Below are 242,142 nucleotides of genomic sequence, written 5' to 3'. Positions count from 1 at the left end.
AAAAAAATAACTTGCAAACACATTTGGGACACTCTCTGGTGTCCCTTCTTCATGAATCCTCCAAAAAACCCCACATGATCCTCAGGTTGAGATGAAGGAGAATGGTGGCGTCACTAACAAGATCACAAGGAGCTTTTTGCCACTGTTGCCCACTAGTCTTCTAGTCATTCCAACAACCCATGAAAAAAATCGCCCTGCCTGGTTTGGACATCACACTAAGCATACCTGAGAACAAACGACCCTATTACAAGCCATAGGTTCTCAGGGTGGCTTGTTTCCACAAAACTACTCATGATGGGAAAACCACTTGGATTTAGATAGTCATGCTAAGCCACTCTGCGAGTAAGCCACTTCAGACGTCATGCTAAGATACCATGGCATAGCGTGATGTGCGAACCCAGTCACTGTCTGGCTGTTGCAAGGTTTCAGACTCAAGCCAGCCAGCTGTAATGGAAACATGAAAGTGATAATAATGGTTGGCTTCTCAAATGGAGACAGAGGAATACTGACGCCACTACAGATTTCAGTCTCCCTGGTTACTTTGAATTACTCTTTGGAACCACTGAAGTATATGGAGCATTATGCTGCAGTGACAACCAGGGACAACTTTCACCAACGCCAAGAGGTAAGAAGGCTGCAACATTTTATATTTTCTGCTTGAGTATAGTGCTCATAATGCTTGGCCAGGCACCTGTGTGTTGGGTTGGCCTGAATAACTGCCATCGGTGTGCACAATCCAGGGGTGGGGTATCAAGGCACATATCACTTGTGCTCCACACAGATTTTTGACACAGTTCAAAGTTTTGATTTGTCTAGCTTTAAGTGGCTTGGCCCTATGTAGTTTAAAGACACTGCCCATCCCTTCCGATTGTACCATCTAAGCACAGCGTAACATCCAAAAGAGGTGCTCATGCATCTTCTAAAATATACTCTTTCTACAATCTGGGACTAAGATACTGGAAATCTTTGTTTGAAGGCCTTGAATCCCTGCCATCTTCAGTTAATGGTGCTGGGAATTACATGCTTAAAACCCCTGAGAGCTTGGTTTAAGGGGAGCTGCCTGTCAGGATTGAATTTCGCTGCACCATTGGTCTGACTCAATACAAATCAATTTCCCATCAGAATCAATTTGAGAGGGTTTGCTCCAACTTTGATATATAATGATATATAAACTTTAATATACAGACTGTTCTACTAATCACAGCTTCTGTGTATACCCTTGTCACATTCACTATATCCATAGCTCAGTTTTATTTTGGTAGATTAATGTTTAGTTTCTATTAACACACAAGAAAACTAAGAACATAACTTGTTTGTTAACTGTCAGAACATTTGCCTTCAACACCAAAGATCTGAAATATGTGTTCACTTTGATATGCCTTAAGGGATTCTAGGAATTGGCCAAGGTCCATGTGACAGTCATTCCTCAGTCCATAATCACCATGGGCTTGAAATTGTAAATCTTCAAAAGTATCAAAGAGACGTAGGTTATCCCCATTTCCCTCAGTCTCAACACTCTCAATATGTTTGCAGGAAATGTTTCCAGTTGGGATATCTAACGACATGCCAAAACTCTTCACAGTTTTCTTTGACACCTTCCACACAAATGACCCCAGGTTGCCCAGTTAGGCAGAAACCAGTAAGATTTAATTTCTTTGCACAATCAAATATCTTTTTCCTTAGTTACTGTCTATATATGTGGTGGCTGTAAATCCACATCCGGTTAAATAATGTTTAACTACTTTTTCATTTGGCACTCTTTCACAGCGGACTTTGCTGCTTTGCAAATACAGCATGCTGTTGTCTCGTAACCACTGCATAGCTGCAAATATGCAAAGTTCTCCAGATTCCAAAGATGTGATATAAGAGGTGATATCCTTGTTGAGCTGCAACTGTTGCTGCCTGTCTAGAGCATGTGATCTTGCAAAAAGCTGTGGTGTCACACAGAGGGTAGTCATGAGGCAAAGCCACCTGCAAATTTACTTGTACCTAAAAATAAAGACAAATACAGCAATTTAATATTTAGTAGTTAGGTGATTTTCGGAAACACTGATTATACACCAAATGAATGGAACCCAATTCTAAATACATCACCTGAAAGTATTAATTTCAGTGAAAGCTAGGACCAGTTCATAAAGCTGACTATGGCTTCCACTCACTTTGCACAAGTGAATCTGATAAAGGAATGGTATAACATGGTGTGATTTGCTGGCACCTACATTTTGAAAGTCCACGAAAGCTTATGCCATAATAAATTTCTCTGTTGTAGCAAAAACTAAGTATTGTGGCATCTAAGACTAACACAGCTACCCTTCTGGAAATTCTGAACCAATTTAAGTTTCCAGATTGTCTTCAAGGACAGCCCCACATATTATGCATTATAGTAATCTAACTGGGAAGTTACAAAAGTATGAGTGACTGAGGCCATGTCTATCTCCAACGTGTGAGTGCACAATATAGTATATTGGCTCAAGTTAATGTTTCAATGAGGCAGACATGATTTCACAAACATTTAATGTCAAGTTAAAATATTAGAGTTCTTCAACCGAAAATAAAGTAAAACATCTGAACAAATGGTCTCACCTTTGGTTCATCAATAGTAACAGCAACTGAGTATTCAGTTTTATGTGGAATATTTTCACTTGCATTATTCAAGTACTTCTGAATATTAAGGAAAGTATTTTCATCTTGAAGAGTTATTTCTCCTTTACTAGGAAACATAGAAAAAAGCATTTCTAATTCTGCCATTTGAAGCTGAATATTTTCTTTTATGATGCTGGACACTGTTACAGATAGCCACCTGGAGACAGGAGAAATAAAATCAGTATTGTTCTGATACCTACTAATATTCTCCTCTCACTCAAAATCAGACTGTAAAGTTATTGATAAAATCTGACTAGACAAAATGAAATCTTTTTGATCAAATGAAACACTTTAAATTTTTTTCTTTTTCTGTAATAAAAATGAAGCTTATAATCCTCAAACAGATTTAGGTCTTGGGTTCTAAAGAGTTCAAAGAGACTTACATGAGTAAAATCAAGGCCATACATGATCTGTCCAGTTCTAACATTAAGAAACACATGAAGTGAATCACAATGGATATGAAAATCCAAGCAAGATAAACGTGTGGAAGCAACTAAGGGCCTCATGCTACTATTATTGATTCATGCATTCAGCTTTGCATTGGTTATAAAATTACAAACATGAGTGATGATTTAAGGGCCGGTTCCCACAGTGAAAGGCATACTGTATGCATGCAAAGTATCAGGGAATCTGTCTGCACAGACACCACAACGAAATTGTATGTAACATCGTACTCAAGGGAGTTTAGTTTACTGCTTTCCTCACCTCCTCGCTGGATTGCTCCTGGCAGCTAATGGCACTTGCTGTCTAGAACCCAGCAACTGCCAGCATGGGAAGCCTTGCCTTCACAAGAGCTGAATGAGTTCCAGCCACTGAGCTCTACTACCTTGCCTGAAACATCCTCAGAAAGAGCTCCTGCCTGAAAGACAGTGATCAAAGTGTGATGCCAGGGGGTGTTTACTCTTGGGTCTCAGGGAAGGCAGGAGGGCAGATAAAAACAGTGCAGGCTGGGAAGCTCATGCTCAAGCTCCTAAAGAAACCACCAGTGGCCCAAGACAATTCAGCTGTTTTGTCTTCTGTAACTTTTCATTGGTATTTCAAATCGTAAGCCAACATGAATGCCTGGGTATAGAAATGCAGGCAGGTGTAATTTTAGTTGTAATTTTGATATATAAAAATTGCCATTCTTGATCTGACTAAAGGCCTATCTAACCTAGCACTCTCTCTCTACTTGTAGCCAACCAGAAGCCCTACAAAAGCTCACAACGTCCAAAGCAATGTTTGCATCTGTCTTAGACTTCATATACAATCCCATAGTCCTGTTACATCTTGTATTTTGTACCGTTATGTCTTACTACTTGCAGGTACATATCAGGTCAGCTGATATGCTACTGATGTCTTTGCTGGATGACTATCATTGTACAATGTCTACTACAATAATTTCTGGGGGATTTTATGTTCATAAAATTTCATCTGCTCTCATGGAGATGTTGTATTCTTTGAAACTAAAAGATACATGGCCAGTCTCTTTCATTCTACCTTTTTTAACCACAGTAAAAGACATTACTTAGGTATTTATATACTGCCTTATAAGCCCAAGAGACTCTCAAACTAGGTTACCAAAACTCCACACAAATGAATCCTTAGGATGCAGTCTTATGCATATTTAGACAGAAAAAAATCCTACAACTCCCAGTATGCCCCAACCAACATGACTGGCTGGGGGATGCTTAGAGTTGTAGGGCTTTTTTTCTGTCTAAACATGCATAGGTGTGAGCCCTTAATTTCTTACCTTACATGTAATTCCTTGGAGTGATTGGTGAACCTGGGGTTATGTTTATTTATATTATTTATATCCTGCACCTTCAACATAAATGTATAATCCCAGGGTGGCTAACCAAGTAATAAGAATCAATTAAAGACAAAAAAAAAAAAAAAAAACCATACAAGCACAAACAAAATAAAACGGCACCAGTCCTTTCAGTCAGACAGTAAGATCCAAGTGAAAAATTTCTAACATTAACAGTTCTTGAACATATAGAAAAGCAAAAGTTTCTGCATGGCACCTAATGATGATAATTAGGGATTAAGTTATGCCTCAACTGGGCATAGGGATGTACAGACTGTGTAAAATCTACTCCCTCTGTGTTTCACGGATAGTCAGGCACCTTTTATCCCATCGTCTGCTCAAAGATGGATGCAATTTTTTTTGTCATGCAGAAAAATACGCAAATAATTCTGTAAGAGGAATCGCAACAGTGTACATAATTTCCCTTAGTATGTTACATTTAGTATATTGTACCCCATTTCATTCAACTTTACTCAGTAGAAAAGTAAAAAAAAAAAAAAAAAGATCTGAAAGTCCTCAAACTCCACGTGGCCTGAGGGGGTTGCTCTGCAGCGGATTCTGCAGGTTGGGTTCTTAGAAATCTGAGCTCATTTTAGTTCATCTTGAATTCCTCCACCATCCTAGCTGGATGTCAGTTACTCTTCCTTGAATCTCATGTAGTTACTCTCCCAGAGTAGCAGTCTGGATAGTCAACAGGGAACGGTAGAAATGTGGCACTGTGAACTGTTTTGGTTTCCTTCATAGCCATCCTTGACCTTGCAGATTTTTCTCCAGAATCCATTGTTCATTGGTTCCAACTGGCCAAAATGTTTAGTCTTTATGTACAGCAAACTGACCGATTTAACATTTCAGCTTTAAGTTATTACGTAATAATTGTCCAAATTGGATTCCATTTAACATCCTCGCCAGCAGCTACTCTGGTGCTAGAGTTATCAGCAGAATGGTGAGTTCTTAACTACAGGTCAACACACTGCTCTGGCTGCCACAACTTAGGACACCCATTTAGTTTTATGAGCATGAGTGATGAAACATGATAAATTGTTCATCCAGATAGCGCTTTTCAATCAAGTTCATCCGATTGATTCCTCTTTCACATTCTACTGTGCTGCTTGGGATGAGCTTTGAACATCACATCAAAGAATCATGTAGTATCTGCCACCCATTAGAATCCAAGTAGTCTCTGTAGGCTGAGTTTGTAGGATGCACTGGAAGGCTGAAACGTTTGCACAATGATTCCACTTCATCTTCTCCAAATCTTGGCTGCATTTCTGTTGGCCACTCATTATATTCCAAGGCCTGAAGCTCCTTTATTATGACAAGGATGGATTCTGTAACTTTGGACTTTGGATGCAAGTAGCTGCTGCTTCATCTTGTTCACTATGCAAGTTATGACAGACCTTCACATATAGATACTGACCTGGTTCGCATATCATGCTAAGCCACAGTGGGTTATTGTAGGTGGTTGCAGGATGGCTTAGCATAATGTCTGAATCCAGAGTGATTTTTCTGTTGTAGGTTGCTTTTCATAAACAAGCCACCTTGAGAACCTACGGCTTGTAGTAGGGTTGTTCAGGTTGGCTAGAGAGCCACCTGGCCAAAGCAGCAAACCCCTCGGCCGCTCCTTGCAATCCTGCTAGTGCTGCCGCCATTCTCCCTCATCCCTCCTCAGCACCCTCCGCCTCAGGATGGATGTTCTTTTTTCATGGACATCTTGAAGAAAGGACACCAGAGTGTTCTGAAAGCATTCTCATTTTTTTCCACTGCTAGGAATTTTGCATAATTTCCCCATTTTACTGCTCTGCCTTGAAATTTGTTCAATTTCCCCCTCCGTTTTACTGCTCTGCCATGAAATTTGCATATTTTTGGGAATCTGTCTCATGTCTGCCTTGAAATTTGTGTATGCGCAGCGATCCCACTCGCTGCTCTGTAACCCTCATGTACATCTGACAGCGCGCAACGGAGACCAGTGGAGGGAAGCAACAAGCATGAAGGGGATGGGGGGAGCCAAAAGCAGCTGGTGGCTGCAGGAGCAGAGTTTTAGGGGCAGAAGTTATTGCTTCAGTAGAATGTGAAGTAGCCTTTAAAAGAAAGCGTTCACTAGCAAGGGAAGCGCTGAACTGGACAGTTGGTCTTGCAGTCACCCCCTTTTTTAAAAAAATTGTGAACATGTCCCAGTGTTTATAAGGCCTTAGAAAAGTATCTCCTTTCTGCAATCTGAAGTGGTGTGTGTGCGCGTGGGGGGGGGGGGCAGTTTTGCTTGGGAAGCACTGGAGGATGAAATCGACAAGAGGGGGATATGGCTATGCTGGGCTCAGTACCTGACAGGCAGTCTTGCACTTGCACAAGACCCCTATTTTTTTTAACGGTTGCAAAGACATTCCCATGTTATAAGGGCTCAGAAACCTAAATTCATTTGGCAATCTGATGCAGGAGGGTGTAAGAGTTTCCCTCGTAAGTCAGCAATCTAGCTGACCAATTGCAGAAAGTGTGCTGACATAGGGAACAAGGAAATGAGGATTTCAGCTGGGATACTTGCTGGCAGCAGCCTGGAGAAATGAGGGAGAAAAAAGCCACAGCAAGCCACCAAGCAGGCAATCATATATCAGGAGTAACGGACAAGCCACTCACCCACTGTGGCTTATTTTCAGGGTTGCTTAATGTGATGTGCGAACTCACCTGCTATCTTCTGGTTCTCTGTCAGAACTTGTGGAGAACCTGGGACTTGGGGTGAGGGCCAATACACTACAGCAAAGCTATCCCTATTCCCAAATTGGAGGATCACTGTGCACCACTGGGTAACCCTTCCCTTCCTTTCCACTGCCACCATTAAAGTGCACCCCTTTTATTTGACATACTCCTTTTCCCTGAAGGTAACTGGCCACTAGGCGTGAGACAAAACAGACCAGAGTTGCCAGAAAACAAAAGTATATAGTATTTTATTAAAAAGAAAACACAAAAGCTTCTTATTTTAAGAACGTTGTTACTACTTTCAAAACCCAGTTAACTTGCAGGCCTAGCATGAGGGCTTGAATGGCAGTCTTCTTTCTGCTCGGGTTTGACTTCTACCTTGCTCCAGGAGTCTTCCTCTCCCCACTTGCAGACCTCCTTTAGCTTCTGCCTCACATGCTCTCAGCTCAGCCTCCCAGTCTAGTAGCTGCTCCTCTTGGCTGATGTCTTCTTCAGGCTCTCCAGCCTCTCACCGAGACACCTGCGCAGGCAACTCTCCAGTCAGACTCCTCCTGACAGACTCCAACTCTCTCCACAGCTCCTTATATTTGTTCTAGTCAGAACCCTCCAGCCAATCAGCTTTGAGGTGGCTAATGTCACCCCATCTCTGTGTAAACTTTCGACCAATGGGAATCTTTAGAATGTTCAGTTATTCCCCAATCAGATGGTACCAATGTCAACCCTACCTTTGCATATGAATAGAGAGAACTTGGTTCCATTTCTACCTCTGAGTGGTAACAGCAACTGCCAATTTTTCTTTTACTGTTAAGTCCTTCAGACCTTCAGTGGTTAAAATAAAACAGTAAAACTTTTATCTTGGTTTCTTCTTGGGCTAAAGAACCAAATTTACTTTTTGAGACCCCAGCTTCTGCTTTTAAAATGCCCTTTCTATTCCCCACCCCCCGGCCCCAGCTCTTATAGATCTTTGAATGTGTCTATCTGCTTTAACAACTGCAGTGGGTTTTTCCTTCAGATATTCTGAAAGTATTGCAAGCTCATTCAAGAAATCATACATAAGAGCGAGGTCAAACCGCTTGGAAGGCAAACACTTATACAGCCCAGTATGAGGTTGCTCTGCTTTTGATCAATTTTCATTTTCACTGACAGCTTTGAAATATAAATCAAAATACTCTGGTTTTATATTGTAGTTTTAAACATGTTATATTTATGTTTTATTTTATGGTTTTAAGTTTTGTGAACCACCCAGACAGCTTCAGCTATTGGGTGGTATAGAAACCTAATAAATAGAGAGAATAGCCTTTCCAAACTGTAGAAACAGTCCTATAGGAACTTGCAACCCATGTAATGTCCATGACCTGGCCAATCTTTTTTATCTGCCCATTTATCCTTGAATGTATCATCAGTTTACTTTGATTTTGTGGTGACCTGCTATATATTAAATATAGCTTTGTCCATTAATGCCTGCAAATTGTGGATTTTTGAAACTGTATTCACCAACAGCAGCTCCAGATGTCGTTCATATTATGATTTTAGTACATATTTGAACGAGGCGTTGTGTGACCCCTGGTTCCCTTCCTAACACCGCACTAGTTCCATTGCTAGCAAAAGCTGTAAGATTTTTCTGGAGCTACACAAGATCAAACCCATCTGATGAAAGACAATCAAGGAGCACTTGTTTCTGCTGTTTTTCCTGGAAGTTCTATTAAATCAAGAAAAAAGAAACATGGATCTTTTTCTTTTTCAAATCAACATTTTTGATACACAATTAATGTGTTTTTGTCAGTGAGGCTGGTGAACTCATCAATAAGAACTGGTATCTTGAGTGTTGTAGTCTAAAACCTCAGGAGGGCACTACGTTGCCTACCACTACTATACAGACTTATCTAGGAGCAGTGGTGAACTGGAGCCAGGACATCAGAACTGTATTTGCCAATCTTCAGTGGTCAGGCAGTATGGGAATTGTAGCCCAAAATATCTGGAGGGCACCAGGTTGCCTACTCTGGCATATAGGATCACAGCCTAAGTGTTTGAACAGATCATAGCCAGGGTCAGATCTGTAGCACTTAAGATGTAATCGAAATTAACACCCAAGGCAGCTTCTCTTGCAACAAATGATACTGTAGGATACCAACTACAAAAGCCATTGTGAAGCACTCATTGCTTAGAGCAGCCTTTCCCTACCTGGTGTTCATCCAGATGTTTATGTGCTTATTACATTTCTATACTGTCCAATAGCCAAAGCTCTCTGGATAGTTCACAAAACAAAGCTTAAAACCATGTTGGGTGGGGACAGCTATGTGGGCTGGGAATTTTAGTCCAAACATATCTGGATGGCACCAGTGCCCAGATACATGTTTAAGGGATGTATATGCCACCTTTCAGGGCAAAGCCCTCTCAAGTTGGCTTACAAAAAACGAGTTAAAATGCAATGTTCATCAGTGGATGGCTGCAACATGTAAGCCCTCTTGAGTGCGGTCACAGCTGGTTCCACTACCTCCTTGTCACCCAGTCCCACTGTCCTCCATGTGTTGGAGGGGAAAGGTCTGAAGCGGGGAGCCCAGTCTATGTGTGCAGGCTCTCCAAGTATTTTAAACCCCAGCATGATCAGGGGCCTAAATCACACAGGGTCCCAAACCATGTGGCTCCCCGCTTCAGACCTTCCCCGCCAACTCGTAGAAGGCAGTGGGGCAGAGCCAGCAGGTGTGGTCCTGTTCTCCTCCCTCATGCAACTGTAATCATGTCAGGGTGAACACTCAAATAGGGCTCTAGTGATGGCTTCCACATGTGAAGGGACTGCCACAGCCGCAGATAAGAGCATTCACAGGGCCTTTTTAGTGCGGCCAGTTCATACCTTGAGGTGACAGCCAAAGGGTTTGGTCAATCACCCAACGATTGGAAGAATGCATAGGGGGCCAGGAGGACCCACAAGTTTGTCTGTATGTGGGGTGGGTGGACGGGGGTCGTGGCTGCTGAGTACATTGGCAGACTAGCCCACGCAGCCCTGTGACCTCTGTCTCGAGTTCTTCCAAAGTGTCCGAGGGGTTTTTAGGTGTCCTCTGAAGCCCCCTCAAAGGAGACAACCATGCCGTGTGCAGAAATGAATTCATGCACGTGTGAACCGACACTGTGTATACTAGGGGGAAGACTGTCAGGCCTGGCTCCAAATTTTGGGGAGGGGGCAGCAGACTTGAGGGGCTCCCCTCGTTCATGACGTGCGAACCAATGTCCCCCCCCGCTTCCGGTCCGGCCTGGGCGCAGGCAAATAGTCTGTTCTCCGGCAATGACTGGAGGGGTAGCGGCTCCGGCAGCTGATCGGACATCACTCCCACGCGGCCGAACCCCCGGCGCCCCCAGCCTAATTCTCCTCCTCGTCTCGGTAAGAGCGCCCCCCCCCCCGCCGGCCCAACGCAAGCTGCGGGCGAGGGCGCAGTAAGAGCCGTCAGGCCGTTATTTGCTCTCCCTCGCGCACCCCCCCCATCAGCTCCTTGCAGAATGCCACGCGCGACCGGAGACGAGGGTTGCGGAGCGCCAGCGGCGATGATTGGCCCGCCCCTTCTGGGGGTGGGGCGGGAGAAGCGGAATGACATCTCATTGGGACCGTATATCGGGGCTCCCCGTATGTTCCCGTCCAACGTACCTCGCGGGAGACTTGCGCGCGCGCTCTCCCTCGTCCATGTAACCACCAACGTATGCCGCGCCCACCTCGGAGCATGCGGGCACGTGATCCAAAGAGGGTTGAGCTGATGACGCGGCCGGGCCTCTCTAGGCATGCGCAGTACTTAAATAAAGGAGGGGGAAGTGTTTTTTTTTTATCATGACCCACTGTAACTAGATTATTATGGCCAGTAGGTGGCGCTAACAGCCCCCCCCCCCCCCGGTCTTTACTTCGCCATTAAACCCAAGAAGTGGTCGCCTTTTTTCCCCGGCTGTCGCGCAAGAAATGCCTCAGCAGGGGGCGCTCCTCTTTGCAACAGTCTGACCTACGAGGCGAGGAAAAAGACGGCAATTTCAGCGCAGCGCTTCCCAGAGAAGTCCACGTCCCTGCGGCCAAATTGCATCGTAATCTGGGTTTCATTTTAACGGTGCAATCCTATGCAAGTTTAACGTTTTTTAAAGAGCGTAATTTTAATATGGTGTTTTAATCTTTTTATTCTTTTACTGTTTTATTTTTTGTGTTTACTGCTCTGAAATCTGTTTCAGATATGGAGCGCTATAGAATATTCTAAATAAATAATAAATACAGCCCTACAAGTCCCATGGTGGCTGGGGGATGCTGGGAGTTGTGGGAGTTTTTTTCAGCGTAAATAGGCATAGCATTGCGCCTTAATAGTCCTAAATTTGTTTGGAAGTAAGATGCGTTGGTTTAAAAGGAATTTGCTTTCAGACTGCAATAATCCTAAACGCAGGAGGAAGCCCCAGTGGACTCGGAGAGCCTTACATGTTTAAGGACTGCACTGTGCGCTTATTAGTTCAATGCTCTTTCCCGAGCCCCTACATGCTGCGATTGACAAGATGATAGTAGCCAGCCCCCGTTACACGCTACCTGTCTTCGGTAATCGAAGACATCTTTCCTGCAGTGGTGCGGCTGAGGTTCCATTTCGTGTGATCTAGCAGAATAATAACCGGGGGGAGAGAGAGGCTTTCCTCTGCAAACTGGGAAGCCATGTGTGATCACGATACCATTCTGAGCTCTGCGCAGAGGCTAGCAGTCAAAACCAGCCCACGTTTCCAGCCCAGAGCTGCAACCCTATGCACGTCTCCTTGTGAGTCCCATTACACTTAGTGGGGCTTACTTCTGAGCAAACCTGCCTAAGGATTGCAGCCTGAGCCCCACTGGTTAATCAACAATAAGTCCCGCTGTCCCCAAGGAAACGAATGAACGTGTGACTTGCGCATGAACGTGTTTACGGCGGGGCGGCGCAGCTGCACGTGCGGGCCTGCAGACCGCCCGAGCGAGCCTGGCGGGACATCAGCGGCGCCGGGGAGGCAGAGGGACGGCCCACGCGCGGAACGGGCTGCCTTCGTGGAACGCCCGGCGCTCCACCCCCTGGGCTCTCGGCTCTGCGATTGGTGCGGCCGGGGGAGAAAGAGGCGGAGCAGGCGCGGGGGCAAGGGGCGGGCCTCGCGGAGCGCGGAAGGGCGCCTTGGAGGCTTGCGAGAGTGGGCCGCGTCCGCCGGCGGAGCTCCAGGGCGGGGCGCAGCAGGTACGGGGGAGGTGAGCGGGTCTGCGGTGTCTTGTTTGTCCGGGCTCGTCTCCGCAGAGCGGAGTATGCGCTGTTTTCGCCCCACCGAGTAGCGTGAGCATCAGATGCCCTTTGCTGCGGGGCTCTTTTTCTCCCCAAGAAATCGGACTTAAACGTAGCGTTGCGACGGGAGGTGGGGAGTTACCGAGAGTGTCTCCCCCTGTGAGTGCCTGGAGGGCGTGTCTCTGGGCAAGCGCCTGACTGGAGACGCAAAGGCCGATGATGCTTCTGGACTGCAGCTTCTTTTGCCCGATTCGTAGTTAACCCGGCTCCGGGAAGGTTGGGGTATGTATGAGAGGAGGCTCGGAGTACTGCGGCGTTCCTGCCCATTTACCCGTGTGAGTGCCTTCTCTGGAAGGCCTTTCCCACAGCAGGCAGCGCCCCCCGCCCCGCTACTAGTAGCCTGCCACCAGGACCTTTACCTCATGCCCAGCGCCTTGACTCCTGGAGATGTGAGGGCACAGTGGCTTCTTATTCCTACATATATTATTCTCTTTATCACCTTTACGCTTTGGTAGCCGTGAGCCATAGGCATGGAGTTTTGAAAAGAAGGGAAGTACTTACTTATGGAATTAAGGTGTTAAACATTAAAGAACCACTTTATTTTCTCCTGCACATAAATAATTGAGTTACAGAAATAAGTCACGTAAAAACCTTCCGTATATCCCCCCACCCACGCACACGCAATCGCTAATCCTATAAACACAGATCCTAGGCACTGTCTGTCTCTCCCCTGTCAGTTCCCTATCTAAACTCCGCAGGCAGTGCGTTAATATACCCCACACCATTTCACCCTCCCCCTCACTCAGCCAGTCATCTCACATATGCAAATACAGCATCCCTTCTGTCACTCATACTGCTCACTCTCTAGATCTCCTTACCAGAAAATTCAGAGTCATAACATTAATGCATACATATACACAGATTCATAATATATATATATATACATGTGGCATCACAGAAACAGAGTCCGGTAACAACTGCAACACCTTGTCCGGTGCCTGATACTGGATTCTTCCATTTAAATGTCTTGCATTGGGGCTTCTGGTGTTGTACTACCCTGACCAACTCACATGAAGTAGTACTTAAAGAGCTGGAATCTGACTGGGTAGATCAGAGTTCAAATCCTCACTCAGTGGTGAAGCTCAGTGGTGAATCTTGGGCCTATCTCACTCTCTTGCCCTAATCTGTCTCACAGGGTTGTTGTGAGGATAAAAAAAAGAGAGGGGAAGAGCCATATTTGTTACCCTGAGCTCTTTGAAGGATAAAAGGTTGGGATAAAATTGTAACAGACAAAAAGACAAAACCAACCAAACAGAAATATCTGGGTTGATTTACTTTTAAACTGCGGTACTCATTGTATCTTGGCATAAAAATGTACCTTCAAGGCAAGTTGTGTGAAAATGGGTAAGCACTTCAGTTTCGATAGAACTGTCACAGATATGCAGATTTTTATTTATTTGAGACGTTTGTTTACAGCCCTTAATACAAATTATCCTGGGGGATCTCAACTTCCATGCCGAGGCCGCTGTATCTGGGGCGGCTCAGGACTTCATGGCCGCCATGACAACCATGGGGCTTTCCCAACACGTCATCGGCCCAACGCATCGGCCCAAACACACGCTTGATCTGGCTTTCTTGACTGGGCAGGAGGATGGTGATCTGAAAGTGGAGGAATTAACATCTGTCCCTTTGTCACGGTCAGATCACTTCCTGCTGAGGTTTAGACTCCTGGCGGCCTTTCCCCTCTGCAAGGGTGGGGGGACCTATTAAAATGGTCCGCCCCTGGAGATTAATGGATTCCGATGGATTCCAGAGGGCTCTGGGGGATTTTCCTGCTGGTATGGCTGGTGCTCCTGTCGAAGCCCAGGTTGCTCTGTGGAATGCAGAGATGACTCGGGCGGTTGACACGATCGCGCCCAAGCACCCTCTCCCTCTGAGCAGAGCCCGGCCAGCTCCTTGGTATACACCTGAGCTGAGGGCAATGAAGCAAGAGGGGAGACGGCTAGAACGCAGGTGGAGGAAAACTCGTGCTGAGTCTGACTGAACACAGGTAAGAGCCCGCTATCGAGCCTACTCTGTGGCGGTGGGGGTGGAAAAGAGACAGTTCTTTTCCACCAGGATTGCATCTTCTCAGTGTCGTCCAGCGGAGCTTCTCTGAGTGGTTCGCGGCCTGTTACATTCTGGGCCAGGGCGAGAGACGGTGGAACCCTCGGTAGCATGCTGTGACAAGTTTGCATGGCACTTTGAGGATAAAGTCGCTCAGATTCGTCATGAATTGGACACCACCATTAATGCAGTTCCATTGGTAGAGGCGTTCAGAGCACCGTCTGGTCCAGTTTTATTGGATGAGTTTCAGTTACTGAGGCCTGAGGATGCGGACAAGGTGCTTGGCCAAGTCCGATCGACGACTTGTGTGCTTGACCCTTGCCCTTCATGGCTTATTAAATCAAACAAGGAGGGGTTGTCCGGCTGGGTACAGGAGGTTGTAAATTCCTCCTTGAGAGAAGGAGTGGTGCCTGCCGCTTTAAAAGAGGCAGTAATTAGACCACTCCTGAAAAAGCCTAACCTGGACCCAGAGAATGTTAACAATTATAGGCCAGTGGCCAACATCCCCTTCCTGGGCAAGGTGCTTGCATGGGTGGTTGTAGGACAGCTCCAGGCACTGTTGAATGAAACGGATTATCTAGATCCATTTCAATCGGGCTTCAGGCCTGGTTTTGGAACGGAAACTGCCTTGGTCGCCCTGTGGGATGACCTCTGCCGGGAGAGGGACGGGGGAGTGCGACCCTGTTGGTTCTCCTGGACCTCTCAGCGGCTTTCGATACCATCGACCATGGTATCCTTCTGGATAGGTTGTCTGGGTTAGGAGTTGGAGGCACTGCACTACAGTGGTTCCGCTCCTACTTGGATGGCCGATTCCAGAAGGTGGTGCTGGGGGATTATTGCTCTGTGCCATGGCAATTGTGCCATGGGGTTCCACAGGGCTCTATTTTATCCCCCATGCTGTTTAACATCTACATGAAACCGCTGTGGGAGGTTATCCGGAGGTGTGGGCTGAGGTGCCATCAATATGCAGATGACACCCAGCTCTACCTCTCTTTCTCATCAAAACCAGGTGAGGCAGTGGCTGTTCTGAATCAGTGCCTGGGCACGGTAATGGACTGGATGAGGGCCAATAAACAAACTCAATCCAGACAAGACGGAGGTACTGTTAGTGGGTGGTTCGTCTGCCCGGCTAGGTGATATTCAACCTATTCTGGAGGGGGTTGCACTCCCCCTAAAGGATCAGGTTCATAGTTTGGGGGTGCTCTTGGATCCAGAACTGTCACTTGAGGCACAGGTGAACTCAGTGGCATGGAGCACTTTTTATCAGCTTAGGCTGGTATACCAACTATGCCCTTATCTGGACAGAGATAGCCTAGCTACAGTTATCCATGCTCTGATAACTTCTTGTCTGGATTACTGTAATGCGTTATACGTGGGGCTGCCTTTGAAAACGGTCTGGAAACTTCAGCTGGTCCAAAATAGGGAAGCAAGATTGCTAACAGGGACTGGCCTGCGAGCTCATATTACGCCAGTACTTTTCCAGCTGCACTGGCTGCCAGTCCATTTCCGGGCCCGATTCAAAGTGTTGGTGTTAACATTCAAAGCCCTTAACGGCTTGGGGCCAGGTTACCTGAAGGATCGCCTCCTCCCATATGTGCCTGCCTGGACCTTGAGATCATCGTCAGAGGCCCTTCTCCGTGAGCCCCTGCCAAAGGAAGTGAGGTGGGGGGCTACTAGGAGGAGGGCTTTTTCTGCTGTGGCACCCCAGCTCTGGAATGAGCTCCCTAGTGAGGTTCGCCTGGCGCCTACATTGTATTCCTTTCGGCGCCAGGTGAAGACCTTTTTATTTTCCCAGGTATTTTAGCATTTTAGCTTTCTAAATGTTTAGCTTTGCTGTTTTAAATCTGTATTTTAAACTCCTGCACTGCTGCTAGGTTTTATTGTGGTTGTATTGTTATATTGTGGTTTTAATGTTCTATATATTTTAAATTGTTTTATTGTGTGTTGTTTGGTTTTAATTTTTGTGAACCACCCAGAGAACTTCGGCTATTGGGTGGTATAGAAATGAAATGAAATGAATGAATGAATGAATGAATGAATAAATAAATAAATAAAATCATCAAAAAACCTGGCAATTTAAAAGACCAGACAATAAAGTTATCTCACGTTGGTCCAAACTCCACAAAGCCAGGAAACTGGAAGCAAAGGCTGATGCCTTATCTGATGTGCCCCATGATCAGTCATGATGTTGTGCAGTGTCACAAATTGTGCTTGCTTAGAACTTACCCTCCATGCACCCACACTTTTCCTGGGTCTTTCAGTCTCAAATCCAGGTTGGGAGGATGGAGTGCCTGGGACCAGCAAAGATGCTCCATGTTGTCCTGGACCTGTATTGTCTTATGAAGCATCTGAACTTTACTGTATTGCTAGAGGAATCCTACTGGTAGGTGACCTATGCATGTTCATTGCTTACACCAGTAGCTTGCAGGATGGGTTGAACAGTGAGAGGGAGCTCTCTTCTTGCACCCCTCACCATCCTTATATTATTTTTGTGTGTTGCTACAAGGTAAGCCTGTATTACATTGTAATTCAAGTTTTTTATTCTGGTTTTTCTATTGTACCAACAGGAATGAGACAAAAAAAATCATTCAACACCACACTGAGATTTCCAGCACCAGGCATACTGCAGGATTTTTGGGCTTGCTTTCTAATAGAGATGTTTGGTTGCGACAGAATAGGTTTGGAGTCTGAAAGGAAAATATTCGTTCTCTACCATATTGAGGTTTCCACTAGCATGCATACTGCAAGACCTACCCATGGTTGCTTTGGCTCCTGAGTTGCTAGGTGAAGATAAAACAATGTGGTAGTATGGTGTTGTAGATTAAAACAAGTGATTAGTGGAAAGCTTAAAGACCCCCTTCCAGCACACGACTTACTTTTTCAGACAGCGTCTTCTCAATATCACTTCACCCCAGAAAAGATGTATAGGTTCAGGTTTGTGAGTTCAGTTGTCTAACTTCATATTCTATGTAAGTCTCTGATACCTTTTATTAGGGAGAAGGCACTGCTCTACAAACATACTTCAATTTAATAAATGGAGCAACCAATTTCTGCTCAAAATCATTATGTTCCCCACCCCCACACTACCAAGTTCAACTCTTTCTTGGTGCCTCCTAATCTCTGAAACAATTCCCCACTCCCACCCCAACCTCCTTTGACATTTCTCACCATTACTGGCACCATCACCAGTTATAATGTTGCTAGGAAATATACCTACATGTACCACACACCATTATTAGCAGTAATACTACTCTCAACCCAGCTACGTTAAAGGAGACACCCATCTCTCACTGTAAACTCACCCAGTAAAGACAATGGTCGACACACAGAATAATCGCCTCACAATAGGATTCCTCTAGCAATACAGTAAGGCTCAGATGCTTCATAAGGCAATACAGGACCAGGACAACATGGAGCATCTTCGCTGGTCCCAGGCACTCCATCCTCCCAACCTGGATTTGGGACTGAAAGACCCAGGAAAAGTGTGGGTGCATGGAGGGTAAGTTGTAAAAGCAAGCACAGTTTGTGACACTGCACAACATCATGACTGATCATGGGGCACGTTAGATAAGGCATCAGCCTTAGCTTCCAATTTCCTGGCTTTGTGGAGTTTGGACCAACGTGAGATAGCCTTATCATCTGGTCTTTTAAACCGGCAGGTTTTTTGATGATTTAATTTCCTTGGTTTATGAAAAGCAAATGTCTCCCCAAAGTGTGTGTGTGTGTGTGTGTGTTACACACACACACACACACACACACCCTGCTCTGTCTGGCTCTGTCTTTCTCTTTGTCTTTGCATTCAGAGCTACAGTGCTTCTGAACACTGAGGTCCTATCTCTTATATGAACATACAAAAAGCCATGCTAGATAAGAACAAGGGTCTAGCATTCTGTTCACATGGTGGCCAACCAGCTGCCCACAGCGAACTCACAAGCAGGACATGAGTGCATCAGCACCCTCCTGCCCATGTTCCCCAGCAACTGGTGTAAATAGGCATACTGACTCCGATACTGGAGATAGTTATAGCCATCATTAGTAGCCCTTGATACCCATATCCTCCATGAATGTGTCCAATTACCCTTTAAAGCCATCCAAATTAGTGGCCATCACTTCATCTTGTGGCAGCGAATTATAGTTTAACTACGCGCTGTGTGAAGAAGACCTTCCTTTTACCTGTCCTGAATCTCCCACCAATCTGCTTCAGGAGATGACCCTGGGTTCTACTATTATGAGAAAGGGAGAAAAATGTCTCCCTATCCACTTTCTCTAACCCTGCATAGTTTTTAAACACCGCTATTATACAGTGGAAGCCGGTGGCCAGTCTGCATGGTGGGATGGAGAGCAAGTCAGCAGAGGCGGAGCCAAGGGGGATCAATGGATAAGGAGCAGTCTTTGAATCCCCAACCCATACCACAGGAGGAGAAAACTGAGGTGCAAAACATGCAAAGGGGTGGGGGGGATCACATAACCATAAAAAAGTTCTCTTTTGCATCCACATTCTCCTGTTCTAGCAATAATTCCCATTTCACAAAGTCAAATGACTTTAAGATGATGAATGGGAGCAGAGAGTCCACACAGCCATAATAATGATAATTAAAATAAAATGTGATGCTCTCAGAGCCACACAGAAAAGCAGCCTTTGGAACATAGGAACAAGTTCTGAAAGCCTCCTAACATCTATGTTTTTGTTCTGAAAGCATCCAAAAGCATCCACTCAGCCTACTCAGAAACAGCACAGCACTATTTATTTATTTATTTACTTACTTATTTCTGTACCACCCAATAGCTGAAGCTCTCCAGATTATGCATATCTTATTTGTAAGAAGTATGGACTGGACTGTTCAAGAGAAAGTACAGGCATCCCTTTATATGTAATTATGATAATGATTATGTCCCTTGAAAGCCAGTGGGAACCCTTTGCAGCCCCTTTTTCACACATACCCCAACACCCCAAACCATAACATCAGTAGTAATGAGCATAATTAGAATAACGCATGATATGCTCAGAATCACAGAGAAAATCAGCTTTTGGAATACAGGAACAAGTTCACACCCCTGACTCGCTAATACATGGTGTACAGTTGTTTGCCAGCCCTGATTAAATAATAATAGTACTCTGAGCATGTGCAGTTTTATACTTTAAACTCACTTATCACAACTATGACTGCAGAAATAAAATGGAGCTTGCTTCTGCTGTCCCGAGGAACACATTTACTTCCGAATCAGCACCATTTTCTTGTAGAAAAAGATAATCTATTTCAAAAAAAATTTTAAATGTCCATTTGTATAGTTTTGTATCTTTTTTTTATCCTGTAAGTTCTACCCTTATAAGTTCTACGCTTAAAGGCGGCCTAAAAATTCAATTCCAGCAGGCTGTGCTGAGGGAGATGAGAGTGAGAAGCAGCACCATTCCTTCTGAAAGGCTGGCTGCGGAATGCTGGGAGTTGTAGAACTTATTTCTACCTGAATGTGCCTAGGATTGCATCCTATTTTCCCCCCCTCGTCCCTCCCTATTCTTCTTTCCTTATGTGTCATGTCTTGTAAGCCTTGTAAGCCTGCAGGCAGGAATTGCCTTCACTTACTGTTTATTTGAGTTCAACATGAATGTAGTTTGTTGGGTTGTAAATTTGACTTCTCCAAAGCCTTTATAGCATGTTTGATTTGATGATCCTCCTTTTGCATTGTGTTCTTGTACGCACCATGCAATGCGTAATGAGAAACCGCTACGCTACATTGCGTCTCCATCTTGGCATTGTGTTTCCTTTTCCCTCCCAATCCCTTTTCCTTTTGTGTTATGTCTTTCAGAATGTAAGCCTGTGGACAGGGGCTGTCTTATTTCCTAGCTTTGTAAGTCACCTTGGGAGACTTTTGAATTAAAAGGCAGAATAAAATGCAATAAATAATAAATAAACAGGCTTGCATACAATTTCAATCTCTCTTGCACTCAAAAGTGGTTTTGAAAAAGTGACTGGCAGTATGGAAGCTTCTGTGATAAAAATGAATTAACATTTCTGACTGCATGATACGGAATAATTCTGATTCTGTTGGACAAAGAATCCTGTGTAACTGGGAAGTTTGCACTTTTCTTTTTGTTTGAGTCTGCAGAAATTGCTCTGAGAAGATGTGAAATTACTGTCTTTATACAGTATTTGCCTGACTTGAACCAGAAAGTCATGGGTTGGATGGGGGGTGGGGGTACTTTAAGAGTGTGTTGAAACATCAGTGCCTTGCAGCATTTCCCCATCCCCTCAGCCAAGTCAACTCCTTTCCTAATTATGCCTTGGAATACAAGGAATGTGCCTTTTTTTCATAGCAGGTGCACACTGGGTTGACATTGTCATCAAACTGTCAACCATAAGCCCAAGATCTCTGTCTACAGCATAGACAGAGCATACAAGTGAAGATGGGATTTCCCCCCCTCAATGTGCATCACTTTACATTTGCTTACATAGAACTGCATTTGCCATTTTGATATCCATTTTTCCCACTATGGCGTGATCCTTTGGAGCTCTTTGCAATTCCTCTTTGTTTTAACTGCCCTAAATAATTTGGCGCCATCAGCAAACTTGGCCACCTTTCTGCTTAGTCCTAGTTCCAGATCATTTATTATTATTACTATTATTACATTTATATGCTGCCCTTTATCCTCTTGCAAGTAATCCAAGGCAGCTTCCATGGGCACCCTCCTCCATTTCATCCTCACCACAACCGTGTGAGGTAGGTTAGGCTCAGAGTCAGTGAGTGACCCAAAGCCACCCAGTGAGTTTCATGGCCGAGTGGGGACTGGAACCCAGATCTCCCCAGTTCCAGTCCAACACTCTACCCAGTACACCACACTGTCTTTATGAACAAGTTGAAAAGCATTGGTCCCAATACAGTTCCCTGCTATCTAAAAAGCTATCTAAAAGTTAAATATGTTTGAAAATATATTTTAAAACTTAAGCAGGAAAACAGTGAATACCCTTTTATGTTGTTAAACAAATGAAATCATGCCACACAAGGACTTAAGACATGAATGGTTTATAAAGAAAATTAAATGCAGAAGAACATCATATACAGAAGTAAAATGTGAAACATGCAAAGATTACAAAGAAAATACAGGTGTACACTATGCAAAATACACTAGTTTAACTTGTGCTAAGACACATATAAAAAAGCAATGTTAGTAGGCCCAAGTAAGCCCAGCAGCAGTTTCAGCTGTACTTAGCTGTACTTGTACTTCCACAAATCCAAACTAATTAAATTCAGTGTTTGAAGCTTTCAGCTATATAGCAGTATGGTCCAAACTTTTAGAGAAAAGGAAGAGAGTGAGGGGTAGCGGCAGTGGGGTGGATGTGTGTGCGGGTGGGGGGGTTGAATTAAAAGAAATACATAGCTACCTCTGCAGATCCCAAGCAGAGATCTGAAGACCAGGCTTTCGTGGACCCAGAGGAAGGTTGAAAGAGGCCTCTCCTAGAATCCAGAGTGTAGACCTCAGCAAAGTCCAGGTAGGGAAAATTAATCCAGCTAGAGAGTGAAGACAATATTTTAAATTGAAAAGTGTTGTGAAGCCCATGCTTCAGCAGTGAGCGAAATGAAATAGCCTAGAAAAACTACACCAAGCTGGTCAGATGCCTGGCTCAGAGAAACTGGCTTGGGGGAAAAGAGCCCCAAATAGTCTCAAAGTCAAGAGAAAACATGTTCAAAAAGAGAAAGAGGACTCTTCTCCCAAAAGGGAGGCAAGACCCAACAAAGCTCTCAAAACAAATCAAAATCTGCTAATAAAGTTCAGAGTTAAACAAAAGGTAAAAAGCAAGCCAGGTTGGAACAAACGTGGTTCTTGTCTTTTTCACAAGGTGCTGTTGCTGTCTTTAATCCCCTGACAGCCCTCAGTTTTCTGCTTTTTTATTGGCTCTTTTCTGTAGTTGCTAACTGGAAAATTTGGTTCTGAATGACATATAGGGTGTGTGTGTGAAACCTGAGGGGACAGTTTCTCATTGTTTTAGGCAACTGAAGTTACTCTAGGCCTTATCAGGGTACATGGGAACACTCCAGACTCGTGGAGCTGCTAGCTGCAGGGAGTAACAAATGCAACCTTTTCTGCTACTGCTTCATTGTTCCACGGCTTGACGACAGCTTTGTCAGCATGATTGCCTGCTTCTCAAACTCCGGGCAGCAAAATTTTCTGCCCTTAAGGAAAGACAGGCCTGCTTATAAAACAAAGTTTCACTCCCATTCCATGCCATAGCTTCCTTCTAAGCCCTGTATTCCCAGCACTTGAATCCAGAAAGGGACCTTAGTAACACAAACAATTAAGGGGAAAGGGGGGAGCAGAGGAAGAAGGGGAACGGCTGGGAGTGCAGACCAGTAAACAGAAGCAGTGGGGTCCGGTCACGCTGAGGGGATTGCTTGTCTGCGTACACACACACACACACACACACACACACACAGAGGGCCCAGAAACGCAGCTGCTGCTGCTGCTGCTTTTTCTCTAAAAAAGGTAAAAAGGTGTCCCCAACCAGTCGTGTCCGACTCTAGGGTGCGGTGCTCATCCCCGTTTCTAAGCCGAAGAGCCAGCGCTGTCCGAAGACGCTTCCGTGGTCATGTGGCCGGCATGACTGAACACCGAGGTGCACGGAGCGCTGTTACCTTTCCCGCCGAGGCGGTACCTATTTATTTACTTGCAATTTCTTGCTTTCGAACTGCTAGGTTGGCAGAAGCTGGGACTGAAGACGGGAGCTCACTCCGTCACGCAGCACTCGGGTCTCGAACTGCTGACGTGCCGACCTTCCAGTCTGCAGTTCAGCGTCTTAACCACTAAGCCACCGCGGCCTTTTTCTCTACAGGGCAGTTATTCCCCTCCCCTCCCCCTCAACATTCCGAGTGCCACGTTATGCAATCTCATAGGGATTCATATACCAGTGAAAATATTTTAAAAATAAGTAAATTGAATTAAAAAAAAGAAATTCCATTCCACCAACTACAATATCAAGGGGGTAGGAAAACATATATGGTTTTCATATATAGCTTCCAGCTTTTGGGCAAATGATGGACACAAACAGTTGCCAACACGTGTTTTCAGGGCCAAAACTGCATGACCGAGTATTTTATTTTTTTCGGTTAACTTCCCTTTCTCCCTCAGTCTTTAACCAATCTTCCTGAAATTTTCAGGTTATGTAAAATAGACATTTCTGTCTGGCACTTGCGATTTTCAGGAAGATTGGTGAAACCCTTTTGCTTTTATTAAGGTTAGAATAACCTTCCCCTGTGATTTTCATATAACATGGCAGAATCCTTTTTTGACTGATCGCCTTATCTGTTGGTGGCGCTACTGTGCCTCCAATAATACAGGGTGTTTCAAAAAGATGGACCCGATTTGAAATCGCTATATCTCTGCAACCACGAACTGCCCATGAATGAAACTCTTACCACTTGAAAGGGTGGGCATAGAGTTGCAAGTGATTACCGCTAGATGCCTCTCTCAGCACACAAACAACCACCAGCCTCAGTCATTCGCAAGATGGCAACCCCGCAACACAAGGCGTTTTGCGTTCTGCCATTTAGCAAGACTGAATCTGCGATCGCGGTGCAGCGTGCGTTTCAATGGTGTTTTGGCATTGATCCACCAACGCCAAAGAGCATTCGTCGTTGGTACCAACAATTTGAGGACACAGGCTATTTATGTAAGGGGAAGAGCACAGGGCGACCACACACTCCAGAGGAAAACGTGAGAAGAATTCAAGAGAGTTTTCAGCATAGCCCGCACAAGACCACTCGTGCCAGCTGAGAACTTGCGATCTCTCATACGACTGTCTGGGTGTGTTAAGGCGATGTTTACTCATGAAGCTTGATAACTTGATAACTCATTAAACCATTTGTAACTTTTGGTGTAATTGTAACATGTTGCCATCGTGAAATATACTGCTTTGAAATTGGGTCCATCATTTTGAAACACCCTGTATAGCCCAGGGCAATTTACAGTAAGAAAGTACAATAACTTACAATTACATAATTAATACTGCAAAACACCCACACAATGAAAACAAAAGCAGTTTCCAAGTGTGAGGAAATCAATATATTGGCTATTGGAGAACAGATGGGAGTACAGTTAGGAGTGCAAAAATGGAAGTGTGGATGCAGAGTCCTGCTGAGATAGTGTGCTAGTCCTTGTGTAAACAAATTATTGTCCTGCTAAAAATTTTATTTTGAAACTGCCTCGCTTTCTGTATAATTAAAAAAAATGATTCTGGTGTTTTCCTCCCCCCCCCCCCCCTGTTTCTGGACATAATTATTGTTTACAATATGCTCACCTCTGATGCTAACAGCAGTAGCAGTCATATTACTTTCTTTTACCTCTTTCAGAAATGGATTTTGAAGCAGTTACAAAGTACTCAAAACTTCACGCCAAGCCACCAGGACTTTCCCTTCAGTATGGAACAGCTGGATTCCGCACCAAGGCAGAGAACCTTGATCACACAATGTTTCGGATGGGCTTGCTAGCTGTGTTGAGGTCCAAGCAGACAAAATCCACCATTGGTGTTATGGTTACAGCCTCTCACAATCCTGAAGTAAGAGGATGAGTGTTTCAGATAGGAGAGAAAGGGGCTGAGTTACAAATGCAGAGGGACCCTATGGGAGCTCTAAGTCTGATGTTAGCCTTATATTTTTAGAATCACAGAATTGAAAGGAGCCCATCGGGTCTCTGTTCTAAACCAAGGTAGTTTGTGCTTAAAGAAGCCTTTGGCATCAGTGCCTTCAAAGTCGGAAACCCAGGGTTGGATCCAGTGTCATGCAATAGAACTTCCCCTTGCTATCATCCCCCTGCAGTCCCTTGTGTGCTCCCAAATCTGCTCCAGAGGGGTGTACAAAGGGCTGCCAGGGGCAGGGAGAGGGAGGGAATCCATTCCACCCACAACTTCTGTTCTGCGGATGAACGGGCAGCAGCGGATCCAATCCTATGCAGCCTCTCTAGGCAGTTTGTTCTATTGGTGAATTGATCTTATGTTTAGGTGGCCCAGTCCAGATGAGTTTAAGTTTCATTGAAATCAGCCTAATTTTAAGACGGGCGCTTACATCACATTGATTTCGATAGGACTTAAGTGCACCTGATGTTCTCACGTCAGGAAAAAAGTTTTGTAACGTGGACCCTAAATTCTTCTTTCCTGTACTTACAGCACAAACCTACACATGTTTATTCAGAAGGAAGTCCCATTAAGCTCAATGGGGCTTACTCTCCGGGAAGTATGTGTTAATTTGCAGTTTTTGATACCTCCCATGTGAACTATTTGTACATTGTTAGCAGTTTTCTGTGGGCTGCGCCACCTTTCTCCTTTGGCTTTAAGTCTTCAGAGAAACTGAAACTTTATACTTCAACATGCACAAACCTTTTAGGGCAGGCATGCGGAACCTCTTTGAGCCCAAGGGCCAAATTCCATTTTGGAGAAGCACTCAGGGACCAGGCGTGCCAGGGATGGGCAGGGCCAAAGCAAAAGGGGTTGGGGCAAAAATACCAGCAGGTCTTAGCTCAAAGCTCTTCTTGCCTTAGGCGAGGCATTTCAACCTTTTAAAATGGGGAGAAAACTGCACCAAAGCCAGGAACTCCCCAACTGATTGGTGGTTGGGGGAAAGGGGATGGGGCCAGGGAATGGGGGTGCGGGCTTCTTGGGACCCCTGGAGAGCCGGATTGAGACCCCTGGAGGGCCGGATTGGGCCCCCATTCTTGAGATTCTGTACCCCTGATGTATAGGATAATACCTTGTCTTCCCCCAAGGAAGATAATGGCGTGAAGTTGATCGATCCTTTGGGTGAAATGTTGGCACCGGCCTGGGAAGAACATGCCACACACTTGGCCAATGCAGAAGAGCAGGAATTGCAACGTGTGCTGACTGACATCTGCCATAAGGAAGCAGTGGGCCTTCAAGATGATGCCTTCATTGTTATTGGCAGAGACACTAGGTAAGCTACAACCTGCTATACATCTTGGGGAAAACAGGTGATGCACACGTTTGCTAGTGCCTGTCGGTGCCAGAAGAATGTTTGTGGAGGAGCCGCATACAACTTCTTACACACTTTCAGTAGAGAAATAGCTAATATACATTTGGTCATCTAGTCCAACTCCCTGCCAATGCAGGGAATCCACTAATACAGCATCCTTGATAGGTGGCCATCCAGCCTCTTTTTAAAAACATCTAACGAAGGAGAAACCACCACCTTCCAAGTCAAGTCTGTTCTACTGTCAAGCAGCTGTTGCTGTCAGGGAGTTCTTCCTAATGTTTAGCCTACATCCTGTTTCTTGTAATTTGAACCCATTGGTTCAGGGTCAGTCCGCTGGAGCAACAGAGAACAAACTTGCTCTATCATCCATGGGGCATCCCTTCCAATATTTGGCTTTTGTATCACCTCTTAATCATCTCTTCACCTGGCTAGATGTATCGTGCTCCTTCAGCCTTTCTTCATAGGACATGGTCTTGGTTTACTAGTATATGTGTCACAAATCTCACTTTTCAGTGACAAAACTCAGTAGTCGGATGCTTTCAAGTAAATTCTGGATTAAAAGACAATGATTTGATTCCAAGAGCCAACATTACACATAGCTTTGTTACAACAAGAATGGCAAAAATGTCTCCTCTCTGAGCTTCTCCAGATGGAGACATTGGTGCCGGGGTAGGAACAATAAATAACTACCATTTGGTGTTCTTATCTGATAGAAGAACATACTAGAGCAGAGGTTGTAAACCAAAACAACCACAGTGCCATTAAATCATAAAAGAGCCATAAAATTGGGAATGCAATCAGATAAGGGACCAAGGAAGAATGTCTTCAATTGTAAATAGATGGGATCTGCTTTGGGAAACACAAAACAATGTGTAGTAGGATAAATTATTCTTGTGTTACAAGCATGTCTTGTACAAGCACAGCCAAATCATTAAATGGGACATAAATGAAAGGAAAATAATCTAGACATGTTTAAGCTTATTAAAAGGTATAAAAAAGGTAGTCCGGGGGACATGGCAGCAAAATTCTCTTATGGAGAGCTACCCACCTTTTATTTGCCTGTAGGAAGAAGATCTGAATAAGTTTGCACTGTGTAAGCCTTAACTGTTTGAAAGTATCATGTTCTTGAATCTATGCATGTATAAACTTTGTACCAAGTATTTTATGCTAATACTTATATAGTGAAAAAAAGAAATACAAACCTGATCTAAGAGAGAGTTTCCGGAGTATAAAATGGTTGTCTGATATCTGGGGATTTAAATCTCTTTTCTGCCCCGAGATGACATTCTGTTCTTCGAGGAATCTAAATATCCTCAGTTAACTGGTGATCAAGGGTCACCTGCATACAGAAAGCACATTTTGAGAGAATCTCTGAACAGGGACAGGAATGTCACAAATGCCCCTGGGCATAGTCTAAAGGCATATGATGCCACCATCTTACTGAGCTAAGCAGATCTAGGTCCAGTCAGTGTTTGGACGGCAGACCTGGGGACTCCCATGCAAGTCACCTTGAGTTCTATGATGCAGGAAAGGTGGGATATAAACATTCATCATCATCATCATTATATTATAAATCACATATTTGGCAGGGAAGGCTTTCATTTATTTTTTATGTGAGGCCGCTTCACTTGTTCCTGAAGTCGAGCTGCGAAGTACTTTTCTAGCTCCCTGGCTGCTGTGACCCACTCCTTCTGGAGGAGTGGATGTCATTTGGCTTGCTTCCGTGGGGAGATGATTGTGGCCTGCATGATGATATGCTCCATCTGCATACATGTGTCAAGAATTACTTGGAGGAAGCTTGTGCGTTTGCGTAGCATTTCAATAAAAGTGACCCCATTCCTGTGTTTTGCATCCAGACCTAGCAGCAAGAAGCTTTCGCAATCAGTAACTGAAGGTGTGTCTGTCCTTGGAGGTCAATACCATGGTATGTCCTTTGCTCTCCTGATTGGTAGCACAGCCAAACATTTGTTCTTTTCCCTTCTGGTTCTGAGTAGTTGATAACTCAATGGGAAGGGGCCATAGCTCAATGCTGGAGCACCTGCTTTGCATGCAAAGGATCCCAGGTTCAATCCCCGGCATCTCCAGGTGGGGGTGATTAAGACTCTTTTCCAAAACCCTGGAAAAACCCGGCCAGTGTAGACAGTACTGACTAGATGGACCTAGATCCAACTCTGAATAAGGCAGCTTTCAGTGTTCCATATTTCAATGTTCCATATTTCGATGAAAGCATGTGTTTCTTTTTTATTTCCCGCCTCCCCCTTTCTTCTCCTGTAGCTGAGCATATGTAGTGCCCTGAAATATGTCTCTGAAGTTGAATAACATTAATCCTTGATTATTGTGACTTTAAAAAAAACTAGACTATGGCTTAGTAACAACACCGCAGCTGCACTACATGGTCTGCTGTCGAAACACTCATGGTGACTATGGGACTGCGACAGTGGAAGGCTACTATCGAAAACTCTCCAAGGCTTTTGTGGAGCTTACAAAGCAGGTGAAAGAACTGCATTTCTTAGAAAAATCCTAGCTTGCATTCTTACTTAAAAGTCCTTAGAGAAGTGCCTCTACACCAGAGGTTGGCAGCCTGGTGCGCCCCAGATGTTTTGGACCACACGTCTCATAAGCACTTGGCCAGTGTGGCTAGTGGTTGGGGATTATGGGAGTTGTAGTCCAAGACATCACTACATCAGTCAAATTGATGTAGTGATGGCCACCAATTTGGATGGCTTTAAAAGGGGGTTAGATAAATTCCTGGAGGAGAGGGCTATCAGTGGCTACTGGTCCTGATGGCTATGTGCTATCTCCAGTACCAGAGGCAGTGGGCCTGTGTACACCAGTTTCTGGGGAACATGGGCAGGAGGGTGCTGTTGCACTCGTGCCCTGCTTGTGGGTTCCTGGTCGACAGCTGGTTGGCCATTGTGTGAATGGAATGCTGGACTAGATGGACCCTTGGTGTGATCCAGCGTGGCTCTTCTTATGTTCTTATGAGGGCCCCAGGGTGCCTGCCCCTGCTCTACAGATATGAACCTCCAATTAGGAATAGCTGGGGCCTTGGTTTGGGTGCCAACAGTCTGGGAAGGTACTACATTGTGGACAAGGAGCAGGGCCTTTATAACAGTGAATGCCTAATCCTATAGGAGTTACAGATGACCTGGCTTTGGTCTGCTCCACTGTGATGTTTAACTGCTTGCTCATATATTAATCATTGAAAAGCCATCCTGGTTTGATAGAGAAGAGTAGGATGTAAGTTCTGCGGAAATCAGGGGCACTCGACTTGGAAATAAACATGGTTAGGATCAAGCTGTTAGTATTGCACCCGTGCTGACAATGGAACTGGTTCATAACTTCAAGGAATGGGGCTACTTGCTATCAGCAGAAAGAGAAGAAGGCAGCAAAAGAAGTGTTACTCTGAAAAAGAAAAAGGCAGGCCTAAAACTGTCACTCAGAAAATTGAAATTACATCTTGTAGCTGCTGTAGCTATTTCCATTGGAATAAACCAATGTGAGATGTGTTTTGCTCCTGAGAGAGACTAAGCTTTCAAATCTATGTACGCTTACCTGGGGGTAAGCTTCATTTTACTCAATGGAGTTTAATCTGAGATATGCATAGGATTGCATGGTAAACATTGTAATGTATTGGGCCAGGCATATTACAACATGTAACTTTTGGTTTCTTTGAGTACCAGCTTGAGCCCTGCCTCTGTTTTCTTTCCATTTTGTTTTATGGGATTTTTTGGCTCTCTGCTTCAGAACATGTGTCGATGTTGCTTGTGAGTAGGTGGTGGGCATTCAGAAACTGCTTTTTAAGGGCCACCTTTTGCTTTCTTATCCTCAGGCTACTAGCCAAAGGGATGGTCATATGTGTCTGAAGATAGATTGTGCAAATGGCATAGGGGCTCTAAAACTTAAAGAAATGGAATGCTACCTTCCGGCGTGCCTCGTAATGCACATAGACAACGATGGAGCTAAAGGGCAACTCAATCACCTGTGTGGTGCTGATTTTGTAAAGGTCCATCAAAAGCCTCCCGTGGGTATGTAGTTAGAAGTGTACATAATATACCTTTTTAGACTATTCTTTCAAAAATAAAAATATTAAGTCTGCCCCAATGGTAACTTGAAGGAAACAAGATTTAAAGGAGAACACCAAAAGATCTCAAAAGATAATTCTTCTAATATTTTCACTCTTTAAAAGTCAAGGTCAAGTCTAATTGCCTCTGGAACGTAAGAGGAGCTATAGTTATTGATGTTACAAGATTGCTTCCCAGTTTGCCATAGTACGATGCCTCTCCTAGATGAAGCCCAACTTGTCTCATGGCAGATACAGGCTTGTTTCCTTTGGCTGCAGAGATGTTCAAAAATCTTTGCTTGGATACGAGGGATGGAGCTCTTTAATTATAACTGAACACGCTTCGGGTGAGGCATGTGAATATATCCCTTCTTAGCAGGCCAGGTTTTTCCTAATTCTGGCTATCCAGCTAAGAGTCCGTGAGACCATATCGCAGATACTTCACAAATGCTTAAGATAAGTTGTATGTTTTTGTACCTTGAATTTTTAGCTGCTGCTTTCTCAGACTGAACCAGTCTCTATTTCTGGAGCTTCCATTTACTCTACATTTCTGAGGTAGCTTTAGCAATTTTCCCCAACCTGTTTCTCTCCAGATTTGTTAGTTGGACTATAACTCCCATCATCTCTGGGGATGAATTGGGATTTTAGTCCAACACATTTGGAGTGCAGTTGGGGAGGACTAGTTTTACTATAGTCAAGTGCTGATTAGGGTGATAGGTGACGGTTCTATTTGAATTGCACTCTTGTTTATATTTTCTATTTTTTCCAACATATTGTTAATTTAAATGTACCTTCCTTTCATATTAGGCTATTGTGCAGGAGCCTTCTTTGGTTTGCAGAGCTCCTGATTCCTCTTACTTTGGCATGTCAGAGTTAAGTTTACTGTGATGGTTGTTCTTACGCTTTGGCATTGAAACTATCCAAACTTAACACTTACGTTTTAAAGGGGTATCCTTTTTGCCATTATGTGTTAGAATTTTTAATACACCAATGACATCAGCATGCTGTATAGTTGGCATTTCCTATTTACATTCAATCTCTCCAATTCTTTCCACAATAACCCCTTATCTCCTCCATTTTATCTATTATCACTCTCTGTTCCCTCCCATCAATATTGAGAAACATTCTTAATATGAAACTTGTCTCATGATGCTTTCTCCATGCCTGTATCCAAACCCAGCTTAGGGACACTGTTGACAGAGTCGTCATTAGCATGGAAGCTGAACAAGCTGGCAAAAGAGGAACAGAGCAACCCCATATCATTAGCATTCTGGCTCCTTGATAAATACAGATTTTAAAATATAAGTTGGAAACTTAAAATTGGTGCCTTGTATTGGAAGGATGTCTAACGAAATGGACAGCTCATTTCTAGGCGCCTACCATGCTGTGTTTAAACTGTAGGCTCTTCTCAAATGTATTAAGAACCCAGAACCTTTCAGCTTTAAGCACCAATATTCTTGCAGCTAGCTGAACAATTTTTTTTGCCACCCCGTTTGTTAGGCCTAGAAATGAAGCCTGGTGAGAGATGCTGCTCATTTGATGGTGATGCTGACCGAATTGTTTACTACTATACTGACACTGCTGGCCATTTTCATCTTCTTGATGGAGATAAAATAGCAACTCTAATTAGCGCTTTCCTTAAAGAACTTCTGGTCAAGGTAATTGAAATCCTTTGGTTAAGAATATTTTTCTGTTTTGTGGCACTGTTTAAAATCTTGTCTGTTCTACTGTGACCACACACATTCATTCATACTTCTTATACTTTCTGTACAGAAGAAATGATGCAAATGGAATGCTGTAGTGAGAAATACTTAGCTTTTCTCTCTCTCTCTCTCTCTCTCTCTCTCTCTCTCTCTTTTTTTTAAAACCTACTGCTATGGCAGTAGTAGGGCACAAAATATTGAGGGGGTCAAACCAGCCTTGTATTTAACTACTCAGTGTCCTAAACAGTGTCCTAAACCCTCAGTGGCCAATCAGTGCTAGAGGGTGATCTTGCATATATGGCTTATAACCATCCTTCTTGCTGTTAATAAGTGAATAACTATGTCCATATCTTTTGAAAGGAGTGTGGATTTCACAAAGACAACAACAACAACAATAATAATGTAACAACTGGGTCCAGTGGCAGCTCATAGCCTGTCATATCATTGATGGTACTGATGGATTTACTTCCCAAAATCTTTACTCTTAGGGCATGCCCAGTAAGTGTGATCTAAATCTCCTCATGCAGGCCTACTCAGTTGTAAGCCCTACTGTGTTCAGTGGAGCTTACTCACAGGAAAGTGTGCATAGGATCGCAACCTACGCACACTGTGAAACTATGAAAAAAGTCTAAAAATGTAATGAATTGTTACATTAACTTTTAAAAATGACAGGAATTACATTTGATAAGGTTTCTATATTTGAATAATTCACTGAACATTTCTTCTGTTTAGCTTTTATCTTTGAACATGAGGGTCAGTCCACAGTTACAATAAAAAATGAAATTAGAAGAGAAATAATGCCTATTATTACATAACTATACTGCCCAATAGCCGAATTTCTCTTATTTCACAAAATAAGTCTTAAAAGCATAGACTATAATAAAGCATAATATAAAAACATTTAAAAGGTTTAAACAGAATAAAACTAGAGTAAATCAACAACAATTAAAAAAAAGTTTTTAAGGCTTTCAGTAGCCAGCAAGAAAATTCTTCAAACTTTGGAATATTTGACATGTCATCTGTGGGGCGTGCCAGTCCTAAATTGATGACAGACATGCTCTCACCCTTTGCCAATAAAATCATTGTCCTGTTTTCAGGTGTGAGAGAGTTCTGGAAGGAAGGTCAAGTGACTTCCTATTCCAACGTGCATTTGTAATCCTGAATGTATCAACTTCAGAGGCAGAGCTTTTGATGTCCTGCAGTGTTTTTATGAAGGTATATGTCTGACTGTGAAAATTTCGTTCTTGTCTTCCTTCAGACTGGTCAAACCTTGACATTTGCAGTAGTACAAACAGCCTACGCCAATGGCAGCTCTACAAGTTATTTAGAAGAAACCATGAAGGTAACTGTTTTGTGCTGCCATCTTGCTTGCTTCCCTGTTTAAAAATCAGCTATAAACAATCTCAAGTCTAACCATAAATGTTCCTAAAGATTCTGGAAAAAAACCCAACATCAACACACATACAGTGCAAGTGAATAATTCAGTAACCAGGAATTGTGTGCAATGTCCTAACTAGAAGGGGAAAGGCTACTGAATTTCATTGTTGTCCAGTAATAATTTAGTTGTTAAAATCATAATTGATTCAGGTCCTCATTCAGAGCATTGGCTTCCATGGCTATTAGGTTTGTAAAATAACCAGCCCTGTGTATAATGAGTTAGATCCAATCCTGTCTTTCTGCTGGTGGAACGGAAATGGCTGGCAGAATGGTTTTCTCTCCTGCTGTGCCCCCGCCCCCAGTCTGCTCCAGGGGGTTGGGGGACAAGGGGAAGCCCCATTGCGTGAGCAGAAGTCCCAGGCATGACACTTGATTCAACCCTGTGTTTTTAAGATGCATAGTCCTGTGGTCTCATTACAGATGCCTGCACATTTTCTAGTAGGGCATGAGTTGTCTAGCTTTGGCACAAGGGGGGAGGGGGAGTTAGTCCCTTAGCACTGAATTATATTCTGTAAGGCAGTGTCTCAGCATTCAGCAGCCTGAGAGCCAGGAACAGCAGCACAGACTTGTGCTACTGTAGTAATATGGAAAACTGTTTTGCCAAGCAGCAGAGGTAATATCTGGTTCTATTTGCCAAGCACAAAGTATTGTTCTTGTAATTCAATTCCTGCATTTTGGAACCATACATTACATTGTCATCTTAAGCAGTTTTTATGTATGCCTCAGTTGACCCCGCTTGTAGTTCCTCCTTCCTCGATTGTCTGCTGTCCATTGTTTTTCAGGATCATCAGAATCAGATAAAGTCCCATCCTCCTCTCCAGGCTCTTTTGGAAGTTGCAGTAGTTCTAGTCCAAGCTCTTGCAAAAGCTCTGTTGCTTGTGTTCTGGTTGCTGCTGTAAGCACTTTCCCACCTTTTTTCACTTGCTGCTTGAAGGGATTTCTCCACCTATGGGCTATTCCAGCGTTTCTTTGCGCTTCAGTAAAAGGGCGGAATGTGCGCCCCCTTTGCAAAGTGTCCTGACTAAAGTCCTAAATAATCTGAATCTTCTTCCCTCTGTGTTCTATGCGTCATTAATTGTTTAGTGCTCTGAATATCTCCTCTCTCTTTGTGTGCTGTGCAAAATGCACTGTTATCCCCCTGGAAGATGCTTTGGCTGATCTCACGGACGTGATTGCTCTGTGTGCCCTTCCTGTCTCACTCTTTGACAGAGCCACATTGGGACATTTTTCTTTAATCCAGGTTACTACATGGCCAACCGTGTCTGAGCCTTCCTCTTGTTCTTCCATACCTCTAATTCTAATGTTCAGACAGTGGTCTCCCTCCTCGATGTCTGCCAGTTTAATCTGTGGCTCCCTGGTAGTTCTAGACACTTGCTCTAGTTTTCCTTGTTGTTTTAAACTAAGCCTCATTGCAGCATTAGCAGTGTTTTCTATGTCTGACAGTTTCCCGGTCAATTCTGAGAGCGTAGAGTTTATTGGGAATAGTGCAGTCTGCAAAGCGCTTTGCCTTTCTTTTGTGAGATCCACTCTCAGTTGTTTGAATTGTGAAAACATTTCTTTCCCTAAGAGGACCCTACTTTTTGGGTACTTTTAGGGGTCTTTGACTGAGTCACCACCACGTTGGTACAGTCTTCGCTGCCAGAGCACTCTGGAGTACTCATTAGGTCCTGCTGTTTAAAATAGGATCACTTGGCTCAGTGCTGTAGTCCATTTCATCCCTTTTCCTGCGCTATGTTGGTTTTTAAAAAAAGCATTTGTATTTTAGCTCTAATTCTACTGTTAATTTGCCTGCCAGATCAGAGCAGTCTCACTATGCATCCATTTTGTCTGCCTGCAGCCCCCCCCCCCCTCTTATTGCGGCAAAAACAGATACTGTGGTCCCTAGATGTGTTTTGCTTGCTTGCTTATTTCACCTCGAAGAACTGAGAAACTGTTTGTTTGTTTGCTGGATATCTTTCTAGAGTTCTTCGCTGTGTCTTTCTTGGGAGTAATGGCAATGCCTTTCTCGGCATTGGTCAAACACCCAGAGTCTTAAACACTGACCTAGTGAGCCTTCTTCCCATCAAGAAAAAGCCTCTTCACATGGAATAGCACACTTGTCACTAGTCCTGGGCTCCTCACTCACAGTGTTCATCTTAGTCACAGGCCTTGGTTTCTAAGGGCAACGCTATAGGCCCCACCAAAGATGGTTTACTTGCTCTTCCCTTCCTAGGTGCCCGTCCACTGTGCCAAAACGGGAGTGAAGCACTTGCACTACAAGGCCCAGGAATTTGACATTGGCGTTTATTTTGAAGCAAATGGTCATGGTACAGTAAGTACTTATTTGAAAATATTTCTTCATTATCCTTCATCAACAGGATGCCAGGGCAGTGTACAACAGTGTGAATAAATCATTCACACAAACATATAAATGCAGGAATGGAGCCAGACTTGGTCAGGCTTCGAGTTGACCCATTGAAATCAATGGGCTTAAGTTTGTCATGACTGGCTTTGGTCTAACTGATTTCAATGGCTGTACTGTAAGTATGACTAAGTCTGGATCCAACCTGCAATGTTAGGGTTTGTGATTTTTCTCCCTCTGCTCTTTTGTTATCTATTTCATCTCCAATCTCAAAATTCTAAGAGTGAAACAAAGCAAAAGTCACTATGTACCTATCCGAACACGTAGAATATTCCCCCACCCCCGATCGTGTTTAGTGATTGCTCCCCCTTATGTCTCTTGTACTTTTAAGAGGGTGCTTCCGTGTATTCCAGGGGTGGGGAACATGGAGACCTCCAGATGTTGCTGGACTGCAACTCCCATCAGCCCAAGCCAGAATAGCATATAATGTGGGATGATGGGACTTGCAGTCAAACAACATCTGGCCATACGTTGCCCATCCCTGATGTATCAGGTTCATCCCATGCCATTTTACATCTCTTTGACAGTTATTCTGGGATAAGATCCTAGAAAGTGTTCCAGCCTTTAATTTGTTTGCTAATTCAGGAGGCAAATTGGAAGTGGGAGTGAGCTGAAATAGCCCTGGCCAGATCAGAGGCTTCTGCTGTACTTGGGGGTAAATGAGTATGGAACCAATAGTGAGGTTGTTGCCTTCGGTAGGCAGCTTTCAACATTTCATAGCCAACCAGAACCCTGGTTTTTCTGAGCTAGGCGACCTCTGAGTACCAGACTGCAGGGCAAGAGACTAGAAGAAGGTCAAGGACCCTTCATACTCTGTTACGAGCTTCCCAGAGAGAGCTGGTTCCTGACTGGTGGGAGCTGGACAACATGGAACTGTCCTCTGATCCTCGCCAGTTTTATTGTTTAGGGCAGCCTTCCCCAATGTGGTGCCCTTCAAATGTTTTGGCCCAACTTCCATCAACCCTAGCCAACATAGTCAATGCTCAGGGATGATGGGAATTGTTGTCCAAAACATCTGGAGGGCACCAGGGTGGAGAAGGCTGGTTTAGGGATAGGATGCTTTCCTTTCCATGGGGTGTGAATGAAACTTAGCGCCTTGGGTTGGATCCTGACGTTAATCGTATTTAGAGTACGCTCATTGAAATCAGTGGTGTTACGCTAGTCATGACTAGCTTAAATCCCATTGATTTCAATGGATCTGTTCTAAGTATGACTAAGTTGTGATCCAACCTGTTCCCTAGGTTCCATACCCATGTTGATCTGAGGCAGTGGTTGCAGTTAAAACTGGGTATATTTTCTGGAGCAGCAGTCTCACTTTCAAAGCCACAATGATACAGCTGGAGAAAACACATTCTATCCAAGAAGCACCTTCGTATTGGGTAATGGAGGGATGACAGAAGTAATGACCATGTTTCATCCCTTTAGATTACTGTGCATGTTTTTTTCTTCCAGGTATTGTTCAGTAAAGCTGCAGAAAAGAAGATTAGATACCAGGCAGAAGAGGAAAAAGACAACCAAAAAAGAGAAGCTGCAAAGATACTTGAAAACACAATTGACTTGATAAATCAGGTAGGAATGTTGATGTAGCACTAAACTTTGCATTTAAAGGTATTCAAAGATATTACAAAACATCTCTTGTGGTGAAAGGAGTGCTGTACATAGAGACAGAGTCAGTCATGACTATCTGTTTCCATTGATTTCAATGGGTCTACCCTAAGCATGACCAAGTCTGGATCCAACCCAGGCTATACTTTCAACATTAATGGTACTAGATCATAGGAACATAAGAGCCATGCTGGATCAGACTAAATGCCTAACTAGTCCCAGCATTCTGTTCACACAGTGGCCAACCAGCTGCCCACAGGAAACCCACAAGTAGGACATCAATGAAATAGCACCCTCCCGCCCATGTTCCCCAGCAACTGATGTACAGAGGCATACTGCCTCTGATACTGGAGGTAGCATAGAGCCATCACAACTAGTAGGCATTGATAGCTTTCTCCTCCATGAATTTGTCTGATCCCTTTTAAAGCCATCGAAATCGGTGGCCATGTAATATCTTGTGGAAGGGAATTCCATAGTTTGACTATGCACTGTGAGAAGAAGTACTTTTATCTGTCTTGAATCTCCCAGCAGTCAGCTTCATGAGATCACCCCAGGTTCTAGTATTATGGGAGAGGGAGAAAAATGTCTCCTTATCCACTTTATCCACACCATACATAATTTTGTACACCTCTATCATGTCTCTCTTGAGTCGCCTTTTTTCCAAGCTAAATAATCCCAGCTGTTGTAACCTTCCCTCATAGAGAAGTTGCTCCAACCCCTTGATCATTTTAGTTGCCCTTTTCTACACTTTTTCCAGCTGTACAGTATCTTTTTTTAGGTGTGGTGACCAGAACTGTACACAGCATTCCAGGTGTGATCGCACCATAGATTTGTATGAGGACAGTATGATATTGGCAGTTTTATTCTCAGTTCCTTTCCTAATTATGCCTAATATGGAGTTTGCCTTTTTCCATCCATCTGCGTCATGTAATCCAAGCCGTAGTTTCTTGGTGGAAAAGGCTGCTCTGTGTTTGTCACTGGAGGAGCTGTCTGCCTGGACCCTCCAGCCTTTGTTGGGAGTATTTCTTTGTCCTGGGGCAGGGGGTACCAGCCAGCAGAAGATACTGAGTGGAATTGCAGTGGCCTAACTTGATTCTGCTTCCAGGGATGCTCACATGGTCAAGTATACCTACTTTGAAGCATCTGCCCTATCCCTAGAAACACGCTGAATCTAGTGATAAAGTGTTTGGTCTTGACCTTTGGTAAATTGTGCTGATGGAGACTAATCTTTAATCGTTCCCAAATCCCTTTGCTTAGCGCAGGAGGCTTGACTGGAAGATTATGTAGGAACCTTATTTTTAAGTTTGAAATTTTCTGGGACAGAAGATAGAGCAGTGGGGACTATTGGATCGAGTCAGGGTGTTGCAGAACTGTAGGCTCTGTCGTTCGACCTCACTAAAATCACATTGGCAGCAATAGCTTCTTAGCCAACTTTTTGTGCTGCTCTGTTTAAAACCATCTCCGTTATAAAACTCTCTATACTTTTATTCTTCTACAAAGAAGGGGTGAATATATTTTCAGAGTCCATTGTAGGATTCTACAGGTTATGAAATGGGAGTGGCCAAGAGGAAGGAATCAAACGGCTTTATAGGAGTGCGATGTCCAGTGACGAAATTCTTAGTGCCAATAGAGAAAGGCTTTTGGATGGGTTCTAATCTTGGAGGTTCTCACTTCGATCAAAATTAACCAAGTGTAAGTCAACAAAGTCTTTATGAAGACCAACCAAAGATGGCTTTGGTTGTTGGTGATCCTTCTTGTCCTTGGGAATAAAGTAGGGAATGGATTACTGCAGGCAAAAACCTTGCGCAATGGAGGGTTCTGTTCTGGGTCCCCCAAACTGCTCTGTTGCCCAAACTTGATTTCTAAAGAGATGCTGAGGAGTTCTTCTAATTCCAGATGTGCTGTGGTTGATCAGGAGAGGGAGGTACACCTTGCCTGCTCGGAGGTTGCTTTCATGTAGGTGCTCTTGCATTGAAAATAGCATCTGGGGCTCAGCCCTGCATGTGGGGTGGGGGTGCTTTCTTGCTGCTTTGCTCCATGCAGGTAGATCGGCAAACCATGCAGGGTTAGATCTTGAAAAGGTTTGCACCCAGTGGCTGGTCTGTCGGTCTTGCATGTTTCTGCTTGATGCTTTCAGCTCCTTTTGAGTGTAGCACAGAAAGGGTGAATGGAGTAGGTTTGGACTGCAGGCTGAGCTCACTCTTGGAACTGGAATCCGACACAAACCAAGCAACTCTGTCATCGCAATGTTTGGATAGTCAGAACGCCTACTCTTAACTAAGTCAGCTTTCCACAACACAGAACATTTGGGCTCCAGTTAATTGATGGGTATTGTTATTTCTGTAAAGGGAGCACTTAGCACTTGGATGCTGCTGTATCTGCTCTAGTTCTTATACGCGAATTAGCCTGAAACCATCCTATACTTTCATATTCAGCTGGCTTGCCTGCTGTCCTTCCGCCCCATTCTTCCTCTGGTGTGGCTGTGAGGAGGAGTTTGGAAGCTTTGGCTTCTGTTTTTGACAAACTATGGCTACTTGCTTTGTCCAAACTGTAGCTATGGGTTATTTGAAAAAAGCCAACTTCAGAGCATGGGTTGCTCATGGGGTGGTTTCGCCAGGCTACAGAGACAGCAGGCAAGAGCGTTAAAAAAAATCCTAGCTTCCTTACATGCCGGTACTGCAATGTCGCAAAGGCAGTTGGGATACAATGAGGGAGTGAGCAAAGGAGGAGGGAAACAAACAATCCAGGGACTGAGAAAACAAACCATGGTTCGTTTGATTTTCTGTCAGACAAACCCTGGGTAGGGCAACAAACCATGGCTTAAATAAGCCATGGGTTAGCATTATGTGTGAACTAGGCCAAAGGCTCGTTGAGTCCTTTTAATCTCTATGCAAAAGCAGAATCTGTTGCCCACAAGAGATGTTAGGCCTACACATAGAATCAATAACCCTTTAACCGGTAGTTTTTAACCTCACTGAATGTGTGAATCTGGATTATCTAACTGGTACTGAGGCTGCCTCTACAGACTGTTTTTTTTTAATTTTTCTGTTTTTATGTATACACTAGACGGTTGGTGATGCTATCTCAGACATGCTTGTGATCGAAGCAATCTTGGCTCTGAAGAACTTCACAGTACCACAGTGGGATGCCATGTACACAGATCTTCCTAACCGGCAACTCAAAGTGAAGGTGAGCGGGACAAGAATGCCAAGCAGAACAAGCAGAAATGTCGGCAGCAGCAACAGATCACTCCAGGCTAGCGTGCTCCCTCTCTTGTCTGCATGTGGAGGCAACGTCAGTGCAAAATGCCATATTGTGGGACATCCCCGGAGGCTTTTCTTACCTGTGGATTTTTCTTGCTAGTTGGACAGTAACTGTGATGCTGGTGCATGCTAGGAGACGGCTGTCTCTTGCTAGGAGACGGCCAGCATCCATGCTGGACTGAGGCAGCCCAGCTCTTGTGCTTTCTGGTCCACAGCCAGCCTCAGGCATTCAGGTCTTTCTGCCTGGCTCACTAGCATTTGGTGCCAAGTTGTTGGCTGCGATCTGGAGTCGGTGATGACGTTATTAATAACCATACCTTTTTGAAAAGGGCAGTCAACACTGCATAGGGTGTCCCTGCTAGGTTGGAGGTACTCTTTGTGCTGCCATGCCTGGGTAATCAGCTCAGGATAACATTAAAAAGATCTTACTGTGCTCTGTAATCATAACCCATCAGCTTTCTGGCACTTGTTCTCTGCTTTGGAACAACACATTGTATTCAAGGGCATTTCCTACTGCACAAGACAATGCAGTAGTTTTTAAACGTTGCAAAAGGGATCAGTTTTTTGGAAGTCTGAATGTCACTGCTACATTATTATTATTTTTTTTTTGCAGTGCACCAAACTTATGCTGGCAGACTCTATTACCTTGGGGCAGATTGTCATCCTGTGCTTTGGTTGGTTGGGAGGATGAGACAGCAGAACCAGTTCTGCCTCTTAAAATCAAGCAAGTCTCTTGTGGCTGCTGTCTCTACAAAATGTATAGGTCTGATTAGAGCTTTAGCAAGTCAGACTGTATCGCTTTCTTTGACTTGGGGCTCGTAGGTTGCTGACAGAAGAGTCATTGACACTACGGATGCTGAAAGACGAGCAGTTACACCCCCTGGGCTGCAGGGGGAAATTGATGACCTCGTCAAGAAGTTCAGATCGGCTCGGGCTTTCGTTCGCCCATCTGGAACGGAAGATATAGTCAGAGTTTATGCTGAAGCAGACACCCAGGTCAGAACCGAAGTAACTCCTAGCTGTAGTGCAATGCAGTGGGGATGAATTTTGAGTGCGTGCAGTAGAGTCTTTTTCTGCCAGCTTTAAGGCAGTTTTTGTCACCTTGCAATTCTATTATTGAATTTATATAGGTAAGGGTTCAGCAACCGATAGCTCATAGGTGCAATTTGACCTCCTGAAAGGCATCTGCGCCCTCACCCATGGCCAACTTACTTCCCTTCTCCTCGGGCTTCTTGTTTGGAGGAGAGAGGCATGAAGATAATTCTGTCGTTTGTGTGCACTCTGTGGCCCCGTCCTCTCCTTGACTTTCTGAGTGATTTGGGGCTTGGAAAGAGGAATGGAGAGAAAAGGGTGTGTAGAAGAGATCTGTATCCGTTTCTTCCTCTTTCCCCTGCTTGAAAACAGCTGGAAAAAGCAAGGAGAAGGGAGAGAAAGGGCAGGAGAAAGAGATCTCTTGTCCCTTTGCCTTTAACTCAGGAAAATAAAACTGAGAAGGACAGAGGAAGGGTGCTAAGAAGAAATCTGCTCACAATTCTGACAGCCCCCTTCCCTTTTTGATTTCTGAACCTTAAATGCAAACAGCATTAAGATAATTCCCAGGATTACAGCAGGCAGGGAGGGGGGAGTTTAACCCTTTCCTTCCCTGTTGTAGTCCTGACAAAAAGGGGTCTTTGGAAGCTGCTATTTGCTTTGGGAGGAAATCCCCCAAAGTGTCATTAGTTAGGCCTGCTGTTAGAGCCAGAAGGAACCGTATTAATACAAGCAGCGCTCAACTCCATTAACTAACATAGGAAGGTATACTTTAAAAATGAAATATTCACTGCAGGCACGTGTGGCTTCTGGGTACTGTTGACGAAAGAATTCTTTGCACTATGTAGTCTTTTAGGATTATTTGCCTTAATTGGCATGACTGAGTGTTCACTTATTTTGGGCTTTTCCTCTTCTCATCTGCAGGAGAACGCAGATAAGCTTGCACATGAAGTCAGCCTGGCTGTCTACCATTTAGCAGGGGGACTTGGAGAACAACCCCAGGCTCTTGCTTCATGAAACGCCATTCTTCAAACCGAACCTTAGATTCACCCCTCCGTGTTTTTCTTATTTCTTTACCTTTGCCAAATAAATCTTTACTAGCTGAAACTCACAACCAGCTTTTGATCATTGAAAAGAAAGAATCCCCATTAAAAGTGGGTTTTAAAGTGGGTTGCTGCTTACTGTCATTTGTGTTGGATTGGGTCACTGCTATTTTGAACTTTGAATATTTTTCAGGTAAAATTAAACTGTGACACGCATACAAGGCTTGCTTTTGTTTTCTTCAAGAGTGCAGCTGTGATAAACCACCTTGTGTTCATGGCTTGGAAGCTCTCACTGGACCACTGCTACGTCCTCTCTGATAGTGGGAGAAAGGGGGATGTTCCTCCTTGCTATGTTTGGAAGGCGTCATCATTTGTTCTTTCTCTGGCAAAGAAGCCTCTGACCTACCCTCTGGCACAGGGAGTGGGCATGTTTCTTTGGGTTGAGGGCCACTTCTGATGTTGGACAAGCAGTGGCCACATGTCCAATGGGGTGGACCAGAACCTAAACAGCGTAAAATTGCCCTTTTATGCCTGTAATTTCACCTTTTAGGATACATAATCTTATTTTCATTTTGTTGATTCCCTTTTTATTTTCCCTTCATTTATTTCTACCCTATTTTACTGTTCCAGTCTGCAAAAGTGCAGCCCATACTTGGGTATTGTCACAACAGGTTCAGGATGTCCATGTGAGCAAGGTGCTAGCCTTCCTGTATGTCTGTAATCAGGAAAGGAACCTGTGCATGAACTACATAACCTGGCAGAGCTCCTTGTCCCTTTGTGGCAGCAGCCGGTAGTTCTATGGATGCAGAACTGGGTATGGGCAGCTCTGTGGTGGAGGAAGGTGACAGAACATTCTCCTGCACCATGGGGCCCTGTGAGAGCACAGACCAGAGTGTTTCTCACAGGGAGAGGATGCTGTGATGGAGATTCCGGCAGTAAACGTGGTGGTGGTTTCAGTGGTTTTGCCTGGGATGGGTGAGGAGGATATGACAGATGGACAGCTGCATCTCCTATTTGGCCATCACCTGCTATCAAATACACCTTGTTCAGTCTTGAGTTTTATTATATAATCTTCCCTGTGTGTTTTCACAAGGCAGCTTTGCAGGTGTTGCAACCCTCATTGGATCCTTGCACTGTTAGCTACAAAGAGCCACTTGTTAGACTTTTTGACAAACTCCCACATGCTATACACACCAAGGGGGAGGCCCAGTCATCACCATCATCTAGCAATAGGTTAACGCAGTTTGCTTTTATGTGACCAAACCTATCTTCCCCCTCAGGAGGAAACATGACTATGCCCCTTCCACTTGTATTCATGAGACTACCTTCTCTATGAATTTAATGGGCACGATCTACTCAGGCTTCCAATAGTGGTTCATAGGTTCCACTTTCTGTCCTCCCTTCCCCAATAACCATATCAAGCTATGAGAGGGAACAAGAAAGTCGTTGCACCTTCCATGTTGCTTTCCACTCTGCCCAGATGTGCACCAGCAGGGCATAAACTTCACCTCTGCTAATGGCTTACTGTGTAGGAGAAACCACCAGTGCTCTCTTAAAATTGTGGCCAACCAGTGCAATGGCTTATACGTATCCTTCCTGTTCGACTGAGCAAACCAGAGCTACTACTATAGTAAATCTCAACGTTGCTTACAGAATTCCATCAGCGTCCAAGCTACAAAGCACACAGCTTTGAGCCACATTAAGAGCAGTGTTGGATTTACAAGAACAAGTGGAAAGGTGTTTGCTATATGCTATGAATTATGTACAGGCATAACATCCAGATCACACACATGTGATCCCCACTGCACCGATATGCCCACCAAAGGCAGGCTCCTGCTTGAAAATGGGCAAAAGCTAGTTGCTATGGCAGAAATGGCGACAGAGGAGTAATGTCTGGCTCATCGATTTTGAGAGCAGTGCTGATTTAATGTAAGCAGAAGGCTCTAAGCTGCTCTAATAGAGATGAAGAATTCTTCATTCGTTGTGTTACTTAAATTTTTTCCACACTGCTTAGCCATCACATGGTTAGAAAAGCATTCCCCTGTAAAATGTTGCATAGGCATTTAGACAGAAAAACAAAACACAACTAGAAAAAAATGTGCAACTTGTATTGTAGATTTTCTCAGACAGACCTCAAGATGACAAAAAACAAAATGTACCATAAATATTAGGCACCATAATCAATATGAGCCAGTGATATTTAGACTTGATTCAGGCCACATCCAGAACTTATTTACAGGTATTTAAATTAAATACATCCTGAAGTATACATTACATACAAAGTATGAAAAAGGAAACTATACACTCTGGAAGGATGGAGTGGTTTCACTGGAAGTTAATGTTACATAAGATAAACATTTTGCCATTTACACCTCATGTCTTCATAACCCCTTCTAGAAAGTCCTTCTCGACCATCTCCTCAATCTTTTGTCTCACTTTGCTTGCAAATGTCTTTTGGTTCTCCATTTTGATGTCTTTGTTGGGGAAAGAGGTTGGGTAAAGCATGGGGCTTCCTGAATGTCCGATGCTCCTGCTGGTGACTTTGCTGTTAAAGACTTGGCTCAGGATGCTGAAGAAAGGCAGAAGCTGCTCCATGCTGCGGACAGCACAGATGGTCAGGAGTAAGTGACCAGGTTCCCAATTTAAGGTCTTCCCTGAGCTGTCCTCCTCTGGATTTTTCTGCAAATACAAGGGCAAATAGCAAGGCCAAGCAGTGCAATATTTTGTCAGGAGATCTCCCGATTAAGACACTGGGTTTAGCACGCTTTCTCTGGTCACCAAAGTATAACAACCCATCAAACTGCTGGTAGCCGTTAGCACCCAAGAAGCACGATGAGGCATCTTGTAGGTAAATTGTATATTTCAACTGAAACACTGGTGTTTTTGTCTTCAATCTTGAATGTACTCGGTCAGTTCTTAAGCCCCATTTTATCCAACAGACCTCAGTTCAAGCTCTTGACAGAGTCCAAATTATTCCAATGGAGACTGTAGAAGTTGTTTCATGTAAACTCTGTTGCTTGGTTTATCTTGGAGCAGGCATGGGGAACCTCTGGCCCATGGGGACTCCCTGTCCAGCCCACCAACTTCTTTCCCGCATCTTGCCCCCTCCCCCAGGCAAGGAAAAGCTCTCATCTGTGATCAGCTGCTGATCAGAGATAAGAGCTTTTCCCTGCCAGAGAGGGCAGGGCCCGGGGAGGAAGCTACTGACTGATTCGATCAGGACCTTGCTTCCAAGGCTTGTCCTGCTTACTTCGAGGTAGGCATGCTGCTCATGCTTACTTCTAAGTAGACTTGCAAAGGTCTGGCATTTGCAATGCTGCTTGGAAATGCTGCTAAATGATTGTTCTGCTTATTTCCGAGTAGGTTTAAAACCAGTAAGAATCGCATATTGGCGCTGCCTACTCTGCCTTTGGCCCCACCCAGTTTGCTCACCAATGGAATGCAGCCCCTGAAACCTTTACCGGATTGGAACTTGGCTCTTGGATTGAAAAAAAGAGTCCCCACCCATCTTAGAAGCTTTGGTCATGAAGCACCAAGGGTGGGCAAAAACAGACTTCCTCAAGGCAGCAATATAAAAAGGAATAGATGCACTGCTAAAAACACCACACCTGGCTCCCTACAGTCACCCCTCCCAAACTGCACAGCCTTGGCTTTATAGCCTTGGTAGAAACCTTACTTTAAACATCCTGATCCAACAGGGAAACATGCATATAAACCGATGCTGTAAGTGCATTTTTGAGGGCTGAAAAATCTGTTTGAGACATTCGAACTATATGCGTGCAGCTGATCAAGTTATCTTAAGGACTGAATCTAGCCCACCTCTCTATCCCCACTCCCCTAAAAAATTATTGGTGGTAATGGAGTTCAACCTAACGGAACATTTCAGCCTTGGGGAAAAAACACATAGAGCATCCATTTGCACACACATTTCCTCCTGTTGGATTAGGGTCAAAGTATGCATCGTTTAACACAATTTTCTGTAGAAATGTGAGTAGCAGAGATTACACACCTAAGTTATAATATCTGAAAAAAGGCAAAAAAATTAAATACCTTTGCTTTTTTACGAAGCAATTTTGCTAGCCGCACCACATATGGTTTGAATTCCCTTTGGTGTGTGCCTTGTCTTCGCACCTCCAACCCTGAATCATCTGAAGCTTCTGGAATAAAGGCCCACCGATACCTGTTAAAGAAAAGTTGAGCAAAGTCACCACGGAAACTTCTTTTGCGTACCTAGCACGCTAGCTTTGGTAAGAACACCAGTTCCTGCTTTCCTGATAATATCCATATCCATGTAAATATCCAGGTACGTCTTTTAAGTTGCCTAAATATGCATGACATTAACATGGAAAGAAAAAAACATGATCTATATCTCATCTCTAGTAAGGAATAACATTTTAGTATTTTAGAAGAAGCCACTTTTATGAACATTTTTAAAAGCAATCTTTGCTTTATTTTTTCTTCCTTGGTTTCTTTTTGCATATTTTGCCAACTGGTAAAACCTATGAAGACTGATGGCACAATAAGTAAACGTATGGCTCAAGTATATCCCCTGCTGTACCTAAGAACATAAGAGCCGTGCTCGATCAGACTAAATGTCTAACTAGGCCAGCATTCTGTTCACACAGTGGCCAACCAGCCACAAGTAGGACATGAGTGCAACAGCAGCATCCCCACCCATGTTCCCCAGGAACTGGTGTACAGAGGCATACTGCCTCTGATAACGGAGGCAGCATATAGCCATCATGACTAGTAGCCATCAATAGCCTTATCCTCCATGAATTTGTCTAATCCCATTTTTAAAGCCATCCAAGTTAAAACTCATGACAACATCTGAATTCCTGCGTTAAGAACTATTTCATGTTATCTGTTCTATTGGAACCCACCTATAGATATCATTACAAATTGCCAGCATCAGATGAGGGGCATTTCTCCTATGGGGAGCTGTGCCTCCCTATGCCATGTTAGTCTTGCTATAACACAAACAAGAGGAGACAATTAGGAGGCCATAAAGCGCACCCGCCTGGACTCCAAAAAGGAATGCTCCCTAAAGAGCAGCATCAGTCTCAATACAACCAGGTGTATCTACTGCACATTTGGATTTTAGCCAGACCAATTTACTTACATCTGAAACTGTGGAAGATTTTCAGAGGGCAAGGCCAAGGCTAAATCCAGGAATTTACAAGCTGATAAATAAAGGTTTAGCCATCTCTGGCTGTTGTAGGATGTGGAGAATCCATTGCCTCCTGTGTAAGTGGTCTCCAGACCAGCAACCGATGGGCCTGAGGTCCTACAATTCAAATAAACTGAATTTACAGGTTATTCATCAGTTATATCTGCATTTTGCAAATCTGTGTTGATAACTTGGAGAAGTTGTCCATTAGTTTAAAGCTTTTACTACAGGAGAACTATTTTATATTACCTTTTGGAGAACACTACATAAACAACTATATTAAGCAGGTTCTAGTTAGTAACTCCATACTGTATTTACAATTTTAAAAAATAATTTAGCGTGAACTGTAGTGATAACTTTACATCACCATTTTTGGCATACCATACAAAACGGTGTTTCAACACATCCCAGAACTGCCCACAGCTGTCATAAGGATGGACGTAGTTTGGCAAGCAGGGCCAGCATCAGGGGTCAGCATTGTGGGACACCTGCCAAGGCCCATGTCCTAATAGGCGGCCTGCTGCCAGTCCCAGGACCCTCCTAGCCTTGCTACTGTTCACTTGCACTCTGAGCAATTGAGCAGGGAGAGAAGTGAGGAAAAGGAGCAGTAACCTTTGCTCTTCCCCGCCCCCCCCCACACTTACACTCTCTCTCTCTCCAATTTTCCTGTAACTTGTCTTCTCTCCCCTGTTTTTCTTTTTTAAAATCAGTTTGAACCTTTGTGGTTCTACTTCACTTTCACACAAACTATGTGATTAGAATGGGCGGGTGGGTGGAGGGGTTGGCTGCAGTAATTGTCTGCTGAGAGAGAAAGCCAAGGGTGTAGAGAAGCAAGAACAAATCCTGATAGGTGCACAGACTAAGCGAGCTCTGACAAAGAGAATGCTCACTGCTGAGCCTCAAACATTCAACGTGGCAGTGAATCAGCAATAAGAGACCTGCACACAATCCACATAACTGTGTCAAGACAGCCAGAAAAGGAGGTATGAAATATTATGTGCTTTTCCTTTTGTAAGTGCCATCACCTGTCAGCCACAATCTTAATAACTACATCCCAATTTACTTGCTTTTGGTAATTATTTTGGTGCGTTACTTTTACCATGCAGAGTCTTGTCTGAGCAACTAGATGTTTGTAAGAACGGATGGCATGATTATAAGATGTTCCATTAAGTGAAATGAATAATTTGCTTACTGTTGTTTATTATTAGCACAGAGCATGTTCCTCTTTTCATAGTCAGACGGAAAAAGTTTCTTCTAAATGAGTAGTATAAAATAATGCTAATATAAAATAAATCAGAATACCAACCACTGGCATTTCAGCTACTATGCAATTAGATGAAAAAGCAAACAGAAGCTGACTTTACCTTGAGATATCTTCATCAGCTGTGAGTTCCTGTTCCATTAGTAAAAATACCTGGACCTGAAGGTCAAAGTGCCACAGTTTACAAACATTCATCATAAACTGACCTATAGGTCAGCAGCGTGAGAACTGCTTTTGTGGAAGTTATTCCATGCAGCGGCAGCACATAGGTGAATGATGCACAATCATACTGGGGGGGGGGGGGAGAGATCACCTGGGTCTTCCCCATCAAATTATTGCCCACCCTCTCTCCTGGCTGATTAGGTGGGAAAGATTAATGCAAGTAGCCTCGAGCGTGCAGTTATATCCTTATGCATGTGCCACAGCACACGGGCAGCAGCAGCACCCCGCCTCAACACACAATTTATTCATTATATGCATATAATCTATAAACCACTCCACGTCAAGTGATATCAGACCAGTGTAAAACACAAAATATAAAAAGTTACAGTAACAGTAAATAGTAAAGTTACAGTAAAATGCACTATCATTCTATATGGAAGGGTTTCAGGAGTGCCCATCCAGAGAAAGAAGACAGATTCTCCCACAGCAATCATCAGCCAGTCTAGAAACTTCCAAGAACCCAAACTAAGTGCCCACACCTAGACCAAGAGATTTTGCTTGTGAGGCAAGACCTATGAGGCACTTTATGTACTGCTAAGGCCTCAAATTATATTGATATACTCCTTACAGTATGCTGTACTATGCTATTTATAAACACAGTGTTTCTTGTTCAGCATAAGAATCTGCAAGTTGTCTTAACCCATCTTTGGGAAGGCAAGTCAGTAAAAAGGAGAGCACACAATGTAAAGCTTGTGTTTGGGGGTTGTTGTTGTTTTTTGACACAGATGCCCAGATAGGGCCATTCTTCCAAAAATTGATCTGGATAGGAAACCCCTTCCCCCCACCTCTCTCTCCAGACTTCATGTCATCAGTTAAGATCAGAGGCAGACGACACAGATTTCGGAACTTATTACCATGAGAATACTCAAGCTGAGTTGCACAAGAGGACTGAACTACCCCATATATAAAGACTGCTCAAAACCACTCTTGCTGTTCTTGTAAACAGAAATAAATATCCCTCTGCTTAATTTTATTAAATCACCAAGAGGTACACCTGCAACTAACAATGGGCAGAACTGTGTGTTCATTAAATTAATCTGTGCTTAATTCTAATTGTGCTTTTTTCTTCTTCTAAGCTTTTGTTTTTTTAAAAAATGACGATGAAGGTAGGGGCAAGTGAGATATAGGGACTAAGAGTTCTTCCTGCGTGAGGAACACTAGATTCAGCATCCAAGCAATCTCTTGAAACAAAAGCCTGCCCTCAAGCTTTTAGGATCACACAGAAATGGAGTGCAATGTAAACTAGAGCAAAGGACGGAAGGAAGCTCGCACAAGGCTGTGAAATCTTAATTGGGATGAAAGTTAAGCAAGTAGCAACAGCATTTGCAACAGAAAAAAACATTTTCTATGACTTAAATAGATCTAATCCATCACACAGAAGTGTGTGCTGGGAAACATGTGATCCATTCTGTGCAATATAGTCCTCATGCAACTTATTCAGAGCCTGCTACAGTTAACATCTTTGATGGAGCAGCTTATATAGTTATTTGGAAATTATTACCTCTGTTTAAAAAAGTTACCCTGCGCTCCAAATTATGACTGTCAATGGAAACTCACCAGTTCTGTGATCATGGTAGGCCAAAGCGAGGTAAGGTGCTGTGGAGACATTCTCAAAAGCAAAACCCGGAAAAACAGGAACACTTGGGAGTGAAGCGTGGGCACTTGCGGTAGACGGAGACTTTCTACCAGCCTTTCTGAAACATAAAAGTCAACAAGGACCTGTCAGCTCAAAACTCTGCTGATTAGTAGGGATAAAACCTGAGAGAAGAATTCTTTGATTAATCATATGGGTTTTAGTCAATTAATTGACTAATTCAGTTTAGACAATCTAAACTAATCTTGTGTGTGTGTGTGTGTGTATACACATATGCAAACATGCACACAAATCCCGCATGTGGAATGCATATTAGAGTGGCGCCAGTTTTTCAAGAACACAGGGTTCTAGGATCCAGACTTAGTCATACTTAGAACAGACCCACTGAAATCAATGGGGCCTGACTAAATGAAGTCCCACTGATATCAATTGGTCTTCTCCAAGTATGACTGAATTTGGATCCAACCCATAGCGTGTTGTTACAAGAGACATAACAGTAACAAAGTCAGTGGTAAAATCTAGACTCAGTTAACAGGATATTGTCTACTTTGTTCTGCTGGGTACAAAAGTGTGTCTAACTGCAAACTGCATTAGGCCATGGCCTACAAAGCACTGATAGTATGTCATTATAGGACACACATGGTTTCACCCAACGTTGCAAGAAGAGGCATCCCCTTCCTCTCCCTTCCTCCTGCTCGGGAGGGTCCCCCAATCAGATGTGGAGCACGTGCAGGAGAATACAGGGGGGAGAATGTTCATTCCACTGGTGGACAGACACAGCTGGATACAACCCATACTTTTTCTGGAGGAAATTGATGTTTTTATTCACCTTGTATATCTGGAAGGTATTTCTGGTACTGGTCCACTTCACTGCTAAAAATGGCAAAAGCAAGCCTCTTCAGGAGCATGGCACGCTGCTCAAGCTCTACATCCCGATTAGCAAACAGATTGAGTGAACTGCTCTGAGCTACAGCCACACGTGCTGAAGAAGGAATAATGCAACAGCGAAGATGCTTTTAGCGGAGACAAACTTCTTGGCTCAAAGATCATTTAAAGTATGTTATTGAAGTCACTAATCAGAATGCCCCGATTCTCGTCTGCATTTTACACGCATATGCCGGATACAATTTGCACAGCAAGGATCCTACTTAAGAAACACATATTTAAGGGGAAACTGCAATATTTGTGTGCGTTTCTCAGTTATCTTGTAGCACAGACCTGGCACCATATGTCCTTCAGCAATTACTGCAGGTAAAAAGTCTTGCCCCATGATACCCTAGGGTGAGGCACTTTCTCTGAACACATTTTTAGCGTAGCGATGTTTAATTATTTTTAAATGGGTACAATAAAGTATTTCTGTATTAAGACATGCTCTTTTGCAGATTACAGGGCAGCTGAATCTTGCATACCAGCAATAAAATGGCAAAGGGTGGGGAGAGTAAGGAAGAGTCAAAACATCAGTTCCATTTTGCAAAAAATGGAATCAAAATAAAGTTCTGACACAATCCACAGAAGGGTGTTCTCCTGCCTATGCTACCTCTCCCAGTGGAGGCAGCCATGTCATAAGTTGCCATCACAGCCGTTCCTTCCTGTCACAGCTGAGGCGTGGGCTGAACCATGATGCATTATTAGCTAACATTATTAGAAATTTCCAAACATGCAAGTGTCTATGGATCTTACACACAGCGTAAAAGCCGGGACTCACTCATCAAATCTCTGAAGGTGGTTTTGTCATGTGTCATCAAATTATCCATAATTGCTCTCCAACTAAAAAAAAAGAGGGGAAAGATATTGTGATTTTAAAAAAACATGGTATTTTACTTTCATTTAAATAAATAAAATGGGAGCACGAGATACCCCCTTCACCATTCTGCCCTGTATATCAGAATAAAATATTGCTCTATAGCAGCCTTCCCCAACCTGGTGCCCTACAGATGTATTAGGCTACAACTTCCATGCTGGCTGGGAGTGATCGGATTTGTAGTCCAACACATCTGGAAAGCACTAAGTTGGGGCTGCAGTATACAAATGGTACTGACGCCTTAAGAACCAAGCTTCTGCTTCAGCAGCCATGGACTGAGGGGAGGTGGGCAGGGAGACACAAGAACGTAAGCTTGATTCAGGTCTGATAAGGGCTGCTGGAGAAGCTCTGAGTAAGCAAATGAACTTTCTACGAAACACCCTGCTCTTGGACTCGGCATCTGCAACCCCACTATCCATGCTACCAATCACTGCCTGGAGAAAAGGTATATGGAATCAAGTAGGGGAAGGGAAGGGAATGTGGCGGTGGGGGGTGGGGGGAGAGAGACTCACAAGTTGTGGAAACTGGGAGAATCAAGATTTGTAAGAACCAAAACAGACATTACTTTAAATGTGTGTCTAGTAGTTAAACCTTTTTTCATTTTTACTCTAGAGAACATGCAGGGCTTCCAGTCCAGATCAGGATCCTAGTGTGGAGGAGAGGGAGGCTTTTAAGATTCAGATCAGGGGCCCTATGCGTACTGTAGAGTAAAAATGAAAAGAAGACATAGCTGCCAGACATTTAAAATTATGTCTGTTTTGGCTCTACCAAGTGGAGGAGGAGCTTGGTAGATGATGAGCAAAACCAAAGGAGGCTGTGGTAGAGCATCTCAGAAGGTCCCAGGTTCAATCCAGATAGGGCTGGAGAAAGAGCCTTGTCTGAAACCCTGCTGAGCCACTGCTTGCCAGGGAAGAAAATCCAGAGCTAGGTGGACCAAGGGTCTATGAGGAAACCTCTTATGATGTTACAGCCAGAAGAAGATGTATGCTTGAGTGGGAATATTGGGTCATCTGGACAGTGTAGATCACTAGAATTTTGTTTGTTTATGTCTTCAAGAAACGTCTAATTTATTTGCCAGGTACTAATATCAAACACAAACAACAAAATGCCTTACTGATTAACACAGGAAGCATCCATTTGAAAGAAACTGGGGTCCATAAAGAGGTCAAAAGCTTCCTTCTTCCATGCTCTCCTTGTGTACTGATAGCCACTCAGACTGCTCAATAGCTGGACACAGGCTCGGTAACTGGGTGCATTGTGGGCACTGGGCGAAGAAAAATTAACCCAATTTGAAATGATTCAAAATACCGGGTTTTAACATTCCTGTGAAAAATAGTCTGAAAACTCCAAGTTTAAATGCATGCAAAATTGCTTTTGCCACTATTGGTGTGCGGAACACCATTGGCTAGGTCAGCAGAGCCTGTCAGCCACTGATAAAATTCCTGCCGCTGGTAAGTGTTGCAGGACATTTACACCGCAATGCACTGTTGGGGTTTTTTGGATGGTGAAGCTTCTGGAAGCAACTGGCTGAGTTACTATATTATGAAGGAATATCCATGAACTTTATAACTGTGGAAGGTATAGAGCTATTGTTTAAAATAAACATTCATAGGCTGTAATACCAGCCTTAAGCATCTAGTTTGGTGAAATGCAAATTGTCCCACAAATAAGCCCCAAAGGACTGATTTTAAACAGCAGAGTTGTACACAGATACTTATTTTTGTACCGGGTACACTAGTATGGATTCATTTCGACTTGTGTAAGAAGCGGGCAGTAAAAGTAGCAGGGGCAACTCCAGAAAATCTAATTTAGGGGAGCAAAGGGGTGGCAAAAACATTAGGGGAGCAAGGATTTAATCCATGCTATATAGGACCTTAATATATTGTGACTGAAAGTTGGAGTAGTAGATGGGATAGCAGGAAACATTTGCGGAGAGCTCCCGCTAGCCCTTGCTACACCTCAGTCATTCCTGAACAGCAGAATCAACCGTCACTGTCTTCTACGGCAATTACTTATTAGCACTTCTTCTGTGTAACCAGCTGCCCAAGACTGTACAGAGTTCTGTATCCAAACTCTAATAGTAGCCTCACTGAAATTGTGCATTACAGTTATGTTAAGTTGCACATGCAATTGCAGAGGTACCTGTGATTGCGAAGGTAAGGCACAACATAGTGCATTATATTTACAAGAAGTGGAATAACTCTCTCTTTTTCATCACTGTAGAAAACCATGTCCAAAAGATGAGCCAAAACCTACAAGAGAAAAAAAGAATCTGAAAATGTTGACGATTTTTCTTACAAATATACCCAGGAGTTCTATTTAAAGCAGGGGGAACATGTGGCCCTCCAGATGTTCTTGGGTTGCATTTCCCATCAGCCTCAGTCAGCACAGCCAATGGCGAGGGATGATGGGAACTGCAGACCAACTTCTGAAAAGCCACACATTCCCCATCCCTGACTTACAGGATCTGAAAATATTTGCTTAAATACTTTAAATAAAAATCTTTCAAAGAATAACTGCACAGTTCCCAGCTACATTTATTACTTTCAAAATGTCAGAAATAAAACATTATTTAACACGCCCTCTTTCCAAAACTAAATGATTGTTTCACTAAATCCACAAGGTCTAAGTATATGAGAGACAATGAAGAAGATTTTGGCAGATGACAAACTCTATACCTACTGAATACCTTGGTATTGACCCAAATCATCCACTAACATATAAATCTTGGCCTACACTGAGCACAAAAACATGAAAACATAATCACATCTCTAGAGTAGTACCCCCATTGACCTTCATGTGTATGTGCTTTTGATAAAATACTGGATGTGTTGGGACATCATGCTGAACTATGGTTCAGCAAGACTTGAACAAACCTAGCTTCCCCTGCCCTCTCCTTTTTGGCTTTTGGTTAGCAGCTGTTTGCCATGTTGTCTGCACTGACAAACTGTGATTATCGTTAACTATGGTTAGTTGCAAACTATGGTTTCCAAAGCTGGCTTGTTTAAAACTAAGCATAGTTTATGTTAATCACAGTTCTCAATCTGGATGACATGACAAACAGCAATTAACCAAAGTGGTAGAAGAACTTCTGAACTCCTCCTCCTGGCTATGTGGGAGGCAGATGTGCTATATCATTCCTCAGTTTCACTCATGCCCAAACAGGAAAAAATATCCCAAAGCATATGCACGGATATCAGCCACCTCACCTTTCTTGGTCTACTCTTTCTGGTTTGGTCTACTCTTTCTGGTTTTCATCCACAGTTAAGAATAACATTAAAAACCCATCTCTACAGATGCAAGTAAAATCTATTTATTTATTAGTCAGCACTATCTCTGAATGTCAATATAGGTCAAAGTGTCTCTTTTCAGCAGGAGGCACTTCTAATTCTGAAGGTCCCATTTGCTACCAAAATGACCACAGTAAATAAAGTCCACATAAAAAGGAAAAACTTACTTCTGATAGCAGTGTTAAGGCATGAACACTGTAAACTGATGGAGTTATGCTTGAGGTTTCCAAAGCTGGAAATAACGTATCTATATAAATTTTAAAAGGAAAAGGAAAATCTATTTGGAATGTGCATACTCTGGATCAATATCTATTAAGCCATTTTTAAACAAACCAGTCACTTAAAAATTTGCAGTAGATTGAACAAGTTGGTACTGGGATGTACAATGCAAGTTCAAATTCCACCAGATTTATCTGGGACCTGACAAGTTTAGCCAACTGAAATTTGACTAGAAAAAAATGCGCAGCATAGTTATATTCAACTATGTATATATTTATTTCTGCAAAACACTGCAAATTTAAGCTGAACTAAATAACTAAAAAGCTTACAATGTTTTCACATACAATGGATGCTTATGGCTCAATTAAAATAATAATTATAACAACAAACAGGAATACTATTTACATAAAGATACAGCCTGTAGGCTGGGGTGCCCATGGGCCAAATTGTATTTCAGACAAGTTCTTGGGGGCCAAATTGCAGTGGTGAGTGGATCTGATGCAAAATGAGGGGTGGGTGAAAAAGCCAAGAAAAGCAGCACATTTTAGCTTAAAGCTTTTACTGCCAGTAACTAAGCCTTAGAGGAAGCATTTCAGCATTTCAGAATGGGAACAAAACTAAACAAAAGCCAGGAAGCCATCAAACCATCAGCAGCTGGGGGAAAGGGAAGGGGATGTGGCCATCTGGGCACCCCAGGAAGGTCATATTTGGCCCACAGGCCTGAGGTTCAACACTCCTGCTGCACACAATGGCTTTGATCCAGCATAGTGCATGTGAAGCAGCTGGGGCTACATGTATAGATCCCATTTTATAAAGTAATAGTCCTGCCAATTAGCTGTTTGGCAGGTAAGGGGAAGGTTGGAGTACCTTTTTAAAGGCTTTTAAAAGGGCTCAGTGAGCATAACCCTGGCTGCTGAATCAGGAAGGGAACCATGCGGACAGGACTTGTTCGCCTGCATGTGGAAGTGTACAGCCCTTAGCTGGATTTAAAGTGAATTTAAATAATAGGAGTCCTGCTATAGTCTTAGAATCAATAAGATCAATTTCGAAGGCTGATTAGATATTTTGGATGGAGGAGAAAAAAAAATCACCTTCAACATCAGACTCCAAATTGTTTCCATCAATCATTATCTTGGGAGAAGGCTTAACCTCTAAATTTCTCCTTAGCCACGTAGTCTGTTCCAGCGATGAGCCAGCAATTCCCCCAATGGCATCCACTATTTTGTGGGTTACATCCTGATGGAGGGGAAAACACCCACAAACAACAGAAAGCTTACTCTGTATAAGAAGAAAGTATCTATTTCCATATGAGAGCAATGAGACGCATCAATAAGGCAATGCCATGTATGGGACATAATCAGGGTGTGACCAGTGACGTTCAGAGCTCTCACTACTAAATACGACGAAGCTACTACTTAAGAATATTAAAACTTCAAATGGTGTAAAGATTAAAAGTGCCAAAAGTCTCTGAAGAAAACTTGTGCAATGATAAAACGCAAAATGATTCTGACACAGTGAAAAGTTTGTTCCAGAATTAATAAAATAAAAATTTGCTAGGAAATTATGAGTGGCTTTTTCATTGTAGAAGACAACTGTGAGCTGAAAGCTGGAACTATAAATGGCCACACATAACAGTTTCCTGTTCGATGTCTTCCTGTTCGACAACACTACAAAAAGGCATCTCTAAACACATTTTTCTTCATATGATCTTCCTACAAGGTTGGTTTATTTTAGCAGGACATATAATTTTCATATAATGGATTGGGGTGTTGTGTGTGAGACAGTAATGTTGCTGGAGAGTAGCTAAGCTGCTGTTTACTCCTTTCACTTCTCTTCTGTCAAACTTTACCCAGGTTCCTTGTGACTTCCCATTTTAGTCAGTTTCATCCAGGTTGGTTGAAGTTTTCCCTTCTAATAAATTTCAACAGCACTCCACCCACCTCTAAGTTTGTGAAATGCCACTGCAGTGTGGAGGTTGACAGCATGGGTGTGTGACTAATGTGGGAAAACTCGCTGCTTTTCGGGTTGTTGTTGTTGTTTTAAAGAACTAGTCATGACTCATTCAGTAAGCCCTGGCTTTCAGTGAGATAGTAAACCTGCATCTGGACTAGAACAATTAAGACTACGGATGTGGGCTCATGTGACTGAGTGTTCCTCCATGCAAAAAATCTTCCACATAGAAAACTACATTTCTGGGAAAAGGGTTCTAGCCTAGTCTTCTCTCTGACAGTTTTGTACGTGCAATCATACAGAGTAACATTCAGTCATGAGAACCCCCATCTACAGTCAGAGATGGTACAGCCAAGATACAGATTTACCACCTTAGTGAGAACTAGGCTAAAGCGCTTCAGTGTTGTAATGGCACGCAGTGGCGTGTGCATTCTGAAGAACATTTTTTTTAAAGGAGAAAAGATTTCTGGAATAAGAGGACATTACTGGGAGGGGTAGCTTTAGAGGGCTTTGAGAGCGTTCCTTGAGTAGCACAAATAGGGACTACTTGGAGGAAAAGAAGAAAATGTAGTTTTGGTTTGGAGTACTGGAAAAGCAAACATTTCCTCACAACAGATACACTTACCTGGTTATATTGTCTGGATTCCTTGCAAACAGAGCTACTGAATCATTTTTAAAATCAGAGGGAGCAGATTACAACCTGGGATGATTTTTTTAATCAGTGATTTATACTCCTTCAATTGAGTTAATAGTAGTAAATAAAATGCAGGAGTAGTGGAGCATGGCACATCACTGCAGCTAAGCAACAAATGTATCAGGCATAAATAAATCGGGTCACACATTAAAGAAGTCTAAAAATATGGAACTCACAGCTTGAGTTCTGAGAAATTAAGGGCACAATCCTATGGCCACTAGTCAGCGGCTAGACAGCTGTCGGATAGATCGGTTCCTGGGAACCAACCTTGGAGCCCGTGCTCCGAGGTCGGTTCCTGAAGAACCGGCCCCCACCCCCTCCCGCGCTGCCTCACAGGCAGCTTAGATCGGCCCCGCAGTCCGCACTCAGAAGAGCAACACGAAGTGGTGACAACAGGGCATTCCCAGGGGTGGGCCGGGGAGGTCAGAAATGCTGGTACAACACATCCTATGTGTCGTCTGGCCGCCGCTTCCCATGCTCTGAGGTCCCGAAGCTGGAGAGCCGAAACCAGACAGGATTGTTCCCTAAGTGCACATAAGTCTCACTGAAATCACTGAAACTGAAGGATGATGCTGAGACACAGTGATCCCTTCTGAAGAAGTCTGTCCACTGTAATTAACACTGAATCAAGCTACTACTTGATAGGGTTAGAAAAACGAAATTACTGGGTTTTGCTGTCATTGGGAAGCAACCCAGGTGAAATCACAGCTTCTGTGTACATGGACTTACAAAAAAGGTACAGTATTGCCAAACAAAACATTGCAATCAGATTAATGCTGATCATTTTTTCTAGAACAGCACAGATATATCATCAGTTACTTCTGAGTACAAGTTTCTTACCTGAAGATCTCTCTGGTCTTTCTTATTATCCAAATTTGGGTTTTTCATAATAAACTCATTTAAAACGCTTTGAAAACAGAAAACAAACAAGTAGGAAACTTTCGCATAGAATCTTGAATAAAATAGGGAGATCAAATATTTAAGACCAAAGGGACAACAATGGCCGAGAATGAGGAAGCCCACATGCATGCTCAAGACCTTCTATATGTAAATCAGAATGTGCCCAATTTCCTGTTTTGACCACAGCGCTCATGTTACAGTGGAGAGCACTCTCATGCCCGTGTGCCTTTTGATAAAAGCCATCGACTTTTGATAAAAATTAGTCCCCGAAAGAAGAGCTTCAGTTTAAAATGCATCATGTTCTTTAATAAAGATTAGCTTACACCATTTTTGATTGTTTGCCATTTCTGTCACCGTGAGCTCTTTAAGCACAGGTTTAAATTCTCCCCCTGAATCTTGGCTGGATCTAAGTGAATACTGTGATGCAGCCTGTACTTGCCCACTATCAGTTATGTAAAGGCTATGCTGGTGGTTCTTCATAGAGCCAGTTACTATAGGCACCTATAATTATTATAATTATGGGTGCCCTGGCAAGGGAAAGCTTGAGCACAGTGAAACCAAATCCCTGACCGAGACACTGGCTAGAGAAGCTTCAGCCGGTGCTTCAGTCAGGGGCCGGATGGCATCGGGGCCATGGCCCAGTTCCCTGATGTCATCTGGCCTGTAGATGGCTTGGTGGGGGTCACCTGGACCTCCACCAGAGTACAGTTTGACACCCCTGTTGTAGGGACTTTGTACTTGACATGTACTGGATTTCAGCCTCTGTGAACAGAAGAATGAAAACCTTGCCAAACGTGAGGATGCCTGATGGCAAGAGATCGGCGTTTCTTCTAGAATCGTAATGGGTACTTCCCATTAATCATCAAAGGTCTTTTAAGAAACAGATTTTTTTTTCTTTGGAAAAAAAAGTCTTGGCATTTTTCAAAAAGTGAAATCAACCATGCTCATGTAAACAAAATGGCTCACCCAAGTATAAGAAATTGCCCTGGAGCTGGAAGGCCAAGTTGTATGGAATCCTTCAGAAGAAGCAATAGTGAGGCCCAGCTGTCTACTATGTTGGACACCGGGATTCTGCAAGGAAGAAAGAGGGTCAGACGTGTACCCAAAGGCTGGATTTTCATTGTACCATTTTCTCATAGTGCAGTCTAGAGGAACTATAGGATAATGGTGCAATCTTCATAGTGCAGTCTAGTGTTTTATTGTATTTTATCTTGATTTAATCTTACAAACCACTTTCGGATTATTTCTTTAAATGAAAAGTGGTATAGAAATCCTCTGAAATAATAAATATGAGATAATGGTGCAATCTAAAATTGCTATTTTAGCTCAGTTAATGGCCCAACAGTTGTGAAAATAACATACAGAACCCTAGGGGAAATGTGAGCCCAAGAGTCAGACAGAGGTTCTGTCAATTTCCAACTCAAGCGAGTCTAATTTTAAAACCTGAAATGAGATTTCAATTTCTCCTCTGCCGTGAACACTCAGCTCTAATGGAAATGTTGCACGCAAGTGCCATTTTAAAAACATCTTACTGAAGCAGAAAAGAAATTAGTAATAACCTCGCTGTCTTACCTCTGAATGTACGCAAAGAAAAACTGCAACATGCAGACTTCCAATGAAAGATGCTTCTAGAAAGAATTGTTTTAAAAATATAGTGTTATAAGAGAAAGGTTATTTTTTCAAGGTCCAAACTGAATGCCAATTCAGAAGTCACAAGATTAATGCAAACCTTGATGAAAAAACAATGCTTCATTGGCCGCACATTTTTCAGGCAGTGCTATAGTCAGGTGGTAAAAAATTAACGGATGGGAACTCTAAAGGTTTTTCTTAAAGATCTTTCCTTAGTTCTACTTTCCTTAACTGGAGCCTGTAACGTTAGTTATGGTAATCTCTACTGAGGCGAGCTGGGTTTAAGAATCAGTCTATTTTTAAAGAAATTGCCATTATTCCTGGCATTAAGGAGAGATAGGTAACAGGAGATTTATATTCGCCCACAGAAGAGACCTTCTACTAGATACTGCAAAAATACATTAAATGAACACACTCATATCAATGTTTCACAGTATCTTTTAAATTCAGAATTGCCATCCATTTTCATTCAAAAATACTCAAATTCAAATGAAGAAACATCCACAACTGGCTCTTCAGTCTAAACTTGAGGAACAAAACAAATGGATGAATTTAATTTCCCATAAAGCACCAGCAATCCAACACCTTTGACGTAATTTCGTTTCTTAAAAATGAAAACAAAACCCTAATATACAGATTTCAGTTAAACAGATCAAACAAGTCATCCTTGTCTGAACTAGAAGGAAAGTTGCTATCAGCAGTTTCTAACACAGCATAGTCATCCTTACGCCCAAAAAAATGTATTTGAAAAATGTAAGCTTCACTTTAAGTGCACAGCAACGTTGCTGTTTCCATACCTTGTCCTTGGCTATTGCAGGCGGCTGCTTTAGTACTTCTTTCACAGTCTGCATAACTGTCTCAGTTCTCATTACACTAATAGAACGAACCAACTCTACTAGCAGTAGCTGTTCTTCACTGGCGGTAGGAATGACCTGGAAAATGATATCACACACATTATCGGTGAGTCTAGCAGTGTGAAGTCCTACCCATTTCAAAACTATCTGTGTGATTTAGTCTGAAACCCTATATCCACTTACCTAGGAGCAAGCCCCACTGAGCGCAATGGGACTTACTTCTCAGTAGACATGTATAGGATTGCACTAAGGTATTTCAAATACTGGAGAATGTGAAGGATTCAAACTTTATAGCTAGAATCTGGTTAAGCACCCTATCTCAAACAGTTGCCTGAAGTGGCTGATGCCAATGGAATAGTCCAAAAGGGAGAGGCACTTATTCTAGTGATTTCTGCCTGGGAAACAATTCTACTGCTTAGGTAACAAGTCACTCATGTGGATCCATGTACTAATTGAAGCCCTATTCAGATCCTATGTGAAGTGGTGGAACATACCACATAAGCAGGAATGGGGCCGCACTGACTAGCTCCGCCCCCTAATGTCATGAAATAACAGTTCCTCCCATAGGCATCTATGCATACAGTGGGGGCGCCTGCAGTGGGAATGCCTTCAAATGTACTGCTGTATGCACATACGCTTCCATGCTGTTCAGAACCCTGCATGATCGATCTTCCCCACTGCAGGCATTCACGCTTGTGCAAGTGAACACCAATGGGAGGAGCTACATTATGATGCAATGTCAGGGGCCGAGGCTACTCAGCATGCCCCGTTCGTCATGAGTTTCATCACTTCATGGAACACCTGAATAGGGCTTCAGTTTCTAGAACATCTAGTTTCCTGTAGGCAGCTGGTTGGGCACTGTATGAACAGAATGCTGGACTTGATGGACCCTTCATATGACCCAGCATGGCTCTTCTTATGTTCTTATCTGATTAGAGAAACCCACTGGATTGACAGACTCACCACTTGCCTCACCAGAGGTGACAAGCATCTGTTTAAGTTGGCACCAAAATCCTCTGTCTGAAAATTAATAATCTATCTAAGAACATTAAAAAAATAATAATATGGGAGTTTTCTAAATTGAACTATTTTCAAATGGCTGCATCACCTAACATACCTTAGTCCTTGCGGCATGTTTGTGTTGTCTCCTTTCGTTCCACACAAATGCGATAGCTGCCATAAAATGAACACCATGATTCATTGAGATTGGACCCAACAATTCAAGAATCTGCTGCCTCAAATTCTGAAATTCATAAAAGAATATGCGTATTTTCTAAACATGCATCCAGAGCATTATGCTGTTGTCAGCTGCCAGTAATTACTGAGATATGTCACTTGAACAATTCCACTTTTGGAAAATAGGAAATAGCATTTTATGACAAGATGCTGCTATGTGCTAGCTTTCATGGTGTTTTCAGTTCTTTACAGCTACCCCACGTTTCACCAACTCATTGGCTCAATTCAGACATCATACCTAACTGCGGTTAAGGTTAACTATGGTGTGGTCTTCATCAACAAACCATAGTTTGCAACGAGACAGCAAACCAGAAATAGAAATTATGGACTGAAATAGGTTTGAAAACTATGGTTGTCACTATTGATACACTATTGACATAGTGTATCAATAAACAAAGTATAATTATGGTAGTGGCACCACCTTCTGAGGCCTCTCAACAGAAATGGGACTGCTGAGAAGATGGACAAAAAGCAGATAATCAGTTCTAAACCATGGTTTGCCTGTATGTTTCGAAGATCAAACCATGGTTGGATTCTAATCTATGGTTAATGCAAATGTCCTAACTGCGTCCTTGAATTTGTGCACTTTTACCCTTGTGACACTTGAAGTATGAAGTTCTCTATTTAAAAAAAAACACTTTTTGGATAATTATGTAACTGTACTCAAAATGTATGGCTGGAACCCAAGTTTCAAGATAGGCCACTTAGGAGCAGTGACACTGAAAATAAAAGGGCAAATAGCTATATGTCCTTTGATTGTTCTTTCATCACTCCATCACGTGGATGACCATAAGAAACGATCCATGTTACAACTACCTGAAAATGAAGGTGGTATCCAACTAAGTTCTCCCGCTGATGGAACTGCTTCCATCAGCAGAATGGAGGGGGGAATGATACACCCTCTCCCCTAAGCCCCCCATGCAATCTGCTCTGGAGGACAGAGAGTTCCAGAACAAATTTGCAGGGGGTGGATGGGTGGAGGAGAAAGTCCCATTGCTCAAGAGAACCTCTGTTTGCACGACATTGGAAATCACCTTGAAATAAGTACATCTGAGCATCTGGTGGAATTATGCCCTACCTACAGACAGACACAGCACACAGTGCCAGTATAAGACACACAGAGAAAAGACACTTGGTGATTGCTTTCTGAAGGATCAGTTAAGTGGTGTGAGGTTTTCTATGGTAGTTGGTGCTGGTTGTTCAAAGATTACAAGTGCTAACAAGAAGTGAGTTATGGAAGAGATCTGAAACACTTAAAATGCAATTCACAAATATATATAGAACTTGTGTTTTTTTGTAATTGTTTTGCTTCTAGTATAATAGATTTACCTCTACCTAACATTCCTTCTTGAATACATTATTTTATTATCTGGAATTAAGTGCCTGAGATGCATATCAGGCAGTGATGACCTAAAATGAAATGGGACCCACAGGGGATACTTTTCCTTCAGAAATAGAAGATTCAAAAAAACTGTGGATGTTCCAGTAACCATGACAAAGGTTGGACATGGGGATTTTTAAAGAGGAATTGAGAGTTAGAATTTGCCCTTATTTAACCGACAGAGTCTGTGAAAATTGATTTGGGGCTGATTTTGAACTACCAATGCCTGGTAATGCTGCAGAGCTTACACACATCAAGGCATGGGCAACTCTTGTTGCCCCTCATAATACCAAATAGTAATGTGGCCTAACAAATCTTGGTTTAAAAAAAAAAAACATCTCAAGATTCCCTCCCTGCCCCCCGCCCCCCAGTGTAACATTTTGGGTTCCCTCTGAAAATGTAAGATTCAGTTTATCTCTAGCAGTTCTTCAGGTACTGCGTCGATGACTTCCTAAACAATTTGTTCAGTTGCGTTTAAAGAAGTACAACTCAATTTAGTCTGACAAATTCCTACATGCACACATGGACATCCTTTGATGATCTGACCTTTGTTGATCCAAGATTAATAGTGGTAACAGATGCAGCAGCTGCAACAGCTGTTTTCTCTGAAGAGTCTGCCTGGTGCAGAATGCTCCACAGAAGAGTCACAGATGACATGATCATGTGAAGGATAGACAAGATCCCACCACGTGCTTCCAACATGTGTTTCTGATCTACGTTAACCAGAAGCTGGTGCCAATAAGGAAGAAAATACAACCAATCATTCTTGAGATACCGATGAACAGGAATGCCCCTTCCTTATCCTCCTTCCCCTTTGGCCATGCACACTCCCCACTTTTCCCACTTTGATTCTTACCCTTTCTGTTTTTGGTTAGCAATATGCCTGCACTGAGTTGAACATTAATCATAATGATCTTTAAACCAATATTTGAAATTATAGTTAGAAGTGGGTCTCGCACTCTGATTTAAAGCTAACTATAGTTAGTATTTGATGGGGTGCAGACATAATGCTAACCATAGCTTTCATACAGGGTGTGGAAGAGGAGGGAAGATGAGTGTGTAATCCTGAACATTCCTGATCTCTTTAACATAGTTAAGCGATCATGAAGCATTGCATCTGCATTTTCGTTATAGTTGCACTAGGCCAGTGTAGGGGGCTAATTTAAAAATCATCAAGAGGAATTATTATGCGTTTAAATTTTTACATATTTAAATTTTTTCTTTTTATAAATTGCTCTGGAAATATGATTGAAAGGTGGTATAAAAATACTTATATTAAATATGATAAATAAATGTGTTCCAGAGTTAGAAAATTGCTCTTAATATTGGGCATAATCTCTTTGGAACTTCCTGAGTGAGAGCCACATTGAAGGGAAGTGAACAGGAGCTGTGCAAATTAAGTGGATTGCGATAGGAGTTAGACGGGAGATGTTACTGAATAATTACACGCAGAGAGGCCTTTGTTAGGCACTCTCCATTCTTTTCTAGTTGACAGGTCAACAAACAAACATCTCCTTTAACCCCTTTTAAAATTTACAACAAATCATGTCTATTATACAGCTGCTTTTAAATTATCTGTAGGTTTTTAGGGCTGAAGAGCAACGGAGCACGTTCACATGCTTGAATTTTTAAAAAAAAGTTGGATCCAGAATCTGTCTCCTTCCATCCTCAGGAGGCTTCTGATCCAGTAGAAGAGTGCATTTCAAGTTAGCATTGTTGCAAACCAAATGTGGGGAATTAACCCAATGCCTGGGTACTAATAGAAGATACCAAATCATGGCCTCCTAAACTGTGCCACATCGAGGCAGAGATCTTAACATCTAGAGTAACATTCAGCTCAGTAAAGGAAGTCTTTCTTTCCCCCAAAATAAACACACATAAAATTTAAATCAAAACATTAATACTTGGACAAAGACGTAGTCAAATCCTTGAATGTGCTTACCTGATGATACTGTGCAGATGGGTCAAGTAAACAGTAGTGAATAACAGTTGTAATGCCTTCTAAAAGAGTAAGCATCATATCTGGTGGAGTAACTGATGCCATCCAAAGGGGCCTAAAACACAACATTGAATTGGTTGCAATTTTGCAAGGAACATATCAAACATTTTTAAAAATATTGCCAAGTGGAAACAAAGAGAGAGAAAGAGAGACACATGCCTACTGTCAGACAACCCTGTTTCGTATTTGTATTGCTGAATCAGGTTATCCAGGTTCCTGCAAAGCTGGAGGGTCACAGAAACCACCACCCTTTGGAGCACTTTCCCCATGTAAGGCAGAGATGTGGTGATTAGGCCTATCCACTGGGGATGCATTTTACAGGCACAGTGCTGGTGTAACGCTCTGATCACAGCACAGAGAAACATGCCCTGGGAGGTTATTGGCTGGGAGTGCAAGTACTGAAGGGACGTCATTGGCTGCTGGGGGTTGATGTGTTCCAAGTCCATTATGACAAAGTCAAAGCCTGTCTCGTTCTCCTCGGGCACAGTCATGACTCTGTGCTCCAGGACAATGAGCCGCTGAAGGACTTTTAAGAGCTGTGACTGGAGGGTGCTCCCGTTGTCAAATTCATCCTCAGAGAAGTTTATAAGGCTGTCTTCAGAGAAACCTTCCTCAATGGCCACTATATTTCTCCCGGCAACCTTCTCGCTGTGCCACTTCTGGGCACTGAAGATCGAGGACAGCAGACAGTGCAAGACCACTTTCTGGACCTTGCATTTGGACAGCATGTCCGAGATGAAGCTGGGAAAGCCCTTGGCAGAACTTTCCACCACCTTCGCCACCTCTGCAAAGAGAAGGGTCAAGATTTCAATGCTCATCATCTGCATGTTGCGGTTGCCTATCAGGTCTTGCGAGGAGACGTTCACATGGGTGGGATAGTGGCTCCGCATGTAGTACAGGCACAAAGAAATAAGGACCTCTATGTACATGGAGCTTCGGAAATTATGGTTTGAGTCCACTGGGATATGGCTATAGAAGTCTTTGCCCATAACGGATATGCGATGTCTGGCCAAAAGATTCTGCAGTAAGGACAGCTGGGGAGTGTAGGCATTATTGACGCTGGTGGTAGAAATGGCATTCACAAAAGCAGAAGGATTTGTTTTCAAGATGGCTTTAATTGCAGAAAAAGCATACAGAGTCCTTGAGGAGTCATACACCTGAAGGTACAACAAGACATGCTGGTATAAAGGATGTATGTTAAAACTGGGTGACTTTCGCATCCCTGGAGATCCTGCGTCACTCTCGATTTCTGAGATTTCTCCCTCTCCACAGCTATACCAATTTTCCAAGTCAAGGCCATCGCTGAAGAAAACACTGGTCTGTTTAAGCTTCTCTGCTTGGGCTTTCTTCTTTTCGTCATCTTTCCTTCGGGCGATTTTGACTTTGGGCTTTGCTCCTGGCTGTTTACCGGATTCTTTCACAATGGTTTCTTTCTCTGGCATTTTTTCAGGCACTTTCCCTTTGAAGCTGAACTGGATGCTACTGTGACTTCTCTGCCTAGACTTTGCTTCTGTGGATGTGAACGTTTGGTCACTGAGAGTCTGCTGGCTTACAGAGATACAAGGTGAGGAATTGTTTCTGGAGATCTCATTGGAAATGCTTTCAAGTCCCATCTCAGTTGAGACCGATAACAACTGAGAACTGTCATTGCTGAGCAAACTGCTCTGGCTGTCTTGAATACTTGGATCTTCAGTTTTAGTCCCTTCTTCAGAGGGATCCAGGGGATTTAATTTAGCTGAGGTGTCTTTTGGGTACAGATAATGTTTAACTGATTCAGTGTCTTCACCAAGCCCACCAACAACCTTGCATATCAGGTCGATGACCACCTGCTGGACTATTTCATCTGGTGAATCTCCTCCCAAATGCTGAGAACTATCTGGTGCAGTCAGGCTTTCAGCCTCCACCTCATAGCTTAGGTTATCCCCAACAGATGACTGGGAACAGCCAGAGTCAGAACTCTGCATTATTTCTATCTGATGGTCAGGAAGGTCAAAATCAGATGCCGCCAGAGGAATAGTTTCACTGCTGGTGCTCAGAAGGGAGATCCTGTCACTTAATGGGTTGACTGTAAGACTGAAGTTCTCCATTTCATCCACGGCAAGTTGCTTTTCATTACTCTCTTTTGTTGAAATGTCTTGTTCTTGACTTGCTGGCATGTGGCCAAATGCTTAAACAAAAAGCAAAATTAGCAGATGTGAATCTTTTTCTGCCTGGACAGTCGCTGAGATTATCAATGTAAATCACATAACATTCTTTTCCTGCAAATAGTTTTTAGAGACTGTTCATTCTGATAGGTTACAAGTTAATAAGCAATAGAGTCCTAATGCGAGTCTGTTTAAATTACATTTAAATAGCAATCTTCAGCCAAGCGCAAATGCTCTACTGCAAAGTCAAGAGCTGTGATGAGGACAAAAGTATTGTCCAACATTAACATTAAAATAAATAAATCATTAAATGCTGCCACTGGCCCTTTGTCAGAAGATCAACATACCAGAAGGTAATTGATCAAAAACGATGCAGACATTATGCCTGGTGTATGCTTTACTTAAGTTCTCAGTGGCATCAAGGAATCCACACAAAGACAAATAGTAAATTACATTTACTTCACATTAGTATGTAATTACTGAGTAATAAATGGAAAGCAACCCAATCTGAATGAAATAAAGAATGGATTCATTCAGTAAAGTATGCAAATATATGCTGATGATCTAATCAAGAATCCATTATAACTGTAACTAAGTGCCCAGTTCCAAACGTGTTTACTTGGACTAAGTTCCTCCTAGTTCCCAGTGTAAGTTTAGAATGGTCAACAGTGAATGATTCATAGAACCTAAAAAATAAGAAGCGAAGAGCTTCCAACTGTGTCATTCTGAATGACACACAAGAGGAGAATCCAACTAATGTTATGTTTGCACAAGTGTGGTTGTGCAAGCGGTTGCATGTTATGCTCACGCAACCCATTGTGCAACTGGTTGTGCATAACTCTTGTGCAACCAATTGCGCAACCGCTTGCATAAGTGTAATGGGCAACTGCTTGCGCCACAGAAAGATTCGGTGGACCTCTGCTAGTGTTTTTGTTGACTAGTGCACAAAAGAAGAGAAATGACCCTTAGAAAATACACCATCTGCTGGAAGGGGGAGGGCAGGCTTAAATGGAACTGTGTCATTTGTGCTAATGGAATGACACAGTTGGAAGCCCTTAGCTTCTTATTTTTTAGGTTCTATGGGTTGTTGGTTGACCTTCTGCAACACAACTAACATTTTAAATAATGATTTCTCAATCTGAAGTGTATCCACGTTAGGGCAAATATTAATGTTTCCCAGTTGCTGAATTTTAAACCTCTAGGGGAAAGAGAAGAAAGGGCAGGAGTGAGAGAGTACAGATATGCATGTGTAGCATTCTGCAAAAAAAATGGGTCCACCACTTTACAGGGTTGCAGCTACCAAGGTAGTGTGTGCGTGAAGCAATTAGAGTACATGGAGAAAGTACTGCTTTCAGTGGTATTATGATTACTAGGGAGTCTGGTATGAATAGCTCATCTAAACCAGTATGTTTTCTAAATCTAGATTCTTCAAGAAAATAATATCTGCATTAAGTTATAGCTAGAACAGGGGTGGGCAAGAAGGTAGATTAGGGTGCACTGGTAGTTCTCTGGCTGATTTACAATGGATTGTCAACAGTTTACGAATCGTAATTGTCTGTTAATAGCAACAGCTATTAAGCTCCCCACAAAATGGGTTGCTGAAAAAGAATGCTTCAGGGAAAACCAGGAGCAGATTTGTGTGTCAAAGGACATGTGAGCTGGCTTCCGGAACTGATAGCAAATTGCTGGGCTGAGCACATGCTCAGAGTCACCCCGTTCCTTTATTCTTAGCATACGTTTGCCTGCCTGAGTCACTACCTTGCATCTGAATCCAGTTGGTGAATATCAATAGTCTAGTAAAAAAACAAAGTAGATCCTACAAACCTGAAGTCTGCCCACCCTTGTACTGCAGCACTAATTTTCTATCATGTCTTTCTAGACTCCACACAGTCCCCTCCAAGGATAGTAAGGACATGCACGTCATCGGCCCAAGCTTCTGATTAATGAATACGGTCTTTTAGGGCGCAATCCTATGCATGTTTAAACGGGAAAAAAGTTCTACAACTCCCAGCATTCTCCAGCCAGCCATGCTGGCTGGGGAATGCTAGGAGATGTAGGATTTTTTTTTCCATCTAAACATGCATAGGATTGTGCCCTTACAAACTATATTTTATACGACCCAATATGGAATCATATTTAATTAGAAAGGTTTAACATTAAGCACATATCACACACACACACACACACACACAGTACTTACAACCACCACAGTTAAATTTCTGCATAAAATGCTTTTCATTTTCATCTTCAGGATAACAGGGTGATTTATTCCAGTAGCATTCTGCTTGTACCCTTTGAACAGAAATGCGCTGGGTTTTCGGGTGGAGAAGCAGCAGAAGCAACGGTTCAAGAACTCTTGCAATGTCGTGACGCTGGAGTACTTGATTTAACCAGGCCTGACCAACTGACCAAGTAGAGCCATCTAAACTGTTAAGGCTATCTAGCATGATAAACAAGGACCTGAGGAGGAAAAGTCCAAATTAAAATGTATCTTATATCGAAGAGGCCAATAAAAATTACCACTCTTTTAACTGTTGGCACTGGCAAATTTCTTCAGCTGGAGAGGCCAGGCCCTCTCTGACAAAGCTGCTTAGAGCCAAGCCTATTCCAACAATAGAGGGTGGGGGGTGGGCAGAGGGGAGAGATAAGGGGGGGGAGAAGGGGGGAGAAAGAAAATGGGGGGGCACTGCCAGCTCTAGCCCCACCAACCTTTGGCTTTGACCCCACACACTGCCAATTCCAGCCCCACCTATTCCTGGTATGCAGCCCCCAAGAAAATTTCCCCAAGGGGATGCAGCCTTCAACATAAATAAGGTTCCGTATCCCAGTCATTAAGAATCATTTGACCAATCAGCCATACGTCAGTGCAAAAACTTGGCCATTTTATTTATTTATTTACATTTATATCCCACCATTTTTCCTTCTTAAGGAACCCAAGGCAGTGTACACAATCCTCCTCCTCTCCATTTTATCCTCACAACAACAACCCTTTGAGGTAGGTTGGGCTGAGAGTCTGTGACTGGCCCAAAGTCACCCAGTGAGCTTCATGGCTGAGTAGAGACTAGAACCCAGGTCTCCTGACTTCTAGTCCAACACTCTAGCCACTGTACCACACCGGCTCTCATTCTTCTTATCAATTGGTTGAATAACTGTTCTTCTAACATTACAGTTAACTTACATTAAAAACACTCCTGCAATTTCAAGAACTGTTCTCCAAGTAAACTCTGAAGTCTGCCCTTACTTCACAATCTGCATTGTCCTAAGGCACCTTATTTCTCTGTCAAAGTGCATGTAGAAGTAACATTGAAAAAGAAGTTGAAACAGACTTTTCTCTACTGCAGATTGAGCCCACATCTGCTGGGCCACATGCTCCTCACCCCTGCTTAATAACAAGCACTGATTATGTTTAAAATGTGGCAACTGTAAAACATAGGAGGGATCTCCAAGTTACAATGTTTGAGCAGAATTTCTATAGAGAGAATGAAAGTTGGAACATTTAAGTATTTTTGTACTGTATCTATATCCGTGTATTTCACTAACCTGTCAAATGAACGACCATATGAAGAAGACTTGTTAATATGGAGGTCTCTGGTGAGGTGCCAGAGCACTGCAAACTTTGCATGAGCTTCCATCCTGATTTTCTGCAGAATAAAATGAAAGATTAATCCATGCTTGAAATATTCAGTTCCCCTGGGAAAGTGTGTAATATTGATAGATCAGAGCAAAGTCAGCAAGCAAGTATAATCAAATTACTCATATGTTAAAACTACACAGACTGGATTTCAGTTCATAATGATTATTTTTGTACCTTTTAATTAAAGGTACAAAATATCTGATTTGACATTGTGTCAGGGGAACCTAAAATCTTGGCAAAGTATCAGATCAGATTTATTGCTATTCATCTATTAGCCTTTACTATATTGCCCATAAAATATCCACAAAGAAATCTTTAAGTAAAATCACCAGTATAATGACATGCAGTTACTGCATAAAATAATGTGATAGGGTCACTGTACTGCACTACATTTCTAAGGAGTTATCATTTCAACATGGCTCTCCAAGGACAGGGTTAAGAGGATTTGGGCTACCAAATATATGAACCACTATTATGGGATGGATACAACAAAATATGCATATTTTATATAATTAAAGGAATGGAAAAGACGAGGAAAAATGAGCTAGAAAAACTGGGGGAAGATATGTAGAACAGATTTACAAACCCAATCCAAAGAGAAGTTATTTGAACTGGGGTAAGAAGATCCATAAAACAGATTTGCAAACCATTTGAAACCTCAGATCTGCAACATGGTAACATTTGGAAAGAAAATAGCAGTAAATTGAAAACTGAATCCCATGGGAAACTGGAACCAATATCCAGAAAAACAGAGGGCAACAGTTTACTAAGTCCTTGAAGCCAATTAAAAGAAAAAGAAAAGATGGACACTATAAGAAGGAGCAATTTAACAATACAATATTTACTGTGCAGAAACAGATTTGACAGAATCTCTGAAAGGTCTCAAAATCACAGAGGGCTGCCTGTGTGCCAGCGGGACCCACAACGGGAAGCTAGTGCATCCTAAAGTAATTGGAAATGAGCCAAAACACTAGTTTCCAGAAAAGAACAAGTCAGCGGAGCGTGCAGAAGGGAGCTCCACTTACCTGTCCCATTCTGGAAACAGTCTCTTTGGCTTGTTTCCTAGGATGCTCTACGAAGCACTAGCTTCCTGTTGCACTGCTGCTGGGTCCTGCTTGTGCAACATAAACAGTGGAGGCGCACGGGCAGTCTTGGATGCTACCCAGAAAAAGGAGGTGGAGAGCCATTTTCAAAGTCAGGAGACCTAAACTTCAAAAATGGAGAACAAACAGAAGAGCCCTAGATTTTAGGAATGGTAATAAAAGATAAAGTTTAGGAAGGTAACAAAAAGTCAGCGGGAAAAAGTGTATTTGCTACAAAGAAGTTGAGATAGCAACATGGCACTACACATTGTCAGAAATCATGAGTTAGGATTTGCCAGCAAGTGATGAAAAGATTAGCCATAACATTTTCCCTTTAGCTTTACAATGCAATCTTAAGGATGTTTACTCAGACGTAAGCCCCACTGTGTTCAATGGGGCTTACCCTAAGCAGGTGTGTTCAGGACTATAGGCTGAGACATTTTCATGGAAGTGAAACTTTGAATCATTCTACCCAAATTGCAGGCACTTATTATTTTATATGAAGGATAAGGTTCTCACAATAATGCAAAACTAGATCTTATAAAGAAATATAATGGAAGTACAATCAAATGTTATTTTAATGATTTTTATAATGAATATATAAATGTTATAAGTAATTAATAAAAACTATTCTGCTGGGTACAGAATGGGGAGAAGAAAGCAAAACTAAGAGGAAGGAGTGATATGAAGCTTGTTATTTATTTAGCACCATCTAAGAAGATGAACTAAGGAGAGCAACAGAGCAAAATTGGAAGGAGAGCAAGCCTGGTAGCAAAGAACTGCACTGGAAAGAAGGTAAAAGTGGAAAAGGAGCTTAAAGCAGGATTGATTTTTGTTCATGGCACTTAATTAAGAAAGGAACATTGTCTGTGCTAGAATTTTACTGCTTGCCATCCGCCATGTGGCTCCCATAGCTTGCATTTTACCTGCATAATCTGTAATGACAATCTAGGATTCTAAAGATAATAAAATTCCTTATTTATACCGGCTCAGTTGCCAAATTTAGCACGCTTCAAACAGCACAATGAATATGAAGAAAAGTTTACCTTGTCTCTGTGGGTCAACTGTTGACTGATAACATCTTCACAAATGCTAGACGATGGAACAAGATTGTGCAACTGGAAAAAAAGCTCCACACTCTTCTGGTGATGTTGAGGAGTTCCGTCACCCAACTGGTCCCACAGAGTTAATGCTACATGCTTTGGAAAGGAACACAAAAGAATCACACACATACATACACGCACACACAAAGTTATATTTTCTGAAAGACTGTTTTAGCAGAGTGATCTGCTGGGTTGCGTAACTTAGGCCCAGCTGCTGGAAATGCTGCAAAATATTTGGCTTGAATCCAAAGGTGCCGAGAGTGCTCTTGCACAAGGGGAAGGTGGCCCCCTCAGTTTCTGCCAATTCCCTCCTCCAGCCCCACACACAACACCCCATAGCATTCCAGAAGGTCCTCTAACTCTCAGGGGTGCCTTTTCAAGGGACAGGGGTTGGGAAAGCTCCATTGCACAAGCAGAGTTCCACTCAAGTATTTTTGGTCACCAGGCTGTACAAAGCACCCCCCACTGCATACTCCCCCACATCCTGCTTTGGAGACTCCCCCAGAACTCTGGAGTAAATTTTGAGGATGCGTGAGGGGGAATCATCTCCTCCCTGTTCCCCAGACAGAACCTGTTCTGTCAGCTGGAGGGATTAATTGGATACAACCTAATACCTCCATGTTTCTTACAATAATTCAAAAAAAGCACAGCCCCCTGAATTGAATAATTTAGTAGTCATTTACTAACTATATTTTTAGAAAGTGAGTATTTAATGTATCTTCAGAATCCATCCTCTACATTCCTAAACGAATCAACTAACTTCAAATACAGATGCTGGAAACACAGTCTACTAAAACTAATATATGTTTACCATTACAGAAGCTGTGTGACCATTTTACTATACCTTGAAAAAATCTGTCTTTTCAGCTATGTATCTGAGGTTGCCTTGATTAAGAGGAGGTCTGATGACAACAGCCACTCTTCCCTGGTTTGGACTAAGAGGTTGTGCTGTTTCCACACTATTCAGATTTTCTCCAGTGACAACAGCAACTGATTGAGCTAATCCAACTAAGTCCATTATTAAAGAAATAGTGACAGCTTGGATGCTAAAATCATTTGCTTGCCTGCAAGCACTCATAAGAGTCTGGAGCCACGAAGGGGGCTGTTCTTGCTCACAATCTGAAACAGAAAGAAAAACGTTTATTAAAAAGCACTTTTACTGATATATATGAAAGTGACTATTTTTCTCTATTTATCTACTATGCCACTATCATCAACTATGTCAACTCTCCTTCACTTGTAGTTTTGCGATACCTAAAATTTATTTGCGCTATTATTTGTTCATTTTGTATTTAGTAAAAATAAAGCAATTATTTCAAATTAGGTAAAATTGTAACAGAAAAGTAAGATGGGCAGAAAATACCTTTTATAGAAAGCTAACCAGAGAAACTCCACATGGCTAGCTGCAGTTTTGACAGACTATTTTTGAACAGCAGTCCTGCCTGAAAGGAGCTAGTTTTGGAAGTCAGTACTCAAAAGCAGTTTATGATGTAATATGCAGGGCTGCTGTTTAAAAAGGTCAGTGTTCCTGCTGGCTGTGTCCCCAGGCACTTGGGCATACCTAAAATAGCTCTGTAGATTGCAACCATGTTCTAGTTTTATAATGGATCCCTATCTCAAGGGAACATGACAAGCAACAATACCCCTAGTCAGATGTTGTACCTGAATAGAGCACAGAAATATGCATAACAGGGTCAGTGCCGCACACGCCAGCTCTGCTCCCAGTGTCCCCAACCTCCTCACTTGAATGTGAGTAGAAGCTCCCCACAGACCACCCCACTCGACATGGGGACGTTGGCGAATTAGAGGGCAAGGCCAGTCCACATGAGAAAGTTGAGGGGATGAATGGTGCACACAGCCCTGTGCCTCTTTTACATGTGTGTGTACCCTGTTCAAACATAGGGCCTGAACAGGGTTAATATCACACAGATTACATCAAAACAAGGGAACGAGAAAGTTCACAATCTAAACACACACACACACATTATGAGGGGAAAGAGCAATAAAATTATGCGTCCCACCCTAAAGTGGATATATGCGTCCCATCCTAAAGTGGATTTGATGTGCACACTTGTACTGGTCCATTATTTCAACAGAGGCATCAAATCTGAATGTGCATGCTGATCTGTAGACTCCATTGAAAGCACAAGCGGTAGGTTCGTGGGCTGTGTGCACACATTTAAATCCCCAAGCTTGTTTGAAACTGTTGCTTCAAATGATGAATAAAAACCATGGATAAACTTGCCTTCCAAAATCCTACCATTCTACTCCAGCTTCTTCGTCTATATACAACTTTCTGATGCTTTGACCCTTTTCAGGTATGACAACTACAGTTAGTGCTTAAAAAGTAAAGTGGAACAGAACAACAAAAAGGTGGCAGAGTATACCAAAAATACAAAAACCTAATTCAAATGGTTGTAGGGCAAAACCTTTAGGGAAGATGGATTACTGCACAATGTTGCTGTCAATGCAATGGACTGACTTTAATAGTTGGGCCGTTATGTCAATTGTACATAGAAGGAAACCTCAAGCTGGCTGTTGAGGGCACAGGCCAGTAACCCCAAGCAGACTAAATACAGGAGCGATTCAGAGGAGGCCCCTATGGGATGATGTCTTGAGAAAAGAATTTGGATGGCACATATGATGAGGGATTTTGTAAAAGAAGCTATAGCTAGTTATTAAGAGCCTAGGAGGCGGCTTTGGAACAAAAATGTATCAAAAGCTCCAGAAGAAATGAATGCTTGTTATTTAAGAGTAATAGAATCATACTACTACTATCCCCGACCAATGAAAGGCCTGAGATCCCATTTTAGTGTGCATCAACAGAAACGTTAAAGCTATTACAGATATTAAGCACTCAAGACAGGAGTTTAGTAGCTAAACAATAAATGCATTTCAGCAGATGTCACAAGATGTGTCAGAATGACCTAAAATTACACTAAAAACATACTGGGTTACATTTGATGCAACCTACTGTTATGTTGATGGAGTGCATGTTGATGTGCTAAATGCTTAAATCTGTAGCAAAATCCCTTCTAGAAGATTACCCAGTTTAAGCTCCAACATACATCCCATCAAACCTTTTTACTAGGAAACATTCTAGCTTCCAAAAGATTTCTAGGAATAAAAAGAAGTGGTTTTGTGCTTACATAAAATAGGAAATAAAAAGAGAATGTAGTAAAACCCTGGTTTTTACAGAAAGTGGTGTTTTAAAGTCAAATCTGAAAGAAGACTTAGCAAGGTAGGGATAAAATGTATCAAACTACTCACCAACATCCGTCTTCTCAGCATGTATCTCTGAGGTATGGTTTCCCTCTGCAATGTAAACTGGAAAACTTGAACATTCAAGGAAGAGCTGACATGCAGCAATAAAGGCAGAGAGGTATTCTTTTGGCGTTATCTTCTTGGTTGTTTTTTTCCCTTTAGCTGCATCTCCCTGTGACTCTCTCGTGCACTGTGCAGCTTCTCCTTTCCCTCTAACAAGGTCCTCCTGAAACTCTGCTGCCAAAGGCCGAGGCAAGGAATTGCTTGGAATGATGTACAGGTTGATAAATCTGGTTAAAAACTGTTGGACATACTCCAAACAGCACTGCATTGCAGTCTTTTGAACTGTCATTGTCTTCCCACTTCGAGAACCTGCCCCCTGGGTCATCTTGGAAGAAGGCTGCACAGTGGTTTCCTCCGAACCCACTGTGGAGGCCGTTTCAGTCTCTGAGGAGCCACTGCCTATAATGGGGGTGCCAGCTGTTCCAGGACCTCCACTCAATATCCTGTCAATGTCATCAGCTGTATCTGCCTGGTACTGTACAAACTCAGTAAAGCCACTTTCGGACGACCGGCTGCTTGGAGGATTTTCACCATCTTCAAACACATCATTGGAATTTTCAACAGAAACTAATGGCATCTAGTTGAGGAGGAGGAACAAAACAGCAAGAATTGATAACAAATGTTATTCTTCCATTTTCACCAGCCACACATCTTACTGCATTTATCTTTTGCTTATAGTCTAAGGACGGATTCAGAAAACCAGTTTTCTCAACGCGTGATTTTTTTTTTTTTTTTTACCATCATTGTTTAAAGGAATCCTCATGGAATTTAAATATGAACAGATCCCATACAACACTACGGGCTCTTTGGACAGCAGGATTGCATAAAGCATGGTGGAGAAATGCCTTCAAATTATACAATTCCAACCATACTATGGGTTGAATCTAGACATAGAGCAGACCCACTGAAATCAATGGGACATAGGTCCTATTTCAGTGGGTCTACACTAAATATATCTAAGTCTGGATTAACATCACTAACGAGGTATTATAGTTTCATCAAATGCATTTCGGTGGCATATAATGTGTTGTGATTAGAGTGTTGGACCGGGAGTCGGGAGATCTGGGTTCTAGTCCCCACTCAGCCATGGAAGCTCACTGGGTGACTTTGGGCCAGTCGCAGACTCTCAGCCCAACCCACTTCACAGGATTGTCGTTGTGAGGATAAAATAGAGAGGAGGCTTATGTACGCCGCCTTGGGTTCCTTAAAGAGGGGAAAAGGGTAGCATATAAATGTAATAAATAAATAAGTAAAACCATGTGAACTCTAAAAGCCAACGTTAAGTGACTACGGAATAAAAATGAGTATGTCCAGCCATTTCATTCACTACCAATGTATTAGCATGATTATCTCTGCATATTTTTTCACCTCATTTGCATTCTATAGCACTCATTTTTGCAGGGAAGTTTTGTTGGTAAGGCCACTAACGTAATAAAATGGCAATACAAAAGTTCTCGCACCTCAAAATATGTGGCCAAGAATTACAGGTAGCATCCATTTGGATGGTTGGGTTTAGCTTTCTGCTCTGCTTTTATTGTAATCCTAGCCACCTAGCCCTAGCCCAGTCACAGAGCTCAAATTCCCTGCTGAAGCACAATACCCTGCCTTTCTTTTACAAGAAAATTCAAAGTGGATAATAACAAGCAATTAAAAGGGATAATAATAGATATTCAAAATAAAGCAAGTTTTTTTTTTAAAAAAGAGGAGTAAATTTCACAGAACAAGGACAATCACAAAACCACAGCAAAAGCAATGTATAAGCAGCAGTCAGCTTATATACACCACACCAAAAGCTTTCTGAAAAGTGATGATAAAGAGCAAGCAGTGACGGGGCAAATGGCATTACAAACAAAAGTGCCATGTCCAAGAAAGCCCTATCACTTGAACCCATATGTTGAATCAATACTGGTTGGGGAACATGGGGCAGGATCTCTGATGCTGATATGGGTATATAAAAGAGAATATACACTAGGAAGCAATTCTTAAGGTAACCTGGTCCCAGGGCAATTAGGCCTTAAAATGTAAGAACCAGCACTCTGGCCCCAGAAATGAATAGGTTACTAATAGTAGAGACCCACTGCCTGGGTTCACATGACTGCCAGCACGGTTAACAAGTCACAGTGGGTCATTAGCCACAGTGTGCATACTGGTCACATGCCCACCTGATTTGCTTAATCACCCCTGCCAGCGCTGCTTACCGTGCCATCCAAACCTGGAGAGGGTGGGTTGTTGCCATAGTTAACAAACCATCCAGAACCAATGGGCTGTTTTAGAGTTCTGGGGTGGTTTCTTAACCATGGCAGCAACCTAACCTCTCTGGGTTCGGACAACATGGTAAGCCACACCAGCAGGGGTAATTAAACAAATCAGGCTGGCATATGACCAGCACATACAGCATGTTAATAAGCCACCATGGGTTATTAACCATGCTGGTACTCATGCAAACTGGCCCATCTTTGGCTTCAAGGAGATGATGTACTGTCCTATTGTCCGTAAAGCTAGCCAATGACTTCTCCTTTAAACCCTTCCATTTCCAAGGAATAGAAAACATATATGCATAATCCCAGCTGGTTAAGCTGTTCAGCATTCCTGAAGCACATGCACACTAAGAACACAATCCTATTCATGTTTAGACAGAAAGCAGTCCTACAGACGGCACCCTATCTTTTATAGTATCAAGGCCACAGTTGCAAAAGGGCTCACATGGAGCAATCTGTTTATTCTTGCAGTATGTCAGATTCTTAAACAACAGCTCACAGCAACCATTTCAAAAAATTATCCTGTTACCTTTTTAAAGAAAATAAGAAGACTATTTGCTGGATTACCTTTTTATCTTCCCACTCCTGGACAGTGCTGTGCCTACTTGGAAGCTGCAAGGCACCATCAGTACCAGCAGATAACAGCGGGGGTTGAACCTTGCTAAGAATCTTTGAGCAGAGTCTCAAGGAATCTGTTAGCTCAGACAAGTGTAAAGTCTGGAGGTGGCTCGTCAATGCAGAGATCATCCTGAGTAACAGCTGAGGCAGATGTTCAGTTTGGATTTCAATATAGGTCTCCTAGTAAAAAAATATAAATGGGACTGATATCAGTGGTTCCTGTAATTGATGCTTGCAATGGATTGTAGCTACGACTTTTACATAGTTCCATCCATAATGAAATCCCAACACAGAATCAAATTGTGTTTTTCTTAAAAAAAACCAAAAACATTTTAAACACAGTGTTCGATCCAGAGAAACACAGGTGGAATGGAGTGGTTGGAAGGTGTTTCCCACCCCTTTCCTCTGAGGGACGGCCGGCAGGGGGGGACGGGACTGTTGAATAGGGTGGGCTATGACACAGAGGCTGAGGCGGGGATAACAAAAACAGGTGGAGCTACCCTCCGTGAGTAGAAACTCTACTCACGGAAGATGCCTCTGCCTGGTTTTTGATGTTGTTCCCCTGCCCCATTCTCCCTCAGTTCCATGAGCCACAGCCCACCCCATTCAGCAGAATTTTTCATTCTCAGGTCAGGCTTGGCGGGGGGGGGGGCACTTGGGAGACTGCTAGGGAACAGGGGGTGGGAAAGTTACCTTCCACCTTCTTCAAGTGTTCCTTTGAATCCCATCCAGTATAAACATGTTTTCATAATAATAAATCCTGATTCACAGTGCAATCCTATACATGTCTCTTCAGAAGTAAGCGCCACTGAATTTAATGGGGCTTACTCCCAGGCAAGTGGGTACATGATCGCAGCCCCAGTCACAATATGCAGGCAATAGTCATGCTATGGGGAAATATCCTTGTAGGGACAGCTAGAGATAACAGTGCTGCTGCTTGCTAAATACAGACATACAGTGTGTGCATGTGTGTGTATGTTTACAGACAAACCAGTTGCATGTGCATTCCATCACAAGAGAGGAACCAGCACAATGTTTAAAGAATTTCAGGAGTTATGGCTATAGGGAATTTTTCCCAGTGCTAGACCCACCGAGCTACCTTAAGAGCAATGAAAGCATTATCTGGGGAACAGAATTTTCCCAGATACTATCTAAGGAACTGCATTTTCCCAAATCGTAACATTGTGACTTAAGCGCTTGGAAAATATTATATATTCACAAAAGAAGCACAATCTGATGTGTCTGCTGTACACTGCAAATGAGAAACAAATATGCATTTATTGCACAGAAAATGATCGTGCGGAAACAGCCTAGTACTACAAACAGATAATTCCAGAGTAACACATGAGCTAATAAAATATTCTCAGTTTCTCACTTCTAATTTTACCAAAATGTATATTGCCAGAAACATGTAAAAGGATCGCTTTTAATTCAAAGGGGGAAACAGTCTGAATGTCATACCTGACAAAGCACTCTCATACTTCTAGTAGGCTTTGAAATGAGAAAGCAAAGAATTTGAAGATAAAAGACAGATAACGGGGGGAAAAGCATTTCCAAGAGACTTCATTTAAGATAATGTTTATAAAACATACGACTGTGACATGCAAAAAGAACTTCTGTTATCTAACTGTTTTAATAAAATCACATTGCAATACATTCTACTGTCAACCGGTATAATAATAGGAAAGGGGAGGGGTTGCAACATGTTCTAGTGACAAAGAAATGAGACATATCCTGCATCCAAATAAAAAACTGATCTCGGTGTGATAAAATCTGATTCTATAAACACAGATCCCGTCATATCGCTTTTTGAAGCAATGCCTACAAAGTTACATCTAATGGGGTTAAAGACAAAAATTAATCTCCTCCACCCCACCTGGTATAGTATCTATTTTCTAAAACAACAGAGAAGGTAGCAGGAGGAGAACATGCTCTGTATTCTTGTAATCAGTGAGCAACGGGAATCTTACCAAAGATACTATATCCAACAAAAAATCAACTAGCAGGCAGAAACTGGTAAGGGGGCGTTCAGCAGGCTCACTACCACCTCCAGGCACAGTCTGTAGTCGGGCATGCAGAGTTCTCCTAGGGATTCAAAGCAGAGTTTATTTGCTGGTAGCAGTGTTTCTCTGTAACTAGGAAATATAAAAACGCTGTGCAATGTGACAATATTTCCTAAAAATTACCAGTGGAAGTAATGGAACTGCATTTCATTTGCCATTATGGCACTCTACAGATATTATTTTAAATGGTTAAAGATTAGAACCTAAAATATCAAGGAAATTAAAGGATTCAGATTTTCTTTAACTGCTATTACATTACATTTGTCCACATACTAGGCTGAAATTGAGCAACTGGTGAAGGGGAAGCAGTCATAGAATCATAGAATAGTAAGGTTGGAAGGGGCCTATAAGACCATCGAGTCCAACCCCCTGTTCAATGCAGGAATCCCAAGTCAAAGCATCCCTGACAGATGGCTGTCCAGCTTCATCTTGAATGCCTCCAGTGTGGGAGAGCCCACCACCTCCCTAGGGAATTGGTTCCATTGTTGTATTGCTCTAACAGTCAGGAAGTTTTTCCTGATGTTCAGCTGGAATTTGGCTTCTTGTAACTTGAGCCCATTATTCCGTGTCCTGCACTCTGGGATGATCAATCGCTATAGGCTGGATCCAAAGGTGTCCCATCTGTGAACGTAAGGTTTGCTAACATTCATGGATGGGACTGATCCAGTGGAGGCTCCCGCTAGAGCAGGAAGGGGGATGATTTTCATTGATTCGCCCTTCCTCCTGAAGCTCCCCACACCACTTCCCACACTGTTCTGGAGGGTCCCTTAACCTTTCAGAGAAGCTTTTTGTGGGCTGGAAGGGGAAGGAGGAATTGATAAAAATATTCCACTTCCTCCAGTGGGAACATCCCGAGAGCAGAGTTCCTCTCACAAGAACTCTGGATCCAACCCTATAGCATCCCATCACAGACTAACCACAACAAACAGATCTTTTATCACTCCACATGTCCTTAAACCAGTGCTTTTCACCAGAGTCACATTTTCAGTTTGCAAGTCATCAACCACGGAGTAATCACATGATGTACATCCATGTGTGGACTGGCTCCAAAAGTAGAGTAACATTCTCTATATACTTTCTAAAAGACAGATTGCTACCCACTTTGAAAATCTAGAATTATATAACAATGCACCAAAATCAGAAGTGGATCAAGCTTTTTATATTCCTCCAAGGGGATACAGTAAAGCGCAAATCACCTTTAATGAAATATAACTTACCTACAACATTCTTCAAACCAACGGGCAATGTAATCCCACATATAATAAGGCTCAAAGGAATTAAACAGAAGATTAGCAGTTTTAATCAGCTCTGCTGTTTTCTTGTTTTCTCTCAATTTGCTGAAAGCAAAATGTAATAGCAGTATTTAGTTTAGAACTATACATCCCTTTGCAGTCTTATTCCAAACCTATTTCTAGATTTCCTTCATAGCAATTTTCCTGTTTGTTACCACACTCAAATTGATTTTGCAACTTCCCACATTTTCAAAATTATTTTGCCAAGCAGCATGGAAGCCTGTTGTTCAAGAAACACAAGTCTATAGCAGCCTTGGGTTCATGGAACTAATAAATGGTTCTTTGAATCCAACCCACAGGCTGCGATTTCTCTTTTACTTTCCATATAATCACCTGCTTAGCTGTGCATGGTCCTTGCTGAAGGAGGAATCCACCTGAAGATCCAGTTCTGCTTTGCACTGTGTGTATAATGTCCTAAATACTTCGATCAGCACATCCTCTAATATTACAGGTCCTAAAAGGAACAAGAGAAGGAATTGCAGTTATATTAATCCTACTGTACAATTAGATAAAGTCCACATATTTCTTGTCGCATTCTTATTACATTTGGCTGTGTAAAAGATCTACAAATTTTTTGCAGAGATTTGTTCATCCAAAGCTAAATTTCAACATGCATGATTACTGTCCGAGCATATTATGTAAGATAGTTAAAGTATTTGAGAGCCTCTTTCTTAGCACTACATTATACAAGGCCCAATCCAGTACCAACACTACATCCTACCTCCAGTGGGATGGGATAGGAGGAATCACGAAGGGAATTCTCCCAAGTTGCCATGGGGGAAGGCGGTGGGGGAATAACTTAGCCTTACATAAAGACTTCACAAAACACAACACAATATATAACAAGCAGAAGCTCTTTCATGTTATATGCAAACAATTATGGTACTTCACTGTGTGGCTTAAGAATACTATTCTCACCTCTGGTGGGAAGGGATGATGGGATGTTGTCGGACCACAACTCCCATTGTCCCTCACAACTGGCTAGGTTGTCTAGGGCTGATGGGAGTTGCAGTCTACCAACATCTGGATGGCCACATGTTCTCCACCTCTGCTGTAGCGGAAGGGGCAGCCCTGTTTGTGGTTGCCACTTTTTTGGGGTGGGGGGTGCATCTTTGTTTGCTAAGTGGCTTGACTTCCACTTCACTTCCATATTGTGCCACTCCAATGTTCAACTTACGCAGTTTCATTTTAAACAGGAAGTTTAAAAAACAATTACAAAATGTCAGAGGCAGTTGCGGGAGCTGTGTTGTCACCAGTGAATGACAAATAAAGCTTCTAACAGGCTCCTCTTAACAATTTCACAGCCACATTCTACCGTACAATCACAAAAGATGTGCTGGAGGGGGCAAGAGCTGCCTTTCTGCAGTGACACAAAATGGCAGTGAGGGTGCTGGGGGAATACCTTCACATCAAGAGTGATCTCTGGATGAAAATTCTCCTCCCCGATAAAACATGATTAACAACTATGCATTTATTCCATGAAAGGTTTATTGGGCTGGATCCAGACTTAGTCATACTTAGAGCAGACCCACTGAAACCAACGGAAATTAAGTTAATAATGACTAACTTAAGTCCCATTGATTTCAATGATGTACTATATACACGACTAAGCATGGATCCAACCTATTATCTGGAAAGGCCTTTAGACACAACTGCAATGCATGTAATCTAGGTAAACAATTGTGCATTTACATTACCAAAACCTTGGAATTTGTCAACTGAATAAAAGAGTTGGTACACTGTTACGCTGAAATATGTTCAGGAGCTTTGAAAACAGTTGGAAGAGATAACATGACTACCACTAACATCAGGAGGAACAAGATCTCTTGCTTCTGCCCGTGCTACATGCTAACATGATTTATGTGGCTGTGTTGATTTCATTAAACCTTAATGTGTGCAGACAGCCATTAAAGATTTAGGCTGTGATCTTAATCTGGAAAGCATCATGGCAAGCTTGTTTTAAGATTGCACAGCTTGACTTTCAATGACAAGTGAAAGGGTTGAAGATCTTATACGCATAAGAATAGGGTTTCTCTTTTAAAACATGATTCAATTGGTTCCTGGTGGCCGTTTTCCATGTATTACCTACCTTATGTGATTTTTTTTACTTGCACCCTGATCCCAAACATGCCCACTGATGTATTTCCCAGCAATACTGCAGTTGTTATTTTCTAGGAAGTTGTTATTTTCTGCAATGGTGAACTAGTTCAGTTGTTAACACTCCCTGGCATCTCCACTGCCCCTCCAGTGCTAGTGCAACATGACATTACCAAACTCTTTAGTACTGGGGTGGTGGGCAAGTGGGGCATAGCTGCAGGATTCTAACCAGGGGTGCAGAATCTCTTTCAGTCTGAGGGCCAAATTCCATTTCGGAGAACCTCTCGGGATGGGTGAGGCTGAAAGCAAAATGGTGGGGCTGGAAAACCAAATATATCAGCATATTGTATCTTAAAGCATTTGCTGCCAGTGACTAAAGCCTTAGGAGAGGCATTTCAGCCTTTTAGGAGGGAGGGAAACTGCACAAAGGCCAGGAAGCAAGCCAACCATTGGTGGTTGGGGGAAAGGAGGCAGGGCCTTCCAGAGAACCCCAGAGGGCTGCATTTGGCCCCTGGGCCTGAGGTGCTACCCCCTGCTCTAGCCCATTTGCTGGTTACAGAGGTTCCTGTGCATGCTTCATCATAGCATTTGGATGGTGAGAGCAGCCAAACGAAAATAAGAGGGTTCAAGATTTTTATTTATTTACAGTGCATGTCAGAATGCCTGGATTGATGTTGTTTTACACATGCTCACCACTATCCAAATGATTTCTTATGCTACAAAAGTCAATCACATGTACATACAAACACACACGACACATTGGCATCTAAGAACATTCATATAGCTACCTAGCTCAGGTTTGTCCAGTAAACTGATAAGAATCCGAAAAGGCTTTAAGTCCTGCATCAACGTGCTCTCCTCTCCATACACATTGATTTGCAAATTTCCCACCATTGCCTGTAAAAGAGGACACTTTAGAATCAACAAGTATGAGAGTGGTACTACAGGCTAAGCAAACACACAGCAAGTTGAAAAACCACTCACAGTGGTGCAGCCCGTGCCTACAGATAAAGCCTGGAGTGCTACACTTGTTCCGTGCACACACACAGGGCCTTATCTGTGATACCCTGGCCCATCCCTTGAGATTAAGTTGCTGGCAGACAGTAGTAATGTTTCTGGTAGAGAGCCAGCTGTCTGCTTCCATTAATATATTGAGTAAAGGATAGTACAGCAAACTCTCTATCAGTTTAATTGGTCGTGACAAGTAGCAAGTCCACAGACCAGCAGCCCTGCATGCAAAGTACTGACACTTGCTAAGCTTGTAAGGACATGGAATTGGATCCAGAGTTCATGTGAACAGAACTCCACTCATGGGACACTCCTGCTAGAGGAATGGGGGAGGCAATTTGTGTTGATTCCTTTTTCCTCCCACTCCCAATGGCCATTGAAAAGTTGTTCAATTATTGGGGGACCCTGTGAACAGTGTGGGAGATGGTGCGGGGACTGTGGGAAGAAAGGGGAAGCATAAAAAATCACCTCCCCTTGCCCCCCATCCTCCATTAGGAGCCTCTGCTGGATCTCAGTCTGTTCTGTTTGCAGAAGGAGCCCTTCCTTTCATGGAAGGAACACTCTCATGGTCTTCTGTCAAGCGGATTTCTAGAGTACGCCATGGCCAACATTAGGCCGCAATTATGGGCCTAGGAAGATGCTTGCATATAGAAACTGTGTGTGTTGTGGTGTGTGTCTGCACGCATGTGTCTGTCTACCTGACACATCTGCCCCCATGCTGTAATTTGAACATCCTTCATTTTAACATTTTCCTCACCATTCACGAAATCAAGTTAAATTCTAAGCAGAGGTTAAACAACCCCCGCCCCTCCGCAACACTTTAAAAAAAGGATAAGTTAGTTTAATACAAATGCATATAGGTGCTAAAATCCCAACGAAGTAAAGAAATATTGGAAGAAAACAGAAAAGAGACTAAGGGTACATTAAAGGTCTTCTTGCAACAAGAAGTTGCTTTGAATTATTATTTCTTGCATGTAAAACAGAGATGATGAACATGCAGCCCTCCAGATGTTTTTGGACTGCAACTTCCATCATCCCTCACCATTGGCTATAGTGGTGAGGGCTTTTGGGAGCTGCAGTCCAACAACATCAGGAGAGCTAGATGTTCCTCACCCCCTGTTGTAAATATTATAATCCAATAACCCTGTTTTTTGGAAAAGAATTGAAGAACACACAGAAGACCTCTCCAGGTTCTGCACAATCAGCCAAATTGCCTATGTCCTAAAAAGGGTAGTATTTTGTTGACCCCAAACCCTTGCCATCTGCAAGTTTGTACTCTACATGGATTTTGCACAACTTAATAAATCCTTTCAATATGATTGAAATTGTGGCCTACAAAATTGCAGCCAGCGCATCAGATGGTAGGTTTGCCACAAGCAGGAACTCCTACAGTGAGCCTGTATATCTTGAGGCCCACCAAGCTGAACTCAACCCACTAGCCATGGATGACAATCCATCAGGGGATTCTATAACCCTCATGGTTTTTCTGCCTGCTTTCAGATGCAAAAATTGAGTGGGTATAAGGGGTGTGAAGCTCTTTATGAGTCACAATACATAACTGATGGGCTGTGTTCGGCTTAATGGGACCTGCCAGGAATACTTGGTGGGTACTGTAGTCTGTGCCACAGGTTGCAAAAAAAGCAGCAAGTAGGAGCAGCAATATCATTTGCTTCAAGACCCATCTCACTTTACAACACACTGGAAGGGCTACATATTGTCCCTACATAAAAGCATAAGAGCAAGTACTGATACTAAACATATCTCACACACACGCACACACGCTGCCACATCACACATATTAAAAGCATGGCTACCTGAACTAGCATTTCCTTAGAGAACGTATTGAAGTAGTATGTAGCATGTTCTTCAGGATTGCTATGTCTTGTGCTTCTAGGCCCTATAATGGCACCATTGTTATCAAAACCTTCAAGTAAAGAAAATGAAATGGCAAATTAATACAATGCTTCTATAAACTGGTAGAGAACAACAAACTGTGCAAACAGCAGCTTAGTTCTGATAACTTACCATTTTGCCGTCCAAATATTGTTGGCAAGAGGAAAGACCATTTTAAATTTAATTTAATAAAAGGCAACTAATTGCATTAAGAGCAAAACATCAGGCTGGTTTCACTTCTATAGACATACCCAGCATTCTGGATAACGACTGCTGAACTTAATTTTTTCCAGGAAAATTAATAATGTAGACTTCACAAGAGTTGAGACCAAAATAATACTATAACATTAACAACAACAACAACTCGACACATACATACATACATACATATCTCAATATCAGTTGAGTGCTCAAAGTGTTTAACTTCCAATATCCTGTCCTAATCTTACAATAATCCTGTAAGGCAGATCAATATGGAGAGCACAGTCAATGAATGGTAGCTTGCCTAAAGGTACAATACTATGCACGTTTAGACAGAAAAAAAAATCCTACAACTCCCAGCATTCCCCAGCCACATTGGAGAATGCTGGGAGTTGTAGGACTTTTTTTCTGTCTAAACGAGCATTGGATTGCCCCCTTAGTCTACTTAATAAATTCACAGCTGAGGTGAAATATGAATTAGGATGTTCCTTGTTCACAGCCCAGTCTCAGGCAGCAATCCTGAAACATTTAACACTACAGGGTGCTATATGGGTCAAATATAGCTTCAGAACAAGCCAAATTTGGCCGTTTGGCACTCTGTAGCACCAATTTGGCATGTTGCCCACCTCTGCTCTTGATGAACAGTCAGTTAAGTAAACATAATTCAATCTGAGTCAAATATTTCAAAACAAAGGGAACATTAATCAGTTTAAGGCCGGACGATACATGGACCTTATCCTCTGCCCCCCTAATGTACACACTATGTCATAGAGTTGCTTTAGATGATGGATGTTGACTGTCTTTCAGCCCAAGGGCTAAATTAGGTTTTGGAGAAGCTTTCCGGGGCCACAGTGCAGTGATGGGTGGGGGCGAAGGCAAAAGAGGACAGGGCCAAAAATACCAGCATATTTTAGCCTAATGCTCATACTGCCACTAATTCAGCCTTAGGAGAGGCACTGCAACCTTTAAGAATTGGTGGGGGGGGGAGGGGGACTGCACAAAAGCCAGGAAACCACCAAACAATGGCAGAGGAGGAAAACGGGTGAGGTCGGGAGAAGGGGGTGTGAGCTTCTGGAGAACTCTGCAGGGACAGATTGGGGCCCTAGGTAGTCTGAATTTGTCCCAAGGGCGTGAGATCCAACACCCTTGCTTTAGACCAAAGGTTATGCAATTTGAGTAGGATAGTATAAAACTTTATTTAGTATTTATATCCCACCCACGTGGCCTTACAAAGACCCCACAGGGCATCTTACAACCATTAAAGTCAATGCAAAAACGATTTCCAAGTATCAATAAAACTATTCATTCAAACACAACTATTAAAATCACAGAATAACAAAACATCAGATGAGAAAAATAACAAAAGCAAATCTCCACAAAATGGCCATCTGCCTCACCGTTCAAACACCTGCTGAAATAAAACTGTCTTCAGTATTTTTTTTTCCAAATGGTGACGAGAGAAGTAGCTGGCCTTCCCCAAGGAGGGAATTCCACAGGGAGGTTGCCAAGAAGAGCCTGGCTGGATCAGACCAAAGGCCCACCTAGTCCTGTATTCTGTTCCTACAGCAGTCAACCAGACGCCCATGGGAAGCCCACAAGCAGGACGTGAGCTTGTGCTACCTGCTCCTTGTCCAATATGATCTTAGACAGGGGAGGGACTTTGGAACAAGGCCTCTTTTGAAGAGATTCATGCATGAGGAGAGAGGATGTTGTTCCCTTAAGTAATACAAACCAAAGCCTGAAACTTTAAAGGCTGAAACCAGCATCTTGAATTGTGCTCACAAACAAAATGAGAACTAATGCAGCTGTTTCAGTCTGGGTATAATATGCTCCCTTCGTCCCAGTCCTGTAATTAGATGGATGGCTGTGTTTTGAACTACCTGGAGGCTCCAGACACATTTCAAAGGAAGCCCCGGATAGAGTGCATTGCAATTGTCCAGCCTGGAGCCCACCAAAGAATGCGATCACAGTGGGCAGTTGTCCTTTGGGAGGCAAGACTGTGGTTAACGAGCCAGCCCAAGTTGGAAAAAGGTGCTCCTGGCCATAACCCCTGTCCAGGAGCAGTGCCAAGTCCAGAAGCACCCCAAAACTATACCTAACTCTCCTTCAGGGAAAGCATGATGACTCTAGTCTGGACAGGAAAACCAGAACTAAATCAGCCCTCCCACCATTTTATCTGGACTGAGCTTGACAAGGAGATATAGAGTCAAGGAGACTAACACAACCTCATCCCAAATCTTCGGATGACATCCCCGAGCAGTTTCAGGTAAATGTTGAAAATAATGGGGGAGAGTAGAGAACCTTGCAAAACCACAAAGGAAAAATTCCAAGAGGAAGAACAGCAGTCCCCAACACCAAATTTTCTTCTCTAATATGATAGGTGTTTATTTGGCCTGTGTTTTATTTTACTTTACTGGTGGTGAACAGCTACTGATTCAGTTTTTCTTACTTTATTACCGTTGATGTTTTAAACTGTATTTTTAGATTTTCTTTTTAAACCGTTCCCTGTTTTAAGGATTCTTGCAAACTGAAAAGAGGATTATAACATTCAAATAAACCATATATAATAAATCCTGCACCTACCTAGAAGCCAGGCATAAAGCCTTCTATTGAGTGACATATCTCTGCGCAGAACTACATGAAGAGATGCTGACAGAATTCTGATCATATCTGGGCGTGTTGCCTAAAATTGGGAATATTATATTTAAACAACAAACAGCAACAGGTGTCACATTCAAGTATTGCTTGAATAGGGAGAAAAAAAAGATTTTAATTTGCTTCCCAGTACCTCAGAATCCATACAGGCTGAGATCTGGAGCCTAACCAAAACAAAGGACTTCTATTATTATCAGCCACCCCTCTCCCCCACTGAAGTGGCCTCTGTCTCTGCGGCATCAGCAGACAGTGACCACATCTCTACAGGCAGCCCCTCCACCTTCTTAGAGGAAATTTATTTGGTGAAGTACAAACAGGAAGAAATCCCAGAAGAATCACAGGGGCCAAAGACTTATCATTTTCTCCTTTACACACAATTTTAAAGCAAATTTAAATGTTTGAGCATAGACTGATCTCATATAAACACAGAGACAAATGCAAGATATCAGAAGTGTCTGAGCTAGCACAAGTTTCTGCATATTAAATGAAACAATGGTCAAGTAGAATTCTCTCTCATTACAGAGAAAAACAAATTATTTTTAAAGCTGGTAACTCGATCCTGTAGCTCAGCTTCAAATAATACACACACACACACACTTAGAGCTGATCTCTAGGAATGAATTATGAATTTTAAAAATAATTTGCTTTACACTAGTTGACACAGAATACATACCTGTTACTTACTAATTTCTACTCATTGCCGAACAATGCTACACTTGTACAAGTTGCATAGGAGATTAAAAAAATTGTGAACTGTGACAATTCAATACTTGAATCCTTCCAGGTTCTCAGGTATTCCTTCTTTATTTGAGAGACGCTGATAAAATGCATGGCATCATCTGAACTCAACTGGCCTGTCTTAGTAATTTCTTTGAGGAGGAGCTGTGATGCACCTATGGAACTCCTTTACCAACAAGAATTTCCCCATCCATTTCAATCTGTGTGCACACCTTTCACACACACATTGCAATGCGTGCAAACTCTGGATCAAGATCTACCGTGTAAAAAATCAGCTGTTTTTAGATCAACTAAATGCCTTTCAGAATTTCCAGTATCATTAATTACACGTTCAGCAGCAAGAACATTTTAATATTGGTAAATATGATTAAATAGCATGAGGGCCAGGATCAAAAGGATCTCTCTCTCTCTCTCTCTCTCTCTCTCTCTCAATCTCTCTCACATACACACACACACACACACACACACACAGCCTTTTCAGCCCTTCCTTTCCAGCGGAAGCCTCTTATGTATTCCAAAAAGCCACCACCCAAAGTCAGAGGCGCATTCCTTAAGGCAAGGGTGGGCAAAATGTGGCCCTCCAGATTTATGGCCTAGAACTCCCATCATCCCTCACCATTGGCTATGCTGACTAGGGCTATAGGCCAAAACATCTGGGGGTGTCACAAGTTGCCCACCCCTGCCTTAAGGCATGAAGTCCTCTCACTAGAAAGAAAAATTGGCTCTCTTCTTCTTCCCACTCTGTATACATGGAAGTGCTTTGCAATATGTAGCAGACTCTCCAGACCCCATTTAGGAGATCCACTGAGATAAAAGCCTAGCACCTGGAGAGTTAGTCTGTTAACACTAGAATATACTACGCAGATATTGGGGAATTCTAAGAAAGATTGGTTGAAGTTTGTGCCCGTGGGTATATACAACAGGATGTTTCACTAAATATGCTTTCAGTGGCTTTTTACCTGACTCATGTGGAATGGAAAACAGAAAAGTATCAGGTCCAGTGTGCTCCTCTGTACTAATACACTGGAATCCTGCACTGAAGTGCTTACTGCTTCTACCTGAAACAGAATGGCCATTAAGAACATGCAAAATCAGTAACACTGCTTTGCTTACTTTACACAAAATTGTACACATGTATAGAAACATCACTGCCTCCTTTTAACTGGGGCCAGGTTTGGAAGATACTGTCCCATGATCTTCCCTGTGTGTGTGATAGGATAAGGTGATTGTGCCTTTCTTCCTTCCACACAATCTGGGCATGTTTTTTACACATGCACACCCTACAGGGATGTCCAGTAGACTTGGAGGGATGGGCAGGCACATCACGCATGCCAGGAGGGAAGCCATGGTCTTGCTCCTCCAAGACTTGTGGGAGAGAGATCAAGGGAACTGATCTCTAAAGGATCTGATCCGAACTGGACCAATATCAAAATAATGTTTAAAATGGAAAGAACAGAAAGAAATGTGGAGGTTGTGGAAATGAAATGATGAAACTCCTGAAAGATATAAATAATCTCAGATATTCAGACCTATAATGCCATGGTATCTAACACAGTGAAAACTAGAATATGTGATGTAACAGTTTGCCCCACATATACACATACCCTACCCTATACTCCACGTGTATACATATGGCAGTAACTACACTGCAAAATAATTATAGGTTAGATGCTGTTTTCAGCAACAAAATATAGGGTAGTCCATTGATGGTAGCATCTCCTGGGGGAACTCCACACAGAATGCTCTCACTGGCAGAAATGGATCGAGTTAGTTTTCACCAACTCCTCCCCATTGCAGCCCTCAGTGGCACCTCTCCACTGTTCCACCCAAACCTCTGGAGCAGCTTTTGGGGGGCACAGGGAGCAATGGGAGGGGGGAATCAATGAAAATTGACTTGTTCCCATTCCACCAGTAAGATTCCTCTGCTGGATTAGTCGCTTTGTGCAGACTGAAGGAGCCCTTCTGTCTGCAGGGAGTACTTTCAGGATCTAACTCTATGTCTTTCAGAAACAGTATTTATTACATGTTGATATCATAAACATCTGAGTTCCTTACACCATAGGAAGAATTACTTGGATCATCAGGCTAAACTTATTGGCAAAATCCAGACAAAGTTAGGTTCTTAAGTCCCACTGATCTCCATGGGAAATGCTTAATTATCCTACTAAATTCATCGGGACTTTAAAGTGTGCTCTTTAATTCAGCCTGATGAACAAAGAAACATCATATTTTTGAAGTATTTTCAGAATTATAGGTTGTATCCAGTGCCGAGCGTCCACCAGTGAAACAGAAATTTCCCCTGCACCACCACAAATCTGCTCTGGAAGATTGGGGGATCCTTTGAAGCACACTTTGGGAGGTGTGTGGAGTGGAGGGGGATAAAAATGAGCAAGGGAAGTCCAGTGGCATGAGCAGAGGTCCACTCATGTAACGCTGGATGTAACCTTGTACCAGCATTTTAACAATATTGCTGTTACAACATCTAACACATAAGTACTTTGAAATTCAGCTGCTGCTGTGATAGACACAGAATGAACTTCCTTATGTAAATATGATTTCAAAAAGTTATGAAGACAAATAACTGGGCCTGGGCAATTACAAAAATAAAGCTTGACTGACTCTTACCATTAGTTCAATGTCACTGCCTATAATATAGAGCTGATCTTCCATGGAAAGCTTTCTATTCAGATGGGAGAGAACATAAGTAATTCCAGGCAACCGAACCGCAGGACTAGTAAGAAGACTACCCCATAGAGCGCTGTAGAAAGCTGACTGGTCCACTGCAGCAGCTACCTTCTCCAGCAGAGTGTTAGTTCTGCGACACAAGCAACAACAGTAAAATGAAAATTGAAGTCCAGATAACAGGATAGTCTTGGGATACTTCCAGACAAGGCTTTTATTGTGAAACTGATCTGCTTCGTTCACAAATTTTCACAGGGGTCCAGATGTAGTAATTTTCCACTTGTAACCCTCCTGTTTTTTTCTCACCACTTCTTCCATCTTTTCTGTTCCCACAAAAAATCCATTCAGGGAAAGACAGAATAGCTGCAGAATGTCTTTGGACTGGCAGTGCTAGGAGCCCTCCGTCTGGAAGCACCCAAAGACTGAAAAAGGCCCTAGGCTCTTGGAGCTATGCATAGAGACTGCGCTCCATTTCAAAGAGGAAGATAAAGTTATAAAGGATAAGTAAGGAGTACCTTTAGCCTCATTGGGTATGCCAGACTTTCACCGATTCAAACACAAGGCTGGAAAACACACCAACTTGGTCAAAGATACTAGAAGGAAGGTGAGGATTTTGACATAGAACCTGGAACTCTAGAAGAGTTGCTTAAGGTCACACAGAAAGCTTGTGTTACCCAGTTGAAATTTTGATGTTTTCCTCTTGGAACAGCTGGCTCCCATATAACGTACCACAACCAGTTAAGATTAGCAGCTAAGAAAATTCCACAGAAGACAAGATTTTATAACAGTAATATAGCATTAAGCTACAGCCTTACCTCTCATAGTACTCGGACCCCTCCTCCAAGCCAGGAAGTATCCCAGTTAATAACCCTTGCAGGCCCGGTTTCAATGTTTTGCCCAAAGGAAGGTAATAACTTTCATACAGGCTGAGTAATGCCGGTTTAACAGACATGGCAGCATTGGCGAGAAGAGGAAATAGGCCAGAACTATAAAAACAAAACAAAATACAAACCGAGAGCCTGATAGGGCAATTGTGTGAGGCTGGACTAGTTTATCGATATCATTTTCACCACATGGAGATAACCAGTTGGTTCCAGATTTGCTCAACCACAAACAAAAGTTCTCTTTCCATTCATGGAAGAGACTGAGATCCAATGGAGGCTTCTGCTGGAGGAAGGGCATGAAGAAGATTTTCACCAATTCCCCCTTCCCACTGCAGCCCCCATGACATCTCTCATGCTTTTCCAGAGGATCCCACAACTCACCAGGGCAGCTTTTGGAGTGCACACTGGGGGCTACAGGCAAGAAGGAGGACTTGGTAAAAATCTCCTTCCCTCCTTCCAGTGGGAACATCCCATGAGCAGAGTTTTGCTCACAGTAGCTAATTCTTGTAACCAACAGCTAACTGCTAACCAACAGTTTCAAAGACTTCTAGCTAAAATTATCTTTGAATTTTCATTGCATTATTAAGTGTCTGTGCATGCATTTGTTTGGCAAGGAACATTTTTCTGCCACTCTAAACTGGTACTAATTTACATAAGCTGATATTTTATTATTATCACTACAACCATGACAAGTTCTCTAACCACTCTTCCAAATGCTGGCTTTAATTTTTATTATGGTTTATACTACCAAAACAAAAACAGTGTCACTATTCGTCCACTAGAAACAAAAAATTAATTTAATACTTGAAAACGCCACTGCAGATTAACACAAAATGAAGATAAATTGTTTCAATCTGATTTTTTTTTTGCTTGCTTCCAGATGCATATATTAAAATAAGAATATTCAAACAGTTGGTCTTAGAGCACGATGGTAATGCTAATGCTTATTTCTTCTTTATGAGAAAAGAAAATTGGTGTGTGTGTGTGTGTGTGTATATATATATATATATCCATATCCATAGGTATTCACTGATGTGTCATAAACAAACATCTTGCACTGAATGTCTGACTCCTCTTCTAACTCTCAGCATTCAAATAGTTTTATAAGACTAGTGATATAAAACTACTTTTTCTGCAGCTATTTCAGGCAAATAGTTTAAATTTGGTCTCCTAGACAAAATAGGAAAGCTTTTTAAAATATGAAATGTGTCTCTATTTGCTTACTTTGAATCCGTCCTCCCACGGAAGAAAATTAAGTTCATTTGTTCTTAATTTTCTACTGTAATATTAGTGGCAGTTCACACTACTAAATTTGTCCTTGCCATCACATATATACAACTGCATGGAGAAATGCTGAAGAAAACCAGGACAACAATCTGGCCATCATTTTTGCGAACAGTTGTTTTTTTAAAAAAATGTAGTCACGATCACAGAGATGACTGCTGTCTCAAGTAGCACTTCTGCATCCAGGCAAGCTCCTTTAAATACAATGGCATGAAGGAATTTAGCATCTTGAACCAGTCCTTGGATACATTAAATAGAATGAATGAATGAAAGAATGAATGGCTATCATCTGCCCTTTAGGATGGGAAATACAGGTCACTGACAACTTATACTGATGTATCACTCATCACAGCAGGACAAAAAGATGCACAAACTGTCCACTCTGTATCTCCTCACCCACCCCACCTTTCAGACAGTTGCCCATATAATGACTGACCATAAGCTCTACAAAGCCTACTGGATCTCTCAACAATTTCAGTTGTTAAGCTGCCTTCTTTCAGAGCCATACCGACACATGTGTGAAACATTTTATGAGATTTATAAAAACATATAAAATATATTAGTTTATTCTAACAAAAACAGAATGTTGATAAGACCAACTAATTCCCAAAGTACAATGCAAATATCATTATTTTTACCTGTAGAGGAAGAGATCTTTGGCCAGACGCTTGGGCCCAATGATTTTGAAGATAATCTCATACGTCTCAAGTGCCTTCCGGTGCACCCCACCTGGCAAGGCAGGGTGAAGGCATTGTGCAAGGCGCTTTCCTACGGTCAGCTTTTTTGGTACTACTTGGTACTTTCCATTGTTTTGGAGAACCTGAAAAGAAACATTCCAATATACTTTAAAAGGTCTAGCGCCCAATTTCAATCAGAAAGTTTACAGCATTCATCAGTTTGCATCCAAATATTCTAAACATGTTCTGCTAAGATATGCTGCATTAGGAAAGCCCACTCTCATACAGTTGCCGAAACCTCTGATCTAGCAACTTGTTTTATTAACTTTTCACCTTATTAATATTATAAAACTCACTTACAGTAAGCCAAAGAGTTAACGACTTCTTTATTCTTCTGGCCATTATGCTATATTTTATTGATGTAAGCAAATACAGCCTCACAGTTGTTTGTCATACGGCATAAAGTAATAGTCTAATTATTAGAATAGGTATGGGTGCATCCTTTCCATTGGGAGGGGAAATCCTTGTTTGCGTATATTTATATAAATACACATTTAATGCTGTGCATTTATACCAACACTAATTGCTATTGAAGGTGCAGGGAATAAATACCAGAATTAGGGAGCAATCCTATCAGGATAGGCAGCCACCTCCAAACTCGGAGGCTGCTGCCTATCCAATGCAGGGCGGGTGGAGCACGGAGGGGATCTTCTCCGCGCTCCAGCTGCCCTGCATTACCAACTAGATGGCTGATTTTGGCTGTCTAGCCAGAGTGGTCTGGAGCGGGGTGGGGGGGTGGGCAGCCGATGCATAGGAAGAATCATAATGATGCTTCTGCCATCCGCACCCCCCGGGAACGCCCCCTTTTCTCCTGCTGCGTGCTGCTCTTCCGAGCCCAGAGCCCGGGATGATCCATGCCGCCTACGAGGCGACGGGGTAGGCAGTTTTCTGGGACCTGACCTCGGAGTGCAGGCTCCGAGGTCAGTTCCCGAAAACCAAAAAAACCTTTGGCCGTTTAGCTGCTATCTAGTGGCCATAGGATTGCACCCTTATACACATAAAATATTTGCACTGTACTTAGGCGATCTAAATAATCATGGCAACATGGTAGAAAAACTGTTTGAGTCAATTCACATGTAACACCAAATAATGGTTTGGCAATACATGAATGAGCTCTGTGCTTGCATGCTCCTTCCTCCCTATCATATGACCTACTTTAATGAGTTGCTTCTGCTTTCAGAGAAATTTGTTATAATATCCTAACTGGAAACTATGTTTTGAGTGAGACCTCCATACAGGGTATAGCCATGGTTTTGCAAACACATAAGACACAGTTTGCCCACTGGTTCAGATGTAGCAGCAAACTGTATCTGCCACAAAAGTTGAGCATGGAAGTATTTTTCTCAATAAGTCACAGTTGACGATAAAAAAAATATCAAACATAGAGTGAGCAAGTGAAACATCAGAATGGCAGAATGATCATATATAACAAAAATTACAGCTCCTATAGGGGCCAAGGGCAACTTCACATATTATTTTGTGTGACTGCTCCTAAAATGTTTTAAGTGTACACCTGCAACAGTACACTTAGATGGAAAGTGCCCAAAATGTGAAGTGTGAATGCAATGAACAGCCGTCTCAAAACATGAATTTCATACAGCTACACCAACCAAAAAGCCAGAATTACATTTAGCTCTCTTCTACTCCCTCCTGGCTTCAAACTGTATTGACTGCAAAGCTATGCACTGGTTAGATACTGCAGGCTTCAAACACATGGACACATTAACATTTAAATTAATGCGTTTTAAAAACCTAATAACCCTGAGGTGCACACCCCTGGGCGCACAACCTGAGGTGCAGATCCCCTTAGTATTCATGCCAAGTTTCAGGTGTCTAGGTTTCATGGTCTTAGAACAATGGCATTGACAGACAGACACACATCTTCTTCTCATAGATAGAAGATACAGTTTGTCTAGTGTGTAGGCTAGGAAAAAGCATTTACTTAACAGAAGTCTGACATCTCAGAATTTTGACTTCCACGGCATTACACAATAACCTGATATTTAAAATTATCTACCAGACCATTCTTTTTCCAATAATTCAGTAAAAAAAAAGACACCAACACCCTACTTTTTATAACTAAATTAAATAGAGTTTAAATCCTGCCTCAAAACTGAATCCTTCTAATTCTTCTGAGGGCACCTCCATCATACCTTGCTTAGCTTTCCAAGTGATGAAATTAAGTCGGCCCACTCGCTAGAGTATTCAAAGCTCTTCAGAGCCTTGTCAACAGCTGCCACATAGTTCCTGTACTTGGAGTCACCCAGTAGCTCCAGCTCCTCTGCATTCATCCTCCCGCAGAGTCCCACTAGAGACCAGCTTGCAATTCATGTAAAGTCGTTAGCTAAAAGAAACAGAACAAATATTTGTATTTCTCCAAATCATAACTTGTACATACTGTTGGATTCAGAATGTCAAGCAAATGCATAGCCATATTAAACACAAGTACCCTGAAGTCTATAAAACTCTGGCTTGGAACCAGACAAGCACTAGCACAAGGGGAGTAGTGGAGGGTGACTTCCCCACTCCACCTCCTCCTGGCAGCCCCCCCCAAAAAAAACCTCGGCTGATGGCCAGGGAGCTCTCCTAACTGGGATGGGCTGTGGTGCAAGAGGCTGAGTGGAAAGCGGAGAGGGATTGCCCCAAATCAGGCAGAGCTGCCTTCCATGAGCAGAGCTGCCACTTGCAGAAGGTCCCTCTGGCCAATTTTAGGCAACCTTTCTTTCTCTTAGCACCCTGTTCCACAGCCCACCCCAATCAGGAGGGTCCCCTGACCCTCAGGAGAGACGGGTGGGGGTGGGGAGCTGTCACCCTGAAGGAGGTGAGAATGTTTACTAAAAGTAATACAAACAAGTATAAATATCATAAAACAAAAATGTACAATGTAAACTATTTAAAACCATAATTCTCTTCTACCCCGTGGCAAAACTGAAGGGCTTCACACAAACTCAAGCAGCTTGTGCTTGAGTTTCAGAAGACACTTCAGATGGTTAGTCTATACAAAGTAAGCATATCCCTTAATATAGCTCCTATCTAGTTTTCTGATCAATAACAGGGAGAACTTGATGTTGTGAACAGTTCTGTCAAGCACATCTAAATTCCAAAGCTATTCTTTATCAAGCATGAGGGTCTCTGGAAAGGACTGAATGCTATATTATAAGAAACACAACTGGCAAAATGGCTGGCAGTGTTCATAAATTGTAGCATTTGAGCCTGTTTTACATGCCTCCTTAGGATCATAATGTACCATCATGCATGGGCCAATTAATATTTCAAATGAACATCTTTACAGCCCTACCAAGACATGGGGTAGTATGCAATGGTGACTGCCTGTGAGCGGCCAGGCCTGCAGATCCCATTGAGCAGGTGGTGCCCACCGCTTGCACAACAGAGATTTAGTGCTTCCAGGGGCAACCCGAAACTATTGGAAACCTGTGTTTCTGGAACGGGGTAGGTCGGCAGAGCTCAGATAAGGGAGCTCCACTGACCTGTTCCATCCCAGAAACAAGCATTTCCTCTTGTTTCGGGGTTTGCCCTTGGATGCATTAAATCTCTGTTGTGCAACTGGTGGCACCACCAGTTGCACAACAGAATCAACAATGCTAGCTACACACAGAAGTGGCAGTGGGCCCAGCTCGCAGAAGGGGCGTTGGGTTCTGCCCATCGTTTTAAAACATTTTACAGTTACGAACAATATTTTGAAAATATGACCAGTCTGCGTTCTTTCAGCAAGGTTTTTCTAGTGCAAAGATAGGCAACCTGGTGCCCTCTAGATGTTTTGGACATTTGGCTGTTTTAGACTACAACTCCTATATGCCTAAGCCAGCATTGCCAATAGACAGTGACTGAGGAAGGCTGGGCCCTATGAATACCCTGGGCATCTGTCAATAACTGGGCCTGGTCTTGGGTGGTCACAGAGTCTGATGCCCTGGCCACCCTTGGATGCTACTAGAAGGATGTACATTAACTAGGCTGGGTATAGTCTAGGAAAAATTAATGTGTTTTTTAAAAATAGATATTTCCTCTTGCTTCTTTCACATGAATCCAATTGAATTCAATAGCAGAAAAGATTTTACATTCAGCCTTCTTCCTATGTTGAGAACAAGAGATGCCAGTTGAAGCCTCCTTAAAGAAGGCAGTAGGTAGTACAACCACTCCTAAAAAAACTACCTTGGACTCAGAAGATCTGAACAACTGCAGGCCAGTGGCTAATGTCTCTTTCCTGGGCAAGGTGCCTGAGCAAGTGGTTGCCAGCCAACTCCAGTTACTCTTGGATGAAAGTGATTTCTAGATCCATTTCAATCAGGGCTCAGGTCCAGTTTTGGTACTGAAACTGCCTTGGTCACTTTATGGAAGGGACAGGGAGAGTGCAAACCATTGATTCTCCTAGATTCCTCAGCAGCTTTTGATACTACTGACAATGGTATCCTTCTGGAGATGATGTCCAAGCTGGGTGTGGGTAGCAGCTCTTCAGTAGTTCAGCTCATACTTAGACTTCTGTTTCCACAAGATGGTACAGTGGGATTTCTGCTCACCTCAGTGGCATTTATACTTCATGGTCCCACAGGGACCTTATCCAATCCCCTATACTGCTTAACATATACATGAAACGGCTGAGTGGGGACATCCAGGTACTGAGAGAGTGGTGCTACAATCCTATCTGGGCAGCGATAACCTGGCTTCAGTGATCTATGTCGAGGTAGCCTCCCATGTGGATAACTGCAACACACTGTATGTGAGGCTGCCTTTCTTTTCTTTCTTTTTTTTAAATACTTTTTATTCTACTTTTATCTTTAAAAATGAACCAAAGAAAACCAACAACATAATAATCTTCTACAGTTTCCAACATTACAGTATTCTTAAGAGGACCCATCAATAATGAAATAGAGAAAAAAGGAGAGAAAGAAAGGAGATAATATAAAAAGGAGAGAGAAGGGCAAAGTGGAAAGAAACAGAAACAGAAAAAACACAAAAACAGGAAAACAAAGCAAAATATAAACAGAAGTTTACATAACAAACTTAAATTTAAACTACATTACACATAAATTTCAAATATCACTCTACTTAAAAATTATACCAATCTTACAGATCAATACAGCTTAAGTAATCAATTTCAATATTGTATCTTCAGGGTTATAACGAAGAGGCAAGCTTACAATTCATTTCCATTGGCCATATCATGCCTTTTAGCTACTATATAATGATAAAGCTTAAGAACAACCAGCCAGAAATATTTACTAATCCTAGTATCATAATACTGATAATATTAATTAAAAAAGAAAGAGATTATAAAGGATAAAAGAGATCACCAATATATTTTATACGATCTATATTTTAGATAGTATCATTTCTAAATATATAAATGAATGTGCACATTTCTGTACACCCTCACACAGAAGATTTAAATACAGCCTATCATATCCATTTTAAGAGAAGAAAAAAGAAAGGGATGAAAGAAAAAGAATGGATACATATAATCAGCTATCTCTGGCCTAGCCAGGATCTTACAGACTAAACATAGCCAATTGACAAAACATGTTTGTAAATTCCAGTTCATGGGGCTGGAGTAGAAGTCTCACGTGTTTTTCCCATTAGCCACGCCTCCGCCATTTCATGATTTAGAAACTTCATCTGACCTTCAGAAAAATGCAAAATGTAGCAGGATATTTTAAATGACATTGTAAATTCATTTGTTTTGCCAGGTTTCTCGCCTTGGTAAATTGCCTTCTTTTATCAGCAACTTCTTTGGTGTAATCCGGAAATAACATAACTCTATCTTGCTTTGATCCCCAAAAAAGATTTCCCCCCTGTCTTGCCGAACGCAGGATATGATTTTTTGTTGAGATTCTTGCAAATTGAACTATAATTGTATAGCCAGTCCCTTTAGCATTTGGCACATGGGATGTATGCTCAATGTCAAGTAAATAATCAGATGACAAAGGAAGTATCTCATGCAGGAGCTTATCTACAAAAGTAAGCAAATTTACATCAGTAGATAGATCTTTGATAACAATAATATGCACATTTGCTCTGTGTGTGAAAGCCTCCAATTATGAGATTCTTGCAAAAAAATTGTTGTGATAAGCTTGTGAGGCAATCTCCTGCGCTGCCACTCGATCTTGTAGCTCATTAACCTTCACCTCCATTTTTTGCCAGGAGTTGTTAATTATGTCCACAGCCCCTTGCAGGGTGGTGATGGAATTCTGAATTGTATCCAGTCTCTTAGCCTGTTCAGCAAATTGCGAAGACAAAGTTTTTATCAAAGCAAGTAACTCCTCGGTATTTCCATCGCTTCTCAAAGCCTTTGGCTAGTGTGTGTGTGTGTGTGGGGGGGGGGGGGTTGGCGGCACTTCTACTCCTTTTCTCCCCCTTGGTGTTGCCATCCTTCTTTTTAAATAAATCTTGTAGGTCCTCAAATATTGCTGGTATTCCTTAGTCCATAAACACTAAAAACTACATTGGAGCACATCAGCCCTGAATTCTCCTAATTAGATAGGAGTTTCAAAACAACTTTGAGCGGTGATTAAGCTCTGGCAGACTAGCCTCGGAGCCCAGCCCCTCTGCTGCTTCACAAAAAGGGCTACTCTTCCAAGACTTCATCCAGATGCTGCTCTTGCCTCCCCTTTTCATTCCAGGGGAAGATAAAAAGGTTTTTCAACCTCTTAAAAGCTGTTTGAGATAGCGTCCCGCAGAGGCTCAGCAGAACACTGCCAGGGCGACATTGGCTCCGACTGGAAGTGTATGTGAGACTGCCTTTCAAAAAGTTCTGGAAAGGTTATTTGATACAGACATGGCTGCTAGAGTGCAAGCTGGGAATGGGTATTATGATCATATTATGTCAGCGCTTTGCCATCTTGATTGTTTCACAGTCCCTTTCCAGGCAAGTCTTAGTCCTAACCTTTAAAGCTCTTCCTGCTTTAGGACCTCAGTATCCGAAGTATCGCTTCTTCCCCTATCTAACTACCTATGCCTTGAGATAATCATTTGATACCCTTTATTTAAGTATCCCTGCCAAGAGAGGTAGGGTAGGTGGCTATGTGTGAATGGGTCTATTTAGTAGAGACTCCACATTTCCATTTATGAAATGCCCATCACAGAGTCCCGCCTACTTTAATATCTTCCCAGTACCAGCCAAAAACTTTATTTTATTTTCCCAGGTCTTTCCAATCATACGGTGCTTTTTAATATTGTTAATATAGGTTTATGTTGTTTTAATTCCACGGTTTTTGTATCCCTCTGCTCCCTGCTTTTAATTTATCGGTGTTGATACCAATTGGGGCATTTTATTGTATTTTATTCTAATCTGTTTTTAAAACATGCATACATAAATAAAACAAGCTTTCTAGGATGGGGGCACTTCCTTGCCACTGCCAGAGGTGGAAGAGGAAAAGGAGAAGAATAGAGGAAGTGTCCAATCAGGGAAGACAGTAGAGGAGGAGGAAGCATCAACTTAATATTTTTACTACTGGTCCAATGGAAGGGGAAGGGTACGGGTATGAAGGCGATACCTTTGCCAACAGAGTTGTCTAGCAGATATATCTGCAACCAAACACTTTGCTGCATTTGCTTATTTTTTACACCTTGGTAATAATACTTAGATTTAGCATCATGAAAGTGTGAAGCAGATTATTCTGCAGCTACCAGGAACAAGAAGTCACATATAGGCCTGCAGCAATATTATAAAACAGGAGTCCAAAACCTTAATAGTGCTAAAAAAAATGAGTGTAAAAGTCCAGCAAAATTAAGAGATGAAATAAAACACCTTGAATTACACACAGCTGATAAATGCCTTTTTAGTCTTCAAACTACAATATAAAATATTGCCTACAATATAAAATATTGCCTACAATCCAAATTCCTCCAAAGTGGATAGATTGTCTCATAAAGCAGTTGGATAGAAGTTATATCGAATTCAGTTGAAGATGCTCAATCCACTAAGAGCATGAAGCCTTAGGATGGGAGGGACGGAGGGACTGCAGCTCAGGGACAGAGGACATGATTTGCACCCAAAAGGTCTGAGGTTCGATTCCCAGCATCTCCAGGTAGGGCAAGAAAAATTCCTGTCTGAAACTCTGGAAAGTCTCTGCCAGTCAGTGTCGACAATAGTCGGCTAGTCTGACTCAGTATAAGTCAGGTTCCTATGAGAGCAAACACTCTTAAACAGCCCTAATAGGCATGCATCCAATATCCATATGGTAGCTTTCACAACTTCAAGCCCTCTGTCAATATCCTTGAGGGAAACAAATAGCTGATCCAAGCAACTACAAAAAGTACTTATTTTATTTATTTATTCATCCCTTCATTCATTCATTCATTCATTCCATTCCATTTCATTTCTATACCACCCAATAGCAGAAGCTCTCTGGGCAGTTCACAAAAAGTAAAACCACAAAGTACAATATAAACAATATAAACTATGACAGCTTAGAACTACATATAAAAGTACAACCGGAATAAAACTTGCCTCAGATACCCCTGGCATGGATCAGACAGAGTCAAAGTCTGATAAATTTTACCGGAATCAAGCAAAATTGTTTCAGCAGGCTGTAGATGCTTCCCTTTTGTACCTCTTTAGGGCCAAATAGATCTTCTAGAGCAGTTCAGTTGGAAACAATTCATCTAACACAATGGAAACAGCAAAAAAAAAAAAGGATTTCTTCACTGCTAGCATTGCTACTGCATGGTCTCTATTAGATTTGTTCGGTTAGATTTGGCAGAAGTCTTCCTCCACTTGCACTTTAACTCAACTATTTGAGTAAAATATTGAACTAGAGAACCAAAAGTGTTGATCTGTATGGTGAACTGCTACTATTCGATTGAGAAATGCTTCTAAAAGATGAGCAAATTCTTTAGCCAATTAAGAGTTAGATTTCTCAGTGATTCATTTCTAAATCAGCATTCTGTCCTCATCAATTTAAGGAACTATTAGGGAACCCACAGCCAGTTTATCAGCCTCCCCACCTTCTTTCTCTTTATTGGACTTACTTCCTATTCAAGTCCTTCTGTGCTCACAGAACTGTAAAAAAACAGCCCCATAAGGATTCAATGGCATAGAATGTTGATGGACTGAGCACAAATCAATTTGAAAACAGATGGGAGGGAGAATGGAATGGAACAGATAGAAAGAAATGAGGGAGAATATAAAAAGTATAGAATGAAGCATCTCATTGTCTGGATAAGTTATTTCCTGTTTCACACCAAGAGGCTATTTTAAAACATCCTCAGGGACAGAAGTGGGAGCTGCCCATAAACATCAATGGATACATGAAGTATTTTAATGTAGTCGGGACTGGGTACAAATGCGTCCATTCTACCCACTCCACCAAAAAAGGAAATGGAGTGGGAGCGGGGGGAACCGCAAAACAGGTCAATGAGGATTGAGACTGCTCTGTGGGTACAGAATGCTGACTGATTGTTTGAGGGGGGAGGAAAACTGAGGAGATGGGAAAGCAGAATGGAGTGAAGAAATGAAGTGAACGTAACATTTTGTTGCAAGAGCCCACTTGTTTATTCTAAGGTTTAAAGTTTCTAGATAACAGAAAGTAGCAACTTACAACAACAGAGGTGTGGTCTAAATGCCCTCTCATTGCATGCGAGAAGAAAGTGCTTCTGCTCACACACAAAGAAGGGGGAAGGGGAAGTTTGACTACTTATTTCAAGTAATTAACACTATGCAAGGCCCATATGCTAAGCCTATTCAGCCAAAATTCTCCCTCAGCAATCACTGCTCTGTATTACTATTCTTCTCTCACCAACAAATGGGCTTCCTGTTGTGAGTGGTGGGCAGGTTTTGCCCACATTACAAAATTGTCCGAGTGTAGCATGTTACTCTCCCGCTCCCCCCATAAAGGCAGGTATCAACTTATATGAAAGGAAGTAAAGGCATACATTCAGAGACTTTTCCAGGATGGAGGGTTAACCTAATCCTTGCCCTTGATGATCCCAGGCTCTGGAGGGAAAAAGAGGTTTTGCCCCCTCTACAGCTTTACTTCCACAGAAACCAAAGGGAATCACAGGTAACAGATGAAACTGACTGGCAGTTGTAGACTGTCATGGCAGACAAAAGGAAGGAAGTACTTCTTCACACAGTGCATAATTATAAAATTCACTGCCATGAGATGCAGCGACTTAGATGGGTTTAGGTTATAGAAATTCATGCCAAATAAGTCCACCAATGGCCATTAGCCATGAGGCTACATGGTCTTTCTATGCTCAGAGGTAGTACGCCATCAAGTATCTCTTACTTCAGAGCATCATCTTTAAAGAAAGGAATTCTCATTTCCTGAAATGAAACTCTGAACAAAAGTATCTAAAGCAGAAATTTTTCTTCCAGCTCTTTTCAGTAGCTACATTAAAAAACTCACCAAAATAAAGATGTGTATGGAGAAAGCTACTTTATCATACCTACAGGGGTAATAGAGGATTAATAACAACAACTGTTCAGCACATCTCATTTTGCATATGGAAGATAAACTACATGCTATTATCTACTCCATGGGTTACCAGGAAAAAAATGTGTTTTCACTGTCACCTTACCAAAGGCCTTAGAAAATGAATTTTTCTGCCTGTCATTTCAAAGCCTACACTGGAAAATGCCATTTTCTTTCTGTAAAGAACAATCCACTGACCTCAAGGCCTATGACAGATAAATCAGCATGAAAGCAGCTTGGTTCCCTGGATGTAGTATCAAACAACAGATTTTTAAAAATACAAACTTTTTAATTTCAGTGAGTGTCTTAGAAGTTCCATTTGGTAACAGACTAAAAAGGCGATGTTTGACCTTTATAGTCAAACTAAAAACTAAAGATAATGCAGATGCTTCACTAGTTTGGATTAAGAATATTGGATGACTTTCTAGAAAGATAATACAGGGCAGCATCCTAACCTGTTAAGCTATCCAAAAGCAATATTTGAACTTTTGACTATTCAGGCAGTCCAGTAATCCTCACATACATTGACCCATTTTAAGATGTGACTTGACTGATGCTGTGAATGTTAGATCTTGTATAGCGTGTTCAGTCAATGCAAGTCATTAACTTGGCTCTTTCTGTTTTTGTCCTCTGGGGCATCTTCCATATCCATACCCCTTTGGTATACCCCCTTAGAGTACAATCATACAGATCTTTTTACCTCTTGCTCTTTAGCAGGATTCTATTTCCAATTAGCCTCTTCTGCCAGACCTCAGATTCAGTTATGGACCTACACTTAATGGAATTTTCCCTACTCAGTTGTACAGGAAACTACCAATAGCCTAACCTTCAGACAAAATACTTTCAACTATTTCAGTTACATCCAGTTAGCCCTGCTTGCATCCAGAAGGGCTTCCATTAGCAGGATAAATCTGGAACAGATTTAGGGAGGGGGGCTACAGGGGGAAAAGAGAAGGAGAAGTCCCGTTGTGTGAACAGATGTCAACTTACATGACATTGGATTTCACCCTTATGTACAAATCCGCATTTCCTGCCAATATGATTTTCACAATCATGTATTATTTCTATTTTGTTGTTATATATTGCGTGATCATGTTTCTATTCCTTTCTTAAATTGCCTTGAAATTTAGTAGGATAAAGTACAGAAATCTACATAATACTATATAAAAATAAATTAAGTTCATTTCCAAGTGGATAGCTTAGTCTTCTATAAAGCCATAAACTTCCTGAGAAAATGTATTCCCTAGAAAATACATGGCAGAAATATTCTGTTGAGCAGGGACCCCAAAGAACGTTACTCGGTGTCACTCCTTAGGAATTCAGTGCATCAACCATCTTTATAGCTGTTCGGGGTGTGGAATAAAAACATTTGTAGCATTTATATAGTACTGTTGAGTGTCAAAGCATTTTACGTACATTATACCAGCAATCCTTACAGCCTTCACCAACTTGGTGCCCTCCAGATGTGTTGGACTACAGCTCCCATCATTTCTAGCCAGCATGGCCACTGGGGAAAGCTGCCAGATTGGAGAAGGCTGCCTTACAGAAATCATGTAAGGTAGGTTAATACTGTTATTCCCATATAGAAGATGGGAGGTTTAGGTTGAGAGGGGGTAGCTTGCCTAAGGTCACATTAGATCAGAATCAGGTATTTCCTAAATTACACTCTTAGTTACTACACTGTAACAGCCAACTGAGAAATAGCCATCAAAACACCTATTTTGCCAAATATGTTCATATATAAAAACAACCCACAAATTCTTCACCAAAACAGCTTTGGTTACTGTACTATCCACATCAGCTAGAGACAAACAATGCTTCTTCTTCAAATGAACAGAAGAACATGAAGTCAAAAGGGTTTTTCAGAAAAGTAGAAAGCAAGCCTGGACAATGGACCTTCTGTACCCAGTAGGACGATATTTCCAACTACAAATATGAGTCGACAGAATTTTAGTATTAATTTAGTCTTTGAAAGATAAGAGCTAAAAGCCTGCCTACTTTACTATCAACAAAGCTGCAGATGTTACAACACATTCATTTATTCTAATTACTGTTAATTACTGCTCAAATTATTGGCTCTTGCATTATTCGCATTACAAGGCAGTTCCTTTGTGCTGCACAGCATCTTACGTTCTGACAGAATTGCAGTTATTTAAGTTGGGAAATATTTAGGACTTGCTTTCTATCAACTCCTGCTTTGTAAAATATGAGAGAGTTATTTTTTCCTTGTACTTAGAGCTTAAGGACAGTTCCACCCACTGTTATGCCAGATCCTTGAAGTGGGACTACAACTACTACACACAGCCCTGTTTTATATCACATGTTTGAAAGAGATTGCTACTTTCTTAAACACAGCTTTCTCTACCCATCTTAAAACATTTTCAAAGGCAAATTCCATCACAACTTCTAAACTGGTGACAGAGATTCATAAATATGATCACCAGTAGTGACCAGAAATTTAATGTTGGAAAGTCTCAAATATATTACACAACTTTTTTTTTTTTTAATAGCCGCCAGAAATGCAGGCAATATACAGTGACAATCTTATAAAAAGCACTGGGTGCCGCATCAGCGTAACGGGGATTGGGGTTGCTACAAATACAGCCCACTGGTTCTCCTTTGTAAAACCTCCTCACTTAGCAGTGGGCACAGTTTTGTGGTGCAGCTAACCACTCCAGATGCCTTTTCTCCATACTTAGATCCAGGCAAAGGGCTCTTTGACTCCCTAACAGGAGCTCTGTTGGAATTCTACCTCTATGCGTTTCACCTGTGCATTCCCCTTCCTGAGCCAACCAAGACACAGACAAATAGCAGTAGCTGGGAACTGAGGTGCATATACAAGGAAGACTGTGTCAAAGCGTCTGTTGCTTTCCATACTGGGAAAGAAGGGGTTACAGAACCATGTGTGTTTTGATCTTCAGCCCTTACTCAGTTCCTAACATGGCCCCAACACGGGCTCAAAACATGACTTCTCTCATGATATTTGTTCCCCTTCCATATAGCAGAGTTGAAACATTAACTAAACATTAACTAACAATAACCATTTTCTCCTTCCTTCTTCTTGGAAACCAATTCCTTTGTTTACTTTTCACTTTCTCTGTGCACCTTGTCATTTTAAGAAGCTTTCAGTTCTTGACTCAGCTTGCTTGGTTTGTTCAGTACTTCTACTCTGGAATCCCCCTGCATGTCACAGCTTTAACAGAACTGACAAGCAGCATTTGAAAAGTGCTCATATTCACTCATAAGATTTTGTGGAGGTGTGGGGTTGGTTTTTTGTTTGGTGAGAAATAACAACTTTGGTGGGGTAATACTTACAGCGCAACGGATCACATGTCTATCATTCTGCACTTCTTTGATAGCCTAATCATGACTGCTGTTTTATAATTAACAAATATTATCAGAGATCTGCAAGTCCCATTAACTCATTTATATGAGCATTCCCAGCATCTCTGATAAAGGATCTGGTAAGAGGTGGTGGTTCAGGTAATAGGTGTATTCACTGCAGTGAGAACAGATAATAATAGACTAAATGGACTGCCTCAGAATAAGGCAGTGTCATTTGTTCAGTCGTTCAAGTATTTTAAAGCAATTATTTCTTAGGCAACTAACGAGCATTTTCTGCAGAAAGTATTACTTTATCAGTTTATTTTACCAGCAACAACTACATTGTAAATTACCACTGTTAATAATGTAATTATCACTTTCTGTATTTAACTTCCTTCTGACCACACTGTTTACAATTCTTCCCCCTGTATAAAAAACTAAAACTCTCCATAATACTGCATGCATCTGATGACATGGACTATAGTCCATGAAAGCTTATGCCAAAATAAAAGATGCCACAAAGCTCTTTGCTATTATTGCTGCAATAGACTAACACAGTTATCCTCCGGAAATCTATTATTATTAATAATTATTATTATTAGCTATAGTCCAAACTTTATTTACTTGTGCCAGCAACAACCTTTTTACAAGTTTGGAAAAAATGTTTTAAACTGTAGAAGTCAAATAACAACCTAACGTGTTGTTGATAAAACCTGCATACAATGAGCTGATCATCTAGCATCAAACACATTTGAGGTTCAGGGCTTTATTATTTCTATTTTAGGCATACAAGATACACGCCTATGCACACTTACCTAGGAGTAAGTCCCATCAAACACAACGGGTCTTACTTCCCATGCACAGGATTGTACTGTGAGGCACAGCAACTTGCTCAAGGACATCCAGATCCACAACCTGTTGATTTTTCACAAAATTACCTGAGCTCAAGAACTGAGTGGGCCCCCACCCAGGTGACAACTTACACATCACCAAAAAAGAAGAAATGCATCACCAAAACAGAGGGCAAAAGAGGACAGCAATTTGCATAACATTTGCCCATGCTAACTTATATGTATAAGTTACAAATGTACATTCTACAAATGTAGAAATAATTGGTTTAATTTAACTGGAAATACAATACATCTCATCATAGAGAAGACAGACTAGGTGACCTGTGTGTTTGCTTGGGTCTTCTGTCCAGGTGCTAACTGTTGATGGGCAACTCCCAAGCCCCTGCTCACCCTCCTTATGGTTCTTTGACTCCAAACTGGACTTGGACTGGACAGCCCATCAAACAGAGGACACCTTCAAATAGAGGACTGTCCTCTGAAAAGTAGGGTACATGGCCACCCTACCCCCTGCCCCCACCAGTTCTTCAATGCCTCTCATAGGGGTGGAGCACATAAAGTTGTGTGAATATGATTCCCTGCTCAAAACTGCGTTTTACAAGAGAGACAAACAGAACTCCTATGTAAGAAAATACACGGGCACAATTCAGACATATGTAGCAAGATCCTAAGCTGGTTTTCGCGGACTCCTCACAGACTACTCCCTATTTCTATTGTGCTTACTTCCAAGTACGCCAGTCTTGGATTGCAGAGTTAAAACAGAAAATTACAAAAGCCAGAGAGGGAACATTCCCATTTCTCTGGACATACTCTAATCTTCATGTTGCTACACTTTAAACAAACAAAAATTCAGGAGAATTTCAAGAAGCTATAAAACAGAGTTCACCAACAAATTTGATACTCTCTAAAATAAAGATTAGGGATTACCTCAAATGTCCCCATGTGGTGTTATGGCTATTATTTATTATTCATTCTTTGAGGTTCCAGCAAATGGAGAATATATATTACAAGTGTTGCAGTGTGGAGTGGTCCTGTTTGGGTTTCCACCCACTTCAGGATCCACCTGAAGTACATTATTCACTACACAGTGTGATCTGAACTTCAAATGCTGTTGAACTCAACAAATAAAGTGTTTTTTCTATGATATTCCCTTTGGAGAAGTTAAGGTATGCAAAAATAGAAATGAAGCCTGCAATACGAAGCGTATTTACTAGGGAGTAAGAACACAGTGAGCCGATTCGCACATAACGAGATGCCACCGTGCGTGAATTTCCCCAGGGGGCTTCTTGCTGCGGTGCTGAATGACATTTTGAAAAATCAAGCCGTGGCAGGAGCGAACTGCAACTTGTTACATGAGAACCTAGGAAAAGTGGGTTGTTGGGGGTGATTAACAAGTCAGCTGCAACACTAAAACAGGCCATGAGTTCTGAGTGGCTTGTTACCCACCCTAACAACCCACCCTCGCCAGGTTCACACTTAAGGGCAAGGTGTGGCATGCCCCTGCCATGGCTTGAACTTTTAAAATGCAAAATGGCAAGCCCTGCAGGGAAATCCATCCACAGTGGCTTGCCATTATAGGTGAATCAGGACACTGGGTCTTATTTTCAAGAAAACACGGTTACGATAGACCTTAACAGTTTTATTCTTGTCAGCAAGAGAAATATCTACCTTACCGATTCCCCCTTCAGGTAATAATGAAAGGCATAGAAATGCCTTTTCTTTAACTCCCCTCCAATAACTGCATACAAAGAATAAAAACTACCACATGCTTTCACAGCCATGATCACTAATACAGAATAACCAATCTGCACAGTAAAAGAAAACAGAAGAAAAATCAATTAACCTCTCACATTGCAAATGGACTCTCAAAGAAAGTATGTTACCTTAAAAGTGCTCTATAGTGCAAAACAAAATCAATGAGATGAGCTACACTTAATTACAGGAGACTAGGTTTGAAGGAGTGGTCACTAAAAACATGAAGGAAAAGGTGAATGACATAGCAATCCAATGCAAGTTTATTCAATTGGGCTTACTCTCTTCTAAGTGGATTTTTAGGAGAATGCAAAATGCTAATAATTACAGGACCGCATATAAATCAACCTGGAACAACCACCAACTTCTGGTTCTTTGTTCACAGATCCCTTAGGGCGGATTAGTTAGTGCTTAACAGACGTTTAAAGTAGCCTTCAACAACCTGGTGCCCTCCAGATGTTTTTGACTATAACTCTCAGGTTTCCTGACCATAGGCTATGCTAGATGTGTCTTGATGGAAACTGAAGTCCACAACATCTGGAGGGCAGTAGGTCAGGGAAGCTGGTTTAAAGCATCCCCCTTTTCGTTCATGAATCTACATTAAAAATAAACAACCCACAGGTGGCAGTTATTTCAAATCAATCAACACAGAGTACAAAGGTGCATGTGTGTATGGTAGGCAGATTAGCATTCTCACTCTAACATAATGATATATTAGAAGGGGAGAATAAAAGAAATTCCACCTATACTCACACAGTCAGGGTGGTAGACAAGGACATATGGGTTTCGATATCAGGTGCACCTTGCAAATGCTGTTAAGAGTGGGTGGACGAAGAAGAAGTGCAGCCGAAGATACTGGCAGCTGCTGCTACTGTTACTAATATGGAAGCCTCTCTCTGCTGCACTCCCTCCATTTATTTGCAGCCTTTTAATTGGGGGAGGGAGCTCATAAAGGTATGAGAAAGAGAGGGAAGGAAGCACTGATGACAAGCCAGAAGAAAGGTCTCATAAGCACGTATGGCGAGAGAAGGATCAAGGCGCACCTCCATCCCACCTCCCTATCCCTCTGAATCTGCCCCGGGGGGGAGTGGCCAGGAGACCCCAATGGAAGCCCCCGGGGTCTACTGGGAGGACCCCCACCCGCTTCCTTCACTTAACTCTTCCCCCATCACAGCCCGGCACCAGCGCTGGAAGAACGACGGAGGCCTCAGGGCCGGGGGACGGGAGGGGAGTGAACAGCGAGGGAGACCTCGGCAGAAGGGTTACCTTGGCGTCCCGAGCCGGAAGAACCCCGCCGCCTAAACACACCGGAGAAGGCACTGACAGCTCCCAGCATGCAGCGCGGCGTCCTTCCTCTTCCTCCTCCTCCAACTCTCTTCGCCTGGCGCTACAGCGCCTCCTGCCGGACCTCAGCTGCACCGCGCACTCTTGTCTACCCTGGTGCTCTCGCCTTGGAGAGGGCGTGTGCGTGATGATGCATCTCCAAGCGTCGATGGAGTGTTGGATTGCGGCTACCACGTCCCTCGCCTGGGCTGCAATCCTGCACGTACTTACCAGGGAGTGAGCCCCATTTAACTCAGGGGGCCTACTTCGGAGTAGACACGTACACTTGCGCAGCACAAACCTCGCACTGTTCTGGAATTCGAGTGGGGGGATATGAGTGGCCCCGCTCTCTGTGTGTATACGCACAGTGCCGGCTCCGGGCTTGGGACGGCCTTTGGGCAAGACACCCTCACGCCCCCCCCCCCCCCGCTCGGAGAGTCAGCCTTGCCACGCTCACGGGCTGCTATTGCTCCGCATCCTCTTTCTCATTGCTTCCGCTTGCTTGCTCGACAGGCAGAGAGCAAGTAGGCAGGGGCCGGCGCCTACGGCTCACCACTACCGCCGTTGTAGTGTGAGGAAGGTGAACAAGCAGGTTGCGATGGCTAAGAAGAGGAGCAAGGCTAGGGGCTCTTCTCGGTGGGGCCCTACTGTGCTGCAGGCCCACCCGCGGGTGCCCCACCATGCCTACCCTTGACCCCAGCCTCCTGTGTACACATACCTTGCATATGAATCATCTCGCAGAGCCGAGTCTAGCCCAGCGCGCTGTTTCTAGCTTTCTGAAACTAGCCAGATGCCGCTGGGTTCAAAAGCTCACAAGCAAGTCATGAAAGTAAAGGCTGCTCCTAGTTGTTTATCCCTCCCTAACGTCTGGTAATCTAAAGGCATGCAGCCTCTGGACATGGGCGTAGTGCTAAATAGCCACAGACCACGAATGATCGTAATAATAAATAGATCAGTCGTGCATTTAAGGAAGACTGCACAATTGCGTCCGTATGTACAAGGGAGACTTAAGTCTACAACTCACTTAGGGGTAAGCCCCATTAAACTCGATGCGACTTTCTTCTGAGTAGACACGTACGGGATTAAAAACGACGAAGTTTTGTGGCACCTTTGAGCAGCGGTGCGCAACTTGTAACGGCTCACTTATTTTCACTGAAATAGACGAAACACGGCTACCCTCTGGAAAATATATAGGATTGTGCCTTTAAATCTTGCAATCCTGTGCACCCTTACATGGGAGTCGGCACAGTGGAATACAGTGGGCTTACTTCTCGGTAAATCTGCAGAGGATTGCAAACCACTGAAAACGGCGAGACTTAACTTTCCGAGTAAACGTGCGTAGGATAGAGCTGCAAGCCCTTCGAGAGAGCGCAAGGAAGCCTCCTCTGATTGCAAAACGGGTGATGCGAGAGAGGAGCGGAACGAAGAAATCCCCATACCAAAATAACAGTTCAGTCCTAACGTGAAGCCACAGGGGGTGAAAACAAATAAACCCGATTTAAATATACGGAACCCTTTGGTTATAAAAAAAAAATAAAATGCATTCCTGAACCCACTTAATCCGAAATCGGAGGAAGACTGAGGGACTCTTCCTCGGAACAACCAGCGCCTCCGTGACCCCAGCCTCAGGTTTACACAAGGGCGGCGGCGCTTCCACGGCTGCAAGGCCTGGCAGCTAGAGCGACCGGGCTGCTGTCTGACTGGCGGCGCGGAGGGAGGGCGCTGTGTCGGAGGCGCCGAGTTTTCTCGTTGCCGGCGGAGCTCCGATGCGTTTAAGCGCTTCCTGGGCTGGGCTGGGCTGGGCGCGTCCCCTCCCCGCGCGCTCGCGCGTTCCCCGGGCAGCGCTTGAATCTCGCGGCGGGCCTTTGCTTTCCCTTGGCCCAGGGTCGCCCTTCCGGGCACGGCCGCGATGAACGCCGCCGTGTTCCTGGAGGTGAGGCAGCGGACGCAGAGCGGCTTGCTGATCATCGGGTACTTATTTACTGTTTGACTCTTTCCATGCGGAGGGGATGGCTTTGTTACGTTCCTGTGCCGCCTTTCTTCCGTGGAAGGAGGTCAACAACACGGCCTCGTGCAGTCGTCTATCCAGGAACGGGGCGGACCCAGTTTAGCTTCAGCGACGTTGCTGCATCTCCGGTCTTCAGACCGTAATGCCTCGGGAATTGTTGCCAGACCCTGGGCGATGGGTTTCTGTCAGTGGAAGCTGGTGGCTCCTATTACGGTGGGGCTGTGGACCTAGTCTGGGTTTCAGTCAGAACCAGCTAGAACTCCAAAGCAGCTATCCAGGATGACTAACTGTATCCCCAAAATAAGTTCAGCACCTTAGATAGCTCCTTTAGAGTTCTGGCTGGTTCTGACTGGAAACCCCCCCCCCCGCCTTTTCTCCATGACAACAGAAGGAGAAGCGAATGGAGGAGTCCAGATTTTTTTAAAAAAGGAATCTGCTTTGCTGCGCTTTGGTCCATGCAGGGCTCCACGGGCAGGTTTTCTGCACCAGTGAAATTGCTTCACAGAACTAGGGATGTCAGAGAATTCCGCCACGGATCTTGGGGAGGCTGAATGCCAGCGCATTCGGCCCCCCGAAATTGGTGGCGGAACGGTCTGCCCCCCGCCCCCCCCGGGACGAGACTTACCTGGAGCAGATCTTCCTGGCAGCAGCGGCGGCGGCTCCAGCGGCGGGGCGGCGGCAGCGGCCGGTCTTCCGACCGGCTGCCGCCACCACCATTTCCAGTTAAAGAAAACAAAAAAACGTGATAAGCTACGTAAAGACTTACGTAGCCTATCACAGCTAGATTTTAAAAAAACACCTTGATAGGCTACGTAAATCTTTACGTAGCCTATCACGGCTGACTTAAAAAACGCGCGTACGCAAATGGCGGCGGCCATGGCTGCCGCCATTTGCGTTCCTTATTTTGGCACGTCTTAGTCTACGTAAACATTTACGTAGACTAAGACGGCGAAAATAAGGGGAACGCAAATAGTGTAGACGCTACGTAGACTACATTTAGTCTACGTAAATGTTTATGTAGACTAAGACGTGCCAAAATAAGGAACGCAAATGGCGGCAGCCATGGCCGCCGCCATTTGCGTACGCGCGTTTTTTAAGTCAGCCGTGATAGGCTACGTAAACATTTACGTAGCCTATCACGGCTGACTGCAGGGACGCAAACGGCGGCAGCTACAGCCGCCACCATTTGCGTCCCTGCTAGCCAGCGGCCGGATGTCCGGCTGCTGGTGGAGCCGGCCGGCGGCTCCACAGAATCCCTGTGGAGCGGAGCCAGCCGGCCAGGATTCCGGGGGGGGAGGAACGGAGCACCTCCCCCCCCCGGCCAGGATTCTGGGGGGAGGGACGGAACGCCTCCCCCCCAGCATCAGCATAATCCGCGGAAAGGTAAGTCACTTTCGTACATCCCTACACAGAACATATTTCGGGGTGGGGGTGGGGGTTGGAGTGAACGTCACCGGACTGGCAGGGGCTTCCCCCCTCGCCCCCCTTTTTCTTATCCCCTGAAAGTCCAGATGCACCTGCATTTCAGGAGCAAGCCTCATTGAGCACAGTGGGAGTTACATCCGAGTAGACACACGTATGCTTGTGCTGGGAAAGACATGGTGGTGGGGGGAACACAGGGATGGGAGACCAGCCCCCTTTGTAACCACAGGTTCTCTATAACAAAGGTGTGGTTACTCCCTAAGACAATAAACCAAGCTACGGAGAATCACAGGTTCACAGGCTTCAGGGAATCCATGCTTTAAACTCTGTATTCAGTTCAGGGGGATCTCTGTAAATTCTGATGTGGGCATTCAGAGGGCAAGCCTCATTCAGCACAATAGGAGTTACTTCTGAGGAGACGCTGATAGGTTTGTTGTGGGAAAGAGAGCAGTAAACACAAAGATGGGAAACCAGCCCCCACTGTAACACAATGCTGCACAGGATCTCTATAATGAAGGGTCAAAGTAGTTACTTCCTAAGGTAATAAACCAAACAACAGAGAATCGGAGCCTTGAGATCACACTTTACAGCACTTAGAGAATTAGGCTTTAAACTGTGCCATGTCAATTGAGGGGGATCTCTGTAAATTCTGAAGTGCACATTCAGGGGAGAAGCCTCACTGAGCACAATGGGACTTACTTCTGAGTAGACACTAATTGGCTTGTGCAAGGAAGGGAAACACACGGGAAACACACAGGAAACACCCCTTGACTGGGGTCACTGTGAAAGGCACACCCCTGGGCAGGGCTAGCATACCTGAGGTCAGTGCAGGGTTTGGGGCATACAGCAACTATACTGCGGAGAACCCGACTTAAGGAAAAGAATACTTGAAACAGTCTCAGGAAATCCAGGTTTTCCCTGATAAGTTCCGGGGTGGCTGCTGGATGGCCACAACGTCATGTATCCCTAATAACCTCCAAATGCAGCCAGTGCGGAGTAAATCGCTCATGGAGATACCCCGCCTCCAGAGTGGATTCACAGCCTCACAGAAATCGGAGCCATCAGCGTCCACTGGTCTGGGCTACCAAACCCTAACCTGAAATAACAGCATGGGACTCCCAAGGACCTGTTGTGTGAATTGAAAGGGGGGGAGGGAGGGTTCCTGAAATAAAGATGCAAGATTGTTGATAACAACTTCCTTTTGTAGAAAAGAGAAATCTACTAATCTGTGTGGGGGAGTTAGGCTTTCTGAAATAATTTTATCATTGGAACTACTTTTTTTTTTTTTTTAAATCTCATTTCTGAAATGGTAGGGACTTGGATTCAAGCTTACCTGCAAGATGTGCATTCTGATTTGGAACATCTACCTAATTCCAGATGTATGGGGGATTGCATTCTGCACATGCTAAAGCGCACAGTATTTTCTTTCTGTGCCCTAAACGCAACAATTCGTACGTTTGTGTCTTGGTAATAGAAACAAGTCTTGGAGACAAACCCCAGTTAACCCCGGCTCAACTTAAGGCATTTCTATCACTAGGGCATGAGGGCTGCAATCCTAAACACACAAGATGCAATCCTATGCATGTTTAGACAGAAAAAGATCCTACATTTCTCAGCATTCCCCAGCCAGCATGGGGAATGCTGGGAGTTGTAGGACTTTTTTCTGTCTAAACATGCATAGGATTGCACCTTTACCTAGAAGTGAGTGTCATTGAACTCAGTGGGACTTAACTTCTGAGTCAAAATGAATAGGATTGCACTGGCAGGCTACAATCTTAAACAGCAGGGTTGGGGAACTTTTTCTGCTGTCTGATGGCTGCATTCCCTCAGGGCTAATCTCTGTGTGTGGCGGGGCAGGTAGGGGGAGGCACATGCCAGGGTGCTGGGCAAGGACGAAACCAATGATTAGGTGGGTCCAGACCCAAAAGTGGGTAGGGCCACCCCTTTTCTCTTTCTGACAGGCCAGTCTTTCTCCCTCTTCCTGCCCAGCAGGCTGCTGGGGAAGGGACAAATTGCTCTTGGCAATTTCAGACGTAGTCTGAACTGATTGCAGAGAATTTTTGAAATTGGGCCGAGGATTGCAGGTTGCCCACCTGTGCTATACACACTTACCTCATATTGTACTTTTGAGGAGACATGCATAGGACTGTGCTTTGAAGTAACTTTTCTCACCCCACCCCCCATTGGTAATCCCCCCCAAACTGTGTCACCAGTAATGCAGTGGAGAGGAGTTTAAGGCTTCAGTCCTCAATATCATTTACACAAAATATTTATAACAAACAAGGACACACATAATAAAATAATAATAAATAATAAAATAATAATACATAATAATAAAATACAAATGGCATTCGGACAATACTAAACACATCATCCAGTAAATGGCAGTCTCAGAAAACAAAACTACCCAACACCACAGCAGAAATGGTAAAAGTCAGTAGTAAAAGGGGAATAATCACACTCAGAGCAAATAAAAAGTAGCCCAGCTGCTGTTGGTCATTTTCAAATTCCTTAAAAAGTCATGTTTATCAAGGTGGCAAAATATGACACAAATATGGGACCAGGCAGGCCTCCATAGGGAAGGTATTCTATGTAAAGTTGGTACTGCAGTTAAAAAGGCCCTGCCTCTTTTATTTACTCACCACACCTCAGAATTGGATCTTAAGAACATATTATTGGGTGTGAAAGGAAAGGAAAGGTTCCTGCTGTGCAAGCACCAGGTCATTACTGACCCCTAGAGAGACGCCGCTTGTGCTGGCGTTTTCGTGGCAGACTATAGCGGGGTGGTTTGCCAGTGCCTTCCCCAGTCATGAGTTGTGACTACCTTTCCCCCAGCAAGCTGGGTACTCATTTTGCTGACCTCGGAAGGATGGAAGGCTGAGTCGACCTGAGCCGGCTACCCGAGACCCGGCTTCCGCTGGGATCGAACAGGTCGTGGGGAGAGTTTCGGTTGCAATACTGCTGCCTACCACTCTGCACCACACAAGGCTCACTATTTGGTGTGCTTTGGTTTTCTTATGGGTAACTACAGCTCTGAACTGGTTACATTTGTGGTGTGGTTATTGGGTGTGAACCACAGCACAAATGTAACCAGTTCAATGTTGTAGTTACCCACAAGAGAACCAAAGCAATTATAGTTCTCTAAGGAAACCCAAGGTATTTGACAGAAATTCAGAACCTTCAGAAAATACTGAGGTTCTTTGGAACAAGTTTAGTAGTGTAAACTTATCCCAGCTGATGTCACACATGGAGTTTACATAGAACCCCTATTCAAAACTTCTCCTTGTGTACAGCTAATAGGCCTTTGATCACATGGAGCTGAATGCAAGTAGCTGCCCGTTTCCAAACATCTGCTTTCAGTGCATGAATGGTGGGGGTAAGGCCAGCAGGGCATGCACCAGCAGGTGTGGGGGCAGGAGGTTCATTTCTCCCCCTCACATTTGCCCTTTGCATGGAGGAAAATTTCTGAAGAGGCCTATAGTTTGTTTAAATGGGTTTGCAATGGAAATGTAATACTTTCTGTCCACACATACCAATAGCACAAAATTGACAAAAACGGTCTGAGTGCTACCAATTTAAGTAGAAATTCCAGATAAACATGTTCAAGATGGATGTGTGACTTTGATATGTAATCTATAATTAATCTTATTTGGAAATAATATCTCCATTTAGCAGGATTTAATTATCTCTTCTTTCGCTTATGTAGTTGTTTACCTGTGCCTTTTCCAAACTCCCAACCAAGCTCTATTCTAACTGAAACTGATACCCACTGTCAAAGAAAGGGCGCAATCCTATCCAGATAGGCTTCCGCCTCCGAACTTGGAGGCGACCACCTATCCAAAGCAGGGCAGGAGAAGCATGGAGGGGATCATTCCCTCTGCACTTCTCCTGCCCTGCATTTTTGGCTAGACAGCCGATTGCAGCTGTCTAGCTGCGGGAGGGCAGAGTGGGGGAGGAGGCTGCTGTACGACACATTTGATGTGTCGTACAGGCATTTCTGCCCTCCCTGCCCCAGAATGCCTCCAGGCACGCCCCTTTCCGGCCTCTCCGTGCTACTCTCGCGAGTGCGGAGGATGGGGCTGTTCCGTGCTGCCTCCGAGGTAGCGTGGAAGTCGGGGGAGGTCGGTTCTCCGGGAACCAACCTTGGAGCACGGTTCCGGTCGGTTCCCGGATAACACAATATCCTATGGCCATCTAGCCGCTGTCTAGTGGCTATAGGATTGCTCCCTTAGTGTCTGAACCAATTTATACTAATAAACATATATATCAGTTCTGCAATATATAGCTCTCAAATACATTAGGATATAAAATTGCTTATTTTAGATTTTAACAGTTCCTTGCATGGCGCCCACTAATTATCCCACTTTATTATTTAATGAGTTGTATTTGATTACTAGAAAGAAGTTGTATGTTAAGCACTGGACATGTAGTTTTTCACTCTACTGTTACTCATTGTTATTTCATTGTCTTGTTTACTTTATTGCGTGAAATCCAACATTGCATAAGTGGAAGGCAACAGGCTTGTGCAATGGATCTTTTCCCTTGTGCTCCTCCTCCCACTTTCAGCACTCTGTACCTCCTAAAGAATATTGTGAACGGTGCCTTACTGGGCTGCAGTGGGAGAGGAGAATCAACCTAAATTCTGTGAAGGAATCTTGCACCACTCACACAAGATCCCAGTTTTTGCAATTCCCCTCTCCCACTGCACCCTGGTTTCACCCACTTCTTTTAATGTTTTTATTGTATATTTACTGCTTTTGCTTTTTAATTTGCATGGCAAATATTTCCAAAGGGAGTTATGTAAGTAAAAAAAAACCATATAGTTATTTTCAGACTTTCCTGGTCCTTTCAATTCATTATTGCAAAACTCCTACATATAGAATGTAAATGTTTTTTTTTAATATTTTTAGCCAATTAAAGCCAGAACGCTGGGCTGTGGATATTACAGTGATGCCATCATTGCTAGAGCTAAAAAATGGTGAAGACTGCAAGCCAATCAACCTTCCACCAGAGGTCAGGATTGTTCCTTCTTCCTGTCGAGGACTGCAATATGTGCCTGGGGATGGCTTACATATGAGACTGCTAGTTCAAGCAGATTTCAATAAAAGTGAGAGTCCCTTGTTATTTTTTTTTTGTTAGTGATGTGTTATCAACTTTGGAGTTAGCTTCTTGTAAAGCAAGTAGGTCAAACTGTGAAGGATTAAGTATGATTTCTAGGAAAGCTGCAATTTCACTGAACAGTATAGGATTGGTGAAGGTTTAACTTTTAGCTGTGAGATTTGCTTCAACAGACTTCACATTGTGAACTGCTGCTGCTGCTTTTTTCTTTGCCTGTAAAGTTTCTTTAACTCCAACTTGGTTTTTATTGGATTTACTCCCTGTGCTGTGCTGAAAGTTGTTAACAAATCTCATTTCGCAGGCAAAATGCATAACAAAAGAGTATCACAACATTAAAATAGCGATTTTGTATTAGCTTGCTTAGTTTTTGAAGCTTCTGAAATATAATTCTGCGCTCTTGTTCTGTGACTCTCTTATGTTGCTTCGGAAATGGGCTAGTTTGGCTTATCGGTTCACAATGCTGCACATCTTTGCGTCCAGTGATTGCTCTTAGTAATCTTGGCCGAAATCAATGCCCATAGTGAAAACTTGGTTTAGCTATGGAATTTAGGCTATACACACTTACAAGGGAATAAATCCCAATTTGCTCAGTGGCGTTTATTTCTTAGTGGACAAGTATAGGATTGCTGTGTAAGTTGCATGATATGTGGGTTATGCATTGTTGATACAAAGGTATAATTTCATGGGGCAGTATCCAGTACCACCCCTGCGTCTCTGTTGATTGTGTTGTGCCAGCAGAACCAGCTGCCTGTGCAACAGGAAGCTCGCACTTTCTAGAGCAACCCCAGAAACAAGGCAAAACACTCAGCGAGCTCCGCTGACTTGCTCCATTCTGGAAACTAGTGTTTCAGCTCATGGCCGGTTGCTTTAGGAAACGCGAGCTGCCCGTTGTGTTAGGGGTGGGTCTCTCCTGCACATGGGCAACATTGGATACTGCCCATGGTGTTGCTTTTTTAACGTCAATTAAAATGATATTTGATTGCTGCTTGACTGCCATAAGAACTCTGCCTTGAGAGGGTTTTACCCTTAAAAGCAGCCTAAAAATAAAATTTAAAATAAAATAAGGAGAGCCCTGCTGGATCAGACCAAAGGCCTGTCTATTCTAACATCCTGTTTCTCATAGTGGCCAGCGAGATGCCTACAGTAAGACCACAAGCAGGACAATGAGCGCAATAGCCTTCTCCCGCCGTGCCCTGCATTCTGCCTCTGATCCAGGAGGTAGTATATAGCCATCATGACTAGGAACCTTTGATAGCCTCATCCTCCAGAAAGTCTCTGTCTCATTTCAGCTATGAGCTTGCTAGCTGGATGATAATTCTGTCAGTTTCAGAGTACTGTGTGTAATGTGGGGATAATAATATTGTCCTACCTTACAGGACTGTTGTATCATTACTGAGATAAGGAAGTGTTTGAACACTTGAAATATGCTATATACATTTCATTATTATTATTTTTCTTGTGAATCCTGTGCTATGCAGGGTGTCTTCTGGTGTGAATGTGAAGGTAATTTTACTTGCTTTGTAATGTTTAAAGTAGCATGTGTTGTGTTCTTCAATATCATTTCAGAACTGGTACCACCTATTGGTGACAGCCTTAAATCCAAAACGAGTTGCACCTTTTACTGTCAGTCTTGTGGTGAGAGTGTAATAAATGGTCGGTAAGTGCTGGGCTCCATTACAGTTTTCCTCTGGGTGAATGTATGTATTTGCATTGTGCTCATACTAGGTGATGTGAAGACTTCCTAGGCCAGGGGCCCCCAACTTTTTTGGACCCGTGTGTGCATTTGGGAATTTGAAAAACTGCTGTGGGCACCAGCACAAAATGCCTCATCAGTGGATCACCACTTTGGCTTCTACCTCTCGCGTCTATGGATCTTAGGCTGCATTTTATTCAGCAAAAACTTTTGTCTTGTGTCTATTAGATGCCGCAATGTCTCTTTAATAAGGGATTGTCTAATTCAGCTAATTGCTGGCAGTGCAATACAGCTAATGCTTCTTTTGAACGTATGTTTTGGGAACATCTAGTAGTTGCTTCTTTTTGCGGGGAGGTCATTACACAGATTTTGTATTGGAACAGTCTTTAATATTCACTGATGTACACGCTCTTTTAAATTATTTACCTGCTTCATGGAAATTAACAGAGTCAGCATAAATGGATTCTCCACGCCCTTTTGACAGCTAAAAGACTGATATTACAACATTGGAAGGATATAATGCAATGAACTGAGGACATTACAATGTTTTCAGTATTTGAATAGGTGGCATATAGACGTCACCTTCAAATGATTACTTATTTGGGGCGTTTGGTCTGCTTTTGTTGAAGTCTATGGCCGTATTTGGATATCACGATAATCCATGGTGGGTTAATAAACTACTCATAGTAGCTTATTTTTTTAATACTCTGTGATGCCCTGCCACATGACCGGGCCAATAAGCTACTGTAAGTAGCTACTGTAAGTAGCTTATTAAGCTACTGTGTGGAATTTGACTCCCCCCGCCCCCTATCCTGCTGGAGTCCTCCCACCCAAGCAGTGACTCTGTTTTACTATGGCACTGAAAGTTTGCAGGATCCAGACAAAACTTCATACACGGCCTCCCTCAGTCAGGAGGCACCCAACCCACATCCCCCTTTTTCATGTACTTGGGATTTTTGCTCCTTTGTGGTAATTGCGCAGGGTTTTGATGGTAGATCGGGTGCTTCCTGACTAGGGGAGGCTGTGTGTGAAGTTTGGTCGTGATCCTGCCAACTTAAGGTGTTCCCAGTTGGCATTCCCACCCCCACCCCCCCATAGTCACTAGTGAAATAGCCCGTGTAGGTTGTCTCCTTAACACAAAGAATACAAAGAACTTTGTAGGTGACCAAAATAACCCATGGTGTCTGCCAGACGACACGATAGCCCATGGTGGGTTAAATAACCCCTAATGCAGACCGTGGGTTATCAGAGTGGGTTATTTTGGGCAAATAAGCCATCGTGGATGAAAACATTCCTGACAGACGACACGATAACCCATGTTGGGTTAAATAACCTATCATGGGTTATTTAACCTCATGCCGTCCGAACCAGTCTATGTATAAAACTGCTAGAAAGTTGTATGCGTTTTATACAGATCCATGTACATTTATTTAAAAAATGGGAGGCGGGACCCCTATCTAGGGAACCACTATCTAGGCCACGCTGTCTGGGAATGCTGGGAATTGCAGTCCAACACTTCTGGAAGAACCCGGGTTGTGGAAGGCTGGCCTAGGCCAAGCTTGAGCTCCAGAAAGTCTAGCTGTATTGACCTGGCCAGGAAGCAAAGCATGAAGCTGTAGTGGCAATATAAACTATTACCACTGCGGAGTTACAACTTCCCTTCAGAGAATCTGAGATCTAGCAATATGCTACCTATGTACTTCTGCCCCGTGTCCATTATGAATAACACATTTTGCGCTCTCCTCTTCCGCCCCACACCCCAATTTTTACTTTTTTGTTTTCATTTAACACCATTTCTTTTCTTTTTCTTTTAATTCTTCTCTACCTCTGAGATCCTTTGGGTTGAAGAGTGAGATATCCAGATTTCCAAATAAATAACATTAAGCTTAGGGAACAGTCCTGTTAAATTGGTTTACTTTCTGGTGATTTTTTTTTTTTAGTAATAAATATATTTATTTATGACATTAATCTGCTGCCCCATAATGAGAATTCTCTGGGCAACTATTCTGAATTTTTAACAATGGGCCAGCATGGTGGCCTGCATTGTAGTTGTTTTGTTTACTATGTGTTACCATGGGATGTTTGGTTTCTCATTAGCAGGGAGATCCCCCCGCCTTCCCCGTATTTCTTGGTTAGGAGGCCATGGAATGTCTTTTTCCTAATTGGAAGCTACAGAGCATTTGTAGCAGTACGGTGGTTAATCGGAGACTGCCTGTTTTTGATGTTGAAGAGATTGCAAAACAGCGTGGTTGTTGAGCACCTGTGCGGCCATAATACCTGGCTGCTGAACTGTGCAAAGTTTGGTCAAGCAGAGTTTGTGCAGGCTTCTTTTATGCATGACACATAGGAAAAATGCTTTTCATGGTATTGCTCTTGCCATTCAGTAGCTTTCGTAGAACTGAACAGAGTGGCATTTAAATTAATTTTCCTCAGCTAACTTTTCTGGCATTGACCCTTTTCCATTAATCCCCAATATCACTACACATTCGCTTTAGAGGTACACTGAAAAATGAAACGCAGAAGGTGTCATCTGTTTAAGCTTCAGTTTATTGCATTACATTTTGTGCTGAGCATTAATTTCCCAGCATACACAAAAGACTTGGTCTTGTGTGCTAGGAAAACGTATTGATGCTCAAAGTTCTAGCACAGCCACAGGACTGAGCTTTGTTTCTTTCTGTTTATTACAGCAACTGAACTGTATATACTTTTTACAAGAAACTTCAGCGACAACAGTATAGGCTTTCAGAACTAGGTATTGAGGTGGTTATACAAAAGACTGAAATTAATGTTCTGCAAGTGTATCTCTGCTTATGTTAGAAGGCTCATAATGTCCTTTCCTAGGCCTGATATTGGCTGGTCTGATTTGTGTCGTGACCAGTGGACTTACTAGATTCTTACCAACTAATCATCCTCTTGCCAGGCTCAGCATGAAATTCAAGACCCTATATCAAAACATTCCGTGTGTGTGTGTGTGTGTGTGTGTGTGTGTGATTTTTGCCCATCTGAAAGTAACCTTAAACTACCTAAGGTCTCCCTTGAAGAATTTTGCCCTTTTGCTACTTCTTGTTCATTACAAACATTATATTACAGAATTTGCTGTAGTCTCTGTTATGGTCACTCAAAATCTGAAAGTCTCAGTAGTTTTACGTTTAGGGCAGGGGTGTCCTCCAACTCCCAACATTCCTCACTGTTGGCTATGCTGTCTAGGGCTGATAGGAATTGTAGGCCCAAACATCTGGAGGGCCACAAGTTGCTCACCCCTGCTTTAGGGTGTGATGCAAGTCTTTGTGTGGTTACTTAAATGCTTTATAAATTATTATTTTGTCCCTTTACTGCCCAACTTTGCTTTTTTAAACATCCGTCTGTAAGGTAAGGCAGTTAAAATATTTTCTGGAAAGAGTGAAGTCAACTCCTGTTTTTCTACCAAAAGGACTGTCCGCATAGGCAAAGTCTAAATAGCCGCTGTCATAACAACTAACTTTCTCTTTCCTCTTTCTTAGGACATTTCTCAGAGTTCTTTACCTTCCCAGTGAGAACTGGAGTGATTTGGTGGAGGAATGGTGTTGTCATCCCAACCCCTTCAATGAGAGCCTGCTTCACCCACAATATGATGACTGTTTTCTTGCACACAATTACTTCCTGGTTAATTCAGGAAGTGAGTTGACTGGGTCAGGAGCTGAAGTTCTTCATCCAGAGTCTCAGGGTGCTACTTCTCAAAGTAGCGGTTCTGTCTCTGTGAGTACAATGGGCAAGAAGCAATGAGTAAGCCTAAACGTTATATGCCTTTTGCTTTTCAGGATTGGGGGAGTGCGTACTTTGCATGCGGAAAGGCCCAGGTTCGTCCCCTAATATCTCCAGTTAAAGCAGGCTAGGTGGCCTCTACAGCAGGATTTCCAACCTTGTGCCCACCAGATGTGTTGGATTACAACTCCCATCATTCCAAGTCAGCATGATAGTTGTATTCCAACACATCTGGAGGCAGCAGGTTAGGCAGACCTGTTCTAGACATTCTTGGACTCCAACTCTCATCAGCTTCAGTCAGGATGAAGGAAGTTCTAGTTCTACTCCAACAACATCTGGAGGGCTGCAGGTACTCCATCCGTGAGTTAAAGGATCACAGTAGCACTGCTGGGAAACGGCATCTGCCAGAGACTCCAGATACCCACTGCCAGACAGGAGAGATAATGCTGGTCTAGAAGGACCAATTGTCTGATTCAGCAGAAGGTGTTTCATAAATTCATATGTGCTCATATGGCTACATATAGTTCTCCCCCAGAGCGCATTCAGCAACTATTTAAAATGGCTCCCACTTCCTTTTTTTGGTCTTCTGAGTGGTTCTTTTGAACCTAGCTGTGACTGTATGCCTTAGAAACCCCACTTTCATCTGTGTATGGAGATAGACTTGGAATTGGTTTGAAAGCATTGTTTGTTGTTGTTGTTGTTTCTATACCTCCCAATAGCCAAAGCTCTCTGGAAAGTTTACAAAAGATTTAAACACTTCAAATACAATGTAATGTAATGTAGGAGCCAAATTAAAAAGCCTCCCTTTTAGGGGAGGGACAATGGCTCAGTAGCAGAGCACGTACTTTGCATGCAGAAGGTTCCAGGTTCAATCCCTGGCATATCCAGGTAGAGCTGGAAAAATTCCTGCCTGAAACCCTGGAGAGCCGCTGCCAGTCAGTGCTGACAATACCAGGCTAGATGGACCCAGGGTCTGACTCAGTATAAGGCAGCTTCCTATGTCCCTATGAGGATTAGCTGAAATTTAAAAAAAAACATCTGCATGTTACTTTTCAGCCCTAAAAAAAGGGTCCCCAAAGCAGTTCACAATAAAATGATTTATTAAAATACAACAAAATAACATACAATAAAACCATGAGCAGGATTAAACAATCTTATTTCTGACTGAAAGGACATGAGGCCTGTTCCCCCATCTTCTTTCATCCCCTGCCCCAGCCCTGCACACACGCTTTAAATTATTTGTGCTGCCTTTGGAAATCTATCATTTTTTATAACTTTTAGGGAAAGGTGATGTGTACCTTCATCACCTGGTAATGTCAAGCAATAAGTCGATGTGTGAAACAGCCATCACAGAGAGAACGCCACAGACTAATCCTCCATATAACCTGACACAATACTTTCTTAATGGAGTGGTTTATCCATTTTCCTGAGATTCAGCAAGTCATAAGTCATTGAATAATGAGCTGTTGAGCGATGCACTTGTGTGTCTGCTAAATCAGCCCTGAGGGTAACTGATGCCACCTTATTTTTTTTCCCTTTCTCTCTCTGGCCCCAACAAGGCAACTATATGCCAAATCCTCATTTAACACACTTTTTAAACACCCCGAGGTCACACAGCATTCTAGCAGTTATCTCTAGGGGGAAATATTTTCTTCCAGACAATATCAAGGACCTTTTAGAGTAGAAGTGCAAAAGATATTAAGAGAGTGCAGATGGCCAGCAGCTGAAAGTTGTCACACAAGATACATTGATTTAATTTGTATGGCAGGAAGTATTGCCACTTTGATTCAAACCAGTGAAAATACAGAATTCTCAGGTCATGACTCTTCTGCCATTCCATGTACTTTTAGATGGGGTGGGGGAAAATTCATTGGGTGGTCGTTGTCGCAGCAGAGCTTGTGTGTGAACATAACACATGCATACAGGCTCTGAATGTTCATTTTGTCCACCCCCACACACACACTTTCCCATATAAAGCAGCAATTTCCTTTAAAGCTTTTGTTAGGGGAAGCTAATAGAGGCTAGGTCTATTTTGTTTTTTAAGCTATTAGCCACTATAGCTAAATACAGTCTAAATTTTCAGAGGCAGTGTACCTCAATACCAGTCAGTGAGGTAGAAACAAGCCTTACACGGCTTGGGACCACAATACCTGACAGAGTGCCTCTCCTGACATAAACCTACCCATACACTATGCTCTGCATCTAAAGTCCTCCTCCAGCTGCCTACTCTGAGGGAAGTTCGGAAGACAGCAACAAGGGAGAGGGCCTTCTCGGTGGTGGCCCCTCAATTATGGAATGAGCTCCCCAATGAGGCCCACCTGGCGCCAGTATATTTATCTTTTCGATGCTCGGTTAAGACCTTTCTCTTCTCCCAGGCATTTGGCAGCATATGATAAGTTTTAATCGATCCTGGGTTGTCTTATGGTTATGGTTGTTTGCTTGAGATTGCTTCTTTGAAGTTGTTTTAGGTATATGTTCTTTTGTGTATATTGTCTGTTCGTGTGTTTTTTATGCAAACGGGTTTTAATCTTTGTATACTGTTTCTCTGTATATATTGAGACCTTCTCAAACTGGGGAGAGGTATCGAGTGGGGTACCGCAGGGCAAAGTCCTGGGCTCAGTGCTCTTCAACATTTTATTAATGACTTGGAGGAGGAGGTGCAGGGAATGCTGATAAAATTTGCAGATGACACAAAATTGGGCGGGATAGCTAATACTTCGGAAGACAGGAACAAAATTCAAAGTGATCTTGACAGACTGGAGCGCTGGGCAGAAAACAACAGAATGACATTTAATAGGGATAAATGCAAGTTCTGCACCTAGGAAAAAGAAACTAAATGCACAGTTACAAGATGGGGGATACGTGGCTCAACAACACTACAAGCGAGAAGGATCTTGAAATTGTTGTCGATCACAAGCTGAATATGAGCCAACAATGTGATGTGGCTGCAGAAAAGGCAAATGCCATTTTGGGCTGCATTCATAGAAGCATAGCTTCCAAATCCCGGGAAGTACTAGTTCCCCTCTACTTAGCACTGGTTAGGCCTCATCTGGAGTACTGTGTCCAGTTCTGGGCACCACACTTCAAGAAGGATGCAGACAAACTGGAGAGGGTTCAGAGGAGGGCAACAAAGATGATCAGGGGACTGGAAACAAAGCCCTATGAGGAGAGACTGAAAGAACTGGGCATGTTTAGCCTTGAGAAGAGAAGACTGAGGGGAGATATGATAGCGCTCTTCAAGTACTTGAAAGGTTGTCACAGAGAGGAAGGCCAGGATCTCTTCTTGATCATCCCAGAGTGCAGGACACGGAATAATGGGCTCAAGTTACAGGAAGCCAGATTCTGGCTGAACATCAGGAAAAACTTCCTGCCTGTTAGAGCAATACGACAATGGAACCAATTCCCTAGGGAGGTGGTGGGCTCTCCCACACTGGAGGGATTCAAGACGAGGCTGGACAGCCATCTGTCAGGGATGCTCTGACTTGGATTCCTGCACTGAGCAGGGGGTTGGACTCGATAGCCTTGTAGGCCCCTTCCAACCCTACTATTCTATGATTCTATGAACATCTGGAAGGCCGCAGGTTCCCCACTCCATGTCTACTCTGACTGTCACCAGTTTTCCAGAGTCTCAGGCAGAGGCCTTTTACATCCACTACCTACCTGATCCTTTTAATTGGTGATGGCAGAGATTGAACTTGGGGTCTCCGACATGCAAAAAATGTGTATGTCCCTTTCCATAGCTCAGCTCCCATAGTGTTGCAATATAGGAATAATAATGCTGATCCATTTTACAGGCCTACTGTAACCAAAGTGCTATGAATACTTAAATAAGTGCTATATACTGCTAAATAGTAATAACTATTAGTACTTATCCTTTTCTTGTGTATAAAGCTTCTGATCATTTTATGTTGCAATCACCAGTACTTTTTCCACTCTGTAAGTTACGAGAGTTAAATTCATGCAGAAGTCTTCAGTCTTACACAATGAGAGACTACACCCCTTGCCTCCCATTTTGATAAAATGTTATCTGCAAATAAACCTTTATCATCTGATGTTTGCAATGTATTTAACAACTGAGCACTTGTGTTATGTATTCGGAGTGTCTGTAACAGAGCTGGGACCAGGTGCAATAATTTTTAAACATGGACTGGTATGATAATTTTTGTGGAACGGTAATAATCTATTTAATGTGGAAACAGTAACAGTTGGAAATAGGAATGAAGCCATTTGTTCTGGGATGCAGAATAAAACTAGGAAAAAATTGTCCAATGCATCTAATTCTTTGTTTAGACTGTGGCATAACTTACTTAAAGGTAACTTCCCCCCTCAGAATTTTCTAAAGAGATGAGACATTTAAATGTTGTTTCTTTGCCCTACAGAATTCAAAGGCAAATAGCAGAATAATTTGCAAGCGCTGCAAGTCGTTGCTGGGAGAGGTTATGCCCTCAGGTACAGAGTATGCAAACAAAAACTTGGAAGGCTGTCACAGGCAGCTAAAGGGGTGTGTGTGTGTGTGTGTAAGTAAGATGTAAGAGGCTTTTAATAGAGCTTAGAACCCTTTCCCAAAAAAGGTTAAATACATATCTAATCAGGGGTCCACAAATTATGTCCAGGCTTAGTAGCCCAAAATTATTTCTAGTAGCTAGCAAGAATATAATAAAAGTGCTCTGAACACATGCAATTCGCCTTTCCACCAAGCCAGTGAAGCTTGCCTCTACTACAGAATTAAGGTGAAGGGGAATCAGGCGTATGATGTTGTTCCCCATAAACCTGAGTCCCCTGCAGGTCTCTTTCTAAATATTAAATATTTTCACCACTTCCCTGGCAAGCCTCAGCATAGCACAGAAAGGCCAGGAGACAGTCTTTTCCTCTCCCAAAGAAATGCACTCCAGACTTTTTCTTCCTTCTCTGTGATAGCTCCCTTTCACAGCCTTTGGAGGACAAAACAAAGCGAGTTGGTCTTCTTTTCTTTTTGGTTTGGAAGGGGGGAGTGAGGGAGAAAGAAAAGCCAGTTGTGAATGGGGCTGGGGAATGGAGAAAAGCTGAAGGAATTAAAAGGGAGATTTGAAATAGCCTTCTGCTTTTTCCTATCCAGGCAGTTAATCAATTTACAAACAAAACTTTCCTTATTCTTTAAAATATCTACTTCCATTTGGAATGAAATGGCACAGGAGCTTGTTGACTGGGAGGTATTTAAAAGGAATACCCCTCAAGGTGAGGGGTTGCAAAAGTTTTTTTTAGCTTTTGCTGCTGTAGAGTTCCAGAAGAGGATGATACTGCTGGGGGATGGAATGCTGGACTTTAGGCATTTAGTCTGATTTAACATGACTATTATGTTCTTAACTTTCATTTAAGTGGCAAACTGCCACTGAACCTTGGAAGTTCAGTTAGTCATTGTGACGAATTATAGTTCTGAAAACTACAAACCCGTTGATCTTGGCAAGAAATTCTGCTTCTCAGCATGCTTAGAAGTGTCATTTCAGCGCCTGAGGCACACCTGGTGGGCAAAATAGCTGTCTGGACAGGCTGTCTGGGTCTCCCTCCCAATGCCGGTTGCCCTCACTTTGCAAAGATAAAAGTTGGGGGGTTCTGCTTGCAAAGGGAAGGCTGGAGGAACAGGCAGGAATGAGGGGTAGAAAGCAAGCACCATTTCGACATTTGATCCAGATCTACACGGCTCTCAAAATTGTTGTAATGTTTTGAGTAGGAGTGGGATTCACATTTCAAGCCCCCTCCCCATTTAAATACTTCCCCTCTCTCTAGTTTCTTATGGTGCATGTCTGGATTCAGTATTAGTTCTTTGTCCCAATATCATGACTCAGTAAGACTTCAGTTGCATGTTTCATTGTGAATTAATACAGCATTAAGATCCTTCTTTTTATTTTCTTTTTGCTTCTAGGTGTCACAAAATACTATTTCACTGAATTGTTTGTTCAGCCATCTGAAGATGATGTCAACATGATACCAAGGTGCTAAAGCACTATGCAATTCTTTGTGAAAATGGTGCTGTTCATTAACTATTTAAAGCAGGGATGGGAAACATGGGACCTGTCAGATGTTGGACTGCAACTCCCATTATCCCTCACTATTGGCTGTGCTGACTAGGACTGATGGAAGTTGCAGTCCAACAATATTTGGAGGGTTACATGTTCCCCACCCCTAATCTAAAGGCTTGCTATACTTTTCTTCTATACATTTCATTAAATATACAAATATTAACATTGTTTCAAGTAATGGTAATTAAGGCTGCAATCCTATACCCACTTACCTGGGAGTAAGCCTCATTGAAATAAGTGGGACTTACTTCTGAGTAGACGTAAGTGTATTTATTGCTTTTTCTGCGCTCTCTCCTGCTTAGTTGTCTAATTAGAATGTGGGGTTAGTGAACTAAATCACTGAAGTCAAAGCTCAACTAATGAATCATTTAAACGACTTGTGCGACTGATTCGGGGATGCCAATTTCTTTGGTACCCAGGGACCAAAAACCATAAAAATTTAGAGGGACTGTATTTCTTCCTAATAAGAGGAAATGTGCATACTGTCCCTTGACCTGAAAGTCCAGTTCAGGAGTCTGAGCTATATCAGATTGTGTTTGGATAGTCTGTTCAGTGGAAGGATGGAGGCAAGAAGATTGAATCCTCTCCTCTGCACACCTCTGTTCCCCTAAATCAGCATTCCCCAATGTGACGCCTTCCAGATGTGTTGGACTACTGTTCCCATCATCCCCCACCAGCAGGGTCAATGGGCATGCTTGCTGGGAGTGATGGGGAGTTGTAGTCCAATGTATCTGCAAGGTGCCACATTGGGGAAGGCTGTTCTACACAGCTGTGAATGGGTGGTATTGGAAAGGTTCTGACAGATTGTTTGCATGCTGTTGAAATTCTTACATTGGACTTCTGATGATCAAGGCATCCCTTTTGCATATATGTTTCCTCTTGTTGAATCAGAATGATTGGTTCTTGTAAACCTGGACCCTACATCTTCAGGTAGCATGCTTAGCCACTGTAATTCCTTCATTATAATTCTTGTACAGCCCTGGTAAGCAGACTTTGTTTTTGGCTACAACCCTGAGATCGATCAACGGGGGACTGGTACAAACAACACTTAGAATTAAAGAATTCTGAGCCCAGGAATTTGTTCTGAGTATGAGAACTGAACTTGAGCTCTCAGTCCTTCTACATAAAAATGCACTCCTCCTCATCACCCCCTCCCCCCCCTCCAGTTTCCTTCATTTCAGCAGCACAAATTTGAGGTGATCTCGTTTTATTGTTGCCATTATTAGACAATTGAGACAGTCAGAAATCCTTGCCAATCGACTCAAATAATCCAGAGATCTACTGGTAGATGCAGATCTACACGCTGCCCACCCTTTAAGTTGCATTGCACATGCAATATAATAAAGAGAATGCATTGAAAAGCCGAATCCACAGTCTTATTGGAATCATCCATGCTTTATTTTTATGGATTGCCACCCCCAAACATTCACACTAGTTAGTCTGCCTTTGAAAGCCCTCTTAATATCTTTGCAGTGTCCTTGTGACATCACTGTTTGTGATATGCTTACAACAGAATTAATAATCCCCAACCTGAGCATTCATTTGCTCTTGTAGCAAGGCTTAGGGCTAATCAGCGGCAAATTATGCAAACTTAATGTTGCTTTAATTAATTTCTGCCACAAAACATATAATTGCCAATTACAAGCTGATATCTAGCCATCTTTTTCTAGCCTATGCTGCTCTCTGCTTCTGTTAAAGCTTTCTACTTTTTAACTGGAGGATCTCTTTTAAATAAAACATTTCAGGCAAACCAGTTAGAAGCGTAGGCAAATGCACATATGCTGTGGCTACCACAGCATTCTGCGACCACCTTGCATTGTTATTATTGTATGACAGATTAGTCTTTGTCTTATGGAGGTGTAGGAAAAAAAAGATTCTTCAGCATATGTTGTCCATCAGAAAAGTAGCGATGGAAGAGAATATGGGCACACTGGGGGGAGCCATCGTAGGTTTATGTTCATAAGATTCAGTGAAGCTCATTCTGAGGGCGGCATAAACTCTGTGGGAGAGCGGGGGTCTGGCTTCTCTCATGCTGTGGGCCTGGCAGGTGCACACAGCAGGCTCCCATAATAAGATGTTGGCAGTTGTTTTCCGTAATCTAAAGCCCTTGCCTTAGACTTCCTGAGTCCTAGTACAAGATTAGATTAGGTATGGCAGTTTATTATGTGGTCAGGAGAAAATGTTTTCGCTATCGTGGAAGAAGGATGAGAATGGAGAGGTGAGGAGAGCAGATTTCTTACTCCACTAAAAGAAGTCAGCTGCTTTTGTTTCTGGACAGTGGTACAATTAATAATGCTCCATTTTAAATATAATAGATTACTTTTGCAGAGCCAGCTTTATCCCACAGGGTCTGTTGAAAAGCACTCATCACTCACCTTTCCCCTGTCTTTATTTTTTATTTTTTACTTTTTTCGCTTCTGCTGCTATTGCCCAAAGCCCTACTAAAGAGTTTTGCAGGATTGGAGGGGAAGGGCAGTTTCCACTGGTAGAGATGCCACTAGGAAATGCAAACATCTCTTCTTTCAATGTGGATTGGCCTGACATTTTCCTTTTATGTGCTCATTCGTTTTTGCCAACCATGACAGTTGTGAATTCATTATATGAAACAGTCTTTTCTTTTCCAAAACAGGTCTCCTTTTATACAGAGTGTTATAGCCCAGTGCCTTGTAGAACTATCTTCTGCTAGAAGCACATTTAGATTCAGCATACAGGGGACTGATGGGACAGTCTACATCTTGGTAAGTCACAGATCTATAACTTTTTTTGTACAAAGTTATCCAGTGATGTAACTCCAACTATCTGCACTCTGTTTGATAGCCAAGGGTAGACAAATGCATTTGTTTTGCTTTCTTCCACATGTAGTTTTTAAAATCTCAGATTCTTTGTCCCATTTATGGAAAAATTCATGAATTTATTTATTTATTTATTATATTTCTGTACTGCCCAATAGCTCAAGCTCTCTGGGCAGTTCACAACAAATTCAGTAAGTTTTTATAAAAACCAAACCAAATGTAATTCTCACCCACCGGCACTGGCCAAATTCAGTAGATGCAGCTATTCCCAGCTTGGAGAGGACCGTGTTGTATCTGCCTGTCATGTAGCTGCTGTTAAAGATGGGGAGCCTGTCAGCAGAAAGAGGTGGCAACTCTAATTCAGCCCCACAAACCAGTGTGGTGTGCCAGTGTACTGAAGTGGTTATAGTGTTGCACTGGGACTCAGGACATCCGGCTTCTAGTCCCTACTCAGCCATGAAGCTCATGGGGTGACTTTGGGCCAGTCACTGACTCACAGCCTAACCTACCTCACAGGGTTGTTGTGAGGATAAAATAGAGACGAGGAGGACCATGTAAGCCACCTTGGGTTCCTTGCAAGAGGAAAAAAGGCAGCATATAAATGTAATAAATAAACAAACAAACAAAGTTGAATACACAGGGATTCAAACCCACATTTTTAAGAGCAAAGATAGCCTTCCCCAATGTGTTGCTCTCCAGCAGTTTTGGACTACAGTCCCCATCATCCATGACCCTTGGTTATGCTGGCTGGGGCTGATGTGAGTTGTAGTGCTGGAGGGCACCATGTTGGGGAAGGATGAGCTAGGCACTCAGCCAAGACGGAAAAATCAGTCAGTTTCGCTTTCTCCCACAATCAGTATGTTAAAATGTCAGGTTCTTTCCATCTCATTCATGAAGACATTTTGGTATGATGCTTTCCAAAAATAAACCAGATAAAATTCTCACACATCCCTATCAATATCTTTAGCCTGCCACCTTTGCTAAGCAGGCTTATTTTAATCTTTCCAGTATTCATAGAATGTAATCCTATACATGCTTACCTGGGAGTAAGTCTTCCTTCGGAGCAAATATGCATAGGATTGTACTGTGTGAGCTACAGCTCCATACAACTGGGAATTTCCCCTCCCCTCCTCTCCTCTCCTCTTGCATCACCCCCACATTGCATCATGCCCCAGTCTGCTTTGGAGGGTCACCCAGCCTCTTCCACATATTGGGGGAGGAGCGGTAGAGGGTAAAAGGGATCCATTCTGCCAGCAGTGCCCATTCCATTGGCAGATGGACACAGTTGGGTGCAGCCCTTAGTCTTCAAGGGGTTGGTAGATGTGTCTAGGACTGCACTAGAAGTGTGTTCCAATAGAAATGTTAAGATGTGCTTAAAATTCCGGCCACAATCCCACTGCAAGTGAAATCGGGGTTTCCTCCTCATTTGCTATGGAACATCATGTACTTGCAGAAATTTGTCTTTCTTCGTAGAAGAAAGTTGTTTGCATGGGCAGTTCACTCAATTCGGGATGTAAGGCTGCAATTCTAAACACACTACTAGAGAGGAAGTCCCATTGAACTCAGTGGGACTTACTTCTGGGTAAGAGGTAGGTTGTAAATCGTAATTTGGGGGCTCCTAGACGTCAGTGTTTTATTTGTCTTTAACTCCATGTGCATAGACGTGCCTTCCCCCCACTTTTTTTCCTGCATGCAAAAAAGTAGACCAGAACTCAGCATAGAAAAGGAATATGTGGATTGGGCCCTATTTTTTTAAATGCAACTTATAGGATTGTCTCTTATTCACAGATGTGGCTACTGAATTCTGACACACTGTTGATGGAATCTTCAGGAAACTTGGCATCCAGTAATGTTTTTACATTGCTTGAACATGATACGTTGTCCAATTCAAGGTTTTCAGAGATTCGGAAAGCTATTAAAGTTCTTTACCATCCCTGCGTTAAAAACAGAAGGAAGGAGTAAGTACCAGCTGTACATGTATCTTTTATAAAATAGTTGTTTATGTTCTTTATTGCTGGAGTTTCTTTAACATGGAATGTTGTTCCAACAGTTCATCTTCTATTCAAGCCAGTTGTCAAGGGCTACTTGGAGGCCTCTCTCAGTTTAATCCAGTAGCCAAGTCCAGACACAGACAAATGGATTCTTTTCAAAGCTTTATTCCTCTTGTACAACTTAACAACTCTACTGTTAGCAACTAGATATGAGCAGCAGAGTACCTATGCCCTATGTTGGAACAGTTGGTCCCCGTTTGAAAGGGAATTACTGGCAGACCCCTGAACTTAAGGACTAGGGAGAGTCCCTCCCCTTTTCCCTTGGATCCTCTGGGCGCAGCCGTTGTTTGCGCGCCAACCGGGCACTACGCCTTCTTTCTGCGCCCTCCATTTGGCGCCGCTCTCTGCGTCGGTGTCATGCGTCCATCAAGTCTGCTTCCCGCGCTCTGTCACTCCCAGGACTGCTATCTAAGCTAGGAATGCTGGTGGGAGGAATCTCTGTCAGCTGTTGGCCCTGGGAAAGAGGAGCGCGCTCCTCTCCCAGGAGTGACTCCTCTTCCTCAGAATCAGAACTACTCTGGGATTCTATGGGCTCAGTGTCCACCCTGACACCAGTGAGATCTACTTCCAAAACATTTTATTTCATCTAACTTTGAAATTAGATAAAGAAAGTAAAGTATATCACTGCCATCGTAATATTTGGTCAAAATTATAACAATAGTGTGATGCTGTTAATTTATAATAAAAGTATAATAAAATATAATAATATGATGCTTTTAATTGAGGATAGAACAGCTAAGAATTTAATTGCTTCAGTACTTGCACATATTAAGGAATATGGGCTTCTTTACTATTTTCCTTTTCTGCCTATTTGTTTTCCTGACTCCACCTTTGTTTGGCCATATTATAGGCATGTCAGAGAATTTCTCCACGAATCTCCGGGAGGCCGAATGCCAATGCATTCGGCCCCCCGAAATTGTTGGGGACATTCTCCGCCCCCCCGCCCCCCCCGGGATGGGACTTAACTCTGTCGAATGTCCCTCTCGGCGGCGGGTCCCGGCGGCGTTTCGGCGGCGGGGGCGGCGGCCAGTCTTCCGACCGGCTGCCGCCATTTCCCAGTAAAGTGGAAAAAAAACAAACAAAACGTGATAGGCTATGTAACGATTTACGTAGCCTATCACGGCTAGATTTTCAAAGTCAGCCGTGATAGGCTACGTAAATCTTTACGTAGCCTATCACGGCTGACTTTGAAAAAAACAACAACAACACCCGTATGTAAATGGCGGCGCCCATGGGCGCCGCCATTTGCATTCCTTATTTGGGCACGGGTAGTCTACGTAAAGATTTACGTAGACTACGGCGAAAATAAGGGCAACGCTATTTGCGTACGGGTTTTTTTTTCCCCCCAAAGTCAGCCGTGATAGGCTACGTAAAGATTTACGTAGCCTATCACGGCTGACTTTGAAAATCTAGCCGTGAGAGGCTACGTAAATCGTTACGTAGCCTATCACGTTTCCCCCCCCAATTTACTTTTCTATTTCGCGGCCGGGGAGACGGGGTGCTCCCCCCCGGCCTGAATTTCGGCTGGGAGGGGCGGGGCGCCTCCTCCCCAGCCAAGAATTTCGGGGGGAGAAACGGAGCGCCTCCCCCCCATTGAAAATAGCTGCGGGACCAGGTAACGGACTTTCGTCCATGCTTAGCCATATATGATCAGTATGACGTTGTCAGTATCTTTTTTCAGTGTGCATGTTTTGTGGGTGTATGCAAGGTCAGCTGAAGACAATTTGCTGCCTGAAATGGAGGAGCAACTACTGCCCCCTTTCGGTCCCTTCCCAGTCAAAGTGCATCGTTAAGCTGAGAGTGAGCTATTCCACCTGATCCAGCCCCCCCGCCCCCCCGAGACCCTATAAGCAAGGCTGAAGCAGGAGCTTGGGAGGCTCTGGTTCAGGGTTCAATCCTGGGAAACCTTATAAGGAGCTGGGGATTATTCCAGCTTTCCTTTGGCATTTTTACTGATGGGTTTTTGCTTTCGAACAGGAAGAAATTGTGTTCAAGCTTCAAGGTTGTTTTTGTTCTTGTTTTAGTTTTAAATAGTTTTGGGGATATTTCTGCTTTAAACTTGTATTTAGTGTATTGTTTGAATATTGTATTTGTATATTTTTTCTGAGCCGCTTTGGAGGCCTTTTGCCTGGAAGGCAGCATAGAAATTAAGTGTAACATAACATAACACCCAAGACCAACCACATTATTTTGGCACCTGATGCAGAAAATATCACAAGCGCCTCTCCCCTTCTCTGGCAGTAAAAATCCAATAATAATAACATATATAATAGTGTGCTGCCCTCCCTCTGCTTAATGGTAAGGCTAGCCCTGTGTGTACTTATGCATAATTCCCTCAGATAGTAAACTCAGATTGTTGAATGCCTATCAGTTTGGGAATGGGATGCGGTCACTCAAAAATAAGATAGTGGTTTCTTCATATTTGAGGGACTCTCTAAAAATGCAGAAATTCCTAAATTAATAAAGAAAAATAATATTTGATACCCCCCCACACACCCACACTCACATAGCCCAGCAAGAATCCGTGAGCCTCCAGGTTGTGTGGTATGTTGTGCTGAGGAGGGAAAAAGAGAAAAGTGAAGGGTGGGAGAGATTTTTATTTTATTATATAATTACATTCCGTTTTTAAGGAAAACTTACAAGACCGCTTACAAAAATGTAAAACAATAAAAACTCACATAATCAATAAAAAATGCAACATCTTAGCTAAAAAGTCTTAAATATCATGCCAGCAAATCCAGATTAAAACCAATCATAAAAGGCCCTCCTAAATAAATGTGTTTTCAATGTATGCTTAAGCTCATAGAGAGAGGGAGCTTGCCAGATTTCTCTAGGGAGGGAGCTCCAAGGTCTGGGAAAAGGCCCTGGTTCTCCCGAAACAAATCTGATTCAGTGGAAGCCCGGAGACCAGGGCTTGGGAAGAACATCTTAAAATCTGAGTAGGTTCATATGGGTTGAAGCAGTCATTTAAAAAGAGGGAATTTTGATAGAATTGCGGGGGTTCAAACATTTTATAAAAGTATCCTAGAAGGGGTGGGATTAGGATTGGGGGACAGCCCCAAACCTGAATCCACTAATGTTATATAGCATACCAGGGGAAGTCCTTGGAGATGGGAAAGAAAAAGAGTATGCTTTCCCTTCTCTCTTCCTGAAACTATCTCCCACCCTCACTACCTGAGAACTTTGAACAGCACTCAAGGTTCTTATTACAGGTGCACTCCTCTTAGGGGCTGTGGATGTATACTGCATCATTTTGTTGCCAATTCAATTTGTATTAATTAGAATGTGAAGATACACTTCCCATAAACATACAGTAAATAAGATGACGCCTTTATCCCTGGCAAGCTAGCCTTTCAAACTAGTGGTTTGATTTTAACTTAAACAAAAATAAAATTGCTTTTCAGTTTTGTACCAAACCTCTGTGCCTCACGAAGCACCTCTGTGCGTTAGCTTTCCTTTTAAAAATTTAAGCCATGAAAAATACATCCATTCATTTCTTGAACTCCCCTCAGACTGTGGCCACCTTCACACCTTGGTTTTTTAGAATGATCATTCTTCTTCAATCACTGGTTTTCCGGGCAGCTTTAAAAGACAATGCTGCTCTCTTGCTGCTATCTCACAACTTCCCCTCCCTCTTCCCGTGTTATCTGAGAACGGGGAAAACCTGGCATTTTCTGTGCTTGCGATTGAAATTGCCATTTCCTCCCTGTGTATTTCTGCTTCAGCACTTTGTCTTGCTTTGTGTGTGCTTGGGGGTGTTGCTGGGCAGTGTTGAATAGCATTGTCATGACAACAGATCGAAGGAGGGTAGGGGCAGGTCACTGACCATGCTTCCAGTGACCGTTTCTTCCTCTCTCCCATTCCACTATGGGCGCTTGAGTTGTAAAGTGGTTAACCATCCCAAATGCTTCTCCAAGATCCCCCTGAACACAGCAATGCTTACTTCTGAGTAAACTCATTGGCTGTAAGGCTGGACTTGTTTCTAAAAGGGCACAGGGATGTTTTCTCTTTCTCCACAAACCTTCTGTTTTACTGCTACAATCCTCAAACTGTTTAGAGGCCAGTGTCAGTTCTAACTGCAACAGGAAGAAAATCTACATTAAAAGATGGAGTTTCGCTGAACTGACTTGTAGATCGTATTGTGAAGTGGAACTCAGGTTGTGGCTTCATAAACACTCCTGACCCTTTCCTGGGATGTCATTGAAATCTGTGTGGCTTGCTTCTGAGTAGGCATGCATAGGAGTGCATTGTAAGTCTACTTAGAGTAGCAGTCTTAAGGCCCCCATCCCCTTCAATGCATTTACTTGGAACCTCCCCCTCCCATTGACTTCACTGACTGCTTCTTCTCCCTTTTGCTCACCAGTTTAATGGGCTTTTTTCCTCCCAGGGTGGCTAGGGAGTCTCCATTCTCAGCCACGCAGGAGAAAGGTTTGACAGTTAGGATTTCAATGGGTAGTAAAAGTGCATTTTCTCCTCCCCTGAATAAATTCATCATGCAGAGCTTGGAATTGTCATTTTTAATGGTTTCTTTTGTGTGTGTGGAGTTGTTTTAGATAAGGCAGTAATGCTGAGGTGGTTTTCCATAGTACTCCCTCCCACCTACAACAAACCACTGCAATCACTTCCACAAGGTCTTCTGAGTGACAACCATCTAGGATGGCATGGAAGAAGGTGGGGCAGACATTTGCACAGGGTTGGCATGTACGTGCATACAGCCATTGAATGGACTTGCATTCATGCCTTTAAAAACATTTGTACAATTGTTAAGCAAGCCAGCTATCTCTTCTAGCCCACCTTGTAGGGTCATTGGGAAGCCAGAATAAGGGGGAAGAGCAACAACAGCACAGGGTGGTGGGGTAAGCCCCTGAGAAGACTCTCTCTCCCTTGCCACAAAGTTGGAGGAAGGAGGGGGGCAGGGGACCAGTTCCCATAGCGCACTATCCTGGTCACTAGAAGGGCTTCCAACTTCCCTCCTGCTGCGGAGGAGTGGTGTAGTGGCAAGAGTGTTGGACTGGGAGCTGAGAGATCCGGGTTCTAGCCCCCAGTTGGCCATGGAAGCTCACTGGGCGACTTTGGGCCAGTCACAGACTCTCAGCCCAACCCACCTCACAGGGTTGTTGTTGTGAGGATAAAATGGAGAGGAGGAGGATAATGTAAGCCGCCTTGGGTTCCTTGCAAGAGGAAAAAAGGTGGGATATAAATGCAATAATAAATAATAATAAATAAATAAAAACCATCAAGCATGTTACAGGAACCAGTAATCAGTGGAGGGGAGGGGGCAAGGGTCCAGCAGCCACCTTCTGTCCTGGTTTCTGTGCAGCTCCACCCAGCCATGAAAAGGAAGCGCTATGAGAGATGCCTGTATACAGGGCCAGTCTAAATCCCGGAAAGGAACCAGAATCAAAAGGACCGGTTTGTAGTGGGATAAAATGTTAGGTGTGAAGAGACCCTGTGTTTGGCCCCCCTCCTTCAAACAACAACACATCTATTGTTGGAGCTCTGCTTTTCTTTCAGTGGCAAAATGCAACTGATATCTGCTAAGCTGAACAACAATGGTGAAATTGGCTGGCTGGTGAGTTTAAGGTTCCTCTTGAGCCTCAAGGGAAGAAGCTGTGAGCCTTCTTGATAGGTGCTTGGAATGGATCACCATGTCAAGTTGGCCTTTTTTAATCAGCTTCCCTACTCCACTTTGCTGTTTCTATCAGCCCTGATACCTTAGAGGCTTTTCTTCTCTTGAGCTATTGAGTGCACAATCACAGCACACACACACCAATTTCACAGCCATGGGGCAGGGGTTGGATCTTAAATTTTGCTACCTGTACATCACTCAAAAATCCACATCACGGTCAGTCATGTAACTGTATTACTTTTTAGCAGTGGTGCCTAGGTTTTTGCAACGTCTATTTCTGCTTCATTGACTGCACTAAAGCCTTTGATTGTGTGCATCACAACGAACTGTGGCAAATTCTTAAAGAGATGGGAGTACCAGACCACCTTACCTGTCTCCTGTGAAACCTGTATGAGGGACAAGAAGCAACAGTAAGAACCGGACATGGAACAACTGATTGGTTCAAAATTGGGAAAGGAGCACGACACTGATTGGTTCAAAATTGGGAAAGGAGCATGACAAGGCTGTATATTGTTGCCCTGTTTATTTAACTTATATGTAAAGTTAAATTTTATATCATAAGAAATGCCGGGTTGGAGGAATCATAGGTCGGAATTAAGATTGCCAGGAGAATTATCAACTACTTCAGATACGCAGATGATACCACCCTAATGGCAGAGAGCGAAGAGGATCTCAAGATCCTCTTGTTGAGGGTGAAAGTGGAGAGTGCAAAAGCTGGTTTGAAACTCAACACTAAAAAAACGAAGATCATGGCATCTGGCCCCATCACTTCCTGGCATATAGAAGGGGAAGAAATGGAAGCAGTGACAGATTTTATTTTCTTGGGCTACAAGATCAACGCAGACGGTGACTGTAGCCATGAAATTAAAAGACGCTTGCTCCTTGGGAGGAAAGCTATGGCAAACCTAGACAGCATAGTCAGAAGCAGAGACATCACCTTGCTAACAAAGGTTCGTCTAATCAAAGCTATGGTTTTCCCAGTAGTAATGTATGGCTGTGAGAGCTGGACTACAAGGAAGGCTGAGCACTGAAGAATTGATGCATTCGCACTGTGGTGCTGGAGAAGACTCTTACGAGTCCCCTGGACTGCAAGGAGGTCAAATCAGTCAATCCTAAAGGAAATTAACCCTGACTGCTCATTGGAAGGACAGATACTGAAGCTGAAGCTCAAATATTTTGGCCACCTAATGCGAAGAGAAGACTAACTGGAAAAGACCCTGATGCTGGGAAAGACTGAAGGCAAAAGGAGAAGGGGACGGCAGAGGATGAGATGGCTAGATAGCATCACCGATGCAATGAATATGAACTTGAGCACACTCCGGGAGAGAGCGCAGGACAGGAAGGTCTGGCATGCTGTGGTCCATGGGGTCATGAAGAGTCGGACACGACTTAACGACTGAACAACAACAACAACAACAACTAGGTTTTTGCAGTGTATTTTTAGTGCTGTGACATAGGGAAACCCAATAAATCAGACCTGAAACTGCTCAAGATAGAAAGGTCATGTGGATCAAAGGGCTGTATTCTTAGACCTATGTTGTTTCTGATGCTCAACACCCACCCTCAACACAACAAAAAATTACCAATGTTTGGATGACCTCTCAACTTAGTCCAATAAAACCTATTTCTCTTCTGGCTTTGAGTCTGTAGGCCAGGGGTGCACAAGCGCAGGCCCAGGGGTCCCAATCTGACCCTCTGGGGGTCTCCAAGCAACCCCCACCCCCTTTCCTCCAACCACTGATCTTTTGCTGGTTTCCCAGGTTTTGTGTGGTTTCCCCCCCCCCCTTCTAAAAGGCTGAAATGCCTCTCCGAAGGCTTAGTTACTGGCAGGAAGAGCTTTAACCTACAATATGCTGGGATTTTGGGTGTTTTTTGGCCTTGCCCCTTTTGCCCCACCCCTTTTGTCTCCCTCCCCCCCCCCCCGGAATGCGATCCCCAGGAGCTTCTCCGAAACTGAATTCATCCTTGGGCTGAAAAGGCTTCTTCACATGGAGCTTTTATCCTACTATTGGGATTGCTCACACATGGAAGTTTGCAGGCCCTTCAGACAACATCGTGAACCTCCAGGGTTCACGAATAAATGACCATTATTCTGTTTTTAAATAGATCGGAGATAATGAGCTATCAAATTATCCTACGTGTGTTCCGCTTCAGCTCCCTCCGTGAAAAAGGAAAAGCCGCAAGAAGAGGAGTGAGACCAATGAAACAGATGGAAAGGGGAGAAGGAGGGGGAAAGGGAAGGGAGAAAAAGAAGCATGTGTAAAAGGAGTCCATTGTGATCCTGCGTTTAAAACAGAAGCAGAAAGCCCTGTTTTAAATGTGGGATTTTAGGCTGGTGTAGAGATGCTCAAAGAGGTTCTGTCCTGTCCCCCACCCCCATCCCCGCTCTAGAGAAACGTAGTGGCAACCCTTGTAATGATTGGTTTAGGTTTAATCGACAATAAACCCAGCACCATCTTCTGTGGTTTTTTTTTTTAAGGGCTCTTCCAGATGGAGGACTCCTAGCACTACAAACCATTTGACTTGCACTGTAAAGTACAAGCAGCATTTCTGTGCACTACCCACACTGTTGGGGGAAATTGTCACTACATGCTGCAACCTTCTGTTCACACCAGTAAGTGGAGATGTAGCCAAGGCACTTCCTTCCCTTTGCTGCTCCCTCCCACCACGTTCTTTGTGCTGAAGCGAGGGCAGGGTTGTTTGTTCTCCAGAATTTCTCACTTGTTCAGTTCTGAAAATCCGAAGGTTTACTGCTGTGCTTTTACTCCCATATAAGTGCATGTTGCCCTGATTACAATCGGGACCATGGTGTTTTGAGAGTGGAGAGAATTAAACCTCCCCCAGCCCACACCAGTTTTTCCCCTGACATTCTGGGATTAAACAAAGGAAAAGAAGTATCCATTCTAGTAATTTTCTTTTTTAACCCTGGCCCCAAGGGGGGTGGGGGAATGTGTGCTGGGCGGGGAGGGGGAAAGGTTTATCCCTCTCCTCACAGAATGCCTAAGCTGAGGCCATGTGCACTTATACAGGAGTAAAAGTGCAGCTGTGAACTTTCGGACTTCCATAATTGAGAAATTGCGGAAAAGAAGAACCAACAACAGCAACCCCCCCCTTACAAATATTACTAGTTGCCACACACACACACACACACACACACACACATACACACACACACTTCTAAAACAGTAGTGTGTGTTGGGGGGTGGGGATGAAGGAAAGAGCAGCAGCGGTGAGAAGAGGTATGATTAGCTTCTTGGGCGAGGGAGAAATGCAGCTGTCTGGCCAGCGTGAAGCCATGAAAACACACCCCTAGCAACATCAACTTACATGTCACACAGCCACACCTCCACAAAACACCTGAAATCAGGCAACCACACCACTGTATTTTTGCAGATCGTGGTGCACCAGAAAATAATCAACAGATTTTCCCTGATGTGAAAAAATATGGGAGAATTGGAGGGGAAACATGGGATGACTGCAGGAGACTACGATGTTGTGCAGGAAGTCCAAAAAATCTGACTAACAAAGCAAGCCGATAGCACCTTAAAAGTCCCATCTAGAAGAGCTCTTGGTTAAAAAGATATAGTGCAGGAGCCCTAGATGAATAAAAATGTTGATATCTCTGGGGCCTGGTTTTAATTTTCTTGTCTTGTTCTTTGTTGAATTGGACATGTTTGCATTCTCTGGCCTGGAAGAGATATTATTTCTGTTCCTTATGTGTGACACTTAATGGGGTAAAGAACCAATTTACGTGCTAATCCTTTTTGTACCTCTGGAAGCAGCAAATGCAGCGGAGAACGTTTTTAATTTTGCTGATGGCTGGCAGGACTGTTGGTTGATAGCTTTCCTTTTTTTTTTTTTTAAATCGCAACTGTTGTAATCCACGCCTGAGCAAAGTTCCTGTTCTTTTTATTACTTTAAGGGGCATGCATCAGAACAGCCTTACCCAACTTGGTGCCCTCCAGATGTGTTGGCCTACAACTCCCAGCATCCCCCAGCCAGTCCAACACATCTGGGGGGCACCAGGTTGGGGAAGGCTAGGGATGTCAGAGAATTTCGCCACGAATCTCGGGGAGGCCGAATGCCAGTGCATTCGGCCCCCCAAAATTGGTGGCGAAACGGTCTGCCCCCCGCCCCCTCCGGGACGGGACTTACCTTGGGCGAATCTCCCTGGCGGCGGCGGCTCCGGTGGCAGTTTGGCGGCGGCGGCCAGTCTTCTGACTGGCTGCCGCCGCCGCCATTTCCAAGTTTAAAAAAAACAAACAAACAACGTGATAGGCTACGTAAATGTTTACGTAGCCTATCACGGCTGAGTTAAAAAAAAAACGCGCGTACGCAAATGGTGGCACCCATGGGCGCCGCCATTCGCGTACGCGCATTTTTTGTTTTTGTTTTTACTCAGCCGTGATAGGCTACATAAACATTTACGTAGCCTATCACGGCTGACTGCAGGGACGCAAACGGCGGCGGCTACGGCCACCGCCATTTGCAGACCCGGCTGGCAGGATTTGCGGCGGGAGGGACGGGGCACCTCCCCCCCAGCCAGAATTTCGGGGGGAGGGACGGAGCGCCTCCCCCTACCGCAAATCAAATTTCGTCACAGGTAAGTGACTTTCATACATCCCTAGGAGAGGTCTATGTAGAATATGCAGCTCAGAAACTGCTTGCCTTCTCTGTATTTTAAAACAAATGGAAACTTCTCTTCATACACAGAGAATGTAATCAAGAGGGCCCTTTTGGTTCATCTGAAAGATTAGACTGTGACATAGACAGAAATCTATGGTGTGGATGTGGTGTAGTAGTTAAAGTGACAAGCTTTGATATGTCCTGTGAGGAATGCCTGAAAGAGCTGTGTATGTTTAGCATGTAGAAGAGAAGATTAGGGGGAGATATAATGGCTGCTTTCAAATATCTGAAAGCCTGGCTCATAGAAGATGGAGCAGGCTTATTTTCTATGTAGGATGGGACTAGAGCGGGTGGAAACTGCAAGGAAGCAGATTTTGGCTTAATGTTAACAGAGAACTTCTAATGGAGTCCTTTCTTGACAGCCACTTTGAGGGCCAGGTAAAAATCAATTCAGTCAAGGTATAAATCGAAGGATTCAATCAATAATGGTAAGAGCTGTTTCACAGTGGAACAGACTTCTTCAGGAAGTGGTGGGCTCTTCTTCGATGGAGGTATTTAAGCAGAGGGTGGACATCCATCTGTCAGGGATGTTGTAGTTGCAAGATTCCTGCACTGAACAGGAGCCTATATGGACCTCCAAGGTCCCTTCCAACTAGGGGTGTACAAATTGTGTACCTTCCATGCCACTTGACTTCCGCAGTTTTGAGCCAGTGCTCCGTTCCACCATTCACAAGCCCCCGGAATTCTCCTCTTTTTTTCCGCCCTGAAAATTACGAAGATAATTCTATACTGACAACTGTAATTCCGGTACCCAGCTGTTTCTGTGAGTGTGCATAACTTCTGTAAGAATCGCTATTTTTCATAAATATTTACTTAAAAAAAAATTGAAATCCTCTGTCTCCGTTTTTGTTGTTGTTGTTGTCCAGTCGTTCAGTCATGTCCGACTCTTCGTGACCCCATGGACCATAGCATGCCAGGCCTTCCTGTCCTGCGCTCTCTCCTGGAGCGTGCTCAAGTCCATATTCATTGCATCGGTGATGCTATCTAGCCATCTCATCCTCTGCCATCCCCTTCTCCTTTTGCCTTCAGTCTTTCCCAGCATCAGGGTCTTTTCCAGAAAGTTTTCTCTTCGCGTTAGGTGGCCAAAATATTTGAGCTTCAGCTTCAGTATCTGTCCTTCCAATGAGCACGCAGGGTTGATTTCCTTTAGGATGGACTGATTTGACCTCCTTGCAGTCCAGGAGACTTGTAAGAGTCTTCTCCAGCACCACAGTTCGAAAGCATCAATTCTTCAGCGCTCAGCCTTCCTTGTAGTCCAGCTCTCACAGCTATACATTACTATTGGGAAAACCATAGCTTTGATTAGATGGACCTTTGTCGGCAAGGTGATGTCTCTGCTTCTGACTATGCTGTCTAGGTTTGCCATAGCTTTCCTCCCAAGGGGCAAGTGTCGTTTAATTTCATGGCTACAGTCACCGTCTGCGTTGATCTTGGAGTCCAAGAAAGTAAAATCTGTCACTGCTTCCATTTCTTCCCCTTCTATATGCCAGGAAGTGATGGGGCCAGATGCCATGATCTTCGTTTTTTTGATGTTGAGTTTCAAACCAGCTTTTGCACTCTCCACTTTCACCCTCAACAAGAGGCTCTTTAGATCTTCTTCGCTTTCTGCGATTAGGGTGGTATCGTCTTCGTATCTGAGGTGGTTGATAATTCTCCTAGCAATCTTAATTCCGACCTGTGATTCATCCAACCCGGCGTTTCTCATGATGTAGGTTCAGTTTTCCGGATCTAGCTACATACCATCGGGCTTATTTGCTGACATGTACCAAATTTTGGTCTTTTCCACTCAGATTTGATTTTCCACTTTGGTCAGTGTTGGAATCTTCTTGTCTGGAACCTCTCTTTAAATGGATGGCATTAGGTTCTTGGTACATTAAGACAAACAGAGCTCCTCCCACAATTATGGCAGTCAGAGATGTGTGGCGTATAATGTCATGCCAATTACACTTTGATCGATTTTCCCATGCCAAATTGACTTTATGGGGAAATCCAGATTTAAGAATTGGAAAGAAAATGTTTTTATGGCAGACCTGGACAGATAAGATGATCTTTACCCTGGATCAATGAGTAGGGGTTGATGATTTTTTGCTGTTTAAAACTTTGCAAGATAAATTTGGTTTGCCTGCTACAGTGGAAATGGCAGTATTTGCAATTGAAACATTTGTTAGTATCTAGATTCTGTCCTACTGTTTTTACTGCTTCGGAGTCTCCTTCATTACTGGGAATACTTATTGAAGCTGACCAGATATATCAACCTACAATTCATGTTTATAAATACTTATTATCAATGAACAAATCTGATACATGTGGTTTACAGCAGGAATGGAATAGGGAATTGGAATGTCCTATTTTGTTTAATCAATGGACCACCGTTTTGTCGTCTGAATCGGATATCTCTGTAGATCTTCCATTACGTCTTGTTCAGCAAAAACTTTTGCTTTGGGTCTGTTGGATGCCACAACATCTCTTTAATAAAGGCTTGTCAAATTTGGCCAGTTGTTGGAGATGTAATGCAGTCAATGCTTCTCTTACTCATATGTTTTAGAAATGCCCAATAGTTGCCTCCTTTGGGGAGGAAGTTATTATACGGATAAATTTTGTATTGGAAAGCTCTTTTATATTTACTGATGCAAACGTTCTCTTAAATTACTTTCTCGTTTTTGGAATGTGATACCTAGTCAACGTAAATGGATCTTTAGCACCCTTCAGGTTGCTAAAAGACTGATATTATGATACTGGAAAGATAAAAGCTCACTGCCTATAATGCAATGGATTGAAGACTAAACAATGCTAGCAACATTTGAAAGAGTGGTATACAGGAATAACTTGCAAATGGACTTATATTTGGATATAAGACTGAGCAAAGGGCTGGATGCTCCTGATCTCGTCTGATCTCAGAAGCTAAGCAAGGTCAGCCCTAGTTAGTACTTGGATGGGAGACCACCTCCAGAAGTACTGCCCTGGAAGGAGCAATCAGCTGGTCAGGTCATATGGGGGTAAAACTGTCCCTATTGGCCAGTGGGGCGTGGTGTGATCTTACAGGGCCACGTGGTCCCTGCCAAGCCAATCCAGGGAGGGTTTGGAAATGGCCCTTTGGGACATTTCCTCACCCGTACGTGTTAGGGCTCTAAAACCTCATCCAATTGGTCCACAATGGCATGACGAGTTTGTAGAGGGGTCACATGACCTGACCAGCTGATCGCTCTTTCCAGGGAGGACTTCCGGAGGTGGGACTTCCAGCTAGGGTGGGACTTCTGGTCTCTAAAGGGGGCAGGGCACCTGTCACTTTTGAAAAGGGGGCGTGGTTTAGAGTTTCATGTGGGTACTCCCCTTTCACTACTGCTGTTGCGCTCATGCCCTGCTTGTGGGTTCCTGGTTGACAGCTGGTTGGCCACTTTGTGAACAGAATGCTGGACTAGATGGACCCTTGGTCTGATCCAGCATGGCTCTTCTTATGTTCTTAACCAGCGAACATGTCGTGAACACAATGATGTCAAGATATTACTTAGTCAATCACATTTGGCTACAAGCTAACATCATTAAAGTGGATGAAGCTCACCTAGGTGAAAGCAAGGTTTCTTGGATTATCCTAGCCAATCAGGTCAATGTTTCCTAAATATGCAAATGTTTTTGTTTTGTTTTGTTCCTTTTGCAGTGCTCAACAAAAGATTTCCAGAAATGGTCACAAAGTCACCCTACCCTCTTCTGGCTAGTTTTGACAGCATAGCTTGCTTTGATTCAGTTTGCAGGCTAATGAGAACCAATTCACCAGTAGGCACAGACTCCCGAGTCCTTCAATTATCAAAAAGCCTTGGGCCCTCTCTATACTATCATTATGGCCATAATCCTTTACTCAAAAGTGTAAGGAAGCTACACTTGCCCTGCCTACAGTGGGTTCCCTCACATATTTTTGGATACTGAAGCTCCCTCTTGTTCATGGTGGTCTTGTGAGAGATCTCTCTGAAGCTTATAGAATAGCTTCACCAGCTGGCTAGCAGCCAGCCATTTGTGCCCAGCTAAATCCCATCTCAGGCAAGGTCACATATAACCTCAAATGATGACACCCTACAAGTCTGTAGAAGGGAAGTTCCCTGTCATATGGGCATTCTGTATCTGCATAATGAAAGAAATGGGGCTTACCCTCCAAAGTTGTCTTTTTCACTGCACTTTTGCCCATAATGAAGGTGCTTCCAGAAACTCATTTTTGCAATACCGCATACCATAAAACTTAATGACAAATGTTACATTTATTGCTCAGTTTTATTGAGAGAACTTATTAAGAAGGGAGTGTGGGCTTTTTGTTTTCTTGGTGTTTGTAAATCTCCCAGCAATTAGTAAGCATGTTTGTTATTTGAAAAGATATTATGGAGGATTTCAAATATCAAGTTCTTAATCCATTGAAAGCTATTACTGATCTCCAGAAACATTATGTATGCAAAAGACAGAGTTAGATATGCTAATGAGAGTTCTGATGCTCTTTTTATTCTGCTTGCTTCTGCAGAACAGAAAGCAGTACAATTTACTTTGGTCAAATCCCCTTTTTATATTGTCAGAAAAGCTCCTGTGCCATTAGTAGGAATAGCAAGACAGGACATCTCTTGGGTATCAGTGGGATAATAAATCCCATAGAAATCAAAATCATTTAAATTTTCATTGCAAATTCTGTGCCAACAAGAACAGACTTGGGATGTAATGACTATCCTGTAGTGGATGAGAGTGCTGTCAAAATACACAAGGACAATTAAAAGTTAAGGTAGATGTCTGGGTTTTGTAAATTGCAGACCAGCTTCCTCACTACAGTTGAAAGCTAGCCTTTGTCTTTGATACGTGTGTGTGTGTGTGTGTGTGTGTGTGTGTGAGAGAGAGAGAGAGAGAGAGAGAGAAAGGTTAACAGTGAAGTTTGGCCATTGGGTATCTTTACTAAAAATGAAAAAGTTTGGGGAAATTATTCAATACTAGGAAATCTATTAGAATTTTTACAGTAGCAGTGCCATAAAACTGCAAAAACAAGAAAGTAGCAGATAAAAGCAATAATAATAACAAAACCAAGTCAATAGGTAAAAATGTATAAAACATTAATCCAATTAAAGGGGTGGGACCAGATATCATCCAAAAGGCCATCAAATGCCATTAAAAGCTGTAAGAAATAGGACTAACTTTGCCGGGTGCCTTAAAGGTAGTAATGGAGGTGCCAGGTGAATATACCTGGAGAAGAAGTTCCACAGTTTGGGTGTCACCACTGAAAAGGTCCTCTTTCTGAACCTTGGAAGGTGGGAACAGCTGACAAAGACCTCAGTTGATGAGCAGGTGGGAGAAGGCAGTATTTCAGATACCCCATATAGTCCAAGGCTATTTAGGTCTTTAATGCCAAAACCAGTACCTTGAATTGAGCCCTGAAAAATGAACTGGTAGCCAGTGAAGATCGTTTCTACTGGCCTAATCTACTTGTGGCACTCAGTCCCAGTTAACAATCTGACTGATGCATTTTGAACCAGTTGTAGCTTCCAGATGCTCTTCAAGGGCAGCTCCACGTATAACACATTACAGCGTTCTATAGCTATGTTGGTGCCAAAACCTTCTCCTTGATGTGCTAGTTTTCCACATCCAGGGTGTGTGTGTGTGTGTATAAGTGAGTGAGAGAGAGAGAGAGAGCGCGCATTCAAACATGCATCCTCCTTACAACCTCAAGTAGTTCTGTCCCTGAAAGTTACACCACTGGATTATGAACTGCCCCTTTTGCATCTTCTTACCCATAGTCATTGGGCTAAATGTTACTTGATGGAAGAAGTATAGATTTATACTCTTCAGACTGTAAAACTGCAAGGCTTATTTGCCTCAGATTAGAAAAATGTGATTGCAGTTTTCATTAGCAAAATGGCTAAGCTCCCTGATAGTTGGACATTTGCCTTTGTAATTTTGTTTACTTAAAAATGAGATTATTATATCTGAAAATAATCTATCATTAGCCACAGTCTGCAATGATTTATCATAATTGGCTGCTTTACATCCATTTCAAATAGCTAGGCGCATGAATTTCGACAATCTCTTCCCTAAGGCTACATTAGTCAGCCTGAGCTCAAACTGCTAGGTTGACATTTTTTCTTGCCCAAACTCAGATGCAAGTGTAAAAATTTTATGAGGCGACTTTAACAAGGCCCATTGGGATTTGGGATTATTTATCTTAAGCTCTTATTAAAGAAAAAAGTTTTTTTCTATGTTTAGCCAGGTAAAGTAAAGCTCCTTTTTCTGAAGCTGTACTGTTGTTTTAGGAGTAAATAAGATTTGACAGAGAGTATTGGGAATCAAGGAGAAAAGGTTTTTTCTTCTCCTGTGATGTATTTTGCCAAGATAAGTGTTAACTGTGACAACATATCCCAGAATGCTGAGGCTAGATTAGAGAGGTTTAGAAGAACAAACTGCTTTTTCTGCCAGGAAATAGTGAGTTCTGATAAGTAGAAAGTGATGCACATGGAGAAGAATTGCCCCCATTTTGCTCATATAGCACTGGGTATTGAACAAGCTCCTCCTCCTCCTCAAGAGAGTAACGTTGGAAACATGATAAGACTTGAAAAGGCCATCTTGCTGTGTTGCTGAAAAAGGAAAACCTACAAAGGAACATCTGACTCTTTCTCTCCCTCTCCCTTCCCCCCCAAGGAAAGCATGAAAACAATACAGACATTATTCTAATGCCTCTATATCAGCCTTCCCCAACCTGGTCCCCCTCACCCCCAGATGTGTTGGAAAGCACAGGTTGTGGGAGGCTGCCCTATAAAAAGCTAATGTGTACTCACAGCTTGAGCTCTGGATGCAGTCCTGGTCACTGTTTGACTCAGCTTGGACATTGTGTCAAACTCTGATTTAGGATGGTGTGGCATGAGTCTGAATTGGCAAAGCATGTTTTATGATTAGCCAGCAAACCATAATCAGAAACTCTAGCTTGAAGAGGATTTTCACACCATGGCTTGTGCTAATTGCCAAACCACAGTTGCTACCTTTCTGGAGCCAGCTGCACCATAGAAACAGTATTGCTGTGTAGATGGAAAAAGGAAAAAAAAGTGCAGCTCTACAGCAAGGCTTGACGGTATAGAAGGTGAAATCATGGCTTGTGTTCTAAACAAACCATGATTTAGTCTGATGTCTGAATCAAGTCTGTGCCAGAAGGCAGATAGTAGTACTAAGGAAATGGCTATAAAACAGGGGTGGGCAACTTGTGACCCTCCAGATGTTGTTGGACTGCAACTCCACGAGTCTCACCATTGGCTATGCTGACCAGGGCTGATGGAGTTGCAATTCAACATCTGGAGAGCCACAAATTGGCCAATCCTACTGCAGAGATTAGGATTCTTCATTTTGGAAAAGAGATGGCTTGGAAGAGGCAGGCCCTGAACTGCATGAAATCGCAACTGGGTTGGCAACTAGGAACTGGGGACATTTTTACATAAAACAACTAAAGATTTAACACCAGAATTTTCAGAATTCCGTATTCACAATCCAGAATTAACCAACCAAACGTTTAAAATTACTGTATAATTGCCAACCACATAAAATTCCCTCATAAAATCTACTGTGATTTATACTGCTAATACTCCTAGATGCCTACATGGTTTAGTTAAGATTCTTTTGTCTGAGATTTTGTTCTATTCCATTCATAGCATTAAACTGTCATTGTGTTGTGTCTGCACAAACTATCACAACTTTTAAACTTCATTGTGCTGTCATCTCATTCTGGTGATGTTCCCACTTGCATGAAAATAATGTCCCTTCAGAATGTTTCCAAGCTAATATGACTTTTCCCCCTCACTATACTGTATAGGTGTTATGAAAAGCTTAGGAATAATAGTCTCAGAATTTCCTGAAATTAGGTATATCCCCCCCCCCCACTGCTTTTGTTTTGTTTGCTTGTTTGTTTAACAGCCAGCCTGAAGAATAGTTCTGGAGAACTTGAAACCTTGCTGACTTTCTTGTGACAGTTTTGTTGGTCATAATAAAGGTATTGCCTTAATGGTAATTTGGGGGTTTCTCCTAATAGGTCAGCATGGCTATCTGCAATTTTTGTTTGGTGACTTGGACAGATTTCATCTGAGAAAGCATGCAACAATAAATAATTGTTGAGACTTGAAACGGAAAGCTTCTGGTTAGCAGGCGAAGAGGAGAAAATCCATAATACCGCATTGTTGTTTGAATTCCCTTTGGGCTACAAGCTTCTCCAAAAGAGATGAATTTCATAAAGGCAGTGTTAGCTTATTTTCTACCAAAGCTGATGTGTCTGTGGTGGTGGTTTGTTTTGTTTTATTAAACCCACAACACACCTCCACCATAATGGGGCCCTATTCATCAGTGTTTCAACATTGCATGCTCTGAAAGGCTGTATAATGAGTGCCTCTTGAAAGAAATGATATTCTTCATCATACATCACTCTGCAGGGAGTGTATATGTAGGGCAGGTTGCCAAAGTGTGAGGAATACAAGAGCACCAGCATTGTTTTGTCCAATGCTCCAGCATATAACCCATATAACTGTCAAGACTTTGACTGAAGTTCAAGTTGTTTAGAAATACTTGAGGACCATCCTACTTCATACAGTCCAACAGTGCAGGAGAGCTTTTCCATCTGCTACTGGCTCTTAAGGATCCAACTGGCAACATGATCAAGCTTCTGTAGTAGCAGATGCTGTGAGGCTACATGACCCCAGACAATTAGGGGTCATGAGTTGTCTCATAGCAGCAGTGACCTTTTATGACTGCCTTCTCTGCTCATGGCAACAGGCTGGTCGTCAACCACTTGCCGCTGTATTCTCCCCTCCCTCTTAAGGCAAGATCATGGACAGTACATGCGTATTCACTTGGGCTGCAATGACAGCCCAATGGCGTGAGGTCATTGCACATGCAGTAGCTATGGTAGGGTTTGAGAATGATGGGTTGGTCACTGGTTGCCCACCACTGACGTACACAATATTTCGGTAAGCCTGGAGAGTTTCCACCCAGGTATCCATATACTGGAGGCAGCCTTCCCCGATACAGCACCTTCCAGATGTGTTGGACTACACTTCCCATCATTCCCAACCAGCATGGCCCTTGGAGATGGTAAGAGTTGTAGCCCAACCCATCTGGAGGGCACCAGGTTGGGGAAGGCTGTATTGGGGGCAAAATATTTATATAGCACAGCTCTTAAAGTGCTCAAAGCCCCTTACAGTCTCATGCATTTCCTTAGTGAACCTTGGTTCAGGTAGGCCAATTTTTTTTTATTTCCACATTACAAATTGGGGGGAGGGGGCGGTAGTGAAACAGTGGCTTGCCTGAGGCAACACCCTGAATCAGTGGCTTAGCTGAGATTTGAACCAGAGACTGCCTTCTCATAGCTGATGTTCTTAGCCTCTGCATTAGAGCAGCCATAGTTCTCATCCACACAGTTACTGCAATGCCTTAATGAATATTAAGAAATATTGTTAGAATTGCAAGGGGAATACTACCCAGAAGAAAAGTATTACAAATGATTACCATATACTCTTTACTGCGGTTAAGAGCAGTATGCATTATTAAGCTGTGCCATACTTCTAGCCAACCTGCAGTTGTTACTAGTAAAGCAACTGATCAAGATGTCTCCAGTTTGCTTCTCTTTGCAGTAGTTGATCGAAGTGATCACTCTTTGTAGTCTTACCCAGCATCCAGTAACTTTCTGTCTTTCGTTAAGATGTGAATTTTCAGAAGCTGTGGTTGAAATGTAATAGCCCTGGCCTTTGTTCAATGAGCAGAGCAATTAAAAATGAAAGAAAACCCCCTTTAAAGCACTTTTTTTTCCCTGAGAGCTATTTGGGGCTCCTTTAATGAGATGCTCTCTGACTCACTGCTGAGGTTGTTGTAGATTACATTGCGCTCTGGACCTGAATAAGTAACTTTTTGCATTGAGTAGGTATTAATGAGCAACTACAGCCCACTTCTGTCCGTGCTCAGCAGGAGCTGCACCTCTGTACTTCATTCCCTTAGAGGATCTACATTTGAGAAGTGACATAACTTTATAAAACATGATCTTTGCATCTAAGCGGCATATGGATCTCCAAGGAAAGGGCCAAACGTGGACAGACAAATTCCAGAAGGCTCCTTGTGTTACCGCTGACCCCTGACTCAGATCTTAGAAGCCCCCCGCCCCACCCCCCAGTCTTGATCTGAATTGGGGGGCCCTGAAGCTATGCTAGAGTAAAATTTTAAAAAAATTCGTAGCTACTAGAAAGATTTAAAGTCATGTCTGTTTTGGTTCCCAGACTCTTGTAGCAAAAGAGAACAGTGTCATGTAGCACCTTAGATACTAACATGTGTAGACAAGAACTGTACAGTAGTTCATCTTCGCATTGCCCATGTGGGCCCCCATTTTGCAGGCTATATCAGCACTGTCGGTTTTTCTCATCTTGCTTTGCTTTTGCTGCACTTGTCTTTCATCATACACTCTTTCCTCTTCTCCCTCCCCCCTCTCCATATGCCATACTCATTTTCTTTCCCCCCCTATAAACACACACGAGGAGATTGAGTCTCAAGAGGTTATCCTTTAGGGATGTGTGGAAAGAGTTTGATAGGTAGTGGGCTCTCCCACACTGGAGGCATTCAAGATGAAGCTGGACAGCCATCTGTCGGGGATGCTTTGACTTAGATTCCTGCACTGAGCCGAGGGTTGGACTCGATGGCCCTTCCCACCCTACTATTCTATGATTTTGTGATTCTATGATAACGAATTACTTCACAGCCTGTGAGTTGTAATAAGGTTTGGACCTGGGGGATCTGACTTCAGATTTCTCCTCACACTCAGGTTACATCTATGTGGGATATATTCCTATACTTAACAACATGGATGGGATTGTTAGGATAGCATAACCACCCCCGCCGCCCCCCAAGTGAGTCCACTGCTCTGACAACCATTCTCCCTGGCTTTTCCCATCTCTCTACCTTCATTTGAGGCCATTCTTTCATCGGAGTTCTCTCCCAGACCTTTCCACTTTCTTTCACCCCTTTTAGGCTGTTCTCACCAGCCTTTTCACACACACACACACACACACACACACACACACACGGCTGTGGCTGTCCTTTCAGCTGTTGCTCCTCAGTTCCTGTGCTCCATCCTCATGGATCATGCTGCTTGTTTCCCCATTTCCAGGCCACCCCCTTGCCAGCCGTTCCTGTGAATGACATCCGCTCTTGGCACTGGTAGCTGGGTGGGTTCCCCATGAGTACTGATCTGGCAAGGGGCTCTTTGTTCTAGGGTCAGAGACTATAAAACACTATGGGTGCTGCATAAATGAGAAATAATGGTGGCGACTGATCTCTTTGAAACACAATGAGAAGGTATCTATATAGCACAGTCCTTTGCAATAAACAATTTAGGCCACAAATCTTAACAGAGTTTAGTCAGTGATATTGGCCGGGTTTGCACGATCAGCAGGGGGAACTACGCAGTATGGGTTGTTTCCCTCCACGCCTGCGTGGGCCACTCGTGCGCTCAACATTTCCTTAATTGTCTGAACCCAGTGTGCAGCACGGTGGGGGTAGCTTCTAACCCACTTCACAATCCCTAGTGCAAGCCATAGCTGGTGGGGTGGGGTGGAAGCCATCCTAAATAGTCTGCTGCAAGGGACTGTTACTTGTTTATCACATTTGTATGTCCCCCTTCCCTTTAAGAGCTCAGGGTAGTATACCTGAGATTATTCACCAGAACCGTGAGGATTAACGTGGGTCAGAAGTTAAACCTCAGGCTTATTGGCCAAATCCGGACCACCTGAGTTAGGCCCAGTCCAGTCCCCCAGGGTTCCCCTGATGGCCACATTCCCTTCTCCTGGCCCTAATTCTTTCCCCCCTGACTGTCGAAAGTTTGATGGTTTTCCAGCTTTTGTGTAGTTTTTTCCCCATGCTAAAAGGCTGAAATGCCTCTCCGAAGGCTTATTTTCTAGCAGTAAGAGCTTAAAGTGAAAATATGCTGGCATTGGGGATATTTTTAGTATTTGGTTCCTGTCCCTTTGCCTTTGTCCCCACTCATCATTGCAATACGTCCCCCAAGAACTTCTCCAAAATTGAATTTGGCCCTCAGACTGAGAGGTTCAGCATCCTTGGCTTAGGTTCATTGCTTCATGAGGATTTGAACACAAACTCTTCTACACCAAGCTCTACACACTATCCGCTATATCACACTGTTTTGAGTAGCTGTCTTCAGGATTGCAGCCGTAGCCTGAAACCATCCAGATACTGGTGACAGACAGAGAGCGGCTAATATCATCATGTGACCTTTCAGAAGCATCTGGATGGCTACTGCCAGTGTTGGAAACAGAATGCTAGGCTAGATATATTTTTGGTCTGGTCTAGCAAGGCAATTATTATGGTAATCAGTTGCCAGGTAATTGATATGAGGTTTTAACAGGTACAAGTAATATCAATCACATAGTGCTGTATAGATTAGACTGTTTATAAGCAAAAATGTACTGTAGAGTGCTTCATTTACTGGAAATTTGAATTCCCTATGTATAAATAAATAACAAGACTTCTGGTTCCTTTCTAGCCTTGCTGATGCATGGGGAAATGACTTTGGAGTACATCCTCTAACATTTCCGTCAAAAACATGTTTGGAACTGCTGCTGATACTGTCTCAGAGGAATGCTTCACTGCCACCTTCCCTTCGCTGGATGGATTGTTTCCAGGTAAAGAATTCTTTCATATAATGCAGCTAATGTTACAAGAAAAGACTTTAGAATCCAGATTGTTGTCCAAAACCAATAGTTAACAAACCAGGATATTGAACCACAGTTTGATCCTTGTTTGATATCCCAGTTTGTTAATGAGTCATGATTTGCAGGAACCATATCTACAAACAAATTTCCCATATCTGGATGAAATGGAAGATTGTGGTTTGTTACAAACTGTGCCTGGAAGCTTTAACCATCCTCCCCTCATGCACAAAGGAGGGGAGGGGTGGAATGCTGGAGTCTGAGGTTTGCTAAAGCTTAGGCACATAACAAACCATAACTTGTCATTATGTCTGAATCAGGCCTTAGTGTGTTGCTTTTGTCATATTTTTGCAAAGAAGGTAGCTCCTACAGACTTTGGAACAGAGGTCTGGTGTTCCAGTTTTTAAGCTGAAATAAATATGAATGCTCATTTACTGTGGTTAAAATAAGGACTCAAATGATGTGGCCACAACTTCAAATTATATGTCAAGATGTGTCAGGGAGCCAATAATACCATTCAGGTAGATTACTAGGCTTCCGGCAGTGCATACTGCTAACAATGTAATACGAGCCCAAGTGGAAAAAAGAGACAAGAATTCAGGAGTAAGTTGTGTTAGAACTAAGATGTGACTCATGCTGCTTGCATACTCTTACAGCTCAGGAACTGAGAGTGAATTTACATAATCATACTATGCCATTTTTACTCTACAAATAGGTTTATACAGTCATTTTTTCCAGGCAAAACTCTCCTTTCTATAACTTTCCTCTGATGTTCTCCCATGATTGAACTTTATTGTGAAGATGCCCAACTTAGTGAAGTTTGTGTTTTGAAATAATAAAAATAAAGTTCCTCTTTGAAAGCAGTTTGAATTCTAGCCTAGACTGGCTATGTGGGAGACACCTTCAGAAGAAAGCCTGGCTAGATGAGAATGATGAGAAAAGACAACCACATGGTGACTTTTGACAGCAAAAGTGAGAAGTACAAACTCATCAGTTTGAAACAAAAGAGGGAGCAGAATAGCATGATACTATACTATTTACATGCAGTATTTACTATTTACATGCAGTAAAGGGATGGGTGAAGAAAAGTGTTGTGTACAAAACAGGCTGTTGTTGTTGTTCAGTTAAGTCGTGTCCAATTCTTCGTGACCCCATGGATCATAGCACGCCAGGCCTCCCTGTCCTCCGCTCTCTCCCGGGGTGTGCTCAAGTTCATATTCATTGCATCGGTGATGCTATCTAGCCATCTCATCCTCTGCCGTCCCCTTCTCCTTTTGCCTTCCATCTTTCCCAGCATCAGGGTCTTTTCCAGTGAGTCTTCTCTTTGCATTAGGTGGCCAAAATATTTGAGCTTCAGCTTCAGTATCTGTCCTTCCAATGAGCATTCAGGGTTGGTTTCCTTTAGGATGGACTGATTTGACCTCCTTGCAGTCCAGGGGACTCGTAAGAGTCTTCTCCAGCACCACAGTTCGAAAGCATCAATTCTTCGGCGCTCAGCCTTCCTTGTAGTCCAGCTCTCACAGTCATACGTTGCTACTGGGAAAACCATAGCTTTGATTAGACGAACCTTTGTCGGCAAGGTGATGTCTCTGCTTCTTCCAGTGCTGTCTAGGTTTGCCATAGCTTTCCTTCCAAGGAGCAAGCGTCTTTTAATTTCATGGCTACAGTCATCGTCTGCGGTGATCTTGGAGCCCCAGAAAATAAAATCTGTCACTGCTTCCATTTCTTCCCTTTCTATATGCCAGGAAGTGGTGGGGCCAGATGCCATGATCTTCGTTTTTTTAATGTTGAGTTTCAAACCAGCTTTTGCACTCTCCACTTTCACCCTCAACAGGAGGCTCTTGAGATCCTCTTCACTTTCTGCCCTTAGGGTGGTATCTTCTGTGTATCTGAGGTTGTTGATAATTCTTCCGGCAATCTTAATTCCAATCTGTGATTCATCCAACCCGGCGTTTCTCATGATGTACTCTGCATATAAGTTAAATAAGCAGGGCGACAATATACAGCCTTGTCGTACTCCTTTCCCAATTTTGAACCAATCGGTTGTTCCATGTCTGGTTCTTACTGTTGCGTCTTGACCCTCGTACAGGTTTCTCAGGAGACAGGTAAGGTGGTCTGGTACTCCCATCTCTTTAAGAATTTGCTACAGTTTGTTGTGATCCACACAATCAAAGGCTTAGCGTAGTCAATGAAGCAGAAATTGACATTTTTCTGGAATTCTCTTCCTTTCTCCATGATCCAGCGAATGTTGGCGATTTGATCTCTAGTTCCTCTGCCTCTTCGAAACCCAGCTTGTACTTCCGGTAGTTCTCGGTTCACATACTGCTGAAGCCTAGGTTGTAGGATTTTGAGCATAACCTTGCTGGCATGTGAAATGAGCGCAATTGTACGGTAGTTTGAGCACTCTTTGGCATTGCCCTTCTTTGGAATTGGGATGTAAACTGACCTTTCCAGTCTTGTGGCCACTGTTGAGTGTTCCAAATTTGTTGGCATATTGAGTGCAGCACTTTAAAAGCATCATCTTTTCGGACTTTAAATAGCTCAGCTGGAATACTGTCATCTCCGCTAGCTTTGTTGTTACTAATGCTTCCTAAGGCCCACTTGACTTCACTCTCCAGGAAGTCCGGCTCAAGTTCAGTGACCGCACTGTCATAGCTATCAGGGACATTCAGATCTTTCGTGTATAGTTCTTCTGTGTATTCTTTCCACCTCTTCTTCATCTCATCTGCTTCTGTTAGGTCCCTGCCTTCTTTGTCCTTTATCATGCCCGTCTTTGCACAAAACGTTCCCTTGATATCTCCGATTTTCTTGTAAAGATCTCTAGTCTTTCCAATTCTATTGTTTTCCTCAATTTCTTTGCATTGTTCATTTAAGAAGGCCTTCTTGTCTCTCCTTGCTATTCTCTGGAAATCTGCATTCAGTAGGGTATATCTTCCCCTTTCTCCCTTGTTTTTCACTTCCCTTCTTTCCTCAGCTACTTGTAAAGCCTCATCAGACAGCCACTTTGCTTTCTTGCATTTCTTTTTCTTTGGGATGGATTGAGTTGCTGCCTCCTGAACAGTGTTACGGACCTCCATCCATAGGACAGGTCATGGCGGAGAGTTCTGACAAAATGTGGTCCACTGGAGAAGGAAATGGCAACCCACTCCAGTATTCTTGCCAAGAAAACCCCGTGGAACGTATCACAAGGCTAAAAGAGATGACGCCGGAAGATGAGCCCCTCAGGTCGGAAGGTGTTCAATATACTACTGAGGAAGAGCAGAGGGTATTTCCAAGTAGCGCCAGAAAGAGTGAAGCGGCTGGGCCAAAGCCGAAAGGACACTCAGCTGTGGATGTGTCTGGTGGTGAAAAGAAAATCTGATGCTGTAAAGAACAATATTGTTTAGGAACCTGGAATGTAAGATCAATGAATCAAGGCAAGCTGGAGGTGGTCAAACATGAGATAGCAAGATTGAACATTGACATCTTGGGAATCAACGAACTAAAATGGACAAGCATGGGCGAATTTAATTCAGGTGACCATTATATCTACTACTGTGGGCAAGAATCCCTTAGAAGAAATGGAGTAGCACTCAGTCAATAAAAGGGTGGGAAAAGCAGTACTGGGGTACAATCTCAAAAACGACAGAATGATCTCAGTACGAATCCAAGGCAAACCATTCAACATCACAGTAATTCAAGTCTATGCCCCAACCACTGAGGCCGAAGAAGCTGAGGTTGATCAGCTATGAAGACCTACAACACCTTCTAGAACTATGAGGTTCTATGATATGAGGATATGATATATGATCATCATAACTATGATATGAGGAGGGCTGTGGATAGGGGTGAATGCTCCTTCCTTGTTCTCCTTGACCTCTCAGCGGCTTTTGATACCGTTGACCACGGTATCCTCCTGGACCGCCTGGAGGGGCTTGGCATTGGAGACACCGTATTGCGGTGGTTCCGGTCCTTCCTCTCCGGCAGGTACCAGAGGGTAGCTCTGGGAGAGGTTTCAGACCCGTGGCCACTTACTTGTGGGGTGCCACAGGGTTCCATCCTCTCCCCGATGCTATTTAACATCTTTGTGAAGCCGCTTGGGGCTATCATCAGGAGGTTTGGGGTGCAGTGTCATCAATATGCAGATGACACGCAGCTGTACCTCTCATTCAAATCTTCACCAAGGTTGGCTGTAGAATCCCTGTCCAAATGTCTGGAGACGGTGAGTGGCTGGATGGGGAGGAATAAGCTGAAGCTGAACCCTGACAAGACTGAGGTACTTTTGGTGGGAGACAAGAGGAGGTTGGGGGATGTTGACCTGGTGTTGAATGGGGTACAGCTACCCTTGAAAGACCAAGTCCGCAGCCTGGGGGTCATTTTGGACTCCAAGCTGTCCATGGAGGCTCAGGTGTCAGCTGTGAGCCAGACAGCGCTGTATCAACTCCATCTGATACGGCGGCTGCACCCCTTCCTTCCCGACCATCTGCTCCCATCGGTAGTACATGCCCTGGTCTCCTCTCGTTTAGACTACTGTAATGTGCTCTACGTGCGGTTACCCTTGAAGACGGTTCAGAAACTGCAGCTGGTACAGAACGCGGTGGCTCGCCTGATTAAAGGCAGCCGCCGGCGAGATCACATCACTCCAGTGCTGAAGGAGTTGCACTGGTTACTAGTTGTTTTCCGGGCCAAATTCAAGGTGTTGGTTTTGACCTTTAAAACCCTATATGGTTCCGGCCCAGCCTATCTCAAGGAGCGCCTCCAGCAGCACCAGACAGGCCGCTAAACAAGATCAGCCTCGGATGGCCTTCTCTCTGTCCCATCAGCCAGGACAGCTAAACTGGTGGGGACGAGGGAGAGGGCCTTTTCTGTGGTGGCCCCCACTCTGTGGAACTCCCTCCCTAGGGAACTCCGTCATGCCCCCTCTTTAATGAGCTTCCATCGTGCATTAAAAACGTTGTTGTTCAGGCAGGCATTTGGGGTGGGTTAGGGTATTTTAGAAATGTTTTTATTGTAGAATTTTATTGTTTTAAACTGTTTTATTGTATGTTGTACATCGCCCAGAGTGGCTGGGTGACCAGCCAGATGGGTGATCCATAAATTTAATAATAATATTAATAATAACTAACACCAAAAAAAGATGTCCTTTTCATCATAGGGGTTGGAATGCTAAAGTAGGAAGTCAAGAAATCACTGGGATAACAGGCAAGTATGGCCTTGGTGTACAAAATGAAGCAGGACAAAGGCTAATAGAGTTTTGCGAAGAGAACACGCTGATCATAGCAAACACTCTTTTCCAACAGCACAAGAGGCGACTCTACACATGGACATCACCTGATGGTCAATATTGAAATCAGATTGATTATGTCCTTGCAGCCAAAGATGGAGAAGCTCTATACAGTCAGTAAAAACAAGACCTGGAGCTGTCTGTGGCTCAGATCATGAGCATCTTATTAAAACTTTTTGGCTTAAATTGAAGAACGTAGGGAAAACCACTAAAACAGGCTGGGAAAGGCTTATATTAAATAATATGAGCTAGATGTTATTAAAGATAAATAATCCAGATGAAAATATTTGCCCGCATCTTCATTGAAGATGTGTCAGTTTAGAGCAACCGAATCTGGATAAAGTTCGTATCATTTTAGTTAATGGCATCATCTACTTGTTCCACTTGGAATATGAGGAAGGTTTATAAGTCAGTGGCAGAGCACCTGGTTTGCACATATAAGCTACCATATTCAGTCTGTGGCACTTCTGGAAGCAACACTGGGGTCGGGGAGAGGAAATGCTACCTGAGACCTTGGAGAGTAGTATTGGGCTAGATGGAGTTCATTATATATATTCATTGTCATGGAGGGCTTTGCCCCCAAGTGGGTATATATACAAATGGCAGTCTCTACTAGCCAGCCAGAAGCCTTTCCTGAAGCCAGCATCCCAGTGTGGCTTGGCTCCATCAGAGCTCTAGAGACCCCACTAGTCTGGCAATGCACATCCCCACTCTGGGCTGGAACAAGTACCTCAACACTGTCCATGGAGAGAGTTCCAGGAGAGTGCTATGGACCTCTTTTCTTCCTTTATGGGAAATAGTACTGATGGGGTGAGTAGTGGTACAAGAACATGGGCTTTCTTTCATTATTTGAAGGCTGATTTTATCCTTGGTAAATGGACCTCTTTCAACTCTGCATGCATTAGCTTGCACCTATTCCACACGCTTCTCTAGGTACCGGGTGTTTGACATTTTAAAGTAGGTAGCAGTCTATGCTATAAATGTAAGCATAGCTGTTAATTGTGGACATGGATATGAAGACAATGGTTACCTGGCTGTATTCTTAATGAATAACACATTTCAGAGATATATTGCTTGCCATCAGAACAAGATCACTCTATATAATGTAACTGAATGATGTGTTGGTGCCAGCTATGCAGACATAAATAAATGAAATCAATCCATATGCTGGTCTTGAACATATGATAAGCATTCTGATTATCTGATTTGAGATTAATGTGTTTACTGTTCCAAGCATAGATAAGATCTCCCTAGTCTATTGGAAAATATGTAAATATAATAAATTCTGGTGGTGTCTTGATGTGTCTGTGTAATAAGACTTCATAATATCTGGATAGGGAAGAAACTGTAGGACTGAACAGAAAACTCAGATTTGAAGGCTGCTTGGAAAAAAAATATATAGGCTGTATGTCAGCCACTAGTCTTTTAATGTTTGGTTAATAACTGCAGTTTTAGCTGCTTTGTTGTGATTTTATTTTTTATTTTTTTCAGTGCTCTGGGCATTGTTGGAAAGTTGGTATATAGGTTTTATAAATAAATAAATGCAGAAGTGAGATACCTTGACCACAGTTTGGTGGAAAAGTAGAGTACAAATATAACATAAACAACACAGGTGAGTTTAGTTTTGGCCAAAACACTGTTGAAAGTGGCTGGGTGCCAAATTGCTACTTTGGAGCAGCCAAAAGCTTTCATGTGAACTTTTTGTAGCTCTTTCCTCAAACAGTAGATCACTCCTGCCATACTATATTCCAAACTGCACTTGAAACATCCACAGATTTCAAAAGCAGTTGTAAGTTTGAAGATTTGGACTAATTAAACTTCTGCGTCCTTCACCTTCCCTTGTCTCCTGGTTTTCATCTGTTGCCTACTTTGCACCCTTCCTTCAGCCTTGCTTGTGGTCTCAGTGTTCTTTACTTTCCCTACCTTTGGGGATCACTTTCAAGTTGACAGCTTATCTCACAAAACCATTTTTCTCCCATGAGCCTGTGTGAATTTATAATCTCAAACAGGAAAAATTATCACAGAACTGGGCTGAAGCTATCCTGATGACTTTGCTCCCTGAGCGCTTGGAATGTTCACAAACATTCCATGCCATTGGCTCAGCGAGTCAGTGCAAGAAGCTCTGCTGCCACAAGCACAACAGTACAGAAAGTTCCTGTGGGACACAAGGGAGCACCATTCAAGAAATCCAAGTTTAAAGCCATGTAGATATTTTTTTTTAAATTAGGAAAGAATGGAAAGAGGTGGCTGTTCAAGTATAGATGGAAACGCTGGGCTGGATGGGATCCATACACTCCCTTCATAAATACTTCAGTATTGTTTTTACCAGTCCTGATAGAACTTAAAGTCCATTTCCATCTGTTTAGGCTGCTATCTGACAAAAAGTAAAAAGACAAGCTGCAGATGAGACCGTATCCTGACCTAGTTCACACATAATGCTAACTCATTTATTTAACCCATGAGTTGTTGGATTCCAGGTTGTTGTGCTGTGTGAACCCAGGCACACTAAAAAAACTATGGCTTGTTAACCACTAACAACCCCAAAAGAGAAGCCATGGTTTATTGTTGGGTTGTAAACTCTGGGTTGTTTAAATCATGGGTTGTTGTTGCATGTGAACTCAGAAATGTGGGTTGTTCATGGTTTTTTTTACCAGGTTACAAAGATGTTGGGCAAGAGTGGTTAAAAAAAACCCAGCCACTCTACATGGCAGTGGTACGCCACCGCAAAGGTATTTGGGATACAGGGAAGGAGCGGGCAAAGGAGGAGAGAAACAAACAACCCAGGGATTGAGAAATCAAAACACAGTTTGTTCAATTGTCTAGAAGACAAACCCTGGGTAGGGCAACAAACCATGGTTAAACATGGCTTAAATAAGCCATGGGTTAGCGTTATGTGCAATCCAAGTTGTTCTATTCCCCCCAACTCTATTACCTTAAAAGAGTTGTGTGCCTTTAAATGTAAAATCCACTACCATGCCCTTCTGATACAATTGGCAGCAGCACCTCTTGCTATAATCTAATATATAAAGTGAAAGTTGCCCTTTGGCTACATTGGCTTCATATTTCTCACTTGAAGGAGCTAATGTACATGTAAGCTCCCAGTCATGCTAGCTTTAAGAAAGTGAAGAAAATCATAGCCTTTAGAACATTATTCCCCCCCCGAAACACACACACACACACACACACACACAATTTCATACACCTATAAAAGAAAACAACTATGGTCTATTTAACTCCAGCAATCCCTGTTTCACTTTTCAACCTTCAGAGTTGATGTCTGACAGATATTAAAGTAGAACGCTTGTTTTTTCCACTACAGCAGAGCTGAGATAAATGTGCTAAAACGGCCTAATGTACCATCATAAAGATCCAGTATCTAAGGAGTTATGTGGTTGGGGGTTGGTTGGTTTGTATTTCTGTGTTCCTAGAGATAAAAAGAGTCACAATGATTTTAGCACAACACCCGCCGAGATTTCATGTCACTTTAAAGCATTACCTTGTGCTAACCGTTTTGTGCCATAAGCCCTAAAGCTCAGCTCTTTCTTTGGGACCACTTTCTTATGCTGAGAAACAGAGCAGCTTCATACACATACATGGAGCTGCCTAATAGAACTTGTAGGTTTCTTCTACATGTTTTGTCTGCTTTGAACAGGAGAGTACTTCCTAACTCAGTTTTAATACTAATACACCAAGCAACTGGAAGAAACAACTGGCCAAGTTTTAAAGGACAGTTAAAAATGTTTTAACTCTTTTAACCTGCTGTTTTATTCTTTTACCGTGTTGTTCACCACTCCGAAATCTTCTGATGTGGAGCAGTATATAAATATTGTAAATAAATAAATAAACCTGAAAGATTAGGTAACTGCACAGATTTTGGGGGTACATGGATTCAACAGGATTTGGCTCAGAACCCTGTTTTTCAAACTCACTTAATATATTGGCCTGGTTCACGCTATCATTCAAAGCCGGGAACAAGCATTGGGGCCAAGCACTCCTCCTTTCCCCCTCCCTTGTTGGCTTTGGTGCAAAGAACTTAGGTTGTATTAAGCCAGAGTTCCCTGTTAAACTCTGGGTTAATGTCAACAAACCAGTGGAAAAAAATTCCCATTTGCTAATATTGAGTCAGAGTCCCCCATTTTGGACATTACAGGGAACTCTGGCTTAATAAAAAGCTAAGATCTTTGCACCGAAGCCGGTGAGCAATGAGGAGAGAGGCAAGGGAAGGATTAAAAAAAAGGAAAAAAAAGAGACTTTTCTTTCTTTAACTATTCCCAGTTTGTGGGGGCAGATTTCAGCATGAAAACAGGAGGGGGAAGCTTAACCCTCCCCCCAAATCACCATGGTCCCAAGTTGGGGAGGGCGTGCACTTACCTAGAGGTAAGTCAATCACACATACGTGCATAGCTCTGCTGACTCAGGTTGCTGTCCAGTGAACTGCCGGGCTGAAGGAGGAGAGGCGGAGGGCTCTGTGAGGAGCAACCAGGTTTTTCGCTGCTCTTTCCGAGCGCCTCTGTAGCCCTTTCAGACAAGCCACGCAGAACCCACTCTGCCGGCTTTGGACATCACGACAAGCTGCCCTGAACAATTGAGCTGGGAGCTCAGGGCGGCTTGTTTGTGAAAGATAAGCCATCTTGAAGAAACTGTTTTTGCTGCAACAGATTAACACAGCTACCCTGCAGGGAATAGCCTTCCTTTAGGGAAATTTTTTTAAATGAATTTTGCAACACCCACAAAAAGAGTACACTAGGGCTTTAGAGGCTTGTGTGCGTTATATTATTTCACAGGCATCTAAAGCAGGAATGGGGAATGTGTGGTCCTCCAGATGATGTTGGCCTGCAGCTCCATCATCCCTCACTGCTGGCTATGCTGGCTAGAACTGATGGGAGCTGTAGTCCAACAACATCTGGAGGGGCACACATGCCCCAGCTCTGACATAAAGCAAAAAAAAAGCACTCTATTGAAATGAGTCTGTGACATGCAAGCATATTGTCTCACTGAACTCTAGCTGTATTTCAAAACTGAGCAAATGCTGTTGAAGATTGTAGGGAATTTGTAAAGGGGAGGCATGACCACCCCACGCCCCCACTTGGGAAGTTAGTTTTGTTAAGAGATGAAACTGCTTTGTTGTATCATCACACTTGCTTGGCAGCCCATTCAGTGCAAGTTCAAGAGATGATCTGGTTTCGGGAAAGCCAAGCGCCACTGACATCTCTTCAGAGAGGAAATATACAAAATTACCAGGGCTCACAGCACATTGCAAGACGTGGTTGTGAAACAGAAAAGCAATTTGGACGTGATGAAGTATACTAGGGTAGAGAAGAGAAGTTATTAAGCTTGTCTTGTATTTGCCAACTGTAGTGCACGAGGTGTTTTGTCTCTCTGTGTGTGTGTGTTAGTATTACTGCCTTTCCTTCCAGGCCTCAAAGTGATGTCCCCAGTCAAGCTACATATAACTTGGCTCCACTGAATGAAGTCAAAGTCCTCCATTTCATTGCATCTATTATCATGGTGGGATCTTGTTCCAATCAAGCCACCCCATTTTGTTTGTTTGTTTGTTTATTTGTTACATTTCTATACCGCCCAAATGTCTCTGGGTGGTTTACAAAGATTAAAAACATTTAAAAATACAATATACAGATTTTAAATGCCAATTCCATTAAAAAAAAACACGAACAGACAATATACACAAGAACATATATCTAAAACAACTTCAAACAAGCAATCTCAAAGCAAACAACCATAACCATAAGCTATTCCAGGATCAATTAAAACTTACCATATACTGCCAAATGCCTGAGAGAACAGAAAGGTCTTAACCTGGCACCGAAAAGATAACCTGTTGGTGCCAGGTGGGCCTCCTTGGGGAGATCATTCCATAATTTGGGGGCCTCTCCCTTGTCGCCGTCTTCTGAGCTTCCCTCAGAGTAGGCAGCAGGAGGAGGGCCTTAGATGTTGACCATTTTAACTGATGATCCCCTGAGACAGAGTTGTGGCTGGTTAGACCCAGGAAAGTAATAACTGAAAATGGTCCTGCTGCCAAAATGGCAGCACCCAGTGGATTAAGTTTGCTCATTTGGATGAAGGGGAATGCACAGGACCTTGCTAGAGATAATGGGGCAGATTCTGTGGGGTCAAGTTGAGTTAGGTTGAGGGCAGTCCCCATCATGACTGCCTTAGGCTTTTACTTTGGATAAAGAAAGAGGAATGCTGCATTTTTAATCATTTTGCTGAGCAGAGTTCACCTGCGGGAGGTCAGGGGAGGCTGACGGCTGTTTGTTGTCACTTCCTTTGGTTCTCTACTGTTTTGTTAAATGATTATTCTAAAGACTCCCCCAAGGAGGCATACAACATTAAAAACATACAGTACAAAAACTAAACTATTAGAACCGAGCCAGAGAAGAAGAAACAGACAAAAATTTAAAATAAATGGGAGGCCTGGTCGAATTACGGAGTTTTAACTGCCTGCCTAAAATTCATTGGTGATGAGGCCCAAGTTGGCCTCTCTTGGGAGGGAGTTCCAGAGTTGGGGTGCCACAACCATAACGGCCTTGTTCTGTATCTTGCAGACACTGTAACTGTACGTCTTACTTCTGTTATACACTGAAGCACAGTTCTATTTTTTTCTTGCTCCATCATTGCTGGAATGCCAGATAAACAAAATATTTTTGCTACAGAAATCTTTCTCTCTTGATCCCACTTCACGTGTGTATCACATGAAGGTGAATCAAACATACAATGGAGCTATAGAGCCATGCCTCTGGCCCTGGCCTCAAGATCACATGACACCTCTGGGCCACCCCCAGCACCCTCAGGTTGGTCATGGACGACTGCAAGAGACCAGCCCCATTCTACGCATGATTTTCCTTTGCACAGCGCAAGCATGCAAGGACCTTGGGATCATTATGTTTACCTTGTTTTTGTCTTACTCAGATTTTAATCTTTTCAGTAGGGTGTGTAAGTGTTCTGTTTAATTTTAGTGGCGGGGGTTCCTATAATTATTTTTTCAAACCAAAATGTGCCTAGGCAGATTGTGAGTTGTGACAAGGAAGGCCAGAAAGAGACAGAGGATTCTTAAAATCACCCTCCCTGCAGTGCTACTTTTTCAGTCCACAGGTACAAATGTATCTTCCCAGATCTTTTCATCTGCAGGTTAAAAAGAAGCGTGGAGACAATGATTTTGAGCCGAAAAGTGATCAGAGGGGAAAGGGGTAAGCAGCTTCTCTTTGTCCTGATTCACAGTTGGCCCAACCCCACACTAATTTTGGCTTTTAAAAAAAGAAAAGCCTAGGGGAAGAAATTACAAAGTTTGTGTAATATGTAGCTTGAGCCCTAGGATAACACTTTATTGGAATGTATTCTTTTGTTCTTGATTATCATCATCTTCCTACAGTCGGTGTTCCAGAGGTGATCCACTGTTACTTGCAATTCATGGTTGGTTGATAGAAGGAAAGATTCCGGAAGTCTTGAGTTGGTTTGTGGAGTTACGTTATCAAGGTGGTTCCTTTTAATGACACATGCTAATGCACTGAACAGACAATGTAATGCTATTGCTTCTGTTGTAAGTTTCTGAAATCCTAAACTGGATTTTCTTTTTTAAAAAATGTGGGTCATTGGCATAAAGGGAGAAGAAAAACCAGAGAAATAATGTTATAGGCCTTTTTTCTATATACCTTTGTGAAATCAATGATGCACTTTGAAAGTTTGGATAAAGAGTCCTGCTGAACAGACTAAAAAAACACCTTCAAGTCACATTTTTCCCTTCCACAGTTAGCAAATGCACTTTCAGCTCAGTTTTTTCCCCAAAGCAGTAGCTAGTGACTTCTTCAATTAATCACAGGCTTCTGCTCCTTCTGGGTGTCCTGGGGATATATTCCATTAGGAGATTTTGTTCGTATTTAAAAGAATTATAGTTCATATCCTCTCTAGAATTATCTATTTTATAAATATTTTTATTTCTTAACACTAGATCCTGTTGCTCCCACAAAAATGCATTTGTGAAGTTCATGTTTTGTAATTCTAAAAAGCTACTGAGTTGGGCTTGATTCACACTATATGGCAAGCATCCCTGCCTCTTAAGCATTGGCGTTTGCAGAATTTAACGCCATAAAGTGGGACATGCATTTATAAGCATGTTCTTGGGAGTCCCAAGTGACCACAGTTAATTGATAAGCAACAGATGCATGTTTACAAATGCAGTTACCTAATTGTTATGTTGGAAGATGGGAAGGAATTTCTTCCCCCACCCTTCTTGTAGCAAACTGGTGGCTGGGGGTGTGAAATGGTTGATTTTGTGGGTTGGATCCAGCTTCAGTTAGTTGAACTTTATGGGGCTTAAGACAAGTCTTGAGTAACTTGACCCACTAATTTCAATGGGATGAATTGAGCGGATATACCTTTGGCAGAAGGCATCTTCCTTCCTCCTGTTCTTTGTTCATGGCACGCTAATTGTGCTGGTGTCATTTAATTGGGAGATGCCTCTGAGTACAAGCAAATAATTTCAACAGCTATCAGGCTTTCTGGAGGTGGAAAAAGTATAAATGCGCAATCTCTTCTTTTGTATAGTGCAAGTATACCACTACGCATTCAGTATATGAGATAATCTAGGATTTTAAAAACCTACAAACATCCTTTCGTTTACAGTGGTCCCTTACAACTTAGGTTCCTGCACCCACACTTCGGTCAGCTATTTCATCCCAATCAATTTTATTAGGAAATGAAATGCGGTTTTGACAGAGAACGCCTGCTGCCTCGATTGCAGAGCTGCTCTTGCTGCTGTGCAATAAGGATCCTCCATACAAAACATGTGGTAAGGCACAAGATCCGTCTAGCCCCTGAACTGGCTACTCCAACCAACATGGCTGATGGACCCAACTCCAGTCTTCTCCAACCTTGTGCCCTCCAGATGTGCCGCACTACAGCTCCTCCCCAGCCACCATTGGCCATGATTTCTTTGGATGATGCTGTAGGCCAGCCTTCCCACATGTTTTGGACTACAACTTGGATTGATTCTTGACCATTGGCCATGCTGGCTGGGGCTGATGGGAATTGAAGTCCAAAGCATCTGGAGGGCACTAGGTTGAGGTAAGCTGCTCTAGCCCAATGTAACTGGAAGGCACCAGGTTGGAGACAGCTGGCCTATTCTAACTTCAAGCAGTTCTCTCAGATGTCGAGTCTGGCCCAGTCCTATTCAGCATTCCCCAACCCAGTGTCCTCCAGATGTTTTGAACTACAACTTCCACCATCCCTGACCACTATGCTGGCTGGGACTGATGGGAGTTGAAGTCCAAAACAACTGGACAGCATTAGGTTGGAGAAGGCTGTATTATTTGGTTTCCTTTTAAATTGGAAATCATAGGGACTTAACCTGGGACAGTGATGCATGCCAAACATGTGAGCTATAGCTTCTTCCTGTGTAACTCCTTCCTGGAACCCTGAGCCTATTGATGGTAGTGCAACTCTGCCAGCTCAAAGGAGAATGTGCATATAAACTCCTTGATCTTTCTCATTCCTCGCTTGTAGAGACTCTAGTCAGCAGTAGGTGGTGGCGGCATGAAGATCATTGTTAACCAATGTTGGGTAAAGGCATTAAACCAGAGCTTTCAGACTTTTCAAGGCAGGCGTGAGACTGGCCTCTTTAATGTCATTCTTAAAAAAAAAATTGAAAGAAAGAAAGAAAAAATGAATTAGGAACTCTAGTAGCTGGTTAAAGCAGGCTCTTTTTCATCTTTCCTTTTGAAAATACTACAAACAGTGTAAGTGATTTAACATCTTCAGTCTGCTATGAAAAGGAATGAGATGCTTATAGTTCTTGATTACACTGTGCAGTTATTAAGATGGTACAATATTTTATGCTTGGCTAAGTATAGATTTTGAATAAAAGATTTTAATTATACTGAATAAATGTTGGAGAAAGTTCTCCAGTTGCATTTCATTAATGCTTCATGCTTCTAGCAATGAACTAATTTAATTTTACTCCTGCTGCTAAAGGTCTGTGTGGGTGTGTGTCCCCACCCATGTTCTTAATTGAAAATGTAGATCAGTTAGAACATAAACGCAAAGGAAATGATACATTTGTAACTACTTGTACTTACACTTTGCTGGGTGTTTCTTGGTGCCAGTGGATATAGTACAATGTATAGTGAGCTTCTGATCACATCCCAATCAAATACAAATGCCTATTTTTTCTGACTGATTCAGCTACATGACTTACACATCCATACTCTTACTTCTCTTCTCTGTCAGCCGATTTACAAATATTTACACTAACAAACAAACACATGGAATTTAAATCTAGTTGACTGAGGGTAGTACTTTCAGGGCAAAATCCTGTGCGTGTCTAGATAGAAAAGTCCTATCATTCCAAATGGGCATGCTGCCGCAGGCTTTGAAAGTGGGGTCACAAATGTGATGATACAGGGTCATTCCCAGAGATATTGCACAAAAAAGATGTCTTCCCCCATCTTCAGGGGTATTTCCTCCCCACACACAATGACCTCCTGAATGTGGCAAACTTTGGCTAGATTGGACGTTTGGTCCAGCCCTGCTCTTAATTATCCCATAAAATTACCCATGATATACCGCTTAGAGATATATTTTTAGATATGGACAGTGGTATATAAATCTATTAAATAGACAAACAAATGATGGGCTGTAATCACTGATTTCTCTTTCTCCCGTAGTGGTCTGGTTGTATTATTATATTGCTTTTGTTGCCTGTATTTTAAACTTTATTTCAAAATAAAATGCCATGTTTAAAAATATAGCAGTGTATGAAATATATTAAAAGTTACTTTAGGAAAAGCAAGCAGTAAGCTAGACCCTCCTAAAAGTTTGGTGACAGCAAGCTTCTCAAAGTTAATTTAGAAATGCCTGCACACCCTTAAATTTCAGATCCCCTGCCTCATGGTGGTTTCCCTCATCAAACAAGAACAAACCCTGGCTTGGTTCTGGCTTGTTTGGAGAGCAACAAGCCCTGGTCTGGATGCTAAACAAACCATGGATGGAGAGCTCCTGGCTTGTTTAGCTGCCCGCACTGGCAGGAGGAGGAGCCAAGCTGGAGTGACTGAGAAGCATGCAGCAGCACACTTGCTGACTCACAGTAATCCAGAATTCAAAAAATGTGTGGCTTACCGTGACATCTGAGTTGTGTTTCAGGGCTTCTCCACACGGAGCTTTTATCCTGCTATTGGGATTGGTTACTCACAGAAGTTTGCAGGTCCTTTACATGATGTCGTCAACCTCCAAGGTGTCTCCAGCACTAAATGACCTTTATTCCGTTTTTTTAAAGATCAGAGATAATGAGCTATCAAATTACAGCGCTTGAGTTCCCTCCTGAAAAGAGGAAAACCCACAATAAGAGGCGCTAGACCACAGTGCCATCTAGCAGCTGTATAATGAAACATATGGAAGACACAGATAAGGGGGAAAAGGAGAGGGAAAAGGAAGTGCGTATAAAGGGAGTCTGTTGTGATCCTGCATTTAAAATGGAAGCAGAAAGCCCCATTTTAAATGTGGGATTTCAAGCTGGTATAGAGATGCTCTCAATTTCCCAATGATCTATGTAATAAGTGTTGAGGAGGTGAACATAGCACATTGGAAGATGCTGCATATGAAGCTGCCTATGATCTGTGTTTCTGTTTCCCGCCTCTTCTGTGAGAGAGGTTTGGCCTACCATAAGAAATAAAATGTGGCCCTAGAATGCTACCGAGGTAGACAGGACTGTACCTTTTCAGACTGTGGGGGTTGTGAGGGTAAATCCAATAACAATTGGAGAGAGCAACATTGTTTGCAAAATGGTTATGGCAGAAACAAGACCAGAAAAGTATTAAGAGCCAAAATGCAAGCTTTGCGTTTCTATAACAAATGAGAACAATTTGTCCCTAAAATCCATCTGTTTTTCCTTCCAGTTTTTTGGAAATGCTTTGTGTGACCTACTTGAGTGACTATGAAAAATGATTTTGCCATCCCTTAGTGACAGGGCAAGCTCGAGGAAGAGTTCCAAAGTCTCTTGTCATAGGTAGTTCTAATAGGATGAGTATTAATTAATCTCAGGCTGCTAATGTCTCACCTCTTCAGCATCTATATTTGTCTTCCTGGTGTGCATCACTTGCTAATTATAGGTAACTTTTTAAGAGAACAATTTCTTAAGGGTAGACTAATATGGAAATGTGTGCATTCAAGAGAACTTTTCAAGTCAGAGGCACAGAAATGGTTAAGGATAACCTATATGTTGAAAATTAATGAAGAGAACCTGAGCACATGATTTCTAGGACAGATGCTACTGTGAAGTGATAAAATCATTACTGTGGTCCTTTATGGTAGCTCCGTTGTTCCGACACTAGTGCAACAGGAAAAAGTGGCGTTTTGCCATGGTGCTAGTTATGTTGTGCAAGCATTGGTTTACATTAGCACAACTTCATTAGCACTAGCATTGGGACAACACTGGATACTACCCTATACTCCCTGATTATGGCTGTGTTCAAGTGGGATTGTTACTCCGATTCCCTCTCATGCTTCCTCTTCCTCAGCAAACCACGAGTTGTTGTTTGGAGGGAGAACGCTAACTTCATGTACGTGGTAATATAAATTGTGGTGGCAAGAACAGAGTCAGCCAAGATGTATTTCTTGATAGATGCATTTATAGATTGCTTTTCTCTCTTTTGCCTCAGCAACCTAAGTAAGACCCTTAAGGTAATAGGGTGGGCAAAAATTGAAAAGTTGAGGCTAGGTGTGCCATTAGCAATAAGTTTGGTGGTTCTATACAATTGTTAAGTGTATTATTTATAACCTAGATGCATATAGGGATGTACGGACTGTGTAAAATCCGCTCCGTCTGTGTTTTGCGGATTGTCAGACACCTTTCATTCTGTCGTCTGCTCGCAGACGGATGTGAATTTTTTTCCGTCATGCAGAAAAATACACAAATAATTACGTAAATATTTACATAAGTATTTACGTAATTTACCTCAGTACATAATATTGTCCCCCATTCCATCCAACGTTTCCTCAGCAGAAACTTAAGCATTTTTCTACGGATTTATATGCCTAAATTTTGGGAAAGTAAAAAAATCACCGGAAAGTCCACGGATTCCACATGGCATGAGGGGGGTGCTCCGTAGTAGATTCCGCAGGTTGGATTCTTAGAAATCCGAGCTCATTTAAATCTGTCTCAAATTTCTCCAGCATCCCTAGGTGCATAGGAAGCTGCCTTATACTGAGCCAGACCCTTGGTCCATCTAGCCCGGTATTGTCAGCACTGACCGACAGCAGCTCTCCAGGGTTCCAGGCAGGATTCTTTCCTAGCCCTACCTGGAGATTCTGGGGATTGAACAAGCGACCTTCTGCATGCCAAGCAGGTGCTCTGCCACTGAGCTACAGGCCCCTCCCCCTAACGGTTGCATGTAATCTCTGTCCATGTGAAAAAAGGTGTTTTATGTTTTCCTTTTGCAGTCTCACTTTAGACTGATACATTATTTTAGAATAAGACGTGGCAAGGCTGGGACATCCTGGTGTCCTGTCTCTAAGGCATTTGAAATGTAATGCTGGCATCTAGGACTCCGACTATTTTCTTCCTTCTCCATAGGACTTGTCTCCTAAAGTAAAACAAACTGGTGATGGTGCCTACAGATTTGAAATGTTTTCTCCTGTTGTATCTGGTGCCGTAACGTATTTACTTGGAGCAAGTCTTACCGATTTCAATGGATTCTTCATGTTACTGTCTGTTAGGATCACAGCTTACAAGGTTCAAAACAGCAATAACGTTTTAATCGCTGAAGAAGCTATTGGCGTGTGTAATGAAGACAAGCCCCAATTTTATCAATATGTGTGAATTAGAGCTTTGTTAGTACAGTGCTTAAGAGAACATGTGGCAATGAGACTTCTAACACAATTCAAAAAAGTTGTTGCTGCTAGTTGTTGCTACTGGTTGTTGATTCTCAGCATTTCTACGTGAGGCTGTTAATCCTCTGTATCTACTTTTGGTTCGTTGCAGAATTGAGACCCTAGCACTGTGCTATAGCAGAATAGCATGAATGTACAAGCGGAAATGGCGCTTTCTTTTGCTTTCACAATTAAATGCTGCATTTTCCCTGCTCTAAAAAAACTTGCTGAAAGTGCTGGCTAGGCACAGAAACAAAACTGGAGGGTCACGATGTCTTCTAAAGAACATCTGTAAACAACCATGAGTTGTTTAATGAGTTAAACAACCATGAGTTGTTTAATTAATAATGAGCGCACACTAAATGCCTCATGTAGAAAAGCCCTCCATGTCAGGAGCCCCAGGTAACAAATGGATGCCTTTTAGGGCCTGCGGAGGTGCAGATATCTAACCAGTCCCTTGATGGAGAAAATCATCTGGTATATCAAACTTACTTACTTTATTTATTTAATCCATTTCTTACCTGCCCTTCAAGATCATGGTCTTCCTAGTGTGACTTACAACATAAAAACAATGCAACGTATTAATAAAATCGTATACATTATGAACAATTTTAAATAAAACCAGTTTCCATCAAATACAATTTCAACATATCTGTCATCAGCAGATAACATAACAATTTCAGTTAAAAGCCAGGGATAACAGATGACTCTTTAAACCCTTTTAAACGCAGCCACAGATGGGGCCAGCCCCATTTCTCTTGGGAGGGAATGCTGTTGGGGTCACAACTGAGAAGGCCCAATCTAGTGCCTGCCAACCTTACTGAACTTGGTGGCGGGCCAGTGAACAGGGTCTCCAGAGATAACCTGAAAACGTCGTTGTTGTTCAGTCGTTCCGTCGTGTCTGACTCTTCGTGACCCCATGTACCATAGCACGCCAGGCCTTCCTGTCCTGCGCTCTCTCCCGGAGCATGCTCAAGTCCATATTCATTGCATCAGTGATGCTATCTAGCCATCTCATCCTCTGCCGTCCCCTTCTCCTTTTGCCTTCAGTCTTTCCCAGCATCAGGGTCTTTCCCAGAGAGTTTTCTCTTCGCATTAGGTGGCCAAAATATTCGAGCTTCAGCTTCAGTATCTGTCCTTCCAATGAGCACTCAGGGTTGATTTCCTTTAGTATGGACTGGTTTGACCTCCTTGCAGTCTAGGGGACTCGTAAGAGTCTTCTCCAGCACCACAGTTCGAAAGCATCAATTCTTTGGCACGCAGCCTTCCTTATAGTCCAGCTCTCACAGCCGTACGTTACTACTGGGAAAACCATAGCTTTGATTAGACGAACCTTTGTCAGCAAGGTGATGTCTCTGCTTCTGACTATGCTGTCTAGGTTTGCCATAGCTTTCCTCCCAAGGAGCAAGCGTCTTTTAATTTCATGGCTACAGTCACCGTCTGCAGTGATCTTGGAGCCCAAGAAAATAAAATCTGTCACTGCTTCCATTTCTTCCCCTTCCATATGCCAGGAAGCGATGGGGCCAGATGCCATGATCTTCGTTTTTTTAATGTTGAGTTTCAAACCAGCTTTTGCACTCTCCTCTTTCACCCTCAACAAGAGGCTCTTTAGATCCTCTTCGCTTTCTGCCATTAGGGTGGTATCATCTGCGTATCTGAGGTGGTTGATAATTCTCCCAGCAATCTTAATTACGACCTGTGATTCATCCAACCCGGCGTTTCTCATGATGTACTCTGCATATAATTTAAATAAGCAGGGCGACAATATGCAGCCTTGTCGTACTCCTTTCCCAATTTTGAACCACTCGGTTGTTCCATGTCCGGTTCTTACTGTTGCTTCTTGACCCTCGTACAGGTTTCTCAGGAGACAGGTAAGGTGGTCTGGTACCCCCATCTCTTTCAGAATTTGCCACAGTTCGTTGTGATCCACACAATGAAAGGCTTAGCGTAGTCAATGAAGCAGAAATAGACGTTTTTCTGGAATTCTCTTGCTTTCTCCATGATCCAGTGATAGTTGGCGACTTGATCTCTAGTTCCTCTGCTTCTTCGAAACCCAGCTTGTACTTCCAGTAGTTCTCGGTTCGCATACTGCTGAAGTCTAGCTTGTAGGATTTTGAGCATCACCTTGCTGGCATGTGAAATGAGCACAATTGTACGGTAGTTTGAACACTCTTTGGCATTGCCCTTCTTTGGAATTGGGATGTAAACTGACCTTTTCCAGTCTTGTGGCCACTGTTGAGTGTTCCAAATTTGTTGGCATATTGAGTGCAGCACTTTAACAGCATCATCTTTTAGGATTTTAAATAGCTCAGCTGGAAGACTGTCATCTCCGCTAGCTTTGTTGTTACTAATGCTTCCTAAGGCCCACTTGACTTCACTCTCTAGGATGTCCGGCTCAAGTTCAGTGACCGCACTATCATGGCTATCAGGGACATTCAGATCTTTCGTGTATAGTTCTTCTGTGTATTCTTTCCACCTCTTCTTAATCTCATCTGCTTCTGTTAGGTCCCTGCCTTCTTTGTCCTTTATCATGCCTGTCTTTGCACAAAACGCTCCCTTGAGATCTCCGATTTTCTTGAAGAGATCTCTAGTCTTTCCCATTCTCTTGTTTTCCTCCATTTCCTTGCATTGTTCATTTATAAGGCCTTCTTGTCTCTCCTTGCTATTCTCTGGAACTCTGCATTCAGTTGGCTATATCTTCCCCCTTTCTCCCTTGCTCTTCACTTCCCTTCTTTCCTCAGCTACTTGTAAAGCCTCCTCAGACAGCCACTTTGCTTTCTTGCATTTCTTTTTCTTTGGGATGAATTTAGTTGCTGCCTCCTGAACAGTGTTATGGACCTCCGTCCATAGTTCCTCAGGCACTCTGTCTATCAGGTCTAATCCTTTAAATCTATTCCTCACCTCTACTGTATATTCATAAGGGGTATGATTTAGGTCATACCTGAATGGTTTAATGGTTTTCCCTACGTTCTTCAATTTAAGCCAAAATTTTGCAAGAAGCAGCTCATGATCTGTGCCACAGTCAGCTCCAGGTCTTGTTATTACTGACTGTATAGAGCTTCTCCATCTTTGGCTGCAAAGGACATAATCAATCTGATTTCGATATTGACCATCTTGTGATGTCCATGTGTAGAGTCGCCTCTTGTGCTGTTGGAAAAGAGTGTTTGCTATGATCAGCGTGTTCTCTTGGCAAAACTCTATTAGCCTTTGTCCTGCTTCATTTTGTACACCAAGGCCATGCTTGCCTGTTATCCTGGTGATTTCTTGACTTCCTACTTTAGCATTCCAATCCCCTATGATGAAGAGGACATCTTTTTTTGGTGTTAGTTCTAGAAGGTGTTGTAGGTCTTCATAGCTGATCAACCTCAGCTTCTTCGGCCTCAGTGGTTGGGGCATAGACTTGAATTACTGTGATGTTGAATGGTTTGCCTTGGATTCGTACTGAGATCATTCTATCGTTTTTAAGATTGTACCTCAGTACTGCTTTTCCCACCCTTTTGTTGACTATGAGTGCTACTCCATTTCTTCTAAGGGATTCTTACTGCCTTGTTGTGGCGAAGGGGCTTGCGTAACTCAGTGAAGCCATAAGCTATGCCGTGCAGGGCCACCCAAGACGGACGGGTCATGGCAGAGAGTTCTGACAAAATGTGGTCCACTGGAGAAGGAAATGGCAACCCACTCCAGTATTCTTGCCAGGAAAACCCCATGAAAACATAGGCAGGTACATATAGGTTCTTCAAATAGCAGCTTTCTGCTGCTCTTCCAATTTATGTATGTATTTATTTATACCCCATCTTTGCTCTGGAGAATGCAAGGCAGCTAACAACAAACTTACTTGTTTTTAATGCTGGGTTTTAATTAAGATTTAGTTTTTAAACTGGATTTTATTGTTGTTTAAAACGCCTTGAGTGTCATTTTTTGGCGGAAAATTGGATACAAATTAAATAAGGATAAAACCATAACTAACTCTTTAAAACAACCCCTACAATATAACATTAAAGCATTAAAAAAGTAGCAAAAAGTAACAGAAATCAGCAGTAAAAATGTATTCAAAAACCAGAGACGGTTTAAAACCAAATTCCAAGACGGTGTTATGCCTGTTAAAATACTACAACACAGGCCATAATACCCCCTTTCTCTTTTATTGAAAGATAGAAGAAACCATTCTGCTTTGTCATCTGCTCCAAGGGCAACCAAAATAGAAGGCGGCAGAAAAATGAAAAGCAGAAGAGCTGGTAACTTGTGAGGGAGCCAGTGGAGCATTAGTTAATTTTGTCTTTCCAAACTGCTCACACACACACACATGCCTTGAGTTACAATCTTCTTTTTGTCTACTGCAGTTTAGACCACTTCATATAGAAAGCATGTGCTGCTATGTTTGCTTCATTAGCTGTGGCTTGCAGATCTTTGTGGTAATTGCCATACTACAAAAGCAAACAGCAGCTGGTGTTGACTAGGAGAATCTGTAATTTGGGGGGGGCAGGGTTGAAGTGTGTGTGTGTGTGTATATATATATATATATATATATATATTTGAGAGAGAGAGAGAGAGAGAGAGAGAGAGAGTTAATTACTATAGAACACTTTTGAGCCAACAGGTTGGCTACAGGCAGCTTTCTTAGAGTCAACCCCAGTGGCCAAACCTAGGCATGCCTACATCTGAGGTGAAAAATAAAAAATGACACTCCACCGCTGTTCATTTTGTAAAATATTGCTCAGAAACGGAAGGTGAAGGCAGTAAAATGGTGCTCCCTTCTCTGTAATCTGTCACCTCATGTGATTGTCTGCCTTGCTTCATGGTAAGGCCAGCTTTGTATAGGCCTGTATGCACTTTTCTGTAGGTCTTTCTCACTCATGCTCTGAGGATGATTTCTGAGGAAAAAAGGTTATAAGCTGACTGTAAGGAATATTACATGCACACACAGTAAATTGTAGTTTATTAAGCTATTACATGCCCATTTAAAAGAAATCTGTTGTTCATTTTCCCATATAACTTAACAAGATTTCATCTAGGGCTCAGCTTCTGAGTCAAATATTATAGTTCTGTTAGTGCAAGCAATTATCCTAAACATTTATTATATCCAGTGTTATCTGATTTTACTATCCATTGTTGACAACTATTATTGTTGTTGCTGTTTACATTTCTACACCACCCCATAGCCGAAGCTTTCTGGGCATTTTACAAAGTTTAAAACATTAAAAGTACAATACGAAAAATTTAAAATATAAAAACACACAAACAGACAGTATTCAGAAAGACAACATATCTAAAAACAACTTTCAGCAATTAGCTAAACCATAAACAATTCCAGGATCAATTAAAACTCATCGCATGCTGCCAGATGCCTGGGAAAAGAGAAGAGTCTTGACCTGGGCTGAAAAAATAACAGTGTTGGTGCCAGGCAGGCCTCATCGGGGAGATCATTCCACAATTGGGGCACCACCATTGTTGCTGTCTTCCAAGCCTCCTTTGGAGTAGGCACCCGGAGGATGACCTTAGATGTTGAGTGTAGTGTACGGCTATGTTTGAACCAGGAGAGGCACTTCATCGGGTATTGTGGTCCCGAGCTGTGTAAGGCATTATAGGTTAAAACCAGCACCTTGAATTGGGCTTGGAAACAAATAGGAAGCCTATTTATTTATTTATTTATTTATTTATTTGATTTCTTAATCACCCATCTGGCCGGTCACCTGGCCACTTTGGGCAATGTACAATGGTATAATTTAAAACTGTAAAATTATACATTAAAACATTATTTAAAAATACCCTAACCCACCCCAAACGCCTGCCTGAATAACCAAGTTTTCAGCGCATGGTGGAAGCTCATTAAAGAGGGGGCATGATGGAGCTCCCTAGGGAGGGAGTTCCACAGAGTGGGGGCCACCATAGAGAAGGCCCTCTCCCTCATCCTCACCAGCCTAGCCGTCCTGGCTGTTGGGACAGAGAGAAGGCCATCCGAGGCTGATCTTGTTAAGCGGCCTGTCTGGTATTGCTGGAGGCACTCCTTGAGATAGGTTGGGCCGGAACCGCATAGAGTTTTAAAGGTTAAAACCAACACCTTGAATTTGGCCCAGAAAACAACTGGTAACCAGTGCAACTCCTTCAGCACCGGTGTGATGTGATCCCACCAGCAGCTGCCTTTAATCAGGTGAGCTGCCGTGTTCTGCACAAGCTGCAGCTTCCGAACCGTCTTCAAGGGTAATCCCATGTACAGCGCATTACAGTAGTCTAGACGAGAGGAGACCAGGGCATGTACTGCCGATGGGAGCAGATGGTCAGGAAGGTAGGGGCGCAGCCGCCATATCAGATGGAGTTGGTACAATGCTGTCCGGCTCACAGCTGACACCTGAGCCTCCATGGACAGCTGGGAGTCTAAAATGACCCCCAGGCTGCGGACCTGGACTTTCAAGGGTAGCTGTACCCCATTCAACACCAGGTCAGCATCCCCCAACCTCCTCTTGTCTCCCACCAAAAGTACCTCGGTCTTGTCAGGGTTCAGCTTCAGCTTATTCCTCCCCATCCAGCCACTTACCATCGCCAGACATTTAGACAGGGATCCTACGGCCAACCCTGGTGAAGATTTGAATGAGAGATAGAGCTGCGTGGCATCCACATACTGATGACACCACACCCCAAACCTCCTGATGATAGCCCTGCGGCTTCACATAGATTTTAATAGCATCAGGGAAAGGATGGAACCCTGTGGCACCCCACATGTGAGTGGCCGCAGGTCTGACACCTCCTCTCCCAGTGCTACCCTCTGGTACCTGCCAGACAGGAAGGACCAGAACCACCGTAATACAATGTCTCCGGTGCCCATCCTCTCCAGGCGGTCCAGGAGGATACCGTGGTCAGTGGTATCAAAAGTAGGGATGGCGGAGAATTTCTCCACGAATCTCTGGGACGCCGAATGCCAACGCATTCGGCCCCCCGAAATTGGCGGTGAAATTCTCCGCCCCCCCCCCCCGGGATGGGACTTACCTCCCTTGAATGTCCCTCTCGGTGGCAGGTCATGGCGGCGTTTCGGCGGGGGCGGCGGCCAGTCTTCCGACCGGCTGCCGCCACCATTACAAAATAAAGTAAAAAAACCCCAACAACATGTGATAGGCTACGTAGCAATTTACGTAGCCTATCACGGCTAGATTTCCAAAGTCAGCCGTGATAGGCTACGTAAATCGTTACGTAGCCTATCACGGGTGTGTGTGTGTGTGTTTTTTACATTTTCTTTTTTATTTCGCGGCCGGGGAGACGGGGCGCTTCTCCCTGGCCTGAATTTCGGCCGGGCGAGGCGGGGCGCCTCCCCCCCCGGCCTGAATTTCAGCTGGGCGAGGCGGGGCACCTCCTCCACCGGCCTGAACTTCGGGGAGAGAACCGAAGCGCCTCCCCCCCACCGTGAAGCAAGCTGCGGGACCAGGTAAGGGACTTTCGTCCATCCCTAATCAAGGTGACTTAAGCCACTGATCCACTGAGAGGTCGAGGAGAACAAGGAAGGAGCATTCACCCCTATCCAATGCCCTCCTCATATCATCCACCAAAGCGACCAAGGCCGTTTCTGTCCCATGCCCAGGCCTGAAGCCTGATTGGAATGGATCTAGATAATTGGCTTCTTCCAAGTATGCCTTCAGCTACATCGCCACCACCCGCTCATTGATCTTGCCCCAAAATGGCAGATCCGAGACTGGGCAAAAGTTGTTCAAAACTTGGGGATCCAAGGAGGGCTTCTTTAAGAGCGGTCTTATCACTGCCTCCTTGAGGGCTGATGGCATCACTCCCTCCTCAAGGGAGGCATTCACCACCACCCTGATCCCCTCACCCAATCTCTCTCTGCAGCTCATAATGAGCCAAGATGGGCAAGGATCAAGTAAGCAGGTGGTCGGCTTTACAGATGAAAGCACCTTGTCCACTTCATCAGAAGGAAGAAGCTGGAACCGATCCCACAAAACCGGTTTGCCACAGGCTGCCTCCCGCTCGCTAACTGTATCCAAGGCGCACAGGAGATCACATTCCTGATTAGGGATGTACGAAACTCACCTTTTTGCGGATTGATTCGCGGGGGGGGAGGCGCTCTATCCCTCCCCCCGGAATCCTCGACGGGGGGGGGAGGTGATCCGGTCCTCCCCCCCAGAATCCTGGCCGGCTCCGCTCCGCTCCACGGCCAGGCCGCAGAGCAGCCAGCCAGGGCCATCCGCAGCCGGATTTCCAGCCAAGGACGTGCTGGTGTGGACACAAATGGTGGCCGCCATAGCAGCTGCCATTTGCATCCAGCCAGGCTGCCGTGATAGGCTACGTAAGTATTTACGCAGCCTATCACGGCTAACCCCCCAAAAAAAACCAGCATACGCAAATGGCGGCGGCTATGGCAGCCGCCATTGGCGTTCCCTATTTTTCACCATTCTAGCCTACGTAAATATTTACGTAGGCTATTATGGCGAAAAAGGGAACGCAAATAGCGTAGTGGGCGCTATTTGCGTTCCTTTATTTTTCGCTGTTCTAGCCTATGTAAATATTTACGTAAATATTTACGTAAGATAAATCGGCGAAAAATAGGGAACGCAAATGGCGGCCACTGTAGCCGCCGCCATTTGTGTACGCTGGGGGGGGTTGGGGGGGGTTAGCCGTGATAGGCTACGTAAATTCTTACATAGCCTATCATGGCTGCGAGGATGGCAATGGCAGCGGCAGCAGCCCTGCCATGGCCGGCCAGGAAACCAGCTGCCGGAGCCGCCGCCGCCGCCAGAACCACCGCCTCCACCCCAGGTAAGTGCCATCCCGGGGGATTCTGCGGGGGGGCGGGGGGGCAGGAGGCCGTTCTGCCACGGATTCCAGGGGGCCGGATTCTAAAGAATCCAGCCTCACTGGAATCTGTGGCAGAATTCTCTGCCATCCCTACTCCTGATCTGATCAATTCTGCAAAGTGCCTTGCCAAGGGCTCACAGGAGGCTTTAGAATGCTCCAGTGGTTCCGGAGCAACTGGACCAACCAGGCTCCAGACCACTTGGAACAGCACTTTGCGGACGCAATAGAGGCAGCATAGTATTCCTTTTTTGCTGCCTTCATCGCCACGTGATAGGTTGAAGATACAGCTCTAGCCCGTGTCTGATCGTCTTTGGAGCAAGACTTCCGCCACCGGCACCCTAGCCATCTCACCTCCTGTTTCAGGGCTTGTAACCACGGATTGAACCATGGTGCAGTTCGAACCCTGTTCAGGGGGAAAGGGCGTTTCGGAGCCACCCGATCTAATGCCCCAGTGATTGCAGCATTCCAGCCACCCACCAGGGCCTCGACCGAGTGGCCATTTGCGTGCTCCAGAGAATCCCCAAGCACGTTCAGGAATCCATTCGGATCCATATGATGCCTGGGGTGGACCATTTTAATGGGTCCTCCACCGCTGCAGAGGGGTTGTGGAACCGAGAAGTCCAATGTCACCAGGTAGTGATCTGACCATGACAAGGGGGTGGTGGATATACCCCAACTTCCAGATCACTCCCCGCTTCTCCAGAAACAAATACAAGGTCTAGTCTGTGACTGGCTACATGGGTGGGCCCAGTTAGAATAGGGTACAGCTCCCAGGAAGCTATGGTCTCCATGAAGTCCCGAGGTGGCCCCGTGAGAATGGCTTCTGAATGTACATTGATGTCCCCCAACACCAATAAGTTAGGGGACTGCACATGCACATCAGAGACCACCTCAAGCACCTCAGCCAGGGAGTCAGTCATGCAGCGGGGTGGATGGTACATGAGCAGAATCCCCAGACTGCCCTTCGGGCCCAACCTCCAGTACATGCACTCAGCAACCTTGGTCTCCCGGAGACCAATGCAAGCGGGCCAGAGTAGGTCTTATATGTGCAGACTTTCTGGTTCCCATTATCAGTTGTCCACCACATTTTGCAGGAGCTGCGGCTTCTGAACCATCTTCAAAGGGAGCCCCACATAGAGCACATTGCAGTAATCTAACTTGGAGGTTACCAGAGCATAGACAACTGAAGCTAGGTTATCCCTGTCCAGTTAGGGGCATAGCTGGGCCACCAACTGAAGTTGGTAGAAGGCAGTCCTTGCCACTGAGGCCACCTGAGCCTCAAGCAACAAGGATGGTTCTAGGAGAATCCTCAAACTATGAACCTGCTCCTTCAGGGGGAGTGCAGTCCCATCCAGAACAGGTTGAGCACCCTCCATCCAGTCAGCAGAACCACCAACCAACATCATCTCAGTCTTGTCTGGATTGAGTTTCAGTTTATTAGCCCTAGAAGTGTACATTTGTGCACACTCTAATGAGATGGGGCAAAGCAGTGGGTAAATAAAGAAACTTTAGCACAAGCAAAATTGTGCTTAATAATCCAAATACCCATCCCATCAAAAGCAGTGTAGTCGGGTGGCATTTCGATGCACATTGTGATGATCATCCAATTTTTGCCTGCGGTTCCAAAAAGCAAGGATATCCAGTGCATACTGCAGAGTTTCTGTGGATATTTGAGCCCATGGAGTAGAAAAGAAGGGCACGTTTTGCAGACATCTCTACTTCAAAGTAATAATGCCCACCTCAAGAAGCCTTTTAACATATTTTTGAATTGATTTCTTGTCATCCAGCCTGAGAATTAAAGTCAATAGCAATTTGTATTTGTCTCTCCTGGCAAGCCTACCTTTCCTTCTGAAGCTTGGTCAGGCCTTGGCATGCTTATATTAACATTAGCCAAAAAAAAGTGAGTTCAAATAAACACATGTACCCATTGATCTTTGAAGGAATACCATTCTCAGCTTTGCGTTTACCTCTGCTTCATATCAACTGCCTAGGGTAATATTACAAAACTAATACCCTTGGATAGTTTTAACGAAAGAGGCTGTCTTGATTTATTTTGAAACAAGAAAATGATATTGTTAGAGTAAAGCAACATACTTGTGATAAGTTGTCTGAACCAGTGAGGGGTGACAGACAAAAGGGAACTTGTTTTCTTCCTCCATAAGTTTCTTCTTGTAACTAACTACTCTCTGATGTAGATTGCTTCCCTCCCTCCCTCCCTCCTCCTTCATTGGTAGTAAGTGTCCCTTTGCTTGAACAGTACAACTGTAATGGCTGCACTCAACCTTTACTTCAGAGGCTATTTGTTTTCCCCAGGTAAAATCCAACCTAAGTCTTACTTAGAGTAGACCCATTGAAATGAATGGGACTTAAGTTAGTCAGCATTAACTTAAGCTTCTTTCATTTCAGTGGGTTTACTCTAAGTAGGACTTAGGTTGTATTTTACTTATCAACTCCCAATATAATGCTGTTTGCTTTTGAAATAGTAGTGTGTGTGTTTCTTTCTATAGCACCTGCCTTGTACCAGTTACACTTTGCAACTACACAGCTGTCATTTACCAAACAAATATAACTCTAACAGAGTTAGACCATTGGCTCATCAACCCTAGTACTGTTTGCTCCGACTGGCTGGAGGTCTCAGAAGTTTCAAGGCAGAGCTCTTACCCAGCCAGGGCCCTCATCAAAGACAGGCATAATAGTCAGGCACCTGCCGAGGGCAGCATCTCAGTAGTTGCCCATTGACAGTTGCCGCCTGGAGTTGCTCGTGTTCACCATTGCAAACTACTTGTTTACCTGCCTCTCACTCTCAGACAGACAACATTGGTGGTGAAACGGAGGAGAAGTAAATTCCACTGCCTACTTGCTTACTGGCTCCCTGCCTGTCAAGCAAGCAAGCGGGAGCAACAATAAGGAGCAATAGCACCTGGTGACGATGGCAGTGAGAAGGTACTCTGAGTCATGACCTCTCCACGAGTCTGTAAAGCCGTTGTCTGAATCCTCTCTCAAATACTCTCTGATCCTAATCCTACTCCAGAGATCTAATTTAGCATGGTGTTGAAGAATATGAGCTTGGGAACCTCCTGGTTCAGATCTCAATTTAGTCAACTTACTGGGAATTCTTGAGGTCAAGCTAGAAATTACATAGGCGATACATGTAACAGTCTCCTGTCTGTGATTTTTTAAATATTTATATTATATAATGAAAAGCAACTGTGGGATACTGTAGTTGAGAGCAGAGACATGATGGCATCTGTATCCATAACAGTGGGAGGAAAAGCATTGGGGGTGGGGGGATTTGAGCAGGAAAATTGTCAGAGGGGAAAGGTACATCCAATACACCCACCATTTCTCTGCTCAGAACGGGCAGGCTTCTGCTGCTGCGTTTCATTTAAAAGTGAACGGCCAGGAGATTGTTACATACATCTACTTTTTCCCTTAGTCAAGGAAGAAGGGAGTACATGAATCTATGGCAAAATTAAGAGGAAAATATTCAGAGTGCTGCAGAAGACAGATTTTATTTTTAGGAAATAGCCTGACACTTTTCAAGCTTTTCAGCTCTTTTTAAAGGGTATTTTCGTTTTGCAACTCTCTGGAACAAGTTATAAATGGACGATACTCTTAAAGAAGAGGTGTGAAGCTCAAAACATGTACAGTCATTTTCTAAAACAAAATCAATTGTCCATATCCCCTTTGGGAGGTCTTAAACAAGTTGCTATTTCTCAACCTCATTCCCTTCCCCCTTCCTTCTCCCCGGGGGTGTCTCCATGACAACGGAAGGAGAAGCCAATGGTGGCTTACCCAGATCTTTCAAGGAGCCAGCTTTGGTCCACGCAGGGCTACACGAATGAGTGCACCGCACCATTCTAAGTCCCTTCACAGGAACATACTTCTGGGTCGGGTGGGGGGATTGGAGTGATGTCATCAGACTAACAGGGTCTGCTCAACCAATGCGAGAGGCTTCCCTCCCCTGCAATGCAAAAGGCTTCCCCCATCCTTCCTTACAGCTGACAAAGCTGCGAATGATCAAAACTTTTCATTAATTACTGCAAAGCAAACATTAAAGAAATACAGGCACAGCCTTCTTTCTCCCCTGAAGCTCCCGATGCTGTGAACAATCAAAGCTTTGAAGCTTTGCATTAATTACTCTCTTACAGCTAAGAAAGCAGCTTCAACATAGTGCTTCGAAGCTAGGGATGGCGGAGAATTTTTCCCCGAAACTTCGGGGGGCCGAGCGCCAACGTGTTCGGCCCCCCGAACAAGTTTCGGGGAGAAATTCTGTGCACCCCCCCGCCCCCCGCACACCCCCCCGGGACGGGACTTACCTTTGCCGAATGTCCCTCCCGGCGGCGGGTCCGGCCGGTGGTTCGGCGGGTGTTCGTCCGGGGTGGGGGCGGCAGCCGGTCTTTTGACCGGCTGCCGCCGCCGCCATTGCAATAAAAAAAAAAAAAAAAAAACGCCCCCGTGATAGGCTACGTGACGATTAACGTAGCCTATCATGGCTAGATTTGCAAAGTCAGCCGTGATAGGCTACGTAAATCGTCACGTAGCCTATCACGGGTGACTTTAAAAAAAAAAGCGCGTACGGATAATGGCGGCCCCCATAGGGAGCCACCATTCCCGTTCCTTATTTGGTCGCTGTAGTCTACGTAAAGATTTACGTAGACTACGGCGAAAATAAGGGCAACGCTATTTGCGTTACCCTTATTTTCGCCGTAATCTACGTAAAGATTTACGTAGACTACAGCGACCAAATAAGGAATGGGAATGGCGGCTCCCTATGGGGGCCGCCATTTGCGTACGTGCTTTTTTTTTTTTCAAAGTCACCCGTGATAGGCTACGTGACGATTAACGTAGCCTATCACGGCTGACTTTGCAGATCTAGCCGTGATAGGCTACGTTAATCGTCACGTAGCCTATTACGGGGGCGTTTTTTTTAAAAAAAAAACTTCTGAGTTCGCGGCCGGGCGAGGCGGGAAGCCTCCCCCCCGGCCTGAATTTCGGCCGGGCAAGGCGGGAAGCCTCCCCCCTGGCCTGAATTTCGGCCGGGCGAGGCGGGAAGCCTCCCCCCACAGTCTGAACTTTGCGGGGGGAGCAGCAAAGCGCCTCCCCCCCACCGCGAACAAGCTTCGAGGACAGGTAAGTGACTTTCGTCCACCCCTATTCACATCCTTTAGGAGAGTTAACCCTCTGAATACTTGAAGCACCATGGCTCCAACCAACCCCCTTTCTAATCCCCTTTCTCCTTTCCACTGAAGCTCCCAATGCTACAAAGGATCGAAGCTGCAAATCAGTTACTTCTGAAAAGCAAGCAAGCAAACATCAAAGACACTCAGCTTTGACATTAAGGCTCCTAAATGTGTTATTTCGATGCATGGGAAACTCGGTAACTTCTGGAGTACGCATTTTGGAAACAAGGCTCATTGACCACAATGGGAGTTAACTTTGAGTAAACACACATATGTTTCTGCTGGGAAAGACAGGGAGGGGAAACACAGTGACGGGAAACCAGCCCCCTTTTAATCTGACACAGCGCAGGGTCGAAGGTGCGAAGTAGTTACTTCCAAATGGCAATAAACCAAACAACAGAGAATCGCAGCTTCAAGATAGCACTTTACAGCCTTTAGGGAATTAGTGGTTTAAAATGTGCTGTTTTGATTGAGGGGGATCTTTGTAAATTCGGAAGTGCACATTCAGGAGACAAGCCTCGTTGACCACAATGGGAGTTACTTCTGAGTAGACACTAATTGGTTTGTGCTGGCAAACACAGGGATGGAAAATACAGGGACAGGAAACACCCCTTGACCGGAGTCATGGGGAAAGGCACAGCCCTGGGCATGGCTAGCATACTCAAGGTAAATGTGGGGGTTGGGGCACACAACAACTACACCGCGGAGAATCCAACCTAAAGAAAGGAATCAGACTTAAAATAGTCTCAGGAAATCTGTTTTTTTCTGCAAAAAGCTCCAGGTTACTGGGCCATAACGTTATGTGCCCCAAACGACCTAGAAACGGAGCCAGCTTGCAGCAAATCGACCGTGGAGACACTCCCCAAATCCCCAAGCTTGTAATATTGGAATGATACTAGCCCACCTTTATAGCACTGTAAGGATTATCAAGTGCCTTGGGAACTTAAGAAATGCACAAAATAAATATGAAATATCTATATTATATATTGGACCACCACAAGCAGGTTTTGGCATCTTGTAGAAAACTCAGCCCCTTCATCGATCACTGCCTTGTTGTGGCGAAGGGGCTTGCGTAACTCAGTGAAGCCATAAGCTATGCTGTGCAGGGCCACCCAAGACAGACAGGTCATGGCGGAGAGTTCTGACAAAATGTGGTCCACTGGAGAAGGAAATGACAACCCACTCCAGTATTCTTGCCAAGAAAACCCCATGGAACGTATCACAAGGCTAAAAGATATGGCACCGGAAGATGAGCCCCTCAGGTCGGAAGGTGTCCAAAATACTACTGGGGAAGAGCAGAGGGAATTTCCAAGTAGCGCCAGAAAGAGTGAAGTGGCTGGGCCAAAGCCGAAAGGACACTCAGCTGTGGATGTGTCTGGTGGTGAAAAGAAAGTCCAGTGCTGTAAAGAACAATATTGTTTAGGAACCTGGAATGTAAGATCAATGAATCAAGATAAGCTGGAGGTGGTCAAACATGAGATGGCAAGATTGAACATCGACATCTTGGGTATCAGCAAACTAAAATGGACAAGCATGGGCGAATTTAATTCAGGTGACCATCATATCTACTACTGTGGGCAAGAATCCCTTAGAAGAAATGGAGTAGCACTCATAGTCAATAAAAGGGTGGGAAAAGCAGTACTGGGGTACAATCTCAAAAACGATAGAATGATCTCAGTATGAATCCAAGGCAAACCATTCAACATCACAGTAATTCAAGTCTATGCCCCAACCATTGAGGCCGAAGAAGCTGAGGTTGATCGGTTCTATGAAGACCTACACCTTCTAGAACTAACACCAAAAAAAGATGTCCTCTTCATCATAGGGGATTGGAATGCTAAAGTAGGAAGTCAAGAAATCACCGGGATAACAGGCAAACATGGCCTTGGTGTACAAAATGAAGCAGGACAAAGGCTAATAGAGTTTTGCCAAGAGAACACACTGATCATAGCAAACACTCTTTTTCAACAGCACAAGAGGCGACTCTACATATGGATATCACCAGATGGTCAATATCAAAATCAGATGGATTATGTCCTTTGCAGCCAAAGAAGGAGAAGCTCTATACAGTCAGTAAAAACAAGACCTGGAGCTGACTGTGGCTCAGATCATGAGCTGCTTGTTGCAAAATTTCGGCTGAAATTGAAGAACGTAGGGAAAACCACTAAACCATTCAGTTATGACCTAAATCATATCCCTGATGAATATACAGTGGAGGTGAGGAATAGATTTAAGGGATTAGACCTGATAGACAGAGTGCCTAAGGAACTATGGATGGAGGTCCGTAACATTGTTCAGGAGGCAGCAACTCAATCCATCCCAAAGAAAAAAGAAATGCAAGAAAGCCAAGTGGCTGTCTGATGAGGCTTTACAAGTAGCTGAGGAAAGAAGGGAAGCGAAAAGCAAGGGAGAAAGGGGAAGATATACCCTACTGAATGCAGATTTCCAGAGAATAGCAAGGAGAGACAAGAAGGCCTTCTTAAATGAACAATGCAAAGAAATGGAGGAAAACAAGAGAATGGGAAAGACTAGAGATCTCTTCAAGAAAATCGGAGATCTCAAGGGAACGTTTTGTGCAAAGACGGGCATGATAAAGGACAAAGAAGGCAGGGACCTAACAGAAGCAGATGAGATTAAGAAGAGGTGGCAAGAATACACAGAAGAACTATACAGGAAAGATCTGAATGTCCCTGATAGCCATGAGAGTGCGGTCACTGAACTTGAGCCAGGCAGCCTAGAGAGTGAAGTCAAATGGGCCTTAGGAAGCATTAGTAACAACAAAGCTAGCGGAGATGACAGTCTTCCAGCCGAGCTATTTAAAATCCTAAAAGATGATGCTGTTAAAGTGCTGCACTCAATATGCCAACAAATTTGGAACACTCAGCAGTGGCCACAAGACTGGAAAAGGTCAGTTTACATTCCAGTTCCAAAGAAGGGCACTGCCAAAGAGTGTTCAAACTACCGTACAATTGCGCTCATTTCACATGCCAGCAAGGTGATGCTCAAAATCCTACAAGCTAGGCTTCAGCAGTATGTGAACCAAGAACTACCGGAAGTACAAGCTGGGTTTCGAAGAGGCAGAGGAACTAGAGATCAAATCGCCAACATTCGCTGCATCATGGAGAAAGCGAGAGAATTCCACAGAAACGTCTATATCTGCTTCATTGACTACGCACAAGCCTTTGATTGTGTGGATCACAACAAAATGTGGCAAATTCTGAAAGAGATGGGAGTACCAGACCACCTTACCTGTCTCCTGAGAAACCTGTACAAGGGTCAAGAAGCAACAGTAAGAACCAGACATGGAACAACCGATTGGTTCAAAATTGGGAAAGGAGTATGACAAGGCTGTATATTTTCACCCTGCTTATTTAACTTATATGCAGAGTACATCATGAGAAATACCGGGTTGGATGCATCACAGGTTGGAATTAAGATTGCTGGGAGAATTATCAACCACCTCAGATACGCAGATGATATCACCCTAATGGCAGAAAGTGAAGAGGATCTAAAGAGCCTCTTGTTGAGGGTGAAAGTGGAGAGTGCAAAAGCTGGTTTGAAACTCAACATTAAAAAAATGAAGATCATGGCATCTGGCCCCATCACTTCCTGGCATATGGAAGGGGAAGAAATGGAAGCAGTGACAGATTTTACTTTCTTGGGCTCCAAGATCACCGCAGACGGTGACTGTAGCCATGAAATTAAAAGACGCTTGCTCCTTGGGAGGAAAGCTATGGCAAACCTAGACAGCATAGTAAGAAGCAGAAACATCACCTTGCTGACAAAGGTCCATATAATCAAAGCTATGGTTTTCCCAGTAGTAACGTATGGCTGTGAGAGCTGGACTACAAGGAAGGCTGAGCGCCGAAGAATTGATGCTTTCGAACTGTGGTGCTGGAGAAGAATCTTGAGAGTCCCTTGGACTGCAAGGAGGTCAAATCAGTCCATCCTAAAGGAAATCAACCCTGACTGCTCATTGGAAGGACAGATACTGAAGCTGAAGCTCAAATATTTTGGCCACCTAATGCGAAGAGAAAACTCACTAGAAAAGACCCTGCTAGGGATGTACGAAAGTCACTTACCTTTTCGCGGATTCTGTTCATGGGGGGGGGGGAGGCGATCCGGTCCTCCCCCCCGGAATCCTCGACGGCCGGCTGTGCTCCGCGGCGGCTCCACGGAGCAGCTGGCCAGGCCCAGGCCAGGGCCGTCCGCAGCTGGATTTCCAGCTGCAGAGGGCTCTGGGTAAAAAAAAAAAAAAAGCGTGTATGCAAATGGCGGCGGCTACGCCACCATTTGCGTTCCTTATTTTTTGCCGTCTTAGTCTACGTAAATAGTTACGTAGACTAAGACGAAGAAAAGAAAGGGGAACGCAAATAGTGTACTGGGCGTAAGTCTTTACATAGCCTATCACATCTATGGGGGGGAGAAGAAAAAAAAAACACAGACCGCAGATGGCAGCGGCAGCCTGTTGGAAGACCAGCCACCGCCGCCGAAGCTGCCGCTGGAGCCGCCGTCGTCGTCCGAAACATCCGCCCCAGGTAAGTCTCGTCCCGGGGAGGGATCCGCGGGGGACGAGGGGGTGGCAGGCCATTCTGCGATGGATTTCGGGGGGCCGAATACACTGGCATTCGGCCTCACCGAGATCCGTCGCGGAATTCTCTGACATCCCTACTTGATGCTGGGAAAGATCGAAGGCAAAAGGAGAAGGGGACAGCAGAGGGTAAGATGGCTAGGTAGCATCACCGATGCAATGGATATGAATTTGAGCACACTCTGGGAGAGAGCGGAGGACAGGAAGGCCTGGCATGCTATGGTCCATGGGGTCATGAAGGGTCAGACACGACTTAACGACTGAACAACAAGAAAACTCAGACAATCTACTTCAGTATATAACCATCTATTTTGGACTTTGGGGGGAAAAACCAAACCCATATTGAACAAAAGCCTAAGATATGGTGGTATGAGTTTGGCCCTCGGGGGGGGGGGGGAATCTATAATATTTTGTTTTTGCTAAGTACAAGAAGTGAGAATTGATACCTCTTCCTTGACAAGTTGGGGAAGTGAGAAATTAGAATGAACTGGGGCGATTTGATAGAGAAGCTTACTAACTGCTATAACTTTGAGCACTGCCTATTGTCAGGAAAGCAGATCTGTGAAAAGCTATCTTCCTTTGACAAGTGTGTATTTCTGTATTAGCCTGGTTCTGATATACAATAGCTGTGCTAAAGTTTTGTGGGGGTCAACCCCCCCCCCGAAAAAGTTTTCACACGTTTTGCTGCAAAGTCACAATCTGCCCCACTCACTTGGCAAATTGTTTTCCAAGGAGAAGGGAAAGATCCCATTGTAATTATTGCTGCAGATTGTCCCCTTTGGAGTAGTGGTTGCCTCTTCAGACATTTTTTTCTCTGCTTTGCATGTGCTCTCCTCATCCACACCAAGATTTCCCTTTTTGCAGGAGGATAAAATGTTTCATAAAACGGGAACTTCCTGTTTCAGCACAGCCCTAAAATATACAGTGTTCTTTTCAAATGTTCCTTTCAGATTGATTAGGAAAATTATCTGTTACCTACATTGAAAATGTGCTTTTGTGTGGATTTTTTTTCCTGATCATCTTAGCTTTCTAAAATATTGCTGTTCTAAAGGCAAATGTCATTGTTAGATGGGTCCATGGAACTCAAAGCATGCCCCGATAGGATGTAGTAACATATGTTTTTAACAATTTCTCAAAGAACTGCCCTTCCTTGGAGGTGGCACAGGGAAGCCAGTATGACAGTGGGGTATTGGAATACTTGACAAGTGGAAACTGTTGGGCATGTTCTATCATATAGTTCTTTTTATCAAGACGTTGGCTGTGTTTTTATTGCACCTATTTTACAAAAAATGCCAGGCAAATCAAATGAGTTTTATCTTTTTCTTCTTTCCAATCAGGATCCTCAAATTACAGATAAAGTGGCCAGGTTTTGTGTAGCTGCTAGTGCTTGCCGCAAACTTTTAGTATAATAGTGCTATTTCAACTGGCTAACACTCCAGGATCATGTTAGTCTTTTTGAGTTTCTGTATAATTACGTTGCGTGCAAGTGTACATTGTATGTGTTAATCTACGATTGTAATAAATTTATCAATCCATCTTGACAATACTTATCGAAACGTAATCAATTATCGTAGACACTTTGGAGTTAAAGTAACAGCTTCTGATAAACACGGAACTTTAACCTTGACTAGTGGAGTTGGAGGAAATTTGCCAGAACCCATATTCAAAAACCACTCAGGATGTTTGGTAAAACTGGGTAATATAAGATTGTATCCAGTGGTGTCATTCTCTTATCGTAAACCTTCTCCTGCCTGCGGAAGCCCCATTTTCATCCTTGAGCAAGTGTCAAATCCAAAACTTTGGTTCCACTTGCACAGGCTGTGTCCCGCAATGCTTTGCACAACTCCATTGTGACCAGGTTCGGACAATCGGGGGGTGGGTGGGGGAAGATGACATGGTAGCACATGACCACCATTTGCACAGTTACCAGCAATGCTGCACAGGTTGCCGTGTTGTCCGAACCCGGTGCGGTTGCGTGGCAGGGGTGGCTTCTTACCCACCCTACAACCCATGGCTTGTAGTAGGGGTTGCAGGATGGGTAAGAAGCCACCCCCACTGCACACTGCACCAGATTCAGATGACATGGCAACCCACGCGTCAGATAATCATGCAAATGACAGCTGCGTGCACAGCTTGCGTGGGGCCACCTCTGATGATCCGAACACTGTGCGTGACTTCATTAGGTGTTGTTTGTGCTAGTTGTTTCTCTAGCAGTTTTGCAAATGCCAGCAGAACAACACGGAAGCAGTACTCTGCCACTGTATGAAAGGAATACAGATTTTGCCCTAATAAGAATGCTTCTTAGTGATTATCTGGCATAGAACAACAGCACTGCCATGCTAGCCACTTCTGCCCGTTTCAGAGAGATTGGGAAAGTAGAAGCCGTGTTAGCACTTTTGCACCCACAGCTGTCTCTTCTAACAAAGTGGAAGTGATATGCCCATTCACTTACTGCCTCCACTGCAGCCTCCTCTAATCCTTGTCCCCCAAACCCTGGATCATAGCATCATAGACCGGTAGGGTTGGAAGGGGCCTACAAGACCATTGAGTCGAGCTCAGTGCAGGAATCTAAGTCAATCAAAGCATCCCTGACAGATGGCTGTCCAGCTTCATCTTGAATGCCTCCAGCATGGGAGAGCCCACCACCTCCATAGGTAGTTGGTTCCATTGTTGTATTGCTCTGACAGTCAGGACGTTTTTCCGGATGTTCAGCCGGAATCCGGCTTCCTGTCACTTGAGCCCATGATTCCGTGTCCTGCACTCTGGGATGATGGAGAAGAGATCCTGGCCTCCCTCTCTGTGACAACCCTTCAAGTACTTCAAGAGTGCTATCGTATCTCCCCTCAGTCTTCTCAAGGCTAAACATGCCCAGTTCTTTCAGTCTCTCATAGGGCTTTGTCTCCAGTCCCCTGATCATCTTCGTTGCCCTCCTCTGAACCCTCTCCAGCTTGTCTGCATCCTTCTTAAAGTGTGGTGCCCAGAACTGGACACAGTACTCCAGATGAGGCCTAACCAGTGCTGAGTAGAACTGAACTAGTACTTCCTGGGATTTGGAAGCTGTGCTTCTCTAACAGAAGTAGGTGTGTGTGCAACAGGTATGCCTGCCAGGACTCCTGTACTGTGCAGGACAACCGACGCAGAAAGTGAAGAGAGCGGTGCCTGGCTGAGTGCCACTGGAGCAGAGTGGCAAGGTAGAGTATGGGCGTAGTTGATCTTTTGTGGGCAAAAGGGCTAAAGTTAGGTACCCAGGGGAGGGGCTGTGGCTCAGTGGTAGAGCACCTGCTTTGCATGCAGAAGGTCCCAGTTTAATTCCCAGCATCTCCAGGTAGAGCTGGGAAAGAATCCTGCCTGAAACCCTGGAGAGCCATGGCTAGGATCAACGGTACTGGGCTAGATGGACCAAGGGTCTGACTCGGCATAAGGCAGTTTCCTGTGTTCCTAAAATACATGCTGCGTTAAGTGCATAATGTGTCGATCACCCTAACATTTTTGTTTACTATAAGTGTGTGGGTCCCTGATCCAGATTGGGACCACCTTGTGCAGATAGGAGGGTTCAACTTCCTTCCCCCAGTTGCTTTTTTTCTTTAAATTTGCCCACCCCCACCACATTGGCACCAATTGATGTTTTTTTCTTTCGTTAGGCCCTGCAAGGGGCGGGGGGGGGGGAAGAGAATTTAAAGCAAAAAAGAGGCTGGGCGGAAAGGTCTAAAAAAAGCCATGTGCAGTAGGCTCAGTCTGGATAAGGTCGCCATGAGCTCATACAAAAGTAAATAAAAACGTTAGGATCATGTCCATGTTATGTATTTCATATAGCATGTAGTTCAGCTCTCAGTATTCAGAGTTTAAGAACCAGTGCTTTATTTCATCAGTCTGTCAGTTTTTCAACTGGCTACTGCCCACAGTCAGTAGTCTATCCTATTGGTCAGTTAAACTGCATTTGAGTTAAGATTGCTTTATTACTGGCAGATGGTAGGAAAATTAAAGAGGTAGATGTGTGTGTGTTTCATTATGATTCTACATGGAGCTTAAAATCAGCTTTGGAAGCTCTGGTCTGTTGCCCGCTGGTTGGGAAGATCAGACTGGCATATCCAAGAACAGGGCTCTTTTAGTGGTGGCCTGCATTTGTGGAATTTCCCCCCTGGGGAGCTCCATCACTCCCTATCTCTCCCTATTTTTAAAAGGATACTGAGGGCTTCCCTTTTCCAAAGGCCTTTGGTGAAGAAAATGTGTGAATTAATTATTTTAACTCCATTATTGTTGTGAGCTGCCTTGGAAGACTTTGTATCCTGAAAGTCAAGATATAAATGACCCAAATAAATAATGCAAATCCCTCCTCTTCAGTCCCTTCTTTTATTTTACTTTGAAGCAAATATATATTTAGGAGCCGTTCAAAAGCAGGCTAATTGTTCACAGGCCCCGGGGAAGCTTCATTGTTTTCTTGCTGTTTGGAAAAGAAACTTGTGACTGATGTCAGGTCTTCATGTGTCGTGCTGAATTGCTTGTCCTTTTCCTAGTCAAGAGGGCAGTGTTGAAAAATAAATCCATTTCTTTTATCTCATTCAAGCCAGACTTTCTACTTGCCACCACTGTTCAAAACATTGGCTTCTCCTTTGACTTTGAGCTTTTCTCACCTTCTCATTCATTTTGTGAGCATCTCTGTTGCTTATTCCACAGAATAGTTTATAAATGCTGAACTTGGAGGGACTTGTTTTCTTAAAGTACATTGTCTGTCAAGCGTAAGCTTTTGTTTCTTCTCTAAGCAAGATACAACAACTGTTGGTTTGCAAAGTTTTGCCATTGGAGTTAAAGTCGATTTCTTCTTAATGCATTTTATATGCTGTTTGAAATAGCCTCCCTGCCTCACCTCTTGAAATGACTCCAGCTAATCTGCTTTGCTGCTAAAATGCCAGTTTACTTCTACTAGCTAACAGCATCTGAAGATACAGTTCCCTAGCACCCACACACACACACACACCTTATTGATTAAATATCAAATGAATATGAGTAGATCTTGCTAGATGATTACTTTTCTGAGTCTGGAAACCACAAGTGTAGAAGACTGGGACTGTGAATGTTGTACCAAGCGTTACCAGAGATGTTCTTTTGAATACTGAAGTACAGTCATCAAATTTGGTAGCCAATTCCAATCAAACAGTTGAACTCCTTAGAGTTAAGGAACAGAGAACACCAGTAGATGAAAGCTGCCAGGAGCAGACACCTACAGAGCTCTGCAAATTCACATTATAGGAAGGGGTCTGTACCTAGCAGTAGAGGACACACTTCACATACTCAAATTCCCTGGTTCAATCTCTGGCATTTTTTGCTCAAGTATCTCAGATAGGAAGATTGGGAATGACCTCTGCCTATGACCCCAGGGAGCCACTGCCAGATCAAGTAGAGTAGAAAATACTGGGCTAGATCGGGGGTAGGTTATATAGTGCCTGTTGTCACTAACGCACACCCCTGACATCTTTCCTGGTGCCCGCAGAGGCACTCTGTTCCTCCCACTTAAAAAAAAAAAGTTAGAGAGTTTTCTTGGTGCCTGTTGGGATCACGTCAGAGCAAATTGAGTGCCTCCAGCCACTGCCCTGTTTCTTTCCCATCAATGCTGTGGCCATATGTGGGGCTCAGAGACATCCTTAGGAAATAAAGACAGTGCCCAACTGCAGGCTGATGCTTTCCTCTACAGCATGCCCAGCCACCAAGAAAAAAAAAGAGGGGAAATAAAACTATCCTTGTAGCTGCTTCCTGGTAAGCTGGAGTGGGGAGGGGGAGACTAAAGACAGCAGTGGGGGCTAGGGAAGGCAGTGGGGAGGGTGCTAGGGAAGGTAGTGGTAAGCCAACAGGAGGTCAGGGGAGCCCCCAGGAAGCCAGCAGGGGCTGATGGAGCCAGCAGAGAGCAATCTATGGGTTGGGAAGGGTTATATGCTGTATGTCTGAACGGTTGGGAGCTGCATATGTGTGAGAAAGATAGAGGGTGAGAGTAGCTGTTCACCTGCTCACCTATGCAGCTGTTCATCTGCTTGAGTGTAGGGCAAATGGGTGTCATGGGATGTGGGCATGCACATAAGGCCCGCCCCAGCATTCCTGCACATCTGGCTGTCGGTAAGATCTTTTCATATTGAGCGACAGGGTCTGTATAGGGCTCTGTAAGCATGTTCAGTGCGCTTGAAGAGTCTCCGTGATCAGAAACCCCGATGAGGCAGGGTTCGCAATCACAGAACCTCTGTAAGTGCGTTCAGCAGAACACACTTACAGAGCCCTATACACGCCTTCATGCTCAATGTGCAAAGATCTAACTGGAAGCCTTGCACACTGAAACACTGGGTGCAGGAGTTAAGTGCATACTGACATCCCCCTACACACTTTTCCCCAATGTGTGAGCAGGCAAACACTTGCATAGAGCTAAAGGGTTTAAGGGTGATCCAGAGAGAGAAAAAGAGAAGAGGGGAATGAGTTAACTGGTAGAGGGGGTGGGGGAGAGAAAAAGAGTTTGCTTAGTGAGAAATAGGTTTTTGTTTGAGCAGAAAACTGTGGGTTCAGAGGGGTTGTTCTGTTGGTAGGGCTCAGACCCCACCTCTGCCTTGCACTCAGACTTGCGAAGGTTACTTGTCCTTTGTGACTAGCCACATCAGCCATTTTCTCTTTCTTCATAGGACAGTTTCTCAAATTACCAGATGTGCCTACAGGCCCCAAACGATTAGAGACCCCTGATGTAAAGAATGAAAGGGAAAAGGTTCTTGGAAGTCATATCTCAGACTAAACATTTTTTTAGTAATATAGTGAAGTTGTGATTACCTTTCAATTAAGATACTTCGGGTAATATTAGATTTATGCATAGTTGTATAATTGTGGATAAATAATTCCTGGCAATATCTTTACTTGCTACTAAAATGTATTTAACATTTTATATTTGTATGTGTATAAGTAATCAATACCTTTTTAGGGGTATGTGTGGAACATTAATTAATTAAAAGAAATGTACTCTTACGAGCGAGACAGTCATGTGCTTGGAAACTCATCAGAGACCCAGGATTGGGTGCAACTCTTTGAATGTCCGAATGGTGGGCAAATGTGTGAAATAGGTTTGATCAATGTGGCTGTAATATGTCAATAATGTGTTAGTGAGAGGTCTATGGGGGAAATCTTGACTTCCTCAACATCTGTTAGAATTTCATCCTGTACTCTTTGCTTGGAGTGCTGCTCCCCTTAACATAAGAGGGGAGGGGCCATATCTCAGTGGTAGAGCTTTGCATGCTGAAGGCATCAGATTCTCCACCATCCCCAAATGGGGCTGAGAGTCCTCTGTCTGAAGCCCTGGAGAGCCACTGCAAATAAAGCAAGGTGGTCCAATGTGATGTAAGATAGCTTTCTATGTTTCATCAAATGTTTGGGGTTTTCTGGAGTTTATAATCTGAGCCAAGGATTCCTTTTGTTAGTGCCTTCCTTTGCTCTTTTCTATGATTTACAAAGCCACTTAATAATGCCCAGTACATGTGGAGCTTCCCAGCATGCTTGGTGGTAATTAGAATAACATTGGCATAGGGGCTATAAACTTTAAGTGATACAGGGCAGCATTTGGTCTCTAATTGTCTGTGCAGATGACACATCACTGTTCCAAAGATCACGAAGAGGAAGAAAAAAAAAGGTCAGGCTCCATGTAATGAGGCTTTTCCTGCTGTGTTTCTATAATTCACTTTTCTTGTACTTTTGGTGATCTCTTAAAAATACAATCAATTATTTCATCCCCTCCGTGGCATTATTTATTTATATAGCCATGTTCAGAAGACTTGTGTCCAATACCAAAAGCATAACACTCCAATGAAATGGAATAGAAGTCCATCACATTCAAACATACCCTTCTGCTGACTTAAACCCAAGCTCCTAAAGCCAGCCCAAACAGGTTGGTTTTACAATGCTTCTGAAACATGCCCAGGCTTGTTAGGAGGTAAACTGTTCCAAAAACAGCCTTGTCCTGCTACATCAGCCTTCCTGAGCCTGGTGCCCTCCAGATGTTTTGGACTCCAGCTTCCATTAGCCTCACCCAGCATGACCCATGGTCAGGAATGCTGGGAGTTGTAGTTCAAAACATCTCAAGGGCACCTGCTTGGCAAAGGTTGTGCTACCATATGGCCACATTGATTTTTCCTGAGTTGACAGTTAGGATAAAAGATTTGTAGTTCAATTCATAACTGTACCCCATGGATGCCTTTTCCCATAGGAACCTGCCTTTCAGTGTTAGTTGAGATTTTCTGTGGCCCTTCTCCAGGGCCCCCACCCCTTTCAGAGGTTGAACGGGTGGCTACTGATGAGAGAGACTTTTTGATGGTGGCACCTTGGCTGTGAAGCAACTTTCCCAGACTCATTTGCCTGGCACTTTCATTATTAACTCTTAGGCACTTGACTGTGGTATTACACTTGCTTGGGACATGCGTCTCTATACATGTCTGAAACCTACTTTTCCATGTTCAGGAAATAAGTCCTTCTGGAACACACATGATATGGGTGGGAGGGATTCACTCTGTTATTAGGGTAACCTCTTCCCTCTGCAACTCTAGCTCTATTCTGCTGGAAGACAGGCTGCTGTCAGTCTAGTCCAGCTGGCCCAGGAACCAGCACATTTTATGAAATATATACGAACACAGCATGGGCAATATTAAGAACTTGGTCCAAGTAGTGAAGTGCCCTTGTAAGGTACCCAAGAGGGAGTAACAGGGATGTAGCCAGAGCTTTTCCAGAAAAGGAGGCTTTATTAATAAAGTGAAATAAAAGGTAAATTGCAAGACAAATTATTGAAGGCTGTCCCAGAGGGGCAGGGAGGAAGAGATGTGAGGTGGCAGCAAGCCAAAGGCAGCTGCTCAGTGATACTTCAGTGTTCAGAGAAGAAGGAGGGAGTTTTGAAAGCTGCTGGGGTGGTGGTGGTTAGAGTGAGAAAGAGATTGAGATATTGCATTTATCCCTCTTTTATGATCTGTCAGAGGGATGGGGAGAAGATATCTTCAATGTAAGGTTAAAATCCAAAAGACAGAGGTGAAACTGATGTTCCACAGCCATGACAAATCTTTTTGCTGGGCAAAAATCATGGGATACAAGGGTGCCAAAGCCAAGCACCCAGATTAGAACTTCCAAGAGTAGGTTTGGCAGAATAGGTGCCTGCTGGACCACTCTCAAGGAGGGCACAAAAGTCCAGAAAAGGGGAGCACAGTGTACACCTTGGCAAGGAACCTTAGGGCAGAGAAAGAGTCATGGACAATGTGGATGACAACAAGGACTCTTGCAAACGAAAAAGAACAAACAGAATTCAGGGCTCCAAGACCCTTTATAGGCCCAGAAAACAAAAATGAGGGTGGCAGCTGAAGGGTAACTGTCTGTACTTTGGATGGGTGTATTTTGGTGCCAGTTGGAAGGTCACACAAGAACTTGCGGCTCTCACTTGGCAATCAAATAAATCAGTAGCGGGGTGTTATCCTAACTGCATTAAGAAACAGGGGATCTTGGCTTTTATGAGTCCAAGGGCACCTTAGCCCAAGACAAAGAGGGCCAGGGTACTCTCCTGTACATGTCATTTCTGGACGCACACACTGTCCTGGTTAGGCACCTCTTGCCAGTTAACGATCATGAACGAATACTTTGAGACAAGGAGACAGATTTGGGGACAGAATGGCAGCATGCTGGTGCTCTCTGGTAATAGTGAAGTCTTTCCTGTTTGCTCAGGCCTACCATCACTAGTTCATGGATCACTGCCTTGTTGTGGCGAAGGGGCTTGCGTAACTCAGTGAAGCCATAAGCTATGCCGTGCAGGGCCACCCAAGACGGACAGGTCATGGCAGAGAGTTCTGACAAAATGTGGTCCACTGGAGAAGGAAATGGCAACCCACTCCAGTATTCTTGCCAAGAAAACCCCATGGAACGTATCACAAGGCTAAAAGATAGGACGCCGGAAGATGAGCCCCTCAGGTCGGAAGGTGTCCACTATGCTACTGGGGAAGAGCAGAGGGTATTTCCAAGTAGCGCCAGAAAGAGTGAAGCGGCTGGGCCAAACCCGAAAGGACACTCAGCTGTGGATGTGTCTGGTGGTGAAAAAAAAATCCGATGCTGTAAAGAACAATATTGTTTAGGAACCTGGAATGTCAGATCAATGAATCAAGGTAAGCTGGAGGTGGTCAAACATGAGATGGCAAGATTGAACATCGACATCTTGGGAATCAGCGAACTAAAATGGACAGGCATGGGCGAATTTAATTCAGGTGACTATCATATCTACTATTGTGGGCAAGAATCCCTTAGAAGAAATGGAGTAGCACTCATAGTCAACAAAAGGGTGGGAAAAGCAGTACTGGGGTACAATCTTAAAAACGATAGAATGATCTCAGTACAAATCCAAGGCAAATCATTCAACATCACAGTAATTCAAGTTTATGCCCCAACCACTGAGGCCGAAGAAGCTGAGGTTGATCGGTTCTATGAAGACCTCCAACACCTTCTAGAACTAACACCAAAAAAAGATGTCCTCTTCATCATAGGGGATTGGAATGCTAAAGTAGGAAGTCAAGAAATCACCGGGATAACAGGCAGGCATGGCCTTGGTGTACAAAATGAAGCAGGACAAAAGCTAATAGAGTTTTGCCAAGAGAACATGCTGATCATAGCAAACACTCTTTTCCAACAGCACAAGAGGCGACTCTACACATGGACATCACCAGATGGTCAATATCGAAATCAGATTGATTATGTCCTTTGCAGCCAAAGATGGAGAAGCTCCATACAGTCAGTAAAAACAAGACCTGGAGCTGACTGTGGCTCAGATCATGAGCTGCTTCTTGCAAAATTTCGGCTGAAATTGAAGAACGTCGGGAAAACCACTAAACCGTTCAGGTATGACCTAAATCATATCCCTGATGAATATACAGTGGAGGTGAGGAATAGATTTCAGGGATTAGACCTGATAGACAGAGTGCCTGAGAAACTATGGACGGAGGTCCGTAACATTGTTCAGGAGGCAGCAACGAAATCCATCCCAAAGAAAAAGAAATGCAAGAAAGCCAAGTGGCTGTCTGATGAGGCTTTACAAGTAGCTCACGAAAGAAGGGAAGCGAAGAGCAAGGGAGAAAGGGGGAAGATATACCCAACTGAATGCAGAGTTCCAGAGAATAGCAAGGAGAGACAAGAAGGCCTTCTTAAATGAACAATGCAAGGAAATCGAGGAAAACAACAGAATGGGAAAGACTAGAGATCTCTTCAAGAAAATTGGAGATCTCAAGGGAACGTTTTGTGCAAAGACGGGCATGATAAAGGACAAAGAAGGCAGGGACCTAACAGAAGCAGATGAGATTAAGAAGAGGTGGCAAGAATACACAGAAGAACTATACAGGAAAGATCTGAATGTCCCTGATAGCCATGATAGTGCGGTCACTGAACTTGAGCCGGACATCCTCGAGAGTGAAGTCAAGTGGGCCTTAAGAAGCATTAGTAACAACAAAGCTAGCGGAGATGACAGTATTCCAGCCGAGCTATTTAAAATCCTAAAAGATTTTTTAGGATTAAAAAATCCTAAAAAAAAAAAGCACTGTTAAAGTGCTGCATTCAATATGCCAACAAATCTGGAACACTCAACAGTGGCCACAAGACTGGAAAAGGTCAGTTTACATTCCAATTCCAAAGAAGGGCAACGCCAAAGAGTGTTCAAACTACCGCACAATTGCGCTCATTTCACATGCCAGCAAGGTGATGCTCAAAATCCTACAAGCTAGGCTTCAGCAGTATGCGAACCGAGAACTACCGGAAGTACAAGCTGGGTTTCGAAGAGGCAGAGGAACTAGAGATCAAATCGCCAACATTCGCTGCATCATGGAGAAAGCAAGAGAATTCCAGAAAAACGTCTATTTCTGCTTCATTGACTACGCTAAAGCCTTTGATTGTGTGGATCACAACAAACTGTGGCAAATTCTTAAAGTGATGGGAGTACCAGACCACCTTACCTGTCTCCTGAGAAACCTGTACGAGGGTCAAGAAGCAACAGTAAGAACCAGACATGGAACAACCGATTGGTTCAAAATTGGGAAAGGAGTACGACAAGGCTGCATATTGTCACCCTGCTTATTTAACTTATATGCAGAGTACATCATGAGAAATGCCGGGTTGGATGAATCAGAGGTCGGAATTAAGATTGCTGGGAGAATTATCAACAATCTCCGATATGCAGACGATACCACCCTAATGGCAGAAAGCGAAGAGGATCTCAAGAGCCTCTTGTTGAGGGTGAAAGAGGAGAGTGCAAAAGCTGGTTTGAAACTCAACATTAAAAAAAACTAAGATCATGGCATCTGGCTCCATCACTTCCTGGCATATAGAAGGGGAAGAAATGGAAGCAGTGACAGATTTTACTTTCTTGGGCTCCAAGATCACCGCAGACGGTGACTGTAGCCATGAAATTAAAAGACGCTTGCTCCTTGGGAGGAAAGCTATGGCCAACCTAGACAGCATAGTAAGAAGCAGAGACATCACCTTGCCAACAAAGGTCCGTCTAATCAAAGCTATGGTTTTCCCAGTAGTAATGTATGGCTGTGAGAGCTGGACTATAAGGAAGGCTGAGCGCCGAAGAATTGATGCTTTCGAACTGTGGTGCTGGAGAAGACTCTTACGAGTGCCCTGGACTGCAAGGAGGTCAAATCAGTCCATCCTAAAGGAAATCAACCCTGAGTGCTCATTGGAAGGACAGATAATGAAGCTGAAGCTCCAATATTTTGGCCACCTAATGCGAAGAGAAAACTCCCTGGAAAAGACCCTGATGCTGGGAAAGACTGAAGGCAAAAGGAGAAGGGGACGGCAGAGGATGAGATGGCTAGATAGCATCACCGATGCAATGAATATGAACTTGAGCACGCTCCGGGAGAGAGCGCAGGACAGGAAGGCCTGGCGTGCTATGGTCCATGGGGTCACGAAGAGTCGGACACGACTGAACGACTGAACAACAACAACAACCATCACTAGTCATCGGTTTTAACTACTGTTATCTGTATTTTTACTGCAGTTAAAAAAAAAAAGTTTTAATTATTGCAAGTGAGCATTGATGTCAGGGGTGGGCAACTTGTGTCCCTCCAGATGTTTTGGCCTATAGCACCCATCAACCCTAGCCACCATAGACAATGATGAGAGATTATACAAAACATCTGGAAACCCCCCAGATGTTTTATAGCCCAAACCATCTGGAGGGCCACAAGTTGCCCGGCCCTGATGTTTAATTTTGTAAGCCAAGATGTGTTACAGTGGAAAGGTGGTGTAATAAATTTATAAATAAGTGAACTTGGTGCTAAAAGTCAAAATAGTAATAAACCTCATGTTGCTATTCTTTTACGGCTGAACAGTAGATAATTAAGTCTTCCAACCTGTTTGCACATTCTCAGCTAGGCTTCTTCTGCAAGGTCTGCTTTGAACGTGTATTCCAGGGGGGTGTCTCCATGAGTGATTTACTGCGAGTCTGCTGCTTTTGGAGGTTGTTTGGGGCACATGATGTCGTGGCCATCCTGTAGCCACCCTGAAGTTTTGCGCCAAAAAACTTTTTTCTGAGACTACTTTTAGTCTGATTATTTTCCTTAATTCGGCTTGTCTGTGCTTCTGTTGTTGTGTGCACCAGCCCTCCACATTTACTCCAGCATGGTAGCCCTGCCCAGGGATGTGTCTTTCACCTAGCCATGACCTCACTCACCTTGGTCAAGAGGTATTTCCCCTTTGTTTTCCCCGCCTGTGCTTTCCCAATGTTTTCCCCATTTTGCACATTGAACAGGAGTAGCTATACCCCTATAGCACTATAGTACTACACACTAGCTCAAAGTGGGCTAGATAAAACAACGATCCGGTGGATCCACAGTTGGCTACAGAATCGGACTCAAAGAGTGCTTACCAATGGGACCTTCTCAAACTGGCAAGAGGTAACAAGTGGGGTACCGTAGGGCTCAGTCCTGGGCCCAATGCTCTTCAACATTTTTATGAATGACTTGGAGGAGGAGGTGCAGGGAATGCTGATCATATTTGCAGATGACACAAAACTGGGCAGGATAGCTAATACCCTGGAAGACAGAAACAAAATTCAAAGTGATCTGGATAGACTGGAGCGCTGGGCAGAAAACAACAGAATGACATTTAATAGGGATAAATGCCAAGTTTTGCACCTAGGAAAAAGAAACCAAATGCACAGTTACAAGATGGGGGATACGTGGCTCAACCACACTACAAGCGAGAAGGATCTTGGAATTGTTGTCGATCACAAGCTGAATATGAGCCAACAATGTGATGTGGCTGCAAAAAAGACAAATGCTATTTTGGGCTGCATTAATAGAAGCATTGTCTGATGAGGCTTTACAAGTAGCTGAGGAAAGAAGGGAAGCGAAAAGCAAGGGAGAAAGGGGAAGATATATCCAACTGAATGCAGAGTTCCAGAGAATAGCAAGGAGAGACAAGAAGGCCTTCTTAAATGAACAATGCAAAGAAATCGAGGAAAACAACAGAATGGGAATGACTAGAGATCTCTTCAAGAAAATTGGAGATCTTAAGGGAACGTTTTGTGCAAAGACGGGCATGATAAAGGACAAAGAAGGCAGGGACCTAACAGAAGCAGATGAGATTAAGAAGAGGTGGCAAGAATACACAGAAGAACTATACAGGAAAGATCTTAATGTCCCTGATAGCCATGATAGTGCGGTCACTGAACTTGAGCCAGACATCCTCGAGAGTGAAGTCAAGTGGGCCTTAGGAAGCATTAGTAACAACAAAGCTAGCGGAGATGACAGTATTCCAGCTGAGCTATTTAAAATCCTAAAAGATGATGCTGTTAAAGTGCTGCATTCAATATGCCAACAAATGTGGAACACTCAACAGTGGCCGCAAGACTGGAAAAGGTCAGTTTACATCCCAATTCCAAAGAAGGGCACTGCCAAAGAGTGTTCAAACTACCGCACAATTGCACTCATTTCACATGCCAGCAAGGTGATGCTCAAAATCCTACAAGCTAGACTTCAGCAGTATGCGAACCGAGAACTACCGGAAGTACAAGCTGGGTTTCGAAGAGGCAGAGGAACTAGAGATCAAATCGCCAACATTCGCTGCATCATGGAGAAAGCAAGAGAATTCCAGAAAAACGTCTATTTCTGCTTCATTGACTACGCTAAAGCCTTTGAGTGTGTGGATCACAACAAACTGTGGCAAACTCTTAAAGTGATGGGAGTACCAGACCACCTTACCTGTCTCCTGAGAAACCTGTATGAGGGTCAAGAAGCAACAGTCAGAACCAGACATGGAACAACCGAGTGGTTCAAAATTGGGAAAGGAGTACGACAAGGCTGCATATTGTCACCCTGCTTATTTAACTTATATGCAGAGTACATCGTGAGAAATGCTGGGTTGGATGAATTAGAGGTCGGAATTAAGATTGCTGGGAGAATTATCAACAACCTCCGATATGCAGACGATACCACCCTAATGGCAGAAAGCGAAGAGGATCTCAAGAGCCTCTTGTTGAGGGTGAAAGAGGAGAGTGCAAAAGCTGGTTTGAAACTCAACATTAAAAAAACTAAGATCATGGCATCTGGCCCTATCACTTCCTGGCATAGAGAAGGGGACGAAATGGAAGCAGTGACAGATTTTACTTTCTTGGGCTCCAAGATCACCGCAGACGGTGACTATAGCCATGAAATTAAAAGACGCTTGCTCCTTGGGAGGAAAGCTATGGCAAACCTAGACAGCATAGTAAGAAGCAAAGACATCACCTTGCCGACAAAGGTTCGTCTAATCAAAGCTATGGTTTTCCTAGTAGTAATGTATGGCTGTGAGAGCTGGACTATAAGGAAGGCTGAGCGCCGAAGAATTGATGCTTTCGAACTGTGGTGCTGGAGAAGACTCTTACGAGTCCCCTGGACTGCAAGGATGTCAAATCAGTCAATCCTAAAGGAAATCAACCCTGAGTGCTCATTGGAAGGACAGATACTGAAGCTGAAGCTGAAATATTTGGCCACCTAATGCGAAGAGAAAACTCTCTGGAAAAGACCCTGATGCTGGGAAAGATTGAAGGCAAAAGGAGAAGGGGACGGCAGAGGATGAGATGGCTAGATAGCATCACCAATGCAATGAATATGAACTTGAGCATGCTCCGGGAGAGACTGCAGGACAGGAAGGCCTGGCGTGCTATGGTCCATGGGGTCACGAAGAGTCGGACACGACTGAACGACTGAACAACAAGAAGCTTCCAAATCCCGGGAAGTACTAGTTCCCCTCTACTCAGCACTGGTTAGGCCTCATCTGGAGTACTGTGTCCGGTTCTGGGCACCGTACTTTAAGAAGGATACAAACAAGCTGGAGAGGGTTCAGAGGAGGGCGACAAAGATGATCAGGGGACTGGAAACAAAGCCCTGTGAGGAGAGACTGAAAGAACTGGGCATGATTAGCCTTGAGAAGGGAAGACTGAGGGGAGATATGATAGCGCTCTTCAAGTACATGAAAGGTTGTCACAGAGAGGAAGGCCAGGATCTCTTCTCCATCATCCCAGAATGCAGGACACGGAATAATGAGCACTATCGTGAAATAGCCCAATTGAACGGGAGTAGCTATACCCCCTAGAGCACTGGAGCACTATTGCAAAATAGCACATTTGAATGGGAGTAGCTATACCTGCTGTTGCACTACTGTGGTTTTAGTGGGAGAGTAATATTTTTTTTTTCCGCAGGAATCAGGCATAGGTTGCGGAGGCAGGCACAGCACACACTGGCCAGAGAAAGCAAAGAGGGAGGAACAAGCAAAGAGTAGGAGGGAGGGAGTGGGTGGGAGGGAGGGAGGGAACACGCTCTTAGGTGATTACATGGATGAGACTGCACCCAGTAGCCACCAAAACAATTCATGGTAAACTGCCGTGTGACCTGCCGAGAGCTAGCTTTGGGATAATCTGGGTTTTCAAGCCCCGTGTCCCCCCAGGTGGAGCAGATTCAACTCCAGTAAAAATTGCAGCAAAGTGGAGCGTGAACTAAACCCGTCGCCGTGGAGATGCTCCCCAGGTTCTTCAAGGCTTATTAAGTTCCAAAGTGGAGTCTTTTCTAGCTCATAGCAAACTGTTCTTTATGCTTTACAGTGTAGTTTGCAAAGTGCATGGAATATACATTGCTACACAATTCAAGTCATTTGCATACAAAGTGAAAATGTCTATATTTTACTAGAAAATGTTATGTTGAACCCAGTGCATCTAATGGGCTGTATCTCTGAGCAGGATAGTCTAAACCGATTAAAGGAAGAAAAAAACCCTTTATTCAAGAAGATCGGTTTGGACCCATTTTTTCCCCTTGTAAGTGATAAGAAGAGTTGTCTGCACGGTTTGCTTGGCAATAGGTTTTGGAGAATAATTTGGTGGGTGGGTGTTTATTTTTTTAAAGCTTACAGTGCAGAGGCTAACTTTTTCATTACATTTTGTTTCTATTGCAGGTTGCATTTTTGAAGATGTGAAAAAACTGTGATGGGAAAATTCCTCTCAACTTAAATTCCTTTGAATAAAGAATGGTGGAAATTAAGACCTCAAGTCTTTCTAAAAAGTTATGCTGAACCAAAAAAGAAAATTGTATCTTTAACTTGCTGTTCGTTGATTTTGGAGTATTGAGACATTCAAAGAGGCAAGTTGCTCAAGCAGGGAGGCCAACTGTTGGAGAGCAGGAGTTCAGAGAGCAGCTTAATCTGGGACATCGGGAGACTGAGATCATTGTAAATAACACCTTGTTAATTCCCCAAAGAGAAGTCAGTTATCTCCTGCAGCAACTACAGCTTTGAAAAGAAGGAACTGATAGTAGCTACTTTGCCTTTTTGAGAAATAAAAAACGAGCAGCCAGGACTGGTCAGTGTCCAAGTGAAAAAATGACCTTCATATCTTCATGGTAAATTCTGAACCATGATCAGATACAAGAACCTAATACATTTTAGCTGTAGTTCTTACAACAGGTCTTGCAAAGCAACATTGGTTAAGGGCTGGTTCCCACATGCATGCATTGTACATCACTTGATTCCTCACCACTTGGTGATTAAGGGAGCAATCCAGTCAATATGAATGGTCGCCTCCAACCCCAGGGGCAACTGCCTATCCAGTGCAGGGTGGGAGGAGTGGTGAGGAGCGGATCTCCTCCTCGCTCCCCCTGCCCTGCTTTCACGGCTAGACAGCTGAAATCGGCTGTCTAGCCACAGGACCTTGGAGCGTGGGAAGCAGCAGCCAGATGACACATAGGATGTGTCATACTGGATTTCTGACTATCCCCGCCACCGGGAACGCCCCGTTTTCACCACTCCATGCTGCTCTTATGTGTCAGGAGCGCCCCAGCGGCCTCTTTCAGTCTACTCCAAAAGCTAACTCAAGACACAGACAAAAGGATTCTTTTCAAGGCTTTAATCCTTTTACAATTTAATGAGTCTTTCAGATGCTAATCACCAGCAACTAAGCAAGGAACAGCACTGGGGAAAAGATAGCAGAGTAGCCTATGCTCCAGGTTAGGCAGTTGGTCCCCATTTGAAGGAGAATCACGGGAAGATCCTGAACTTATGGGCTAGGAAGAGATCCTCCCTCTTTCCCTTGGGTCCTCGGGACACGACCGTTGCTTGCACGCCAAACAAGCGCTGCGCCTCCTTTCCACGCCCTCCAACTGTCGTCGCTCCCAGCGTCGATGTCGAGCATCCAGCAAGCCCCCCTCCAGCACTCTCTTGCTGCCAGGGTCACTATCTATCTCAGGAATGTAGGCAGGAGGAATCTCTGCCAGCTGCTGTGCCTGTGAGTAATGAGCGCGCTCCTCTCCCACAGATTGCTGTTCCTCCTCAGAATCAGAACTGCTCTGGGGTTCTATTGGCTCAGTTTCCACCCTGACATCATCCCTGCTCCCATGAGGCCCCCCCTCGTGCCCCTCCCCTGGGGCCCCAAGTTTGTGGGGGTACAGCTGGTGGAAGCGCCTCAGCAGCAACGGAGCATGCACATTTTCCGCGGGTTCCCAGGAGCCCTCATCTGGCCCGTACCCCTTCCAGTCCACCAGATATTGCAGGCGGCCGCGAGAAAGGCGGGAGTCCAGAATCTCCATGACCTCAAACTCCTCCCCCTCCTCCAGCACTGGTGGCGGGGGGGGAGTCGACCAAGCGATGAGGGTTGCCAGAAACCAGGGGGGAGAGCAAGGACCGATGAAAAACAGGATGGATCTTCATGGAGGTGGGGAGAGCCAGGCAAAAAAGAACAGGGCTTATTTGGGCCATAATCTGGAAAGGCCCCATGCGGCGAGGCGCGAGCTTCCTTGCGGACGAGTGAGAGGGGAGGTATTCGGTGGACAACCAAACCCAGTCCCCCAGTTGCAGAGATGGACCTGGCTGGCGCCGCCAGTCCGCAGAGGCCTTGTAGGCTGTCTTGGCTTGCTCGAGGGAGTCCCGTAAGAGGTGGTGTACTGCTTGCAACTCCTCTAAAAAGTCATGGGCCGCCGGCACCAAAGAGGGAGCTAGGGTGGACAGGAAAGACTTGGGGTGGTAACCAAAATTGGCAAAAAAATGGAGTTTGGCGGGTGGAAGCATGGCAGGCATTGTTATAAGCAAATTTTGCGAGAGGCAGTAAGAAAAACCAGTCATCTTGCTGGTAATTGACATAACAGCGCAAACATTGCTCCAGAGTCGCATTGGTGCGCTCGGTCTGACCGTCCGTCTGTGGATGGTGGGCGGAGGAAAGACAGAGCATCACATGGAGAAGCCCAAGTAGCTCCTTCCAGTAATGGGCAGTGAATCGGGCCCCCCTATCCGAAATGAGACCCTCGGGCCATCCGTGGAGCCGGAAAACATACGCCAAAAAAATAGGGATGTACGAAAGTCACTTACCTTTTCGCAGGGGTGCTTCGCGGTGGGGGGGAGGCGCTTTGCTTCTCCCCCCGAAGTTCAGGCGAGGGGGGGGAGCAGTCCCGCCTCGCCCGGCTGAAATTCAGGCCGGGGGGGGAGGCTTCCCGCCTCGCCTGGCCAAAATTCAGGCCGGGGAGAAGCGCCCTGTCTCCCCAGCCACGAAACAAACTCTAAAAAAAAAAAACAACCCGAGATAGGCTACGTAAAGATTTACGTAGCCTATCACGGCTAGATTTCCAAAGTCAGCCGTGATAGGCTACGTAATCCTACGTATTATGTAAGCCTATCACGTTGTTTGTTTGTTTTTTTACACTTTGTAGTGGCGGCGGTGGCAGCCGGTCAGAAGACCGGAAGACCGGCTGCCGCCCCCGCCCCCGACGAAAGGCTGACGAACTGCCGCCGGGACCCGCCACTGGGAGGGACATTCGCCAAAGGTAAGTCCCATCCCGGGGGGGCGGAGAATTTCACCACCGATTTCGGGGGGCCGAATGCGTTGGCGCTCGGCCCCCCGAAGATTCGAGGAGAAATTCTCCGCCATCCCTACAAAAAAAGCTCCGCCGTCTCCCTGGATGTGGGCCATCTTAGAAAACAAATCCACCACACCAAAATAGTGGTCTTACCGTGTGAGCGAGGCAAATCAGTGATGAAATCAAGGGAGAGTAGTTTCCAAGGTCCTGAGGGAGTAGGCAGGGGGTGAAGCAAGCCTGTGGGCTTGCCTGAGGGAGCCTTCGCCCGCTGGCAGGTTGGGCAAGAGGCGACATAGATCTTGATGTCCCAACACACACGAGGCCACCAAAAATCCCGCGTCACTCCGTGCAGGGTCTTGGTAAAGCCAAAATGCCCAGCAGTGGGGGAGTCGTGGCACTGATGGAGGACCCTCTCGAGGAGGGGTCTAGAAGGCACATAGACCTGGCCATAATGGTAAAGCAGGCCACCTCGCAAAGAGAAAGGGGTAGAGTGGGGGAGGCCAGAGACTAGCCCCAATTCCTCCACTTTTGTGCAGACAAAAGCATCCTGAGCCTATGCAGAGTGAAGGAGCTCCTCCCAAGAGTGAGGTACCATAGCTGCCGCCAGGCTCTGCGGGGGGAGAATCGGGGGGGGGATTTCCCTCACCCCCTGGTTGGAGGTCCGGCTTCTGAGAAAGAGCATCTGCTTGTAGGGTGTTGGAGGCCTTCACATGGCAAATCTTAAGGTGGAACCGAGGGGAAAAAAGCGACCACCTAATCTGCCGCTGGTTTAAGGCACGGGCTGTCTGAAGATGTTCCAGGTTGTGATGGTCAGTTCCAACTTCGACTGGGCGCTGTGCCCCCTCCAGAAGATGACGCCAGGTCTCCAAAGTGGACTTGATGGCCAACAGTTCCTTCTCCCAGATGGTATAATTCCTCTCAGACATGTTCAGCTTCCTGGAGTGGTAGGCACAGGGTTGCAACCCGCCGCCTGCCCGATCGGGCTGAAAAAGCACCGCCCCCACCGCAAAGTCAGAGGCATCAGTTTGCACTACAAAAGGCTTCCTCGGGTCAGGATGTAACAGGATTGGCTCAGAACTAAAAAGCTTCTTAAGTCCCTCGAAAGCCTGTTGGGCAGATGCCGTCCAATGAAAAGGAGATTTCCTGCCCTTAAGGAGGTCCGTGAGAGGAGATGTCAGCCGAGCAAAGCTGGGCAGGAACTTTCTGTAAAAATTAGCAAACCCCAGGAAACGTTGCAAGTCCTTCTTGGTGGATGGAGCCTGCCAGGAGTGGACAGCCTGGACATTTGCAGGATCCATCCTGATACCGTCAGCTGAGATAATGTAGCCAAGATAGTCCAAAGAGGTTAGGTCAAACGCACATTTCTCCAGCTTGGCATAAAGATGGCGCTTGCGGAGGGGCTGGAGGACGGCTGAGACATGGTGCTGATGGGCATGGGGGTCCTCAGAAAATATGAGTAAATCATCGAGATACACAATGAGGAAAGTGTCCAAATAGTCCTGGAAGATGGCATTCATAAAACATGAAAATGGGGGGGGGGGTGCGCAGGCGAGCCCAAACGGCATCCCCCTCCCGGATGCAAATCAGATTGTAGGTGCCGCGCAGGTCCAACTTTGTGAAAATCTTGGCTCGCCCCAGGCGCTCCAGCATCTCCGGTATGAGGGGGAGGGGGTACTTGTCGGGGATTGAGATCGAATTCAGTGCTCTGAAATCGTGCACTGGGCAGAGTTCGCCCGATTTCTTGGACACAAACATGGTAGGGGCGCAGGCGGGGGAGGAGGAGGGACGAATGAAGCCACGTCTGAGGTTTGTGTCCAAAAACTCCCGCAGAGCTCAAAGTTCCGGCTCCGACATCGAATACAACCAGCCAGTGGGGATGGTCGCCCCAGGAATGAGGTTAATGGCAAAGTCAAAAGGGCGGTGGGGGGGGGGAGCTGGTCGGCCTCATTTTTGTCGAAAACATCCCGAAAAGCCGCATACTTCTCTGGGAGGATCACGGTAGCTGAAACTGCCAGAAGCAGACAAGGAGTGGGAGGAAAGAGTTAAGGCCTGGGCTGGGACTGGCGCCTCAGTCGGGAGGCAATGCTCCCGGCAGTAGGGAGACGAGAACTCCACTTGCTGAAGCCCCCAAGAAATCTGAGGATTATGCTTAGAGAGCCAGGAAACACCCAGCACAATTGGGTATTGGGGAACCTTGGCCAAGTGACTGAATCTGCTCAATGTGGGACTGGGCATGGAGAGTGAGCGGAGCTGTAATCCGGGTCACCGCGCCCGAAGAAAGAGGACGCCCATCGATGGTCTCCACTGCCAAGGGGGAAGGAAGAGGCAGGGTAGGAATCTTGTGGAAGAGAGTGAATGTTTCATCCATGAATCCATGAAACTGGTCGTAGCCCCAGAGTCCACTAAAGCTAGGGCCTCCACCCCACCCCACTGGGAGGAGCTGAGGTGAACATGCAATAGCAGATGGGAGTGTGGGGGGTTGCAGAAGGCACCCACCTGGTGGGGAACCGACCCCCACACTGGAGACCCCCAACAGGCTTGGGGGGCAGCCTAGTCAGGCCTGGGGATGAGGAGGAGGAGGAGGAGGAGGAGGGGGAGGCAATGAGGCTGCGGGTCTAGCGCAGCAGGTTTTTGCAAAATGTCCCAACTTTCCACACGGAAAGCATCGGCGCTCCACGCGCCGCCGCTCCAGTTCCTCCGGCAGCAGCGGGGCTCGGGTAGCTCCCAGCTGCATCGGGGTCTCCTCTGCCTCCACCACAGGGGCGGGGGGTGGGGGAGGGGTCGGAAATCTGGGGGAATGGGAGGAGGGAAATCTTGGCCCCCGGCGCCCCGCCGGGTCTGCCGGCGCCCCTCCAGCCAACTATCTATCTGGAGGCAGGTCAGGATGAGGTCCTCCAAAGTAGGCAAGCTAGGCATGCACGCCAACTCATCCAAGATCTCATCGTTCAAATTGTCCAAAAACTGAGCTACCAGCACAGCATCGTTCCACTGTAAATCCTGCATCAGCAAGCGAAAAGTTGTCACGTAGCTGGAAACTGAGTCCTTGCCCTGCCTGAGGCGGCGAATCTCCCAAGAAGCCATCTGCGTGAGCAGGGGGTCACCGAAAAAACGGGCCATCACTGCCATGAAACCTTGATAGTCCCTGAGCAGGGGGTCATTAGCGAGAAGAAGTCCCAAAGCCCATTTAGCTGCCACGCCTGAAAGTAGGGATGGCAGAGAATTTTTCCACGAATCTCCGGAAGGCCGAATGCCAACGCATTCGGCCCCCCGAAATTGGTCGGGAAATTCTCTGCCAGCCCCCCGCCCCCCCCCCCGGGATGGGACTTACCATGGCCGAATGTCCCTCTCGGCGGCGGGTTCCGGCGGCGGTTCGGCAGTGGTTCGGCGGGGGCGGGGGCGGCGGCCAGTCTCCCGACTGGCTGCCGCCGCCGCTGCCATTGCAAAAAAAAAAAGTAAATTAAAAAACACACACACACACCCGTGATAGGCTATGTAACGATTTACGTACCCTATCATGGCTAGATTTCCAAAGTCAGCCGTGATAGGCTACGTAAATCGTCACGTAGCCTATCACGGGTGTGTGTGTTTTTTAATTTACTTTTTTTTTTTGCAATGGCAGTGGCGGCAGCCGGTCGGGAGACCGGCCGCCGCCCCTGCCCCCAACAAACCGCCGCCGAACCGCCGCCGGGACCCGCCGCCGAGAGGGACATTCAGCCATGGTAAGTCCCATCCCGGGGGGGGCGGGGGGCCAGCAGAGAATTTCCCCACCAATTTCGGGGGGCCAAATGCGTTGGAAAAAAACTTTGGGGGGAAAAAAAAAGTGCGTATGCAAATGGCAGTGGCCCATGGGCGCCGCCATTTGCTTTCCTTATTTTGGCACATCTAGTCTACGTAAACATTTATGTAGACTACGGCGAAAATAACCGAACGCTATTTGCGTTGCCCTTATTTTCGCCGTAGTCTACGTAAATCTTTACGTAGACTAGACGTGTCAAAATAAGGAACGCAAATGGCGGTCCCCATGAGAGCCGCCATTTGCGTAAGCGCTTTTTTTTTTCAAAGTCACCCGTGATAGGCTACGTGACGATTTACATAGCCTATCACGGCTGACTTTGGAAATCTAGCCGTGATAGGCTACGTAAATCGTTACATAGCCTATCACGGGTGTGTGTGTGTGTTTTACTTTTTTTTCGCGGCTGGGTAGATGGGGCACTCCTACCCGGCCTGAATTTTGCTGGCGAGGGATGGGGCGCCTCCCCCCCGGCCTGAATTTCGGCCGGGTGAGGCAGGGCGCCTCCCCCCCCTCGCCTGAACTTCAGGGGGAGAACCGAAGTGCCTCCCCCCCACCGCGAAGCAAGCTTCGAGAACAGGTAAGGGACTTTCATCCATCCCTACCTGAAAGTAGGTTAATGATGAAGCCCACACGAACCTGTTCTGTCAGGAAATCCTCAGGTCAAAGGTGCATGTACAGCTCCAATTGGGCCTGGAAAATCTGAAAAGTCCTTTCTCCCCAGAAAACTTCTCTGGCAGAGCCACCGGACACTTGCAGCGGGGGGGAACCGGAGGTGGGGGTTGAACCGCAGCTTGCAGACTCTATACGGCAGTCGTCAGTTGAGCCACTTGATCCCAAAGAGCCTGGTTCTCTTGCGCTAGAGCTTGCACCGCCGGGTCCATGGCAGCCTTCAGAGGCAGTAGGAGCAGAGAGAGAGAGAGAGAAAAAGAGAGGGAAAAAAGGGGGGAACGCAATGGCGTAGTGGCCGCCATTTGCGTTCGTTTTTTGTTGGTTTTTTTGCTGTAATAGGCTACGTAAATATTTACATAGCCTATCATGGCAAAATACAGGGACGCAAATGGCAGCAGCTACGGCAGCTGCCATTTGCATCCCTGCAGGCTGCCCAGCGGCCGGATGTCTGGCTGCAGGTGGCCCCGGCCGGCAGCTCCGCTAGGGATGTACGAATCCCTTACCTTGCTCCGCTGACGGGCATCCGCGGTGGGGGGGAGGCGCTCCGTCCCTCCCCCCAGAATCCTGCCTGGCTGGCTCCGCTCCACGGCCAAGCCGCGGAGCCACCGGCCAGCTCTGGCCACCCGCAGCCGGACATCCAGCCACTGGGCAGCCCTGCAGGGATGCAAATGGCGGCTGTCGTAGTCGCCGCCATTTGCGTCCCTGTATTGAGCCGTGATAGGCTATGTAAATATTTATGTAGCCTATCACGGCATGGGGGAAAAACCCCAGCGTACGCAAATGGCGGTAGCCGCCGCCATTTGCATACGCTGGGGTTCCCCCCCCCGCTGTGATAAGCTACATAAATACTTACGTAGCCTATCACGGCAGGGGGGAAAAAACCCAGCATACGCAAATGGCGGTAGCTGCCGCCATTTGCGTACGCTGGGTTCCCCCCCCGTCGTGATAGGCTACGTAAGTATTTACGTAGCCTATCATGGCTTGAAGAGGAGGAAGTGAATGGCGGCCGCAGGACGGCCTCCATTCGCAAAGCAGCGCGGATGGGAGCAGGGAAGTGCTCCGTTTTGCGCGCCTTTCGTGGGGTAGGGGTGGTAGGGACTTCGTCCTGAATGGAGGCCTTTCGTGGGGCGGGGGGCTGGGGCTTCGTTCTGTGACAGATTTCGGGGGGCCAAATGCACTGGCATTCGGCCTCACCGAGATCCGTCGCGGAATCCTCTGACATCCCTAGGCTCTGCGCAATCTCTGCGGAGCGGAGCTGGCCAGACAGAATTTCGGGGGGAGGGAGGGAGCGCTTCCCCCCCACCGTGAATGTCACCCTTTGTAAAGGTAAGTGACTTTCGTACATCCCTATTCATAAGTTACTTAACAAAGTGCCCAAGGCTACCCTTGTTTGAATCTGAATGCTCCCCCCTTTGGACAAAGAGCAACTGTGAAACCATGGCTTTCTTCACATGGAGCTTTTATCCTGCGATTGAGATTGCTCCTTCACAGAAGTTTGCGGGCTCTTTACATGACGCTGTGAACCTCCAAGGCATGTCCTGCACTAAATGCCCTTTTTTCCATTTTTAAATAGATTGCAGATAATGAACTATCAAACTATCCCGTTGTGTTCTGCTTGAGTTCCCTCCATGAAAAGAGGAAAAGTGGCAAGAAAAGGAGCGAGATCAATGAAAGATAATGGAAGACTCAGATTCGGGGAGAAGGAGGGGGAAGGGGGAAGTGGAAAAGGAAGTGGGTGAAAAAGGGAGTCGTCATGATCCTGCATTTAAAACGGAAGCAAAAAGCCTTGTTTTAAATGTAGGATTTTAGGCTGGTGTAGAGATGCCCCAAGTCCATAAAAATATATACTTTGAAATATACTTTGAAATATATTTTGAAATATACTTTGTGCTTTGAAAACAACGTATAATGTACTACAGAGCAATCCAGTGCCAGTACATCTGCTGAAGGCATGCAGATCCCTGGAGCACCACCATGTCAGGTGCCTTGCTGCCTGGATTCTTTGGCCTGGCTACGCACAGTGCACTATCAAGCTGAAACGCAGAACACAGAACAGAAAGGTCATGAAAGGGATGCCCAGTTCACTTATGTGAAAATGCCGGTGCGCTTAGAGCAGGGGTGGGTGACACACTGCCTGTGGGCCACATGCAGTCTCGGCTGTGCCCCCAAATAGTACAAAGTCAGCTTGAGTCCTATTTTTTGGTAGAACGGAAGGGTATAAATCAAATAAATAATTTTTTAAAATGGCTTCCAGACAGCCATTTTGACCTTTAGTGCTCCATAGTGTCGGGGAAATCGTGGTCCAAAAGACTGGAGGTCATACATGTTCGGAGGATTTGGTCAAGCACTTCATTCATGCATGAGGTTGCTGTCCTGAGAGAGGAACAACAACTCCAAAATGAGGGCACACATATATATACATATAAGAGGCGGCCTCAGAGCAGGGCGGTTCTGCCTTCAAGGTGGCCTCCGTGCAAGGGTTACACAGCCAATAGCAACATTTGGCGGCAACTTACAACCAATCATATTAAAACTCAGCAAAGGTTCTGCGCATGCTCAGTTATACCTTATGTGAGCATGATGATCTCATCATGACTCTTGGCTCATACGCAATGGCATCTGTTATCAGTGACCTGAGTACTTCAAGGCACTTCCTTGCATGAACACAATAGAATTGCGAATGTGCTTTGTCCATCTCCAGCTACTGGAGATAGTCTCTTCCTGCTTCTCCCACAGGGGCTTGTTCACTTGTGTGAAGTATTTCTATCCTGTCCCTCAGCCAAAAAGGTTTACAGAGCAGCTTACATATAATCAGTAAAACAAGGCAGTCCCTGCCCAGAGGCTGACAGTCTAATCTAATCTTTTGCTAACATGACCTGGAGAAATCTGCCAGGTGAAGCCTTCCAGGGCATGGAGGTAAGCCTTACCTCTTGCTGAAAACTATAGATCATCAAGCGGCTTTTAAGGGCACAGGAGCCAGTTGAGAAATTGGCAACCCCTTACCTTAGAGCAGGGACACACTGACTTTCTAGGCCCTTCTGGTCTTTTACTGCTTCCCCCACAAGACCTACTATGGAGCGTCAAAAGCTACTATGGAGCGCCAAACTAATTATGACCCTTCGGGTGCTCTGTTTCAGTTGCCATTTTGTTCTCTTGGTGCACAGCGGGGGAGTGCGGCCTACAATTTTGCAGTATGGGAGGAAAAATGGCCTTCAGACCTCCCAAAGTTGCCAGCCCCGACTTGGAGAAATAGAAGCAATGTGTATACACACACCTTTACCCAATGTACTTAGTAATTATTCCTGTTAATTCTATGTAAATAGTTAAGTACTGCAACATACATTATTAAATTAAGATGTCATTTTAATGTACAAAATTGCGTGCTGGCGCTTGGCAGATAATTCTGGAAACTTCTGGAAGTTTTACTTTATTTCAGCTCTGCACAAAGGCGAACATAAACAGCAATTCCATTGCACAGTCTGAGCAGGCTGTTTTCTCAGATTACCAGACTTGCCCTTTAATAGACTTTGATTTATGTGGTCCTAATAAGAGCGGAGCAGTCAAAGGCCTTTATTTGAGTGTTGAAAAGAAAACCGATATGGGACAATTTACAGCTTGTGCTTAGCTGCAAAGGGGGGGGGGGTTGTCTTTTGCCAAATGGCTGAGGAAATATACCTCAGGCTGATGAAAAGGCACTAAATTAGGAGAGCTTTAAAATGGCATCCTAAAGGAGAAATTTGAGCTTCTGTTGTAGCTCATTCTTACTAATTATTAAAATCCCATTTTGAAACTATGATTTACAAATGTAGCTTGACTGTTAGGAGTTCTGCTGTTCAATTTGCAAAGGAAAATGTCCATTCCCATCTTACGAATGGATCTGTAGCAGACCTGACATTTTGGCAGTTCTCTATTTACTAGCCAGACAAGTAGTGGGAAATCCCACTAATTTGCCATTATTCATGAAGCAGGCAGAAAGCTCAAAATAAATTCACCAGTTTTCTTGAAGGAAACAAATTATTGACCTTGTCCAAAAATTCTTAAGATGCTCCCAGGGTCTCTGAAAAGCAATTTGAAGTTTATTTGCAAAGATAGTAATTGCAATGGTATTTGTCTTGTTAATTTTTGTGTGTGTGATTATTACACACACACACACACACACACAGAGAGAGAGAGAACTCAATGAGTTTAAACCTTAAAATCCCTGTGTAAGGCTATAGAGGCAGTAGCATTCGCAAGGCTTTTCATAACTCTCTATAGAGGTTAACTCTCACTTTCCCCTAAGTTCTGACTTTTACCTTTGTGAAAAGAAAACCTGAAGGAGGAAAAATAATATTTTCAAGCTCTCCCACAACTTTTGTGGGTGCAAATATATCCAGGCTTGGCCATTCTTTATCCAAAGGTGCCTTTAAGAATGTATAACACTGAGAGACTTTCAGCTCAATTCAGATATTATATAGGCAGCAGAAGTCTTCTATACATTTGTTCCTACTCCATTGGGGAACCCACATACATCTAGGCGGTACACGCACCACTTTGGTTTAGCAGCAAGAGCGGTGCATGCAGGATCCTTTTTAAAAGTGAAAATCCAACTAATTGGCTGTTCAGAATGGGGTGTGGGAGACCAAATGAGCCACCTCCCGCCTTGCTTCCTCTTTCCTGCCAAACTAATGACCGATGGATTTCAGCTTTATAAAAAGGGCTCTACCTGTGTACTTGATCAGACTGCAGCATTTGTAGACACTTTTTTTTACATTGCTTTATTTATTATATTTTTATAAATTAAGAATATTTTTGAATTGCCCCTCCACTCAATGAGTGCTCAAGGTGCTGTACAATACAAATACAAAGATTAAAATACATAAAAATACAGAAACCTTAAATGTATTTTAAAATGGGATTAATGAGAAAAACAGAGTGGCATTAATTATTGAAAGCTCAGCTGGTGAAGACAATATTGTATTGTAGTGACTCAAGAAACCATAGTTGCTTAACTCTGCTTTGGTGTCTCTTAAAGAATCCTAAAGGCCAGTCTTTAGCAATTAAATATGTCTCCCTTACCAACTGTCAGTCATATCTGAACTAGTTGCTGTGTGGATTGCTTCTTCCCTTATGTACCAATCCAACCCTGAGATCATCTGAGGCCCTTCTCCTGGTGCCCCCACCATGTAATGCGCAGCAAGTAGCTGCTGGGAAGAGGGCCTTTTCAGTGGTGGCTCCCTGGTTATGGAATGCCCTCCCCAGAAAGGCTAACTTAGCACATCCATTGTGGTCTCATTGCATCAGTAAAGCTCTTTTTATTTTCTCAGGCTTTAAAAAGAATCCTTTTAGTAAAATAAGGTTTTTTAATGATATTGTCTGGAATTTTAAAGTTCTGTTTAAACGTCTTTTATGCAGTTGAGAATCCTGTTGTATTTCTTTATTCATTGTTGCTGAGTTTTTATGCTGTATTTTATATTTTGGTTTCATTTCTTCTGTTTGTATTTTATCGTTGTAAGTTGTCCAGGGGACCTTGTTCGGGCCACATTTAAATGCTGTAAATAAATAAAAATAAAAATGAAGTACCATGATCTATTTTAGTCATCACATGATAAAGAGTTTGGAACATGTGGCACGAGACAGGGCAGAATGTACCCAGAGCAGAATGTACTCAGCATGTTTAGCTTAGAGAAATTTCTATCAAGGAAAATTATGATACCACAATGCAGTTATTTAAAAGACTGACATAAAGAAGAGGATGATATGGAAGTCTTTACTTTAAAAAAATCAGTAAATAAAGAGCAAACGTTTATCAGGCCCTTCTAGGGCAAGTACGAAAAGCAGATTTTGGCTGCATGCTTGGAAGAATGATGGCGGTGGAGGAATGTGGCCTGGGAAGAGATGGGATTTCATACTTTTGTGCTACATATGTATCAGGCAGAGCAATCCTATGGCCCCTTGACAGTGTCTGAGGGGTCATAGGATGCTGCTGATATCCTCCTCCGAGGTCGGAGACAGAATTCCGATCTTGAAGGAGGAGATCTGATCATGGATCTTCCCCCTGCCAGGTGCCGCGGAAACTTTCACAGTGGCTGCCCTCCTGAGGTCAGTGTTGCGACCTCAGGAAGAGGACAGTGAGGAAGGAAAGGTGGAGGGTGGGGAAGGGAGAGGAGAGGAGAGGCCATGGATTTGCTGGAGCCACAAGTCTCTCAGCTTCAGTCCCCCCCACCCCGACAGCATGTCACAGCTAGACGAGTATGCAAGAATTCCTTCACAGGAGAACAAAGAGCGAAAAGGAGCCTCTGTCCTTTTAGCAACAATCTAGCAGGTGGCAATTGCACTTTAAGTGTGTGTGTGTGTGTAATACTGGAGACAAGACAGATGATAACTGAAAATCATTCCAATACTTCAATTATATTATATGATTTAAAATAAATCAATAAACAAACAAACCAAACTGCAGACAGTGCTGTAGATTCCTATAAAAATGGATATTTTTAGTCAGTCTATCGAACTGAACTATCTTTTTAAAAATATAGATATTCCTTGAATTTTAGCAAGACATTTAGGAGCTATCAAAAATGATTTCTGTACCTGCCTTCCTCTTCTTTAATGCAAACCATTTGCTCTGCTGCTACATCTACACATCTGTGTTACTATTTGCACCTTCTTATTGCAAGGTCCAATCCCTGTCCATACTTTCTATTGCAGTGGTGCTAACCCAAACTGTTCATTCCTGTATCAAAACTTTTTAGTTATCTAGAGAATAAATCTTGGAAAAACTAAGTATGTAAGATCCAAGAGAGAGGAAATGTTATTTGATTGAATGTTGAAGTAATATAACTAAATGGGCCAGAAAGAGAAACCTACACTGATGATAATTTCTTCCCCATTTGCTTCTCTCAGTTTGACAAATGTCACTGATTTTCATCACTTTTCCCAGGAGTCTCACTAAATCTCCATACTTCTGCAGGAGCAGGTGTATCCTTGCCAATACTGTGATTTTAATTATGGCTTTGCCTGTTCTTTCTGCCTGCATCTTGGTAGATGAGGAATATTTAACAGGAATTTTTTTTTTTCTTTTAAGAAATAAGAACAATTTGGCATACCAACCCCAATTCTGGGACCTGGCCTCAGCTCAGCTGATTATGCAGCAGCAGTAACTGACGTGAAGGAGAATGAGTGAGCTATGCATCAGCATCTAGTATCTTAGGGCAGCTACCAGGTTTCCTAACAGGGCCCACCATCACCCTGTCCCCTCCCCAACATCAAGTAGCTGTGAGAACCACCATTTAAACCAAATATGCAACTATAACCCTTTAAAGCCTCAGGCAGCTGATTTAGGGCATTATAAAAGGGCAGTAAATTGTTAGCTATTTAATTTATATAATAATGTATTAATTAATGAATTATTAATAATAAATTATTATTATTATTTTCTAAAGATGGATAGAGATGCTTGTGAGATTTTCTGCCCCATGTGCCAAAATAATTGGCTGACTTTGGGTACAATGCATCTTGTCTTAGATGGGCACCATTTGCTGCTCGACCTCATAGTTTGGCTTCCTCACGGAAAAAGTGTGTGTGTGGGGTGGGGAGAGGATATGCAGGACATACCTTCTCGGCAGAAAGACTTTGGAACCCTCTCCCAGGAAGAGCTTGTTTTGCACAGGTTTGACACCAACCTAAGGCACTTTTATTTCAGAGAGTTTTTAGGCTCCCAGGCCGAGGGGTCTCCTGGCTATTCTTTTGACTTATTCCGCTGCTAAGTTGTTGATTTTGTTTTGTTATTTGTTCAGTAGTTTGTTTCTTTTATGTATTGCACTTTTTGCCAGTTGTCATAGCCATCCTCTGGTGACTCAGGTACAAAAGGCAGGACATATATTAAATCAAGGGTGGGTAACCTCAGGCCTATGGGACAAATCCAGCCCTCTGGGGTTCCCCAGAAGATCACCGCCCTTTCCCTGGCCCTTTTCCCACTGTCAACTGTTGGGTGGTTTCTCTGCTTTCTCAGTTTTCCTCCCCATCTAAAAGGTTGAAAGGTTTCTCCTAGGGCTTAGTTACTGGCAATAAGAACTTTAAGCTAAAATACACTGGTATTTTTGGCTCCATACTTTTTGCCTGTGGCCCCTAAGAGCGTCTCTGATATTGAATGTATGTATGTACGTACTTCTATACCACCCAGTAGCTGAAGTTCTCTGGGCAGTTCACAAAAAAAAAAATGCATCCCTTAGGTTAAAAGAGGTTCTTCACTCCTGTACTGAATGAATGAATAAACAAATAGGGTAATATCTAGTGTTAGTCCTACATAGAGTAGATCCATTGAAATGAATGGGATTTAAGTTAGTTATGACTATCTTCAGTCTCATTCATTTCATTGGGTCTACTCTATGTAGGACTAACATTGGATAGTACCCAATGGTTGCAGTCCTATGCACATGCTTGACTCAGAGTAGCCCCATTTTAAAAAGTGGGGGTTACATATGAGTCAATATGCAGAGGATTGTGCTAATACATCGTGGAGCAGACAGCCATTCCCCCCACCCCTCTCTGTTCTACACCCGTGTTGTCAAATGGGCGACTCTACTTTGCAGTTCATATATAAACCCCCCAAATTTGGAAGACTGGTTTTACAGAAAGTCAACAAGAGTGAGCAAAATGTCTCAGCTGGTGTGCATGTGTAGTAACTTCTTTGCTTTGTTGCAGCCTTTTTGTGCTATTGGTTAGTGTTAAAACACTCATGTTCACAGATGGAGCCAATCTCATCCTGGAAGAGAAAACAGAGCTTCTTAAACATGAAATCTTTGCTGATGCTTACCCAGGTGGTGTCGATATACTAGAAACCTAGTTGATCCACCTAAATTGGTATTGCAACCCATTATTTAATTGTCACTACTATGTATTTTTTGTTTTTATTTCTTGGATAATTCATGAAAAGGAAACCTTTTGACCTGTGTAACACTCCTATAGTTGTAAAAGAGATATTTTGCTAACAAGTAAAGTGTTGTACTCTTAGTATTATCTTGCTAAGGAATAAATGTACACGGCACAATGTTCATTAATAATTTCATTTTACTGTGATGCATAAAGGAAGTATGCATGAAGCAATACGTGGGGATGCTTTATTATTAAAGTTACAACCGTTTGCATTGGCTGCCTACTATTTCCTCATTTTTCTTTTCATTTTTTTTAAGGAAAAAAATTCTGCAGAATAACTTCCCTTCGCTATTCTCCGCATTTGTTCTCTGCAAGCTGTATCAGAAACTCTATCCCCAAATGCATTAAAGAAGTTAAAGCTGTTTGGCAAGGGCTTTCAGACTAGAGGAAAAATGATCCCTGTCAAATGAAAACTGATTTGGCATCATTAAATATGGGTATGATGGTTCACATTGTACAGCCAGTCAGCCAGTCAGATACATTCAGGTGTGCTTGTTTCACTCAGGGAGCTGTTACCTGCCAGAAACATCCCTGGACTCTCATCTGTAAACACTTCTCTATTGTCAAATTATATCCAACACGCTCCATTACAACTTCAGTTTTGTCTTTTGGGGGCCCTCCATCTCCTTGTGCAAAAATCTCTCCTTGAGCCTTAAGTAATGTAGGACGCAATCCTATGCATATTTAGACAGAAAAAGGTCCTACAACTATGCTGGCTGGGGAATGTTAGCAGTTGTATGACTCTTTTTCCATTTGAACATGCATAGGATTGTGCCTTTACTGGGCTTTATACTGGGAAGATCTTTCATCTTCCTGAAACCAGTGTTGATTTAAAAATTAAATAAAATAGATATATAGGCCCAGTTGAGATACATGTACTAGGCAGCATTCTGTTCACCATTCACTTAATGGAAGGGAAGATACAGCTTCTAGTATGCAGAAAACGTGTGAGGAAGGCTGTCCTTGCAGACACCAAAATAATGTGATCTTCCTTCCCACCCACTACTTTTTTGGGGGTGGGGGAAATAAATGGCAAGAATTAGGCATACATGAGAAGCATCACCTCAATTCTATCTCTGGCATAATGCTGGGAGGCACCCCTGTTTCTCCACCTCACAAATGGAATGCTACCTGGTGAATGTGTCTGAAACATTCAATAATCTTCAGACAGTGCAGTAAAACAAAACAAAAGATAACAACAACCTGTACTGGCAATGTGCTTAAACCTCTAATTCATCATCCTTTTCTATTTATGTCAAAACCTGCTCATTATGTTTTAATTACTGATATTACCTATTTTATAATGAATGTAAAATGTTAGAATCTTGACATTGTTGAAATGAATTGTTTATTTGGGTTGTTACCTGATCAGTTTGTATCCTCAAGCTGCCTGGATCCTCTGCAGGGGTGGTGGACCGAGTTTGATTGTCTGCCCCAGGCGGCTGATAAATCCAGATGGTTTTCTGAGGTCTCTTGGGGATTTTCCTACAAGCTTAGCCAGCAGACCTGCTGAGGCCCTGGTCTCTGCTTGGAATGAGGGGATGATCTGGTTCCTCAATACGATCACTCCCAAATGTCCTTGGTCAAGTCATAGAGCTGCCTTGGCGCCCTAGTTTCAGTGGAGCTGAGGTCAATGAAGTGACTGGGTCAGCACAAATAGCAAAAGGCTCAGAGTGAGTACGACCAAACATAGTTAATAATCCATCTTAAATCTTATTCTGTGGCATTGATGGCAGTGAAGAGATCATACTTCACAACCACCATTGCATCTGCTTAGTGTTGTCCAGTGGAGCTTTTTTGGGTGGTGAAGGGCCTTCTTGGAGTGAGCCCAGGAAAACAGCAACTTGAGTCCTCAAAAGCCTGATGTGATCAATTTTCTGGACACTTTGCAGATAAAGTTACTTGTATCCGTGCTGATTTAGATGCCATTGTTTTGACTTGGAGCTGGATGTGACCAGAGTGCTGTATAATCATGTTATCATGGATACTTTTCAACTTATATAACCTGAGGATATGGACAAACTGCTTGGAGGACTGAGGTCCACCACTTGCTTTCTGGACCCTTGCCCATTCTGACTTGTGAAATTGGACAGAACTGGATGAAGTACCTGGACCTTGGAGGTGATTAATGCCTAATTGAGAGAAGAGGTGATCTCCACTAGCTCAAAGGATGCAGTGGTGAGTCCACTATTGAAGAAACTTAGTTTAGATCCATTGGCTTCTGATAATTCTGGGCTGAAATGTCATCAGTATGCGGATGATACTCAGCTCTACTTCTTGTTTCCATCTACACAGCCCAGGGAGGCTGTCAGGATTCCTTTACCGAAGACAAACACAGACAAGAAGAGGCTTCAATCTACAGCTTTTAATTCCATTACTTCACCAGGACATACAGATGCAAATTCTTAGTGACTCTCAGTCTACAAAGGAATGCCTTCAGGGCGATTCGAAAGGTAGTTTAAAAAAGTTGCCCACCATTTGAAGAGGAAAGGCAGTCTCACTAGCCTAACTTAAGGGGGGGAGGAACCTCTCTCCCATGAGGCTTCTTAGCGCCGCTTCTCACGCAAGGCCAATTGGGTAGACCGTCTAAGTTCCGCCCCAGCCTTCTCCCTCTTTGCTCTGTGTCTGTGCCTGGCATCTATTAGATCAGATTCTACAAACTCCCCCTCTTTCTGTTCACTGTCTCTCACAGGGGTGTGTAAAGAGGAACCCTCAGCCAGCTGGGCGTTTGTAACCTGAGAAGCTGGGCCAGTCCTGTCTGGACTAGCCTGGGAAAACATCTCCCCCATGTCTGGTGATTCTCCTTCAGAATCTGAACTGCTTTCCCACTCCTTGTGCTCAGAAACAACCCTGACAAAGGCTGTGGAACTCTTGAACCAGTGTCTGGAGGCTGTTTTGAGATGGATGATGATGAACAAGCTGAAACTTAATTCGGACAAGATGGAGGTACTGTGGGTTGGGAAACCAACTACTTCAGATGGAGGTTTACAACTGGTCTTAGACGTGGTTGCACTGCCCCTGAAAGACTAAGTGCGCAGTCTGGGAGTCCTCCTGAACTCTGAGCTAATTGGGGGAGCCCAGGTGGCTGTGATGTCCAGGAGTGCTTTTTACCAGCTTAGGCTGGTACGCCAGGTATGGCCCTACCTGGAGAGGATGGACTTTGCCTCAGTTATCTTCGCATTAGTGACATTCAGATTGGACTACTTTAATGCGCTATATGTGGGGCTGCCTTTGAAGATGGTTCAGAAACTCCAGCTCGTGCAGCTGCCCAAGTATTGGTGGGGGTGAAGTGATTTGATCACATAATGCCTATACTGTGCCAGCTGCACTGGTTACCAGTGTGTTTCTGAGCCCAATTTAAAGTGCTGGTTTTGACCTTTAAAGCCTTAAACAGTTTGGGACCAAGTAACTTGAAGGACCGCTTTCATCCATATCAGCCTGCCCACACTTTAAGATCAGAAAGAGAGGCTGTTTTCGTTTGCCCAGCCGTGAGAGCAGTCAGGTGGGTGACCACATGTGAGAGGGCCTTCTCTGCAGTAGAAGTTGCCATCGGAGGTCCGCCATGCTCCATCATTGCAGGCCTTTAAGAAGGCCTTAAAAACATATTATTTTACTGTGGCCTTCTCTTGATATGACTGCTGTTGTTGCTGTTACTGCCATTATCGTTGTTGCTGGTTTTATTGTTGGCTTTTATTGTTGTTTTTATTGTTTTTCTGTTTCTATCACTTTTAATATTTTACTTCTTTTTTCCATCTAAATATCCTAGGGGAATGCCTGAACTGGAGTCTGGAGGTGGTTTTGGGCTGGGTGAGGGCAAATAAACCGAGACTTAATCCAGACAAGATGGAGGTATGGTGGGTAGGAAAACCGACCAATCTGGACAGAGGAATACATCCAGTCTTAGATGGAGTTGTCCTCCCGAAGGACCAAGTGTGCCATTTGGATGTGCTCCTGGAGTCAGCACTAACTCCAGAAACTCAGGTGGTGGTGCGGCCCAGAGTAATTTTTACCAGCTTAGGCTGGTACGCCACTGTGACCCTATCTGGAGAGGGAGGATCTTGCCTCAGTCAGTCATGCTCTGGTGATATCCAGGTTGGACTACTCCAATGCACTCTGTGTGGGGCTGCCTTTAAAGGCAGTTTGGAAACTTCCGTTGGTGCAGAATGCAGCAACCTGGATACTAACGGGGGCAAGTGGTCTGCTCATATGACACCAATACTGCACCAGCTGCATTGGTTACCCATGTGTTTCCAAGGCCAATTTAATGTGGTGGCTTTAATCTTTAAAACCTTAAATGGTTTGGGCCCAAGTTATTTGAAGGACCACCTTCTCCCATACTAGCCTGCGTGCACCTTAAGGTCATCAACAGAGGCTCTTTCCACTTGCCCATTGCTAAGGGTGGTTAGGCTGGTATGAAGATGGCCTTTTCAATGGTGGCCCCACACCACTGGAATCAGCTTCCATCAGGGGTTTACCAGGGCCCTTCTTTACAGGTCTTCAGGAAGGCTCTGAAAACCTGCCTGTTTTCACTGGCTTTTCCATTATCTGAGGGCTGCAGGTTTTATTGGTGTAATTTGTTCTTATATTGTCCTATAGTATTTATTGCCTATTTGTATATTTTATATGGTTTTTATCCTGTATGCCACCTTGAGTGGATTTTACCCTTAATGGCGACCTGAAAATAATTTTAAATAAATAAAAATGAATAAAATTGTTGAATTACACGTTGAAATGACTTGGTACTAGACTGTTAATTGTAATTATGTATTGATATGTCTTTGTGTTGTGAACCGCTTTGGGCACATTTATATGGAAAAGAGGCATACCAATTAAAAGGGTGGTGGTAATTTATTATAACTGGTACCCTCTTGCCCTGTGTGGCTTGCTCAGGGGTACAGAACCTCAAGCTCAGTAGCCTAATCCAGCCCTCCTGGGGTCCCAGCCTGGCCCTCTGGGGTTCCCTGGACAGCCACACACTCTTACCCTGGTCCCACCCCTTTCCCCCCAACCACCAGTTGTTCTCAGCTTTGGTGCCCATTTTCCCCCATTCTAAAATGTTTACATTTTATTTATTTGTTTATTTATTACATTACTATACCACTCAATAGCCAAAGCTCTCTCCTAAGGCTTAGTTACAAAAGTAAGAGCTTCGACTTACAATGTGCTAGTATTTTGGCCATGCCTCTTTTGCCTTTGGCTTTATCTGCCACTGAAAAGCATCTCCTGAGAGCTCCTCTGAAATGGAATCTGGCCCTTGGGCTGAAAGAGGTTCTGCACCTCGGCCCAGCTCAAACTTGCGCAGCATCCATATGTCACTGGCCACCCATGGTAAGCAGTGCTGATCCTACATGAATTTGAGCCAGCCTGTGGGATAAGACACTTCTAAATGTCATGCCTGCTATGTGACGTGCCACAGTGGCAAGGTGATTTGGGGTGTGTGTGTGTGTGTATTAGGGATGGACGAAAGTCACTTACCTGGTCCCGCAGCTTGCTTCGCAGTGGGGGGGAGGCGCTCCGTTCCTCCCCCCGAAATTCTGGGTGGGGGGGAGGCGCCCCCTCCCTCCCCACCAACATTCTGGCCGGCGGGGAGGCGCCCCGTCCCTCCGGCCGAAATTCTGGCTGGGGGGGAGGCGCCCCGTCCCTCCGGCCGCGAATCTCGTCTCCTGCTGGGACGCAAATGGCAGCGGCTGTAGCCGCCGCCGTTTGCGTCCCTGCAGTCAGCCGTGATAGGCTACGTAAATGTTTACGTAGCCTATCACGGCTGACTTTGGGGGAAAAAAAAAAGCGCGTACGCAAATGGCGGCGCCCATGGGCGCCGCCATTTGCGTTCCTTATTTGGGCACGTGTAGTCTATGTAGACATTTACGTAGACTACGGCGAAAATAAGGGCAATGCAAATAGCATTGCCCTTATTTTCGCCGTAGTCTACGTAAATGTTTATGTAGACTACCCATGCCCAAATAAGGAACGCAAATGGCGGCGCCCATGGGCGCCGCCATTTGCATACGCGCTTTCCCCCCCCCAAAGTCAACCATGATAGGCTACGTAAACATTTACGTAGCCTATCATGGTGTTTTTTGAAAATCTAGCCGTGATAGGCTACGTAAATCTTTACGTAGCCTATCACGTTTGTTGTTATTTTTTTACACTTGGAAATGGCGGCGGCGGCAGCCGGTCGGAAGACCATCCGCCACCGCCGCCACCGCCAAACTGCCGCCAGGAGCTGCTGCTGCCAGGGACATTTGACCAAG

The 242,142-nt window shown here is 43.8% G+C and overlaps 4 protein-coding genes across 21 annotated transcripts; 2 read left to right on the top strand and 2 right to left on the bottom strand.

Moving 5' to 3' along the window:
• Positions 1–1,220: 1,220 nt before the first annotated feature.
• On the bottom strand, positions 1,221–10,811 carry RWDD2A (RWD domain containing 2A). The gene is given in 6 exon segments (XM_084827016.1): positions 1,221–1,536; positions 1,538–1,730; positions 1,733–1,943; positions 1,945–1,989; positions 2,584–2,800; positions 10,758–10,811. Coding segments are annotated over 6 exon segments (924 nt in total). The 5' UTR covers positions 10,796–10,811; the 3' UTR covers positions 1,221–1,316.
• Positions 10,812–12,241: 1,430 nt separating this feature from the next.
• Positions 12,242–43,212, top strand: PGM3 (phosphoglucomutase 3). Of its 9 annotated transcripts, none has more exons than XM_084827002.1 (14): positions 12,242–12,324; positions 24,814–25,019; positions 25,626–25,692; positions 26,226–26,406; positions 28,302–28,369; positions 28,803–28,936; positions 30,278–30,473; positions 32,009–32,166; positions 33,470–33,553; positions 35,861–35,959; positions 37,502–37,618; positions 40,721–40,843; positions 41,740–41,913; positions 42,871–43,212. In XM_084827002.1, exons 2-14 carry the CDS (start codon positions 24,816–24,818, stop codon positions 42,961–42,963), a joined length of 1,698 nt encoding a protein of 565 aa, XP_084683128.1. In that variant the 5' UTR covers positions 12,242–12,324; positions 24,814–24,815; the 3' UTR covers positions 42,964–43,212. The 9 variants fall into 9 exon arrangements, with proteins under 9 accessions (XP_084683128.1, XP_084683131.1, XP_084683129.1 ...); XM_084827005.1 differs by having other exon boundaries at positions 12,242–12,335; XM_084827004.1 differs by lacking the exon at positions 12,242–12,324 and adding an exon at positions 12,464–12,648.
• Positions 27,700–118,215, bottom strand: DOP1A (DOP1 leucine zipper like protein A). 7 transcript variants are annotated; one of them, XM_084827000.1, is made up of 37 exons: positions 116,510–116,609; positions 101,043–101,233; positions 98,791–98,972; positions 96,800–96,970; positions 95,928–96,117; positions 94,262–94,360; positions 92,493–92,592; positions 89,630–89,739; positions 87,596–87,704; positions 85,044–85,164; positions 84,636–84,755; positions 83,326–83,440; positions 81,305–81,535; positions 78,423–79,056; positions 75,997–76,271; positions 75,096–75,248; positions 72,874–72,974; positions 71,534–71,793; positions 67,349–69,356; positions 67,133–67,244; positions 65,737–65,919; positions 63,691–63,816; positions 62,517–62,651; positions 61,663–61,718; positions 61,057–61,161; positions 60,031–60,097; positions 57,638–57,782; positions 56,495–56,574; positions 55,180–55,289; positions 54,152–54,301; positions 52,942–53,003; positions 52,066–52,218; positions 51,200–51,336; positions 49,524–49,579; positions 48,112–48,276; positions 47,040–47,169; positions 27,700–27,784 (listed from the first exon to the last, which is right to left on the bottom strand). In XM_084827000.1, exons 2-37 carry the CDS (start codon positions 101,178–101,180, stop codon positions 27,749–27,751), a joined length of 7,125 nt encoding a protein of 2,374 aa, XP_084683126.1. In that variant the 5' UTR covers positions 101,181–101,233; positions 116,510–116,609; the 3' UTR covers positions 27,700–27,748. The 7 variants fall into 7 exon arrangements, with proteins under 7 accessions (XP_084683126.1, XP_084683124.1, XP_084683122.1 ...); XM_084826998.1 differs by lacking the exons at positions 27,700–27,784; positions 116,510–116,609 and adding exons at positions 45,075–45,668; positions 118,123–118,215; XM_084826996.1 differs by lacking the exons at positions 27,700–27,784; positions 116,510–116,609 and adding exons at positions 45,075–45,668; positions 117,285–117,377.
• Positions 118,216–118,380: 165 nt separating this feature from the next.
• On the top strand, positions 118,381–220,049 carry UBE3D (ubiquitin protein ligase E3D). 4 transcript variants are annotated; one of them, XM_084827015.1, is made up of 10 exons: positions 118,381–118,499; positions 124,907–125,103; positions 126,681–126,771; positions 130,308–130,542; positions 134,928–134,997; positions 136,448–136,517; positions 139,234–139,342; positions 141,185–141,354; positions 164,295–164,433; positions 219,632–220,049. In XM_084827015.1, exons 2-10 carry the CDS (start codon positions 124,947–124,949, stop codon positions 219,650–219,652), a joined length of 1,062 nt encoding a protein of 353 aa, XP_084683141.1. In that variant the 5' UTR covers positions 118,381–118,499; positions 124,907–124,946; the 3' UTR covers positions 219,653–220,049. The 4 variants fall into 4 exon arrangements, with proteins under 4 accessions (XP_084683141.1, XP_084683139.1, XP_084683140.1 ...); XM_084827013.1 differs by having other exon boundaries at positions 118,381–118,537; XM_084827014.1 differs by lacking the exon at positions 219,632–220,049 and adding an exon at positions 203,509–203,712.
• Positions 220,050–242,142: the final 22,093 nt, after the last annotated feature.

This window comes from Heloderma suspectum, chromosome 1, assembly GCF_057233095.1.
Source record: "Heloderma suspectum isolate Gila_16-S chromosome 1, 16-S_ref, whole genome shotgun sequence".
In the NCBI taxonomy this organism is placed as follows: domain Eukaryota; kingdom Metazoa; phylum Chordata; class Lepidosauria; order Squamata; family Helodermatidae; genus Heloderma; species Heloderma suspectum.
The sequence above is the reverse complement of the archived record's forward strand: the minus strand, read 5'-3'. Positions and strand labels throughout refer to the sequence as shown.

What these genes read in the sequence shown, in the direction of transcription:
- UBE3D (XM_084827012.1), top strand. Translation starts at nt 118,476, where the DNA reads ATGAACGCCGCCGTGTTCCTGGAGGTGAGGCAGCGGACGCAGAGCGGC. An exon ending in GATGTCAACATGATACCAAG is followed by an intron (nt 136,518 to 139,233) that starts GTGCTAAAGCAC and finishes TTTCCAAAACAG; the next exon opens with GTCTCCTTTTATACAGAGTG. An exon ending in ATGGGACAGTCTACATCTTG is followed by an intron (nt 139,343 to 141,184) that starts GTAAGTCACAGA and finishes TCTTATTCACAG; the next exon opens with ATGTGGCTACTGAATTCTGA.
- DOP1A (XM_084826998.1), bottom strand. Translation starts at nt 101,180, where the DNA reads ATGAATGCAGAGGAGCTGGAGCTACTGGGTGACTCCAAGTACAGGAAC. An exon ending in CTGCAATAGCCAAGGACAAG is followed by an intron (nt 61,719 to 62,516) that starts GTATGGAAACAG and finishes AATTCTTTCTAG; the next exon opens with AAGCATCTTTCATTGGAAGT. An exon ending in CACCTTCAGAGATTTGATGA is followed by an intron (nt 52,219 to 52,941) that starts GTGAGTCCCGGC and finishes TTCCTTCTTCAG; the next exon opens with CACGTGTGGCTGTAGCTCAG.
- PGM3 (XM_084827002.1), top strand. Translation starts at nt 24,816, where the DNA reads ATGGATTTTGAAGCAGTTACAAAGTACTCAAAACTTCACGCCAAGCCA. An exon ending in TTAAAGAACTTCTGGTCAAG is followed by an intron (nt 32,167 to 33,469) that starts GTAATTGAAATC and finishes GTCTTCCTTCAG; the next exon opens with ACTGGTCAAACCTTGACATT. An exon ending in ATGCTGAAGCAGACACCCAG is followed by an intron (nt 41,914 to 42,870) that starts GTCAGAACCGAA and finishes TCTCATCTGCAG; the next exon opens with GAGAACGCAGATAAGCTTGC.